Genomic DNA, 284,703 nt, shown 5'->3' on the forward strand with positions numbered 1-284,703 from the left:
ACTGTTTCACTTATTATTATCTTTCTATATAATGCTGTCAAACGATAAATCGCAATTAATAGCATCCAAAATAAAAGTAAAACCTTCTTTTCAACTGGCCTGTCAGAAAACATAATAAAAACTGGAATAAGTAACACTGGCTATATCCGATTTGCTCCAGACATATATGCTTGTAAACCCCAACATCATACAATACCATTTTTCCAACAATAACAAACTATGTCTTTATAAAACAAATAATGTCAAAGCATAATTTAATTCATACCATCATTCTGAAGTCAAAGTCAAAGTCACCTTTATTTATATAGCGCTTTTAACAAAATACATTGCGTCAAAGCAACTGAACAACATTCATTAGGAAAACAGTGTGTCAATAATGCAATAGTATAGTTAATCATTGAATTTAGTGATGTCATCTCTGTTCAGTTAAATAGTGTCTGTGCATTTATTTGCAATCAAGTCAACGATATCGCTGTAGATGAAGTGACCCCAACTAAGCAAGCCAGAGGCGACAGCGGCAAGGAACCGAAACTCAGAATGACAGAATGGAGAAAAAAAACCTTGGGAGAAACCAGGCTCAGGTGACGAGTCAAATTTTCTTGGAATAAGAGAGAAACAGACTAATATTGGCGTAGATGCCATTCTTCTAATGATGTAGCAAGTACATAGGGTGTTATGGGAAGTGTTTCCGGTTCCGGTTTACCTAATTAATGCAGCATAAAAATCCTTTAATGGATTTGGATATTAAAAGCATATTAGTATGTTATGTGTAAGCCAGGTTAAAGAGATGGGTCTTTAATCTAGATTTAAACTGCAAGAGTGTGTCTGCCTCCCGAACAATGTTAGGTAGGTTATTCCAGAGTTTAGTCGCCAAATAGGAAAAGGATCTGCCGCCCGCAGTTGATTTTGATATTCTAGCTATTATCAAATTGCCTGAGTTTTGAGAAAGTAGCGAACATAGAGGATTATAATGTAAAAGGAGCTCATTCAAATACCGAGGTGCTAAACCATTCAGGGCTTTATAAGAAATAAGCAATATTTTAAAATCTATACGATGTTTGATAGGGAGCCAGTGCAGTGTGGACAGGACCGGGCTAATATGGTCATACTTCCTGGTTCTAGTAAGAACTCTTGCTGCTGCATTTTGGACTAGCTGTAGTTTGTTTACTAAGTGTGCAGAACAACCACCCAATAAAGCATTACAATAATCTAACATTGAGGTCATAAATGCATGGATTAACATTTCTGCATTTGACATTGAGAGGATAGGCCGTAATTTAGATATATTTTTGAGATGGAAAAATGCAATTTTACAAATGCTAGAAACACCTATGTTTTTTTTTTCAGAATTAAGCAGTAAGAAATTACTCGTCATCCAGTTTTTTATATCGACTATGCATTCCATTAGTTTTTCAAATTGGTGTGTTTATCCGTGAAGAAATATAGAGCTGAGTATCATCAGCTTTAAAGTGAAAGCTTTTCCTGATGATATCTCCCAAGGGTAAGATATAAAGCGTGAAGAGTAGCGGCCCTAGTATTGAGCCTTGAGGTACTCCATACTGCACTTGTGATCGATATGATACATCTTCATTCACTGCTACGAACTGATGCCGTTCATATAAGTATGATTTAAAACATGCTAATGCACTTCCACTGATGACAACAAAGTGTTCAAGTCTATGCAAAAGAATTTTGTGGTCAATTGTGTCAAATGCAGCACTAAGATCCAATAAAACTAATAAAGAGATACACCCACGATCAGATGATAAGAGCAGATCATTTGTAACTCTAAGGAGAGCAGTCTCAGTACTATGATACGGTCTAAATCCTGCCAAGCAATACCTCTAGTTTTGTCTAAATCCTGACTGGAAATCCTCACATATACCATTTTTCTCTAAGAAGGAATATAATTGTGAGGATACCACCTTTTCTAGTATCTTGGACAGAAAAGGGAGATTCGAGATTGGTCTATAATTAACTAGTTCTTTGGGATCAAGTTGTGGTTTTTTGATGAAAGGCTTAATAACAGCCATTTTGAAGGTTTAGGGGACATATCCTAATGACAAGAAGGAATTAATAATAGTCACAAGAGGATTGCCAAGCAATACGAAATACCTCTAGTTTTGTTTACCTCCAGCTGCGCTCCATTTTTCGGGCTGCTCTCTTTAGGATGTGACTATGATCATTATACCATGTTATCAAACTGTTTTCCTTAAAGCGTAAAGGAGCAACTTTATTTAAAGTGCTAGAGTCCATAGTTTCTGTTACATCATCAAGTTGTTCTGAGGTTTTAGATATGCTAAGGAATTTGGATAAATCAGGAAGATAACTTAAAAAGCAGTCTTTTCTGGTAGAAGTGATGAAGTAGAAGCAGTAAAACTGAAGCATGTTGTTCTTTAGCACCAACGAGCATTTCCACGTTCTCACTTGTCTTCTCATTTCCCTCAATCAATTCCTCCTGAAAAACACATACTGTACACTCAGAAGACAGCTTCATAGACAGGGACCAAAAGGTTTGTGCTAGTGGAAATAGTTCTGTTTTCTACAAAGCATTTTAAGTCCTGCAACTGTCGAACAATATTTTTAAAACAATATACAATACTGTTCAAAAGCTTTTTAAATGTTTTTTAAAAAAAGTCTCTTAAGCTCAAAAAGGCAGCATTTATTTGATTAACAATACAAGTAAAAGCAGTAAAACTGTTAAATATTACTCAAATCAGAAACAAATGCTTTCTATTTAACATATTTAAAGATGCAATGTATTCATATTATGGCAAACTGCATTTTTCTTCACTGTCACTTGATTTTTTTTAAATCTTTCTAATATGCATTTATAAACATTTTGTTCTCAAGAAACAGTCCTTGTTTTTATCAATCAAATCTTGTTGAATAGAAAATCTTCCAGAACCCAATTTGGAAAAGTTATGCAGATCTCACTCACCAACTGACTGACTTTCTCTTGATAGTTGCACTGACTTCAATATGATGAAGTTTGTAATATCTGCACAACTTTACTGCAACATACAGTATCTTTACCCAACAGCAGGGGGCCCAAGAAAACAGCTTTTTATTGGCTGAAGAAATTCAATGCAAAATAGATGTAAGAATGTTTTGTAAACCTATATAAAAAAAAATAGTTATGTAAACTTACCAACAGTCGTCTTGCCTGTTTGTATTCCTCCACCACTTGAAGTATGTTATCAACTATCCCATATTCACAATCCCAGTCCTTTAAGAAAACAGATTCAGTCCGAAGTTTTGACACTGAGGTGAAGCAGGTCAGTTACCTGAGAAAATACACAGCAATCTGATATATTACCTTCATACATTATCTTATGACATGGCACACATTTATGTTCAGCAAAAAACTCATTAATTTAATTGCCTTTGTGTCATAGGCATCTGCCTTTGGGATGTTTTCTGTTTTTCCTGACCCGGGGGTAGAAGCAATGGCCTAAGGAAATAGACAGCTGCATGTTTACTAATGATTTTCAGTACTGTTTTCTCATTACAAAACTAAGTGAGAGCATTACATTCAGCATAACAGAATGCAATCACACAGACGTAAAGATGTGTGATGAATTATTACTTTCACAATGTCTTCAAAAGTGTTCTTGGAATCATCCACAGCGATTAAATAATGTGTTTTTGTTTGGGATCAATGATGTTTTGGACCACTCTAAAAATGACAAATGATGACAAAATATAGGATGAAAATGAAACTTAAAATTTTAAGCAAAAACACCAATCAATCAACAGCAATTTTTCAAACCTAGCAAGGACGTGGATGTGAATGGAAGGAATTACATTTGTCCCAGGCCCAAAAACCAAGTTGTCTTGAGGAAAATGAAGACGTTTTAAATTAAATAGTTCAAACTAAAATTTTAATTTGGTTAAAATTTACTGAACCCCAGGCCAAGACGTAAATGGGTTTGTTTCTTTATCGAAATGTAGCACTTGCTCACCAGTGGATCCTCTGCAGTAAATGGGTGCCATCAGAATGAGTGTCCAAACAGCTGATTAAAAACATCACAATAATCCACAAATAATCCACACAATTGCAGTTCATCAATTGACCCCTGCTTAGTGAAAACCTGCATGTTTGTAAGAAACAATTCCAGCAAGGTGTTTTCAATTTAAACCATTGCTTCTGGCCAAAATATATAAAGTTAAGGATAATCGTTTTTGTAATACGGTTTAAGATATTCTGGATGAAAACTGGGAGGCTTGTGACTGTCCCATAGACTAATACACTAATACAGTGAAATACACTGTCAAGGTCCAGAAAATATGAAAAGCCTCATTAAGTTCAGAGTTCAGTAGATAATCTCCAAAATGGCACTACGATGATGTGGAGAAACACAGATGAGACAAATTGTTGAATAAAGCCATTATTTTAGTTTTCTTCACATACAGACAGTATTCTCATCACTTCATAACATTACGGTTGAACCACTGATGGCAGATGGACTATTCTGTCGCATCCAAAATATCTTAATTTGTGTTATGAAGATGAACTAAGCTTTTACAGGTTTGGTACAACAAGTGGGTAAGTGATTAATGACGAACTTGTCGTTTTTTTTTTTTAGTGGAGTAACCCTTTAAATATATTATCCATAACAATGCTTCCTTCTGTAAAAATGTACATCCAATGTTGTCTTCTTACATCTAAATTCATATATATATATATATATATATATATATATATATATTTGTTTGGAACTATTTTGGACTGTGTTTGCATGTAAATGGTGCTTGATTTGAGCATATTGTTCTCCCGATTCAACTTATTCACTGGAGAAAGCAACATTATGGAAAGAGAGATTGTATTTTTGTCTAAAAGAATCTTAATTGTGGATTTGTTTAGTACAAACAGGCAGATTTTTCTTCAGAAGATGTTAATTGATAGATTTGAGTTGTGTGTATTACTTGTGGATTATTGTGGTGTTTTTATCAACTATTTGGACTCTCAGTCTGACGGCACCCATTCATCGCAGAGGGTCCGTTAGTGAGCTAGTGATTTAATTAGCTTCTGAAAATCTGTTTTGATGAGGAAACAAACTCATCTACATCATGGATCACCTGAGGGTGTTTTCAGCAAATTTTCATTTCTTTACATTTTATTTTAAATTCATACCGACAATCAAGCTGCTCTCGGATATAGTATTTCAGTACTTCAAAGAAGAAGTGGAAGATGTTCTCGCCCATGCATACTGCAATCCTGATATTACGAAATAAGTAGCCAGCTTTAACTTTTAAGAGTAATGCAAGTAAACTAGTTTCTTGGTGTACTTTACATCCACTGATCCATTAACAAAGTGTAATTTCTGAATCGGACAGTTCTTGCAAGCCTGAATATATCATCCAGAGCGATTCATTTGGTGAGGAACAACCAGGACTGGAGTCTAAAAATACATTTCAGTGATATTTTACATCATTAAAATGTATTCCCAGTGTCAGCAGTGCATCTTATTTCTATTATCAGCTTTAATTCACATATCCGAGCATTGGAAAGAGTAATGCAAGTAAGCTGTTATTTCACAAATAGAGAAGTCAGCACTCAGCAGGTATGTGTTTGTTATTTGATAAATGCTTATTTATGTTTAAAGATCATTAAGAATCAGTGTTTTTTTTTGTTATGCATGATATTTTCAGTGTTAGGTTGAAGATACTTTTTGAAAAATCATCTATAACATTGATGTCTCTATGCACTAAAACAGTACTGAAGGAGTCATTTCTATTCATTCATTATTTCCCACAATTTGAACTCGGTTTATTATTAAACAATTTCATATAAAACATTAACTCCATCAAATATGTCCAAACTGGTAGTTTGTCCTTCATTTTTTTCTTTCACAAACAGCCCAGTTACAGTAATTGGCATAAAGCATCCCTTTTGGAAGAAGATAAACATTTCAGACTTACACTCCTTAATCATAAACCCCAAAGAGAAAGTAAAAAAACAGTAAAAAGACCAATCATCAAATTAAAATAAAACATCCATCACAGTATGTTTTTTTGCATTAAAAAAAGACATTATGAAACGGTTGAAAGGCATAAATTATTCGGCATTCAATTTAAAATTATCAAACTGTGCGTATTCATAAGAGAGAGTTCCTAGTGCAGTCCAGCCATTCTTGGGTTCATGAACAACAGCGTTCTTCCACAGCGGATAGCCATTCAGCATCCCCGAGGCCAAATATCCCTGCAGACCAAAACATGCCCATTTAAAACCAAAGACAACTGAGAGTTAAAAAGATGCCATTTAATGTATGTGTTACCTTGACTCTAAGGGTTAAGGTATACCATATACCTTCCCTCGTTCCTGACAGTCCTTCAGCAAGAACTCTGTGTCCACCTTTAACATGAAAAAAGATTTGTCATAATAGTTCATTGAGGTATGTACTAAAAGACTGGAATCAGATAGAAAAGAACATCCCATATCCCTGTAAATCCCCAGCCCACAACTATCACACGGTCCAAAAGCAGGTCCAATCTAATAGCTGGCGAGTAGTTTCAAAGCAGCAAAACAAACTCCATCCTGGCCAGGTTTAGTTTGAACGTACAAAGCAACTTATTTTATAACTAAAATGCCTGACTACTGTAAAATTGACACGGTCCTGGTGGGCATGCAGAGTTTAGCTCCAACTCCAATGAAACACACCTGAACTAGCTAATAAAGCTCTTACTAGGTGTACTTGAAACTTCCATGCAGTAGTGCTGGACCCGGGCCCTCAAGGATCAGGTTTGGGGACCCCTGATCTAGTTTATGTCTGATATTTTGGTTTTAACCTCTAAAGTATACAAATTTGGCATACATTTCGTTTATAATGGTATGTGACCCTGGATCAGAAAACTTCTTAATTGTACATTTTTCAAAAATTAGATGTATACGTAATCTGACAACTGAATAAATTAGCCTCTATTAGGATCCGACAACATTTGAGTTTCAACTATTTGAAAATCTGGAATCTGAGGGTGCAAAAAATCGAAATACTGAGAAAATCGCCTTTGAAGATGTCCAAACAAATTCTTAGCAATGCATATTACTAATAAAAAATAAAGTTTTGAGATATTTACAGTAGGAAATTTACAAAATATCTTCATGGAACACAATCTTTACTTAATATCCTAATGATTTTTGGCATAAATGACAAAATCGATAATTTTGACCCATACAATGTTTTTTTTTTTGGCTATTGCAACAAATACACCCCAAGACTCAAGTTTTTGTGGTCCAGGGTCACATTTAATGAAACATGAACAAATTGTTTAAAAATATATATATAAAATGGTTACCTATATCATTTGTCACTTTGTAGGTTCCATTTGCATAAATCCAATAAAAGACCCCCTTCGCTTCTCTGACGGACTCTCCACCTTGATCAACCCGGGCCGCCAGGAACACGCCTCCAGTGACGGGGGTTTCGATTAGGACGTCACAGGACACACTGAGGTCGGTCCTAGTTTTTTACACGTGATTAATTGTGAGACAGAAAATAATTTACTGTAAGTATTGATTAAAACATCTCTTAAAATGTATGTTTTCCAATATATTGCTACCAGCTGTGGTCTCCTATGATGCTGATGGTCTGGTCGGCGTCTCTAGCCCAGGTGACCGGCCGTTCGGTGACCACCTGTCGTAAGGTAAAGGCATGCAAACCAGTGCCATTTCTGAAGTACTCAAACACACCGGTTTGATCAGCAAAATACGGGGCCTCAGAGAACGGAGGGTTATCTGAGAATGAGAAGAAATGCCCTTGTGAACATCATTCGAGTCAGTGCTTCCGATAGTTTCCGGTTGACACTAATATCCATTACCGATAGTGAAGTCATCAGAGTAATTTTTGGGAAATGGCTGGGACTTGGGGGGCTCTGGGTAGGCGCCTTTTTGTCCAGTGTTGACTGTTGTGATTGTGTAAACCTCATCGACATCTAGTTTTAAAGTGAACGAACCATTATAGACCTGTGTGGAGATGGGAAGGTTCCTTTACTGCCTATTCATTCCACAGTGTGTACAGACTAGAAATATGGAATATGAACTGATTGAAATATACTGTACCTTAATAGGACTGCCCCGCTGAAACAGTGTGGAATTTTTGGTCTCAAAATTCAATTTTGAGTACCACACTTGAAGGTCAGTGAGATGTGCCTGGAAAAGAGATAAATTCACAAGCAAGATAATATTAATCCTTAAGGTTAAGGAATAGCAAGTACAGAAAGAACTGCACTTACAAAAGAACCTTTGAGCTGAAATGTGGCTTTCTGAGGGGAGACGTCAAAGTGCGGCAGAGGAGGCCGAATGCATTGAGAGTGACTGTGTGTCTATAAAAAAAGGAAGGAAGGAGTGTTCATAGTCTGCAGAGATCAAAATCAATGATTCACTTAAACTTGTGACATTCACAAGACACCCACCATGGTTTGAATAACAACTGTGAGGTTCCCTTTACGGTCCGTTAAAGCAACATAACTTCCCCCGTGGGTGAGATTCCCTACAGTCTGCAGATAAAACCAGCCTGGCTGTGTAAACTGAGTAGTGTGTGCTACAAGAAAAAGAAATACAATTTATCAACGCCCATGAAATAACTAGCATTCATTCGCTCATTGGCTACAACAACCATTCTCATTCCAACATGCTACTGTAGCTTGACACGTGAGAACCAATGAGGTTTGTTCTCACATCAAGCGTGTGTGGCTGACGTTCCATTTAACATATTTAATGTGCTTGATGTACACAGTGTTCCAAATTATTTTGCAAGTGACACATCAATAGGATTTTAGTACGATAAAGAGTCCGGTTTTTGTTTGTGGTGTTTTTCACATCATTTCAGGTTACTGGTACCAATCTCAGACTTTGGTCAATAGTTTGCCAGGTCTTCTTAAGTAAATTTACCTTAAGTACCTTACTTAAAAGTTGTTGTTCCACATTATTAAGCAAGTAACAGTTTTCATGAAATATGGTGAGGAAGAAAGATCTTTCTGAAGATGAAAAGTATGAAACAATGCAATGTCTTGCAAAATGCTTCAAAATAATATTTTGCTAAAAGCAAATAGAAATTATTGAATCGTCAAAAGATTTGTGAGCGACTTACAGCACACAACAAGATCTTGGTCAGATGAAGATTATTTTAAGAAAAGTTTCTGTCAAACAAATGAACTGTATTGTAATGCCAGCTGTTAAAAAGCCACTGCTGAGCAGCAGACAGGTGTTTGAAGCCACTGGAGTCTCAAGATCCTCTCCATGCAGACTGGCAGTTGTGTGTAAAGAGAAACCTGCACAGTGACTGTAGAAACACATGAAGACTTGTTTTTAAATAGTTTTATTCACTTACTTCAGTACAACGGATGGTCAGAATAAATGGATTTGTAATAGTTGATGAATGGCCATCTTATTCCAACGATACTGCAACATCAGCAAGAGGCGGTGGGTGATGGTTGGGACGTAAGATGTAAGGTCATTTTAGGGCATCAAAATGACTTCTGCAAGATATGTGGAGTTCATAACTGACCATTTTCTGCTGTGGTATAAAATGAAGAATACTGTTCTCGGAAATAAAAGATTTTCATGCAGGATAACACACTAACACACATCTCATGCTGCATAAATACCGTGGTGCTAAACGGTTTCAAAATGTATTTCTACAGCCACTGTGCAGGTTTCTCTTTGTGAGCTTCTGTGCTCTAAGTCAGTCACAAATCTTTTGACAGTTCGATAATCTATATTTGCTTTTAGCAAAATATTGTTTGTTTTGATGCCTTTTGCAAGACATTGGATTTTTCATTCTATTCATCTTCAGAAAGATCTTTCTTCCTCACCATATTTCATGAGAACTGGGACTTGCTTAATAATGTGGAACAACCACTTTTAAGTAGGGTTTCCATTTACATAAGAAGACCTGGCAATATTGACCAAACCAGTCTGAGATTGATACCAGTAACCTGAAATGATGTGAAAAACACCACAAACTAAAATCGGACTCTGTACTGTACCGAAATCCTATTGATATGTCACTTGGATAATAATTTGGAACACTGTGTATGCATTGATGAATCTTTATTAGTGAATAAAACCCTAAATTTAATTTAACTCGAGAAGGCTAGTTGTATTAAACCGCTTAAATCATAAAGAATGGACTTTAAATGAAGGGAAAGAAATATCAATAAGATTCCTTGTTTCAATAATAACTTTTTCATTTGTGTTTTGAAGACAAAGTCAATCTGTTATCTGGAATGAAATGAGGGTGAGTAAATAGTGACAGAATATTCCTTTCAGGGTGAATTATTCCTTTAAAATGTATGAAGAAATTAATAAAAGTCTATTTCTGCTTAATTCATACTGTATATCTACTGTATATTATAATTGGAAAAGATGGCAAGAGGCAGTAATTTAGATGCCGAAAAATTGGTAATATACCTGGTAATTGGTACATCAAGAAAAATTTTACTTTTTGCCAAGCATGATCTTAACATAATCTGCAAACAGTAGGGCAATTCAGAAAAAAGAAAATATAAAATTGAAGTAGAAGCTTTGAAAGATGGACTGAAAAACTCGGTAGCCCCTTACTGCAGAACACAAGATCCAGGGGGAGCGGTTGGATCCATATCTACGGGTGGAGACTGGTGGATTTATAGGGGGAGCTCTGGGAGATGGGTGGGTTTAGGGATCTGGTGGTGGAGATGGGTAGGTTTATGTATATGAAAGGTGGGAGGATCTTGTGTTCTGCAGTGAGGACCATCTCCCAAAACTGGCCAGACTGTTAGGAACACGTTACCGGTCATCCATATTGGAGACTCCACTACATAATGTCCACTCCAGGGCTCATCAGCTGTCATCAGGCCATCTCCACCAAAGGACAGATTCTCATAGTAACTTGCTATCAAATTCCAGGATATAGTCCTAAAAGAAAGCAGTCCTACTATGAGCACATTAGCGTAAGGATGTATATTGCAGAGAAAGTGACAGGTGTCTGTAAACAGCTCACGAGGTCATTCTGCCGTTCACGTAGTTCTGGTTTAAGATACGAGCCCAGCATCCTGCGCCGATGTCATCATTGAAGGTGCTGTAATCTTCAGACGACCAAAGCTTCTTCTCCGTAAACAGAGCTTCTTTCACTGTTTTGGTGCCTGGGTAGTGGACACTGTAAAGACTTTAAACTCTTAACTATACTTTATTTCACACAGCGAATTGGTTAATTATATGGGTTTTTTAAGGGCAAAAGAAAGCAAATTGCTCACCCTATCACCTGAACAGCATCATTCAGATATGGATCGTCCAGCATGGCTGCTGCGATGGACCAGTCTCCATCTGCAGCAATGATGCCAACATTTGTATAACCAACTCTGTCCAAAGTTTCTCTCAGCACCTAGATAAAGGACAGATCTAATCTAGTTAGCTGTTTAAAATGAAGATTACAGAATTAACTAATTTACCTTAATGTATACTGGATCATATTTTCTTTCATTCCATATCTGAAAAAAAATGAAAAAGAGAAGTTCAAATAAAGTTTCCCTCTTAAACATCATAATTATTTGCACTATTAACTAGTGCATACATACTCCAATATAATCAATGTCAAGGTTATGATGTTGCTTTGCTCCAGAGATCCATGTAACAACATAGTCAGCAGTAACATTTGGAAAGAAGTAAGGCCATTGGGTGCCAACTCCAACCCATCCTGGAAATGCCCAGGGAAGACCTTCAAAATCAAAGCTTTGAATCAAGCCAAATATCTGTCATCATCTCTAGATTATTTCTGTCATTCAATATATAAATGGCAAATGGACTGTGGAACAAACCAATTACCAATCAGCTTGATGTCTGGATTTCTCTTCTTGGCTTCTTTCATAAGCCACCACTCATATCCACGGAAAAAATTGTGATCATCCTTACTGTGCATGTGAGAGGGTTCTGTGCCATCTGTTAAAAATTCAAGTAAATATCCTTTAGTAACCAGTAGCAACCCAAATTTTGTTCATACGTTGCATAGTTAATACATATTGTTTCTGGTAAATATAAATTGCTTAGACTGGTCACTTTAAAACTGGTCTAAAATGTTTTAAATTTAAATAGAATTCTTTTTTGTTTACATTATATTTGTTTGTATTTTTCTATTTTAATGTTTTATTTTACATTAATAACTCCCACACTGCTATACAAATGGAGAAAGACCTCACTGCAGAACCCGAGTTCCAGGGAGCGTGGATGTATCCGGATTCAACTCCTTCCACCCCTTCCACCTTACATATACTTAAACTTACCCATCTCCACTCCTGATCGCTAAACCCACCCATTTCCACACCTAAACCTACCAGTTTCCACCCCCGATTCCTAAACCCACCCATCTCCACCCATAAACCTACCTGTCTCTACTCCTGATCCCTAAACCCACCCATCTCCACCCATAAACCTACCTGTCTCTACCCCTGATCACTAAACCCACCCATCTCCACCCCTAAACCTATTCGTCTCTACCCCTTGATCCTTAAACCTACCTGTGTCCACCCCTGATCGCAAAAGCCCCCAACTGCACCTCTAAACCTACCCATCTCCAACCCCTGATCCCTAAAACCAACCCAATTCTACCCCTAAACCCACCCAACTCCACCCCTAAACCTTCCCGTCTTCACCCCGACCCCTAAACCCACCCAACTCCACCCCTAAACCTTCCCGTCTTCACCCCGATCCCTAAACCCACCCAACTCCACTCCTAAACCTTCCCGTCTTCACCCACGATCCCTAAACCTACCCAACTCCACCCCTAAACCTTCCCGTCTTCAGCCCAATCCCTAAACCCACCCAACTCCACCCCTAAACCTTCCCGTCTTCACCCCGACCCCTAAACCTTCCCGTCTTCACCCACGATCCCTAAACCCACCCAACTCCACCCCTAAACCTTCCCGTCTTCACCCCGATCCCTAAACCCACCCAACTCCACCCCTAACCCTACCAATCTCCACCCCCTATATGTGTATCCAACCACGCCCCCTGGATCTTGTGTTCTGCAGTGAGGGGTTGCTGTAAAAATGGGTTGACACTGCCAGTGATTCACTATGAAAGCACGCTGAAAGCTTTTTTGTTTTCTCTATGAGTTGGCAATCTCCTGGAACATGAGGATCAGCTATTGTTGGCAATGTTCCATATTTGCACAGAGCTCAACTTTATGCAAATGATTGGCTACTACCAATGGTCCACCACCGGATACATTAAGATAATGTGGCAAAGCAACTGGCAGACCGCCTACTAGAAGACCACATTTAGAGACTTGCGACCTCAAGTAATTTAATCAATGTCGGCATGAATATTAATATGGGGAAATAATTCATAGGTAAAGCAGAGGGTATTTTTTGTGAAAAAATAAAATTTATGAAACTCCTAACCCTAACCATACTGAACCTGCTTATCTGTAAAGAATCCTTGAAGTTCTGAGACAGAACACAGTTTTGAATGTTTATGCACATGTTGTTTTCCCATTTTTGGAATAATGTTTTCATTTTCTCTCCTGCTCCTGTTACAGGATGGGCTTCTTTTGTGAGTTTGCTTGGCTCAGCTAAACAATGGTGGAGTTTATGTAAAACGCCTTTGCCCACAATGCTATTTGCACTTCCTGTAAACAGACACTTCTAAAAAGTGTACACATAAATTTTTTTTCTTCACATTTTTAAGTAAAACAATGATTTTACAATTATTCATTATTATTTCATTTGAGGTTTTTGGGGAGTCACATCACATACAATTTTACAATCTGAATTAACCTTGCCTTTTCATTAAAAGGTAAAATAAATTAGACATTTCTTGGGATTGAAGAGGCCATCTTTACAATATCTCTTCCTGTGTCTTAAGATGTGTTTATCGCATGACTCACACCATGTGACTCTTGATTCCAGAAAATCATGTTTTTTAAATAACCAGTGAACAGGTTTTGTTAAACTATTGTTTTCTATGAAATACTACGTAATCTTTTCAGGCATATATTTATTTTGGTAAGGATTTCTTTGAATGAGATTTTTTTATTTTTTTTACTTTATCTGAATTAAATGTTATTAACTCAGAAACATCTTAGAAGGGTGTATTGAATGTATTAACTGCGTTTGAATGTATTAGTAAATATATGAATAGATGCAGACAATATAGACAGACGCAGAAAAGAAAGAGAAACAAACAAAGTCACTTCGCATTACCTGTGGTTTGAGAATCGCCTCCTATTTCTACTTTTAGGATGTGCAATGAAGCTCCGAAGTTGGGCTAAATAAAACCAAAGCCACATTATAACAACACATCCGCTTATTCAACGCATGTCCATAATTAAACGCCACACATCTTAAACTCATGTGACCCAATACCTTGAACAAGAAATCCAATATCTGACTCCGATACGGTTCTTCATAGTTGACGAGAAGTCTTGAAGTGGCCTGTGAACGCAAGCAAGTTAGTCACCACCAACCACCGACACAACTTTTGACAGTATGCAGTATACTTTAAAATTGAAGAAGTTAACATAACTTACTCCTCCTCCACTTAATCCACCTATTCCATCATATTCTCTCCCTAACCCAAACCGATCATCTATGACATAAAACTCAGCAGAGCACCCGAGCAAGCAGCAGATCGTGAACAGCAGATTGTGTGTTAGCATGTTCAGATGGGTGTTTGTATGAACGACTGATGATAAAGTTTGTCATGGGTATGTTTAGAATTTGCAGATAACGTTAACGTTACTTCCGCGTCATGTGCTCCGATTCAACTTCACGTGAAACACGTATTAATCTGTCACTATGATTAAATCCTCTCTTCTTTATACAAACATGCAAGGGGTAAAAAGTTATATCATTCATTCAAGAACTACGCATGCAAAAATGTACAAATATTACATTTCTATTACGTATTCACTGCATTTCTCTCATTCCTGCTAAAGATAACTTCCATCTTCGAATGAAAAACAGTACAAAACGTCACTATACAAATAGCGCCGTGATAGGTCAGTAAATACATAGCGCTCTGATTGGCCAAAGTGTCACCCTGAGACCGCCCCTAGTTACGCGACTCTTCAGGCCACTGAACGTATCGCACTTAAGTCGCACGTGATTGGTCACTGAACGCGTCGCTGTAACTGAACGCGCCGTGCTTATGTCGAATTTGATTGGCCACTGAACGCGTCGCGCTCATGAAGCGAATTGATTGGTTACTGAATTCGTCATTCTCGCATGCGGAAGTGAAAGTACTTGAAAGTACTTATTTTCTTCCTAAACTGGTGATTAACTCGTAATAACAGCATATTAAAAGACTTAAGGAACAGCACCGCCAATATGTCTGTCGGAAACCCGAAACAAACAATAATGAATCCAGTAAGATTTATTCTACTTACACTTTTTGGTAATGGGACAGTGCTCCTAGTCCATAGACTGACAAGTTTAATTAGGACTTCACCTGTTTCTCCGTTAATGCTTTATCTGTTTCGCAGAGATTAAAAGCGTAAGAAGTTATATCTTGTAGACCTGTAAGTCAGTGTGTCTCATGATTTTATTTTCTGCCCGTAGACGGTTCCTTATGCTGGTACCATCCTGGGAGGACTTCATCCTGGAGAGATGGTGCTCATCCAGGGCAGTGTTCCCACTGATGCAGACAGGTGAGCCATTAACACAATTGATTTGCTTTCATATTGGAATCATTATTTCCACCTTAAAATGTGACCGTGTTCCCCAGACAGGTAACATTGCTGTAACATCTGAGGTCAAGTCACCTTTTTTTTCTATAGCGCTTTAAACAATACAAGTTGAGTCAAACAAAGCACGGAGATAAACAGGAAAAGATCAGGATCAGTTATGGAAACAGACTGTAAGCAGCTTTAAAAGACAATAGTGTCATTATTTGGCTCAAGTCAACTCAGTGTTGGTTCAAGGAAGAGATCATGATCATGGGAAGCGGAAGAATTCATTTCAATAACGAGCCAGTTTCAGCCTTACATAAACATGCAGGAATCACTCAAGCAGGAAATATGATATCAATAGAATTAAAAGATGATAGAAGCACCAGACTTTCTTTATGGGCAATCTTGACCCTTAAAACACTATTGGCATATGCATTAGTAGTAATAAAAATAGTGTCTACTTACAGTGTTTTGCAGTACACATAAATGCATCACCAGAATTGTCTTTTCTTTTCTTTTTCTTTTTTTGGAACATGATGAAAACAACAAATTGATAATTTTTCTCAAAACTCAAATTATAAATTTCTTAAAAATGTTTTCTGTACATAATGTTTACCAACATTTAAACACTTTTATAATAAAGTTTTTCATTTGCCTAATTCATGTCTAACATTTTATGAATCTTAAATATAGACAATTAATTAATATTATGTTTATATTAATTAACTTTCCACTTTTTTATGATTTAAAGATATGTATTAAAATATGTATCATTATTATTATTATTATTAACAAACAAAGTTTTATTTTCTTCATACAATATATGTCTGATTTCTCATCTCCAGCATGATCATCTTTAGTAGTGTGGTCTCTCTGTGTGAAATGCTTGTTAAAATTGTTGGTCATGTTGAAAATTGCAAAACAACTGTGGGACAGTCAACATTTTGCGAAAAGTGAAAAAAAAAATCACACACAAGTACATAAAATAAGTTTATTTCCATCTTTGTTTAGATCATTCATGGATAAAGGACAAACAAACTGCCTTAAACCTTTAAAAGTAAAATTAGCAAAAATAAAAATGTATGAAGGCATGGTGAAAAATTGCAAGATGGTTAGCAATCACATAACAAAAACAATAAAGATGAAATGTGTTAGTGTAAGTTAAAGAAACACTGAAATATGTCCCTCATCCAGTCCAGACAATGCTAAACTGTAACGTGTGTTGTAGATTTCAGGTGGACCTGACCTGCGGGAGCAGCATGAAGCCTCGGGCAGACGTGGCCTTTCACTTTAACCCTCGCTTCAAGCGCTCTCCCTACATCACCTGTAACACACTGCAGAAGGAGCGCTGGGGCAAAGAGGAGACACACTACCTGATGCCCTTCAGACACGGAGCTGCCTTCGAGATCATCATACTCGTGCAGAAAGATCTGTTCAAGGTTAGAAACCACTTCTATCAGTCTGGCTCTTGTTTACTAGCATCCATCACCATTGTCAACTTTAATCTCATTCTCTTGCTTAAAATGATACAACATAAGTGACTTTATGTAAGCATGTTTTTGTTTTTTTTGTCAAAGGTGAAGTGTGTAATTTTTTGGATGTTGAAATCATTTCAGTTTAATATGCTGTAAGCATGCTGCAGTCAGGGGAGGAATCGAAGAAAACAAAACACTTCATTGTATAGAGATCCAAGCAGATATTTCATTTATGTTTTTTGTTTTTTTTTGCAGATGAAATAGATGCATTTGAAAAACTGCTGTTTTTGTACCTAATGCTTTTGTTCCTTGAATCATGTCTTGACCATTATTTTGTTTCCAAAATATGATGCACAATTGCGTTCTTGCATACGAAAACAAAACTGGTGTTGGAGCTTGGAGAAGAAAATCGGTTTCAGTGTTTTTGTGAGCTCTCAGGGGAACACAATACTTTTGTTAGAGAGCGTAAAAGGTTTGTGAGCCAGTGCAGTGTTTCTTGAGGATGTGTTGAAATATAATGTTTCCCATTAGCTTATATTTTGTCCATCAATTTGTCCCTGTAGGTACTAAAGATAAATAGATTTAGTTTAAAGAACAAAATGTTAGTGAGATCTGTGATGTCAGGAAGTCATTTCCCACTGTGTTTTTAATGCACATGCACATGAGTTTGTCTGAGTTTATCCATTAAATGCACACAAGAGCAAGTGCTCAGAAAAAAAGGTTTGCAAATCTGTTTCTTGATGCAGAAATTACACACTGACTTCAGTTGATCCTCCAAATTCCGATCATTTGATAAGATACTGCTTCTTGTTGTTATACGGTGTAAGATATAGATAGTTTTACTCCCTCCAGGTGGCGGTGAATGGTTCTCACCTGCTGGAGTACAGGCACAGGATCGAGCTCAAGAAGGTGGACACACTGGCCATATCAGGCAAGGTTCAGATTCAAGCCATTGGGTTTATTCCCAGTTCAGTGAGCAAGGTAACGGTTCATCTATTAAATGTTTCAAACAGGTTAAGAACGATACTGGATTTGCATTTAAATGTAAAAAGTAGCCTGAAAACTGAAACTTTAATGGAATGACAGATATATGTATAAATCATTTCAACAAAGGAAAGGTATGTGTAGAGATCAATTGTTTTACAGGTCAGAGGTTTACAGAACATGATCAGGGCTGTGTTTCTGAAGAGTTTAAGTACATTGTAGACCCATTAGAACCAATGGAGGTACAATCAACTGATGATGCTTTTGGGAAACACAGCCCAGTAATGATAGCGCCACCTGCTGGCAACAGGAAGATTGGAACATATACGTAATATACTTTGATATATTCCAATCATATTTATGACTTTAAATGCATATTTCTCACCGTTAACCTTTTTACTAACGCCACTCGCTGGCGGGGAGCCCGGGTGCGAGGGCCCGTTCATCGCTGCTTGCAGCTTTAATTTTTGTTAATATGCATTTTGTGAGACAAACGTGTTAATTTGATATTTTTTAGAGCTCCGAAACGCCTTCAAATGCAGTTGCAAGCAAAAGATCACAGCCTTATGTAAGTGACTATTCTGCGATAGCTTTTTCTATATTCAGTATATGCATACTATTATTGACTAGATGAAAAATACAGTACTGGTCAAAATGTTTACCATTCAGAATTATATATATATATATTGTTAGCAAACTGATGTTTATGTATATTTTGCAGTAAAATAGATAAAGCTGTTTAATTCTATCATTGCCTCCTCTTTCGTTTCCTAGTCAGTCACTTCGGAGTCAGGTGACATGGTGAGTACATGTTAGGCTGAACAATTTCCTAAAGGGCAAACATGGGTCAACTGTTTTCAAATGCGACACCAGTTTTCTTTTTTTGTGGCAGCATTACTTTAAACTGCAGATAATGCTGGATAACTCAATTACAGAATAAGTTCAATCAAATTGACGTGGGTGCCTCACAGTCTGGACCGAAACCAGGACATTGGCATTATTTGGTCACTTTGACCCATAAATCAGGTCTTTACAGCAAGCACCTCACTGATTAGAGACCTGTAGGTATAGACTACAAGAAGAAAGAGTGTATAGTGTAAGTACATAGTAGTATAAAGTAAGACCAAAATCCTGTCTTCACTTGCTCTCCCTGATTTATTTCTTCTGTGGAACATAAGAGAAGATATTTTAAGAATATATCTCAGTGTTTATTTTATCTATACATTGGAAGTCAATGGTAATCGAAACTATTGGTTTCCAACCTTCTTCTTTTGTGTTATGCAGAGGAAAGTCTTGTCTTGTACTACATTTCTTAGTAACGCGTTACTGTAATTTGATTATTTTTTTAGTAACAGAGTAGTTTAACGTGTTACACATATCATTTACGCAAAAGCCTGTGTTTGCTTTAGTTAAAATAACAGTGTTTTGTGAATGTTGATGCTTTAAAGCTGCAGTAGGTAACTTTTGTAAATATATATTTTTTACATATTTGTTAAACCTGTCATTATGTCCTGACAGTAGAATATGAGACAGATAATGTGTGAAAAAATCAAGCTCCTCTGGCTCCTCCCAGTCGTCCTATTGCCATTTGCAGAAATGCATTGCTCCCGGTAAGAAACAACCAATCAGAGCTGCGGTCCGTAACTTTGTTTGTGTTCAAAATGTAGAAAAATGAACATAATAAGCGAGTACACCATGAATCAATTTTCCAAACCGTGTTTTTGCTTGTCCTGAATCACTAGGGTGCACCTATAATAAGTGTTTATATTCTGACTATTTTAGATTGCTTCGGGGGTACCGCGGCGGAGTAAATCAGTACCTTTGTGATTCTTCATAGACATAAACAGAGAGAAGTAGTTCCGGCTACGATGTTCTTCCGCAAGACGCAAGCAGTTCTGTTTATTAACCGCTAGAGCGTCAAAAGTTCCCTACCGCAGCTTTAATAACAAATATTTATCAGGAGCATTTATGTTGTTGGGATTTCTTGGAGGCAGCCACAGAAAAAGTACAGTAACTAGTAATGTAACTAATTACTTTTGAAATAAAGTAATCTGATCAGTGGCTTAGTTACATCGTTTCTCTGGGTTTCTTCACTTATTATAAAATCCTTATCTGACAACTAACAAGCAGCTAACAATGCCCTGGGAGCCACCTTTAACACCCTAACAGCTGGCTCAGCAACACCGTGGCAATCATGCTGTATTGCGATGCATTCGGAGCACATTAATGCTGGAATACACCTCACAACTTTTGCACAGATTTTTGCCCCGATTTGCCATCTGGATGAGTCGATGTAAATTTTTGGCAGTTGGAGCTTGACAGATTTCACAGAAAATGACATTGTGTATGATTGGCTCAGACACAGCCTGTGATTCCATCCAGTTGGAGGATTTCAAGTATCTTTGAGATTTTGAGTCAATTTTTGAACAAACATTGTTTTCTTTTTCTTTTTTTTCATGCATCTCCTAGTAACAAGTTGCACTTTTTTTTTTTTTTCTTCAGGAATGATTTGAAAAGTCTGTTAGTGTGTGATCCTCAGTCATTTATTGTGTAATGCCCAGATTTTCCTTGTAACCATTTAAAAAGTCAGTAAGTGTCTGATGCCTAGTGGCTTCAAATCTGTCCCAATTAAAAAAGATGCGTAGTGTATACCAGCCTTAAATTACTGCATAGCAGTACCATAGCTGGGAATGATTACTGTGGTTGTTGTCTCTGTCGTGCAGAATTTGAAACCATTGTCAGATGGGTTTCTTTTTCATTCCAGAGTCTTCCATTTAAGAGCAAACTTGTGAAAGGATTGAGTCCAGGAGATTCGATTATGGTGAAGGGGCAGATCTCTGGTTCCCCAGAGAGGTATGAGAAGAAAACAACCATCGGGAATATTCTAGATATATAAAACACAATGCTTTTTGTCATTTTTAACCGTATTAATAATGTATTGATGTCTTCAGTATCTTCTTTTATCCCCCCAGTTTCGCTGTAAACCTGCGCATCAGTAACTCGGAGGATATTGCTTTTCACTTAAACACTCGTTTCAAAACCGCTTCCATCGTTAGAAACTCTTTCCTGTCTGGGTGTTGGGGGGATCAGGAGACCTCCGTCCACAGCTTTCCATTTTCACCCGGGCAATACTTTGAGGTACAGTTGTCACTAAATGAGAGCATTTGTTGAAATGTAAAGTCAACATGAAATCGTATTTCCTTAATTCCATTATTTGTAATGTAAAATAGTAATTAATTACAGTAATAGAAGTGTATGTTACAGCATTGTTATATGTACTTCGTATCATGTTTTTAAAACATCCAGTGGTTATTTTATTGGTGGATGTTTCCGTAATTTTTACTGATTCAAATTAGTAAGACCTGGTGTGGAGACCAGAATAACCATTTTAATTGGCAGCATTCAAATATTTTGATTAAAACTCAGCCTATGTCAATTAAGTGAAATGGCTTACAAATGCAGATTCATGTTGACTTTAGAGAACGATGGCTTGGTTTTAGTGCGTTTCTCTAAAGATTCAGGATTGGAGGACAAGATTGGGTGAAATATTTCATCAGTTCCTGCATGTGCATCTAATCCATTCTTGCAGTGTTCTCGAGCGGTATCTGCTGTGACCTCTGACCTCATGTTTTCCATGGCAGATGATCTTCCTGTGTGAGGCTCAGGAGTATAAAGTGGCAGTAAACGGGTTCCATCAGCTGAATTACAAGCACCGTGCGCAGGATCTGAGCTGTGTGGATGTGATCGAGATTGTGGGAGATCTAGAGCTTAAGGATGTGAAGATTTGGTGAGCAGCTCCAGCTTGATGACCATTCACAACGCGTTTCCTCCAACCAAGTATATTCAATCAACCCGAGACTCCTGCAGCTGCAAGCAAATCTGAACTATTTTAACTATTTTTCTGAACTTGTTAAACCTCAGTTTATTATAATATTGATAAGGTATGATCTGAATGGCATAGGTAGGCAGAAGTTACCCATGATGACTAACATTAACCCCATTTGCAGATTATTATTTGAGGAGATCTGGAGATGATTTGAACCTGAGCCTCCATGACTTCTTGTGTGGAACGAAAACTAAACATGGTTGCAATGGGTCAAAATTTGCTTCAGACCCTGGACATAACAGATGGGACGGACAAAAATACCATCTGGCAGGATGTTAATGGATGTGCAACAGTAATTGTGCTGTCTGTCTAGCCATTTGTTTTCCCAATCATCCCAAGCTAATTCCAGGCATTTGGAAAATTACATCTTGCAGCAGATTCAATTTGACACTTAGGGCAAAAACAGGGCTGAAAAACATACCCATCCATAAACCATCTCAACAATGATTATAATAACCTTAAAACAATTCAATGTCCTTTCTGCATGAGATGCAATGTTTACATCAGACAAGCAAATGACTTGCTAATGCAAGGCCTGCACCTTATAGGAATATCAAATCAATAATCACGTTCACCACTAATGATAAGCACTTTTTTCTTTGTTTATATTTATAGGTAGCGACAGAACTAAGCAACATTCCAGTAGACTTCTAGTTTTAAGAGTTATCTGGTTTAATTTGTGATATATATATATTATTTGTGTTTTGTTCCTCTGATGTCTGTTGATCAATGCATTAAAATGAGCAATATATAATTCACATTGTCTAATAATTATGGTTGGGTTTTGTGAGTTATTATCATATATACATTACATTGAAAGGTAACACAGTTTCCAAAAATACTTTAGTTGACATGAACTAAGAATAAGCAATAGTTCTTCAGGACTCGTTAAGCTTAATGTTAATTTCTAACATTTACTAATGCATTATTAAAATCAAAATCTCTGCATTAACATGAACTAACAGTGAACAACTATTATTATTAACTAACATTAAACTAAGATTAATAAATACTGTATTAAATGAATTGTTCATTTAGTACATTATCAATTAGAATAACTAAAACATTTATTATATCGTTTATTAATGAGTTTTAATGACACATGTAAACAAAGACAATCACAAAGAGTTTTTTTAAAAAGTTGTGAATTTATTAACATCCACAATAATCCACTTTTTTTTTTTTTCACCAGTAAACTGCTTTTTGGCACATAATCACATGACCATAATGTGTTGGCACCTGGTTTCAATTTGATGCAGTATATAACCAAAGCATAATTATCATAGATAATACCACTAATATCATCGACATAACCCCCAGAGAGAGAGATAAAGGCAGTGACGTCGCATGTTTCATATCTCATGTCAGACTTTGGGACAGATGGGTTTGTGAGCGTCTGAATCGTAGACTGTACAAACAGATGAACACTGAACTGATTCGCTGTCATCTCACCAGCTCAGCTAATACGACTGGAGGACCACAGATCAACACTGTTCTTATGAAATGATCCCATTTATTGACTGACTGACAGCTTAAAGAAACACTTCTCGAGCACAACAGTCAGCTTCCACAAGTAAAAATCCCATTTACTTTCTCCAAAGATTAATTGAATTTGAACCCCAGTAGCACATGAACCTTTTAAGAGGCTTCTGAACTTTAAGAGACGGTATGTGCTGCTGTAGAAACCATTAAGTCTGTGATTTCAAGGTCTTTTTTAAAAGATATTTTTAATAGCTGAATTCCCCTACACCATAATCTCAACTAGAACGAAACAACAAGAGGACTTGTTACTATGGAAACATAAATCACTGCAAAAGAGCTCAGCAATGACCGAGCACTGCAATGCAGCACTGTAAACGACACAGTCACAATATGTTGTAATATAAATAAAATGTTTTGTTTTATATTGAGCTGTAGTTTCTTATGTCATTCACAGTGCTTCACTGGATGAGCAGTTCATGTCTTATGTTGTTTTCTTCATATCTGAGTTTATGATGATTCATATTAGAGCTGGTTGGTTTGGTTTAGGGCTTTGATTTCTTTACTGGAGAACATTTATGAAATCTTTATGGAGAAATGAAATCCTTGGCCACTGTTGTGCTCTATAGAGCTGCTTTTAAGAAAGGTAATTGTGACTTTTTATCTTACAATTTTAGAATTGCGAGTTCATATCTCATAATTCTAATTTAGAATTCAGAATTATATCTGAAAATTCTACCTTATTTTAAGAATTGTTAGTTATAGACTTGCAATTGTGAGTTTACATCACACAATTTTGTTCCCCTAGAATTACAAGTTCATCTCTCAATAAAGTCCGACTTTATTTTGAAATAAATTTGGTCAGTTTGTATCTGACACTTCTAAAGGTTTTTTTTTTTTTTTTTTTTAGAATTGTGAGATTATCTCATAAATCTGACCTTTTTTTTTCATAATTCTGAATTTTTTCTAAGAATTGTTAGTTATAAACTTGCAATTCTGAGCTTACATCTCACAATTTAGATTTTTTTCTTCTAGAATTACTAGTTTAAATCTTACAATTCTAGGTTTTTTCCTCAGAATTCTGAGTTTGTATCTTGAATCTTGACTTTTGCAGTTGTGATTTGTATCTCACAAATCTGACCATTTTTCTCAGAATTCTGATTTAGTATTTCACAATTCTATATACTCTAATTCTATTTACTATACTCCATAGTTCAGGTTTTTCTCCATAGAATGGAGTTACAAACTTACAATTTTGAGTTTGTTTCTCACATTTCTGACCTTTTCTTTTTTTCTTTCACTGAATTCTGAGTTGACATCTTTACAGTTTTTTTCACCCGGCCTGACCCGACCACATGCACATGCAGAATTCTGAGGGGGGAAAAAGTCAGAATTGTGAGATCTATTCTCACAATTGCAAAACATAAACAAGCAATTCTGAGAAAAAAATCCAAATTGTGAGATACAAAGTCACAGTTGCAACAAAAAAGTCAGAATCAGTCGCAGTTACCTTTTTTAAATATTGTTAATCCGTAGTGGAAACAAGCTTCCATAAAAGAAAAAAAATATACAGCTTGGGTAATAACAGAGCTGGAAGACTAGCTTTGGTCCTCACTTGGTACTCCAGAAACTGTTCGGGGCGGCTGCCTCCATTACATCCAGGAGGACGCTGTTATGTGTGTGTAAAGTACCGTATGGCTTCTGGTCCAGTTCAGCAGAACGGCACTAAAAACAGCTCACACCGAGCTCAGCTTCACCAAACCCCGCACAGAGTCTTCATGGAGCGAGTCCTGGCTGGCGGGGTTGAAGACCTGCGCCGGGTGAACGTTGTGACCCAGGTGGGTGGCGCAGGGCAGGGCTGCAGGCGGGGAGGGCGTCTCCTCCGGACTGATGAAGTGTTGATGGTGTAGGTGATGGTGACAGTGGATCTCAGAGTCTCGCAGGGCCATCAGCTCTCCCCCGCAGCTGAGGCCAGGGATAGAGGAGGGCAGCGAGGCCTGAGAGGGGCCCAGAGTGGAGCACGGCCCACCCAGAGAGGTCTTGGCCTGGAGGGGCGCACCTCCGCCCAGAATGATGGGCTGACTGTGGAGCAGCGGGTTGGTGGCGGCCTGCAAAACGAATTTGGTGCTCTGAATGCACTGGTCTTGAGCACACTGGGTTGAAGGATGAAGGACAGAGAGAAAAGGGAAAGCCAGGAGGAAGTCAGACTCAACAAAGAATCAAATGTTACAGAAAAACACGTCACAGGGCTCCACACTGCTGAAGACTGTTGAGCTTGCTTGTGATTACAACAGTTTCACCTGGCGGTTGGTCACCAGCATATGTTGTGTTTTAGATGCTGGCATGGTCATGCCCATGTTGGCATCAGTGTTATTTAAAAACGTTCTAAGTGAAATGGGCATCTATGTACTAATGGCAATTGCATTTTGAATTCTTGTCAGAAATGTGTAAGGTTTTATGCTGTTTTGGAGCCCTGCAGTGTCTGTCGGTTAGAATGACAAAACAATTATTAGAAGGTTATGATTATAAAGATTAGAGAGTGTGTTGATCAAAAGAATTAAGAAAGACAGAAAAAGAAGTTAGGCGTTAATAATATCTGGGTAAATGTCACCAAACCTGTAAAGTACGTGTTGAGGACATATTTCACATTTCTTAATGGAAAAAGCCATTCTTGGACTATTGAGATGAATGTTTTTTCATTAAGAACCCCCAATTTCATATTGTAAAACTATGTTATTTAAATTGTTAGGCTGTGAAATATAACGTCTCGGTTACGTACGTAACCCTCGTTCCCTGATGGAGGGAACGGAGACGTTATGTCGACCGACAAATGGGGTCTCACTTGGGAGGCCAATCATCTCTGATTTTAAGAGAAAACGCCAATGAAATTGGCAAGTGGATTAACACACCTGAGCCACTCCCCGAGCCAGCGGGTATAAATAGGGCGACAGGTGCATCCACTCATTAGGTTTTACGCTGAGGAGCCGAGAACGTGTCCCGGCAACAGCGAATGGTTCAAGGTTGTGGCATGGGGACATAACGTCTCCGTTCCCTCCATCAGGGAACGAGGGTTACGTACGTAACCGAGACGTTCCCTATCTGTCGGTCACTACGAGTTATGTCGACCGACAAATGGGGTCCTATGGAAAACGCCATAACCTGAACCTCGTCACAACCCTGAGGCGCTGCAATTGTTGACAAGCCTTGGCGTGCCACAAAAGCTACGCTTAAGGTCGTAACCTTCCCAAAGCCCCAGCGCAAATTCACTGACCTTGGTAACAAAGGGGCCAAAGGGTGAGTACATCGCTGCTGGAGAAGGCCATGCTGCTGTTCCGCCCACATAAAGTAAATGGAAGGGATTTCAACCTTCAGTGAAAGATTGCTTCAAATCTTCCCTATTTGTTCTTTCAGCTGGCAAGACAATGGGGAAGCGAGCCTTTAGGAAAGGTCGCTACGGAGACCACATCCTACCCGTAGGGAGGTGACATGTGGATATACCGATATGGACTGACCCAGGGGGCAGTACTACATATGGAAAGGGTCTCTGAGGCAGGTCCTACCTTGGAGTAGGGATGGAACGGCTGCCAGAAGAGACTGACAGAGCGATCTGTCAAGGGAAGACACGGGTTTGCCAAGAGGGAAACCTTACCGTGGCAGAAAACACATATGGGATTACCCGTAGGGAACCCAGCCATATGGACACCTAGCCCAGTACAGGGGCTGACCGGCTCCGGGCATGCTAACGCCAGTACTGGGCCTGGCGACAGACTGCTCCGCCAAGTCTGACGCCGAGGGTGCTGGAGGATGCTCGACCAGGGTACGCCAACCGGGGAACTCTACTGGGAGAAGAAGGCGCTCACATCCCCGTGTTAGGGGGAATGGCGCAGCAAGCGAGACACCCAGCCAGCCCTTCCCGCCAATTACCTGTTACCCAACACACGGGAGGAAACTGGCTCTACACGGAGGTTGTAAAACCTCGCAAAGGTGTTAGGTGTCGCCCAGCCCGCAGCTCGACAAATGTCTGCCAGAGAGGCGCCGTGCGCCAACGCATAGGAGGAGGCCACACTCCGTGTGGAGTGGGCCCTCACCCCCAGGGGGCACGGCTCGCCTTGGGAATGGTAAGCCAAGGCGATGGCGTCCACTATCCAGTGGGCCAACCTCTGCTTAGAGACAGCCTTCCCCTTCTGCTGACCTCCAAAGCAGACCAGGAGCTGCTCAGAGCTTCTGAAGCTCTGGGTGCGGTCCACGTATATGCGCAGCGCTCTTACGGGACACAGCAACGACAAGGCTGGATCTGCCTCCTCCAGGGGCAGCGCTTGCAGGTTCACCACCTGGTCTCGAAAGGGGGTAGTGGGAACCTTGGGCACGTATCCAGGCCGGGGTCTCAGGACAACGTGAGAGTAGGCCGGCCCGAACACAAGGCACTCTTCACTTACCGAAAATGCTTGGAGGTCCCCGACCCTCTTGATGGAAGTGAGCGCGATCAGGAGCGCTGTCTTGAGAGACAGGAACTTTAGCTCGACTGAATCCAGCGGCTCAAAGGGACCCCTCTGAAGTCCTGCCAGGACAATAGAGAGGTCCCAGGAGGGAATCAGGGGTGTCCTAGGAGGATGTAACCTTCTGGCACCCCTCAGGAACCTAACGATCAGGTCATGCCTCCCCAGGGACCGGCCGTCCACTGCATCGTGATGGGCTGCAATGGCAGCCACATACACCTTCAGGGTGGAGGGTGACAGCCCACGCTCCAGCCTCTCTTGCAGGAAAGAAAGCACGACTCTGACCGGGCATCTCCGGGGGTCTTCTCGGTGAGAAGAACACCAATTCGTGAACAGACTCCACTTCAGAGCATAGGCCTGCCTCGTAGAAGGGGCTCTAGCCTGAGTGATAGTGTCTACCACTGCTGGGGGCAGATCACTTAGGTCTGCCGCGTCCCGTCTAGAAGCCACACGTGGAGGTTCCAGAGATCTGGACGCGGGTGCCAAATGGTGCCAAGCCCCTGAGAGAGAAGGTCTCTCCTCAGGGGGATGCGCCAGGGAGGGGCTGTCACGAGGAGCATGAGTTCCGAAAACCAGGTCCGGGTGGGCCAGTAAGGCGCAACCAACAGGACCTGTTCCTCGTCCTCCCTGACCTTGCACAGTGTCTGTGCGAGCAGGCTCACTGGGGGAAACGCATACTTGCGTAAAGCCCGAGGCCAGCTGTGTGCCAGTGCATCTGTGCCCAGGGGGGCCTGGGACAGGGAATAGTACAGATGGCAATGGGAGGACTCGGGGGAAGCAAACAGATCTACCTGAGCTTCCCCGAATCGACTCCAGATCAGCTGGACCGTCTGGGGATGGAGTCGCCATTCCCCGGGGAAAGTGAGCTGTCGTGAGAGCGCGTCGGCTGCACGATTGAGCTCCCCCGGGATGTGGACAGCGCGGAGCGACTTGAGCCACGTCTGACTCCAGAGGAGGAGATGGCGGGCGAGTTGAGACATGCGACGTGATCGTAGACCGCCCTGTCGGTTGATGTACGAAACAGCCGCAGTGTTGTCCGTGCGGACCAACACGTGCTTGTCCAGCACTAGCGGACGAAACCGTCGCAAAGCTAGATGCACTGCCAGCAACTCCAGACAGTTGATGTGCCAAAGCAGTCGAGGTCCTGTCCAGGACCCTGAAGCTGCCTGCCCGTTGCATGTCGCGCCCCAGCCCGAGTTGGAGGCATCTGTTGTGACAACAACGTGCCGGGACACTTGTTCTAAGGGCACGCCGGCCCGTAGAAAGGCAAGGTCCGACCAGGGACTGAATAGGCGGCGACACATCAGTGTGATGGTGACACGATGTGTACCGCGGCGCCATGCCCATCTCGGGACTCGGGAGTGTAACCAGTGCTGAAGTGGTCTCATATGAAGCAAACCGAGCGGCGTGACTGCGGCTGCGGATGCCATATGCCCCAGGAGCCTCTGAAAGTGTTTCAGTGGTACCACTGTCTTGCCTCTGAAGGAACTCAGGCAGTTCAGCACTGACTGGGCACGCTCGCTGGTGAGGCGTGCCGTCATACTCACCGAGTCTAACTCCATACCGAGATAAGAGATTCTCTGCACAGGGGAGAGCTTGCTCTTGTCCCGGTTGACCTGAAGCCCCAACTGACTGAGGTGCCGAAGCACGAAGTCCCTGTGATCGCACAACTCTTCTCGGGACCGGGCCATAATGAGCCAGTCGTCGAGATAGTTGAGGATCCTGATGCCCACTTCCCAGAGTGGGGCAAGGGCGCCCTCCGCGACCTTCGTGAAGACACGGGGGGACAGGGAGAGCCCGAAGGGGAGGACCTTGTACTGCCATGCCTGACCCTCGAAAGCAAAGCGCAGGAACGGTCTGTGACGGGGGAGGATAGAGACATGAAAGTACGCGTCTTTCAGGTCGATCGCTGCAAACCAGTCCTGGGGCTGGATGCATCTGATAATGCGTTTCTGCGTCAACATCCTGAACGGGAGCTTGTGTAGGGCCCGATTCAAGACTCGCAGATCCAGGATAGGTCGAAGGCCACCGCTCTTCTTGGGCACGATGAAGTAGGGGCTGTAAAACCCCGTCCTCATCTCGGCTGGAGGGACCGGCTCGATTGCATCCTTCGCCAGGAGGACAGCAATCTCCTCGCGCAAGACAGGGGCGTCCTGGACTGCCACCGAAGTCTCGAGCACGCCATTGAACTTGGGGGGTCGCCGGGCGAATTGAATCGCATAGCCGAGTCGAACCGTCCGGATGAGCCAGCGTGACGGGTTGGGCAGCGCAAGCCACGCTCCCAGATACCGTACAAGTGGCACCAAAGGGACAGTCGACGCACCCGCAGTGGTGCAGCGATGGGGAGTCGTGCTGGAAGGCCCAGAAGGCACTGCGTCCTGGGTCATCGCAACCACACTCCTCGTGTTCCCGGAGGAACTGGCCAGAGACGCGTGGAGAGGCATTGCGTCTCCGAACCGCGACCTCTTGGCCGCTGGCGAAAGGGGGCGTCGTGGGTGAGAGTGAGGAAGCTGTGCGTCGCTCATTGTCAAGCCACGAGCCTTGCAACTCGGAGGAAGGAGAATTTGCTCTTTTATTGAAAATGTGGGTACCACTGGCCGTCCGGCCAGTGGCGGAACAAAACAAAACAGAAACTGAAGATTCTCCGCCCGGCCCTCCTCCGGGGGAAGGAGTGGCGCTGTCTTCGCCATCTCCTGAAGAGCAGTTCTCCGCATCTCCGAGTTGCCCGTGTCAGGGCCGCTTGGTCGACTTCCTGGAGGACTTCGCAGCCGGGAGTGACACGGGGGGCGCCGCTCTCCTGCGCGGGGCTCGACGCGCCGGCCTCGAAGAACTCTCAGCACGGGGCGGAGCTGGCGTAGAGGACGCAGGGGGGCGCCCACGGCGACGAGCAGGCTGAGGCGCTACCCGCGACGGAACGGTGGCAGCCGGAGAGACACGTCGGGGCAGGATGTGCTGGATGGCCTCAGTCTGCTTCTGTACCGCCGAGAACTGCTGGGCAAAGTCCTCGACAGTGTCGCCGAACAGGCCTGCCTGGGAGATGGGGGCGTCGAGAAAGCGCACTTTGTCCATGTCCCTCATCTCAGCCAGGTTCAGCCAGAGATGCCGCTCCTGGACCACCAGCGTGGACATCGCCTTCCCGAGGGACCGCGCCGTGACCTTCGTTGCCCGTAAGGCGAAGTCGGTCGCCGTGCGCAGCTCCTGCATCAACCCCGGGTCGATACCACCCTCGTGCATGGTTTTGAGTGCCTTGGCTTGGTGTACCTGCAGGATAGCCATGGCATGCAGGGCAGAGGCAGCTTGGCCCGCAGCACTGTAAGCCTTGGCAGCGAGTGCGGCCGTCAGCTTACAGGCCTTGGACGGGAGGCGCGGACGATTCCTCCAAGTGGCGGCGTTTTGTGGGCACAAGTGCACCGCAACCGCCCTCTCCACCTGGGGAACCTCTACGTACCCCCTGGCTGCCCCGCCATCGAGGGTGGTGAGGATGGAAGAGGGAGAAGAACGGCTTCTGGCCGTGAAAGGGGCCGTCCACGACTTCATCACCTCTTCATGCACCTCCGGGAAGAAAGGCACCGGAGCAGAACGAGGTTGTGAGCCGCGTCCCGCGCCGAGAAACCAATCATCCAGCCGTGAGGGCTCGGGGCTGGGCGGTGTAGTCACCTCCAGTCCGATACTCACGGCTGCCCGGGCAAGCATGGCCGACAACTCCAAGTCCGATTCGGCAGTAGCGACAACACCCGAGGGGGGCAGCCCCGCCGAACCTTCATCCTCAGAGGTCGATAACCCATCCCCCGATGCAGCAATCGACATCTGGTCCTCGGGCGGCGCACCGAAAGACACGCTGGGACCGCTGTGAGACGGCCCAGCAGAATCAATCGGCAGCTGCACGGGACAGTCGCTGCGTGAGGAGTGAGAGGTCCGTGGGGCGTGGCCCGGCGGAGAAGCTCTCACTGTGATCCTCAGATCTCCCAGAGCGCCAGCCGGCGGCCCTCTGCTCGAGCCAGAGAGACCGGGACGGGTGGCGACAGAGGGGTCTGCTGCACTCCCCTTGAGGAGTGAGAGACGCGATCGCAGCGCTGCCATGTTCATACGCCCACAGTAGACGCATGAATCATCCACGAGCGCAGCCTCAGCGTGTTGGACGCCCAGACACTGCAGACAACGCTCGTGACCGTCAACCGAGGACAGGAAACGACCGCATCCAGAAGGACACGGACGAAACGGCATCTTGAAAAAGACGCGAATCGTCCGTGATTTGCTCTTTTAGAGAACTGTCTCTTTTAGCCGAAGCGCCCAGGGGAATCGCCGCTCGCAGGGACACCACTGTAACGCGCCGTCACACCGACCAGGAACAGCTCTACCAAAAACAAAGATGAATGGCTTTGTAGTGATCTTCTTCATCGACTACTCGGCTCCGAAGCAAAAATCTAATGAGTGGATGCACCTGTCGCCCTATTTATACCCGCTGGCTCGGGGAGTGGCTCAGGTGTGTTAATCCACTTGCCAATTTCATTGGCGTTTTCTCTTAAAATCAGAGATGATTGGCCTCCCAAGTGAGACCCCATTTGTCGGTCGACATAACTCGTAGTGACCGACAGATAGGGAACTAAATATTATTATTGTCAAAATAACTTTAAATTGATTGTAATATATATTAAAATGTCATTTATTCCTGAGATTGAAGAACTGAGTTTTCAGCAGTCATTTCTCCAGTCTTCAGTGTCACATGAATCTTCAGAAATCATTGACTCGTGTGATATTCCTTATCGATGTTTTAGTTTTTTGATGAAAATAAATTTCTAAAGAACAGAACAAGAGTCTCCAATGCCATTTTTGACCAATCTAATGCAATACCATTATAGATTTAAAAATTAATATACAAATATGAAATCAATGCATAATTAGTATGAAAAAAAAAAAGAAGAATGGTCCATACTTTGGCTTTGTTTTCATTCTTCATGTATGCATGCATGTATTTGTTCACTTGTTTAAGGTGAAATGTGACCTGGATACTTCTGTGTGAGGTTCATCCATCTAACCTAATGGATTGGTGAATCGAAATATTATGTTAAGTAATGCCACACAGATTTTAAAACCTATTTGAAAGCTTACATAACACACTCATCACTTCAAAACATCTGGATCCCTTAAGGGACTGAATAATTGTCATCTAATCAGCGGCTGATGTGTTTGGCTGAATCCAGACAGTGTGCATCAGTATTCATCATGAGAGCTGATCTGTTCACAGCAGTGACATCACTGACCACGTCTGCGCCAACGGCAGATTCAACACATCAGGACAACTTGAGTGGAACATGCTAGAAACTACAAAAAGGGTATTATAGAGAGAAAGAAAATAAAAAAAACGATAGGAAAAGTTGTATTATTATTATTGTACCATTCTTTTTTTTTTTTACAATTCATACTTCGATTCAGCAAGGACGCATTAAATTGATCAGAAGTGGTAGTGAAGACTATATATATATATATATATATATATATACACACACACACACACACACACACACACACACACGTTTGTTTTTGTGAAAAGTGAGGACATCCCAATGGTTTTTATACTGTAAAAATAGGGCTGGGCGATATATCTAATGATATGATCATGCTACGCAATATCGTGTTCATTATCGAAGGCGATTCATCTGCGATAATGAACGCGATATTGCGTAGCTTGTCAGCGATCTACGGCTCTGTCTATTAAATGCCACTCCAATTATAAGCATGTGATGGAGATTTTAGCGGTGATAACGGAAAGCAGCTTTACTGATTAGATGCGCATGATCATATCGTTAGATATATCGCCCAGCCCTATGTAAAAAATGTATATTCTATGGCCCTAACCCTAACCCTCACAGGAAACTCTGTGCATTTTTACTTTCTCAAAAAAACTCATTCTGTATGATTTATAAGCTTTTTTTTTTTTTATAATAATAATAATAATTTCTAAATAATCATGTGATTTATGGAGTAATGGCTGCTCAAAATTACATTTTAAAATATATTAATATGAAAAACAAATCTAATTATTTTTCACAAAATTTTCACCAGTTTATACTGTTTTTTTGATCAAATAAATCTGGCTTTGGGGAGTGTGAGACTTCTTTTAAAAAAACATTCGGAAATCTTACCCGCCCTTAAACATTTGAATGGTATTGTCCTTTTTTCATTATTTAAGAATATGTATTTTTATTGCGTCCTCCTTTACCGACAGCAGCATTCCGTCTGGGATGTGTCTAAAACTCTGAATTCCGGATTTGCAGTGTGTGTCGCAGACTCCTGGACTCCACTAAATAGCTCAAATCACTGTTTAACCTTGAAGTGCTTTGAACATAGATGGCTTCATTACAACGGCTCAAGCACAACAGACTGGACACACACACACTCGGTGAGAGGACAGAGTATGGCCGTCTTACCATGTGATTCTGGACTTGATTGGAGGGGCAGGCGCCGGTGCCGTTTGTCTGGGCCGCAGGCTGCGGAGTGTCTGGCTGGACAAAACCTCTTCTGTCAATCAAACTGCAAAGAGAAAGAAGTGGATGATAGATTCCAACCATGAGTCAGGGAATGTGTATGTGTGTGTGTGTGTGTGTGTGTGTGTGCACGGAGTCCTCCTCCGACTCAACATGCCCACACACAGAGCAGATGGCAGCAGTGATGCTGTTCCCACTTCTGCTTTGTGTTCCTGGCTCCGTGAGAAAGTCATCAATGGCGTGCTGAACTCTTGTGTGGGTGTGTGAGCAGGTTTTGACGTCAGCAAGCCTCCTCTGAAGCGATTCAGGAATGTTCCTGGGTTATCTAAGATATTCCCGGAGTGAGAACGCTGATTGGTTTTTGCCTGAATGAGTGAGAATCGCTGAGATGGCCAATCTTTCTACAAGATCAGCATGAATCTCTTGGCTGATAACGTGCCTGGATAATGAGTTTCTGAGGAAGCTGATTGATATCTTATTTGAAATGGACTTTTTATGTGGACTGCAATTCAATTCTCTGATTCTGAGTTATGAATGATGTAAAGGACAAAGCTTTGACGGGCAAACAGAGGCTAATTTTTTTTTCCAAAGTTGTGGGTTCGATTCCCCCGGGAACACATGATAGGTAAAAATTGATAGCCGTAAGTCGCTTTGGATAAAAGCGTCTGCTAAATGCATAAATGTAATTTAAATTTAATTTTAAAACACAAATTCAAATATTTTGAATGAAACCTGAATGACTTCTGTTCCTCTGATGGAAGTCCATAATAAAGACATTGTAGAAGTGATTTATTCATGTAACCTCACTGGTTCTTATATGTCCAGCAAGCATGTTTGAGCCTCTGTTCTAACCCTTCAATCACACGTCATGAGTGTCGAGGTGTGCAAGGGCTTTTTGGATTTTTTGGACTTTGACTGAGTTGACAAAAAAATTGGCAAAACAGACTTGCATTCAAGAACTTGAGGTACATCTGAGCCAAGTCTTAAAGGTGGCCTCTTTTTACACGGTGGGCCAGAAAGCAGCAATCCAGAACATCCTAGAAACCAATCAGCAAAGTCCTGGCAAGCATCTATAACAACATAATTTTGCATTATGGCGGTGAGTTTTGAACAAGAAATCACCATTCAAATTCTCTAACAATTTAGTAATCTATCATCATTTTAAAAAAAGTATTAAAACTGTTACATTTAGGGGATAATAGATTTAAAAATGGCAACAAGCCAATAATTAGGTTCATTTAGTCATTTAGCAGATTATTTTTTCCAAAACGACTTACAAATGAGGACAATAGAAGCAATCAAAATCAACAAAAGAGCAATGATATACAAGTGCTATAACAAGCCTAAGTTAGCTTAACACAGTACACATAGCAAGGGCTTTTTTATTATGTAACATATGAAAAGAAAACAGATAGAATAGAAAAAGAATAGAATATTTTTTTGCTTTTGTTAATTGTATAATAAAAAATAAAAAAAAGTTTTTTTTTTTTTCAAGAAACAAATAGAATGCAAGTATAAAATGGGCCCTTTTTTAAGAATAGAATTAGAATAGAGATTGCTAGAGTTAGAGGGTCAAATAAAGATGGAAGAGATGTGTTTTAAGCCGATTCTTGAAGATGGCTAAGAACTCAGCTGCTCGGATTGAGGTCATTCCAGGAGGGAACATTTCATTTAAAAGCAACATTATGGCCGATAACTTATATTTTTCCAACATTAAAATTATAGAAGGTTTTGGTAAAAAATAAAATAGCCTAAAATCTGATTTAAATAAAGGTAGTACTCCGTATACAGTACATACTGTGCAGTGTGCAGCACTGCGTTCCATCTGAACAGACACTGAACATAAGACACAAGCATCAATGTGCTGCACTCACCTCGGCGGCAGAGGTCCACACAGTGCAGCGCAGCAGTTGGTGAGGAAGTTTCCGTAGCTGTAGGGGTTGAAGTTGCCTTTGCCTCGTTTGGATGACCATGAACCTTTGATCTGAAACAGTGATGTGACCGTTGAGAACTACAGTAGCTGAGAGGGACAAGCTGCCAACATCAACGAGACTCTCAGAGACGACAGGCTGCCTTAATAAACCCAGCGATGAACCAGGGTCATGTGGAAGAGAGTTATAGCTTGATTCTGTTTTGTGTTACGGTGAGAAACACCTTCAAAGCCAGTCTTGTGAAGTGCTCATTAATTGTCCTCCTGTTACGATTTGTCAGACTTTCCGAGTGTCTCTTTTGATCTTGGCTCACAGTCTTGACCCGAGGGACAAATTTAAATCAACTTTGTATGCAGGGTGCAAAATTAACCTGCGGTCGGGTGATTTGAGGAAATTTACTGCTCGTAAAGATTTCTTAATGGCCGTGAAATATATATATTTGTTCTTTTAAAAATGGAATTACATACTGTATCAGTTTCTTTCTTGCATATTTATAAAAGCAAAGAATATTCTATATACTGAGCTGATATTCAGATTTTCTGAAAAAAATAAAATCTTTCACATGCATTCAAATGCTTAGGGGTCGGTAATATGATGATTATTATTATTATTTATTATTATTATTATTATTATATATTTATTTCCAAAAATATTTTTATTCAACAAAAATTCATTGGATTGATCAAAAGTGTCTCAATTGTGTTTTCAATAAAATAAGTTCTCGGGAATTTATAATAATCTATGAAAAAATAATCCTGGACAACAACAATTAAGCAGAACATGCATCTTCAACTGTGATAACTAGAATAAATGTTTTGTGAGCACAAAAGCAGAAAAACGTCTGAAACATGCTATACTAATGGCTTCCATCACAGGAATTCATTATATTTTAAAATATATCATTGCTAAGCATAAAAGACTTCTCAAAAAACTTCTCAACCCTAAACTGTGCATAGAGTATTACATACAGTCCTGGGTGAATTTGTATAAAACACTCTTAATTACAACATCACGTCACATTCGTTAATTAAAGAATATTGAGTTCATATTCTAAGAGTTAGATTTTAATATTGAAAGGGAGGTACTCACGTCTTCATTGGTGGTCTGATTGGAGCTGATCAGGTAGGTATGGAATCCTGACAGTCCCACGATGGACCAGACGGAGAAAAAGCACACCACCACTTCCAGAACAGTACAATCGTCAAGGAAAATACTAATCTGTACATGTATTACTGCATCCACTTATTATAGGAGGTACCTGACAGCTTCAGAAAAAGGACTCAAGTATGCTAGTGTTACGATCATCAGATGGCGTGCCCATGAACTCTTATATAGGGCACTCCTATTTCCATCAACCACCAGATGGACACTAGACCACTTGGACAGATCATTTGGACAACTACCACCTTACATTCTGTTGCACCGAACCCCAACTACATTCCCCATGAGCCATTGCATCGCAATCACCTTGCCACACCTGCACCTCATTCATCAGCCAATCAGACACACACCTGCAGCTAATACACAGACACATATTTAAGCAGCACAATCACTCTCACTCACTGCGAAGTCTTGTTTAACCCCGTCTAGCATTTCCGAGCGTTTTCCCTGTTTGTTCTTCCTGTGTCTGATCTTGGATCGTTTATACAGACACTGATTCTCTGCTGCCTGCCCTGACCTCTGCTTGTTACCGTTTATGATTCTGGATATCCCTGACGCTGTTCCTGATTTCTGCCTGTCTGACCATTCTCTTAATAAAGTTCTGCACATGGATCCGAACGCCTCTGACTCCTCGTTACAGCTAGAGTTAAATCACTTTTTTAATGCTTTTTGCATCATTCCAGCACTGCAATCCAGAAACCAGAATCGCATCTTTAAAATGCTGAAAGTGCACTCGACTACACTGCACTTCCGGATATGTGCACGATTAAAGCTCTGTTCTTTGTCATTTATTGAATCTCTCACAAACATTTAATAGACAAAAATCTGCTAATTGCCAGCTTTCCGCAAGTGCTAATAGTGCAGAAACAAACAGCGCTGATTTTAGTCAATAAGGTGCATCTGCGCTGAGTTTAATTTATACTACTGTTTAAAAACCCGGAGTCGATACAATTTTTCATTATCATATCATTTGCAAATATATTAATTTAAAAGTACTTTTTTTGACTCACTTAAATTTGACTTAATATCTTTACATGTAATTTCTGTCTTATGCTTATAGCAAAGGTTACTGTTAAATGTATACTTGCAAGCATTTACAGTTAATTAAAATAAACAATTTTATGCAATTTGGCTGCACAACTCAAAGTCAAAAATACTGATTAAGAAAAAAATGTGCAGTTTGTACTTTGCAAAGTGGGTTTTTGCTGGCACTAGCATGTGTTGACTTGCTTGCTTATAGGAGTAAGTCTATCATGAAGCAATACATGATGCATGACAAGCTAATAATTGAATGTGAGCAGGAAGCCGGTCTCACTAATGAACACAAAAGTGAATACAAATCACTCTTCTGCATATTTGTGCAGTAAGACAGAAGATCTTTCCTTGCCGTTTTCCTTTTCAAGCTAATCTCAGATATGCAAAGACTTCCCACAGCCCATATTTAATAACATACTTCTTTCCATTGAAAAGAGAGGGGTACAGACACATAGCAATGAAGATGTAGAGAAAGTCAGTGTGGGCTGCTTTTCTGCAATTGTGTTCCAGAGGTTAGAAAACCAGAAATAGACTCCTATTGCACTGCCTCTTCCCACACACACTTTAGTGAAAGGATATCTGGCTGGGCTGTCTTTGAGAGCACTAAGAAAGCCAGTCCTGTTGGATCCTGCAGGAAAAGCATTGGTTATGTAACAAAGAAATGCTGTCACAGAAAAATGAAACACAAGTCTCAAATGAAAAAGCAGGCAGCATATTGAGCAAAGAATCACTGGAATAAGAAATTAGCCAGCTGCTGTCTTACAGATGTTTGCAGGCACTCGAAATCCTAGACTTTTATGGAATTCATGGATGCCAACATTAGCAGGTATTTGTTAATGTAAAAAAAAAAAAAAAACAGGCGAGCATTCCTTGTATCTTTGTTTAAAAAGTATGGAAGTAATGGAAATAGTATACTTTAAAATAATCTAGTGTAAACTGAATGTAGTGTTTTTGGACACTGAATTGCATGTTATGTAAAATTAAACCATATAATCAAAATAGACTTTTCATAACACACATAATTTGCAAATAGACTAAAAAGTACATTTTTGACTCAGTTTAAACTGAACTACATCTTTATACGCAACTTCATATTTACTTCTCTCTTATGCTTAAAGTATACTGTTAAACTTAAAAGCATTTACATTAAAATAAACTTGTATGTCATGTATTTACATGTGTTTGTAATTATGTAATTATTTAATTGTGATGAAGTTGCAGTTTAGTATATTTAAAATGTAATACATTTAAACTTTAAATGCAATATTAAATACATATAGCTTTAAGTCACCTTTCAAGTCAAGTCAACTTTATTTATATAGTGCTTTTAACAATACAGATTGTCAAAACAGCTTTACAGTATTAAACAAGAAAATCGTGTCGATAACGCAAGAAGACGATAGTAAACACTAAATTTTAAGTTAAAGACTTTAAAGTTGATTATTAATTCAGTTATGTCATCATCCAGCTCAGTTCAGTTCAAATAGTATCTGTGCAATCAAGTCGACAAAATTTTAAGTTTTACTCTAGTATTGTCAGTCAACACAATCAAAATAAGGGCCAGATTTACTAAACCAGGCAAATTAGCATTAGAGCGCAAATCCATAAAATTCTGCGGGTGATTTACTGACAATGTGCACATTATGACCATAATGATGAGCGCAATCTACCAAGAGTAGCGCAAATTACAGCCTGCTTTAAGATATGTTTTTTGGGGACATTAAATAATGATGCAAATACCATTAATTTGATGAGCGCATATGTTTTGTGATTAATTTTAATACTCTCCTCCCATAAATTTTGTGTCTGAAAGGAAGTTGCAAAAATAACTGTGATCACGCCTTTTCAGCAATAATTCTTCACTTAATCCTGACAGTACTATTTAAATGCCAAAAGACGTTTTGCGCTGGCGCAAGATGTTAGTAAATCTGGCCCCAAGTTTTTTTTATAAAAAAAATAATAAATTAAGTCATTGTCATGAAAATGTACTTTCTGTAAGTAGCATTTATTTTATTAATATTATATTATCTGCAAGCACACATAATATTTGTAAATATTCTTCTTAGAATTGACGTGTCTGCAAACTTCAGGAGCTTGACAGAAGGGTCTTTAGACGTGTAGTCGTTGGTGTACAGGGAGAAGAACAGAGGGGAGAGAACACATCCCTGAGGGGCACCAGTGCTGGTGGTGCGGCTGATGGATGTGAATACACCAGTTGTCTCTAGCTGTTGCCCATCTATCAGAAAGCTGGTGATCCATTGACAGATAAAGCTAGGGACAGAGAGCAGGATTAGTTTGGTCTTGTTGGGATGATGGTGTTGAAAGCGGAGCTAAAGTGCACAAACAGGATCCTCACATAAGTCCCAGATGTTGCAGGATGAATTGCAGTCCCATGTCCATCCACGGACCTGTTTGCTCGATAAGCAAACTTCAAGGGGTCCAGTGATGTCCTTCAGATACGCTAACACCAACTTCTCAAATGTCTTCATGACCATAGACCTTAGAGTCACTGGTAGAGCGTTTGAAGCAGACAGGGAGTTTGCACAGCTCCACTGATATGAAGATCTGTAGAAGATGGGGGGCAGCTTGTCAGCACTGGTTTTCAGACATACTGGTGTCACAGCATCAGGGCCTGATGCCTTTGTTCTTTATGAAGACCTACCACACATCATCTTCACTGATCTGAAGTGCAAGAGTTGGGGAGAGGGGGTTGCAGGAGGCTGTGTGGAGAGATGTTCGGAGCGGTTGTAGAGTGTTAGACTGGGAGTTTCAAATCTACAGTAAAACTCATGTAGGTCTTCAGCAAGTGCCTCAGTGCAGGGGGATGGTATCTTGCAGTTGATGGTGTCTTTCAGTCCTTTCCACACTGATGCAGGATCATTGGCAGAAAACTGGAGTTCTAGCTTTTTAGTGTAGTTCCTCTTAGCCACTGTAATCAAATTTCAAAAAAATCAATGAAACACATAGCAGTAGAAAAATCCTTATTTGTCCAGGAGAGCAGAAGCAGTTTGTCCTTTTTGTTATGTAGAGAGCAGAGATTCGCCAGATGGATGCTAGGCAGCGCTATTCTGAATCTGCGCTGTCTAAGCTTCAGAAGCACGCCGGCTCGCTTCACCCATCTGCGCGTCCTAAAGCGTTTGATCAACGTCGCTGCTCCACCAACTACTATATTCAGCAAAACGTCCGAATAATGAATGGTGTACTGCCGAATGTTCAGCACTTCAACCCTGGTAAAACTGATCATGTTTGGAAAAAAAAAAAAAAACAGGAAAAAAAAATCTGTACAAAAACTGGAGAGCCAAAAACTGAGGCAGCCGTCTGCGGCGCCATCTTGTTCTATTAAAAACATAATACACACATTCATAAGACACACTGTTGAGACGCGTGTTACTACCAAGTATAAATGCTGATCTGTTTCAGCTGACCACTTGTGATCAGATCACCCAAGACGATATTAACATCCACTGTTGGGAAGGTCAGGATCGAGATGATGACCTCTCCAAGACTGTGCTGCTGATTATGGAGTTAGGGTATTCCATATATTCCATACAACGGTCTAGTTATGAAACTGCTATGGAAATTGTTCAGATTTTAAAAGAGTGACTTATTTGCTTGTGATTGTGTAGGTTAAATTCTTGAATGTGTTATTTTGCATTAAAATGCGCCAGATCACAACTCACAGCACTGCATTCTAAGCACTGAACACGAACACCACGAGAAGCACAGTGACGGTTAACACAGACTGACTTTTATGGTCTTTTTTCTCTTTCAGGTCTACTACTGTGATGGCTGAGCAGCAGTTGAAAGATTATCTTCAAAATGTTGCTCTGCTATGTCAGTATTTGATTTTTACGTAACAAAGTGTTTATGTAACTTGCTTACTTGTTCATCTTTTAGATTCTTAAGTTCTCTCAAACTGTAAGTTATGGTCAGCATGTTTATAGCTAGCTACCTGAATCATAATGCATCCAGTTTAATGACACCGATATCAAGGGTACTCTATCGCCCCCTTGATTACTGGAGTATGTCAATGATACGCAAAAATGTGTACGTCAATATGTTTGTAATGCATTAGCCAAACATTCGCATCAGTGTCTTCCCTTGTGGAAAATTCTGTTTAGTTGAACTGAATGTGCACTTAAAATCTTAACAATATATTTAAAACAAATATACTTGCAGATAGTGTAATAGTAAGGAAATAAAAGGCAACTTAGTGTACTTAAAGAGAGTACACTTTCATTACTATGTTTCTTAACATACCTAAGCACACTCTGTAATAATGTCAAATTTGTACATTTTTAAAACAATTTTAAATTTAAAACAATTTTAAACCATTGTTTAATAATCTTTTATCATATTATTCATCAAGTCCACTTAATTTGTTACTGTACTAAAATACTAAATCCACGTAAAGTACTTGATTATAATATTAACTGTAGAGTGTTATTCAGTTCATATAGTACAACTTCATTGTTTCAAATATGTAATTGCAAATCTATTTTAATACATGACATGCACATCTCAAAGTATATTTTAGTTTAGATGTTTGTCAGTACTTTCGGCAGTACACTTGAACCATCTTTCGAAAACAATAGAATTTATTATGAAATTACATATGATGAAAGATGATGTACTAAAAGATGTATTTACGCTTACTTGAGTGGGTCAAAACTATATTTTAAATAATACATTTTAATTTAATTGTAATTATCATGCAATTAAATATTCCAAAACATTATATTCAGTGCACTGCTGTCACTGTCCCATGATGCACCAATCCCTAAACCACTGTCCTGACACTCTCAATGCAATCACCTTCTGGACTGCTTCAAAGTCAGCCACTGTGTTTAATGCTAATGGTTTCTGGAGGGCATCTGAGGAGAGATTCGCAGGTAAATAAAGCCGCACTGAGTGTGCCCTGTCTTACAGGAGCCATTTGTCACTCCAGCAACCCCAGAGTGCCCCTGCTATCACGGCCCGATTGATCAGTTCTGTGCAGTAAACATCACTTCACCCAGGGAGCAAACTGCTTCGTCAGCAGCCTCATGGTGTCCTCCTGCCAGTCAACAGCTGAGAGGAGGAGCTGAACCATACAGTGATGAAGAACCAGTACTAGGTCTTAAAGGTGCAATTCTGAAATGTTTTGTAAGAGAAACAGGTTGAATATGACCAGTTTTGGGGAAGTTATTTTTAAAAGTAATGCATTACAATATTGTGTTACTCCCTACAAAGTATCTAATTGTGATTTTTTTTTATAGAAAGTAATGTGTTATGTTGCTTTTCCTCATGTGGGCTGGGCTTGCTCGTTTGTTTTTAAAATAAAAAAGGTATATTTTTGGCACCCTATCACACAAAAAAGAGAAATGAATGCGCCTCAGGCTAAAGGAAATGTAAACTCATGTCTGTACAGTAGAAAACAAACAAACCTCAAACAAATCATTCTGGATTGCATGAAGAATAGGACACAAAAGAAGAAAGTCTAACACTCTTTAGCAATAACAAAAAAAGTTATGTTTATATGAAGTCATATTTGCTTATTAGTATAGTTGAATTGGATCATCCAAGGTCAGCACTAAAGACTTAAAGTGATTTACCATATTTAATTATTTCTCCTAATGCATTACTCCCAACACTGAATATGTCTGTTACATGGGAACCTGACCTTTAAAAGTTATTTCTAGAAATAATTATTATATTTGATTATGTAAATGAGCTCAATTTTGCCTAGTTGCACTGAGAAGACAAAAACTGGTGCCAGCCATATAAAACAAGCAAAAAGTTCAGCAATATGATCAAAATCTTGAGCCCTATATTATATTTGTCCCTACACCAAATCACAATCTCAAAGGTTTCATCATTTTCAATATCATAACATAACAAATTAATAATTTAGTTAAGAAATTAATAACAATTTATATAACTGCTTTAAGCATATCCAACCTTACCCAGATACATCCAGTTCACTTTCAGTACAGTAAAAGCTACATGTTCTATATCATTGACAAATGTAACTATATTACTGCCCAGCAATATATATATATATATATATATATATATATATATATATATATATATATATATATATATTAAAAGTTATTGTTAAAGTTAAAGTTGGATACATCCTATTTTTCCTGTATTAATACAGTATACTCAGATAAAAGCAATGCATACTATACATCAAATCTAAGCTGCATGATTGTTTACATCGCTACGCATGATATCTCTGCTATGATATATAAAATTGCATGCAAATTTTATCCAACTTAACTTGTGTACTAAAATAAAGCAATGAATATTACAACTGGCAAATTTTTTATTATATAATTATATCCAACTTTGAAATCAGAAATTCAGAACATTAATAACTTCTGTCATATAAGCTGACGTTGTAATAAGAGCGCTATTGAAAAAAAAATGTTGTGGCGTTTAATGTTAACTATCTGTTAACCAAAACATAATTTACCTCGTCTGTATCTGCGAGGTGTTCGTTACACATTTTCCCTGTGTGTTAACGTCAGTAATTATGTAAGTCGAATGTCTGACTTGACTCAATGTATTTTGCCCCGCCCCCAAACATGTGATTCGACAATCAGTCGAATATCGGCAAGATTCGAAAATTCAGATTCAAAGAAAATCATGACTTTCTTTTAACGCTGCTTTGAAACAGTGTGTATGAAAAGCGCTATACAATTAAATTTAACTTGACTTAACCAACTTGTTGCATCAGAAATAAACTATACAAATATACAAGACCAAGTGGTAATCATCATATTATCTTCTAATAAAAAGCCATTTCTATTAAAATCCTAAAAACCCCAAGCTGTCAAACCCTGGTTTGGTAAAAGCAAAAACACCGAGCTTTTTTGCTGAACACTGTTAAATAAGACAAGGTACGATAAGATCTGTCATGTGTTTGGGGACTGAAGGGTGAAGTTATATAAGACAGTAGGCGATCGGCAGTCTTACTCAGTATTACGTGCGTGATGACGAAGGCGAAGATGAAGATGGTGAGGAAGGAGAGTGAGAGGATGAAGAGGTAGAAGAAGCGATAGTTCCTCCTCCCCACACAGTTGCCCACCCACGGGCAGTGATGATCAAATCTCTCTGAGGGGAAAATCATATGTTAACTCTTCTGTAGCTACATGATGTTGCTGACTATCATATAAACGTATTCGCAGTATACACAGACGCTTACCCACGCAGTTGTCACACAGGCTGCAGTGCGAAGCCCGCGGTGGGCGGAAGATCTTGCAGGTGAAACAGTATTTTAGTTTGACTGTTTGACCATTAATGACCACCTCTCTGGTCCGGGGGGGTGGCCTGTACCCTGGGCCGCTCGGGCCGTTGGTTGCATCTGTGAAATCAGAACAGACCGATTCAGACATGCAATCTTGCAGAAAACTGAAAACATGATGGAAGAGGATGTCAGTTTAAAGATCTGTGTCACGCGGTTGTTTACAACAGAAAATAATTTAGACGTGTCCTTCAGTTTGTAAAAACTAAATCGGTATTTACAGAAGAGCACCTGCAATGGAAGAAGGTGTTTCAGAGGGTTTAAAATCCTATTACTAAATGCAAATATGTGTACAGCGTATGAGTGTGCATATAACTTGTGTATATGATGTTTTGTGGCTGTGCTTTCAAAACAGCAACATTTATCAATTGGCCAATAGAAATCCATTATACATGCATTACTGTACATTGTTGTTTGTACTCAATGAAGAATCAAATGGCAGCACGTCACAGATACTGAACCAGAACAATTCGCCTATTATTAACATTTTAGTTTTTTATTAGTACTTTTTAATCACATATTCTGCCTGAGCATATTCTACATCCCTAAAACCTTAACTTAACAACTGCCTCACTAACTATTAATAAGGAGCAAATTAGGAGTTTACTGAGGCAAAAGTTGTAGTTAATGGTTTGTTTATTGTGTTTACTGGACCTTAAAGTGTGACCAAAAATCCTGACCTGACCTTTTAGACACAAAATGAAAATATAAAAAAAATCACTATTAATGTATTACAAAACTACCAATAGTAAGTTTTATAAAGCAAAAAAAAAAAAAAAAAAAGATAGCTTTGTGTTAAGAAAAGATAGTTATTCACTGAAAATCTTTCTCTGAACTGCAGCTTTATTCACCAAGTATTGATTAACTTCATCAAAAGAGGAAATTATTTTGCATTGTTACAAAAAATATATATCTCAAATAGTTCCTGAAAAAAAAGTTTCAGTTTTCACAAAAATATTAAGCACCACAACGGCTTTCACCAATAATAATAATACGAAATGTGACCACCAAATCATCATATTACAATCATTACTGAACACCGAAGACTAATAACTGCTGAAAATCCAGCTTTGCCACTACTGGAATAAATATAACTTTAAATAACAGTTATTTAACATTGTAACAATATTTTACAATATTACTGTTTTAACTGTACTTCTGATCAAATAAATGCAGAATTGGTGAGCATGAGAGACTTATTTCAAAATATTAAAAAAAGTATTTTAAACAGTAATAAATGCACTATTGATGGCAATGATGTTTGGTCACAAGATACAAAAGAACCAATGGAATTTGGCCTCAGTGGTGTCAGTTTTGGCTGTCAGGAGGAAGATGACAAATATGAATAACTTAAATTTCAGTCTGTGTTTCACACAAAGCCATCATATGACTTCAGAAGACTTGGATAACTGTGCACAAGTCATATAAGGACACATTTTATGGGTCTTTTATTACCATAAAGGAGCTTTCTTCAAAACTTCCCTTTTGTGTTCCACAGAACAAATTCACATGGGCTTTAAGATATGACAGTATTTTCATTTTGAGGAAACTATTGTTTTAATGGGTTGACCCTCAACACGCTGTGCATCTTCTAAGCAGCACACATCGCCGCTGGGCTTCACAGCAGTGTTTACTTGCTACTGCATTATTCATGCGAACAGCAGGGACACATAACTCCAAATCCCGAGCTGACAAACCTGAGCTAAAGTGCACTTCCTGGCTCAGGACCAGTCATTTCAATTTCTCACCAGTGGAGTCCACTAAATTCAGCCTCAATGAGAGACCAGCAAACTCATAGCAGTGACTCCAGAGTCCATTCAATTATAACCAGCAAATTTATACGCGAGCGAATTAAATCAACATGTGCATATCCATGGAAAATCTCCACTAATTGTAGTGTTATGGCATAAAATGGCTTGGCCTGCATTGATTTCACCGTTAAATTCTGAATGTAGTAAGAAATTGCTGTTAAATCTTGGGGTGCGTTCCTTGCTGGCCCTTTAATAATATCCAAACCAACTTATGAACAACCATTAACTCGTGACTGATTAAACTATCAGACAGCATAACATGAACACATCCTCTGAATCTTTGCTAGGGATGAATATTTCAGCAGATTTTATATTACTCTGGGCAGACGGAAAACCTGAGAGAGCGAGCATGCATTATTCATGTCAGACGAGAGGAGAGAATAACATCGAATGTTCTCGGTCTCCTTTTACTCGGAGAATTCTCTGTCCCGCACTCCACAGACCTGCAACCGGAGGCTGCATATTCAGCTCAATGTGAAAAGAACAGAACGAGGAAAGAGCGATCATCTTGGCAGTTCCTCCCACCTATCTGCCTCTCAGTGTCGGCTGCTTCCTCTGGTGTGGCCCTGGGCAGGACGCCCGGGTCGCTGAAGCTCGCCCGGAGCAGCATTCCCATCACGAAGACGAACAGCACTCCTCCGACGGCCGGAATAGCAGGGGTCAGGTTTGATGCCAGGAATGGGCAGCTGGAAAAGAGGGAGTGGAAAAACTGTCTGTGAAGGTCATGTTGTGTAGCTAGTAAATCCCACCAGAAGTAAATACATGAGATATGAGGGGCTCGTGATCATGCAAAACTTTTATCATCCTGTCTTTTGGCTGTAACAAAGACAAAAACATTTACAGTCAGTCTGCTATGTAATTATTATAAAAATGTTATTACAATGTAATAAATACTTTAGTTGTGTTGTATTGTAGATATATATGTATTGTATAGTTGAGTGTTAGCGTCACCAAAACAGCACTGTAAAAAACACTTCCTGTGTCTATCCTGCAAGGCTGCTTCGACACAATCTGTATTGTTATAAATAAAGGTGACTCGACTCTGCAAGTAGTTTGCTCACATATACCGATATACAAACCTGATTCCAAAAAAGTTGGGACACTGTACAAATTGTGAGTAAAAAAGGAATGGAATAATTTACAAATCTCATAAACTTAGATTTTATTCACAACAGAATATAGAAAACATATCAAATGTTGAAAGTGAGACATTTTGAAATGTAATCCCAAATACTGGCTCATTTTGGATTTCATGAGAGCTACACATTCCAAATAAGTTGGGACAGGTAGCAATAAGAGGCCGGAAAAGTTAAATGTACATATAAGGAACAGCTGGAGGACCAATTTGCAACTTATTAAGTCAATTAGTAACATGAGCCTCTCAGAGTGGCAGTGTCTCTCAGAAGTCAAGATGGGCAGAGGATCACCAATTCCCCCAATGCTGCGGCAAAAAATAGTGGAGCAATATCAGAAAGGAGTTTCTGTTTCAGTGCATAATATCATCCAGAGATTCAGAGAATCTGGAACAATCTGTGCAAAATGTGCGTAAGGGTCAAGGCTGGAAAACCATACTGGATGACCGTGATCTTCGGGCCTTAGACGGCACTCCATCACATACAGGAATGATACTGCAATGAAAATCACCACATGGGCTCAGGAATACTTCCAGAAAACATTGTCGGTGAACACAATCCACTGTGCCATTCGCCGTTGCCGGCTAAAACTCTATAGGTCAAAAAAGAAGCCATACCTAAACATGATCCAGAAGTGCAGGCGTTTTCTCTGGACCAAGACTCATTTAAAATGGACTGTGGTCAGATGAATCAAAATTTGAAGTTCTTTTTGGAAAACTGGGACGCCATGTCCCATACATCCGGACTAAAGAGGACAAGGACAACCCAAGTTCAGTTCAGTTCAGAAGCCTGCATCTCTGATGGTATGGGGTTGCATGAGTGTGTGTGGCATGGACAGCTTACACATCTGGAAAAGCACCATCAATGCTGAAAGGTATTTCCAAGTTCTAGAACAACATATGCTCACATCCAGACGTCGTCTCTTTCAGGGAAGACCTTGCATTTTCCAACATGACAATGCCAGACCACATACTGCATCAATAACAGCATCATGGCTGTATAGAAGAAGGATCCGGGTACTGAAATGGCCAGCCTGCAGTCCAGAACTTTCACCCATAGAAAACATTTGGCGCATCATAAAGAGGAAGATGAAGACCTAAGACAGTTGAGCACCTAGAAGCCTGTATTAGACAAGAATGTAACAACATTACTATTCCTGAACTTGTGCATCTCGTCTCCTCAGACCCCAGATGTTTGCAGACTGTTATAAAAAGAAGAGGGGATGCCACACAGTGGTAAACATGGCCTTGTCCCAACTTTTTTGAGATGCGTTGATGCCATGAAATTTAAAATCAACGTATTTTTCCCTTAAAATGATACATTTTCTCAGTTGAAACATTTGATATGTCATCTATGTTGTATTCCGAATAAAATATTGATATTTGAAACTTCCACATCATTGCATTCTGTTTTTATTCACAATTTGTACAGTGTCCCAACTTTTTTGGAATCGGGTTTGTATATGAGACACAGGCTAATGCAGTTTATTAAAACAATTGAGACTCAAAGTTGCAAAAAAATGTAATCTTACTTGTCTTAAGACTGTTTTTCTGAAAACTCAACAAAAAATTTCAAACAGAAATTGTGTGAATTATTAATTTACAACACTGTTGGTAGATTCTGGATCTGACACAAAGGAAATCCAATGCCAATTTAAAACCAGCTGAGCAAACAGCGTTTTTAGCCAATACTGATCATATAAAATTGGCCAAATATGGGCAGATTTATTACTCTGGTCAATATCATTTAGCACTAATTAAAATCATATTCTATTAAGCAAATGCATTCTTCAGCTATAAATGTAGTCTTGGATGTGTACAGTTATTTTAATAGTTGTGCAGTGGACAAGAACATCTGTTGGCCACGCTTTATTTTAAGTAGCTCTGTCAAGTGATTAATCACGATTTATCCAAAATAAAAGTTTTTGTTTACTTTATATATGTAGGTGTGTCATGCATATTTATTATGTATATATATAAATGCACACACATACAGTATATATTTACAAAATATTTAAATTTTTTTATATTATATAAATAAATATATTTAATATATAAACTACATATTTTTCTTAAATACATACATGCATGTGTTTGTATTTATACACCGTACACACACATTTATTATGTATACAAAAACTTTTATTTTGGATGCAAGTAATCGCAATTAATCGTTTAACAGCATTTTATGGTGACATTTTTACAGTGTAATTACAAAATTAAGTACCGAGAAATGGTAAGAAATAAATATCTGGGGCTTGGGGCCACCTAAATGAATAAAAATACCTCCCAAATTCAAGATAATGTCATTAATCAACCACATGTACTTAGGGTTAAGGTAATGCTTAGGGTTAGTTACTTGTAATTCTGCATAATTTACTGTTATTAATAAAGGTAAGTGCATGTAACATGTAACTACGTCACTTTAAAATAAACGGTTACCCATATGTTATATAATAAATTATAAGACAATACATTTGCATTTATGCATTTAGCAGACGTTTTATCCAAAGTGACAGTCAAACACAGGAGTGATAAAATAACAGGGTGTGAATATCACCAACGAATAAGCCACATGATATTAATCTAAACTGAATGCATTTTTGGTGGATTTGGGATAAAAATATACAAAATTTAATCCAGATTGGCTGTTCAGAACACTTAAAAGTTAATGAAATGTACCACCATCTGTTTCGAAGCATAAGCAAATGGTCTGTGGTACAAGGCCCACAATCTGTCTGCCACAATGTCTAATGATATTCAGACTCCAAAACATAAACATTTAAAAATGGTCAGCACTGCAACCTGATGGCTGCTAGTTGGCTAAACACAACTAAGAGCAACTGAATTAGCCGAAATGGTCAGATGCTATCGACTATAGCATGTTCAAATCGCCATCCCCTGAGGGACCTTATAAGAATGCTACATTGTGTTTAGCACTGCTTCTAGATCACTGTTCGCTTTCCAGCTCTAAAGATTCCTTGTGAAGGGGTCTTCAAGGGGGTCTCAACAGTTTTGAGGTTGTTATGACAGACTGAGAGGTTACAGGGTCGCTGCAGTCTATTATCAAGTCACATTGTACAAATGGAGACTGAGGTTTTTCTGAAATCCAAAGTCTGAAGTCTAGACTAAAGAAACTGTGCTGCTGAATTTAGAGATGTCAAGAAACTCAAAACTGATTTGTCTATCCATTTTCAGATTGTTTGTTGTAGATGTATTTTTATCTGCTTGTTTATCAAGAGACAAATTTGCAGAGGATTACATCATATTTTCTCTTTAAAGGAAATGTACATGCATTTGAGATATTGATTACAACTTTTATTACTACTGACATTGGAACAAACCGTTACACTGGGATAAAGAAAACAAAACTGCACATTTTTTTAAAAGTATAGCCACACGACTAAAACATTATGCATTACTGGTCAAAAGTTTGGAATCTGTAAGTTTTTTGTATTTTTTTATTTATTTTATTTTATTTTATTTTATCTATCTATCCATCCATCCATCCATCATTTATTTGATCAAAAATAGTCAAAAACTGTAATATTATTAAATCTTATTTAAATTTTAAACAACCATTAATACATTTTACAATGTAATTTATTCCTGTGATGCAAAGCTGAATTTCCGGCATAATTTCTTCAGTCTTCAGTGTCACATGCTCAAAAAACATATCTTATTATTATCAAATTTGAAAATAATTCAGGATTATTTAATGAATACAAAGTTTACAAAGAGATTTACAAAGTTTACCTCTTTTTAGTGTATTTTTTTTGTATCATTTTAATGCATCTTGCTGAATAAAAGCATAAATGTCATCGTTCTTTGCTTGATATGATTTACGAGTAAACATTTTGTGCTGAACTGCGCAACAAACCAACTGCCTTTCCCCAGCACGGTTAGTGTGTTTCCGTCTGTGGTTTCAGCTATCCGTGTTTAATGGATCCCAAAACCTCTGGAATGACTTTATAATCATTTCAAAAAAGCATGACAAGGCTAACCCTAGAGCAAAGAAAATACAACTGTGGGCTGGGTCCTCGTGCTGTTTCCTAGGAGACACGGGCTGTTCCAAAAGAACACAGAGATCGGGAAAGGGAAACCGTCGCCATGGAAACAGGGCCGCACCACGACGATGTTTTGGAAGTTGTGGTATGGAATGTATGGGGCTTGGTGATGGGGGATGGGACACTGGAAACCTCCGCTCCACACGTCCCCTTCTCCAAAGAGATTCTCTTAACAACCAGTGGAGGCTTACGGGCAAACATGCCTCGAGTAATGAAGAGCATTGGGTTTTTAAACCCTGAGAACAAGGCTCTCTTGTCTGAAGCATCTTTCACAGCTTGTGTTTGCATATTTACACCATTAATGTCTAGTGTCTTTCATGAAAGCGGGATATAGAAGTCATTCAATTTTGAAAGCACTTCCCACTTTTGGACTTTATCATCAGTAATCATAATGATCACTCCAAAGTCAAAAACAAAACAGTACTGTAGTGTACAGTGATGCTATCAGTTGCTTATATTGCTACTGAATTATTTCTGTATTCATACCATGGTATTGCTCTGAGGTGCTTTCAAAAATACTAGTTATTTTCTCATGGGACGCTTCTTTCTCACAGCAATGCCATCAAACAATGTTTTTGGGCTCCCCAAGGAAAGATATATATCTTGTTTGTGTGAAGAACCTTTTTTTTCACTTGTTCAATGCAAAGGCTCCATGGTTCTTCAAGGTTCTTCATTATCCCATACACTCCTAAAAATAAAGGTGCTTCACGATGCCATAGAAAGAACTTTTTTTTTTTGTCTAAATGGTTCCATAAAGAACCTTTAACAGCTGAAGAACCTGTTTCTTTGTGGCGGAAAAAAGGTTCTTCAGATTATAAAAGGTAAGAAAGTGGGGGTTCTTCAAAGAACCTTTGACTGAATGGTTCTTTGTGGAACCAAAAATGGTTCTTCTGTGGTCTCCTTGTGAAGAACCCTTTAAGCACCTTTATTTTTAAGAGCGTATACAAACGTTTCTGCTAATGTCTGGAGTAGAGAGAAGACACTGAATCGAGTGGTTCAATGTACTTACTCAAAGGCAAAGAAGAGGCCACTGGTCACCAAAATGAGAACCGTTGTAAGATAGAAGACCCCGGTCTGCTTTGCCATCATGATCCTGCCGTTGCAGTAAAACTTATTTCGGCCAGGAAAAACCTGCCATTTCCTTTTGATCTTCTTCTTCTTGGTGTGTGGCGTGTCCATGGGTGAGGAGTTGTGTGTGCAGATCTGATTGTACTGGCACTCTCGGATGGGCTCCTCTACTCCGAGATGCATGTTGCCTGTCATCTACCCACCAGCAATAAAACACAACTTTAAAGCAACACAAGTGAATCAGAATTAAACGTCCTCAAGGAACTGACGAGACAGCTGGATCTTGAAGAAACATCTCTGATCTGATGAAGGAAGCATTACACAGCCCAGTCAAAGAAAATCATGGCACTGTAACCAAGAAACAAACCATTTTCTTATCTCCATGTTTTGCATTGAAATCTTCAATGTTTTAAATGCATTGCTAATATGTGCATCCGAAACCATGGGAAAGAAATAAGATCCGCGTGTTTGGTTTACATGTTTGTTTGGAGAACTCCTTCATTGCAGATGTCTATCCTCAACACAACAGGATGCGCTCCAGGACACAGAGGCATGTGGACATCATGCCCAGAAATGTCGCTTTGTCCGCGGGCGTCTTAAAGCTTGTAACTCCGTTAATGCGATTCAGAAGCAACCAAATCCACTCCAAACATTTGGAACATCACGTTAAGAGCGTTCTTCCGATGTTCTCGTAAAGCACGATACAAATCTAGTTCTGACGCCGCATGCACAATATCGCAACACAACAGCAAACAAACAGAGGCGTCTGTTTAATCATCTGTATCGATGATGAAGGAGAGAGAGAGGAAGGATCGATGTGCGCTGAATGTGGATGGAGTGGATCCCAGCGTGAACAACACACGATGACCCTATAAACAGCGGCGCCGTCTCAAATCATAGCCAGCTGTCTACGTAGACAGCATATCTGGGTGTTACGGTTTAAAACCTAGTGATATGTCAGTACAGCATTTCGAGTATGTGCCCCAGTGTGCTGCAAAACTAGACCACGTTTTTTGGGGACCATAGAAAGCATTTTTGAGCATGTCTCAAAAGAGTGAATTGCCAGCATACGCTACACTCCTTTTAGGGGAATGTATTTCAAAAGTGGGTAACTTTTGACACAGACCCATTTTAAAAATGGATCTCAAGACAGCATATGTATAGGCGCTTTTGTGCTTATGTTGTAGCATCAATAAAAACAAGAACAATAATATTTTTTTAGAATGTTTTTAAATATTGTAATAATAAAATATAAAAACATAAACATTTTAAAAGACTGATTATTAAGATCATACTCCTCCCTCTCTGCCTGTGATGACCCGTATGTTGTCTAGGTAGGCAGCTCACTCGGTTTTAAACGTAGCCGAACTGAATCTCAGTCTTCCTCTCGCCGACACATATCTAGTTCCATCAAATTTCACTTCATTATGAGTTTGAAAATCTCGTTTTGTCATGATGAAAAATATAACAAAAAACAGAACTGCGGATATCAGCACAACACAAATCCTTACAGTCCTGTTGTTACTCTGCCATTATTTGAATTTAGTTTTTATTCTTATAATCATGTCTCAATTATTAATACACTTTAAGAGTAAGAATATAACAGCAGGCACGCTTATAATGCCCAGTAAAAAGCTGTACGTCATTTCCACAATCTCTCTCTGTATTTTGAAACGTTCCGCCTGACGTGTTTCCGCCGGAAGTCTGTGTGAGTCGGACCCACTGACTATATATATATATATATATATATATATATATATATATATATATATATATATATATATATATATATATATATATATATATATATATATATATATATATATAGTTTTGATAGCATATTCGACCATTGGCGTTTATGAATGAAGCTTTAGGAATTATCTGTCAATATCACTCATTTGGATAACTGACCAAATTTTATTTGAGGTGAATAAATAAGCTTTCCATTGATGTATAGTTTGTTAGGATAGGAAAATATTTGTCTTAGATAACATTAACCATTTGAATGCCTGGAGTCTGGAGGTGAAAAAAATACATAAATATTGAGAAAATCGCCTTTTAAAGTTGTCCAAATAAAGTTCCAAATGTCCTGGATATAGGATTAAGTTAAGATAACAAATTAAACATTTTCAATGAAATCAACTTTTTTGTGTGTGTATGTTGCTTTGTTGGTCACTCAGTGTTTCTGTAAAAAAATAAAAAGGGAAAAACTAACAATATATTATAAGGTGATAATAATAATATGAACTCTAACTAGTAAGCACGAAAACGCTCTAAGCATTAGCGAGTTACTGGATTCATGAATATTAATCAGGTTGTGTGCGTTCCCTCGAACTGATTTGCTCAAATCAAAACAGGGACGATAATAGGAGGACCAGCTAATGAGATTGTCGTTTGCTCATTAGCTCCACCCACCACCGGAAAACCCGACAGTTCAAAGCTAAAAAACAATTGGCTGTATTAGTCGCCCAGAGTGAAGATTTTTATTCGCATATGAGAGTGATTTATTTGCAATGCAGTGGGTTGTAGTGTAATTTATAATTCAGCATTTAATGATTTGATTTTCTCAAAATCAATGATAGAATACAGAAGCATACCATCATTAACATCCTCAAACCTCTTTCTACAGTACACTAACCACAGTTTCTATGGTCCTCTGCTCTGGGTTTGTTGTGCTGTTACTTGATGTGGTCTGTAGAAGATGAATGCATGAGTCTGGCTCTGGACCTGGATTGGCACTCTCTGCCAATAAACCCAGAAAGTGCTGCAGTCAGTGTTAGTTAATGATGCCTCAAAGTATTTCTCTAAATATAGTAGTGCAGTTGTAGTACTTGATTCCTTCTGTTTTAACTCCATCTTCAGTCCAGAAGCTTTTGGAGTGGTCTATATATTATTGTCCAGTCTGCTGTTGAAGCAGACTGTGTTGTCACGTTATCACGACATGTTCATAACTATTCCTTTAAAATGCTGACCTCAGTCTGCTGTCTCTTATTCAGCTGGTGCTTTCCTCACGACTGTAGCAAGTCTTCTTTTGGGAATTTAAATGCCATAACAAGTAAAGAAATTACAACAACATTTTTAAAACAATTTTATTAACACTTTACTTACAGTATTTATGTATAATGCAAGGGTTATTAAACTGTGTAATGTATAAATAAGGTGCATTACAAGGCATAATTAATGCATAACAACTACTTTTATAATGCATTGTATATAAATGCTTTAAGTAAAGTGTTACCATCCTTTATTTTTAGTAGTATTATTATTTTTTATATCATCAAAGTTAATATTCAACTCAATAGTGTTCTAAAAAATAACAATTATCCTGACACAGTTTCCTATTATTATTATTATTATTATAAAACTGTGGAGCAGAAAATCCCTTTCAGCTGCAGTGTGAATGGACAGAAGACTGCGATCTAAAACTCAGCTTAGAATGTGAGCAAATGTTTGTTGTTGTTTTCTTCAGTCCCAGTTAGTGTGTTATAGTCCTAGTCCTTAAATATTTTGAATATGTGACATCATCTTGCTCCTCTGCTTCCAGAACTCTTTTCTTCTTTCTCGGAAGCTGTTTTTGCTCTGGTTCTTCATCTAATCAGTAGAGCATTTCACAGAATTAGACATTGCGTAAATGCTGACATCGATTCCGTTTTATGACTTGTTTTGAACATAAACTCAGAAATAGAGGCCCCTTTGTTTAGTCTTTTTTTTTGCATTCCTATTTTTATCCCAATGTCTCAGATCAGTAAACACACGTCTTGCCAAAAATGCTTTTAAAGTGTCTAAATCCAGTATGAGGTCAGTGACGCGACGGATCACGTGTCCTGCTCGGTTCCATTAATGACTATTTCATTATGATTTTCGTCTTTAGTTGTCATTTTATTATCGTTTAACCGAAACCTTAAAATGTTTCTAGGGCACGTTCCTCGATGGATGCTGACATGCTCTGCTCTAATAACAGCAAATCTAATATGTAGGGCACTAAAAACAGTGAATTAGATGAAATCAGTTAATGTCATTAGCGATGGCTGCATCTGGTGGAGACTTGTGTAAACAAACCACTTAGACAAGAAGTCAATATGGTCCTTGTTTAGGTTCTTAAATGATGTTCCTGATCTTATTTTGCTATTTTATCATCTGAAACATGCTGCTGAACAATAGTTTGACTCTCTGTACAATAGTGTAGCATTAATAATTAATGCTGTTTGTGATGAATCCCAGAATTACGTTTGTTTTATACACTATATTTTTATATCTCTTCTGAACACTGTTGCATTTAAATTGTTGTGGAGCTCAAGTGTTTATATTTTTAATAATGTTTTTACTTTATTTCAGACTATAATTAAATACAAACCTGTATGAGATACCTGATCTGTTTTTTCCCTCTCTAAAGAAACCTTTAATTATTTTTGGCGGGGGAATATTAAGAGTGGTTTCAGATGTGTTCAATGCTTTTTACTCCTGAAATCTAAAAAAATAACGGGGTTTTGTGAAGCTCAACCCGTAAAATCAAGATTAAACTAAATTGACCCCATTTACTTTTTAAAGCTGGTTTGGTTGTAAAAAATTAAACTGTGTCTGTTATTGTAGCAAAAAAAAAAAAAAAAAACATTATGATATTAGCTCATAAGCATAAGATTACTGAACACAATACGAGATCTGCAGCACAATGTTTTGATGCGTTCAGGGTGTGATGGGAACTGCTGCGGTCCCAGAAAGCGGTGCGTTGTTAGCATTGCTGGTGTTGGGATGGGGTTCACTTTACGCCTGGTGTGGAGTCGGTCTCTTGAGCTTCACCGTTTGGAAGGCCCTGGGCGTCCACAGCGTACGTACCTGCTTAAAGTGATGCTTTTAAATACCATGTGCCCACTTTCATCCATTTCTCACTCCAATCTGCCACTGCTGTTTGATATACTGTATATATGTATAATTTCTTTATGGCAGCTGAAGAAATTTCGTCAGAAAGTGCAGTCCATTTTCCCCGTCATGCCCAAAAATGAAGAGAATTCCGTTCCATTTGACTGGAATTCCATCTTGAAGTCAAAATGAGAAGAATTTACTGTCTATTTTCAAAAGACTATCTGGGAAGAATATTTTTTCATCTATTCAGCTTGGTCAAGTGTGAGCCAAAATCAGCCGTTTAAGATCAAGTGTGTGGTCACAGCCCTGGAGAAAGCCTCACTGAAGGCCGGAAAGACTTCTTGTGCCTTACTGGAATTTACATGAGACTCTGACTCTGCACCTGCAGTCACAAGTGTTTGTACATACTGTGCTATCTGTTATTTATTGTAACTTATTATTATTGTTTTTGGTAACCATACATTTTGGACATTTGTGTGGCCTAGTAAATGATATCACTGCCTTTAGCTGGTGGGGTTTATGCATTAAATATCTAACTAAAACAGTTATTGTGTTAAACTGTCATCATGTGATGACAAGGTCTAAAAAAAGCATCTTGTAATACTCTGTGGAAGTTGTTTTCAAGATGTTCCTGAAAAACTGTTTACTGAAAAAAAAGGGACTGAGGATGAAAACTTGTGCCCTGAAGTGTCTAAAGGAAAAGCTAGAGAACGGCAGTGTGCGTCAGTGTTGGTGTTTTCTGTGCATTGAGAGTCATGTAATCTGGTTAAACTGTAGATGTGACAAGCAGCAGACAGAAAACAAGTTACTGATCATCTTTAACTGTCAGTAAATTAACTTTTTTGCTTTTAAATAATACTATATAGGAGGATATACATGGTTGTTGGGCACACTAAAATAACACGACACTGAAAAACTACATTCACAGTGCTCGACCAAATTTCATGTACATTTACTTTTAACATGTGGAACATGTATAAAGACTTTATACTGAATAAACAATGGTCATCAAATCATATGGAGCAAAAAGAGCTTACATAACGAGTAGTACATATTTTCTGTTAAAATAGTCAAGTCATTTTGGGGTAACTTTCACACTGAATTACATTTAAGCCATCGGACTTCTTTCAGTTAGCCTGTATTTTCCAAAATCTAAGGCCATAAGAGGGAGCCATTGCTATCTCTGTCTCACAGGACTCCGTTATAGGACACACAGGAAAGTCTTCGGGGGGCGTTCACACAGGACAAATTCTTGCGACAGGTTACCATATACAGTTGCGTATATACATGCTTGATCCACTGGAGATGCTCTTCCAGCACCCGAATTCATCTGACTGGTCCACTGTTGTGAAACTGACATGTTTTCTGCACTGCAGTGTTTCAAAATATGCATTTCACCTTCAACGGCTGAATAATATCTGTTGTGCACAATTAGCGCAGGTCAAATGCAAGAACCCACCCTGTGCGAACGGCCCCTTACACGCCTGAAAACAATGACTTAATATTTATACTACTCACTTTGTATAATACCACATCTCTTGGAGGGGGAAAATAAAAATATCAAAAGGGGCCCATTTAATGTACAGTTCCTATATACAAACCGACCCGTGGATATAGAATAGAGAAGAGGGGTAACCGAAGCACTTTGAGTTCGCTGTCAGAGAGAGGACCCTCTGTGACTGCACTAATATGGAAGCAAGTCAGTTGAGACCCAACACTGGCTTGACCCTCAGATACTGGTGTGGTGAAACAGTGCAACACTGAACATCGCCTGTGGTCATTCACATTTCGTCATCTCCCCTCTCAGCCAGCTAAATCTATTGCACAACGCTTTTTTTCAGAGCTGTATACATGTATGTCTTAAAATCAGTGTATTTTTTTTTTCCTTTTTTTGTTCATCGCAACACATTGCAAGAGAAATTCTATCTACAACATGTCTCACAATTTAAATAAATCTGCATTCCCCGAATAAACAAAGTCCCACGAGAAAACAAAACGAAACACTGCATCGAAACATTCTGAGAGCAAAATACTCTAAAAACTAACGGTATCAGATGCCAACTTTGGTTGAAACAAACGAAAGAAAATACACAGATGAAACAAAACGAAACGTCGAATCAAAACAAAAAGACCAAGTATTAAATATCCGTATTAAAATCATTTAAAAATCCAAAATGAAAACTGGGAAATGGGGCAGAGGAGCTATATATATTCTCTATATATTCATTTGTATGTAAAAACGATTTTTGTTTGTCTTTTTCCTTAAATAAAAATATAACACCGACAGTTGTGTGTGATCTCTGTGGCTCAGCTCAGCCGTTCGGTACGTTCCCGTGATGGCGCTCTAGGCTCCCGCTCTTTTGTGCCTGTCACGAGCGGCCGAGTTTAAACAGTACCTCACACAAGATGGCCGCCACGCCAGAGTTCAGCACGGAGGACAGCGAGATATCAAGAAGCCTGCTCTCGTAGAGCACAAACTCAGGCCTGTTCTCCTCCACTCGGGCCATGGCCAGCAGGGCTTTGGCGGCCCGGCACATCATGTTGATGCTAGGCGGCTCGGGATGGGTGGAGTGTCCCATGTGTCCCAAGAGACTGTGAGGGCTCTGCTGATACTGTGCCATTGCAACACTGTCCTCTAGGAAGCTTATCAAGGCTCCCACACTGCCCTTGTGCAGGGCAACGGCTCGGGCAGCTGTGGGGTCACCCTGTGCAAGATTGGAGAGAACGGCTACGGCCATCTCGCGGCACACCTGACTCTTTCGCTCACCGACATGCCGCACTAATGTGGCGAAGAGGTGCTCCTGTCTGCTAAAAGGAGGCGTGGCCAGCAGAAGGTCAACGTTAGAGTCTTGGATGCTCAGTTTGCACAGACACTCCAGCACCAGCCTCTGCGGCGTGAGCGAGGAGAAGCCATTTGCCGTGCAAAAGGGGTCCTGGGCCTCCGCTGAGGGGCACACCATCCAGTGGAGAAGCCCGTCCAGAATGGGAAGGCAGATACTTTCTGGATAGATGGACAGGTCTAGCTGTCCTGAAATGTTGGCAAGGGTGACCAAGGTGTTCTCACGCAAGGCCCCAAGGCAGTCCCACCACCATTCGTCCTTGCTGCAAGCCAGTCCTCGCTCTTCCTCTCGCTGGTAGGTAGGTGGCATCCTTTTCCTTTTAGGGTGCTCATGATGCAGAAGCACAAGTTTCCCGAGAATGAGCACTAAACCTGGGTGCCGAGCCATTTCGCTGTCATTGCCCGGGACGAATGAGAGTCCACGAATGATATTGGACACACAGACGCAGCGCTTGGCCAACTCATCCTGCCAGCCCTCGGCGACCGAAAGAGGTGCTTCATCCCAGCATCGGGGCTCATCCTCCAGCAAGGCAATGCCGCTCTGGTTCCCTCTGTTGCGGAAGGAGAATGATGTCTGAGTTTCGAGAGTTTCTGAGTTTCGAGAACTTAGCATGTCATCCACGGTGGCTGTCAAGTTCTCCTCTGAGGGCCCCGGAAGCTCTCTTTTCAGTTCCTCTTCCCTCCCGTGCTCCCCTTCAACCGTTTCTTGTCCTGGTGCCTGTGCACCTCCTTGAATCTCTGAGGGCTTCTGTTCTTCTTCTTCTTCTTCTCTACGTCTCTCAAAATGGGTCTGGATGTGGGCAGTGGAGTCCCCTCCACCAGCCGTCCAATGCAGAAGCCCGCTGGTGAACTCCCGGGCCAGGCCTAGCAGCTCGGATCGATCCTCCACACAGTCAGCCACAGCCTCTCTCTCCTCAACTTTCACTGGGAGTCTGTCATACTTGCTGGCTTGCTTGGGTCTGGGCTCCACTGGTGGACATGGTTCTTCACCAGTGTCGACCTTAACCTCCGCAGAGTCTTCCCTTTTCTCCATATTGAGTGCTGCTTCTGAGCTGCTTGGCTGAGGTTTCTCAGGCTCCACATCTAATCTCTCCACCAGTTCTGAACCGGATTGGCTTTTTAAGTCTTGATTGGAAGGTTGCTCTGTTTTTGTGGGCTCCGACGATGGACCAAGAAGAGTTTTCTGACCTTCTGTTCCAACTTCATATTCTTCAAGGATCCCAAAGATCTCTATTAAGCACCTTCTGAAATATTCAACAATGAGCTCCAAGAAACCGGGCATCTTTGAAAGGAAAAGACACAAAACCCAATACATTCATTATCAAAGTATATACACCTCTCATTTCTTAGAAACTGCTGTTTAATAAGGCCAAAAAGGCATTAAGACTTTTGCATTCATTTCCTATCCTCTGAAGACAAGCCTTACAGCCCATCACACACTTACCTGAGACAGGCCAAAGGAAGACACTGTGTTGTCATCATAAAGCAGGATGTTTATAGTATCCAGGGCCCATGTGCTCTCAGCAAGCAAACCAGACTTCAGGGACATCATCACACGCCAAGCCTCTGGTGTGCCTTAAGATACACAAGCATGGTTAAAACCTCATCATAACCACACCTTTTAAAAATTATTACAGGAAGAGGGTTTCTTACCAATTTCTTTGGATGTTAACCTTCGGCGAGGTTTAAGCTGAGGCTGCGTAGCTTCCACAGAGTCCAGTGGGTAAGTGGCTTCCCGATGGATTGTCGGGAAGCCTTGCCCAGGAAGACCACTACTTTGAGAGTTTGGCATCGACCCTGGGCCTCCTGGCTTTTGCATCTGCTTCATAGAGGCCATCATATGAGCCTTATTGGGCGACATAGAGCCCCCCACAGACCGAGGGAATGGTGAAGGGCTTGGGACTCGAGAGATATGGTTTGGCATCGCTGGAGGAGATTGATAGGAAGAAGGTGGTTGCCGGCTAGTCATGGGGGTCATGGAGCTGGAAGAGGACGAAGAGTGTGGTGGGGGGTAGGGGGATTGACGCTGACCAGGCCACTGACTGTCCTGACCGGCCCTGACTTCTGGATCATCTCCACGGCTCATGGAGGGGTAGGGCGCCCCATGGCCCTGCCGGCCGGGGTAAGGGTAACTCATGTCGTGCCTGGTGTGCCACATGTTCCCTTGAGGACCACCGCTGGAGTTGGAGGATGGGGATGGTCCACCACTCATCATGCTGTGCTGAGGAGGTCCCTGCCCACCTGGCTGCATGCGATCGCGTCCATATGGATAGGGGAACGGGCTTTGCATGGGCCTGCGCTCTGGGTAACCATATTGGCTATACATGTCAGTCTGCTGGCCACCGTACTGCAAACCATAGGCTTCACTCTCATGGCGCTTCGCAGGAGGGCCGTACATCCCTTCCCCAGGCCGCTTATAACCCTGTAAAAATAGATAAATAAGGTGTCTAAGGTTTGAATTACAGTGGTAAACATAAATATAAACTGCAATATTATCACAAAAGGGATGGAATTTGATCACATTTGACGGCTGACCTGCTGTTGGGGATACATCCCATGTGCAGTATATGGCATACTGTGAGGGTACTGCTGTCCATAGCCGTCATGTCCATGTCTATAGGAAAACAGAAATGACTGTACTCTAGCCCCACACACCAAATAGATTCATATACACTTGTCAACTGCAATCACTGTATACCTCTGATGAGAAGCGTATCTGTTGCCTGAGAACATGCTGGGATCACTGTTGGAAGGCACCATGCTGTTCTGATTTCCAGGGGGAACAATTCCCCCCTCTGGACCCATGACATGGTCCGGCCTGTGAACAAACATTAAATAATGTTAACATGTTGATTTTTTTCAGTTCATGAATTGATGTTTTAAGTGTTCTGGGCTACCTCCTCTCAAAGCCAGGGTTGTAGGGGTACTGGGGTCGTGGGCCCATCCCCATCCCGGAGGGCGGTCCACGTGGATACATCTCCTGCATGCCACTGCCTGGCATCTGCCCGGGGATGAAGGGCTCAGAGCCACCTGGAAACAAATCAACACTTTACACTGCACGGGGGAAAACACCAAGACTATTCACAAACATTGTAAGATATTTTGTGTGTCATTTTGAGCATAACTTTTTTTATGCATTGGGTATTTTTTACATTGTGAAAAGAGGTTGTTCTATATCAGAAAGGAGCTGGGCCTTTCTCCCAGTTTGTAGTTGATTGGAGTGTTGTTATTCTTACCCAACAATAAAAAAAATAAAAAAATGAAATCGATCACAGATGGGAAAATTATGCTGAACTACTGAACTATTTCTATGCCTTCATTACAAACGTAACAAAAGATAAAGGATTTGAGGCATGGTATAAATGTATTCGTTTATTTTTATTTTTATAGTAGAACAGATTCAATTTAAACATATTTAAATCTATCAAACTAATTATGTTAACGTTAGTCTTAAAATACTCAAATTAAAATAAATATACTAACAAAAATGTGATCAACTAAACTAACTCATAGTCAAAAGAAACGTAAGATAAAGTAGCAATAAAAGCTAAATTAAATATTACAAATTTAATCCAGCTCAATTTTGGAGGTGATACAAATTTTGACCTAGGATTCGGGTCATATTTATTCAAGCCCCTGTCTGATGAGAATCAAGATGATGAATGGGATATGCAAAAAAATCATTTCAGAGGACCAAGTGTTGGTTTTTAATTAAAAATAACACATACAAATATAATACATTTCCCTGGAATTTACTTCACTGATGACTTGATGATTCTAGCAACATGCTTTATAAAGGCTTCAACCTGCAGACACTAGATGGAAGCAGTGTCCAAGCAAATAATTTATATGCACCTCTTAAAAAAATGAGGAAGACACAAGGAGGCAGCAGTGAGCAGACAGAAGAAACGTGGATCTAGCACCATACGGGGTAATTCTTATAGCAACACACCTTTCCTAGCAGCTCCATAGGGATCCTTACTGGTGTCGAACTGCATTCTGGAGGAGCCATCTCCACTGCTTCCCCCGTGCATGGGACCCCGCTTTTGAAAGGCTGGGTCGCTGCTTTCAGAGAACGGGTCTTGCACACTAACACCACTGTTTCTAAAGATGTGGGGTAAAACAAGGACAACAAATTAATACAGACACACACTCACATGAGTAACGGACACTAAAATACAATGTAATGCAGCCCACCTGCCCGTTTGCTGAGGGGTCACTTGTCCGTGGGGTGTGGACGCTGGTGTTGGCGGCTTTAGGTCCCCTGGCATCTCTGTCATAGTGCTGCTGCCTGTAGACTGAGGAGTCTGTGGCCCTTGAAGAGAGCCCGAGTTTGCTGTTGAACAGAGCAAACATGGAGTACGTTACATGAAGGAATTATTATATGCAAAAAAATGGGGTGAAAAGTAAGGCTTGGGAAAAAGCTTTTAGCATATTGATGCTTTCTTAATGTTGCAATGCAATAAATTCATATAAAGATTTTCATTGAACAGTAAATTGAGATGCACTGAAAATATTTGTAACTGCTTTGCAAAATCAAAACGGATTCTTAGTGATGCAATGAACTGCATATTGCCTCAATTTAAATAATGTAAAAGCCTCATTAAAAAATAAAACAGCTCATGTGCTATTTTTAAATATATACCCCACCCCACCCCACCCCCTTTTTTAAGAAATAATATTCTGATTCTGCTTAAATGGTGTTTTATAAATCTACAAGCAAATGACAATGTCCTAATCGCTTCTTCCAAGCTCGAGGGAAAGAAACCAAAATCTTACAATCCCCAGACTGCATTTCCATAATCCAATAACATTTGAATACACTAGTTATTAATTTCCATAGAAATGCAATGGCATAAAAGGACGCCATCCTAATAACGTCTGAAATTTCTACGGCTCGGTTGATGCAAAGTAATAAAACCAATTTGCATTTTCCTCCGCACCTCAGAGCAGTAAAAGGTACTTCAAAAGATTTCAGCACGGGGAACAAAAAGAATCGGGGCCGAATGAAAGAACAAGGGAATGAAAGAGTGTCTGCTTTACATGTCCTTGATCTGCTGCCAGCCACGAAATCGTCTTTCAGCAGTGAAAGTAAACAATACGCTGCTACGCTGTAACACTTCCAGCCTGTGTGACCGCCAATGACCTTACGCATATTTAGAGAGTCGGGGAGGGCGGTAGAGACAGAAAGTGCTGGCTCACTGGTCTGCATTGAGCGAGGGGTCAGGCTGAGGTCACTTTTGTTTTTATCCCACACTCCTCCCACATTAATCTTCTCGGAGGGAATCCCTCCCCTGCTGTTTGACAGCTCTCTCTCTCTCCCTTTTCCTGTGACATCATCAGTCATTAGCCTTAGGAAGAGGGGGACGGGAATCCTTAAACCAGCAGCCCTTCCCCCCGTCTGTCTCACTTTGACTCCGTCACCTGTCAGATATTAAGAGCTCTGTCTAGAGCCGCTCTGCATTCATTATAGCGCAAGCAGACCAGAGCCACATGCAACTGATGCCGAAAAATGCCATAAAAATATGACTTCACATTCCTTAATTCTACTGCTTTCAAACGATTAATCGCGATTAATGGCATCCAAAGTAAGTTTTTGCTTACATATACATACATATATATATATATATATACACATATACATACATATATATATATATATATACACACACACATATATATATATATATACACACACACACACACACACATATATATATATATATATATATACACAAGCTTACTGTGTATATTTATCATGTATATATAAATACACATCCATGCATGTATATATTTAGAAAATACTTGTATTTCCATGCATATATGTAGATTCATATAATTTATATTTATAAATATATTTAATATATAAACATGACTCTTTTAAATATATACATGCATGTATGTGTATTACTTATATAAAGATCATAAATATACACAGTACACACACATATGTTGTGCAAATGAAAACTTTTATTTTGAATGCGATTAATCGCAATTATTGTTTGACAGCACTACTTAAAGGTCCTATGACGTGGATTATTTTCTTTTTTTAAATGCTTTTTTAATGTTTCCTGAGGTGTACTTATATTGTTAGTATGATTTTTACGTTTCAAATGTAGAAATAGAAGGGATTTTTCTATCCTGACTTTACTCCTCTGGCTTGAATGCTCTGTTTGAAGGGGCGTGTCTGCTGTGAGACTGTTGTGATTGCCTGACATCTTTGCATTCGAAATGCATATTAGATGTGGAACCCCTCTCAAATACTTTTACTACGTTTTTTTTACTATTACAGCTGTCGAGATTAACGAATCGTGGAAGTGTTGATTATAGCATTATTTTTTTTATCTTTTCCCGTCACATGAAAGGCTGCAGTGATGAGCATTGAGTAGACAGAGTCTGTTTATCGAGTGAATGCAGTGATCTCGTCATTGTAACGTGTTTTTCCCCACAAAATGTTTTCAACACAACTAACAGCAAACACAATATCCACATGAATACAGTAAGAGCTTGGTGTGCAGCAGAACAGCGTCATTGATTATAACGGCAGTTTGGGCAAGTGTGCAGATATACTCGATGTGTGACTGACAGCTCTGAACAAAATAAAGGGAGCGTTCTTTGATCGCTCTCTGTAGTTAAATCACAATTTAAATAACAGATTTAAGGGGAAGGGGAGGTAACCTTTCCCCTTATGACGACATGAGGGGAAGAATCCAGATCGTCCCGTCTGAGCTCTTGTTTTCTCAAAGGCAGATCAGGACACCCAGGGCTTGGTTTACACTTATTGAAATTTCTAGCCACTTGGGGACCACAGACAGGCTAGGGGAACTCATATTGATGTTAAAAAAAAACTCAAAAAGTGAAATTTTCATGTCATGGGACCTTTAATTTTCCAGCGATATCGTCGACTTAATTTCACAGATACTATTTGAGCTGAGCTGGATGATGACATCACTGTCTTGAACTGTCTTTAATGGAAAAAATTGAGGGGTTTACTGTTTTCCTTTTGCATTATTATACACTATTTTTCCTATTTGATACTGTAAAGCTGCCTTGACTCAGTCTGTATTGTTAAAAGTGCTATATAAACAAAGGTGACTTGACTTTACTATTACTTCAATAGCATCACTGACAAATACTCCAGGACATCACTATAACTAATGTTAACTAATGACTAAAGACTGGAGGAGCTCTGTATGATATACCATTCTCTAGAAAGCAGCTCAGCTCTGTGAATGGAAGTCTACAGGATTTTTTCTTTAGGAGTTTTGTTGTCTGTAATAGTTTAAAAGAAATTGTCTTCAACAACCATGCAATTTGTTATCTCACATTCAAGTTTGTCAAAGTTCAATACTAAAGCTAAAATAAAGTTGATCTCAGGGTGCTACGAGAATAGACTATTATAAAACAAATGCTTCTGGTCCTCGATTATGATTGGCTGAACATAATATTTAAGCCTCTGTCAAATACTCTATAAACACACCTGTGACCTAATTACAGCAGTTAATCATCAATATCATTTTGTTTCTGTGTGTTTATTTTATGAAACTTTGCCAAATATATAGTAGTTTCTTATAAAAGCAATTAACCCACGAAACCAGTGAGTTTGAAACAACTAAGGGCCTTTTAGCTCTGCTCTGTGTCATGCTTAGCTACTTTAAAATCACTGTACATTATGACTTCATGGGCTTTAGTGCTTTAGTACATAAAGCATGAAGCCTAGTAAACAGTGATTTGATGGATATAAGCTGTCTTTCTAAAGTCTAACAGTTTGTTCTCTCCATAGCAATGCAGTAAAGTTGTTCACCGGGTGATGGTGGCTGGATCTTGGCCTGCTGCGGCTGCTTCTTGCCGTCTCCTGTAGTGAACGCATCGGGTGGGGGTTCCTCTCCGCGCTCCACCTTGCACTCATAGGCGAACAGGTACTGGATGTACTGCTTCTTGAGGGAACTGGCAGAGCTGCTGGATGTCCCCACATTCAGGTGGGTGGACAGCTCTCTCCATTTCTTGTTTTTATTGACCTGTTCAAGGAGAGATTTTCAATCAGGAGTTCACTAGGCTGTTTTCCGCCATCTGACCCTGTGACTGATTCATGAGCCACCAGCAGTTTAACTTCACCAGGCGCTGTGTGCATCTTTTTGGATGAACATACCTCTTTCTTATGTAAATGAGACTCATTATAGAATGCGCAGGATCCACAAAACATCATTGCTGGTATCCAGACATAATTAGCATTGCGCTATTACCGCCCACAGATCGCTGGCGGTAAACAAAAGCTTTATTTAAAGTAGAGGTCTCTAACATGGGTCTGTTGGAGCTGCTTCATACTTTTTTTTTTTTATCTATTTGAAACTTCTTTTTTTTTTTTTTTTTTTGCAAAAAAATGCATTCCTTAATTTTAAAGCTAAAGCAGCTTAAGTTTAGCTAAATGAGTCACTGCCCCCAAACTAAAATATAACAGTAAATAGTACTTTTAAAATGTAAGATCGGTTTAATGCTTTTGTGAGTTAAACATCATAAATTCTATAAATTACTGATGCAGATATTTAAATTATTTCCAAAGCTGGTTATTATTAACAAGTTCAAGTTTCAAACTAATATTCATATTTAAGATTACATATGAGTTTACATTTTAATAGTGTTATAAAAATCGTTCAATTTAAAAAGTTCAATTTAACAGCAATAAATACTTAGGAATAAAGGAATAAAAATGGAGGAAATGAGCATAATTAATAGTGCTGTCAATCGATTAATCGCATCCAAAATGAAAGTTTTTGAATGCATAAAATATGTGTGTGGTCTGTGTATATTTATTCTGTAAATATTTATTTTGGATGCGATAAATCGCGATTAATCGTTTGACAGCACTATTAATAAATATTCAAAATCAGCCAGTATGGTCCTCATACATTTGTGCATCAATTATATAAATTTGTTATGTGGTTGCATTTGATTATATTGTGTCCTTGTCACAATGTAATTAAATAAACTGAGTATTATTAATTAATGTACCTACTGTTTAATCGGAAATAGGTAGCACTTTATTCTAACAATGTTACATGTACTTCCTATTATAATAACAATACATTATGCATAATAGAGATTAGACAAACCCTAATCCTAACTATACAATAAATAGATCTAGTTTATTAATATTACTCGGTACCTAAATGTATAATTACATTGCAACAAGGACACCTTGAAATAAAGTCTAACACTCACAACCTGAAAAAGGTTGCAAACCCGATATAAAGGAAAGTTTGTGTATTTTATGATCTTGGCAGCATTCACTGTATCCAGGCCAATTTTCTTTTTTTTAATAATATTGTTCTTTCACAAACCCTGAGTGAGATCCAGGGTGCTAAAACAATGCAGAAAGCACATGCAAATAAATAACACCATCAGCATGTGCAATGCATTCTCAGTTAACCCCCCTCTGTTTCTTTGATGTCTGTGATTGATGCTTGAGACAGATCTGAGGAAGGATATGAGAGGTTTCGCCATTCCTTTAACATGCATTTCAAAGCTCTGCTCCTTTAAAACCCCAGCACGATCACACAGAGCCCAAAAGAGCTGCGGCATCAGCCTTTCTGGACTTCACTCACCATAGCCAAGCCTCCGATTTCTCGAACACAGAGGTAGAGGCGGCACAGATCCAGCGGCTTCTTGCCTACGGAGGGCAGGTTGGGGACAGGCGTGCCCCTCTCCTCCATGAAGGCGATGTAGCGATCCACCCATGCCCTCCTCTCCGGCTCACAGCCCATGTCGTACAGTCGTGTTATCCTCTCGTTTGTCATGTTCCCCGAGCTGTGCTTCTAGAGTCGATGGGTACAGAAGAGAGTAAGATGTATCGCCATCGACACACCCATACTGCACGCATACTGTGAGCCCATCATTCTTTATCCTAAGAGTAAATGCTATCCACATTGCTCAATATGTCCCATTTTGACAGCTACCTAGAAAGCACAGATTGTGATGCACTGAGACAGGGATGAGTATTTTGCATGGCACCGTTGGCACAAAAATTGCATGTATGCTATTAGTCAATTGTATCTTGTGCTAAAGTAAACAAGCAGGTGATTTCATTGATTTAGCTCTGATGGATATAGACTGCTGAAATTCTCACTGGTTAACGTGCTTACAACAGAGTGCATAATCACAAGATCTTTTTTTTTAAGGTTTTGGTTGCATGATGGAAGATCATCACAAACTCTTTTCTTCTGTCCTTGCGATGCACCATGTTCACTGAGATCAATGCATTTGCAATGTTTGCTGGTGAAGCGTAAAGTCTAGTATGTTGGCGCCTTTATATTATTTAGCAGGGTAAGGTATCACTACATTAACCCTAACTCTGCACCAGCATTGTGACTGGAACTACTGTTACTGTGAACACTTTGCAAAATGCTTAAAACTGTTAACACATTTCAAGGGTTAGTTCTCACAAAAATGTATTTATGCAATGATACATTCGAAATTTGTGTCGCTTAATTGAAAGTCATTGAAAGTGGTTTTGATGCATAAAGCAAACAGAGCTGAACTTAAGTTTACCATTTATGATGTATGTGCACTGATCAATGTTTATATGTAAATAAACGCCTATTAATTGAATCTGTTCACCATATCTTAGATTAAACCCCATAAATCATATGGATCACTGTTATTTTGTCTTATGTCAACCCTTTTGAAGTGTTAATGTATTGGTTGAATGGACTGTCAACAAAGGGACTTAAATCTCTAAGGTTTAATTAAAATATCTTTCATTTTGTTTCACTTTTCAAGTCTGTAACACATTTTAATTTGTTTTTACATGCTCTTACTACAAAGGTTTTTGAACAGTAACAGTTTGAAATATTTTTGTTATTTAAAATAACAGTTTTTTTATTTGAAAATAAAATGTATTCCTGTGATTAAAATGTGTGAAGCAGTTATTTTAAATAGTAAAAAATTTTCAGAATTGTACCGCTTTTGGTGTATTTTATATAAAATAAATGCATGCTTAGTGAGCAGAAGAAAAAAAATGTACTGTGCAAAAACCTTTGCCTGGTAGTGTAGGCTGATTATTCTTCTAGATTGAAACGTGCTTCAACCAGGATAAAGAGTATGAAACGTGCTCCGAGTTGCTTCAGAAAACAAAAAAATGAGCAACAACAAAAGCATGTTGCTGGAATATATATTGATATTGAATTATTGTCCAGCCCTACCATATCGTAAATTAATATTTCTCAGTACTTAAATGTATAATTACACTGTAACAAGGTAACCTTTAAATAAAGTGTAACCCAAAAGTTTTATGGGTTTGGAAAAGGGATGTAATGATTAACCGCAAGCCGCTTGAAAATCGATTCAAATATGTGACTATTCAAATCGGTTGAGATGCTAATCAAATCTTGATTCATTTAGGCTTGAAGTTTATATGAATGCATGTCTAAGGGGAACTTACTGTCTTTAGAAAAGGTCAGATGGCATTTTTTATTTTAATCTTGCGTCTGTATATTTCATATTAAAGTTCATAAGTGCAGCGCTGCTTTGTTTACAGTGGAAACCAAGGAAACGCTTTAAGCGCCACCTGCTGGCAGTGAGTGAATCTGCATCTTCAACTCGTCTGCTGTTTCTGTTTCATGCAGATATTCTTTATGTTTAGTTCCACAAAACTGGAGCAAAGTCCTTTTAAGACGTCATGTCACTCGCCAGCCATCTTTGAAATGCCTCTCGGACATGCAAGTGTTATCTCTTTGAATGGGGAAACATTAAATTCTCCAAAACTGTTCACTAAACTTGCAAATAAATTTCATATTTAAAATTACCAATTAAATTTTACAACAACTGTGTCATGAATGTTGTTACTTCTGTTACGTTATAAAAAGCTTAGTTTTCACGCGAGTCTCAGAGTGCTGCCTGTCCTATAGCAACCAGGATGACTTTACCGATTAGCGATTGGCTCTTTCATTCAGAAGGCGGGGCTTCCTCTGACTGAGCGGCCAGATTGAGCGCTTCTTTTTTTTTCAATTTTAAACTCTACCAGTGACACGTCTTGGGTATTCTAGTCTTTGACTGAAGTCAAACCATTCTGTTTTTGCTTCAAATTTCGATATTATACAATCTAATATGATTAAAAACTGTTCATGCTGAATGTATGCAGCATCTTTGTTTGGATCATGATTAAAATGCAGTAGTTGCCTCTTGTTTTAAGTGGAAAGAGCACAGACAAAGCCTTATTTTGTTTATATGAAGAAATTTATTTTATGTGTGTTATTTATTTGATTTGGGGCTTGTTTTAAAATTTCAATTTTGTTTTGTTATATACATTTACATCATATTTATATTTGATAATTTAGCAGAATTTTTTTTTATATATAAGAAAAACTTTTTTTAATCAAAACCGTGAATCAAATCAAATCGTGACTTCTTTGTGTATTGTTTTAGCCCTAGTTTGGAATGACATGATGATGAGAATCATCACCCTTACAATCAAGAGACTCAAAAAAGACACCCTTTAATGTGGCTTGTGGAAAGGTGGTACTAGCCAAGTTACATGTTATGCAAACTGTCTAATAATCCCTGGCTTTGCTTTGAAAAGTCGGCAGCGGACAGTGTCCATGTTGAAAGTATTTTAACTTTACATTGCAAAGCTTGACTAATGCACAATTTGGCACAGCGTGCATCACTTTCGAGTCACCGCATTGCTGAACATTTCTATGATTCGGGGGTTAAATCCACACAAAACAATAAGGACTGATTTCTCATGAAAATCTGATCCACCGTGTACCAGTTATCTGTGAAGTCATCCCAAAATCCCTCTTCTCGAATGCATTTCATAAGAACGATATTTCCTTTTACCTCTAGCCCCAAATTAATTGCATTTGAATAAACTTTCATTTAAAGTTAAAAACATTGGCAGTAGTATTACAAGAAAATGTTTTACCAGTGTTAGAGACACAACAACTCTCATTAGATCATATCTGAGGTCAAAACAGCTCACACCATCAAACAGGGGACCTAAATAACCACAGAAGAAGGAGCAAAGCCAGGACAATCCAGAGAAGATAGTGAAGGAGCATGAGGCACTTACAGGGCTGCTGGGGTTCTTTGGCCAGGCAGGGCTGCTAATGCTATCGCTGTCGTCCCCCTGATAAGAGGACAGACTAGCTGGGCTGGGGGACAGAGGGGACGGGGTGGGAGGCTGGGACAAACACTGGGAACCGTAGTTGTCCTGTGATGGAGAACGCATTGGGGAACAAAAAACACATTTAATGGAGGGACAGCTTTCAGATCATCTTTTCACCTTGACCACACAGCTGATGCGCGATACAGCTGCCTTTGATGTAATATAAAAATGAACACAAATTTATAGCAGAATATTTACCAACAGCATGATTATGAGTTTCATAAAAAAGCTCAAATAAAGGCACTTCTGTTTTTTTGTGATATTTTCTACATTTCATTAAAAGCCATCCTCTGCCATGAGGTAAAAAACAACTAAAACGTATAGAGATTATAGAGAACCAGGATGAAAACAGAGGGAGTTCTTTGAGAATTATTTCAAGTGACAGAACTACTTTCCTCTAATCAGTAAAGGGACAAAACAAAACATCACGTTGAATTACAGATGAAACAAAACCACAGGGAAAACAAATGACATCCAGACGTGAGAATGGAAAGCTCTGCCAGTGCGCCACATTTCAACCAATCAAATGAAAGCTGAACTTAATGACACAATGAAGTTCTGATGAAAGTAAGGGCAACGACTGAGAAAGAACGAGTTATACAGAAGAACGTTTTGAAATAAGGTCTTCCGGAGCTTACGTGAGCTCTCATTAGGACACATGAGAGAATTATACTCCTTCGCTTACTGAATAACACACTGAAAAGGAAAACTATTGAAGAACAACATACTTTCGGCGCTCATTTTAGGGCGTATAAATAACAAAATGATACATTAGAAGAGCTAGAGGCAAGTGTGTGTTAAATATTTCCTCTCACAAAATCAGAAATTTGGTCACATCCTGACATTCTGTTTCAATTTACTCAATTTTCTGCATATGCTTGATTAAACATGTTTGTGCTTACAAATTGGGGATCTAAAATTTAGTAGATTTTGGTAATGAGTATTATTATAGCAATTAGGCTATAACAACCAGTATAATTAAAGTGTTTAAATTCCAGCGGCAAGTAATTTGTTTGTACAACTCTACACAATCACAGCCTTTTGGAAGACAGTCGATATTTAATATACAAGTACAAGAAGCAGAAGATTAGACCAATGAGATTTCATTGTAGACTGGACTACATTTACATTTTATCACTCCGCTGCTCCTTGTTAGGACTGACTGATGCAGGTTTTTCATCTTCGCTAAGCATATATTAACAAAGTCATGGGTAAAGTAAAGATCAGAGGGTGTGTATATAATTCAACAAAGAAGGTTTAAGAGTAGTGCTATAATTCAGTTATCTGTGAGTATCTAAAGAGGGAGAAAGATCTGTTCATACCTTTGGTTTAGGAGGCTCTGTGGTGGGTGTGCTGCCCTCTTCCTTTTTGGGATCGGTGGGCATCATGCTGTCCCCTGAGCCTGTCATGGGCCCTACAGAAGACTCTGACAGTTAGACTGCGCCATCCATTTTCCACAAAAATATTATGCGGCACAAAAAAAAATTTTTTTTGAGCACCAAATTTGCATATTAGACTTTCTGAAGGATCATGTGACACTGAAGACTGGGTTAATGATGCTGAGAAATTCAGCTTTGCTATTACAGGAATATATTACATTTTAAAATGTATTAAAATAGATTATAATATTATTTAACAATATTAATGTTTTTACTATATTTTTTATATATAACGTTTTCTAAATAACGTTCTTATGCAACCACAATGAGACAACAACATTAAAGGGGTCATATGTGGTGTATTAGGTGTGACAGAATATGTTGACACGCTTTAACGTTCAAAAAACACATTATTTTTCAAATAACGTACATTACTGTAGGTCCTCTATGACCTGTTTCTCTCAAACGTTTTCTACAAAGTCCCTCCTTCTGACAAGCGCAAGTCTGCTCTGATTGGCCAACTGACCCAGTGCATTGTGACTGACCGAACACCGCAAGCACTCGTCGGAAATGTAACGCCCCGTTTCATAATCGTGAGCTCCATCTTTAAAAATAAATATAAAAGACAGTTAATAATGTCCTTAGTTTTACCATCAGTTCAAGCCTGAAAGGGGAAAAGAGCTGTGTGACAGACACAGTGATGAAGCTCGTATGTGTTTGCAGTAGTGTTTTCACGGTACCAAAATTTCAGTATTCGGTACCGATACCAGTGAAGATCCACGGTTCTCGGTACCAAAGCAAAACACAAAATTATGCTAATAAAAAAAAAAAAAAACTTATCATCACTAAAAATAAACCAATGCTATTCTTTATACTTATTTACAATTGTGTTTAAAGTTTTCCTACAAGTAATATACCATATTTTTCGGTCTATAAGTCGCACCTGAGTATAAGTCACATCAGTCCAAAAATACGTCATGATGAGGGAAAAAAACATATATAAGTCGCACTGGACTATAAGTCGCATTTATTTAGAACCAAGACCCAAGAGAAAACATTACCGTCTCCAGCCGCGAGAGGACGCTCTATGTTTTCAGTGTAGACTACAGGAGCATAGAGCGCCCTCTCACAGCTGGAGACGGTAATGTTTTCTCTTGGTTCATTTCTCTTGGTTCTTGTCAAATTAAATTTGATAAATAAGTCGCACCTGACTATAAGTTGCAGGACCAGCCAAACTATGAAAAAAAGTGCAATTTATAATCCGGAAAATACGTTAATTATGAAAAACAGTAAAAGAGTTTCACTCAAATTTAATTTGTCTTTTAATTAAATTTAAACACTTATTAAACATTTATTTTTTGGTAAACAAAGGGGATTTGCTATTAAAATTAAAACATGGAAGAAATATTGTGTGATTTATTTCTTTAAAAAAGTTTTTTCAATAGTAGCAGTAGCAGTATCACATACATTCTACAAAATAATAGTAATATTTCTAGGATAATGCATTTATGTAAAACTGAACTTATTTTGACGGGTTGTCATTAATACCTTTAAATTGACACTGGTTTTACTCAAATGAACACTGTAAAAATGATTGTGATCTTAACAGTAAAAGACTTTAAAAACCTGTTCATTGGTTATCAGTAAGTTTCCATACTATATACGGTGAATAACTGTAATCACATTTAATGTAATTTTACAGTAAAATAATGTTAAAATTACAGTTTTTGTAAGTGCAAAAGAAAAAGTCATTGTTGAATTTACAGTGAAAAACTATAAATTGACACACCCAGAATTCCCTGCATGACACTTCATATTTTCATTTTTTTCATTGAAATAACCGGTTCTTTTTTTCTTATCGGTTGTTTACATTAGGGTTTTATCTTTCATCTAAAGTTGTTAAATTAATGTTTATTGCATTATTTCAGTATCGTGTGTTACCATGATGGTGTTTAGTGTGTGTGTGTGAATGACACTGTGCACCTTCTCAGCTTGTGTAAGAGCTGTTAGTGATGATCTTTGATTCATCATGTTATTTTTTCATCACCACCAGTTTTTGGTGGTTATTAGTGCATTACAATGGTTCAAAACAGATTAGAAGTTCAGTAAGTTGGTTTATTACAATTAGAACATTAGATCAGTTAATGAAATACAGTATTTTAATGTGAATTTAAGATAAGACTATAAACCTTAAATGTTGCTACCATATTTTTAACAGTGAAGTTCTGGCAATCACAGCAGACTGTATTTTACTGTAAATGTCACAGAATATTTTTTACACTGAAATGGTAAAATGTTTGTGAAGTTACTCAGAACAGTTCTGGTGATGTTGTTGATGTATTTATGTCCTCATTGAGACGGTAGATGCGGAAAATCACTGCAAGCGTCATGTGCTTCAGTCGTTAACTGAGAAGCTGCGAAAATCCACGTTCGTTTTCAGCATTTATTTGCGCATCTTCTCAATTAACAATGGCTCCGTGTAGTAACAGCTGCTCTATGTGAAATCACGCACCTGATGGAATTAACCGCTGATTAGAGAACCGGCTTTACTGATGAGATGCCCATAACGATCGGCCGATCGTGATCGGAGCTACCCTAGTTGTAAGTAATCTTAAAGATTCCTAAATGCATCTACTTTCAGAAGGCCAAATAAAGTGCTTTTGCTTTTGCATAGATACACACAGCATCTCCCTGACATGACTGCTTCAGCACTAACTGCGGTTACTGAAACCACGCCTTCTTTCTTTGTGTCAACTTTTGCCACACAGTGATGTAGACATGTGGGGGCGTGACTGAATGAGCTGTTTTAGACACAGTCTTTAATTTGATAAAGAATATCTCTTTGGATTTCAGACTTCAGTCTTTGCAACTTTACAGATCTTGCTTGTAACACTCCAAAGAGAAAGGAAAAATTGAAAACAACTCATATGACCCCTTTAAAAAAAATCTTACCGACCCCAAAGCTAGACTCTCTTGAGCTATAGTGTCAAATGATTAATCATTATTCATGACTTTCAAAACTGTGCAAGATTTGTACTTCTTGTCACATTAATATATCAGTGAAAACCCTAAACACGCACCTGTGGGCATTGTGTTGTAGGACGGTCCTTGAGGGATCATCCTGGCTGAGCTGTTGCTCACTGGATGGTTGTAGGGGCCTCCAGGACCCATCCCAAGCATGTGGGGACCACCCTGATACCCGCCTGGCCTATGGACAACAGCACACAAACATAAGGACACCACCAAAGCGTAAACCCTGTTTAAGATGTGAAGAGTTCATTGGTAAGGTGTTAGTACACTTCTTTTCTTCTTTGTTTTCTTTTAGCTGGCAAGCAACAAATATGCAGGTACGGTAGAGAGGGTTAAGACAATCAGAATTAATACGCAAAGTAAAAAGAAGTGAATCCTGTGTTGTCTACACGCTATGCTAAACAGCCATACACCAAGTTAATGTAAAATAAAAATAAATAATCAGTTTTGATTATATCTTAAGGGTCAAGTACACACAAAAATCAGTTCAGGGTGCTCCAAACTCATATGCTGTTATATTTTTTATGGAAACCACAGCAAACATTTAAAGCATCTTTACACAGCTTTTCTTGTGAAATTTCTTCTGAAATATAAGTCATTATTCAATGAAAATATTCTGTTCTGCTACAGCTCTCAAATCCTATTCTCCATTTCTCTACATGTGAGAGCCAATGCTGTTTTGGCAGAAATTATGTCAATCCATGTGCCTGCCAATGAACCAATTTTATATCTTTATGTAAACAATGAAGATTTCATTGTTTACATAAAGTTGTTCAAGTTGTTTAATGTTAATGGGTCATATGATGATGCTAAAAAGAACAATATTTTGTGTATTTGGTGTAACGCAATGTGTTGATGCATTTTAAGGTAAAAAAAAAACAAAACAAAAAAACATTTTCCACGTAATGTACATTATTGTTGCTCCTCTTGCCCTGCCTGATTTTTACAAAGCTCATGGTTCTGAAAAGCAAGGTGTGATCTGATTGGTCAGCTATCTAGTACGTTGTGATTGGCTGAATACCTCAAATCTTGAAATCACATCATATGACCCCAAGTTGTATGATGATTACTGTATGGTCCTTTATGCCCTTTTTCTGCCCATTTTGGAATGGGACAGTGTAAAAAAAATAAATGCAAAAATTCCCCTTTTGTGTTCAACAGGAAAAAATAACAGCATACAGGTTTGGAAAGACACAATCTATGAATTTCTATTCACTTTAACTCTTGGCGTTTTGCTGTTCTCTTCTCCTGTCCGTGTAAAAACTATATATTATGCTTAAATTTCTTAAATGCTCAGAGTAGAACACAGCCACGGTGAAAGGAGGAGAAAGGAGAGGCTTATGCAGAGCGCTTGGCTTGTGTCATTTCTAGCGGATGCCAAGAGACTCAAGCAGAGTAAAGCTATCCAGCCAGGGGTCCGAATTTGAACCTACCCATACAGCTCAGCGTGAGGCTGGCCCTGGCTTTGCCCAGAACTGTAGTGAGGGTGATGGGGTTGAGGGACAGGGAAGGAGGCTGGCCGTCCTCCAGGCCCAGACAGGCCCGGGTATACAGGGGACCTGCCAAAGGGAGGCCTGAACCAGGGGAAGAGCATAAACGTCTCCTTGGTGCTTATTCACTTTCAACAGGAATGACAACTCAAAGATGCGCGGAGTAATTCCATGTTTGGCCCTATCCCAAATGCCGCCTTCAGCATTGTTTGGAGAAATACAGCCGAATAGACTGCTGAGTAGTAGCCAATCAGTGATGCATAAGCAAAATTACTTAATGCACGTGCATAAAAGTTACAAATGGGGACTGTTGACCAGTTCTTCATGGTATGGTGAATATGACAACATAGTAATATTTGAGTTAAAAAGGTGTGGCTTAATTCAAATATATTTATTAAGTATCAATCTGAATAAATGTCATTAAAGGGATTGTTCACTCAAAAATTCAAATGAAAACCAATGAGGCCTGTTTGGTCACCAACATTCTTTAAAATGTCATCTTTTGGGTTTCACTGGAAAATGAAAACCATAATCATACAGGTATAAAATTACATTTAAATAACGCATATTAAACTATCCCTTTAACTATCTTATGCAATCTAGACCAAACATAGCATCTTGTTCTAGCTAAGCAGGAGGAGACTTCAGGATCTGATTTACCTGGGCTGTCCAGAGGGGACTGGGTTCTGCTGGCCAGATCCAGGGCCACTTTCATGGGGTTTGCGACTGACGTTGAGAGGAGGTGGACCCATTCCTGGGCCAGCGGACTGAGGCATATTTGGTGAGGCTGGAGCCACACTGCTGGAGCCTGCTGGGTACGGCCGGCCGCCGGCTGCATGCCCTGGTCCTCGAGCCGTGGTCACAGAGCCACAGGGTTGCCCTGGACCCTGCCCGTGCATTGGACTGCTGGCATTCATGGCAAGACTGTTGGCCATGCCTGGACCGGGGCCGCTGTAGTTGGCACCTGGTGCCCCGCCATAGTTAGGAGGGCGTGTGTAGTTACCTAGAGATAAACAAGACTAATGTAAAGCCATAATAATATAAGTGCAACTCAAGAAACATAAATAAAAAATAATAATAATTGCATGACCCCTTTAAGACTTAAAAACTGTGCAACTTTTTAACAAAACATGCCAAGACCCCTGCACTCTGTTCCATTCCATCACATTTGTTTCCTCTTGATGAAAAGAAGAAAAAAAAAACTGTGTTTCCAAACAATCATAAACACAACCCAGAAAAAAAGCCTTTGCAATGTTACTCAATTTTCAAGCCTTGATTATGGCTTTGTTAACTTTTTTGTTATTTTATTTTTTATTTGAGTGATGCACAGGATGGTGCAAAAGGAGAACACTCAAAAGCAGTCACAATTTTAGTCAAAACTGCTTAAATAACTGAAAACAAATACTTTGTGAAATGATCAGTGGGACATAAGTAGTTTTATGCTGACACTCTTGGGAGCGTCTACGTTTACATGCAAAATTTTTGGTTCAATCGGACTGAATTCTTTCTGATTGATGAATCTGATTGCAGTGTTTACATGAACGCCAAATAAAGTGATCGGGTTTTGTGTGCATTTATATATCACAAGCTTCAAATCAGAATTGATTTTTTTTTTACATGCACACAACTGCACAAACTGAGTTTCTCACTGTTTGCACGTAATAACCACTCTCCTACATGCTTTTTTTTAATATGTTATTAACAGCAGAGAAGATATTTATACATTAATGGATAAATATACATATAACACACTTTGTCGTGCTGCTCATATTTATCATGCAAAAAAAAAAAAAAACACAAAAAAGCCCTCCCCGCGCCCAAACCAGGTTGCCTGTGGATGAGTATCTTGACTGTTCTGCTCCACTTCTGTTGCAGAGTGAAAGGAGAGTTTTATAATGACAGAACAGCATTTTTACAACACTTTATTCAAGAGGAAGAGCTGCTCGTTCGGCGCGTCATACGTCATTACGTTATTTCTGCATCATTGCACATGCGCAGTCCTTTCAGTTTCGTGGTTCAATCAGATCGAGTGTTTACATGCACTCTCAATCGTATTTAAAGAGGAATAAACCACCCCCTTTAAACCGATCGAAATTTCATTCAGATCGAGCCATCAATCCGATTACAAATGGATTATTTGGTTGCATGTAAACGTAGCCAATGTAATGGATATTCATAAAATGACCAGAAGGATGTTAAACATGCCTGAAACAACGTACATTTTCTGAAAAAAAAAAAAAAAATAAGGGTCCATTTTGATCTAAAAGCAAGTCATACATCATTCTTTTCTTTATCTGTTTCTTCTCAGGCAGTCAAATGATCAGATCTTTGTGGGAGAGCGTTGGAAGGCAGTGAAGTCTGGACACATTTCAGCCAATTTTTTTCAAAACTAGTGTTCTACCACAGCCCAAGCAAGTATGTCTCCTCATGACATGTTTCAAGGGCAACCATCTGAGGACATTCAGCCTGACAACCACTGGACGCCAAGTTTCTCAGGGGACGAGACATCATGTTCACTACGCCACGAGTTTCGTCTAACGTGCTGATGTGCATAATGGGCATAAATTTAATCGTGCCCAGATCGCTGCTTGGCAGGAAGTTTGCCAAGCAGCATTTCAGTCACAATTAGAACTGGGATTTCCACTCCTCAAGCTGTCGAAACGTTGAGATCTCTGGCTCATTCAGGTTTCAAGAGATCCCTGTGGAAATCAGAGAGTTTTGGCATGTTTTCCGCTTTCCCAGTGTAAAAATGTATTCCAAAATCACATGAAGCAGGTTGGCTGGATGCTGGCTTTTTGCCCCCGTTCTGTAGTTACACTGAATCGGGACCCTTAACAAGCTCCTTCACGGTGGGGAGGATGGGCACTCCAGCCTGCACGGATGTAGACGTGGACCTGGAGCAATGCCAATTACACACTCTGCGGTGACTTTCCTCCAGCCCTGTACAATCCCAACATTCCCTCAGGTGAAAAAGAGGGAAAGGTGCCATGAATGTGAAGGATGCAGCCGGCTGCCCTTCTGACAGTGCTGTGAGCGATGCATAGATGACAGAGGGTTTGGGACACGGGAACACAATTTGATGCCTACTGTGAGCTAGAAAGATGTGTTTCAGTGACCCCCATGTTTCTGTAATTCAGCTACACGAAATGCCAAAGCTTGTTCTGACATAACAGGACTCAAAGGCTTCCCACTCGATTCACATCAACAACTAAGCTTGGAGTCCAAGACAATTCTCTGTTTAAAGGGAATATATATCACAGAAAATGGGATTTTTCTTGCTCGTTTGAAACTCATACACTTTATATTAATCAAAAAATGCTTGTATTTTCACTCAATATCCTGTTTATCTTGAGTACCTATAGAGTAGTACTGCATCCTTCATAACTCCAAAAAGTCTTTAGTTTTATTATATTTATAAGAGAAAGATAGTCTGTGCCGATTTTTCCCGGAAAAACACGACCGGCTGGAGGCGTGACATGTGGGCGGAGCTAAAGAATCACGAGCGCGAGTAAGCTTTTGCGTTGAGAGCGTTTGGAAGCTGTGACACCGTGAGGAAAAAAACATCCAAAACAAACCATGGCTAACAGTCAGATTCAGCGTATATTTATGATCCAGAATCAGATCCAGAGGCTGAAACTGAACGAAAGCAGCAGCAGCAACGACTCGCTCCGAGCAGGGCTCGAACCCGGGTCTCGGGATGGGAGGCGGACGCACTAACAAGGAGGCAGAGATATTTTAAGCAGTTTTACTCACTGCCTGCGGTTCCAACACACGATCGTGACCCTTTTTCATTGGGATTGCATTATCCTTAAGAAATAAACGATACGCAAATCCGTCGTCAAACTGGATGTTGTTTGTAAAACAAGCATCTTCGAAATGCAGGGAACAAACAAAAACACTTGCACAACTCCGTTGATGCTCTGTAAAAATAAACTCCATCCACTGGTCCCTTAATGCTGTTTCTCTTTTGGTAATCTGTGCAGGGTTGTCTTGCCCTGGCAACCAAAAACACACTTCTTTTGTGACTTTTCGCGACGCTCTCGCTCTGATCAGTGAAGTCTGTTGTGCTCTCAGTGCCCTGCTATACGGGAGCGTGCACTCTTCCGGCAGACTTTGTCCATGTTTAGCATGGGAATCCAACTCTTTAACAGTGTAAAAAACTCAGTATGCATGAAATAGCATTTCACCCCCCTTTAATATATTTTTGCTAACTTTGCAGATCTTCTAAAAAAAAAAAAAAAACTGAAATAACATCGTTGAGATGTTCCTGCACTTTTAGATTCCACCTACATATATCTGTATGAATTAGTCTAACAGCTAAAAAAAAAATACATGGGCATATTAGAACAAAAAACCAAGCCACGAGATCCAAGGAACAGCCTGCAGAGCTCAACGATCTGGGGAATGTTACAAAAACATTCATCTGAACTGAAGGGTTCCCAAATGCACAGTAGTCTCCATAATTCGTCAATTGAAGTAGTTTGGAAGTCTTCCTAGAGCTGGCTATCCAGCCAAAACAAATCAGGGGAGAAGGGACGACTGTGAATTCCCTCGAGTCATCCAGAAAGAGCCGAACTTGAACCAGATAGAGGATCTCTCAAGAAACCAGAAATTGGCTGTTCATTGACAGTATCCGTCCAACCTGAGAGAGCTTGAGAGGATCTTCAGTGAAGAATGGCAGAAATCCCCCAAATCCAGATGTGAAAATCTTGTTGCCTCATAACCAAAAAGACTTGAGGATATAATTGCTACAAAAGGTGCTTGAGCGAAGTACTGAGTACATATGCAATGTGATATTCTCATTTTTTTTCCTTCGTAATAATTATCACAAAAATGCTTTTCGTTGTCAGGATTTGGAGCCTGGAGTGTAAAATGAAAAAAATAAAATAAGAAATCGGAAAGCACTGCATGATTTTTCTACAGATTTTCAATCATAATCCTCATTTCCATAGTGGATGGAGAATCAGATCTCAGCAGGGAAGCCTTAACAGCCACAATGACTCTACTCCCTGCTGAGTTAATAGCCTTACTGACTAGAAATCAACTTCTGTCTAGTTCAAAATTAACGTTCATTTGGTGGGATGATCATTTGGCTGTGGTTGTGACCACTGATCAATGAGCTCCTGAAGAAGCAACAAGCCATTGTCCTGCTTGAAACTCAAAGACTTTCATCTCTTTTTCATCAAAAACAGATGGCGGGAGAGACAATACTGATCAAAATAATTGTTTTGGGTCAACTAGTGAGACATTTTTACATATCACCCCCCACTAAAACCCCTATTAAAATTGGTAACCCCTACTAAAACTGGTGGCCCTGATGAATGGCAGTGTCACGTACAATGGTCAGATTCATATGCAAACAGGATAGCCAATCAAAAAAGGTACTTAAAGGCACCATTGTTTAACACGGTTAGCCCAAGTATACTCTGGGCTTAATGTGCAGCAAAACTAGTCTCAGAATTGAAACTCTTGTCACTCAACTAATCGTGCAACCCATGTTACCTGTTAATATGGGCATTTAAATGAATCAATGTAAAACAAGACAAGTGTAGAGTCAGAGAGAGCGTGGAAAATTGTCCAAAAAACTGAATTATGAATGTCTGTATTGTAGGTAGACTTCAGGAAACAATAAAATGCTGCATTTTATGCTGTTCCAAACTATGAATTGACTGAGGTATCTATTCATGGATCCAATCAATCTGTGTACACAATTCTGTGGTTGACTGGCGCTGTATCTCAACGGAGCCTGCTCCCCTGTTGTCTTGAGCCGGCTGTCAGTCATTTGAATGAGAGTACAGGACAACAGGGACTATCAATCAGGCAGAGTGGAGGCCATGACATTATAATGGCAAGCTATTCATTTATTACACCAGCACGCCATAACATTCATGATGAATTGCTGCTGAGACCTGTTAATGGGGTCTCTATCACAGATGCACACAGCTGAAACAACAACGGACACTTTAAGTATTAATTCACCAAAAAACATCAACTCTCATTTACTCACACTTCCAAACCCAGATTACGTTCTTACTTCTGAGAACACTAAAGGAGATGCATGTGTTTTCAGTTCATTCAGGCAAAATGGTTTGGAACAACTCCAGAACGAGTGAGGGGTCTATAGTGTTATAACAATTTGGAGCATAAAAGATTCAAATAGAAGTCAAATGTTTTCATGCAGAAGAGCTTGGGATGTGCGTGTTACCTGAAGGCCCATACTGGGCACTCTGGGGCCCGTAAGAGGTGCCCAGCTGATAGGAGCTCACACTATGGTGCATAGGGCCAGTGGGACAGGAGTGTGGAGACATAGAAGGTCCAGGCTGCTGGCCTCCAAACTGGGGACCAGGTGCATTGCGTTGCATGTTAGGTGCAAATCCTACAAAGTAAAAAAAGATATTACCCATAACAACCAGGTAATGGTTAGGAGGTAATTGGTTAAAGGGTGATGTAAGGTTAAGTGCTGGAATTCAAACATTTGTGTGTATTGTCTATTGTGTGAACTATAGAGTATTCTTCAGTACTATTCGGTGTATTTCCGTATATAAGTTTTTCCAGAGTGAATTGATTACCCATACAAAGTTTGCTTTCATACAATATATGAGGCAGTCCCAATTAATATATAAACATATATTAATAATTAATGTCCAAGGGGTTACCAAGAGCTCATACATTGCATGGGACAGATGAAAAATACAGCCGTCGGATTTCCTTTTCCTGATAGCTGTAAATAGAGGCAGTGTGAGTCCCAAAGTTACTGCGGGAAATCAGCTCACCTCTCTCCTGAGACATGGGCGACTGACTGTGAGTGGAATGGGAGCCCGTGTCCGGAACGTTCCCTGGGGTCTGAGGGGCCATCTGTGCACCTGTGTGTGGGAAAAACATGTACATGTGTGCACAAACCCAGTCTTTCACTGTACAAACATCAGTTTTTTGTTTACCAGTAAAACGTCCAAATATGGAGTTGTTTTCAGATTAATTTTTTTATTTAATTAAATATAATTTAATATATTTTTTATATTTATTAATGGATGATTAATATTTTATTATTATTTAATTATATGAATTAAAATTATATTATAATAGTGTTACATTTACTGCATGTCTGAAAAAATTTAAAATGCAACTCATATTCTGTGAAAAATAATTTCATCTGGTTTTAAGGACATTTAGATATTTTACTGGAAAGCCAGAAAGCAATAATGATTATAAAAAAGATATTTTTGCAGTGCACAAGCACAAAACCACAAACGCAGTTAATGGTCTCATACAAGAGCTACATTTCATGATAAATATCTGACAAATTAGCCTAGAGGGCAGAATATCTAACCACACGTCCCATGGGAGGTGTTTAAGGCTCATTGTTTCTCTCCCAGGGGCGACTTTGTGTGCTTGTATGTACAGAACGTGTATATTTGTAAAAGCGGCGATATTCATTCTCCAGTAATGGCACACAGATCACATGTCACTGTATGCAGCTAATGGTGCTCCCAGTAGGGATGAGGCAGTTTTGTGTGCAGCAGGGTAAACGCTCTCCTGTGGACCTTGTTAGTGCCATTCCGGACGGAAAGGAAAAACAGCAGTTTCGGCTCCACAAAGCCCTCTGCTGCCCGGCTAACAATGCAGCACACAGCAGGACAGTAATTGTGTCAAAGTGACTCCAAACTGCTAACAGACTTTCAAAACTATTTTAACGATGGAGTGACTTGTTTTAAAGTCGGCTTGAATGCTGCCGCTGACCCACTGCTGTCTGGAGCTCAAACACCTTAGCCTCCGACTGCTCCACGGTGGCACGATTAAATGACACACATTAGGCTGTGGCTAATGGCTATGTCAAAGTTAGCATAAGAATAATAATCGTTTTTTTTTTTTTCTCTCAAAATATTCACAACAGAATATCAAGAATATGTGCCTAGTTAGAGAATTTCAGCAGACTTAACAGAGTAAATGTTGGCAAACCCAAACATGTACAATGACTGAAAATAATGATGAAAATAATAATTTTATTTTGATTAATGTATGTAATGCAAATGATTTGGTCTTATAGATTATATATATATATATATATATATATATATATATATATATATATATATATATAGAGAGAGAGAGAGAGAGAGAGAGAGAGAGAGAGAGAGAGAGAGAGAGAGAGAGAGAGAGAGAGAGAGAGAGAGAGAGAGAGAGAGTGCCCTTCATAAGTATTGGAGCAGTAAAGAAAAAATAGCTTTCTCTGTTGTGGAGTCAAGATATTTGCAAATATGATTACAAGAAGAATATGTGACAAAAATTTGGTCTTTCGACTCATACATGTTTTACCAAATAAAAAGGACAGCACCTTTAGAGTTCATGCCACTATTTGATGTGAGCATAAATATTGGAACAGTTGGATTTAAGGCAGATGTAAAAGATTAAAAGCTAATATTTAGTTACAGATCCCTTGCGTGTAATCAGATCAGTGAGTCCGCAAGCCATAGACATCACCAGACTCTTGGTCTTACGCTTTGAAATGCTTTTCTCCAGCCTTTAATGCAGCCAATTCCAACTGTTTTGGGGAGTTTCTGTCTTTAGTCTCTCCTTCAGATGGGGAAATTAATGTTCAATCAGATTTAAATCTGGAGATTGATTTGGGCAATCTAAGACTTTACATTTCTCTGCCCTGATAAAGTCCTTGACTGAACTGGCAGGGTGTTTTGGGTCATTGTCTTGATATAATATGAAGTGCTTTCTAATGAGTTTGGTGGCAGTCTCTTGAATATCGGTAGCCAAGAAGAATCTGTACCCTTCCAAATTCATTCTGCTACTGCCATCATACATTAAGTCATCATCTTTTTTTTTTTTTTATAATTAAAATGAAGAGGTGCTGTTCTAGAGACCATGCATGCCCATGACATGACATTTGCTTTCCAATCACTTAAAAGAAAGGTTAATCTTTGTCTCATCGGTCCATCAATTCAGTTCCAAAACTCTACTGGTTCACATTTGTGAAGAATCTTGCCTTTCTATAGTTTTGCTGCTGATCAGAGGTTTGCATCTTGAGGTGTAGCTTCTTTAGTTCTGTGTCAAATTCTCCTGTGGACTGTAGATTGACAGAGCATCACCTCAGCTTTCTGCAGGCTGTTGATGATTTTACAGACATGTATTTTAGGGTTAATTTTCACAGCTTTTATGATTTGTCTGTCATCGACCACTGTTGTTTTTCTCAGCCAATCAGGTTGTCGTTGGTTGCTGATGTCACCAGTAGTTTCCAAACTCTTGATTTCTCATGTTCTTTGTTTTTCCTATAGTTCTGATTGACTTCCACTTTCCTTTAGCATCCAAATTGCTTGCATTTCTTTCAGAGTCAGCTTCCTCGTCTTCCTCCTGGTTTGTGGGTGTCATTATCGAATGCAAGACTTGCAGAAGCAATGGATATAACTGATAAGACACATTCCCTACTTTTATTATCTGAAGAATTACTGCAACAGGACACAGATGAACACGTAGAAAGACCTGTGAGGCAACTGTTCCAATACTTCTGCTCACATCAGACAGGGGATGAAACTCTAAAAGTGCTGATCTTCTTAGCTGGTAAAACATCTGTGTGTTGAATCACCCAATAATAAAATGTCTTATATTCATCTTTTAATCATATTTACATATTTCTTGACTCCACAGCAAACAGAACAATTTTGTCTTTACTGTTACAATACTTCTGGATGGCACTGTATATAGCAGATATACAGTGCCAACTATATATATATATATATATATATATATATATATATATAAATATATATATATATATATATATAAAAGATAATGAGTTTTATTTATTAATTTATTAGTTCATTTATTTGGCATTAATAAATCAATTGATTAAATTATTGATTGAAGATAAATCAATTTGACATTCTATGTCTAATTTTAATGGATCTTATAAATATTCCTGAAAACTCCCATCCCTATTACATAATATCCTTATACAGTTCCACATAAATGCATAAATACTATTTCACATTTTTAAAATAAATTCAAAGCAAAACTTGAAACAGCACATACATATTCAATTTCTCATTAAAAAATAAATCAAAAAGTTATATCTCACACAGAATCTTTTACCTGGCCCACTGGCAGGTGATATGGGCCCAGATCGTGATTGGCTGGAGCCCACAGGTGACCCAACCGGCGAAGGCGAGGGCCCACTTCTCATGCTGGGGACCCGGGGCGAGGCGTGGGGTGAGAAGGGCGACTGGGCGGGGTTACTCTGTTCTCCCTGGCTACTGGTGGAACCCGAAGCGCTGACGGCCGAACTGAGACCCGCCTCTGTTCCGGTGGGGAGGTCATCTATTGAGCCAGATAGATCCTGAAGTACACAAGCACAAGAAACTTGAGTTGAAGATTGAGCCATTATCCAACTTCAAAAGAGCCAAGCAGCACAGCAGGCTATACATAAGAATATATTTTGGAAGTAGATAATATAAAGTATATTTTGATAATGGACTTTATGTCACTCTGGAAGAAAGCAAATCAACGGACAAAAGCAGTTCTGAAGCAGCAAACCTGGAAAGACTGTAGGTCAGTCTGAACATAGTGCATTCATTCCAAGTGTATGCTGCCAAAATTACAACCAGTGCCAATCTAAACCCTATAAATAAACCACTTAGGGGGCCCGGGGCCTTTTTACTCCACAAGTGATCCTGCATGCAGCCAACAGTCTCTGAATTCATGTCTGCAAATAGTCATAATCAACCTTGCGACCGAAATTAGTTTGCGATTGCTGAGGTGATAACAACTCCTGGCCTGAACTGCAGCAAATGATCTTTTAGTTTTTTTTTTTTTTTGTGAGCTCCTGCCCGTTGTCGAATCTCAATGATCGCTCATTGTTATTCCCCATAGGCTCAAAAGATGATACTGGAAGACAGGCCATCAGAAGTACTACCAGTTTTTTGTAACTAATAATAAGGGAAAAATAAAACCGATTTCCTTTGGCGTGTATTACATCAGGCCAATTCTGCTGGAAGACTATGAAACAAAACTTTCCAATGAGGCCTTAAATTCCACGACACATGAGCCAGTGATTCCAGCACGGAGCGCAGTGAATGATTGTGATGGAAACTCAGGCGGTCTTCAGAAGAGACTAACTTCACGTTGCAGGCTTAATGGTGATGACCTAGTTGAGGATGAAGAGGAACATATGCTCAGCTTTGTGCAATCCCACATATCGGCCTCGATGAGAGAGTCGTGAAGACTGTGGGTCAACAACATCCAGCGGTAACTTCCTCCGCTGGAAAGTCTCTGCTTTTCCAGTTACGCTAGACAGCTTGTTAATGTTATCGTGGATTATTTTTCCAGATGACTCAAAAAAGAGGATAGTCACTATTCACATTTCAGAAGAAGTTCACTGTATGGGGGACAGAGAGCGCTGACATCTTCAGTCTCAATGAATTTCAGTACTTTTAAAATGATCAAATGTCACCATTAATGATGACTTCTCTTTCTTGATGGTCACGAGTGAATGATGAGTCATTATTCAGTCATGACCGTCAAAAAGGAGATGTTTAAACTGCTCTATTTCATCGTGACCAGGGGCTCCAACAACAGATCATCACTAGTCAGAATGACTAATGAACTGTATTCCAAGTCATCTCAAAGATCCCAAAAATGAAAAGTAGCCCATGTTTTACTCATGCATATGTCCTATGTCATCCGCCCAGAATGACTTGTGTGTAAAAATTACAAAGGCTACGTTCACACTGCAGGGTTTAATGCTCAATTCCGATTTTTTGTAAAAATTAGATTTTTTTGGCAAGGCCATTCACATTTCCAATTAAATGTGACCTTTTGTGATCTCCTGTGTGAACGTGAAATGACCCAGAAGTGACCCGCATGCGCAGAAGAGTACTCAACGGTGAACGACGTCACTCGTTGTTTGCGGAAGTAGCTAACGTTAAACATGGATGTTTGTATTTTGCTCGGAGGCTTTTTATTTTTCGCTGGCATTGGAGCCAGGATCGTCTGTAACCACGCTCGGCCATTTAGCTGGAAATGTTTTTGTAAACCGCCCGGTTCCGATAAGAGCCCTCGAGTTTGGACTGAATAGAGCGGTCAATCCCAAATATTAATTAAATCTGTGACCTCGCTTCCCTTCTATTGACTGGTCTTAGCAGCATCGTCCACCATGGTTGTTGTTTATCTTCTCGTTCCCGCCTACTTCAACGCAGAATTATGACGTTTGTATCGTATCAATGACGTGCGGGTCAGATACATGTGGCCTGGCCGTTCAGACGGAGGTCGCATTTCAAAAGATCGGATACGTATCGGATTCAGGACCACATACCCAAGTGGCCTGGGTCACATTTGAAAAGATCGGATCTGTGCCGTTCAGACGGTCATGAAAAGATCAGATACAGGTCGCATAGGGGCAAAAAAAAATCGGAATTGGGTCGTTTCAGCCTGCAGTGTGAAAGTAGCCATAGTCTGTTAACAGGACATTAAAGGCCAAAAATGCTGAAGATGGACACAAAGAGGAGAAAATACTGTAGCAAACAGAGCAGCTCACTGTTGCTCGAAATATTTGATATAAAATATTTTATGGTTATATGGATTTATCACTGAAGGGAATTCAGAAAAGTTTCAATGGCATTTTCTGTTCCTCTTATCTGTCTGTAATAATAGTATTTTGGGCAGCACGCTGACATATAGCGCCGCTGTGCTTCGGGGATCCCGAGTTTGTGTGCCAGCTTATGGACCTTTCCCAATTTCATCCCCCTCTCGCTCTCCCAGTTTGATTCCTGTCTACTTACTGTTCTATCAAAATAAAAAAGGCCAAAAAGAAATCTTCTTTTCCTCTTATCTCCATGTAAAACGAATTAAAGTAGTGTTTATTAGCGCAGCGCTGCTTTATTGTCAGAGAGAGAATTTGTGTTCTCATTCAGTCCGTCTGCTGTTTCTGTTTCGTGCAGGGTGTCTTATGTAGTATAATTTAACAAAGCTAAAGTCAGACCATTGCGTTTTGGCTTTAAATATCGAAATTATACAAATCTAATTCAAATCAAAAAACAAATAAAAATCTAAACACATACTGCTTATGCTATATGTCTGTAGCCTTTTTCTGGATTGTGATTTAAATGCGGTGGTTGCTTCTAATTTCAACTACAGATATTTTAAGGCTATAAGGCCAATGTACAACAAATAATTTTGATCAAAAAATTAAAAAATAACAAATCAATCAATTGCCAATTTGCTGATTTTTTTTAATTAGTCATGAAAAATTTCTAATCTCAAGCAATATGGAGTTTTCTTTTTCACCACTCTCAAAAGGAGTACTGTAAATATGTTCATATTTAAATATGACACAACATGATTGGTTATAAACCACTGTTGAATACATTCACATGATTATAAATAGACGTCAATGAGATTTGAAAAATGTGGCATTTTTGTGAATAAAATCTTGAACTTCTACATTTCCTTCACAAAAAAATCTATCGGATGGCTTCAGAAGTCTTTTATTTTATGACACTTTGCTATTTTTGGAGCTTTGTGGAAAAGAGCTACGAGAACATTTTTTAAAAACGTTTCCACAGAAGAAAGTCATTTGGGTTTGGAAAGGCAAGTAAACGATGACAGAATTTTTGGGGTGATCTCAAACTGGAGGATAAATGACTTCTGTTGTTTTCATTTTGGTGACATGTTGTATTCATCTCTGCAAGCTTTTCTTGCAAAACTCCTAGTGGTGGAAGTCAAACCACTTCAACCTTGTACAAATTAGTCGAGGCTGGGGCTTGCTTGATTTATGTCCATAATTAGTTATATTCGTTAAGTCTCTGACTTCTTTAATTGATGAACGCAATTATTCAGGCTCATTGGCCATTTAAAGCTCCTCGCTTCCCATCTCTCACCCTCCAAATCTCAGCAGCGGAGAGAAGACGGAGAACAAAAAAAAGAAAAGAATGCAGCATCCCTCTCTTCTGATTGGTGAGATTGAGTAATGCAGCCCACCCAACGCTCATCCTTCATCATTTCACATGACAGCCTCCGTACAAGCCAATTAAAACATGAAGGAGTTATGAGAAGATAATTGGGGAGCCAGGCATGGCCATTTGAAGCCTGGTCTCTTTAAAACCGCTCAGAAATCAAAACCTGGATTTAAGTGCATTGTTGAAGTGGAGGCCAAAAATAAATAAATTGTAATAATTAAAAATGTTTAATATTATATTATCGAAGTGTGTATTTACCCTTGTTGGCAGAGCTTATTGTCCAATAAGGTATCATCCATTTAATAATATGAATTAAAATTATAATTTACACTCAATACGTTACTACAATACTGAGGTGCAGATAATTGCCACTATTTGCAATGAGTAGTATAAATAAAAAAATAAAAAATAAAATATTTTAACATTGTAAACAGAATCTAGCTATCTAGCATCTATAACTAACGAAATTTGCTATTTCCACTTAGTGCAAATTTATTATATTATATTTTATTGTATTATATTTTTTAAATAACTAATATAACGCCTGCAATTTTAATTTAAAACTAGGCAAACACACAAGAATAACCTAGACATACTGTAAGTAAAAGCAATATGGTGGACTGTACCACATGATAAGGTCAGTACAATTGGTTGATAACATCTTTCAGGCAGGGCATAGTGTAGACTCAATTAATAATGGGAAGATTTTTTTTTCTTTTATAGCAAAAAAATATATATAAATGTCTTCTGTTGAAACCCCAGGAGAAGAAATCCAAAAAATGGATGCTAGAGCACTTAAGGGCTTTTGTGCTCCAGCCAGTCATAAGAAGAGACAATAGATAGTCGCACATCAGTGAGGGAGAGGGGCCATGAGGCAATACGAGTGCACACGACACACACACACTGACACACACACACACACATAATGCGCTGACGGAGGAATTCTCTTCCCCTGTTGTGATGCCTGACAATCTGAAAAGAGGCTGACATATTGGGTTTGACGAAAGCGTTCCCCAGACACAGAGAGCGAGCTGGAGCCAGGAGTGGAGGTGGATTAAGCAACCGCAAGAGAGATGGAGGGAAAATATGTATCTTTCTGACAGGAGAAGGCAACAATAATAAGTCTTCATACTAAAAAAATGACTGTGACACAGATAGGCTCTATACTTCTGATGTAAAATGGTATATATTTCACACCACTGGTAGGCTGGGAGATGAACTCTGTAGTTTACTCAGTGCTTGGAAAAAAAAAAAAAAGTGACGCATGCCTAAGCGTGAATGGCAAAGACTTTAACCACAGTGGGTGTGATCACACCAACAGAGCGAAACAGCGGGGTTCAGGAAATAAAAAGGTCATTCAAAATCTCCATAGTGAAATTGATTTTTACTGATAAAGTTTAAACCTTTCAAGATAGACCTTCCATGATGACACACTACCAAAGGTTTAGGTTGCTCACCAAGGCTGCATTTATTTGATGTATATATATATAACCCTAAAAATAGTATCCATTAACAGTTTTTTTCAGCCAATACTAATTTGGGAGATGAACTGATAATAGATCAAAGCTAATGGTAACATTGTCTTTTTTTTCTCTATATGTCATCTTCAAGCAATGGACCATGTTTATCACTTGACGTCATGGATATAAAGTGTCCAACGGAATATATGATTGTGTATGGAACGAAAAAGCATAAAAAGTGAAAATCATTTGTGCTTTATGGTATATAAGAACTTTATTCATTCTCTCATACACTAGGTAGATAGTTTAGCTCCTTTGTTTCTAAAGAAATGCTGTAATGTTGTGATTAATCTTGAAGCTGGTTGGGTTAAGTTCAACTCTTTACTGATTGTTTTGAAATACTCGCAGAGAAAATGAGTGAGAAAAATACTCCCAGAACCAAGTGTGTGGTCACTGATGAACTGCATTCAATGTTTACTTTAAAAAGCGTCTTTAAACAAATCATTGCAGTATAATCAAACATTTGACATGTTTAATGACACGATAACGGCACTGGCTGAACACTGCATGACTCCATTAACATTCTGGAAGAGATCTACTTTATTACATAATAGGGATGTGCAATACAAGATATTGGATCAACAAAGAAAGAGACCAATTGTCTAACTGGTTTTGGGTTCACCTGACCAGATTGTACATGTTTCTTAGTGGGTACTTACATAGGACATGCTGCATAAAAAAAGAAAAAGAAAAAAATGGACTGGATAGAATGCAAGTCACTTTGTTTTCTTAAAACTAAATAAATAAAATCAAGTTAAACTACTTTTTACTTGAAAACATCTAAAAATGCAACACTCATGGTGGGATACTCAAGAAACAACAAAAGATAGGATGCATGAAAGAGGCTTTGTAATTTGCAAATGCAAATTTTCCCAAGAGAGTTTAACTGTACAAACTGTCTAACATCTAAAGCAGAGCATGCAGACGAAACGCTAATTAAAGCACCACTGCTTAAAACATCAAAACCCCCACCAAAAAACTAGTCAAACTTACTAATCTATTAGTAGTCTGTTGGACGAATAGTAATAGCGACAATCCCAAATACATAATGGAAAAACTATAAAGGAAATCAATAGGACAGTAGAGACTGAGACAGACAGATCATTACAGCAAGAGTGTGTGTTTATAGGGAGAAATGAATGAAGCTGCATCCCTTTTAAGACACACAGATAAAACGAAACAACAAAAAAGAATGGACAACAAAAGATGGCTTTATCCGCACTGCGTGATAATGAGAAATTCTCTGTCTTTGTACGAGGAACCGAACTGACAGAGCTGTGTGTGAGAGAGAGAGGGGGGATGTCAGATCTCCCGTCACCTCATCATATCTCATCTTGTCAGTGGTAGCATCAAAGAGCTGTCTGATAGAGCATGTAAAATTGCTACCATCACATATACACACGTCACTGTGTGCAGCTCCCATTCACAGCCTATTAAACACTGAAGTGTGACAGTGGCTTTCTGTTGTGGCTGATGTCAGTGCTTCAGTCGACAGCAGTGATAGGAGACGTCTATGGCTGATCAGACTCGCTCAGCAGGTGGCCTGTCAAAGTCATCCCAGCCATCATATCTCACCAGGACCCAGGGCTCCAACCTGCACACTGAGCCCTGTGCTGAAGAAAATGGGTTTTAAAAACTGCACTCCTCCGTTTCAGTTTTATTTCTGTTCCACTACTGGCACAAACTGGAATTGCAATTGCACTTGTTTCAACTGCCCTAGTGGGCTCGGCCTTACATCATGCTGACAAGACTATCAGTCCAATACTGTTTAGACATCTTTATATATACCTCATCTCTTGTCTTTCACAGAAGAAAATCAGCCTTATAGGTTTAAAGTTGTTATAAGGGCAAATAAATTAAGACAGACACACACATTTAAGGCTATTTTTTACGCAAAATTCACTTTTACATGTTGTTTGAACATAAATGTGTGTTGGCAGCGGGTGTGCACAATCACCCTATAATTATAAAAGTCTACCCGCTCCTTTTTTAATCCCTATAAAACATAAACTGTGTCTCAGAACAAGCCTTTTGCAGAATCTGTACAATGTGATGTCACATTTTACAAGCCCCGCCTACAACTGTTGACGGACACTTCTGTATTAGCAGAATGAGCAATCAGCCATGTTTATTTTTCACGATACAGCATTTAAATGCGGACTGATGACAGATCAATCAGGGTGTGTCTTGGCTTAAAAACCAAAGACTGACAGCACTGTCAATTAAGAATTGTGGGAGGGGCCTGTGCAGAACTACGTCATTCTGCCAAGTATCTGAGAACGCCTTGATATGAGAAAGGGGTTTATACTTATCAGAATTTATATCGGGAAAACTTTGTGAATATCGAATATTTCAAATTCAAGCATACTTTAACAAAAGAACGCACCAAACATCCAAAAAGGAAACATGATATTGTGGACTGCTCTACACTCCTCTACTACATGAACTCTCATGAGTGCAGTTGGCAGATATCAAGAGTTATCAGTGTTTAGCTTATTTTAAGCAATCTGGCAACCATGCGCACGCAAACGCCCGCTCCTCATTGCGGAAGCACTGCCGCAGATGATCTGATGACTGATGACTGGAGTTTAGCGATCAAAATGAAAAGCATCATTCAGCCGGTCTTTGTTCTGTCATGGGATCTCGATTGTATTGTTTGTGATTGTGGTCACTGTATAAATGCACTAACTCAATCGCTGTTGTGTGCATAGAAAAACAGAGGCTATGGCAGTGAGGAATTAATAATATAAATTTAACTTTTATAATATTTTTCATTAGTTTTTACCAGTTTTCATAATATAGACAGAGAGAGTGTATAAGTCTTTTGTATTTATTTATATATATATATATATATATTTTTTTTTTTTTTTTTTTTATTTAAATGCAAATGCAAACATATTGAGATATCGAATATCGTAAAAAAATCGGACAATATCGAGATATATATATTTTTTTCATATATCACCCAGCCCTAGCACAAAAAAAGTTTAAGCGTAGTAAGACATGAAAGAGAACTTTAGTACTCATATGCAGAGTGACCGACACTTGATTTCAACGCATGATTTCATTGTGATATATATGATAATCAAAACCAAACAGATGTTTTTAGCAGAAGGTCTTAGCTAGTAAAACGGTCATTTTCTAAGAAAATTAGAAATGTATTTACTTTTTTTTTTTCACAAATGCTCGTCTTGCACTAGCTATGTGATGTGCATCTACAACTTCACGCATTACATTTCCGTTGGAAAGGTCACACGCCGCATAGGTGGAAGTACCAACCCAGTGTTCACAAGAGTGGAGAAGGAGGACCATTCAAAAATTGTTGTATGTTGAACGAAACATATTTATACGTCTTTGTATCAGTTTATTGTTTAAAATGGTTTGTTTGTGTGCATATCCTGGATGTTTAAATATTTTCAAACCTATAAGATTTCTTCTACTAGAAAAAAACTTCACCTTTCCAACGTGACTACATAAAGCCTTAAGTCATGGACACGTATCGCAGAGACAAGCAATTGTGGGAATGGTTGTGGAAAATGTTTCACTAGATAAGACGCTTACTCCTCAGCAACTGGGAACATGTAGAGCCCTTTGAATCTGCAATTTGGACCTTCAACCCGTTTGGCCTGGAATGTTTTTTTAGATTTTTTCCGACTGAAGAAAGACTTGAACATCTTGGATGACATGGGGGTGAGGAAATTATGATGACATTTTTATTCTGGACTGAACTAAGACCTTTAAATATCGGCAAACCTTTTCACTACCTGTCCAATCTGAAAACATTTTATGACTATTGAGTGACAGGCGTTAGAGTATGATCAAACAGAATGTATTTTTGCTTGTAAAAAAAATATGTGAACTGCCCAAGAGTGAGGAAGAACTGCAAAGCTGATGAACAAAAAAGAACCTGTGAAATGTGTCACAATGGTCAGACGGATCTGCTTTGTTCATACATAACATCATAAGGTCAACTGGTAATGTTATAACTCCACGTAGCGGAAACTTGACAGAATTGATTTAGCTGTATATCTGAAAAAGTTCTGTTCACACATCTAAATGGTAATTTACCAGTAAAGAGTGTGTGAAATGCCTATCAACAATTTAACATGGTGTCTGCATTGTTGAGTTGGAACGGCATAGAGGTTTTTTTTTTTTTTAGGGTAACTGCATTTGCTCCTAAATAAAAATCACTGATCAGTCCCACCCTCCACAGTAGAAGGTGGCATCATGCCAGCTGTGGGCGTCGTCTGCTGTCTGCTAACAATTGCCGGGAGTCTAGCGATGGGAGACAGTGCTGATGAACTACATCCTGGGGTGCACATGTTCCATTCTTCACCCAAATCAAAGGTGGAAGCACCATCTGTCTTCAAAATATGTTTTCTCTTGCACACACATACAGTGACGACCGTATTCTAGGTTTGTATTCCAAAGAGTCAAGAGCTTTAGTAGGCAGAGTATACTTCGTTTTCCATGTTGTTGTGAATGGTTGTCCATTCTAGCCATTCAAAGTGTACCCTATAGATCATGAGCATGTTTGGACAACTGTGGACCTATGGATGTTTTCGAGCATTTAAATTATTCACTCAAAAAGCTGTCTGCAATTGGAAAGATGATGGATAACTTTCAGACTGAGCCTGAGTGGAAAGTATACTTTCAGCTTTAATACTGGACAAATAAACATCAGTTAGAACAGGTTCCTCTGATATCTAAAGAAAATATGTTGTGAATGAATGTACAATTTTATCATTGAGACAATGCTTTTTTCAAAGCATGATGTGGATCAGTAAAGTACAAATTTGCAAACTCAAATACTAAAGGATTTGAGGTGAACTTGGGTTCAAAATAGCTCTTTTATATATATATATATATATATATTGATTGATTGTGTGATTCTCCACACTTCATGATGTTTTAAGATCATGTTTTAAGACATAACATTTTTATATATTATATAATTAATCTATAATATATACTGTATAATATAAAGATATTATATTAAAACATCAGATAATGGGATGGGACATGGTTATTTTATTTTATTTATTTTTTTATCATATGCATAAGTTTTAAATGTTTTTCTACATGGTTACATCGAGGCTTTGTGTGGAGAAAGGCCCACTAAGGAGCTAGATGGCAGTGGTTCCTAACTCTGTTACTGAAACCCCCAAACAATGCACACTGTCAATGTCTCCTCAATCTGACACACCCACTCCAGGACTTGGAGTCGCTACTAACGAGCTGATGACCTGAATAAGGAGTGTTTGAATAGGAAGGCCAAAAAAATATCCACTGTTGGAGGCGCTTCATGAACAGGTTTGGGAACCACTGCTCTATAAGTAGACCCCACTCATCGGGTTCAGGGGAGAAGGGGCCAACTCAAACCAATTTTGGGCTTTGTGAATTTTAGCGACAGTACTGTATATCATAATCATCTGAAGCACATGCATATTCCTGAGAGGCCACATTTTATTCTGCCCCAGAGCAACACAGAAATAAACGGATGAAAGAAAACAGAGATGGAGACGAGCCCACTTTACCTCAACTGAATGGCGCACTCCAGCTCGGCTGCTCTGAGACTCAATTCTACAACGAAAGGGGGCTTGTGCTATGTGCATACTAACATTCAAAAGCTTCCCCTCTGTGATCCTCAAATCCAATCTTTGTTAAAAGCAGACATTAATCTTTCATTTCCTGTCAAAATTCAAGAGGTCCGCAGAGTAAAGCTACAGCGAGACAAAGCTCCAATGTCTCGCTGGCTGAACGAATTCCTTGTCAAGGTCTTGGCTTGAGTGAACGGCTAGGGTTTGGGGTTCAAGTGACCATACAAGGAACGATGGCCCGTTGGTTTTATATCTCCCCAGACAGTCTGAAGGAGGTCACAGATGGAGCATGTTTCTACTGGCATTTTAGCTTTAGTGGCGCTTTCTTTGACAGAGAGTCATCCATCTAAGGCGGACCACAATTCCCTTATCATCGATTAACAAAACAAGACTGTTTGAAACCCAAATTAAAAAAAGAATTGGATCCACTAAACCAATTAGCATTGTTAATATGGGCAATGAGAGCGCCTGGAGGCACGGAACAGCTTTCAGATTATCTTTCCTTATTGACAAGCTGCAATGGGACAGCTTGTCATTTTTGCGGAAACACAGGGATGGGTCAACGAATAGTTGATTAGTGAGGTCAGTAGTGACTAGTTTTTGTCGTACATTTTCATTTTGATATTTAACCAAAGCGTGTGGTTGCTACAACCAGACACGTTCATATTCAGCAACTGTCCATCATTTTTTTGACACCAGGCATGTCGAGAAAATTCTGCATTTAGCACCATTTCATTGTTCTCCACCTAACTAGTTTTAAACGCAAAGCTTGCTAAGAAAACTGGGGTTGAAGTGGGAGGAGAATTATTTAAGACGAATGGGTTGACTAGCTGTTGACTAGTTGATTTTGTAGCTCATTTCGCACGTCTCTAATGAAGGAAAATAAAAGGACAGATAAAAGATTTCGACAAAACATAAAAGGGCTTGGGGTGTTTCGTCGCTCACGCAAGCAGTGACTAATGTGTGCGTCTGCCGAGTGAGTGAGACACAGTAGACAACGGCAAGGCTGTGCTTGATTTGATGAGCTGTTGATGAGAGCCGCCTGGATCCCTGTAGAGGCTTCAGAGAGAAAACGAGCGCGAGACGCACACACACAGCCGAGTTAGGCCTCGATCTATCCTTCACTTCCTCCCCGAAGAGCAGCTTCAGCCAATGGAATCGCAGATTCCCATCCCCCCTGATGTCCCCTGCCAACGGCTCAGCCAATCAGACGGCTCTCTTGTCTGCTTCATCAGCACGGCCCTGGCGCCTCTCTCCCCTCCCTCATTTTCCATCCCCTTCGTGCTCGTTCTAATTATGGAGAACAAGTTGTGGAGCACGGAGAGAGGGAGTGGAATCAAAGGAGCACGGGAAGACAGAGTGGAACGAAGGAGAGGAACGTCGGAATGGTGGGGGAGAGGGCCGCATTGACAGGATACAGATCAGCCTGCAGGGCTTGGGGATAAACAACGATTCTTTCAAGCTCTCAGTAAATTAGAGCGCTGCAGAATGATGGTGAGAGTGAGTCGGCCGTGTCTGTCTCACTGCAGCGGTGTTATTGCGGGAAAGACACAATCCTCTCCTTCCGGCCAGTCTGTGACGAGAGGACAGGCAAAAACGAATGAAGGGTAGACAGCAGGACTAATATGAGAGATTGGGTAAAGCAAGAAGGGATAGAAAGTGAGCTGCTTTTTTGGAGTGGAAATGATCAAACCAAACAGAGATCAGTGAAGCACCACAGTGATACAGCAAAAGCCTTTGTGAATCCCCAAAAACCTAGCTGCCTACATAGGCAGAATTTTAAGGCATCGGTCATGCCCCACAATACCAAGTCTGTTCCAAAAAGAAGATGCTTTTCTTCAGGACAAATTGTAAGACTGCTTAACATGAATCCTTTGTGAAGGAGGCAATCAAAGAATGCACTGCGTCAAGCTCAAAAAAAAAAAAAAAAAAAAAACTGTTCAAGATGGCAGAAGTGAGAGAAAGATTTATTATACATATTTGTTTTGTGTTTTTAGTTTAGCTATGTGCTGAATTGTGCATTAATTAGCTGATTTGCTGGTGCAGGCTTGTCTAGAGAGAGGATTTTAAATTACTTTTAAGGGTGATTCCCAGCTTAAACCAGTCCAGCAAACCCAATGTATGACCATTTCCATATAACACGTCTCAAAATGGTCACCTATGAAGTCATATTTCAATTTGGATGCAGCCATAGAAGACAGCTCACTACGTTTTAGAACAAACCTTTTCCCTTTTTTTTTCTTACTTCCAACCCAGATTTAGTCATGCTCTGCCTCCATCTTATTTATGGTTCTGAATATTCAGCTTCTGAAAGCAGTGCTGAGCTCTCATCTGTCTTCCCAGCCTTTTCTCATCAACCGCTCTAAATTCTCAACTCCGACTCTCATATAAACATTAGTTGGCTAGACTGTGTGCAATTCAAAGAGGCACATCTACAGTCTTAAAAAATGTTCAGGACACAGAAGTGGTCAATAAAGGAAAAGTGTGATGAAAACACACAAACATAGTGCACGTTGTTTCGGTTTATTGTGCTTCGGTTGAATGGCAGAAAAGGTAGACAGTGGCCGAGAATTAAGTATTTCCATCATATATTAGGGAAGAAATTATTAGTCGAAATTATGAAAATGTTGACAAAAAAAATTGTCAACAAAATTTTTTGTTGTCGAGTAGTATTTTGATCCCATGTAAACTAAGGGTGCTTCACACCTGCTTCATTTAGTTTGGTTGAATCGTACCAGAGTTCGTTTCCCCCTTTGGTGTGGTTTGTTTGGGCAGGTGTGAAAGCAGCAATCGCACTCAGATGCGCACCAAAGGCGGACCAAACAACATACCTAGACCTGCTTGAAGAGGTGGTCTGGGCACGCTTTCAAACAAACTCTGGAGCAGTCCGTTTGTGGTGAGAACGTGATCCCACCTCTAACAGACCCAACTGCATAAAGTACTGATCTGGGCATGTGACTGCATTTTGGTTCGTTTCAACTGGTTCAGACCAAAGCAATCAGTGTGATGTGAAAAGGAACCAAAAAAGCTGAAAAACGCTACAATGTATAATTGTTTGCCCTTGGTTTGGACCAAATGAACCGAACTAGAGATGTGAAAGCACCCTAAGGCCCTGTCCACACGAACATGGGTATTTTCAAAACCGCTGCTTTTCTGTTTGTTTTGGCCGTTCATCTACACGCAAATGCAGCACCAGGTCACTGAAACCAAAACATTTTTGAAAACTCCTCCAAGGGTGAAGATTTTCAAAAACTCCTGTTGCGGTGTTTGGCTTGTGATGTAAGAGCATGAGCTGTTATCTCCGCCTACTGAAAAAGTTTTCAGGCTTCTGACTGGCCAACACGGCTTTACGGTTAAGATCATATCGCCACCGGTTGGCTTGGCATGTTTTTGACAGTCCTTCATAGCATGTGTTTAAATTTTTTATGCGGACAGAGATTTTTTTTAAACAAAAGTAAAAACTTTGTTTATAAAAATACCTGTGTACGTGTGGACATGGCCTAATACAAGCAATAATGCAGTTGCAATACAATGCAATAATGCAGTTTAACCAGTGTGGCACAATAGAACAATAATGTAATTCAGCCCTCCTAGATAAAATTCAAGAGACGAAGACATAGCACTTTAGAGTAAATGCTGCTGAGCAGTGAGAAAGCAGCAGTTAAGAAAGCATCTCATTACAGCGATGTGGATGTTTGCACAAACTCTCCATAAGGATACTTAAATGTTAAGGAGGTGAATTTTCTAAGCAAAACCTTTACTGAAGCCATTCCTTGAGATAAATAAAAAAGTATTTCTGTGCTGGAAATAAACAGGAAGACTTTAGGCATTTTATATGATAAGAGAGTGTACAATGCTGTGAGTAACATGACACTAACAAGGAAGCTTAAAAAAAAAATCCATCATCCATCATCTGAAAAACCAAATCCAAAACAAAAATTCATTCATTAAAATTCCCACCCACTGTTCCTTGTGATATGAAGCAGGCTAAGATTTTAAATAAATCTGACTACCACAAAGAAAGAAAAATATATTTACTACAAAATCCACATGGGTAATGATTTTTACTGTTATACTCTATAACTATTTACGAAGTCTGCAAGTTTATGATCCATAGTGTTTTAAAATTGGTTCATATTTGAAAAGTCATGTAGTGTGTGCCGCCTGGTCATTTCACCTGCGTCAACTTACAGATTTACAATTCGAAAGTTAAAAAAGCCACCCAACTCCTCTGTGACCTTCAGTAAACCAGCTTTTATTGTGAATAGAGGGGAAAAAACTGTGATCCCATGATTCTGCAAGTAAGAGAAGAGCATTCATCATCATTGAGAGCTTTTTCTAAACCCAATTTCTCTAATAGAAAAGGCAAAAAAGTAGGAAGAATTGACTAGGAGAGACCAAAAGGGGCCTAATTACGTCTGCAAGGTCCAGCACATGTTTATTTGATTCGTCTTTTAAAGGAAGTGCTTGATTAAATAAATAGAGGCCAGGAAGCGCATTTCAAATTCTCTTTAATGGAAGATGATGAAAAAGCCCACGGCTCGAGGCAGAGCGCGCAAAACCCACCACGAGAGAAACGCAGGCCATCAATCTCGCTCTTGCTCATACGCATTTCACCTCTTAATGTTTTCCCCAACTGCAATGCATTGAAGATCTGAACACAAGCACATAGAGAGGCTTGGAAAGCGTCAGGTAAAAAGGGATAAACTGTACAGAGATTCCCACCAGCCCATAATACCCAAGGCATGTAAAAGAGGTTTAAAAAAAACACGCAGAACACCAAAGCAATATTTGTTCAGAAAGATGACACAGGGGGAGACATGAATAAAATGTGTGTGAGAGTGTGCGCGCACGGCTTCGCTGTTGAGACAAAGGCATTTACGATTACAGCAACACAAGGGCTGCCAAAGAAACAGCGTTTTACCCTTCACAGAGGTGAGCGTTGAGCAAACTGCAGGTGACAGAAGCTTTGATACACAGATAAACAGCACTGAGGTTGTTCCTATAACCTCCCCCTCTCTCCAACAGAAAGATAAGCCAGCTGTGATGAGCTCTTACAGAGGTGTAATCCTTCTCTCACAGACACATCTTGGCTGACACACTTCATCACACTAACAGAGAGGGGTTGTGTGTAGATGGCCATGTATGAGTTCCCTTCATACCAGTATTCACCAAGAACAGCCATATCAACAGTATTCATAGGTAAAGTAACACACTTATGTATTGTTTCAATAAAGACTTTTTTACTTGTGTAGCAGATGTTTTTATCCAAAGTGACATCATCAGCTATGTTTAAATAACATTTAAGTCTAATCAGTTATACTTATACAGTTCTGTTCACATTGGACAGAGTTCTAAATCGACTTCACAGAAACATAATGCTGTAGTAATGTCTTAAATGACCATTCAGATGGTTAGTTCAAATAAAATGATGCTGTAGTGTATTTGTCTGTAAAATTCACAGGAAAATCTAGCCACTTACTTAAAACAAAGACTGAAACAAAAAAAAACACATTACAATAATGGCATAAATGACAAGAATAACACTAGCAAATTATAAATAATATTACAAATAATTAGCAGTTAAGAATTATTATAAAGTAGGATTACAAGTGATATTACGAAAATAGTTTTTTAAATAAAGAATGTGTCTACAAACAATGATAAAACAAAAATTGGTTTTAAGTTTTTTCTCTCAACCATCAGCATGGAATCAATAATAAAAGAACTGTTGACGGTCTTCTACTAAACATGTTTTTAACAATTTTAGGAACCAACTAGTTTTATCATCATTGGCTTTGTATTTACAAAAAACTCAAAATTTCTCAAAATATCTTTTATGCTCGACAAACAAAAAAGTCAGACAGGTTTGGATGAGAGTGAGTAAATGATAACAGACATTTCATTTTTGGGTGGACTGCCCCTTTATTTATTTGAGACCTGATAATTATCCATTGAAGACTATTGTTTTATAGTTTTATAATTAATTATTTTTGTATTATTCTTCATCTATTTTTGCGCATTTGCTTGAACTCTGGATGCTGTCTGTTAAACCTCAAGCACTACTATTTTCATCTGCGTCTCTTTTTTTTTTTCTTTGTTCTTTATGAACTTCAATACTTGGGGAAAAAAAAGTCATATTTTGCTAATAATTACATTTAACTCCAAAATGACAAATAGAGTTAGATATATTTCCCTCGTTTTCTAATATATTCTTTGGAAGTAGAAAATCGTGCTATGTTTTTCATGTATGGGATATCGCAACGTCCACCCAAAGAATGATTTATCAGACACAATATTAAACAGGATGTGAAGTAAACAGTTAAAATAAAATGTTTGAAAGATTGAGAAGTTGCCAAAAAATCCAGACATAAAACCCCACAGAGAAGAAAAATGACAGCTCACAGACACATCTGAAAGGTCGAACCATCAAGAGCCTCTACCGGCACAGAAGCACCCAAACAAGGTCAGGATCTTGAGCAGCGTCTTCATAAAGCTCTCAGAGATTGATAGACTGGAGGGCAGTTAACACTTTGAAGGAGATACACATTCGGACAAGCGATGTTGAATAATCTCTCCTGGACCAAGTCTGTAGCACAGTTTTTGACACATTTGTCTGGTCTCTAATATTCAAATTACATTAAGACATATCTAATTGTGTTTCTTAGGCTTGAGATTCACATGTCAGTCAGACTAGCAGATATCAGACAAATACTGGATTTGTAAATTATATTTGAAAGCCATATGTTGACAGAGTAAATGTGTTCAGCCGACAGCGGTTCAGTGCTAAAGCCTCCCTGTGTCTAAAAGTTTGATATATCAATCAAAACAAAAAACAAATAGAAAACCGCAGCTCCTTCATGTACAAATGATCCAGGAGTATCTGGACGTGTTTACCCCAGCAGCAGTGCCGCAATGTGATACAGCCATCACAATTAATATCATCAAAGAGACGACTCGACTCATCTGACGCTGCACAGTGAGTGAAAAGGTTAAGATTAGCAGAAGACTATGTATAAATTCTGCAATATATGACAGTAAGTCCTGTCTAGTTAACCAAAAGTGCTGATATTTTGTACAACAGAGTTTCAACGTTTACATTGCTCCACTTGTCTGTGTTTGCAACATTCTGGACAGTGTGTGGGTTAGTGGTTAGTGCAGGCAACAATTAGGGATGCACCGAAATGAAAATTCTTGGCCGAAACCGAAAACCGAAAAAAGAGAAAACCAAGGCCGAAAACCGAAACCGAAACACCGAAAGAAATTATGCCAATTATTAGTACCATTGCATTTATTGCTATGACTGTGTACTAACTTTACTAAAATTAAGACATTGCAATTGCATAAATTAATATTAAAGTTTCAAAGATAATTACAATTACATAACTTATTTTTTTTTTAAAAATACATAAGTACAAATTATGCAAATATTTATTAAGCACATTGCAACAATGCACAGTATAAAATAAAATTCAAACTAAAAATGTATCCCACTCATGTGTATATTTAATAATAATGTACAGGACTACTGGCCTGCAGAAAGGTTTTAAAATGAACAGTTCTCTCATAAAAACAAAGTGCATCTAGGTGAAGTGTATTTGAACATTTTCTATGTAGGACTAGAAAGTGCATCACTTCTCCAGTAGGCAAGATATGACAGCAATATATGACAGTAAGCCTAAGTAGCCTAAGAACAAAATAGCCAACGTATTATTGTTTGAGGCACTTTCTTGCAGAATTCCACTGAACATATCAGACAACGAGGGTGCATGCCACTCATCTGGTGCAAAGACCAGTCTTTTTTCTGCGCTCTGATCTGTCTCTTGCGCTTGGCGCTTCTCCGTCTCCACGCGGGTTCTCCGCATCCAGCGCTGCCTGGATCATTTCTCGTGCGCGCTGCCTTATTTCCGCATCCAAGTAATGGTCTTTATAACGCAGATCAAGCACATTCGAGATGAAGTGCAGAGGATCCGAAAAGATCTCAGTGAGACGTGTGCTAACAGACTCTAGAAGACTGTACTTTTCTTTGTTTTTACTTCGTGGTCCGTCTTAATCTCTTTGTTAGGAGACGCTTTAGTGCTGCGAATAAAGGAATACGAAGAGAGAGAATGTTCTCACTGGTGTTAAGTGAATGTCGCGTGGAGCTCGTGGTCTGCGCTTTGCAGGTGCACGTGCAGGTCGCGGTTTCTGTTTGCGTCATCACAACATTTCGGCCGTGTTGTTTCGGTGATAAAAGTCTATCGGCCGAAAACCGAAAAGGCCATTTTCGGCCGAAAATTTTCGGTGGCCGAAATTTCGGTGCATCCCTAGCAACAATAGTATTCGAGTGAGTCATTGAATCATTCACTCAACCAGTTTGTTCAAAAACACTGATTTGAGACCAAAATAAATGGCTGCCTTTACAAGCGAGTCATTGAATTATTCCCTCAAGTAATTCCTTCAGGAACAAAACACATCTGCGGTCGATTCAGTTTTGAACTATTTTATCAGCGGAGAAAGAAATGGACAAAAGTAACTTGCGTCTAAAATGTATGTTACTTAGTATTCACTTCCTGCTTATTGATATTGTAAAAACAGTATCACATGATTTTATGGGATCTTTAAAATATATAATGCATAAACTACACTGTACATCCACATGGGAGATGTTTTTACAGTTCTGCCTGTAGCACATATTTTCAAGGCTGTTTCCCATTTCAAAGGGTACTTTATATGAGATGTCAGGAGCTCTAGATCTCCAAGGGTAAATGTAGCCACACTGAAGGCCACTTCAACATCCACTATCATACCTTGCTTCAAAAATGTTGGCTTCAAAAATCATTTTCAAGGACTTTCTGCAGCAGGAAGCATGACAGCGGATTATGCCGTGCAAAGCGCACACTGTTTTTGGTGCTAGTAAGGTGGATTACTTATGATTTCATAAATAAAGAGACAATGTGTTTAAAAACCACGTCAGATTTCATGGGGATTGCATAATTTGAAGCACGACCAGGTGGAGAAGAAGAAAGGGCAAATTTCCTCCAGCCACTGACACATAAAGCTCCAAAACTTGCTTCATTCATGACAGATGTTATTTTTTCTTATTGCCATCATGCTGATCCTACTTCTATTCTTAATTTAATTGTAGGAATACTTTAGTAAAACATCAGTTCATATCTTCCTTTGTTATGTTATGACTTGTGGTGGATACAAGTACAGCTAAGGCTGAAAAATAGGTTCTCTGTGGTCTTCAACCCATGTTTTCAAAGGTTTTTCCACAAGATTTTTTTATTTTTATTATTTCATTTGTGTAGTTCATGCTACATGAACATCTGGTGTTTCTTTGTACTTTTCTTCCACTGATCTGGTGCAGTACTTTACTGTGTGAGGGATAATTATCCAAACACAGTGCAGACTGGCCGTTCCTTCTGCTGTTATTCTCTTTGTCCTTGGCTGAGAGTTCACTGGGCCATTGTGTCAGACACATCTAAAAATAGGTTTGCCGGCATGATACCAGCAGCCGCTGGGGCTTTTAAACAACATTACCTCAGTCATCAAACCCCTGCGGGAAACCCATCATGACAGCACCAGAGACTGCCGTTCTTCTCGTTTAAATACCCATGCAGTGTCTTCTGACTCTCTGTTCACTGGAAACACCGAGAGCTTTATGAGTGCAGCAGGTTGAAGGACTATTTTTAGGAAATGGATGGTAACTGGAATTCCTTAAGCAACTCGGAAATCCTCATAAAACAACTGAGCCTTGAGAAAAACTTTACGGATCAGTGAAGAAAGGATAATATCATACTGTAAGAAACAGTTTACCAAAATGAATTTAGTCACCCTTATGTTGTTCCCAACCCAATTTGACCTCATTCTTCGGTGGAACAAAAACTCAAGTGGTTCCTATATGTCAAGTGAAGTTACACATCAACAAATATAACTGACAAGCCACTCGTTCCTGTGTAATCACGTAACGTAATCACAGTGAAGATTACTTTTTTTTTGATTATTGGAACAGCCAGTGGCCTCTAAATGTGTTCATTGTACGTAAAAGAGCAAAATGAACATTATGCTTAACAGCTCTTTTCATGTTCCTAAAAGAAAAGAAAGTCTTGGTCTGGGTTTAGGACCAATCGTTTTTTACAGTGCTTTTTTTTTTTTTGAAACTTCATAGCCACTGACCATTAACTGTATTTACTGTATGAACTTTCTGCTTAACATCTCTTTTCATGTTCCAAAGAGAAAAAAGTCTCAATAAAGAGGAAATTATGACATAACCTTCTTTTTGGGTGAACTTTTTGTTCAATAGAAGGTAAAATGCTGCTAATACACACACACACACACACACACACACACATATATATATATATATATGTATGTATATATTCATCTTAAAATTTAAAAAATGAATCAACAAAATATTTAATAAAAAAAAAAAATCTAAATTAAAATGTAATAAATATCTGCCTGTTGATTATCCAGTTAAAAAGAGTTTGTTTGTCAACAGCATGTTATGGAAAACATTTTCTCCTCCTTTTTAAAAGATGACAAGCCAATTTATTTTTATTTTCCAACTATGCACTACTATATGGTGAGTTTAATTTTATTAGGCTACTGCAACGATGTAGTCAAAGACAGTAAAATTTTCACTTTGTGTTTTTAAAAAGTTTCATGTATACACAACAACATTTTCAAAATGATTATCATTTACACATATCCACGAAAACGGCCAAAAACGCTTTATAACGCATGCCAGGCCAATAGTTGGCGCTATCACCTTGTATGTATGTTGCATATGATGCATCTCTGCTGTTGGCTGTAATACTGGTGAAGTAAATCCACACTTTGCTGAAGAAGCGTTAGCCAACTCTTGACCAGCAACAACAGTACCATGTACTCTGCCACTGTTGTGTTATTTGTTCGCGTTTGCCTTTAAAATCCAAACATACTTCGCACATCTACATACCTAACAAAACTACGTACGGAAATGATAATGGTGCCATTTCAAAAACTTGCACTTTGAAACCCATTTTCAAAAATATGCATGTTCAGTCCCCAAGCGAATAGGCAAAACGCATAAGTTTGCCGTTTTTGGCTGAAAATGTTGTCGCGTAAACAGCCCCTTAGTTGCATTTAGCATTGTTATTCCCACTGTCCAGGACTCCATCAGAACAGACCTGCAATTCATTTTTGGTCAAGACCAACAAGTTGAGAACAACTAGTGCAGACAATTTGGTTGCAACAGAGCGCAAAAGAGGGTTTTGAAAAAGTATCCAATTCTGATTAATAGCCACAACTAAAGCACTGGAAAATAGAGCTCTGAAAAAGCAAACAACAGTGCAACGTACAACCAGAAATCTTTTTACGTGCGAGTGGAGGCAGTAATGGCATTTTCTGTTTTTGTGATCTGGTTTTGGTGATATCGCTATACTATACTATACTACTATATCCACTTGAGAAATACATACAAAGAACTCGTAAAAGTATTTCTAGAAAAATAAGTCATTATTAAACACCTAGGTCAATAAGTCTTTAAAATCTCAGACTAATTTGGGACTGTAATGTCTCACCGGGAGGCTGGACGGGCGATCCTGCTGAGTAAGACTCATGTCATCGTGGTTTGGTTTCCCAGACTGGCCCCTGCTACCATATCCCTCCTGCAGAGTCTCCTAGGGAGAAAAGAGAGGAAGACTCAAGGAAAAAAAAAACAAGAAAAATTAAATAATAATGCAGCTACTGAAGGACTCAAACCGCCCAGATAGTTGTGTCATGGTACTGTACATTAGCAGGCCTTGATTCACACAGAATAAGGTAATTAGACAGTCGCAGACAGCGTGATGACACCAGCCCATAATTTTGCTTTATCCACAGACTTGTGATTCACACAAGCAGAACGGCTGTTCACGCAGAAATAGTGAAGCATATCTAACGGCTGAAACGCAGACTGTGCACTGAAATCAACAGTAAAAGTACGCTGAAGCAATGCATTACAGCAAAAGCCCTCACACCAATTCTGAATTCTGAAGGGTGAATGTCCAAATAACTGGGTAACAGTTCTATGAGACGTAATAATACAGAACTGCAAGAAATATATTAGAACGTGTAGGAAAAATAGTAAAAATGTGAAATATTATTTCAATTTTAACACACTTTCAAAATTTAGTCAGGTCTTCAGAATTGCATGAACCTTCAAAAATCTTTCTATTAAACTGATATGGTGCTCAAGAAACATTATCAAATGTTGAAAACAATGCACAGCTTAAAATTTTTGTGGGAACCATGATACATTTTTTCAAGATTCTCTGATTAACAAAGTTCACTGAACAGCATTTATTTGAATCAGAAATGTTTGTAACATTATAAATGTCTTTCCGAGGGTTTGTCCACTAGATTGATTATATTTCATTTGTTTAGCTCAAGCTACATGAACATCTGTGTTCCTTTGTACTTTTCTTCCACAGATCTGGAGCGGTACGTTACTATACATTTTGTATGTAACATAAAAACTGTTGTTAACATTCATTGATAAGAGGAAATATGTCTTGATCAGCAAATCAGCAAATTAGAATGTGAGTGACTTAAGTGAGTATAAGAGACTTCTTTTAACTTCCTAATTATTCCAAAAGTTTGGTATTAAAACCATAACAGCCATCAATTCCAAAACACTTTTGCTTTAAAATGATGGCCAATATGGTAGACATTACTGACAAAACTGTGTCAGCCAATCAATTTACTGACAAGCAGAACTTACAACTAAATGTCAAGAAAAAAACAAATACAAATCTGTGTTCTACAAGAGGAGAAAAAAAGTATCCCTTTAAAGTCTACAGCAATCTGAGCCAAAAATCCCAATAACTATTGGTATCAGGCCAAAAGAAAATTAATAACAGCATCTTTTGAAGAAAAGTGGATACTTGACTTCCCTCAGCAAATACACTTCGGAAAAAGAAAACAGACTTGAAAAAAAGGGGGTTGAAAGTGTGCCAATTAAGGTCGCCCTGCCCGCAATCCACTCATGTATACAAACATCAGCAGAACGCCTTCCCTGCTCACTTCATTCAACAGTGGAAAAAACACCAGACAAAGAAAAAAAAGGAAAAAAAGGAATGGGGCATTCCCGAGCCAAACGGAGCTGTGTGTGTGTGTGTGTGTGTATTGACTCTGGGTCATGGCCAGGCCACACACACAGACGGCTGTTTACAGTTGGGCCATTACATCACCGCTCAGGCATGTGCTGATTCAGAACCATAACAGCTGCTCCACTCCGATAACGGACGGCGAGACCTCCGAGATTCACCGCGTTGCAGGAAAACTATGTGATACCTCCCGTGTGACACATGCTTTTTCTCTCAAATTAAAAAAAAATCCCTTTTACTATGGTATTTAGCGCTGTCACATTAACAAAAAATTCCAGCAGTCAATAAAATTGTTGGGGGAATTTTACTACAATTGATTTATAGATTTAAATATCACCTCAAAATGACCATTAAACATACTCCTAGTTAAATATTAATACGTTGCATTAAATTAAAACATTACATGAAACCCTTAATCTGTCTGAATGCTAAATACAGGTGTAAAAAACAAGGGCCAAAAACATTAAATTTGCCCAGTTTAACCACACATCAAAAACACATGTGACGTCACAAGACTTAGCGGCAACCTCCCACGCTCTCTCGTGAAGCCAACACAGAAGAACACGGACTTAAACGGTAATCCGTCAACTGGCCGCTGTTAAAATGGCCAACTTTACTGCAGAAAAAAACATGTTTACAGCCTGGTTCATTTTGGTAAATCGGTCCGGTAGATTATGATATATGTATGGTAACTAATTTTGCCTTTCATGACAACTGTGAGGAGGGTAATGTTTTTTTTATTTTTTATTTTTATAACTAATCCATTTAAATTATATTAAGACTTAAAATTCTGCATAATTAAGGGAGTGGCCAATTGAGTGACAGGTGGATTGCTGCTGCTGAAAGCTGTCGAGCTAAGTGGGCGTGGCTTCAGCAACTAGTTCCCACCTTTTCCTACTACCAATATTCATAATCAACTAAAATTAATGAGAAGAGTAAACTAAATTGATAGATTTTTCCCTTCTCTCCCTCTTTTCTTCTGTTTATGGATGTTTGATAGGCTTACAAAATATAAACGAAACCAATCAAATGGAGTAGCTCCAATTGCCTCAGGAAGGATTTTTGAGGTCAATATGTTCTGATCTGAGTCAGAGCTTTCTGTTTTATTCTTCATATAATTCATGTTTTCGTTAAACTGAAGGTTTGTGTTGAACGAAACGTGTTTACACAGGGTGTGTCTCGATAAAAACGTCGCTGTAAGCAGACAAACGCATCTGAGACTCGTAAAACTCAACATGTCCATGAAAACATCAAATCCATCTTTTTATGGTTTTTGAGTCCCTTGTGGCTCCACGGTTTCAGCACAATGATTAATGGACCGTTCTTTGAGCTACAGATAAAGCAGAAAACATCCCTTCAGTGTGATTAATGCTCTATTGTAATGGCTTGTCTGAAATTGCATCATCCCTGAGCAGTTTGATGTTTAGTCAGCGCGTGAGGGACATATTGTCTCTTTTAAGGCAACATGAAACCAAATTTGACAGTATTTGCTTTCTTAATAAACGTCCCTGGTCTTATTTGTGTCTGATTCATCAGTGTGTGCTATTGTAAAGAATTTTTTTTTCTGTTGTTACCAAGGCCATGAGGGAAAAGAACAATACAATTACAGAATAATATCATAGTCATCTAACAGGGATCCTTTTAAAATCACAAATTGGTCTACCAGTAATTGTGAATGCTGTTTTCATGTTGTCTTGCCATTTAATTACACACACAAAAAGCCTTGTCCTGAAACCAGCCAGACTTTATAAATGGTATGGTCAGCAGATGTGAGTCTGGGTCAGCTAAATGTACCTTTCATGGCCAGCACATGGTGCTAATTGATGATTTAAGGCAAGTAGAGGAGAACGTCAGGCTGGGGGTCAATATGAGATTATTCTGTAAAGCTCTAATGAAAGCCAGTGCTTTGATTTAACGGCTGATTTTAACCAGACTAAGGACAGTAACTCTGGGGATGAGGAGGAGAGCTTGTTTAGCAGCTAACATTAAACAGCCTTCAGGTGATTCGGCGATGAACTAACATTTGCAGAACAGAATGCAACATCCTAGAGTAGTATGTCAGATAAAAATGTATATTAGAAATCACATTATGTTGTAAAATGTATGCAAACTTGGCCAGATGGTTTCTTTTTGAGTCGCCTTTGAGTAAAGGGCATTTAATCTACCTGAGTATTTAACCACTACAAAAGGCTAAAAGCTTGGTCAGTTTGAAATCAAGAGTGTAATACAGTGATTTCTGAAACCAGGACTGGACTCGTCTGTATGAAATTCTCATTGGTCAACAGGGATTGGTTACATCAGCCGTTCTTAAATTATTACTTATGAACAAAAATTTTTTAGGTATGTTTGAATATACCGTATTTTCTGGACTATAAGTCACACTTTTTTTCATAGTTTGGCTGGTCCTGTGACTTATAGTCAGGTGCGACTTATTTATCAAAATTAATTTGACGTGAACCGAAAGAAATGAACCAAGAGAAAAGATTACCGTCTCCAGCAGCGAGAGGGCGCTCTATGCTGACCAGTGCTCCTGTAGTCTACACTGAAGACATAGAGCGCCCTCTCGCGGCTGGAGACGGTAATGTTTTCTCTTGGTTCTTGGTTCTAAATAAATGCGACTTATAGTCCAGTGCGACTTATATATGTTTGTTTTTCTTGTCGTGATGTATTTTTGGACTGATGCGACTTATACTCAGGTGCGACTTATAGTCCAGAATTTAGATTAATTTAAATCTGAAATAAAATTAATTTAGCTGGGCCTGGAATTTTGTGATGAATAACGGAATTTGTATATTATTGTGGCAGTTTTGTTTGATATTATAAAATGATCAATAAAATATGTTTGGAAAGCGGTTATGTAGGGTTGGTTCATTTGCTAGCTGGCAGAATAGCTTTATAAAAATTGCAGGATGTTTATAATTCATTAAATCCTCTCTACTCCAGTGTTATATTCATCGCATTTTGTCAAGCCCAGTTCTGCTTTCTTTCACTTGCAAAATCTTGAAGAGCAACGGTGAATGTAACCACAGCTTAAAAGAATGTACTTTCCCTTCATCAGTGGATAACAGCTTGTTGTATTAGTATGCAAATTGGGACACAGCCAGGTTCTTAACACTTTGGAGTTCAAAGTTCTGCCTGAAGAAAAAGACCTGAAAATACAGCAGCTCCAAAAGTTTGAGACCACTAGTTAAAAGGATCCTGTCTTGCGTTCTATTCTAATTGAATACAAATGTTTCTGTTACAAATTGTTTTCAGTGTAACGATTTGAATAAAAAGTATTTGGGTTTTTCCATTTTTGCTTCACTGAAAGCTGCATTAACTTCCTTTTGCCAAAGAAGTTCACATGATCAGTGCCACACATTTTCTTATTTTTATTAGCACTGAATAGTGTTTATTTCGTCAAAGTTAAGTAACTTTTTTCAGTTTCAACTGAAAATTCCCAAACTTTCTCAGTGTTCTCTCAGACATAGAGCCCACTGTATCTCCCACTTGCTGCAGTGTTTCTCCTCGCCACTATCTCTTTTGTCAGAGATACTGGAAGCAACGGCACAGAGGAAGAAAATGAAACCGTTTTTCTCAATCAGCCTCAGTGTCATATAAGAGAAAATGAAAATAATGCCTTTAAGGTCCAGGGAGTAAACAGAGAATGTGATAGCAATATGAGGCGCACGGCAGTGCTGTCCTCGCTGATATTACACACACACCTCTGAGACATCCACTCAAGGCCAGTTTCTTATTACTGCTTTCTCCAAACTGTTGGAGTGTGTGTGCTGCAGCCTGTTAAGAACAAGCTATGTGTAACAGAAAAAAGCTGTGTTTCTGTAGATGCTTAACCATGTGAGCAAGAGAGAATGAGAGAGTAAAAGGGGTGGAGCTAATTGCTATATTGTGCAGACTAAATATACTTTTTTCTTTTTATTACTTTAGTAAAGACAAATCTCATTCTTGACGCAATACAGAAAAATTGCATCCTCATTATCCATTACAAAAATATATTTACATTTATATTTAAATATAGCAGTAAGGGTTGTACTGCCTTATGTTAATATTCATTAAAAAAAATTAAATAAAAAAAGTTTGATTTTTTCATATTACAGTAATGAGAATTTGGGGCTGAAATTAATTGTCATGAAAATACTTAATGTTCGTAAAAGATAGTCTTCATTTTCTTAATGTTCAATTTTCTTTCTTTCCTTCTAAAATATGACATCCAGGAAATGTTATCAATAATATCCGAAGCCCAGCATGTGTCAGGAATATTGTTGTGGCACACATGACTCTGATATCTGAAAAGCTGATATCTCATAGATCAGAGAGTTTTTCCCAACAATGTGAAGTTTTTTTCTAAAAAAAATATCTAGTGAAAATTCTTTTGAGGGTCTTCAGATGAGGACAAGGACACTTTAGTACTGATTTAGCAGCCTCAGTGCTTACCTGTTGTGCTGGAGCGCGCTGCTGCATGTAAGGGGGTTGAGAGGGGGCTGCAGACTGATGCTGTGGGGGACTGAAGTATGGGGGCTGACCCTGTTGACAGTAGCCACCCATTCCCTGGGACCCATATTGAGCCGGCATCTGCTGAGAAAGACATTGACAAAAACATGAGTCTAAGCACACACTCACAGACAAACACTTTCAAATGCTTCACATGGCATGTCACGGCAGGAAGGACGATTATTATTAAGCTGTGAAGTATTTTAAATGGTGATCCGCCCCGGAACATTAACGGACTACTTTACAATGCTAATCCCATCTGAAACTTCTCTGTCTGGGGCGTGACATCTCAAATCAAGAATAAAAGATTCTCACAGGGCTGGAACAGGCGGTGCTTGGGACTCACAACCATATTTATCAACAGGTGTGTGTGCCTACCACATTACCCTGTACTACATACAGGACAAAAGCAGATCGCATTACATCTGAACAGACAGTCAACTCTTAGGTTACCTTTACACGACAAATATGTAGTCAAAAACGGAAAAGGTTTTCCATTGTACCATGTACTCCGCCATTGCTGTGTATGTTTGACTTTAAAATTAACACGTACTGCGCATGTCTACTTACGAATGCACACGCATGACGTCACCGTTTTCAAAGATTCCCTTGTTGGGTGTTAATATGGATAACAGTGGCATATCCAAAAACTTGCAATTTGAAACACGCTTTCAGAAATATTGGTTTTCAGTCCACAAAACGTCATTGTCATGTAAACGAACAAGCAAAACGTATAAAAATGTTCCAGTTTTTGGCCAAAAATAATGTAGTGTAAACGTCCACTTGATTGGCATCAATGGATCTATAATATATACAATATATATCTCCATGGAACCTTTCAAATGCAGAAAAAGGTTATTTATAGTCAAAGAAGTTTCTTTAGATTTCTAAAATTCTCTTTAAAATTGATATTTTACGAACTGTTTACTGAAAGGTTAATTGGGGAACCAAATATGGTTCTTGCATGGCATCACTGAAAAAACACCCTTTTGGAGCCTTTAATTTTAAGGTTGTAGAGCTGTCAATGTAGCTTTAAAAACATTTAAAATATTCGTGTGCCTTTTGATGATATTCAATATATTGCTCGACGCTGAAATACCATATATCATGAGTTGCATGTGCCTGTGAATTGCCAAAATTGAAGCTGGATATTTTAATGTTAGAAAATGAAGAAATTAAAATGTAATTACTACTATCGTAATTTTACAGTTGTACTATAAATTAAAATGATATTAATATGATATTAAAATGATATTATGATATTTGATTAAATACTAATTTTGTTTACAATAATAGTATTATTGCATTTTAATTATGATCATAATTTTGAAAAATCCATTATTTTACAGTTAGTCTGATTAATTGGTCAAAAAACTGTGGAAATGTGAACTATCAAAATTTCCTCATATTGCGACACATAGAAAAATAAAATATGACCTCAGGTTTTCCAATATCATTGAGCTCTACTGTGCAGCACTTTGTATTGTGTCTTTAACGAGTTAAATTGTATTCCCTTGTTTTTTAGTAACTCCTCCTGCTTTTATTCTCAAATATCTGGTCAAATATATTTCTTTGGATTTTTACAGCCAGACACTTAGGTGTTCAGTCATGGTTTCCAACCACAATATGCTGCTATTTTCTGTCATTTTTCAGCTTGAGAGAGGTTGACAGCCCTAGCAATAGAGATTGACAGCTAAAAATATCCCGCTAAGTGCTTACATCAGAAAACAGACATCTATTTGTCGACAGCATTGCTGTTGATACAGCCCATATGAGTTGTGCATCCTGTTGAGAGTAGGTCTACAATAGGGCTGTGCGATCTGGACATAAAAAACCTATAGCGATATCTTTGATTAATTTTGCAAATTTTGATTTTAATCACAATTTTGACACACAGAGACATGCTTTACAGTCATAAATTGCATTCAGTATGAATTGGAAACATTTTTCCAAAAGAAAACCAATTAGAGCTTTATCAACAAGTTGTAACATGTCTCTAGAACAGACTTAAGTCAAAATAATCACTAAGTAAAAGTGTGACAAAATGTCTAGACATATGGCACAAAAAACAATCCTGTCCAGGATTTTTGCCATGCATTGCTCATAGAGCTCATTGTTGTTGTGCCAGGTTCACACGTACTCCGTCTGCAGTGCGTATACAGTATGTGTATGCGGTGCAGAAGCAGCAATGAGAGCGCATTATTGTAACGCAAAAGCACATTAATATAATGTGCAGGCATAAATCTCTCCATTTGCATGCAAATTTCCTTTACTCTCGCATAAAACCAGATACTTAAAACTCTTTCAAACTATGTCCCGTGCACTCACAAATCTCTCTATGCTCATGCGCTAAATATTAATTATTCTCAGCACCTTTCTATTTCTAACCTTTTCTGTTAACATCTTTCGCATCTTTTACCACGTGCAGTATGAACGCTCTAAAAAATACGCACCACAGACGGAGTGTGTGAACCAGGCGATACATAGGCCTAGGCCTGGTCTGCTCTGTTCTTGCATTCCATTTAGGCGCGCTGCATTCTGATTGGTTCGGACAGCAAACTATGGGAGGTTGGGAAAATAGAGCACGCTCAAATCGTGATTTTATGACGATTCGATTAATCGCACAGCCCTAGTCTACAACCACTAATTGATAATCAACGATAATTAAAATAAATCAACAACAAATTTGGTAGTCTGTGTCTGCTAAAAATAAATCCACCAGTCATGTAATTTCACAATGGCATGTGTGCAAAATGAATTATAAAAACAGCATAAGATATTCAGAATATTTTAAATGTAGCACTTTAAACTAAAGTAGTTACTTTCCCAGTCAGGAGATTTGACTAAATATGTATTTTGTTAAAATATTTTTAGACACTGAATACAGGTTTAAATTTCAACATGTAGCACAAATAATTGTTATTTTATGAGAGCAATCACTGTGAAGGATTATGGGAACGAGTGTGCTCCTTCCAAAAGTTAACATTTAGTCTGTGCTTTGATTTTTGTTTATTATAATTTTTAATTTAGAAATATTAATATCTATTTTAAAAGTTAAGTAATCCTTAGTTTTTTGGGGGGCTTAGAATGTAATTTTATATTTTAACCCTTTTCCCCACATATACGTATATCATTTGTATAGTATAGTATTAGGCCCTTTTGCACCGCTTTAGTTCCAGAACTAAATGTACAGTACTAAATTCCAATTACCTAGTACCATTTTTAATAATTGCATTTGCACCGAGAGTGTGCACTAGTAAGTGACGTAAGATGGTAGACAACGACGCCATTTGTGGGCGGCATTCAACAACGTTAACAAATAAGAACAACATTAACAACAGGAGGATGGAGGACACTGTGATCGGAGCTGAAGTTTTGTTGTGTCTCACAGTTTTCACAAAGATGGCCATGGAATGTCAATGTATACGTAAAGTGATTGAAAAAACAGAACGAAGGGCTAAGAATCTCCAATGACAACTGGCAGTGCTACATTTGCTACAAGTGTCTGTACATTTATCGCTGTTCATCATACTTGCGAAATGAGACACAATGTTTACAGTATGTAAACACAGCGTTTTAAATCATGGCAAGTTGGGGCATTTTTGAATGGGTCTGGCCAATCAATGTCTACTTACCTCGCAGTTAGTACCAGTCGTGCTGGTTAGACCCTGCTCCAGAGTAAGAGCTAATTTGGTTCTTGAAAAAGGCAGTCCAGTGCTATGATCGCACCTAGTTTCGGCAGTGCGAAAACACCCTAAAAGTGGGTAGTTCTACAATTAGTTCTGGTTCTGTGAAAAGGTTTTGGCGGTGCGAAAGGCCCTATTTAGGAATGCACCGATCATGATTTTTCATGGCTGAATCCAATACAGATTTTTGGGAAAAAAAGACCAAAAAAAAAACCCCGTCTCGTTTCCGATTTAGCCGGTGCATCCCTAGCACTATTATTTGCAAAACATTTCATAAATAATCCATAAAAATGTATATATATATATATATATATATATATATATATATATATATATATATATATATATATATATATATATATATATATTAGGGGTGTAACGGTTCACAAAATTCACGGTTCGGTTCGATACGATACACTGATGTCACGGTTCGGTTCGGTTCGGTTCGATACGTTTTAGATACAGCAAAATGTAAAAACATCTCAACTTTTCAGAATGCCGCAAGCGCACCGCGGGTCATGTGACAAGAACCAACCAATCAGCTTCATCCTTTCCCGTAACAACGTTGAGAGCTCAGCCAAGATGAAGGAACAGCTGATCATAGTTGTATATGGATTGCAATTTTGAAATAAATTCAGTAGCAGAGCTACTGCAAGCGATTTTTAGAGCTGCAAATCCATTTATCCTTCGCTGAAACTTCCGCGTCTCATGGAGTGAGCACGTCATTGTTGCTTAGCAAAGACAGACGCCTCAGGAGAAAGACGCGCTTAGCGTTTTCCATGCGTTTTTAGGCACGATATGTGAACGGCCCCTAAGGCGCTCGCTCACTCAGCACGCGCTGAAGGCTCGTTGCAAAATGTCTAATGCATTTAACAGACCAGAAATATAAGATCCTAAAATAACCAACAGGTCTGGTGTTTGGGTTGGATTCCCTGTAAGCTATAGTTTCTAAATGCTGCAGGGATAGTTTGCTGCGTGCATGTTTCTCCTTTTTTTCGTCTTTTCCCAGATAGTACTGACGCATATATCCCAGATATTCCCGCTGGTTTTTTTTTTTTTTTTTTTGTAATCCCGCTGGTGTACCCTGTCATGTTGCAGATGCGACATACCGTTGTTTTTTTATCCACCACTCTCTTGCCATCACCATTATAGCTTAAAGGGAATCCAAAGTGCACCCAAACACCAGACCTGTTGGTTATTGGAGGATCTTCTCATTTCTAGTCTGTTAAACGCATTGGCTATTTTGCAACGAGCCTTCAGCGCGTACTGAGTGAGCGAGCGCCTGCTGAGTAGCCTAACATAAACATATAAGATGGTGTTTTTTTCTTCTTCGGGAGTGTCAGGGGCGTTGCCTGTTACGTTGTTTGGGTTATTGGGCTACCTTGTTGAACGCATATCATTATATTTCTTTCTCTCTCTTTTTTTTTTTTTTTCAAATATAATTAATTAGTCCAACGAACCGTTCGGTATACATAATGCGTACCGCGTACCGAACCGAAAGCGTCGTACCGAACGGTTCAATACGAATACGCGTATCGTTACACCCCTAATATATATATATATATATATATATATATATATATATATATATATATATATATATATATATATATATATATATATATATATATATATATATATATATATTTAGCACTCCAAACAGGATTGACAACTGTATTCTGCTGCTGTGTGAACGTAGCCAGTGAGGGATGATGGGAGACATCTGATCACCGAGGGTCCCCATGGGTGTGTTAGTGCTTTAGTAATCCACAACTGTTCCCCCTCCTATGATTCACGACAAGCTGTTATTGTGACACTCTTATGTAAGAGCTTTTCAAGGCAACAGCTGCCATTGGCACGCTGTCCTCCCATCTGAGCCCCCCGTTACCCACTCCCTTCATTCGCTGTAATTCTCATTTGTCATTCATACCAAACAGAAAACAAATCCACAAACCATGATGGTGTGTTTTTTCCACTCATCTCTCTAATACATGCAGAAGTATGTCAGCGACGGTACGTGCACATACACTCACAAGGCTCAGATGGGAATTGTATTGAGATCTGTGTTCTCTGAGCTTCTTTAATGAGGAACCGTAAGTCAAGCAAGGACAAACCCTAATCTACACTGCAAAAATAATTCCATTAGAATCCATTAGAAAGTAAGTCAAAACTATAGCCTTGTGGGCAGCAATGCCTTGGGTAACACAAGTTTGAGTCCCGGCTTGAGGTCCCAGTCCTGCTCCCTTTTCTCTTTTCTATAAAAATAAATAAATAAGCACATACCAGACTTGACAACTCTGCATCCAACACATGCTACAGGAGTCAGATTTGACTGATCATAGGTTGAGAGGAGAGGAGAGATGGATGGCAGGCCATGCTGGAGGATTTGCTGCTCATCTGATCCTGAACTCTTCCTTTACACAGAGTGTGTGTGATCACGAAATCGAATGTGAAAGTGAACAGCAAACACTCATTTAAAAGAGATTAACTGCCATCGGATCATCAGAATTGAATGAGAGGTAGAGTTGAGTAAAATCACCATAGTAGTGGTATGAAAAGTCATGTTTCTGAAAGACAGCACCTAGTGATGCCATGTAGACAGAGAAGAGAAGTGGTACAAGAACTGAGCCCTGAGGCACCCCAGTAGTTAGATGTTGCCACTTGGACACCTGACCTCTCCAAGATACCTTGAAAGAACTATCTAAGAGGTAAGACTCAAACTACTGAAGTGTGGAGACAGCCTTTGCCAATAAGGTTGACAGGAGGATCTGGTGGTTAACCTTGTCCAACGCAGCATACAGATCCAGCAAGATAAGTATTGAAGATTTGGAATCCGCTCTTGCCAGTCTTAGGGCTTCAACAACTGAGAGCAATGCAGTCTCGGTTGAATGTCTACTTTTGAAACCAGACTGGTTGCTGTTGAGGAGGTTGTTCTGTGTGAGAAAGCAGAGACATGGTTGAACACAGCTTGTTCAAGTGTTTTTGCCATGAAAGGAAGAAGGGAAACTTTTAGGTAGTTCTCTAAAAGAGATGGCTTAAGGATGGCTTTCTTAAGTAGTGGGGTTTTACAAGCCTGTCTAAATGCTGAGGAAAAAATATGGAGCCAAAAGAGTGTCAATAAAGATAAATGCACACACTACATTCACATATGCACACACAGGATTCATACATGCACACACATGATTCATAAATACACACACAGGATACACAAATGCGCACAAAATTTACAAATGCACACACAAAATTTAAAAAGCACAGAAGATTCATAAATGCATACAAAATTCAGAAATGCACACAAAATTCAGAAATACACACACAATTCAGAAATCCAAACAACATTTTCAAATGCACTCAAGATTCACAAATGCACAGAACAAGATTCAGAAATGTATTACTGATGCACACACACATATATCTTGATTTACAAACTGCTTGCGGTCTGTGAACTTCACTGCATTTGTGTGTGAATTTTGAGACTCCTCTGACTTGGCTCCACACACAAATGCATGGAATGATCAGCAACCAATCAGATGTCTCCCTTCTTTTAGCCAATCACAAGAACGCACTCCACGTGGTTGTTTACTTATAAGCCAATCACATGAACGCGTTCACACAGATATGCCTGTGGTGCAGCATATTATAGCCTACTTATTTATGAAATTGTATGGAAATACAGATGTTTAGATTACAATTCAGGTTTATTTTTTATTATTTTTTTTTTTACAAAATATAAATTTAAAAATGTCTCAATACATATAGCCCAGACTGTGACTGCAGAAAAAAAGTTAACCATGGATTCATAAATTTGCAATAGGCAATTATTTCATTTTATTGAAATATTTTAATGAAAGTAAAAGAAATATATATTTTAATATTTTAAATATATCTAAATATTCTTTTGGATGCAATATAGAAGTCACTTTAATTATAACATTCGGTCCCTACATGAAGAGAGAGTCAGTGGTCCGCTGCAAGAGGAAAGTGACTCTCCGGCTGCGCAAAGTGAGTCACCAGCTGCGTGAGGAAAGGCAATCATTCGCTCAACTTCGCTGGGTGAGGAAAGTGAATCGTTCGCTGAGGAAAGTGAGTTGCTCACTGCGTGACTCGTGAGGAAAGTGAGTCGTTCACTGCGTGAGGAAAGTGAGTCGTTCGCTGCGAGAGGAAAGTGACTCTCCGGCTGCGGAAAGTGAGTCTGCTGCTGCGCAAAGTGGGTGTCCGGCTGCGCAAAGTGAGTCGCCAGCTGCGTGAGGTAAGTGAGTCGTTCGCTAAGGAAAGTGAGTCGTTCGCTGTGTGAGGAAAGTGAATCGTTCACTGAGAAATGTGAGTCGTTCGCTGATTGAGGAAAGTGAGTTGTTCGCTGATTGGCTTATAAGTAAACAATCCCCCACGTGGGGTGCATTCTTGTGATTGGCTCAAACAAGGGAGATATCTGATTGGTTGCAGATCATTCCCTGTTTAAAAAAAGGCATTTGTGTGTGGAGCCAAGTCAGAGGAGTCTCAAAATTCACACACAAATGCAGTGAAGTTCACAGACCGCAAGCAGTTTGTAAATCAAGATATATGTGTGTGTGCATCAGAAATACATTTCTGAATCTTGTCCTGTGCATTTGTGAATCTTGAGTGCATTTGTAAATGTTGTTTGCATTTCTGAATTGTGTGTGCATTTCTGAATTTTGTATCCTGTGTGTGTATTTATGAATTATGTGTGTGCATGTATGAATCCTATGTGTGCTTATGTGAATGTAGTGTGTGCATTTATCTTTATTGATACTCTTTTGGCTCCATAGAAAAACAACAGTGTAAGGGATGTGTTAAATATGTGAGTGCAAGTACAACTGCAGGAGAAATGGCTTGACAGAGATGATGTATATATGTGTGTGTGTGTGTGTGTGTGTGTGCATTGAAATGTAAAATATATGTTGAGAACAGTTTTTAATAACAGCATAAAATTTTTGTAGAAACTGAGATACACTATCATTCAAACGTTTGTAAGATGTTTTAAATAAATGATTAAAAGTAGTAGTAAGAACATTCATAACACTAAAAGATTTCTATTCCAAATAAAAAGGCTCTTTTTTAATTCAAAGAATCCTGAAAAAAATGTATCATGGCTTTTGGGAAAAAAAGCACCACAACCATTCTCAACATATAACAATCACTTCTTTTTTTTATTAGTTTTTACTTGTAATAATATTTCACAATGTTACTGTTTACTGTATACACACACACAAAATTGATAAATTGAGATTTCTCCAGTAAATTATTTGTTTTAATTTGTTTCTAGGAAAATTATCTAAGACTATGATACTAAGAAAAAATTTATTTCGCAGTGCAGGCCTAACTAATACATGTAAAAGGATAACTGCCGTGCATTTCCAGTCTTTCCATCACTGAAATAACCAAAAGGGATTTAAGAGGACAGCATGCAATTGCTTCAAAATCCCACAAAGAGATTGTGTCCAATCACAAACGGCACATTTAATCCATTTCTCTGCCATGTATTGTGCTTGTCAGTAGTGTGGACAGCAGGGCAGGTGAGAGGCGGTCAGATGGTCAGCAGCAGTGCCTCATGGGGGTTGATGGCTTCTGCTGATTGTGTTGTGATAAGACCTGTCCTCTTACAAAACCTTCAAAACACCTGTCAGGACCTTTGGCCCCCTGCCACGCACCTGATCCGCATCCACCTGAGCTCACACAAGCTCATTAAACACACCTAACGCCATCAAAGAGCAAACACAGAGGTAAAATGCAGGGGCAAATTAGTTTGATGCCGCAAGTGGAGAAGAAATTCACATTTAAAGGTACATTCAGTAGTTAATGTGCACATTTAAAAGTGTTATGCTTTAAGAAATAGTGAAATATTGTACACATGAGATCGATACATTACTTATAACAGTCTATAAAAAGTGTTTTAATTATGTATGGTGTAGGTCACCCCCTCAGTGGATTTGGCCTTGCTGAAATGATGTGACATTGGAGAGATAGTCATTAGCTTTGATCTACTGTCACCTCCACAGTGTTGTTGGTGATGCAAAGAAGGAACATTTTGGACTATATAAACTTTTTATTTTTCTTCATCAGCAGAAACAACAGGAGATTCAATAGCTGTTTGGTTGAAAAAGAAGAAAAAAAGGTCTGAATACAGACTAAGACAAAAACAAGCTTAAACACTGGTAAGACCTACACAAGTTAGAAAAAATTATGATGGAGAGAAATCACTGACTAGCGATACCCACATGGCTACTGTTTTGATAGATAGGTAATGGAATAAATTACTGAGTAGAGCACTAATCTTAAACTGTGTAATATTAGTGTAATTTACATAAAAATCAGGGATGTACAGTTTTTAACAACACTGTGGTATCCATATTAGTAGTGATGCTAATGCTAACAAGAGAACTACTGAATGCAGTTTTTAAAAAGGGTAGGTGATTTGGCTCAAACACATTATTTGTCATGCTGGTTTAAAGTCTCTTCACATCCTAATAGCAATCACTAAATAAAGTGGTCTAAATGTATTTATATCGTCTTTGGAAACCATAAAATGTTTGTCCAATCATATGACTCGGTCTGAGGGCTACGATAGGCTTTTGCATTATTTGCACACCTCTGAGCACCATGTTCACGCAGACATGATATGTCATCAGCGCACTCCATTACATTATTTTGGACTGAGCGAGAATGGAAGGTGTTTTTAACGTAATATTATATGCTTGTACTGTAATGTTTTCTCACCAGTGAATGAGGCATGAGGTAATCGGACAGTATTGCATTCAACCCTCCACTAAACGCTGTTTCTCATTGTGTCGCAGGTTAGCCTCTGCTCCGCCTCTGTGCGTTCTTGTGTTATGAAGGAGAAGTGTCTATGGATAGTGATTTGCAGAGAGGATGGAAGCTTATGCTTTCAGAGCTAGCTTGAAACTGCTAGCCCATTTATATATATATGAGCTTCCAGTAGTACCTGTAGCAGAATTGAATTGTCATCAACTAATCTGTTCGTCCAGCAAACATTCAGTGTAGGTTCATATCAACTCAACTGGCCACAGAAAATATCTTTCCTTCAGTATCAATGCATTAGAGCATGTAGCTGGATCAGAATAGTAAAGGGACATTATTCACAAGCAGTGACAGAATCAGTAATTCATACACAAAAGTTTTAACAAAAAACTAACACATAACTAGTCTAAGCAAATAAAGGAATAAACATACACTCACGCATACATAACAAGGAGAACTTAAAGTGGATGATTGAAGCCATTAGAGAAACCAGAGAACCAGACGAGTTAAAAACCATCAGTGCCGTTTAACAATGGGGTCTACAGCTTGGTCTAAACTTTTGTATTTTGTACAATACTTGAATTTCCTTGGTCATTGAACAAGTGTCTGGATGCAGTATCAGATGAATGTTTGATGGTTTGTTCTGGTTCTGTTTATTCTGGCTCGGTGGTGATTGGGAGAGGTTTCTCCAAGATGAAGGTGATGAGAGAAGAGAGCAGAGTTTGAGAGACGACAGCTGGAATTCGAGGATTTTTGGTGAATGAAAAGAAGAGGCTGTGGCCTGGCATAAAGCTTTGGGGTCCAGAAAAAAACTTCTAGCTCAGCAATCCTCATTTTCTCAGTATCTAAAAGAGCTTTAGACTGAGCTGCGTCGAGGCCTCTGGAACTTCGCAACCAGAAGATGGAAAAGTGATGAGAGACGAGTGAAGAGACTAAAAAAAGCGAAGCGGGTCACTGAAGTGAGGCTTTAAGTTCTGTGGAGGTCACACGTCTCAGGGGTCAAAAAGTCAATGGTGACTTGCACTTCTGGAGGGAAAGTTTATGACTCTGTCTCTGAACGTGGTCATTTGCATATGTAACTGGATTGGATGTTGATGCAAATCTACTAAAGACTCTTAGAACACATATCTTGGCTGGGGAAGTCGTGGCCTAGTGGTTAGAGAATTTAACTCCTAACCCTAGGGTTGTGGGTTTGAATCTCGGGCCGGCAATAACATGACTTAGGTGCCCTTGGGCAAGTCATCGAACCCCCAACTGCTCCCTGGGCGCTGCAGCATAAATGGCTGCCCACTGCTCCGGGTAAGTGTTCACAGTGTGTGTGTGTGTGTGTGTGTGTGTGTGTGTGTGTGTGTGTGTGTGTGTTCACTGCTCTGTGTGTGTGCACTTTGGACGGGTTAAATGCAGAGCACAAATTCCTGAGTATGGGTCACCATACTTGGCTGAATGTCACGTCACTTCCCTCACATAGGAATAAACATGCAATATACACTCTCAATTAAATCATCATAAGACAAATAAATAGAAACCAAACATGGTATAGGTGAGTTTCCATTAACTTGTGTTCTATCATAAGCATGCATGAAACAGTATACAATACACAAGACCATATACAAGGAGGTAGTAATCATACACAAAGAGCTGGGGATATGTATGATAGGAAAGTCAGAGAAATGTGTCTATGAATTAATGAAAGAAGTCATTTCCTATAGCAGTGTGTGTCTGTTTTAGAGAGAACTGTGTAGGGAGGAAGATTCTCTCTACATACTTTCAGGGTGTAAAGTTGAGGTGTCCTGGCCTGGAGATCGTACACAGACATATAGGCGCAGAGTCTGGTGTTGGGTGAGGGGTCTGTGATTGTTATTCTAATGAAAAATTGATTTGTTAAATTTAATGAACAATTATGTCTGCTTGGTCCAAATGCTAGATATATTATAGGCTATAACTGGTCTGAACAAAAAACGGCAGATCGCTAAACAAAAATGCTAACTCACTTTCTGACGAATGTGAAAAAGGAAGAATGGAGAATTTTGCCTGAAATAAATAAAATAATTATTTATAAGGATATTTAACATTGTGTATTCTTTTTCCTCTACCTAAAAATGGTGCTTTCATTTTTGTCCTCTAATATATATATATTTTTTTATAAAAATGTTATGGGACCAAAACAGAGGTAGCCAGAAGATCAATAGAAATAACACAGCAGGATTCCCTTGGTATCAGACCAGATGAAACATCCAATTTCAGGTAAAGTTGTAAAAATCCTCTGGTCATCTAAGGTCTCCTGGTATATACAAGTCATTATATGGTCACTCTCGACTGAGATTGGTGACAACTAACAGCTGCACAAATGCACCGCACACCCCTTCAGGGTAGAGTTACCCCAAAACTCTCTCCTGTAATGATCTCATTATGTGCTGGCCGCGTCCAGTGATGTCTTTCTTGATTAGTGCCTCTCCTACATTCCTCCACGCCAGGAGGAGATTGCTGATTCTGATCTTTCTTTCTATAAAGGTCACGTCCGTACCCTGGGGCAATCACAGGAGGAAACTGCACACGGCTGCTGTCCTGCTGATCTCCTGTCAGTATAGCTGACCAGAGTTCAGTGTAATGGATCTAGAGGTAATGAAAAGAAAGTGGCTGATGGCCGAAATACCAGTTTGTGTTTCTAAGGTCCAAAACACAGTTAAGTATGTGAACCCAAACGCTTCCAGCAACGCAGACTCGATTTCACGCGTCGCTGTTTTCCAGAATGTGTCAGAACAAGGTCTACAATAGCTGGAGAAGTCTATCTGTTAGCAATCCCATTTATCTCATTGGTAGTTGCTGAGCTAGCTTTAATAGTTAAAGCTGCAGTCCGTAAATGTTTGGGTTCAAAATTTACAAAATACACCATGAATCCATTTTCCAAACCGTGTTTTCGGCTTGTCTTGAATCACTACGGTATTTTGTGTAATAAGTGTTTATATTCGCCATAGACATAAACAAAGAGAAGTAGCTCCAGCTAAAATGTTCTTCCGCAAGACACACACAGTTCTGTTTATTAACCACTAGAGCACCAAAAGTAACATTTTAACAACCAGCTACGTAAATCATAGCACAATTTTTCATTTAAATAATACTGGGTAGCAAAAACCTGTGACCAACTTTTTGTGAAATCTGCGGTTGACCTCACAAAAACTGAATCCAAAATTGTGTGGATTCTAAAGAAATTGCTCAAATTTATAGGTTTGGAAGTCATTTCAACCAAATTATTAAAACAATCACCTTTAAAGAGCCATTTGTTCATAAAACGGACTATACGCTGGTTGTGTTATAAATGTATGAATGCAGCCTGTGTAGATTACACAATAAAAAATGTGCTGCTTTGATTTACTTTGAGGTTTCAAGACCTTTTATCTCAGTACATCTGTATCTGGCTGCAATCTTAAAGATGAATTCATCTGGCATGTCCTTATAGATTCAGCAGCTGGCCAATCATTCACATCTGCGTTTACATAAAGTATGTTTCTAGCCTAAGTCTTCATATTTTGTCAAAGATACACAGAAGCTACACTCAGTCCAATATGCTGTGTTAATATCAAGGAATTTTCCATATTGATTTTTCACCATATAATACTTCTATTTTGAATCAACGTATAGCTTTGTATTGTGTTTTAGGACTGAAGGAAAATATACTGGTAATTTTCTTCCAGAACATTATCCAATAACAGTGTAGGCTAGATTAAAGAATATTGAAACTGCACTCGCATTTAATTTAACCTAGGTGATGTGGTAGAAAGTGAATCATGTTTGGTTTCAGTATTACTGGCTTAATTTTTCTTCTGTCCCACCCATGAGGCCTTGGTTTCATCAGCAGAACAGTTATTTCAGAGGCTGTGGCACTTAACACAGTCCAGCTTTCGAGTCTAAATTTAGTAAGGCAGTCTGTACCCAGAATAGGACGGCCCAGCCCAACCAGACTGCCTGCCAAGCTCTTCTGACAGACATGCGGCGCATTAGACTGTCAACATCTCTGGTGCACAGGGAGTACTGTCGCTCCACGCTGACAGGCACAACAGAGTAGTTCCTTCTGCACCACACTCTGTGTTCCCCCTCGGGCTGTCACTGTTCAGACCACCGGCCTGTGGGACATTTCAGTTTCCTGTGGACTCAACACCATGAAGAGCACCGCTGCTATCTCTGTTTGAGAGCTATGAGTCAGTGTTGCTAATTCTGATAGTCTAAGGTAGATGTGCTTAGAAAGTAGATATCGTAGCAGGATAGTCCCCCGTGTGGCAGCCAGCTGGGGTGGGAAAAAACAGTCTGGCATGGTAAAAAGTGAGCACTTTTACCAGACAAGTAACATAACTAGGCCCACACACATTTCTTTTAGTACCGAATATGTGAGGAAAATGTGTGAAGTTCTGCAAAATAGATTTAAAAGTGTGGAAATGTGTTAAATGGAGCCGGGAGCACTTTCAAGCACTTTCAAATCAAGTGCTTTGGTGATTTTGGAATCTGAAAGCAAATTCGGATTTCTTTAAAGCCCCCATGATATCAAATTATTGCTGGGCGGTAATTCGATAATGATAAATATCGCGATATAAGAGTTCGATAAATGTTCTATATAATGTTTATGCCGCAAAAGAATGAAACGGTTTAAATTGTGCCACAGGGACCATTTATCCGATCGGATCACAGATCAGATGTGTTTACTCGTGAATATGAAGCAGCACTGTGAGAACCAGCGTGAAGCGCATGAATGGCTCAGTGATTTAAACTAGTTTAAAGCCAAACAGGAGAAACACTGTGTGCAACGAGACCGTCGGAAGGCTTTTCAATCTACAAATCGCCATCATTTGCTATGGATTTACTGTAGTTCATTGATAATGAACAAAATGTTACCTCTGCATCCTAAATCAAGCTACTATCAAATGTGCATTTCTAAGAGACAAAAGGTGATATTATTATTATTATTATTATTATTATCAGGCAACCCAAACCTGTTTCTTGATTTGAAAAAATATCACTCATTAGAGCATGCAGAAACTAAGAAATTTATTTATTTTGTAAAGGAAAATTAATGGTCTGGTTTCTACAACTTTCACTTTGGAGCAAAAATCTGACTTTAAACTTGAAAGAAATAAAGATTTTTACATTTATAGTAATACTTATCGATATCGACAATTTTTTTGGGCCAAAAATTTGTCCAATTAAATTTAGTCCACTTTTTCGAGAAGTATCTTTCCTATTCATTTTTACCATAGGGATTTTTGGTACTTTGTTTAAGTAGTAGTTGACTGGGTTTTTTCTAGGCTTGATTGTGTTTATGGGGGAAATTCTAACATGTGTTCATGCTTCGTTATTTTAAAAATGTAAAAATGTAACTTTTTTTCCACACTGATCTGTCCCATTTCTCACAGAAGCCTCAATTATTTCCTGTTATTATGAATCCCTTCCCTCAAAAATACGCGATGGGCTAAGATTGGTCAGCTGGCTCAGTGTGTTGTGATTCGCTAAAGCGCCTCTAAAGCGCGTCTGAAAATCCCGCCCCTCAAGCTCAAAATGTGCTCTGGTTGTATTCCATATTGCTTATCAATTTGAACACGATTGACACAGAGAATATTAATGAAGAGGATCGCACAGAACCTGTCAATAAAAAATATGCAGGTCAAAGTAAATCTTTCTTTAAATATTTGTAGTACTTTAAAAATCTATTCCCTATTGAGAAAATGAATGAAATTTTCATAGGAATGCACCAAATGTTCGCAAACCAAAACTGTTTGGCCAAATATAGCAAAATAAGCTCTGACTTATTCATTTTAAGTTAAATTGTGCTCATGTCTCCTAGAATGTGAAAAATGTTCAGTGTAAATTTATGCAATGGTGAAAAAATTGCAAAAAAGGTGTTTAATTATTCAGCCTTCAGCCCAGTGTTCATTTTGTTCGACTTCGGGCGAGAATTTTCATTTCGGTGCATCCCAAAAATTTCTACCTCTAGAACCTGCCGGTTGCTATGTATAAGAACACGCCTCCCACTAATATTAAACACCTTTGACTAGAAATAACAAACCATAGGTTAAAGAATGTAATGTAGATTAAAGTTGAAACGTGATGTAAATTAATATCACCCCTACTTCCTGTTTCAATAGAAATTCTGTCAGCACACAGGACTGAAAACTGCATCCATCAAGCAATTTTTATGGGGTTTGTAATAAACTAACATTCATTGTGCATTTAAAAATTATAACAAAGACTCTTTCACATGATTCGTTTTAACATTTCCCAATGCACTGAGCTCTACAGACTGTAGCGTCAAGCACATGACATTACCAGGGTTGTGCCTGGCTAAAATCCAAACATTTGCTGCTTTCCTGCTATCAACCATGTAACATTGCCTTTCCATGAAGGTATCTGCAAATCAAAGCTGCATGTGACACTTCCATTTGAAGGGGACTTTTTCCGCAACACTGAAAATTATTAGCTCTACCTGTTGCTGAGGGTACTGCATCCCTCCCATGCCCACTTGGCCACGCCCCTGCATTCCCATTGGGTATCGGTGAGGAGTGGGTGATCCGTATGGCTGCCCTGGATATGTTCCTCCTGACTGAGAGTAGGGACTGTTGCCCATCGCATATATCTGAGAACGCTTCATGGCCATAGGGTCCATGGGTGCCACCTGTTGAGAGGAGTATCAACATGTTAGCATAAAGAACAGCAATAGCAGTGATTTCCAACGTATGGGAGTCTGTGTGTGAACACATTTATGCAACTATTATGCCTGAGCAGACTGGAATACAAATAGCAATCATAAGGTTGAGCGGCTCAGTAAATGGAGAGATTCAGGGCAACGTGCCATCGACTGATATGGGGGGTGGGGGGGGGGTTAAGGTTTTCTCTCAAGTGTCTCATCTTTGCCAGAAAGACTGAGAGCCATCCAAGCTAATCTTCTCATGTCACTGCCAAATTCAAGCCAATTGAAGCAGCACTTACAGAAAATGTGACCAATTTGAGAAAGCCTGGGAGGCCACTATAAATGAACATTTTAAGCGTCAGCAGTCATGCCAGAGTGCTCTGCTGTCTCTCTCTTTTACACACACACACACACACACACACATTTTCTCTGACTAGACAACTATATTGTCAATCGAGGGTTTAGAGCAAACAGAGTTTGTGCACCATTAGGCCATGCCTGGAGAATTTGTAGTGGAAAATTGTTGGAAGTTTCCATGACATTCTTACTCAAGGAAGAATTGAAGTCAACAGTGACGAGTCTACTGTTTTAGAAACATGAGCCATTTCCACCTATAATTTATTCCTAACACTCCTCGTTGATGCGCTACGATCAAGTCCATCATTAAATCGCCAATTAGGTACACAAGGTCATGCTATGCTGTGAAAATATTGTATTATGTGCAGCAGAGTGACTATATTCACAAACTAGAACAGTCCAGAGTGTTTTCTTTCTTCATAGAAAGGTTATTACATACATAACACAAATATGAATAACACAAATATCCAATAGGGTATTTTATTAAACAAATTCATGATTCCGAAAATATAGGTCTAGTCCCTGATATGTAAATAATCTAGGGAAGTGAGCGAGGCAGGGTTTCATTGTTCATAATGTCTTACTTTATTTACTTACATTGTTTTATTAATATCTAATGTACAACTTAAGTTTGTAAGCGACTCAGAACTTCAGCTGAAGTTACTAGTCAACAAAGAAATTGGAACTTGGAAGAGTTTTCTTACAACCAGCATAAATTGGATATTTAAACGTAAATAATAAAGATTCAGGGTTTTTTAAGTAACAAAACATTTGCTTGCATCTTTTATCTAAATTTAGCATTTTATTTAACATCTGTGTATATGACGTACCAATCAAATGTTTGGGGTCTGTAAGATTTATTTTTATTTTATTTTTTACTTTTATTTACCACGGATGCACTGAATTGATCAAAAGAGACACTATTCAAGACTAAAGACATTTATAATGTAATTTTTTTATTGTAATAGTATTTCACGGTATTACTGTTGTTACTGTATTTTGATCGCCTTGGTCAGCATGAAAGACTCTCAAAAACATCCAAATATTTCACCATCCTCAAACTTTTACAAGGGACTGAAACGTTTTACATACACAAAATATAATAAATTGGTGAATTTCTGCCACTAATTACATTGTGCGTGGAGCCAGAGTGGCAGAGCAAGGCACACTTGGAGGCCTGGGGAAAGTGGACCACTTAAATGGGTTTCATGCTGAAGATAAGCCATTAACAACTCAAGTTATTCTTATAATAGCCTTTTTCTAAAAATGCAAATGATCATAAATGTCAACATCATTTTTGCGTATGTCTAAAGAATTGAAATCTGTCCCACTCAGCCTAACACGAACTCATTGATGTAATTCAACCCGTCTGCAATTTTATTCCAACCATTATTTCTGATCAAAGGCACCTCTAAATGTTTATTTATATGTGGGGCTCCATTTTTTTTAATTTTCCAGTGCAACATACATATAATTATTATTATAGTGTTATAATATTCTGTCATTTAACACAAATAGAAGGGGATTAAAACTATTTTAACCAGATACCTTTAAAAATAATTAAACAATTCCAGTCAGTATAGCAAAAAAATATAATACAATGTATCTAATAAAAACCAAAAGAGGTGCAGGAGAAAGCATGGAAGAATGCGGCTCATGTGATGTGATGAGGACACCACAAGAGTGATGAGAGAGGCCAACTGAGGTTTTTGTCTATTTTTTTACCTATAAACAAACATATTTTAATGTTGTTAACTGACTTCGTAACTCATGAATATGGTAAGGTACATCCAAAATGCTCTTAAGGCACCGTACAAAATTTGTCAAGAATGAATGGAAGGTGTGAGGGCTGCCAGGTGTCTTGGCATCTCTTCCAGTCATGTTCACTGGGCAGGCTTTGGGATTACCCTGGGCAATCCAGCACAAATGTTCTTCACGTGCCACTATGAAAGCATGGCTAATCTGCATGTGTAAAGGTCAGGACTGCTCATCCATTCAGAGAAGGACCAGAGCCAAAAAGTATCTGATCGCACAGATGCAGAACTGGGGAACTGAAAGCAGGCCATAGAAGGAAACATTTTAACTTTGTATTTTACCATTTTTTTATTTTTATTTTTTTGTCCACAAATGCAGATTTTGAACTCAAAGTAGACTAAACATAATTGTGCACATACTAAAAAAAAAATTGTCAAAACATTGTTACACCAAATTGTTACACTATCAGCGTTTATTGTTTAACAAAGACAAAACCTAGAGCATTTGTCTGGCTGAATATTAATATATGCTAAACTATTCCAATAGATTCATCAGCTTTCCCCCCTGGACCTGCATAAAAACATATTAAGCAGTAAAGTCAATTGAACTTGAAAACTCTGCCAGCTGGACTGTGACATCCAAGGTTGTATCTCAAAACCAAGTACGCTGCCTATCTATAGTATAGCATTTTTCAACATTATAGTCTCAAAATTTAGTGAGCTGGCAACCAAGATAGGATTTTCTGGCATTACATTTTTTAAACCCAGTGGGCTTCCTACCTAGAAAGCAATTCTGGGTATCACGGTCTCAAAGGCTAAGGCACAGCCTACCTAGACAGCATTTGGGATATCTAGTGCCAAAACCCAGCGTGTCACCTACCAAGTCAAATGTTTGGTATTTAATGTTCTCAAAACTTAGTAAGCCTCCTAGGTTTTGGAATAACATACAGCTTTAGTAACAACCTCACCTTATAATTTATTTATATTTTAATGTTGTGTTTATGTTGTGTTTTAAAACAGCCAGCACGGATAATATTTACAAATATAGCTAGTAAATGTGAAAACATTAATTACTGCATTATGAAGCCAGACGGGCGCAATGGCGCTAACAATGCTAATCAGTAGCGCTGTTGTACTGAAAACACAGTCCAGCCCTTCGTTTTAGAAAGACGGTTCTTACTGGTGACAAAAAATTTAAAACAGAATCGAAATTTCGAAATAGAGCACAAAATCGCTTTATTTCAGTTGATTTCGGGGACGAAACACACAACAAGCGAATTTTATTTAGCAGAAGCGCAATGCTAGAATGTTCCGTAATTTGAATGGCACCGAACGAACGAGCCCTTTATCTTATTAACAACAACCTATCATTTATTCAATAACATGACACTGACTTTTTGGTAATAATGTTTTATTATTATACGGTCTATAAAAATATAAGCATCCCAGAATATCTTATCGCTGTATTAGGCAGCTCTTAAAGCAGAAATGAAAGTCTCAGCGCAGGCTAACTCTCATGCTAACACCGTTAGCACAGTCACCTTGGACAGAACTTGACATGTTCTCCTGTCAGTCAATCCGCACACAAGCCCAAATCCCAGAAAAATCACAACTATAACAGAAGGAAACAAACTCTATTCTATTCTATTCTATTCCACCACTTACACAGATCATTTGCATTGGATAAATATAAAAGCTGCACACTGTAAGATAGTAATACGAGTAGCATCAGGCCACGGCTAGACCTGCATGCGAAGCTTGACACACACACACATACGCAAGCTAAAATGTTCACCTGAGCTCTGCTGTTCCCGTTATTCCCGGGGCTCATGGCCGGGTGGTTTCTTTGTTGTGCTCCCCAGCCGTGGCTGGCAGCGGGGCTGTACGGGGAGCTCATGTCTTTGCCCAGACCCATGCCGGGCTGCTGCTGCTGCTGCTGCGGGGTGCTGTAGTCCTGATAACCGCTGCCATACCCGCGCATCATCGGACTCGGAGAGGTCAGGAGCTGGTTTAGAGTGGGTGTAGCTCCAGAGGGGTGCTGTTGGTTTTGTCCGGGGAACCTCGGAAAGCCCCCAACGTTGGCACCGGGAGCTGGGGTATTCGAGGCCATAGCAGCCTTGCCATGACTAGCAGCAGCGGCATTAGGCGAGTTGGTAACTGGGCCCATCATGTTCCCCTGCCGCGACGGGCTCATCATACCGTATCCAGCGCCACCGTACCCCGGCCGGTAGTTGGGGTAGTGGTTGTACGGATTATTATGGTACCCTTCGTGGGAGTTTTGCACTTGATCCATGCTGCCCTGTGCTTGATGCATTAAAGCCGTCCTAGGGCTTTGTTGTCCGCCATGTTGATCAAAGCAAGGCCCTCCTCTTCCATTCCCGTAATAATGATTAAACTCAGAAACGGAGCTGTTCCCGCTTTGGGACGCGCTGCCGCCGCTGTTGTTGTTGTTGTTATTGTTGCTCGTTGGTCCGAAGTGTGAGTGCTCGTACCTGCTGCCCATCCGATCCCCTCCGGTCGTGGACGAGCGCTCTTCCTCGTCGCTTGTGTTCAGCAAACGCGGATGGCGATCGACCTGCGTCTCCAGAGCGTTTTCTTTCCCTCCATGCTGCTGTCGATCCCCGCGCACGGGTGTCGGGTGGATGTTGTTGTTGTTGTGCACGGCTCGCTGCTGTGGCTGCTGCTGATGGAGTGATGCTTGCGACTGTTGCTGTGGAGGTGTGCGATGATGAGGCGAAGGAGGGGGATCTCCGCTAACAACATTTTTCACTTGATGATTCGCGAGCAGACCCGTTTCCATACTCGAAGACGCGGTTAAATGAGCAGAAAAGGCTGTGTGCGTTGATTCTCAGCGTCTGTGTTTTCGCAGAGACTATAGACGCATGCTGATGCCCCTCTACATTATTCATTGAGGCAGCGCACAGCCCCACATCACCCGTGCTCACTCACACCATTAGATTTGGGATCGTGGATGGAGCCCTTGCCAGCGCTGTCCTGTCAGGGGATGGCTGTGTGTCGCATGGCCACGATCGGTGAAAACAATTACTGAGGCGTTGAAACAGAGAAAAATATATATATATATGTGTGATGAAATATTAGTTTAACTGATGGTGTTTCGGGTTGAGCAGAGGCGTTGATATATTTTCACATATTCAGAAGTTTATTTGCAATACCAAACTTCCAATTCCCACAGAGGCAAATGTGAGCATGTATAAATGTGCCTCAGACCCCTACCGGAGCCCCTTTGCTCCTCCAGCGTGGCTTGATCAAGCATCTCCTCCAGCTCTTCACTGCTCTGCGCTGAGTCCGCCGGAAAACACGGATCGGGTGATTCGGAATCTATGGATCTCTGTATTTACATGTTAATCCATTCCATTTTAAATAGTTAACCCTTGAATTATGGTCCGGGCCAGTCTGACCCATTTAGATTTTCGAGCTGTCGGAAATACCGGTTACTCTTTGATTTGATTCTTGATATTCAAGAGACTCTTTCTCATTTAGGGTCATGGACATGCATGCAAAATGAGGGTGCACTGATGTGTTTTGAAGTGCACACATCATTTTCTGATGATCTTGATGTTCACGGGTCAATTCGCCTTTTTTTCCCAAAGCAACTGTACAGACCCAAATTAAATACAGTTCTTGGGTATATGTTGATATTTCAGTGTTTTATCCTGGAAAGGGGGAAAAATAGTGTTGAAAAATACTTTCTCAGACCCAGATGGTAAAAGTGATTTTCTATTGTATATGTATATGAAATACTATTTAACTTATCTTTATCTTCCAGAATTTAGTACAACTTTTTCTCATTTATGGCTATGATCATGTCTAAATAAGTCATGTTCCAAATTTGAAGTTGATATGAAAAAAAATGAGGTTTTGTTTAGGTGTTATATAAAAAACTAGCCACCAGGTGCCATTCAAACTCCATTGGTTTTTTTTTAATGCAATTTTTCTGTCCCAAATGTATACATTCTTCACAAAATAACCACCAAATATGGAATCTTGAGACTCGAACCTTTCTGACGATATGTATTTTGTCAAGATTATAAATCCTTCATAAATTTGATTCTAAATGACAGTAATACATTTTGTAAAATAACAAAACGTATTACTAAAGGGGAGGAGCCCGCAAAAATATTTTAAAGTAGTTAACACAATGTCCGATTTTGACTTTGACTTTGTTTAATAAAAAAAAAAAAAAAAAAAAACGTTTACAATAAAAAACAAACAAAAGGACATTTATTACCCTGGACCACAAAACCAGTCTTAAATGTACATATTTCGAAATTGAGATTTATTCATCATCTGAAAGCAGAGTAAATAAGCTTTCCATTGGTGTCTGTTAGGATAGGATAATATTTGGCAGGGATACAACTATTTGAAAATCTGGAATCTGAGGGTCCAAAAAAATCTGAATACTGAGAAAATGGCCTTTAAAGTTGTCCAAATGACGTTCTTAGCAATGCATATTACAAATAAAAAAAATAAGCTTTGATATATTTACGGTAGGTGATTTACAAAATATCTTCATGGAACATGAGCTTTACTCAATATCCTAATGATTTTTGGCATAAAATAAAAAAATATAATTTCGGACCTTTTAATGTGTTTTTGGCTATTGCTAAAAATATAACCCAGGGACTTAAGACTGGTTTTGTGGTCCATGGTCACATTTATGACTTGAACCATTACTATTCTTTCCCCCAACTGCTGGTCCATATGCACAGGAGGACTGTTGGTATTGGTTACATGGAACGGCTACACATTGCCTTCAAAAACCAACTCGTCGTAATAGAATTGCATTCTCACTTTCATTGCTGCATTTTTTCAGATTTCTGACACAGTCATCAACATTAAATCAGCTATCGGCAACCCACTCTCTAAATATCAACAATTCCATGCCAGATTTTCTTCAGTGCTGTGGAATTGGTCTCAATCCATTTCCCTGCAGCCCAACACATCACACAGATATGGACTGAATCACAGGATATATCGTTCCATGCTCTAGAAAACTCACAAAAAAAATTACATTGTGTTTTTGCTATATTACTCAGCTGTAAATTACGTTTTATGCTGTTTTAGGCAGCAAGATTAGCTAATTTCATGCAGTCGCCTATGCTGTTACTTGCAGATTTGTATCTTGCCATTAACAATACATACTGGAGGCTTCTCCCTCGAGCAACAAATTGTTGGAATTCTGCTTAAACTGCTGTATCTAAAACGACAGCTCTTAATGGGGTGATGTGTGTATGTTGGAGAGGTAGGCCTGCTCTGGGGATGGCTCGGCCCGTTCAGCTTGAGCAGGATGTGAAAGGACCTCCCCCAGCAGCAGCGGCAGCAGCTCAAGCACAGAAACTGGGTCAGGCAAAAAAAAAAAAAAAACTTCAGGCTTAGCTCCAGAGTGATGCTGTGACACTGCAAGCCTTTTCTCCAAAATAGAAAAGCAACACATTCTAATACAAAGTAGTAAAAGACAGAAAGTCTTGCGCTTTCAAGGTCAAGCAAATGATGGACTGAATTATTCAGCATGGACTGGACACAGCCATCTTATAGCAATTATTTGTACTATTACTGTTTAAGATCAAATTATGCATAGTGTATGAAAAAAGACATGGCAGGTTTTAAAATGACATCTTGTCATGGCAGTTCAAATAAAAAGGTATTTTTTTATTATTATCAATTTGACTGCACTTGTCATATATATATATATATATATATATATATATATATATATATATATATATATATATATATATATATATATATATATGTATGTATATATATATATATATATATATGTATGTATATATATATATATATATATATATATATATATATATGTATGTATATATATGTATGTATATATATATATATATATGTATGTATATATATGTATGTATATATATATATATATATATATATATATGTATGTATATATATATATATATATATATATATATATATATATATATATGTATGTATATATATATATATATATATATATATGTATATATATATATATATATATATATGTATATGTATGTATATATATGTATGTATATATATATATATATATGTATGTATATATATATATATATATATATATATATATATATATATATATATATATATATATATATATATATATGTATATATATATATATATATGTATGTATATATATATATATATATGTATGTATATATATATATATATATATATATATATATATATATATATATATATATACAGTCAGGTCCATAAATATTGGGACATCGACACAATTCTAATCTTTTTGGCTCTATACACCAACATAATGGATTTGAAATGAAACGAACAAGATGTGCTTTAACTGCAGACTTTCAGCTTTAATTTGAGGGTATTTACATCCAAATCAGGTGAACGGTGTAGGAATTACAACAGTTTGTATATGTGCATCCCACTTTTTAAGGGACCAAAAGTAATGGGACAGATTAACAATCATAAATCAAACTTTCATTTTTTAATACTTGGTTGCAAATCCTTTGCAGTCAATTACAGCCTGAAGTCTGGAGATCAATTAAACATCAGCGTACGCTGGGTTTCATCCCTGGTGATGCTCTGCCAGGCCTCCTTTCATTTCAAATCCATTGTGGTGGCGTATAGAGCCAAAAAGATTAGAATTGTGTCGATGTCCCAATATTTATGGACCTGACTGTATATATATGTATATATACACAACTTTATTAAAACAACATATATCCAAAAAATTGTTTGCTTATACTGTATGTTTTTGTAAACACTGCTGTAAATACATATCTGTCTTATATTTAGCTATATGATATCAGCATGTATTGACAGATGAATAACTATATACATTACATACGTTTTTAATGTATTACACATACATAAACATAACTATTTGTATGGGATATATATATATATATATATATATATATATATATATATAACAATTTCTAATAGTTTGGTTTTGAAATTACAATATATTTTATAAATGGAAATGTAATATGTACATTAATTACATTAGTGCTTGTGCTAAACTGACTTGAGGTCATAGTTGAACCATAATAATACTGTTATTTTCTTGTTTATTACTGTAAAGCTGCTTCAAAACAATCTGTATTGACTTGACGTTAAAATGCTGTATTTAAGTGGTTATGAGAGGTCTTTAACTAATCTAAATTTAAACTGTCTAAAAGTTTTAAAAATAGCTGGTACAATTAAAATGTCATTTTCATTAAGAGCATTAAACTCATATTGCTTTTATTTTTCCTTGCGTATTATAACAAACGGTGAAAAAGTACCATATAAGTGCAATACTTCTTTCATATAGTACAACGGTCCACTGTGATTTTTGCTAGTATCAGATCTGTAGCCCTCTGCAGTGGCTCTGGAAGTGCCTTGGGTGATTCAAGAACATTTGGTCATAGCATAAACACAAACCAGTGGCGTTTGATGCCTCTAAAGGCCCGTTCACACCAAGCACGATAATTATAAAGACAACGATAAAGGCGTAGAGAAATGGTATAGTTGGAATCACGATTTTTTTTCCAGCTGATGAACGATACAAACATTGACATCCAATCAGAATCCATCCTGCTGTAACGAGCTCGAGACGAGGATTTAAAGCGACAGACGCACGTGCGCTCAGAATAAACAGACGATATCGTTCGCTGGTGTGGACGCTAATATCGTTATCTTTATAGTTATCGTTCTTGGTGTGAACGGGGCTTAATGCTTCAAACTTTATGCCACTCATGACACGACAAATGCGGTCCAATACCACCCCCCACCACCAAAAATGTGCAAAAAAAAGTAACCTTTTTTGTAATTTATATTTCCCCCGTTTTTTTATTGGAATAAAAGTACATTAGCTTTAGAATATATAATCCTTTTAATATCGCTAAACGTGCATCTTTTTAAGCTCTTTGTGAACATATACAAATTGTAATTAAATGAATACAGTTGATTTATTTGCTGTATCATACTTCGATATTGTCCTTCAGCGGTCTTCTCAAACTTTCGTAGCAGCTGGTGTTTTATTTTCTTACTCTGTAAATGTGTCAATTCATGATATTTTCTTTTCATTGTTCGGCAGAGAAGTGAATCAAACTGATACGGTTTCAAGTGACTCACTGTTTACTGAAGATGCCACACAATTGTTTTGTACTTATATTTTGTATTCGTGTTCACCTTCTATATATTGCCATTCACCTCATCTTATTGAAAAACTGCTTGTAATATTATATATATATATATATATATATATATATATATATATATATATATATATATATATATATATATATATATATATATAGCCTGAATGCACTGTAAGTCACTTTGGATAAAAGCGTCTGCTAAATGCATATATGTAAAATGTCCATGTATTAAAAAGGTAAAAACAGACTTCAGTGTGTTGGAATATTAACATTATATCAGTTTATCAAAAATTAAAGTTTAATTCATAAAACCTAAAATGGTTACTATCATATTTTTATGGTAAAGTTCTGGCAAACACAGTTGCGATATTTTACCTTAAATAAATGTGTAATAAATGTGTAATAAATGTGTAATAAATGTGTAATAAACGCTTTCATGGGAGAAAGCAGAGAGAACATTCCTCCTGACTGCACATCTTTGGTGTTCAATGGAAAATGATTGAGGTTTACAGAAAATACATCGAGGTTTATGTATTTAATGTAATGTTTTGTGATGTTTCCTCTGTTCACTTCCCATCATGGCTTCACTTCAGCCAGCAGCTCAAGATGGCAACCGTCTTTTATTAAACACCGTGTCTTGAGCTGAAGCTGGCACTGGCCCAAACTGCATTTAGAACAAGGCACGGTGTCGCTGATTGCATTTTTCCTAATTAAGCCTCGTCTGACCTTGGCAGAGGCAAATCATTAGATTCTCATTTTAATAATCACACCGCAGCGGTTCTATTCCAGCGGGTCTCTGACGGCACTGGAGCAGTCTTTAAGCTCTTCTTAATTTTCTTGTTTACAAGAGGACCCAGCTTTATAGCAAGCGTAAGTAATTGTGTTGGTGGATGTGAAGACATAAATGACTCTCTAATTTAGGCCCTCTGTGTATGTTTGAAGAACACTATTGCTTTGACTATAAAAGCTACTTATGTTCTCATAAGCGTTTGATGGAAGTGCACATTTTAGCCAGTATTATGGTATATTTTGGCTGTTTTGTTTTGCAGTAATGATAAGATAATCACTAAATTAGCTGATCATTATGAATGACTTAAGTAATAATAACTTGGTCTTCTTTAGTTGTGCTAATGAATGGTTGCCTAGCAGCCGGTGTTACACATTCAAGGCATGGATCTATTTTAAACTGAACTGAAGCTGTTTTCTGATAGTGTGGAAATTCATACAAACGAGTATTTTTTTGACTAAATATAACACATTACTAAACCTGAGGTGTAGAGTGCAGACTTGCGAGCAATTGGTTCTTTGAAATCAAATCAGAAAATCAGTATAAAATAGAGAGAATGTGCATGTTTAAAAAATAAACGCAAAACCTAATATAAAATTAGATGTGTATCTACCAAAGGTGTGGAAATGAATAAAAAAATGTGTAATTCACGTTGTAAATACAAGAAAATGTTTAAAAATAATAATTATATAACTCAATATGAATAATTTGTGTACGTAACATTGAATTAATGTTTGAAATGTGTACTTCTATGTAGATTTTGGGAAATGTTTCTGTTTATACTTCCATCATAGTTTATGTGCAGTTTATTCTTATTGAATAAAAGACTTGTATCATCTCTAAAGTGAGCATGCACATATTAAATGTACATTTGATAAATGTTACTGGTGTGTTCAAGTTTGCATTCAACATTTTATGCAATATCAAAGTGTGCATAAAATACAGGGCTAATGTTCCTCCCCTAATATCATCCACCTCTGCCAAACACTAGCATTCAGCAAGCCATGCTTCAGGGCTGTGCACACATGTTTGTGCATCGTCTAACCCTAATTCAAATTACACATGCTAATCAAGATCTTCAGTCTCACTAGAAACTTTCAGAGTGAACCGAGGATGCTACCTTCTAGCCATTTGAAGGGCTTGACTAGCAACATCACTGCTATCAGAAAATATTGTTGGATATACCATTTCAAACAATCAGACAAGCTCTTCGATTCCTGTAAAACATGCAACATGTCATTACTTCAAATTAGCTAACTTTAATTGTGTGAATAAAGTAGCCTAACTAAACCAATTGGTTTGGAAATGCTAAAGCACACTAGATCTTAACTGAATAAACTGAAGTTATAAAGACAAACACTGCTTATCTACTGAATGATAGCTTTAACTGATCAGATGTGCTGATTTGCATCTTGAGTCATCCTGTTTTAATTTTTCCCTCTTAAATGTTATCTAAATACACTGAATAGTCATAGAAAAAGAAAAAATAATAATATTAAAGGAATAGTTTTCTTAAATTTAGTCAACATCAGTTCAATTTTGTTATGTAATGGTCTTTTTTGTTTGTGTTATATATTTCTGTAATATTCTGTTAGGTTTGAATCATATTTCGTCTAATATTTCACACTATGTTCTCTGAAATTGGACTTTAATTCCTTCCACGTTTCTTTCACAATGCAAATCGTATACACACACACACACACACACACACACACACACACACACACACACACACACACACACACATCATACATTTAAAGCCAGTGGAGTCCAGAACAACACTGGACTTACATGTGCGTTAGTATCTGATGTGTATATGGTGGTGTGATCTGTGGTGTTTACATTAAACTGTTTGCTGATTGGCTGATCAAAAGTGTGTGACGTGGAGATCAGTCAGCAAACTACTGAGCAGTACTGCCCTCTGCTGACAGCATAAGATACTTTGTTCTTAAATATGATTTTCTTGCATGCATTTGTATTAGATCAATAACCCACAGGACACATTGCAGCTGATATTTGTCTAATATTAGTAGGTGTTATCAGCATGGCTTGCTATTAGAGTATATCTCTCAGCATTCATTCACAACATCAGTCTTTTCCCTCCAAGTTAACATAATGCAATACATATTCATGTAATAGTGTGAAGTAAAACAAAACATACAATTATCCTTAGTAATCTTCCCAACACTGATTGCGAACAACTAGGTTGTAGGGAAATCTAGGAAACCGGAAAGAAAAATAGTCAATGGGAAGATTAAAGGTAAGTTACATTTTAATATTGCACCATATATAGGCTACAGTATAATCCCGCGAACAAGCTTTTTTTTTTTGTTGTTGTTGTTTTTTTACTCCACTTCAGATAAAGCCAGCACCCTAACTGCAGAAACAGGCTAGATACTTAAAGAGGTTGAAAAACCAGATCAAACATAACTTACTTTTGCAGTATTGTGACAAAGGCAAGTTCACACAACAAAAAGCGTTACTAACGTTACCTGCATGCATTCAGAAAGCACTATTTAGCAAATATTAACCATAACACTTACTCCATGAGTTGAGGATGGCGTACAGTCAGGTGGTTAATGTAGATTATGTTTTTATCTACTACATAATTATAGCTAAAGCTCATTCTGATTCTGATTCAAATGGAGCTTCGTGTGGTTAAATGTATTTTAGTGTGTATGTCCTCCAAACCTGCAGGGGGCGACTCCAGTGGGTTTAAACACACAAAGAGTGCTGCTGAGAAGAGCCCAAAGAAGACGCGCTGTAAATGGCCGCTTCCATGTTGTGAACGTGAAGACTGGAAATATTACAATTTTATCTAACTGCTCATCGAGATCATAATCGAAATCCTACACCACAACGGTAAGATCACCGATTAGTTATGTTATATAAAACTAAGGATGAGTAATTCATCTGACCTTCCGTGAGCGGGTTTAACGTTACTCTCACTGTCAAAATGAATTGAGGGATAAAAAAAAATCAAACTGCGCTTTTCACATATTAAACGTCAGATTTACAGGATAATCGACTGCCTTCATTTGTGATCAGCGATATCTGACAGATTTAGTGTTTCAGCGTGGGTTGTAGCCGATGACACTTGAGCTCGCGATACAAATGATTCACATACATAGACTTTAAACAGAGCTTTAAATATGTCACACGTGATTAACGCTGTTTATTTGTATTTGAGTATTTGAATCAAGAGGTGTGCTGAGTGTTAATTATAGCTTTATAAATACTTTATTAATCTCTCTCTCTCTCTCTCTCTCTCTCTCTATATATATAGCACTTCAACAGTTTTTTTAAAGCACCTTTACAGTACTAAACAGTAAAATAACTGTTGTAAAATGTATTCATTATAAAATAAACTTCAACCTCAGCTTTAAAATAGCTCTGCAGAAGCTCAATTTAGTTCAAGTTCATCCAGTCATGTCAGTACAGTCCAGTTGATGATGTTTTCTGAATAGTGATGGTCTTTTAAGCAGATGTGTGAGGTGAACCAGTAATGAACTAACTGATATGTTCAGTGTTTTGCTGTACAGACCCGCGCAGCTGTTGCTGTCCAGTTTGGCATCCGCTGTCACCTCCTCCCAAATGAAGGACGGTAAGGAGAACTCTACCGCCACTGCTGGAAGTTTTACCACAAATCTGGACCACACAAAGCCATGCTGGTACTGGGACAAGAAGGATCTGGCCCACACCCCGTCCCAGTCCGATGGGCTTGATCCCGCCACAGAAGCCCGCTACAGACGAGAGGGAGCCCGCTTCATATTCGACGTCGGGACACGTCTGGGACTGTATCCTTCGAACACTGCCATGTACAACTTATTATCAGTTCTGTATGGGAATGGTTTTGAAATATTGCGAGTATTTTTATATGATCCTTAACCAACGTTTAAGACATTATGACACTCTGGCAACTGGAATAACATACTTTCATCGGTTTTACATGTTTCATTCTTTCAAACAGTTTCCCAGATATGTAAGTGTTGTACTTGTGCTCTTAAAAATCTGATAATTTTTACATTCAATGCGTTTTGGCAGAGTATTTCATTTAGTCGTGTTTAAAAGCTTTATGTTTCTCTGTGCAGGTGACTGGGGCTTGTTGTCTTTTCCTGGCTGGCAAAGTGGAAGAAACCCCCAAGAAGTGTAAAGACATCATTAAAACGGCTCGGAGTCTGCTTAATGATGTGCAGTTCGCACAGTTTGGAGATGATCCGAAGGTTTGCACAGTTTCTCATTCTCATGATGTTTCTGCTGTGTTAAACGTCACTGTGTTTCATGAAATGTCTCCACAGGAAGAGGTCATGGTCCTGGAGAGAATTTTACTCCAGACGATCAAGTTTGATTTACAGCTTGAGCACCCCTACCAGTTTCTGCTGCGCTATGCTAAACAGCTCAAAGGTATTAATGGGTTTAAACGAATGGTTCACCCAAAAATGAAAATGATGTCATTAAATATTCATCCTCATGTCGTTCCAAACCCGTTAGACCTCGTTCATCCTCGAAACACATATGAAGATATTTGGGATGAAATCTGAGAGCTGTCAGAAACTCCTATAGACAGCAAGGGTCACGAAACTTTCAAAGTCCAGAAAGGTCCTGAAAACATTGTCAAAACATTTCACGTGACTTCAGTTGTTCAGCAGTAATTTTATGAAGCTACGAGGAAAAAAAATGGAAATAATGAATTTATGTGACAATTTCTTCAGGACACAGATTATTGTTTTGCACAAAAGTATTCTCGTAGCTTCATAAAATGACGGTTGTACCACTGAAGTCTTTGAAAGGTTTGTGACCCTTGCTGTCTATGGGAGGGACAGAGAGCTCTCGGATTTCATCCAAAATATCTTAATCTGTGTTTCGAAGATGAACGAAGGGCGAGTCATTTTTAGGTGAATTATCCCTTTAATAAGATATATAATATTGCTTTGTGGTGATGTTAATCATCATGGTTTGATTTTTCAGGTGACAAGAACAAAGTTCAGAAGCTTGTGCAGATGGCGTGGACCTTTGTCAATGACAGGTGGGACTGTAATTCATTCATTCATTTCTTAATTTACAACAATGGTACTGTATTTCTTTTTTTGTGTGTGTGTTTTTTTTGTCCCCACGATTCTGTGATTATTCAGTTGTTACCATACATGCATATCAGTTTTATTATAGTTAACTAAAACCACACATGTATATCTATGTATACATGTATGTGTGTATGGAGAACTTGAGGCTTCTAATGTTTAATTTGAGTGATCGTTGTTGTTCAGGGATGCACATTTTAAAGCAATATTCAAGCATTTGAACATTTAGGCATTTAAACCCAGTTAATTTTAGACACTGCTCTTTAGCACCAAAAACAAAAGAATGTTTTTAAAGGCATCTTTTTACAAGTAAACTGGTTAACGTGTCATCATTGATTCTTCTGCAGTTCTTAACATGTTCGTGTGTATTTCCAGCCTCTGCACGATGTTGTCCCTTCAGTGGGAGCCCGAGATCATAGCGGTGGCGGTCATGTACCTCGCTGGGCGGCTGTGTAAGTTTGACATTCAGGAGTGGACGTCTAAGCAGTCGTCTCGCCGCTGGTGGGAGCAGTTTGTCCAAGATGTGCCGGTGGAGCTGCTGGAGGGTAATCACATTAATCATTGACAGTGTGCATTTCAAACTTTCTCTCCGCCAAAGTAATCATTTGGGTATAGGAAAAATAACCCTGGTTTTCCATGTAATGATGCATGATCTCCATACCTTCTTCAGACATCTGCCACCAGATCCTGGATCTGTACTCTCAGGGCAAGCAGCCGATACCCCAGCAGCCTCAGATACAGGACAAAGAGAAACCGCCCCCCCCTCCTGCTGTCCCGCCCGGCCAGAACCCACCAGCTCAACCTCCCTCCAAGAAAAACTCCCCCCAGGCCAGCCCACCTGCCAAGATTAAACGCCAACATGTGAGTAAAACACTTGCAGTTAGATGTATTATGGAGATATAACGGAAAACACACATTTGCGACCAAAAATTAGTTTAAGTCACCACCCTGGCACACAGCCGTTCATCTCTGACTTTTATTTGTGAGGTAGCTTTGTGCTTCGGGATTATGGATCGTGTAGTTCTTTGCCAGGGTTTTGCCTAATAAAACTGGTTTGATTTGTAAAAGTGGAAATCACATTCAAAAACGCTATAAGAGTTAAAGATGTCATCTACTCACATTTCATGTCATTCCAACCCTTTCTTTCATCTGAAGAACGCAAAAGAAGATATTTTTAAGAATTGTGGTAGGCAAACAAAACGAACAGGGCTTGAAAATGAAAAAATTAATTTAATAAAAAACTCCGAGCCAAATCGGTTTTCTGTATAATTATTTTTTTCAATTCCTGTGTATTATTATTATTATCCTTCTAAAACTGGTTTGCCTAGAAAAAAAACAAACAAACGGTTAATGACGTTATATTTAAAACTTTTTCTTTGCCTTTACTAACAATAATAATAATAGTATAATAATAATAATAATAAAGTACAGCATTTTCTACTCAGAAAAATAAAATAAAAAATACAGCACCATCTTTTCTAGATTTTGGCCAAATTATAGGCAACTAAACAAAATTTAAAAATCTGTTAGCGCTTTAAAGACATTCAAGTGTTTTTTTAAAGATATTAAAAAATGTTTGTTGCATTGTTAAAAAATGCTACTCGTATAAAATAGCGTTTTGAAAGTAAAAAAAAACATTAAAAAATCTCGTAGGCTCACGTCGCATTATACTATTAGGCTACATTCAGAGATAATTTGGTAAAATGCCGGTAAAGCAAAATGTTACAAACATAAAAGAACATTATAAACTGTTATTAGTTTCCTTCTCTCCACAGCAAATCCTCTAAAGTTAAGGCTATGCGTTTAAGATATAAAAACGTCCATCCAAAAAAACGAATGAATTTATGGTGAATCTGATGCCTTCCTCTCTCATTCGGCACAAATTCAAATGTTTCCACATATGTGACATAACTGGAAGCTAAAATAGACTCTTATTTATTATGTAAATAACGATCTTGGAAGTAAAGGTAGAATTATTACATTCCTACAGTAATTTTGAAGTATTTTAAGGCTCATGTTTTATTTGATTTTGTAGGTCTCTCCTAAAGATGAACCTAAAGCCCCACCAGGTAAGCCCTTCAGGAGGTTTGTATAGTGTTATAATAATGAATATTGATAAGATGATGAATGTCCTACTGTATGCAGTGCTAATTTCTCTCTCTGTCTCTGAAACAGAGCAAGTCGGGTCTAAGATACCACGTCTGGAGAGCCCTATGCCCCCTCTCCCTGTGTCCCAGCCCCCAGGTGAGGATTTCTGTCTCAGGAAATAGGCAGCAAAATAAATCTTTGGTAAAAGTACATTGCTCATCATCTACAAAAAGAATTGTTTACATACATTTTCTAGTGGGGTTATTGGAAATTTGTCTTGGCATTTGACAATATATGACTGTGCTTCCCGCTACTTCAGACTAATTGCTTTTAGTAATACACAGTAATTGACATTAGAAATACATTAGAAATGTATATTTTATTTTTTAGCAAGAACTAATTAAATCGATCAAAATTATCAGTAAAGACATTTATTATGTTACAGTGATTTCTTTCTATTCATCACAGAATTCTGAAGAATGATCAGTGTCCAAAAAAAAAAATCTGTTTTCAACATTATTAAAAAAAATTAGAGTCCCAAATTAGCATATTAACATTTTGACAGTTAAGTCTGGAGTGGAAATCAAATGATCATATTGGAATGATAATTCACAACGTGGTATTATGATTCACTATTTTAGAACAAATAAATGCTGCTCTGAGAACTCTGTGTAAAATGTGTGTAGTTGATACTACAGTGGCCTGTCTCTGACTTGTGCACACACAGACCGCAAGCCTCCGTCTGTGATCCCTGCTCCTCCCGCTGAAGCAGAACCGGCCTCATCAGCTGACATGGATCCAGCACAGGGCCCGGCTCCTCCCCTGCCCCACGGGGCCCCGCCCCCTCTACCTCACCGCCCCCCACCCCCTCCTCCCTCCAGCTATATCATGGGAATGTCCACGTCCAGTTCCTACATGTCGGGCGAGGGATTTCAGAGTCTGCAGTCCATGATGAAGACCGAAGCGCCCTCTTACGCACCCATGCCCCCGTCGTTCGGCCTGCCGTACCACCATGTATATTCACATGCAAACCCCCCGCCTCCAGGCCCTCCGCCCCCAAACTCTTACCCTCCTCCCAATCTGCCCCCACCCACCCCATCTTACCCCCCTCCTGGCTACAACCCCAGCTACCCCCCTCCGCCCCCGCGTATGCCACCAGGGCACAATGTGCCCCCTCCGGTGATGGGCTTACCCCCCGCTGGGTACCCACCTCCACCCGGCCAGCCTCAGGTGCCGCTGCCGCCCCACGGCATGCCGCCTGTGGCAGGAATGAACAGAGGGGCGTGGATGAGATGAGGGGTGATTAAATCAGTCATGTGCCTGTATACAGTGTACACGGTCTGTCCTGGGGTTATGTTTTCTGATGCAGGTTTCACAGGAAGGTACAACATATTTCAGCTGCACAGATCAGCGCTGGTTGAGTCTGGGAGTCCATGAAGTACCACAGACTTCTGCTTGGGTCCAGGGTTTCACGGTTCTGTGGACTTTAAATCCACTGATGCCATTTGAAGGGATAGTTCACCCCAAATTAAAAAAACTGATGTGTTTACACTCCCTCATGTTGTTCTAAACTTTTCCATACAGTTTCACGTTGGCCATGGTTGGTTAATCTAAAAAATGGACCATGATGTTGATTTTTTTGAGGTCATAGAAATAGAGGGGTTATCATCTTTTTTCAAAATGATTACGTGGTTTCTGATCTCAAGTAGCAAGGATTATTCATATTGTTTGTTCTGGTCAATATGAATGGTTTTAACGTGAAGAGAGATCCTGAAGTTTTTTTCAGTTTGGGGGAAACTGTGTCTTTAAATGCGTTCACATCACCACTTACAGTCCAAACCCACTTCTGTGAATGAGTTATGAATTCTTGGTTGTACATATGATTTATTCTGTATTATCTTTAGAGAACTCTATTCAGTGTTATGTATTCACTCTCCTTTGGCTTTGCTTTTTTAGTTGCTGTGTTGAAGTATTCATATTATTTTCTTGGGGGAAAATATCCACAAATCATCCTTAGCAGTCCTTTTATTCAGATGCGTTTCTGGCATCTTTGACTGACCTGAGATCAGGTGCATTGATTTATAGGCATGTTCGTTCTATAGTTTCCCGTATGTGCCTTAGTTTGGTTAGTATTTAATCAGCAAAGGACTTGCTAAGCTCAACCACCATGTGTTTGCCTGGTGATTTTTTTTTTTTTTAGGCAGATAATAAAATTATTTTTCCCCTTGTGCATTTACTTGGTTGTGTCTTGTTTTAAATTGCATGACTGTCAGGCTGTGAATTATCTGAGAAAATAATGTTGTCTTTAATTAAACGTACACATTGTGTTAAAAATACGGTTTAACACGAGAACATTGGGTTCTGTGCAGTTTCAGAATGATACAAACAAGCTCCTGGCTGGAAAGATTAAATAAAGTTTCACAAGATATACCCCAGTATACATTTCTAAAATTAATACTTTATTAAAACTTGAAATACACTAGTAAACAACATTACATTTTGTAATGGTAATGGTGTCATCGTATAAAATGTATTAGTGTTTAAGTTTTATTCTTATTTATTTTATTCTAAATGATCAAACTTTCTATTTTGTTCGCTTAAAATATTAAATACTTTTTCAGAAAACATGTTCTGTCTTTTCCATATTGATATTCGATTGTGTGACATGAACCTCCACACATACAAAATACAAACAAGCCCTGCAGCTAGAAAACTTTACAAGCTCAAATGACTTATTTTTGTACTAAATAAAATGCGCTTACAAGATTTAAATCGCATGGAATGTCTTGAGTGCATTGCTGTAAATTATATATTTTTTATTTTATTTTAAAATGTATGCGTTTACTAAGCGTATTGCATGTAAAGATAAGTATTCATGTATATTATAAATAAAAGAGGTATCACAATACACTGATTCAGATTTTATATTGTGAGGTTGTCGATGAGATGAAATGATTGTAGTAAACAGGAGTAATTCCCTTCATTACCATTAGGGGGCACAATTCTCAACCTTTATTTTATTATTTTGCATTTTGCGAAGCAGCTTTGACACAATCTGCATTTTAAAGATGAAACCAAACAAACAAACAAACAAAAAAACTACATAAATAATGGTGACTTGACTTGGCATGTTTACTGGAATTGGGCTTTATGTAGGCCATAAAGTTGGGACCCACACTAATATAGCTCCGAAATATAGCTCCGAATATGATACGTTTTATTTATATGAAGGATGTATGTTTCAAAATGTAATTAAACCAACACTGAACTAAACTGAGCTAAATAGAAACAGGGATGCAATGAAATAGATATTTATGTTGTTTTATAATTGATTAAGTTTGTAACATCTGTTACAACTTATTCTCCTGTTCATTGCTATAAAGCTGCTTTAAAACAATCAGTATAAAGTGCTATAAAAATAAATGTGACGACATAAAGCAATAGATTGTTTATTGACAGAATTGTTTGGTTCACTTTGTACACCTTTTTTCTTTACATCTTTACCATAAAATGTATCCTGCGGTCATGCTCGCAGCTATTAACACTGAAGACAGGATAAACCTCAGAGGCTTTACACAATAAAACAAAACAGGGAGTAGGTGCATAGGTTCAAAATAAAACCCCATGCACAAAAGAGGCAGCACATGCCAAATAATATCATCCCCGAAAAATCATGGCTTTGTGTTAAGACCGCTTCGGATCTGCTTGCAGTTCCTTTCATTAACAACAATAGCAACTTCTCATGTTTGTAACAGGTGGGTCAAAACTCATTGCCAGCCAATCGAATGCACTCTTACTAATAAAGAAAACACCTCTGGTTAATTCATGTTTAAACTCTTTCTTTAGCTGTCACCCATTTACAATTACATCTTTTGGCTATGTTCGGAATACAACTAAATGCAGCATACAACATATGCTCGACCTTCCATCGTCAGTATGAAGATCGAACTGAATTAGTTGCAATTTATTTGAACATGAAATATTTCTAGACTTTTTAAATGTCAATGCTACTGTTTATGGTTGAAAAATGTGTGCTGTTTTACATACCATTTCTTTTTTGCATTCTGAACACAGCCATAGTATTTCATTTACAGGCATGAGCTGAGCGGTTTATTTGACATTGAAAAGAATATCAGGAAAAAGAGACTCACATACATTAAACTATTGCTGACATGCATTTAAATGAACTGAATGCCTATTGCTATATCCAGACCTTGATCACTAATTAAGTTTAATGGTAACTATAGTTCTTCAATAGTTCAGACTTCTGAGGGAAAATGTGAGGATAACACATAAGATATGGTGCTGAAAGTGCTTTTTGGTAACCGAAAGCATTATTAAACTAGCCGAAATATATAATAGATGAACAAGCAGGGGATGGGAAATATGCAGAACTTCTAATGGATTCCATGAGGGCCTGTGATCATTGTTCATCCAAAACAAACTATAATCATAGTAACTGACAGTGACAGAGAATCCCCCTGCAACAACTACTTAAACGTCCATGAAACTTGATGCACAGTTTTCCTTCATGGACTGAAATATTTAGTCGGGGCAGGAGACATTGATGGACTTGTCTACTTTTTGAGACACAAAGCTGCTTTAATTTAAACTTTGACCCCATTGACATCATCTGTCATGCATTCATGTGGAGGTCAAAGTGGAGCATTGCATGTTTTTTTTTTTTTTTTTACTAGAATCATGAGAAAGGACATTCATCTAGATAAACTCCTAGTGGTGAAAAAGACAGCATAGACCTTTAAAACATTAGGTTAGCACAATTATTTCTTCCAATGCATCAGTCGTGACTGTTAACGGGTCAACCGAGGACTTAAAAAGGCTGGAAAAGGACAACTGAAACTACTGTTTCAGACATGATGTACTGTATACTTGCCATTTCCCTAGACCTGAGAGATGTGATTGTCTAGCATGCACAGCACACCGTTTTAAAATCTGACATCTTAAATGTTCAAATACAATGATTTTCAGTTGTGACCGCCTTTTTTTCATACAGGAAGAGGGAAAAATCTAATTCAGCATGTTTTGTGCTGCTTTTGTGTCTGAGTTGCATTGATCAAAAATTGTTGCACTGTTAAGAAACCCCAGACGCTGTAAAGTTGGAACTTATTAAAACAGCTTCTAGAAAAAGTAAAAACACTTAAAAAGACAACATAATAAAGTGTTTTTTTGTACATATCTTACATCGTCTTTCAGAGTCATTAGTGTAGATTACCTGCACAGGAAGGGTACCAGAACACAGTGGAGTGAGTGAGCATGATCTGGTATCACTCTGAAAGGAGTGAACCACAGTTCGGTGGACACGACTTTGTCAAAAAGGGTGAAGGCAAACAATAATGAGTTTTCTTACATCACTGGTTTGTAAAAACAATATTATGAGGTAAAACAAAACAAAAAAGAGGAAATCTGACTGAACATCACTAGCTGCCAGTAGTAAACACTTCATGGGTCCAGTCCCAAACCACACTGTCCTTTCAGTGTTTCTTCTCTAAATCTAAATTCGGTCAAATTGACCGTTGGGTAATTGTCAACTGAGCAGTCCAGAGTTGGTAAATTCATACCAGATCGATTTCATCAATAAAGAAAAAATATAATTAACAGTCAAAAAATTTCATTTCAAGGTGGATTATTGCTTGTTTACAGATTAACTGAAAATTGGAGTGTAGCGGCCCAATGTTAATGGCAATTGTCAGACACCAAATTATTTGACATGGATGATGGTAGTGGACAGAAACGTTTGTGTCTCTCAGTTTGGTGCTGCTGGAGTTTAATGGTGGCTGAACAGGAGAGATGTTCCTCATGTGTTAGAGCTGACCTTTGAACTGATTCCCAGAGAGCTGCTGTCGGATGGACGGCTTTGATCCTGCTGCGTCACCCAGCTTTCGCCACACCACCTGAACACAATGGGACCAAGTCAAAAAAACATACCTGCCATCCTTCTGTCAGTGCAAAACCTGCATCTTATAAGCTGCTTGCATTTTCAGTGTTCAGGTTTCTTATTTAAAACCTATACTTACAATGTAGAATCTATACTTATGAATGAACCAATTCATTTAGTATGTTCTGTAATATTTTGTTTAAATAACAAAAACAATAATGGTACAGTCAGTAGATGGAATACCATTTTCAGATTTGAATTAAAAGATTACATTTCGCAAGTCTTTAAATCTTAGGGCCAGATTTACAAATTAGTGTGAGACCACAATCCCAAAAAAGCATTGATGGGAGTGGGAAGTTCTGTTGGTCTACTAACATTGTGCAAATGAAAGACCAGTGCAATCTATCAAGAGGAGTGCAAATTACCAACTATTATTGAACTGTTATTCAATTGGCGTATTTAGCATAGAAAGTGGAAAACAGCCAAAACATCCATCAAGAACTCATATGAGCAGAGTTCACAATGGTGTTGAACAGGCCAGGTGTTTCCAGGTGAGAAGGACAGAGGTGTAATTGTGCTCAGAGCTGGATTTCTTCATTCCCAAATTCCACTGAGGGGCCCAACAAACAGATCAAACTATCATGATCTACACCCACTTGGTGACACTTCCTCGTGAAGCGAAGCTTTACCAAATGTTCCATAAACTAACCAGACATTTACGTGATCAGTGTGACATTTTTGGAAATGAAGTGTGATATTGTAATGCATTTTATCTGCCATTGTTCTAAAGCTGAACTAACAAAGGGTCAACTGAGTGGATGGGGCATCACATTTTTGGATCGTGCACAATGTGTTTTACATAGCATGACAGACTTCGCAAAAATAAATACTCACGTTGCACATCTCTCGCACTATGGCTTTCTCTTTCTCACTCAGGTCTTCTTCACTTTCTTCTGGAAGCTGCTTGTCCAGATTATCACGGACCTCCTGAACCTGTTAATACAGTACATGGTCAAGACAATATTTAAAAACCAGCTCAAACAGTTATACTGTACTGTAAAACTGCCATTTCTCCCCCAAAATAGTAGTTTTAAATTAGTATTATTTGACATCCTCTCCTTGAACTGTCACCTTATCGTGGTGGAGAGGTTTGAGTACCCGAATGATCCTGGGAGCTATGTTGTCTGGGGCTATATGCTCCTGGTAGGGTCTCCCAAGGCAAACAGGTCCTTGGTGACGGGCCAGACTAAGAACAGTTCACAAAACCCCTTATGGCAAAATTAAAATCAAGGACCGTGACGTCGCCCGGCATGGCGCAGCCGGGGCCTCACCCTGGAGCCAGGCCCGGGGTTGGGGCTCGTATGCGAGCGCCTGGTGGCCGGGCCTTCCCCCATGGGGTCCGGCCGGGCTTAGCCCGAAGGAGTGACGTGGGGCCACCCTCCTGTGGGCTCACCACCTGCAGGAGGGAGCGTAAGGGGCCGGTGCATAGTGGATCGGGCGACAGTCGTAGGCGAGACCCCCGACGACCCGATCTCTGGACACGGAATCTGGCTTTAGGGACGTGGAATGTCACCTCGTTGGTGGGGAAGGAGCCTGAGCTTGTGCGGGAGGTCGAGAGGTACCGACTAGAGATAGTCGGGCTCACCTCAACGCACAGCTTGGGCTCTGGAACGACAGTTCTTGAGAGAGGCTGGACTCTCTACCACTCTGGAGTTGCCCATGGTGAGAGGCGGAGGGCTGGAGTGGGTTTGCTAATAGCCCCCCAGCTCAGCCGCCATGTGTTGGAGTTTACCCCGGTGAACGAGAGGGTCGCTTCCCTGCGCCTTCGAGTCGGGGATAGGTCTCTCACTGTCGTTTGTGCCTACGGGCCGAACGGCAGTGCGGACTACCCGGCCTTCTTGGAGTCTCTGGGAGGGGTGCTGGAAAGTGCTCCGACTGGAGACTCCGTCGTTCTACTGGGGGACTTCAACGCTCACGTGGGCAGTGACAGTGACACCTGGAGGGGCGTGATTGGGAGGAACGGCCCCCCTGACCTGAACCCGAGCGGTGTTCTGTTATTGGATTTCTGTGCTAACCACGGTTTGTCCATAACGAACACCATGTTCAAACATAAGGGTGTCCATCAGTGCACGTGGCACCAGGACACCCTTGGCCGGAGGTCGATGATCGACTTTGTGGTCATGTCATTAGACCTTCGGCCATATGTCTTGGACACTCGGGTGAAGAGAGGGGCGGAGCTGTCAACTGATCACCACCTGGTGGTGAGTTGGATCCGATGGCGGGGGAGGAAGCTGGACAGACTCGGCAGACCCAAACGTACTGTGAGGGTCTGTTGGGAACGTTTGGCCGAGCCCCCTGTCAGAGAGATCTTCAACTCCCACCTCCGGCAGAGCTTCGACCGGATCCCGAGGGAGTCTGGAGATATTGAGTCCGAGTGGACCATGTTCTCCACCTCCATTGTCGCTGCGGCTGCTCGGAGCTGTGGCCGTAAGGTCTCCGGTGCCTGTCGAGGCGGCAATCCCCGAACCCGGTGGTGGACACCGGAAGTAAGGGATGCTGTCAAGCTGAAGAAGGAGTCCTATCGGGCCTGGATGGCTTGTGGGACTCCGGAGGCAGCTGACAGGTACCGGCAGGCCAAGCGGACTGCAGCCCGGTTAGTCGTGGAGGCAAAAACTCGGGACTGGGAGGAGTTCGGTGAGGCCATGGAGAAAGACTATCGGTTGGCCTCGAAGAGATTCTGGCAAACTGTTCGACGCCTCAGGAGGGGGAAGCAGTGCCCTACCAACACTGTTTACAGTAGAGATGGGCACCTGTTGACCTCACTTTCCGTTGAGGAAGCAGTGGCTGGGGACTCGGAGGAGCACTCGTCCATCACCCGGGCTGAAGTCATCGAGGTAGTTAAAAAGCTCCTCGGTGGCAAGGCACCGGGGGTGGACGAGATCCGCCCCGAGTACCTCAAGTCTCTGGATGTTGTGGGGCTGTCTTGGCTGGCACGCCTCTGCAACATCGCATGGCGGTTGGGGACAGTACCTCTGGACTGGCAGACCGGGGTGGTGGTCCCTCTTTTCAAGAAGGGGGACCGGAGAGTGTGTTCCAACTATAGGGGGATCACACTTCTCAGCCTCCCTGGGAAAGTCTATGCCAGGGTACTGGAGAGGAGAATTCGGCCGATAGTGGAACCTCGGATTCAGGAGGAACAGTGTGGTTTTCGTCCCGGTCGTGGAACACTGGACCAGCTCTATACCCTTTCCAGGGTGCTGGAGGGTTCATGGGAGTTTGCCCAACCAGTCCACATGTGTTTTGTGGACTTGGAGAAGGCATTCGACCGTGTTCCTCGCGACATCCTGTGGAGGGTGCTCCGAGGGTGCTCCGGAGTATGGGGTCGACGGCTCCCTACTTAGGGCTGTTCGGTCCCTGTACGACCGGAGCAAGAGCTTGGTTCGCATTGCCGGCAGTAAGTCAGACCTGTTCCCGGTGCATGTTGGACTCCGGCAGGGCTGCCCTTTGTCACCGGTTCTGTTCATAATTTTTATGGACAGAATTTCTAGGCGCAGCCAAGGGCCGGAGAGTGTCCGGTTTGGGGACCATACGATTTCATCGCTGCTTTTTGCGGATGATGTTGCCGTGTTGGCATCCTCAGACCAGGACCTTCAGTGTGCATTGGGACGGTTTGCAGCTGAGTGTGTATCGGCTGGGATGAGAATCAGCACCTCCAAGTCCGAGGCCATGGTTCTCAGTCGGAAAAGGGTGGATTGCCCACTTCAGGTTGGTGGAGAGTTCCTGCCTCAAGTGCAGGAGTTCAGGTATCTTGGAGTCTTGTTCACGAGTGAGGGAAGGATGGATCGTGAGATTGACAGACGGATCGGTGCAGCTTCTGCAGTAATGCGGTCGCTGTACCGGTCTGTCGTGGTGAAGAAGGAGCTGAGCTGTAAAGCAAAGCTCTCGATTTACCGGTCAATCTACGTTCCTACTCTCACCTATGGTCATGAGCTGTGGGTCATGACCGAAAGGACAAGATCCCGGATACAGGCGGCCGAAATGAGTTTTCTCCGTCGGGTGGCTGGGCGCGCCCTTAGAGATAGGGTGAGAAGCTCGGTCACTCGGGAGGAGCTCAGAGTAGAGCCGTTGCTCCTCCACATCGAGAGGAGCCAGCTGAGGTGGCTCGGGCATCTATTTCGGATGCCTCCTGGACGCCTTCCCAGGGAGGTGTTCCAGGCACGTCTCACCGGGAGGAGACCCCGGGGAAGACCTAGGACACGCTGGAGGGACTATGTCTCCCGGCTGGCCTGGGAACGCCTGGGGTCCCCCCGGAAGAGCTGGAAGAAGTGGCTAGGGAGAGGGAAGTCTGGGCGTCTCTGCTTAGACTGTTGCCCCCGCGACCCGGCCCCGGATAAGCGGAAGATGATGGATGGATGGATGGAATTATTTGACATTTAACGTTAAATTATTTAAGAAAAATATGTTGTTTATATATAACATATAATAATATACATTTATAAATGTATATACATATTTTCCAAATATATAATGAATGTGTGTGTGCGCGCGTGTGTGTGTGTGTGTGTATATATATATATATAAATAAACACAATACACATACATATACTATACATAACCAACAACTTTTATTTTGCATGTAATTAATTGTTTGACAGCACTAGTTTAAAAGATTAGTTTTGAACAGTATATCTGCTGTTTTATCAATTGTAACCTGTTTTGTTCAACGTTTTGATGAAAAAGCTACATTTGATAATGTGTGTGAAAATGTGTGTACCTTCATGGCATGAACCACAGCTTCAGGTTTCTGTACAGATGAGACAAACCCGGTGGAAGGAGAAGACTCACTGGTCTGTAGCCTTCCAGTCCCCTGTAGAGGAAAACACATGTTAGTTTGCTCCTGCCAAATATACTAGGACATTTTTGGGGAATATAGTATTATGGAAGTATACACTACTCAGTCAGTAAGATTTTTTATTTATGTTTTTTTGAAAGAAATTAATACTTTTATTCAGCAAGGGTGAATTAAATTGATCAAAAGTGACAGTAAAGATGTAATATTAACACACACAAAAAAGTTTTCTAAATATGATCCAGGTTCTGTGACTCACTGATTTAATTGCTGGTTTGTTGAAAAATTATAATTGCAGGGGTGTCTCCTGCCTCCCTGTAACCACTTTTCAAACCAAACCTACGCCTTGTTTTAAAAGCTAAGTTAAAAACATAAAAACATCCTGCTGAAAACATCACCTCAAACCATTGAAACATAGCAGCTGGTTTATAACTGGTCATTAGTGGGTCCAGTTTGGTTTAAATGGTCAACCAGCGGAAGGACAGTAAATGTTACCAAGAGTTTAGTAGAAATTTGATGATTGCCCATTCATGTACATAAAAGCCAAGATGACTCTCCTAAAAAATATTTTCCCATCACCATCTTAGCTTAGCTTTTTAGATTAGCAGCTATCAGGTAACTAGCTGAGCTAGTAGTGTCAGGGTTTTGCACTGTCACTTTGTTTTATGTTTGTTTCTTGTGTCTAGTGTCAGTGCATGGCCTTGTTAGTTACTTTCTCGGCCATGTGCTCCTTTAGCCCCTCCTCCTTGTTTCCTCTTTACCACACCCTCTTGTTACCGTAGTTGGTCTAATTGTGCTCACCTGTCCCTCATGTATTTTCCTCCCTATTTATAGTGCACCGTACCCTTTTGTGTTAGCTGTTCTGTTTATTGTGTTCCTGTTGTGAGATCTGTTGTGCACTTCACTACCTCTTGTATAGGTCTGTCTTGTCAATAAAACCTTGTTATCTCACTGCAGTTCGGTCCTCCTTCCCAGATCCCTGACAGGTAGATCATCGTGCACCAAAAAACAAACCAGCTCATATACAATATCATCATGCAGTCCTGTTCTCATTGGTGATACATCAAGTAATTCATCATTGATAATGATCTGTCTTAACTCCGAGATATGAGGATCATTCATAATGAAAACTACATTCCATCTAAAACATTCATCTTTGCTCAACATCGCACACAGCAGCCCAGACAGCTGCGGAGGACAAAAACCCCTGGTTGTGTTTAATCATTCATACCGCATGAAGAGAGCCGGACATGATCCGCATACATTCATACTGATGATGACTGCAAAACACCCCATTTAAAAAACACTTGGTGGTGGCCTAAAAAGCATTGAATACACCTCTCCAAGTCTTTCGTAAGAGATCTTATCAATCAAAGCTTCTGGAAGGAAGAACTCTCCATAATTTGAGATGGTTCCCATTGAAACACCATGCAGAAATCCTTTATATAAATGGTTAAAGAAAGACAATTCCCACTCTGTTTAGACTAATAAGTGCTGACTAAGAGGACAGACTATAGTGTCAACTCTTAGACAGCAAAACTGGGATTAAACACAATTTGCATGGTTCTAATACGTGGAAAATTATGTACTTTTCAATGTAAGTGTCATCAAGTAATTTGAAAGTGAATTTCAGTTGTCAGATTGTCAACAAAGAGTTCTGGATTATGATAATGATGACAGAATGTAATGGGGAAGAGACAATTCAATGAATTCAAGTAAACCCAACTCTTGATAAAAATATGACAATAAAAAATAACACTGCAAGAACTAAGCATTAAAAATGGTTTAAGAAGAAGAAAATGCAAACGAATGAATGGAACATCATTTTGGTAACAGAGAGATTTATGTTTGGTATTGCGTGAGATTTATCAGCTATATTCACAAAATCAACATTTTATGATCTACATTATGCAGTATTACTACAAGTCTCTAAATCGTGAAAAACTAAGTCTCTTAATGCACTCAAACTCATTTCTAAAAAGCCAGTACTTCTGTATACTTGCCACATGCAATTAATAAAACAGCCAATGTTGTATGATAATTATATTCATAAATCTTCTATATGTCTATCATGTAAATTAATACACCTCGACATGTTAAAAGATTTCATTAAAATTTGGTCTGTTGTACTGGTGTTTTTTTATTATTTTTATTTATAAATTTTTTTTAGGTAGTCAAATAAAAATGTAACAGTTTAGTATAGGGACCAATTCTCACTAGTAACAAGTTTATTATCATGCCTATTAATAAAATATTTATAAATACTTATAAAATTTACTTATAAAGCACATGTTCTACATGACCGTATTAAACATCCCTAATCCTACCCAATACTTAAATCTTACTGACTAGTAATAAGCAGGAAATTAGGAGTTTACGTCAAAGTTGATGATTTGGGAAAATAAAGTGTGACCAATGATATTTTCATCAAATAAAATGTGAACAAATTAACTGCTTATGTAATAAAATAGTAATTAAAGCAAACTGTCTTTAACTATTTATCATTGGCTAATTTTACACACAAAACAACATGTGATGGTAATGTCTGATGCCTTTGTTCACTGCTACGAAGTGACACCAAAAAGCTATAAAACATGAAAGGTCAACTAAAATAAACTGGCACTTGACCTGTTTTCTCAAAGGAGATGCTGAGTCAAAACAATTGAAGGAATTTCAATTCAAGCTCTGCATTAATGCTGTAAAGACTTTCGGCTGACGATGGCAAGGTTCTCAAGCAAGCATGCAACATGAAACACACGGTGGTGAGACTTCCTGTGCACTGGCTGAAGGCTACACGTTCAAAGGCGCATTTGCTTTTCCATTTATTCATTCATCGTATTTTCAGTAGGTCTGTTAATTTTCCAAGGGAAAATGAAAGGAAAAGTTTTCAAAGGTAGGACAAGTGCCTCCAGGTCTGTACAGGAAAAGCCTATAGCAGTCTATACCAGATGAAAGATTTAATGCACCAAGGATCTCCTTTTCCCCACATTGTTGCTGAATAGAGCTAAACTGATTAGGCTAAGCTTTCATATTGGAATAATATCCCATGATATCTAGTTTGAGCTGCTTCTTCTTTATTTTTTTATCGGGCTGTCAACTGATTACAAATTGAATTACGAATTAACTTAATGATTATACATGCTGATTAATTAACTGAATTAAACAATATAAATATTTACCGACAAAAGTATCTGAAAACATTTGAGACAAATGTCAAAAAGTTTGTTTATCATTAAACAGAATCCCATCACTGTCCAGCAGGACTTTTATTATATCAAGCGTATGCAGATATGTAAACTGACTTGACTAATTATTAGTATATATATATTTAAAGATTGCATTACCTTATTTTCTGGGGAAAAAAAGAAAAAAGAAAGTTGCATCGATGTAGGTCACAGAAATTAGGTAAAACACTGAATGGTCACACTTTATTTTTAGGTCCAATTCTCGCCATTAACATACCATTAACTATAACCTTTGTCTCAATAAACTCCTATTTACTGCTTAATAATAGTTAGTAAATTAGTAATTAACTTTAGGTAGGGATGTAGAATATGGTCATGCAGAATTATATGCTTTTAAGTAATAAACAGACAATATGTTAATAATGGGCATGCTAATAAGTGATTAGTTAAATTTGTAAGATATTTGCAGTAAAATATCCAAAAACCACTAGGCTAGTGTTATATATTTTGCCCAGCTGATTACTAACAATATCTCTAATGTTTTCAACTACTTGTAAATCATGAGAAAATTCCCATTCTAAACAAAGACACAGGCCGGTGCAGCCGCCTGTTAATGACATTAGTTCTTCTTCTTCTTCTTTTGCAACCATGTCTAATCTGGTGCATACCGCCACCTACTATATCTGAGTATGTAGCATGGCTATGAATCTAATGACGTTAGTTACCCTTTGTTACCGCCTTTACTGACGTAGAAACCACATGACAACAGTGTCGGACAAATGCAGAAGAAGCTTTGCGACAAACTTCAACTAGAAAGAGATGCCGATCTCGCTTGTGTATTACTCGATATGTGAGTTGTTTTGAGTCGTATCCTTACAGAAAACGTATGCTATTATAACGATCAACAAGATTAGTATTATGGGGCATACACGCCAAATGCGGGGCATCGCGTTTCTAGACCCGTGTGGGGACGCGTCTGATCGATCGTGTCTGATCGTGTCTTTGCATTGACTTTGTATGTAATCTACTCGCGCAAATTGTTGAACTCGCGTTAAATCCAGGATTAATCTTTCCGTCTGATTGATGGCCATCAGCGGTTGGGTGGAAGACAACAAATCCCATCATCCCATGCTCCTTCTTAGTGTCATCAAACCACGCGATTGTTATTGTTTTGATAGTGCGCCCTCTAGTGGCAGGTCCTACAAACTGTACCTTTAATAGTGAGAATTGGTCCCTATACTAAAGTGTTAACAAAACTAATAATTTACAAATATTGTAAACACTATAAATATTGGAGTTCCCTTCACTCCACGAAAAAAATCCTTAAAATTTAAATTACACTTTTAAAATGAGTATAAAACAAACTTTAATATAATATAATACAAATGTTATAAACAGCTAAAAAAAATGTATTTAAAGCAAAACTAGAAATCTATCATTTCAAATATATGTGCGCACTTTTGTCTCAATTTGCATTATAGGACAAAATCGCTTTGTAATATTAGTCGCAACAAATTTCAGACGAAATGAAAAATACGGCAAATGAATTTTCTAAAATATGGTTGGATTGATTTGTTTGTAGAGTTTCTGAGGGTCACTCACATTCAGTAGGGCCTCCTGCCTCTGGGGGAGGGAAGACAGCTGTGATTCGGAGTGGTAGAGGTTCATGCCCTTCCGCAGGACTCGCAGGTCTCCTGGATTAGACTGCCGAGTGACACGAGAGGGAAAGAGAGGCATTATGACTCGGTGCATATTAAACATCCCATTGAACTAAACACGCTTTACTGTTCTCAAAGAAAATAAAAGTGGCAAGGAACAGTTGTGAAAAAAAGTGTTTGCAAGAAGTCTGGAGATCACAGCCCGTATGAAAGAAAGAAGAGAAAAGCTGAAGGGATAGTACACCCTAAGAAAGATAAATCTGTAATTTCAGTTGTCACTTAAGTTCTTTCAGATCTGTATGAGTTTCTTGCAGTTGACGGTAGCCATTGACTTTCATAGTATTTTGTGGAAGTCAGCAGCTACCGTCAACTGTGTGGTTACCAACAGTCTTCATAATATCTTCTTTTGTTTGTGTAATGACACATACCTACATTGCGATAAAATCAGATCAACTTTCGAAATAGGAAGTATGACTTCAAAGTTGCGTTCTGTTGCACTTTCAGCTCAGGACCAAAACAAACCCCCACAAAGCATTTCCTGCACCTCCTTTAAGTATTCTTGTCTGTCCAAAATGTGAGCTGGAATCTCTTCATGCTGTTATAATAAAGACACCCACGGGCTCCAGCTGGCATCATCTTTAATCACCACTGATCCTTATGACATTTCAATTTCTTGCTTTCATGTTCCCTGAATGCATGTAATCACTGTAAGAAAGACCTATAAATAACTCTGTCACTCTCTTTTAGAAGAGAAACTGTGTTTAAGGGGGCAGCAAGGAAGACATGAACTTCACATCCGTCTGCAACCTTAACATACTGTATCACCCACTAAACATCAATGGTATTTAGGACACCTTGATCAAGGACTGATGTACTGATTTTTTTTTTTTTTTTTTTTCCTGCAGAATTTGATGAAGAATGGAGACATTCTATAGGCGTAATGTTTTTTTTTTCTCCTTACTCCAACTGACCCCATCCCTAAACCTACCCCTCACATAAACTCTCCGCATTTTCACATTTTCAGTCAACTTCATTCTGTATGAGGACACTTGTTTGACTTTAAGAAATGGCAGATGATCCACATAGGTCTGGGGCGGGGCAAGGGTTAAATGCGATAATAATTTGAACGCGTTATTTGTCTCCATAATTAATTAATCTAATTAACGTGTTAAATTACCACCCCTAATTTTAACACATATTTTCATTATTTTACAAACATACTGTATAATTTGACTCTTGATCAGGGGCCCAGAGCCCACCAGAGTGCCTTGGCAAATTTCAGGGGTCCAAAGGATGACTTAAAAGAATTTTAATGTAATTATATACAAAGGGTGGCAGAAGTCAAAAGTGCTTATGTGTAGTCATGTTATCTTTATTTTCAAATGCACCTGAAAGCACTGAGGGAGTGTCAGGATTCCTGTGGACTGACTGTGTTTTTCCATCACTGAGGCAACAGGAACTGCTGGAATGTAGCCTGTTTAAAGGGCCAAAATTCCTCACCTGATCGTTTTGTTGCTCTGACAACATCAGAAAAATGAATTAGTGAAATATATGACTAAGTAAGTGTTTCGCACATGTAATTACCAGAGTGGAAATGATCAATCCTGTCACTCAACAACAGACTAGTCAGTTACTGGGTTAAAAAAAACAAAAAAAACATTAACAATTAATTCTAACCTTATTTTCTTGGACAGTCGAATATGACTTTAAGCAATTTGACTGGATATAAACACAACAGACAGCGCTAAAACACAGAGTGGGGCATTTTCTTAGAAAATTTATGGGACGATGCTCAAGACAGATAAGTGGGTGTTTATTAAATATTGAAACATGTTCGCATTCATCTTTACATCCATCAGTTTGTCAGACATGAAAAATTGACGCTGCACTACCTGTGCTGCTTGAATAAGTGATAAGATCGCAAAGACGTTTCAACAGAGAGGGACAAGCATATGAGCTCATGCGCCAGAAGCCCCGAGCACAGCCCAGCATGTTAGCACAAGCGCTTAGCCTAGCATGCCATAATACACACCTGCTTTTGAAGTCGCAAAGAATGTGAAAGTAAAGATAAGGAACAAGCAAGAAGACAGCTATAGGAGGACATAGAGCTAGCCATCACTGAGCAAATGTCTGATAAAATTACCTTCATGGACAGCTTTGATAAGCTATAACGGCTACAGGGCTGGAGAACACAAAACACATTTCACAAACCGATTAAACAAATACAAGAACATGTTCTTCACAAGAGATATCATAACCAGGGCTGCGTTTCCCAAAAGTATCGTAAGCAATGAAACCATTGAAACCAATGGAGCTACGATCAACTTAAACTTACGATGCTTTTGGGAAACACAGGTCTGATTAGTCAGATAATAATGTTTGGACTTTTTATGTGTGGTTTTGCAGGACATTCAACATTAGATTGCCATCTGATATCACCAGACTCAAATTTAGACACTTGAATGAAATGCAAATCCTTTCGTCTTAATTTTGTGAAATGTCATCATAGATTTGTGATTATTCAGTGTAAAATCAAACATTTTGTTGGAGACCTAAAATCAGGACTAATTATTATTACAGTCGCCTGTTGAATTTCCTTTAATGTAAACAAAGCCAGTGGATTTTACTACAAGCAAAGATAATGTAGAAAAAAAAAAGTTTTTATTCATGGAGGTTCTGGCTTTAGAGTCTTTTATTCTGCCTACTTGCTTAAAACTGACCAAAGCATTTTTCAAATAAAGTAATAAAATTAAATCATATTCTTTTAAATGCCATTCGGACATTAAAGGGATAGTTCACCTAGTCATGAAAATCAATCCATGATTTACTCACCCTCAAGCCATCCTAACTATATGTGACTTTCACCTTTCAGATGAACACAGTTGGAGGTATATTACAAAATATCCTGGCTCCTCCAAGATTTATAATGGCAGTGAATGGGGGTTGAGATTTTGAAGGTCAAAAAAGTACGTCCATCCATCATAAAAAGTGCCCTACATTGTTCCGGGGGGTTGATACATGCCTTCTGAAGTGATGATGTGTTTGTGTTAGAAAAATATCCATGTTCAATACTTTATAAACCATAATCTAGATTACACTGTCATCGCTCCAGTTAACTTATAAACCACCCTGAGTCACGTGGGGCGTGTTTTATGATGGATGGATGCACTTTTTAGGGGCTTCAAAATATCAACCCCAAATTCACTGCCATTAGAAAGCTTGGAGAAGCTTTTCAATAGAACTCTGATTGTATTTTGTCCGAAGGAAATCACAGGGTAATTGACATTTTTGGGTGAACTATCCCAAAATGTATTGTGCTGATTTCATGAGGTCTTCTAATGCAAAATGTTAGCCTATTATTGGGCTCCGAGTTAAAACGAAATGGTGCATACAAGTACAATGTTCTTTGTTTGCAGCTATCCTTCTATTTCAGTTTCAGTCCATGGTCAAGTGTGTGACCAGTTATTACCAGTTCATCCGCAAAATAAAGACTTTCTGGACCTTTCCATGAACACAGACCTGTCGCTCTCAGGGTCATGTGGGTTTAAAGTAAGTTGTACACCAAAGTGTTATCTATCACAACAGTGGAAATGGCTTTTAGGAAAAGCTTAGCGTAGGTATCCTGGGAAATCAAGGGTTCAGTTCAGTTCATGTGCGCTCAGGACAGTGTTCTCTGAAGGACTGAGCTCTCCTCTGAATTAATCATGCTTCAAGTGAATTCACTTATTCTCAGAGGCCTGCAGCGATGGGTGCAAACCGTTTTCTCTTATTTGACCAGAGGGAGAAAGTCACTCTCTTGCATTTTAATCATGGCTTTATAAAGTGCCTTCCATCCTGGGGATAAAATGCTTTCAGACGTTCCCTGCACTATGCTCTACATGTTCAGAGAAAGAGACTCAAATAGATATGCCTCGAAAAAGGCACAACAATTTAAGTGTACCGCCGTCTGGTACACCCACATCCACTGCAAGACAGAGGGGGACTGGCAATGGAAACGTTATGAGGATATATCATTAAAACAGAGAATTATTACAGATCCAAGGACTCTTTCAAGCCAACACTCTCCGCTTGTTTTCTATGAATACTGTGTGATGAATGTTACCAACAAAGGCCTTCATAAGAACTGCTTTGTAGTCAGTATTTCCAGCGCCCACACAGTGTTTTTATTTTCACTGGAGACTGAGAATTCAATCACTTAAGCATCACCATGTCATTCTGAACCAATGTGTCCAATGAACACAATAGGTTAAATGCTAAAAATGATTTAGCTGCTCTTTTACATGTATAATGACAGTGAAAAGGGATCTGGAATGTCTTGTGCAGTACATTGCAAGCTTAATGAATCCACAACAAAGCAGTGCAGGACTCATTTATGTTCTGATGTCACTGAGGGCAAACCTGAGATCTAATAGCAACCTTTTTTAAATGGATGTGGCACACAAAGCACATAAGAGAACATGATATAGATTAATTTTCATAAAATATTATTAAAAAGTCTTAACATGCTAATTATTTAATTATATAACTACTGTAATGTATAATTACATAATAATGACGTTCCTTCCAAAAATAAATGACAGTATGCACACTTCTGTTCTGGATTTAAACTTTTTTTTTTTTTTTTAAATAAGTGTCTCTAGGTCACCAAAGCTGCTTTTATGAGTTAAAAAATACAGTAACATTGTTACCATTAATATATTTTACAAGTATACAAATAATACTGTCATATTATAACAATTTAAAATAATTGATTTCTATTTTATCCCTGTGATCAGCTCATTACGCCAGGCTTCAGGGTCACATGATCCTTCAGAAACGCTCATTTGATATGTTCAGTTATCAGTAATGGTTCTTGAAAACCGTTCTTTTGTAACATTATAAATGTCTTTACTTTCTCTTTATAATTATTTATTTCACAGTATGTTCTTGCTGAATGAAAGTATATATATATTTTTTAATCTTACCTCAAACTTTTGAATGGTATCACAGTTTCCAGAAATATTATGCAGCCATTTTCAGTGTTGAAAATAATTGTAATGATAATTAAGAAATCATCAAATAAATGCAGCATTGGTAAGTTGACCAGTTATTGACTGATTAAAGAAATAATCAACAGAGGACCTGATTCTCACAACAATTATTAGAGTAGTCGCAACCTTGTCATCAGACTACAGTTAAGTTTGAGATTTTGAGGTAAACTATCCTTTTAGCTGCGAGTACAGTGAGCTTTACAATAGGAACCTCTGTGAAGCTATGAAGATGGGATTGCCCCTCACTTGTTTTTCCAAACATGAACGTTTTATTCCTACCTACACATCTACACAAGCTGGAGAGGGTGAGAGAACTAGCCAAATCCTATTCAAGTGCTGAGGAGAGTGGGCTGTAATGCTGTTCTGCTGGATGGGCTCACGGTAAGTGTTTTGTTGTAGATGTCTGTACTATGGTGGCGGGTGAATACATTTGTGACATTCGGTGATAGGCAGATTGATTGTGGTGCCTTCAGGATAAATAGGTGAGTTTGAAATGCTCTTTCGGTTGGTAAAACCCACTCATTCTCCACAAGGGAGGTTAAATTGAGGCCACAGACGCTTTAGAGAAGCCCACACAATCCCGGCGTGACGGTAAGCTGCTCCTTCTTCCTGCTGGAGGGGATGCTATGTGCCAATTTAACACATTTTGACCCACCATGAATTAAAGATTGGTTGCCTCTTTCGTAACCCCAATCTGCCACCACTAATATTGGCACCCAATGGCATTGGTAAATGTAGATTACTCATTTTTCAAGAGATTTTTCAAGTCCTTACTTGTGAGAGCAGTTTGTTGTTATTGTCTTCTAGAATCCGGACCTTGGTTTCTAGCTGGCGAATGTAGTTTGAGGATGCATCTGCAAGACAAAGACAAAAATTTGATCAACTGAGAAAACGACAACAACTAAAACTGCAGTGTTAGTTCTAGTGATTTTCTGTTGTCAATGAATGAATTGGTTTTTGCTGTTAAATTCCATCCCAATTTATTTTTCAGCCCTAAACCACAAAGATTGGCACATCAGGTGCAGCATTCTGAAGTCACTTTGGCCCAAAATGCATATACCTTTGATATTTTGGACCGCTAACTCTCACAAGGTGAAATTTCAGCTTAATTAAAGACTTGAGAATACAGCCTGTGATCTATTTTGGGGGTTTGTTTTGATTCAGCTGATTCAGTTTACTTGATTTCTCAGACATATGTGATTTTAATTTAATCCCACAGTGCTTTAAGCTTAAAATTAGCTTCCCTTCAGATAACACAGTTGAGATCATTTCTGTTTCCTCACTGTCAAAGAATTCAAATGACTTGAAGCATCATTCATGGTTTGATGTGGTCTGTACCGAGCCAGTAACTTTGGACACTAGCAATCAACGTGTAATGCTACTCGTTTAATTCTGGTCTGGCAACAAGGTTCACGCCAATAAATAATGCATGGAAAACTCATCTCATCACAGACTTCATAACATGCAAGACTAAAACAAAAATCAAAAAGCAATATTGAATTATAAGGTCACATATGAAGTGAATGAAAACCATTGTACTGCAGTATATAACTCAAAAACGGAGGGGAAATCTTTTGTGTAATGAAGAAAACAAATTGTCAAATTATAGTTTTTAATCGATTCATTGAAAATGACCAACTGGTTTATGGAAACATGTAAGAGCAATGCAACAGGCCCTTAGATTAGGGAGCCCAAACTAAATTTGACTTTACGCTGCCATAAAATATTTCCTGTGTGAGAATATATTACACTGCAATTTTACATTTGACCAACTTTCCGACCTCCTTGAGTTTCCTAACAGACACAATGGAGACCATGAAATAAAGCACATATTTTAACTTTTTTAAAGCATGCATGCATTTGATTAATTTGGTTATCCAAAGAGCAAAAACATGTGCTGAGTTAGCCAGGAAACAGTTACAGTCAAAAGTTCTTTATGAAGCAAGAAATGTTTATGTGCACTGAAATCCTTTGTGGCTGATTTTAATAATTTAATCCAAGAATTTATGTTCAATTGTTATGAAAATAGCAACAATTAAAGCCATGCAAAAATGTGGTTCACATTTCCTCTGATATAAAAGAGTAACTTTAAGACATGACTGTGTTGGCATAGTGTAGACAATGGGCGGCTCTAGTTATTAGCCTAATAGATAATGTCTGAGTAAAGCCCTTAGCAGTGGACAGTGAGGCAGTGCAGGGCGGCTGCAAATCCCCAATGACGCTCTAATCTAACTTCATCTGACTGAATGATGATGGGTACGGGCCAAGCCGATTAAGAATCAACTCTGATACACAAACCCCCTGGACCAGCCCAGATCCACCCACTACCAAAAATCATTTCAGCCAGGACCAGCTATTAGAAATATGACTCCACTACCCCAAAGCAAGTCAGTTTTCATCATTCCAAGCAGCTAAATGTTCCTGTCAGCATAACTCGCCACACAAGAGACTCACACTCAACTATAGTCATCAGATCAGGTGGAGTGAGGACAACATAGCTGACCTTTAGCTGTAAAACACAGCTCACAGGACAACATCCACAGAAACACCTCTGACTCAAATTTCAAATTTCATACTTGACATCCGGTGCTTGTCTTAAAATTAACACTGTAGTTTTGCATATACATTATATAGTGCAGCATACAATAGGGCTACAACAACAAATTGCTAAAAAGTACACTTTTTTTTTTTAATGAAATTCTCATTGACATAGCACGCAGTTCCATCAACTTGTTCAGAACTGATAATAAAACAGCTTTTAAGTAATACAGTACATTTAAAAATGAATACATTTTAGGATTCAATGCCATAAATAATAGTTCACATGAATAAAATTAACTGTTATTTCCACCTCATTTTTAATGTCATTTGCTTCCAGTTATTTTAAATGGTACAACAACAGTCATTCATGTTGCTTCATATTGCACACTGGCATTTGTTGTGTTATTTTAATTCATCATAATTATAAACATACAGGTTTGTAGCATACATTTTTAGAGTTTAGTGCACATTATTATTCTTCAAGTTATTTATCTATATTGGCAAATGAATCAGAATTTTAGCACTAGCTTTCTTAATGGAATAGTTTATTTCTGCATAGTAAATGAAGGTGGATGTAGGGCTGGGCGCTATATCTAACGATATGATCATGCGCATCTAGTCAGTAAATCTGGTTCCGTGATTACAGCTAAATCACCATCACCTGCTTTTGAATGGATCAGCATTTAATAGACAGAGCCGTAGATCGCTGACAAGCTACGCAATATCGCGTTCATTATTGAAGGCGATTCATCTGCGATAATGAACGCGATATTGCGTCATTTGTCAGCGATCTACGGCTCTGTCTATTAAATGCCAATCCAATTATAAGCAGGTGATGGCGATTTTAGCGGTGATCACGGAAGCAGCTTTACTGATTAAGATGCGCATGATCATATCGTTAGATATATCGCCCAGCCTAAATAGTTAATAGTTAACAATCTAAATAGTTGTTTTATGGTTGTGTTTGTTTGGTTTGGCGTGTATGTGTTTAGTATTGCCCTTTACATAGTAAAAAGTATATTTAATTCCTTTCTAGTCAAGTCGATGTTATTTGTATCGCGCTTTTTATAATGCAGATTGTGTCAAAGCAGCTTTACAGTATTAAAAAAGGAAAAAAGATTGTCGAAACATTGTGCCGTTCTCCTTTTTAGCACACATTGTAGACCTACAGCATATTGTAGTTTGGTTTACTGTCTCCTAGACTCCAATTCTTCAGTTAGGAGTCCGTTCCGATTGTATTCAGACACAACACTGCACAGTAATCAAATAAATCTGCTGTGCTGATCAGCTATTTGTGCACGTTAGCTCAGTGAACTGACATGGATGTTTTTCTGTGTGGCGGCACGACGTGGATAAGCGTGTGGGGGTGGGGTAGCAAGTCTGTCCCTCTCGCTTTGTCGCTTCCAATCGCATCAGCAATGCCATGACCCACTTCTATAGCCGCCACTGCGGCACAAGGCTCACGCGGGAATCTTCAGCGTAGGCCACATGGGCAGCGACTGTTAAGCAGTCTTCATGACATCACAAGCAGCCCCTTCCAACAGCAGTCCCACCCAAAACCCACAAACGCAGCAGGGTCTGTTCAGAGAGAATTGAGATGAATTCTGACTTCTTGGAAACACGCTGATAAGCCTACAGAAACGCTGTCATTCAGTTTCCTTTGAACATCTGTTGCAACACACTGGGCGCTGCCTACTGCGTGCGAGCATGCGTTTTAAATACAAATCAAAAGCGGTGTGTGTGTGTGCACGTATGTGTGTGAATGACTCGTGAAGAAGAGAAGCAGAAAAGAAAAACAAGTAAGGAAAAAACTCCAAGCGAAAGCTTTAAATGGGTGTGTGCACGAAGTTGCTGGATCAATTGCTGCAAGATGTGGCAGTCCAAGCCCAAACAACAGTCCCTACAATAATTCATTCCATACAGCCTGACCTCATTCTGTTAGAAAACTACAGCACGGCAGACAATGAAACTTCAATTAAAGAGAGGCGGGAAAGCTACAGACCAGAGATATAGGGGGAAAAAAAACATTCACTCTGTCTGAGTTTAGAATTCAAACTTGGCTAAAAAGAAAGTCAGAAATAAATAAAAAACTTGTTTAAAAGTCTGAACAACCTTTCTTGTCTCACCAGAGGATAGGGGAAGTAAGAAAAGATGAGAAGTGAAAAGAATGTCAGAGAAAGACTGGAATAGATAGACAGCGAAAAGTCATGTTTGGATCGTGAGTTCATGATCAGGCTCTAGACTGGACTCCTATTGGTAGAGTTTGCTGTCACTACTGCTCTGTTAGGGATTTATTTTTTATACTACAACATTTACAATATATATAATTTGTGGTACTTTTTAAGGACAGTTGTAATATCACTTTTCTGTTTAACAATTTTTACCTGACAAGTGATAAAATAAATGAAAATTAGGGATGCACGATAATATCGGCACAATATCGGTATCGGCCGATAAAAGCTTAAAATGACCATTATCGGTATCGGCCGATATGAATATTTCTGCCGATGAGCCAAACCGATATTCTCCAAGTGAAATAATTGACCTGTTTTTCAGATGTGAATGTCTGTCTACATTTGTAAAATAATAAATTTATGGTAGAATCAGTACAGAAGAGATACATGGATTTCTCTTCAGTAAAATTAAAGTTTAAATATATCAGTATATATTTGTATATATATCGATATCGGTATCGGCATCGGCCAAAATTATTTTGAAAATATCGGCATATCGAATATCGGCCAAAATCCAATATCGTGCATCCCTAATGAAAATCCCATAAGGTCCAGACACACCTAACCTCAAATGAACTAGCAGCCAATTTAGGATTTGCCTCACATCGGGTGGTTAAAAAAGTTGCACTTCAAAACACCACAATGCCAACAACAAACTATCGGGTGCATTAAATGCATCTCCAAACCAGAAGATGGCAGTAGTTTGTATGCACTGTTCATAAAGGGAAACCGGAGGAGCTAGGATTACGTACACCATACAAACTCTAAACAAAATAATGTTTAGGTAAAAATGTCTTGCCAATATCCCTATGAAATTTTTTACTTATGAGATGAAGGTAACATTTAAGGTTGCCTTCTTGACTTTGCTGTTTGATTGATTTTCTTCTCGTGTACTGGTTTTCAACAGTGATCTGGCTCATGGGCAGGCTTGGCTGAAGGGCCACCACCATGTTCCAACTATATCAAAAACACCACAAAAACTAGGCCAATGGACGACAACAAAAACAACAACAACCCAATACTGACTGACCATTGTCTTGTGTGTCAATGCCTTATAGACTTACACCGAAGTAGATTTGTGCTGGTATTCGGTAATACTGCGATATATTGCGGTGATTAATATGCACGGTATTGTTTTCGTGGGCACTTCTAAATACCGTGAATACATATACATTACAAATGATTCAGAATTTGGAATGCATTTTAAGAAAAGTATTCCCATCAGCTGTTTAAAATGCACAACATCGCTGTATGCTGCTTGAAAGAGCGCATACGCTCTGATGTAAACAAGCACGCATGAGAAGCACATGGAGGAACACGTGACAGATGCACACATTCACTCTCTGACAGCAGATGGTGCTAAATGCAGCCCTTACCCTGTAAACCCCATAAATAAAGCAGCTGTTACTTTCTAAACCATACTTAAATAATTTTAAATAACCATTCAGATTTGTGTTTTCCCTATGGTGTTTATTACAGAGCCAACTACTGAAATATTTAGACTTAACAGGCTATTTATCTTCAAAAATTCTTTTTTATTTTTTTTTATCTGGACTACAAATGCCCTAGATATTGTTTGAAAGTGTTTTGAAAGATCATTATTGTTCATTCACACTTTACATTACGGCTTCATTAGTTAACATAAACTGCCAATGAAAAATTTATTCTGAACATTCATTAATCTTAGGTATTCCAATATTTAATAACACATTGTTAAAATTGAAAGTTGCAACTGTGTTATTTAATGAGCTAACATGAACTAAGACTTGTATTTTTTTTAACAAAGATGAATAACTTCTATAGTAAATGTAGCTATTGTTCATTGTTTAGCTGTGCACTTAATGAATGTGCACTATGCGATGTCCGAACGGATTACACTGTATTACTATATTTTATGTATTGCACTGTATATTATGTAAAATCATTTTCTATTTTTAAACTGTCAAATTCGTTTTAAGTCAATTTTTAAATCATTTTCATTTTCAAGTTCTTAAATTCCTTGTTTTATTTTTGTGATTATTTTTCTTCATGACTTTATTTTATTTTCTTTTCTGTAAAGCACTTTGAATTACCATCGGGTATGAAATGTGCTATAAATAAACTTGCCTTGCCTTGAATGTTAATGCATTAACTAAGGTTAACTAATGAGGTCTTACTGTAAAGTGATACCTATTGCTTTTTATAGTTCTTTTGCACTTTAATGTGTAAAACATTTAACTTTTATATATTTTTCTGTATTGCTTTGTTGTTTTAAATGTTTAGTTATTTTTGCTATAAGAAAAAAAGTTATTTAACCTGTTATACTGTATTATGAAATTTCAATACCGTGATAATACCGCATACCGTGATAAAAGCATTATCAATTAACCGCAACAGGAAAATTTATACCGGCATATCCCTACACCGAAGGTGAAGGTGGCAACCACCAGTTTAAAGCACTGGTTTTAAAAACACTTTAAACTTTAGCCTACCAGATAGCTAATTCAAATTATTTCCAGTTTATGGATGATTTGCTTTTTGAACCAGCACTACTTTAATCTGTTTACTTTCCGCTTGACTTAATTACTATTTTGAAATACTAAATCATTTCAAAATATTTTTTCTGAACACTCCCTTGCTTGCTATTCATCAGGCCTTAACAAGTAAACACATCCCAATTCTCAATAACCTCACACCTTCGGTTGCTGTGTTGTTCTTGGTGTTCAACCAAACAAAGCATCATGTTAAAACCACAAACATTATGACATTTAACATAAATCTATGTAACTTCATTGAAAACAGCTGAACTCCAATCAAAGCAATACAATGAAAGTCAATGGAGTTCAAAACAACACTGGACTCATTGTATGGACAAAAACTGAAGAAAGTAAGTCATTACCGTTCACCTTCAATCATTACCTCAGCTTGGAGAGTGGTTTTTAGTTTAATCATTGACTGCAACAGCGACCTTGATCCTCACTTTAACGCACAACTACAAATGAAGTCATTTACTTCAGTCGAATCACCTCCTCAGGGAGACGAAAGTGTTGTTTATTTTCCCCTAGTAAACTGAGAGGTTTTTTAAAAGGCTATTTCTGTCTTTAGTTTACAGTTGAAGTTTGTAAAATGTTGGAAGATGTTTTGAGGTTAAAATACATTTTATTATCCCATTCTAATATTCAAAGACAACTGTACAGTTATTTGCAGGTTGATTTTCAAGAGAGTGTAAACAATCTGGTTTTGTGGCACATTTATTTGTACAGCAATTTTACAAAGCAGTTTTTTTTTAAAGCTAATGGCAGATGGGTGGAGTTTGAGGAGTCGTTATTTTTGTCATTCCTTTTACAGCCCCTAATTGATACAGAAATAATACACTCAACACTTTCCCTTTAAGATGTGTGTGGCCAAGTCTTCAAACTGTTAAACTAATCTGTTTTACGAGCTGGAGCTCCCAGACATGTTTAATTATATAGTGCCTTCAGAAAATACACCCTCCTGTTCTCATTGCCTTGTGCTGAAGTCAAACCAAATGTACTTTTTAAATGTAACATGACATGTTTATTGTTAATCTATCTGTGTTGGACGGCTTCAAATATAGCTGACTGCCTAAGAACGCATTTAATATGTGGGGTCACTGACACTGTTGTTTTGAAGATCAAGTTGTTAGGAGGACCAAAGATTATAAAGATTATACAAACATTGGTAAAGCTCTGATCTTTCCAAGAAGCAATGAGAAATCAACTGTGAAAAACATGGAAGAAACTATTAAGACCAGGCCATCCAATGCCAAACTGCAGCTGGTCAAAAATTCTAAAGAAGTGTGTACTTATTGGAACTTGCAGAAACTGTTTTCACACTAGGGACCCTATTTTAATGATCTAAGCGCATGGTCTAAAGTGTAAGGACCAGGTGCACTTTTGGTAGTTTAATGGGGGGGGGGGGGGGGGGGGTTGCAAAGGGATCTTATTATCATATTACCACCCCTTAATCTGTAAGTTATCACCCACGGCGCCGTCATATTGATTTCACAAGTAACAACGGTGTACCAGTTCTAATGCCATGGCAAAAGTTTGAAAAGTTTGAGCAAAACTTGCTAACTGTTGTCTTGCTTTGACGGCCATTTTCTTTCTGTGTGCTTCGGATGTTTGAACTCAGAAAACCGTGTATCAGACGTTTAAACTCGGATGGTTCAAAATACATGATTTCAGCATGATAATAAGAATCAAAACAGATGTTTTTAGCAGGTCCGAGCTGTAATGGCACAGCTCTATTCTGGAAAAGGGGTGGGGAGCAGTGTCTCATTTGCATTTAAAGAGACATGCTCTAATACAGTGCGTTTCTGCTTCCACTCAAAATAAGCGTTTTCAAAATGATATAATAAAAGATCTGTGGGGTATTTTGAGCTGACATTTCACAGATATATTCTGGGGACACCTGAGACTTATGTAACATTGTTAAAAGGGAAATAATATGTCTCCTTTAAATAACCAAAAAAATACTGCGCCATTGACTTTAGACCAGGTTTTATTTGGTCAATGGCGCAGTCGATTTCAGTTGCCTTAAAATAGCGAGATGCCAACAATGCGCCTGAACACACCTTGTTTTCAGACCAGCACGGCCATAGGGTGCACAAATGGGCGCAAATGCATTTGCTATTTAAATAACATAGGGCAGGACGTGAAAATGATAACTGCATTGGACTGAAACTAGAAGAAAACACTTGCGTCGCACCTGGCACATGATAAAGCGATATAATTTTACAAGGAACAGAGTCAGTTTGATGCCAGAGTTTGGTTTGGTTGTTTAGCTGGCATGATTTTTTTTTTTTTGGCACTATTTTAAATAGTGCTTACCAAACCTGATCCCATTTAGGGTGTCTCTATATCTCACGTAACCATTGTTAATCACAGGAGCATCAACTGATTAATGAGCTGAATCAAGCGTGTTTGATTAGAGAGTTTAAAACAATTACTGTTGCCTTGTGCAATCCTCACACGTTCATTATTTCCATGATGCTTCAGCATCTTTTAAATGGTTGACCTTATGGAGCTTGAAGACTTTGCCATTAGACGCTTCTCAAAGTCAATAATCAAACAACATAGTGGTTAGAAACATGAAATAAGATCCAACCTTTATCCCATTATCCCTCAGGCCTTCTATCTAAGTGTTGGTGACCACATTAGACCACAGCAAGAGGTACAACAACATATCCTCGGGGACAGAAGACACATCACATCATCAGATAGCCTTCAGAGGCACAGCTGAGCACATCGCAACAGCTACAAATATCCAATAAATATTTAATTTACTACTAGATGCCAAGATCAACAAATGTAAAGAGATTCCTCTCCATTCAGGTTACACGAAACGAGTGTATGACTTTTGAAATCGGCAGGCAAACCACCTTAGATATATAATCTGACACAGTTTTTGTCACCACTGTATAAACTAATATGGGATCTATGGGGTCAATCAGTCATTTGGTTTTATTTCTTGACAGTGGAGACTAATATTTTTTTTTATATTAGTAGTAATTAGTATCGCATGATAATAATAACCAGGATCATTTTAGCATGCTTTTATAGTGGAATTATAACAATTGTTTGCAACATGATCATCAGCATAATATGTTATGTTTAATTAGACATTTAATTGGAAAATTCGCATGAATTTCAGAATGTGATGGGATTTATAACCTCAAAATAGCTAAATACTGGACAATAAATCAGCCTGGATGACATATCAGTATATCACTAGTTCTAACTTATCACATAAAGTCTGATCAACCAGACACTGTCATTCGTTGAACATTTATAATTAAGAAAAAAAAAACCTGCCTATCCATTATGCTCACATGTAGATCATGTGTAGACTTGCCTTGTCTTCCACTTTTAATTCTTGAGAGCAGACAAACATACACACGCAGGGCAGGATGGAGTGGTAAGTGACAGGCAGAGCGCCTGAGGTACAGTTCTAACGTATTCCACACAGTTTTAAGTAACGCTGACACGACAAGCCTCAGAATTTCAGTGAAATGTGTGATCTCACCACTGGCAAGAGGAACCTTTATGTAACCCAAGACGCCAATGTATTTATCTAGGAAGACATGAACTTCAATTATCTGTGTTGTTTCTGGGCAAGTACAAATTTCCACTCCTCTGCCATGGACCACTAACATTACAGAGGTCGCTGGCGGAAAAGTGACATATTTTACAATGGGGACGCAATGCAGCAAAGTCCCACAGAATCCATATGAGCTGATCTTACAGTTTGAGGTGGCAGGGAGATTGCTCATGGGGTATTTACTGAAAATCTGCCAATTCTGTTTGGTAGATTAGCACAACCGTTGTCTCAGTCAAAATCAACTGAACATATTTCCATTATGTACAAAGAGATTACTGACAATGTGTTATTCGTCTACTATTAGATATGTGAAAATCTCTTTCATTACCAGTTATGCAATATGTTCCTCACAAAATGATTGTATGGCTTCAAACTAAGTTAATTATTAAATTAAATTGTAAGCAATTCAATTTTAAATCATATTAGGTCAGACAGCATTTTCTACTGAGTCTGCAAAAATGATCATGTGAAGCATTGTGATGATCTCCACCCACCCAAGTGTGAATAAACATAATCATGTCTTACGCTATATGAATATTCGGTTTTCAACTGCTGAAAACCAACAAGGCATTTCTAAACATAAAAATAGATGAATACACTTAAGAATAAGAGCAGAATTTATCGACACTGACTAATCCTAGTCTCAACATCATTCAGGTTTAGACTATATTTCTAAATCTCTGCTTAAATTAAGAATGAGACTCTGACAATCTTGAGCATTGAAGCTCTAGCATTAGTTTTTGTGCATATTCCCTTTCTCAGCCTAAGCAGATGCCAATAGTCTCAGGGGAAAAAAAGAGAAAGGTGAGACGCAAATGTAACTGACTTCTCAACAGCTCGCAGGAATTTGACATTAAGGTGTCAGACAACTTGTGTGAACCTGTACAGAAATGTCTTTTTTTAGTTCTCAGTCAAAACAATTCGGAGCATTTTGGTGTCTACTGTGGCTTTATATAACAGTCATAAGTGCTAGTTACAATGCATGGTGCTTGCAGTGGACTGAAGAGAGTTAACAAGGCAACTGGGGAATATTCAAGTTCCTCCGCTCTTCTCATATCACTTGGCAGTGCGGTCTATGAAAGATATTTAGAGAAAGAAAGAAAAAACTTTCACAAGTGGAAAAAGTAAGAAAGTAAACACTTTTGCAGAGGAACTGCTACTGAGAGTACAACTTGACAAACCTGAAAGCTACAGAAGACTAGCAGCTCATAAGACCATTGTAAGGCTGGAAGGCGTACAATGCCATGGCCCTAAAATATGTAAATGCATAAACCATAGATAACTCAATATAAAATGCCAATAATCTTAAAATATTGAAACAATGGGAATTTAATCAGTCTGCATGATATGCCACGTAAGATCTGAACAACCAGACACGGCCTTCTGTTGAACATGGTAACATGAAAACTCAAGTTATGTAAACTCAAGAAATCACCTGCCTCTATCCACTACGTGTGTTTTACTGAAAGCAGAAACTACAGGTGTGTTTTGATGAAGTGCTGATCTCATTCTGGCCTATGTCAATTCAGTTTTCTTTAGAGGGTGTGTCTTTTACACAATCTGCAATCTTCTCAAAGAATTTAAAAGTCATAAACATTTTTTTACAATGACGTATTAGAGTCTATATTACAAAACGATCATAAATCTATGTCCTTAGCTTATGCGTATGCTTCTATGGTCAGGTCTCCTTGTTATATCTTCCCGCACATTATGCAGCTGACCGTGGAAAAACATTACTTCAACATGCGAATGAACCACAGCCATGTCTTTCCATAAGGGCTGAGGGTCTACCGGAACATAGAAGTGCATGCAGTAGTATGACTTCTGTTTCTGTGGTCTCCTTGTGGGATAGCAGAAGTGTGAATTTTGCATGGCTCTTCGCTATCATGTGACATTTCAAGACCTGTCTGCGAGTTCCCGCAGAAACCTGAGTTCATATTCAAATGCATTCTCGCTGATCTCAGTACCCACCACTGAACCAGTGTCCTGTATTATCTCTGACCACCGAGAGTTCACTGGTCCCGCTGGGCGCTGATGGAGCCAGAGATGAAACCGCAATGCCGTGACCTCAGGCGAGCTCTGACTTCATCTGATGGAAACAGCTTCAGTGCAGTTTTTGCAGAGCCCTGACTACACATTTGTGGTAAAAACTCAAAGCTCAACCAGTGCTGATATCTTCCACAGGATTCACAATTTTTCCAATTAATGAGGGTTATATAACTCATTCCTAGTATTCAGAAAAGCAGGGACAGCGTCCCTGGTGTAAGGACAGTTTCTAGGAAAAAAACAACATCTGACATGTGCTTCAGTGTCGTTTTCAGGCATGTTTCTAGCAAGAAATGAACTTTCGTTTGAGAGACAACTGTTGTTCTATTCACTGGTGAATGAGGGACTGATGGTGTTTTTTTTTTTTTTTTTGGTTTTTAATGAGCTTTGAACTCCTTTGAAGTAAAAAAATAGCAAAGTGACAATACCACAGGAGAGGATAGCACACACTCCCAAAACACAAAAACTGGTATCCTAGCAACAGGAGACTGATGCCGGAGGGTTTCGCTTTATTCCGAAAATACATCTAGAACTTAATCTGCTCAGACCCTTCTCTGGTTTGTAAGCTACTTGACTTAAGCTGTTTGAAAAAACTGACTTCAGTCTACTTGATTGCAGAATTTTTGTTGTTGTTGTTATTGTACTTCACCCTATTTTGCACACATATATTAGATATATAATAAAAGTCAACTTTATTTTTCAAAGCGTTCATTAAATGTACAATATTTCAATTGTCTTATTTAAAATGAACAGGCTAAAAACCTAAGAGCATTCAAGACCAGAAGCAAACAGTGTAAAGCCCGATTTTAGCAATCCTATAAGATCACTGCATGTCACATCATGTGACATAGATCTAATAAACTTGTGTACGACATGTGTGTAGACTGTACGACGATGACACCTGTTGACTCGTGCGCTACGACAAAAGTTACTATAGAAGAATGAAACTTCATCAGCATGCGCTAGTAGTAAACAAATAGAGCATGATAAATCACATTAATCAGCAATTATATTTTTACATGCTGAAAAAAGTGGCGAAAGAGGAAGGGATAAGAGCTTGAAGTAAGCAGTTTTATGTTTTAGCGGAACATTGCATTGATTTCATGTCGCATTTTTATTAGTTGGTCAATAAAAGTGAACCGTGCCAGTGAAATAAAATTTATGCATTTAGAAGACGCTTTTATCCAAAGCGACTTACAGTGCATTCAGGCTGTCAATTTATACCTATCATGTGTTCCTGGTGAATCGAACCACCAACTGTGCGCTTGATAACACAATGCTCTACCAATTGAGCTACAGGAACACAGAAAACCCAGAAATAGTCACGATCGTTTCACAATCTTTTGTCTGGGACAGCTGAAAATCGTGCAGTGTGTTTAGGGCTTAAGGTAGCTTAAGAACATAATCATTCAGAGATGAAGTTCTTTCAGGAATACACTTTGTAAAACCACTTGACTCTTAGATAAGCTCTTTAGGCTGCAGGAGACTGAATTCAGGAAAAACCACAGCAAGACAGTGGTCAAGAAAATTTGAAGACAAGCAATATATAAATTTTCCAAACTATAAACAGTGGCTTGGCCTGTTTCTAAGCAGGGTGCTTAAGCATTAAGGCAAGGTAATATTTTAGGGAAGAAACCCTAAAAAACCATTTGCGTCATGGCCATATTGCAAGGTGGGCATTAATTTTCAACAATTCAGCGGTTCCACAATTCTGCAGATTTCCAGATCCCATGATTTGCTAAAATAAGACGTTAGGAATGATGTTAGGAAAAAAGGTTGAGGCAATTACACACCACAATTTGAACAAAGTCATCAGAATAACATATGGGACACTGGGACAAAATGTCAAAGGTGACTGACAACATTGTGTGAATTTGTTTCGAGAATACCCCGTCCTGACAGATTGCAGAAATGGCTGACGCTCACAGGAAAATCTCCCTCCAAATTTGCCTGGGATGACACTGGGGACACTTTAGTTAAGTTTTCCCTGACACAATATGAAGGTCACAGTTTGCATCAACATAATGGGATTGCTGATTGTGTTCTTTGGAGCAGCTAGTACCCTGCCAATGTGCCACCTGGTGGCTTCATTATCAACTTCATTACACAGTATTTCATTAGGCCGCAATAAATATACAGATAATCAGTGCACGCACACCTGGACAAAGCCTAGATTACTGCTGCAAATGGCTCTTAAAACTCCAGTCACAAACACTGCTTGAGGATATGCAAAACTATTCTCACAATCCATAAGCGGTGAGTAGCCTGAATGGCTAGTTGGTCTTAAGGAATCCCTAAATAAGAATTATAAGACTGGTTTTGGGTTCACCTGACCTGCAATTAAACATGTTTCTTTAGGTACAGTCACAGGAGAAGAAGACAAGTTCTTGTGTTCAAAAACAACTAGAAGGGAACAGAACTCAGTAAAAACGAATATGAAAATTTCGGACTCAGTGTGCAAGGACCTTTAAAACCAGAGGAGGTCTAAGGTTTTTGTGTTAGTCTTAGAAACTGAAAGGTGTAAAGGTGTAAGTGCATTAGATTTATTGTAATATGTGAAACCAAGATCACACATTTCAAAAAGTGCAAAGTAACAAGTAGAAAAAAAAAAAACTAATTCACAACTACCCTGTATAGAGATTTTACCATCTACAGATTTTTACACCACTGCTGCAAAACACAATCACAACTTATTACTCCGTATGCACAAGGGCACATATCCCTAAACACGGCCATATCTGCAGATGAAACTGTTTGAAAAAATTTTTTTTTTCAATTTGAACTAGCACAGACTATACCACATTATGTATGACAAGCCGCAAAAGACACAGGCACAAGTGGAATGCAAAAAAACATGGTGACATTAATTTTTATGTAAATATATGGGAAATATATTGCGTTACCAAAAACGATTGAGTTCATGTAAATATATTGTGCGATAAGTCGATATATTGATTATTGCGACAGGCTTACATTACAATTCTTCTCCAGTTGAGAAGTCTTGTGAAGAGAAATGTGTGTGAGAACAAATATTTTTTACTTTTTATACTATAAATCATCACTTCAGACAACTGTCAGACTCATTTTTGAGGGACCATACACTTTATTACATTCACTGTGTGCATTGTATGAACACACAGAGATAATAACAGATCATTTTTCAAAGCATCTGAGGAAAGAAAATACGTTTGGGACAGCAGGGTGAGCAAATGACAATTTTATTTTCCATATACTATGTCAACAGTTTAACAGCTGAAGCACAGCATGCTGTCAGTGCTACAGCTCATAAAAACGCTTAATAAAACCACTTCTGTTAATTTTCTTTTTTATAAACCTACAAATAAACTCTGAAAACTCAGCACTCCGTGTTGCCAACTCAAGCGAACGAGTTTGACACAGAACATTTACAGACATACTTCACTCCTGACTAAGAGAGCAGACCAATGCTTATTCAAACCATACGCTTATCTTATCTCAATTTCTATCATCTCACGTGGAGTTCAGTGTGCGAGTCTTACTCATGTCCCTTTATTCAGGTTGTTGAGAAAGACTCACTATTGTTTAATAAGGAATGTGGGATTTCGTGACAGACGGCCTTTCTGTCTGACTAAAACCAGTCGAGAGAGTTTCTGTGTGTAATGTCATGCCTGCTCTCCTGGGCCAAACAACCAAAACAGACAAGACCTGACACTGTTGCCAAGCCACACATAAAATGTAGAATATTGCATTTTCTTTGCCCTTTAACTCTGCCATGGATTCTTTAATGTCCTACATGCTCTGACAGCACACATAGGAAGCTCTGTTTAAGAATACCATGTTGTGATTAATTCGTCTTGTGCATACCAGTAAAACAAGTTTTAAAAGAGCAACACTTCCTACGCTGGTCAGCAGAGTGGCACACCCTTTCAACTTGTAGAATATATTAAAGAAAAGAAAAGAAACAAGCCTGATTAAAGAACCCAAGTATTGCAATATTTGAACTTAAGGGGTGTCCAATCTTGTTCCTGGTAGGCCACATTCTTGTAAAGTTTAGGTCCAGCACATCTGGCTGGAAGTTTCTAGTGATCCTGAAGACCTTAATTAGCTCGATCAGCTAATTTCTGTTTATTTAAGTACAGTTAAACACAGGATTGGATACCCCTACTTTAAAAAATAATAGAAAAGAACAAAAAGATGGAAATGATCTGGTCAACGAATTAAAGTTTAGAATCTGAAATTCCATGGATGTTATACAGCGTCATCACACGAAGATGCATTCTTTGGGCTTGGCAAATGATTGAGCTGTGGAGAACTGGCTGAGCAAGTTTAACGGGTTCACCTTGACCCTCATTGGGTCACTGCCCTCATTCTTACACTGGGTTCTGTGATTTTACAACCCACTGACATCAGCTAAAATCATCCCTCATGAGGTATCTCAGGAACATACGTCCACAGACAGTAAAAAAACAGACAGAAAAAAGAGATTATTTAATGAAAATAATGAAGAAGACTTTCAATTACTTTTTTAAACTTTTTAAAAACTGCATCTTTATAACCTGCATCCTTAAACTCAGCCACACTTGCCAAACTTAACCTGCTAGTATTAAACCTAATCTATCAAGATAAACCAAAACACCAAGTATCAGTCCTAACACAACTCACACTAGAACTACTTCTATTGCTCCATTAAAAAAAACTGATTTAAATTGCAATATGATAAACATCTGGATAAATCATTTAAATTTCTTCCTAGATATGATTTTGTAGTTTAATAACCGCACCAGGAATTTTGTTTTGGATTATTTGTACAGCCCTGATTGTATTTCTAAAGCTGTAGGATGCCGTCGGTTCTTTAAGAGATGTAGACATTTACTGCTTAAGTTTAATTTGGCATAATTTTAAACTAAAATCAAATTTGAGACCAAGATTAAGTTACCATGGGAATCCCATTAGCCAGTGATATCCAGGTTCCCACATCCATTCAGAAGGTAAACAATAACTCACATACTAGGTGCCAGAAGATTGCCTGTCTTCAATTATCTCCCTAGAGTCCCAGAACAGATGGACCCCCACTGGTCATATAATACCCCCTCTGTGCTCCCATCCCATTGCCATTTTCTACCTTTGATCTGTCTTTTTTATTCATGCTCAAATTGAATATAAAGTACCCATAGTTTCTCCTTTACTGCTAATAACTGTAGTTGCTGTGTTTTGTTGGGTAAATTGATATGATCTAAAATAGATCATTTACAATAGCAGTGAATTAAAAAGACAACAATCCAAAATAACCAATATGTCTATAAAATTAGGAATAATAAATCAACATGAATAAATATAGCTGCAAGCATCAATTACCGGGTTCAAGCATTTTAAGAACCTTGAGTAGTTCTAGATATTTTAAGATATTACCCAAAAAGGCTGACAAATCATAAATAAAATCACTACAAATATTGTTTAATACTTTATCACTTTTGAAATAATAGTGATTACAGTAGTTAAATCCATTTTGAATGCTTTTTCTTGTTATAACACCACCAAGAGGTCAAACTCCCCAATCTTCGTAATTTGGCCAAAGATTGAGCTCATTCACATGTGAAAATATCTGATTCCATTCAGGAGTTACAGCCATTTTAGTTAAAGTGGCCCCGCCTACTTCAAACATTCAAACTGAAATTCTAATAACTGTGACATTTTGATGGAAACGCAAGTTACCATGGTAAGATTTAAGGCATTTAGGCAAGTTTAGGCATGTGGCACTGTTGAACACAAACACAAATAAATAACTCAACATTTACTTTCTTAAAATGTGTTCCCTAATGGTCCAAAATGAATAATTCAATAATCACGTGCATGATGATCAACAGGACACTTGTGAGTCAATGCTTCACAGGATCTTGTTTACTTTCAAAATCTGAATTACAATCAAAATGTCAATCATTTCAAACATGTAGCCCAAAGAAACCAATGTTAGAATATGCTAACAATGTAGCACTACTTCCTGTCTGTGTAAAGGCTTCAACTCCATAGAGTTGTGAGCAGTTGTCCAACACAGCTTGGGATCGAACATTGCCGTGAAATATGAACCTGTCTCTGATGATTACCGCAGCACCATCTGTGCATTGGGACGGCCAACGGCTCGACTGATTGATGAGACCCCTTAAGGAGGAAGGAGGAAAGAGAGCAGGGGACCTCATACACACACACACACACTCTCCCCAACCCATCCACTCTCTGTTTGTCTTACCATTAGCCTATGTCTCCAGCAAAAACCTCCACAGGTCCCACTTCTCTCACTTATCACCTTCCTATACGGCTGTTAGCAGGTCTGAGGAATCAAGATACACACGCCGAACATCTATGCGCTCAACTTGGACCATCTTATCAAAAGACACTGAACCACACATTGAATCCAGGCCACACAAATTGACCCCAGGGGATTTAACCATGATAAAATTCATTTCATTGATCGGACAAGCTCAAAGTAGACCACCATGCTGTGCATAAGAGTTTTTCAGAGTGGAAATCTGATCAAACCTGTGAAGGAAATGCTGTATCTTGATTTAATTATTGCAACTATTCATTTGTTTATTTATTTACTTATTTATTTAGCACTTTTGGGTTGGGGTAAAATCATGTTTCACAAAAAAATATATAATTGCATATTTAATTCAACGTGCTAGAGTTAGCTGAATGAAAATTGTTTCTACATCAAATTTTATATTAATATGTGCATAAGTTACAAATTAGCATCACAGTTTATGCACATTTAACTTATATACTAAATATTTTTGTGTTGCACCATTAAACTTGATTAGCTGTTTACATGGACCCTACTAATCCAATCGTAATAGGACTAGAAGCACCACCAGAATAAAAAAGGAGTTTGATCAAATTGTAAGGAGTGGTTTATTCCTTTTGTAACCTGAGCGAGAGAACGTAAACACTTGATCGTATTTAAAACATAAACTGGAAAGTGCTGCGCATGTTTATTTATATAGCGCTTTAAACAAAATACAATACGTCAAAGCAACTGAACAACATTCATGTGTCATAAATTAGTATTTAATTTAATCATCATAAAACTCCCCTTTCACTCAACGTCTGTGAAGTGCAAGGAGAATCTGATGCTTCTGACTCCAAGTCTGTAAGTACATTTTTCATATTTAAAGAGTTTGCCACAAATGCAAGTTTTGAGCAGTATAGAGTAGCGCTTGTTGTTTGACGTTTCTTCGATCACAAATGCAGACATGGTTTTATGTTTAAACCGCGTGATACGCAATTCAACGCAACACGTAATTAGACAGAATAAGTCATTATAATCAGTAATTATGTCCCCACTGGATGCAAAAAATGCCTCATCCATGCCTTTTGTCAGCAAAACAGTATGATGAGGAGCGTAAAACACACGCTTGAGGTATTTGGCCAATCACAACGCACTGGATAGCTGGCCAATCAGCGTACACCTCGCTTTTTCTATTCAGCAACGTCATTTGACCCTTTTAATAGGATACAATTACATTCAAAGCATTTTACAACATCTACTCACAAAATTGAAGGCTGTGTAAATGGACTGTTTAAACTAAAACTCATATTTTAATTAACTATTAACTAGACATTATGGAGAGCTTACAACCTAATCGCTACATTCTGTCTTAAGAGCAACAGATTAAATAATAGAAAGTATAACCCTTTCAATTTAAACAAGGCATTTATAAATAATAATAATCGCCATTGTGATTTGTTTTTTTTTCCCTTGAGGAATCTGCTAAATATCCACAATGCAAAAAAATCAAAATAGTCCAAAGAATATCAATGAATAAATGCAAATAAAATAAGGCAAAATATAAATGTTATATTTTAGATATAAATAAATACAAAACAAAAATGACACACTGTCAAACAAATGCTGAAGTTTTAAACACTGTTAAGTCACACTGTACTTATAAACCATTGCCAGTTGCCATATATATTAACAGCAATGTGTGAATAAAAAGCTAACAAACCCCTCATGAAGCATCTTCAGTTGTCACTTCAGAACTGAGAGTCAGGAGTCAGAACAGCCTGTGTTCAGCACAACACCACTGTCCTTTCATCTGAAATCCTAGTGCTGCTCAAGAGCAGCTAAAGCCAGGCTTAACATGCCATTTCATTACAGTTATCAGACAGTCAGCTCATGTGGGTTTTTAGGGCTTGAATAGCTTGATCGCATTGATTTCTTTTTGTGAGCCGTTTCATGGTACGAGAAAACAAAGGCCATCAGCAAATCCAAAATCCATACACACGATTTACTTGTAAGCGCAATTAACACGGGACCTTCACTCAAGGCCACACTCACATGCGATACTGTTGTTTTATTGATCTGAGGTAATTTGGGTAATTAGCACTGGGGTAATTAGCTACAACTTCAATAATATTTTAAGACTTAAACTCTTACGTTGACTGTTACCTGTTAAGTATATTCAATTAGTATAAATAATGAATATTTATACATAGCTCACCCTAGCTGGTTTTGCAAGTATGCTCTTCTAGTTTCATATCAAGTACAGAAAATTAAAACAAAAGCATCAGAAAATTATGATTACCCTTATAATCTTAGTTAAATAAATTAATTCTTCCATTTGGCTGTTACAAGTGTTCTTAACTATAGTTTCACAGGAGCATTTTAAAACCGCTTAAACCTCCAATCTCAAACATATTAGTGATTAGTAGCGGTTCAGTTTTCTCTGTTTACATATTTCCAATGAAAACAGGAAATAATGTTTCAACTCACAGACGTTTAACTCAAATGATCTCTACTTAAGACTAGAGTGTGTGGGAATCCCAATATGGTGGAAGAGTAACTTCATTTACCGGATGTTGTTTAATATGTGGGACATTCTCATTCTAAATAGGATTTGCCTGAAGAAAAATAAATGTACATGCCCATTAGCACTAATCAGTATTTTTGGTTTCACTCAAAAAAGAAAATGTGCTGTTAATGTACTCAACATCAGATCATCCAAGATGTAGATTACTTTTCTTTTAATTAGAACAGTGAGGAAATATTTTAGCTGAAACCATGATCCTTGGTGATTAATAAAAGGCCATAAAAAAGTTGACGGCAACCGTCATTTTAAAAATCACAAAGGCATATTATGCAATTAATACTTGCAGCTCCTGATGATATATTGAGGTCTTATGAAGCGAAATGATCAGTCTGTGCAAGAAAATGAACATTATTTACAACTTTACTGGCTGTAGTAGCTTAATATGGCTTTGTTGACTCTCAAAGTGATGGAAACCATTGACTGATGATTTTATGAATCATAAAACACCATTTACTGGAAATAAATGTGTAAATTAGCAAAAGATCTCTTTAAATATGAATACCTAATACAAATTAATTACAGTTGAAGTCAAACGTTTACATGTACCTTGCAGAAATTGCTTAATGTTAATTATTTGACCAAAATTTAATTTTATTGTTTATTTAGTACTGACCTGAATAAGATATTTCACATAAAAGATGTTAACATATAGTCCACATGAGAAAATACTGCAGTAGTAACATTTATAAAAATGACCCCGTTCAAAAGTTTACATCCCCTTGATGTGCTGTTACATGAACGATTCACAGCTGGGGTTTTTTTGTTTATTTTTTGTGGTAGTTGTTCATTAGTCCCTTGTTTGTTCTTGAACAGTTAAACTGTTCTTCAGAATAATCCTTCAGGTCCCACAAATCTTTGGTTTTCCAGCATTTTGTGTATTTGAACCCTTTCCAACAATGACTTGAGATCCATCTTCTCACGTTGAGGATAACTGAGGGACTCATATGCAACTATTACAGATTCTGCAAGGTGCATGTTAACTTTAGACTTCAACTGTATGTCACATTTTTAAGAACATAATAATAATATATCAATGGCCTTAAAAGCAACAAAACACCAATTTTGATTTCAGCAAAAATGGTCATATACTCACCATTGAGTCCATTGGGAATGCTCCTGTGATGATGTGGAGCGGAGAGATCATCCATTGATCGTCGTATGGTGCCAATCTTGGTTTCTACAGTCTTGTGTATGTGATTATGATGATGGTCTGGGCTGCCAGCACTTCCGCCGCTGGAGGTACTGCTCCCATCGCCAACATCTCGGACAATGCTCGAACCTCCATTCAGGTTGCTCAGACTAGACTGGCTGTCTATAGAGCTCCTAGATCCTGCGCCATTCCTATCTTCATCCAACATGAGAATGATCTCCTTTAGTTCTGCATTCTCCCGGAGGACGTTTTCCTGGTTGACTTCCAGCTCCTTGAGTTTCTGCTGATAGGTGCTCACCTCTTTCCACACGGAGTTGGCCGTATACCTCCCAAACCTCTGCCATTCCCGAGACAGCTTCTTACCTTTCTGCCGATCATCATCGAGAAAGCAGCAGAGCTCCCTGAGCTCCTGGTTATCATCTTGCAGTTTTTGGTTGATCTCCTTCAGATTACGGATCTCATGGAGGTGCACCTGCAGTCTGCGGTTGATGTCCTTCATCATGTTCCCATGTTCCAGCATTAGGTTCATTTTCTCACTGTCAGCCCTTCTCAGTCTCTTGATCAAGTCTTCTTTGCTCCATCTGACCAGTTCATCATCAGAGATCTTACTTAGGTCATCATTGGGACAATGTTTTGCCATCATGATGCTTACAGAGGAACAGTCTCAGGGTTAAATATTTAACAAAGATCTAGCATAGCGCTGTGTCCGAATCCCACCAAAAAAAAAGCAATGTAAAAACGCATAAAAAATCCGATTCATAGATTATGTAAATAATTACGGGAATCCTTTTGCAATGGAAGACTATGCATGAACTGATTTGTCTTGAACACACATTTGTTGTCAAACCTTACGCCTCACTTACCGATAAATTCACAATCGTGCGTGCATTTAAAAATCCTACAATATGCGTGACATACAAATCCACGAGCATCGTTGTAAATGTTTTTCTCAAGGAAATAATTTCTTCACACACGCGTGATCTTACAGGTTTCAAGAGCTATACTTCAAAAAATAACAGCCATAAACAGTGCCTTCATTAAAGAGATGCCTGCATTCAGGTTTAAATTGATCGGAAGCTCCAGAGATCAGATCAGAAGGGGTTTGCCGTAGAGCTCCTCACGCGAGTCAACGCTCAGGGTCTCGGCTTCGGTTCTTCTTCCTTTAGACTGGTGTGAAATGATCCGAGCAGGTTCAGAGATGAGAGGCGAAAGACAGGATCTGCCCTCTTAAAGAGACAGCGCCACATTCCCACAGACAGATTTTAATTAAATTTTGAAATGTTAAATTATAATAGACTAATCATTTAAATTACGATTTAATTATTCATTTGTAATTAAATTTATTACATTTAAATTTATTTTCAACTTTTTTTTATGTTACTGGTGAAAGGTTATTTATTTATTTATTTTATGCGTTATGTATGTCTTTTTAAGCGAAGGCAAAGTGTAAACACAGGTAAGTCTTCAGTGCAGAACTCTGTTATTACACAACACATATCTAAAAAGCTAAAAAGTGAAAAATTTAATTATTTTGTTCATAGGGAACATTACACACACACACACACACACATTAAATTATTACATTAAATTGATTTTTTTAATATTAACCGCAGATTTACAGCACTAAAGAAAATAACTGTATCAATTAATTATTTTGTATTAACAAATTAAATCTCATGCATCTATTTTCTCACAAAATTTGCTTTGTGAAAAATTATACAACAATAATATATTAAATATTTATTACTAAATGTTGGCAAATGTAGAATTTACATCAATGAACGAGAACAAAGTATGTCTTCAAACCAATAGTACAGCTGTGTCCAACGCCAGCCCTAGAGAGCCACAGAGTTTTGCTCCAACCTTGATAAAAACTCAACTGTAGCTTTCTAGTAACCCTTACACCTTGCTCAGCTTGATCAGGTGTGTTTGATTAGGGTTGGGGTGAAACTGCAGGACTGGGGCTCTTCAGGACCACTTTAGCCACTGCATAGTCCCACGTTTAACTTTCAGTGAGACCTTAACATGGCATTTTGAGTAATTGTTCAAATGTATTTAAAACCAGGATTACATTTACACTTAATCATTTAGCAGAATTTTTTATCAAAAGTGACTTAAAAATGAGGACAATGGATATGCAAGTGCTATAAGAAGTCTCAGTTAGCGTAAAGCAGTCAGCAAGTTTTTTTTTGTTATTATATAAAAAAGAAAAAGAAAAAAGACAGAATAGAAAAAGAATAGAGGAAGCTAGTGTTAGAGGCCTTTTTTGCTTTTGTTTAATTGAACTGTATATTAATTATAAAGAAAACATACAGAATACAAAAAGATTTAGAAAAGCTAGTATTAGTTTTTTTTTTTTTTTTAATAAGCCATAAATGAATAAAGTACAAGTATAAAAGGGACAAATGTTTTTAAAAAGAATATAAGTAGAATAGAGAGTGCAAGAGTTAGAGGGTCAAATAAAGATGGAACAGGTGTGTTTTTAGCAGATTCTTGTAGATGGCTAGCACTCAGCTGCTCGGATTGAGTTGTGGAGGTCATTCCACCAGGAGGGAACATTTCATTTAAAAGTCAGTGAAAGCGATTTTTTGCCTATTTGGGATGACAAAAAAAAAGTGACGTTAACTTGCAGAACGCAAACTTCTAGAGGCACATAAGTCTCAAGTAATTAATTTAGGTAAAGAGGTGCAGAGCCAGTTGTGTTTTTTAGGCAAACATTTAATGCCTTGAATTAATGATTAAAAAAAAGTTAAGAATATCGATGTAGACCACGGACGTCAATCTCATCTTCTGGGGGCCACTGTCCTGCAGCAATAACACTTCGTACTAATTCAGAACTAAAGACTAGCTTTTGCGTTTTGTTGGTGAAGTTCGCCCTCTAGTGAATAAAAGTATTCCATCCGGGTATTACTTATAGGCGACGAAAACATCGACTAAAAATCCATAAAAAAATAATTTTAGGTTAGCTGGTAACGTTACATAACATATCTCCATTTTTTTAAATAATAATTTGAAAACCTTAATAATTAATTTCAATTCATTCTTATATTAATACAAGTTTGTAATAAATTGTAATATTTTTAACTTTACATTCATGCTTTTTGACACATAACGCGGCATCAAATAAAGTTTTAAAAAATACTTTTTTCTTACACTATTTTCGAATGTATTGCGATACGATCAAATACTCTATTCTTCAAGTTTACACCATAGCTGGCTCCATAGCTCAGTGGTTAGAGCACTGGTCTTGTAAACCAGGGGTCGCGAGTTCGATCCTCGCTGGGGCCTGCACGGAGGATGTTTTTCTTCACACATATTTACAATGTAAAAAATCCGTTAGTTTAACTTAATAATAATATGAAATAGTGTAATAAGACCAAACCAGCAGTTATTGAAACTTTTATTAAATTAAAAATGCATATGTACCATAAATTATAAAATTAACAAAAGAAAATAAAGACCTCTAACACGAGCTTGCTCTATTCTTCTTTTATTCTGTTTTCTTTTTATTTATTATATTATTTAAAAGCCCTTGCTATGTGTACTGCGTTAAGCTAACTGAGAGTTGTTAAAGCACTTGTATATCATTGCTCTTTTGTTGATTTTGATTGCTTCCACTGTCCTCATTTGAAAGTCGCCTTTGATAAAAGCATAAACTAAATGACTAAATGTAAATGTAAATGATTAGCATGTTAAACTTCTGTGCTCAGGTTGGTGTTTGAAGGTGATGGTATTCAAAGTTGTCACAAAACAAAGGGCCTTAAACATATCCTATGAGCGGTGTTTAATGTAGCAGATCACTCCGCTTTTGGGCCGTAGAGTTCCCATGTCTTTAATATCGAAAGACTGTCCAGGAACCAGACTGAACTCAAATCTCTGAAGCAGTTTGGCAAGCACAACTTTTGCCTCCATCTGAATGTAGAAAGACAACAGACTAGTTAAGATCACAGCAAATATGGCTCTTTGGAAACAAGCATCAATCAAACATCTAAAGGAATCCAAAACATGAGTCTGTGTGTTCTGAAAGTCTTAAAATTCTGAAGGAGAAAGGGAGGAGCAAACGTGTGTGTGTTTGTGTTGTGTGTTATATCACCTGTGAGAAGACCTGCCCCAGACAGGTTCGTGGACCAAGTGTAAACGGATAGTAGCAGTAATAAGGCCTTTCAGATAAGAAGACAATTTGAAATCAGCAGATTTCATGCCAAAATCTCACAACATAAAGGTGTGTTCATGTAGTACATATCATAATTACGACTGTAAAAAGAGTGCAAGTCGCAGTTCAACTTGTAGACTCTGAACCCTGAAATACCACTTAAACAGATGTACAGCACAGTTTAACGTAGCTAGCACAGAATGAAAAAGGTTCACAGGGTTGTTGTATTATAGCTGTGTCTAATGACTATATAAATTACACACATTCATTTCTTTGCCACAGAAATTTGGAATTTGGAATCAAAGGCTGTGGTTGGCATCTCAGAATAACGATCATTACGCCGTGAACGTGGCATAAATGCTGAAACAGAGTAAAATGAGACTGTGATAATGACTTACTTTGGGGCATTCACATCAAATCTCTCTGGATCAAACTTTAACGGATCTTTAAAATACTGCTCCATTCTTTGGGAGACATAAGAACTGAACTGTATGGGAAGAGACAAAAATGATTCAAAATACAAATTTAATCATATACAATGAAATTAGTAAAACTTCGGTGACAGAATGTGTATTGCTAATTTAAGATGTTATTAAACCTAATTTTGAAAATGTCATTTTCGTAAACAATTACTTTTTTTCTCCAATCTTATTAACAAGAGCTGTACTTGTATTACTAGAAATAGCTGCGCTGGGCTGGTACAGTGATGGCTACTGAATGAACCAATACTCACAGTAACAGCACAGCCCCCTGGGATTTTCAGTCCATTTATAACCATGTCCTCATGGAGCCAACGACTGGTTCCTGGAGCAGTTGAGTACAGACGCAGCGTTTCCTTTAACACCTGAAGCATTGGGTAACAGACAAAGACCATTTAAAAAATGGATACAAAATGCTTCGTGTTTGCAGCATGTAAAAGAACATCTCAGCAGACCCACCTGAGACAAGTAGGTGAATTTTCCAAGATCTTCATATGAAATGTCTCTTTTCGTCCCAAGGATTTCATCCACCTCTGCTTTAGCCCTGGGTAGGAAAGGATATTCAAACTAGAAACCACTGTAAAGCAAGACGGATGGAATAGGTCCACATTTCCAATATATATGTATTTTTACCTTTTATATATTTCTGGATGTCTCCCTAATTCCATGATTGCAAATGAGAGCTGATTTGCTGTTGTCTCTTGCCCTGCAACAAAAACAAGCACTGTTTATAACTGCAGGGGGTTATGAACAATAATCAAATGTAGCCATAACTCACCAGCAATGAAGAAAGTCACAAAATTGTCCAACATCTGCTCATGATCTTTTGCACTATTAACGTTTTCCTCCTCTGAAGCAAAGAACAAAAACATAACAGAAATTTGGAATCAAATCAACTGTATGTCATGTCCATCAACCTGATCATTCAAAGACTCAATTACATTTTTTAATTACAATGACATTTTTCTTCATGTCAGGAGAAATCAAATTTGCCTTGATCTTCTGACATATGAGAGGTCTTTGCACCATTAAAACATCCTGCAAGTTTCACAGCTTACAACATTCAACAAACAAACTTGGTCATACACAATGCCTCCAGAGTAAAGCATAGACGAATAGTCATCGTCTACCGATACGCCCTGCCTACTGGCATTCAGTCATTCAATGGCTGACACTTGTATACAGTATACAGATGCAAGTTCTCTTTCTGACACAGTTCGATTACTGACAAGCCAGAAAGGACTCACCCCTTAAAACCTGGTGATTTCAGACAGAGGGCCAGAATGAGAGCTGTCATTTTTCCACATATACAGTCATGTGAAAGAGTTAGGACACCCTATGATTCACTTGCCTGTGGATCAGCTTTTAGCAGCAGTAGATAGAAGTAAACACTTCTTTATCAGTCTCTCACATCGTTCTGGAGGAATTTTGGGCCACTCTTTGAATGAGGTCTGGACTTTGACTGTCTATTGCATCATATTAATTTTCTTTCTGTTGTTGATATGCTGATGTGCTTGAACCTTTTCCTGTTGCCTAACCTGGTCCAGGCTAAGCTTTAGCAGTCGGACTGATGTCCTCACATTTGACTCTAGAATACTTTGGTATACAGAGGAGTTCATGGTTGACTCAATGAGTGTAAAGTAATCAGTTATCAGACTGTGCTGTATCATGATTGCTGATCTATTAGACACACATCTTAAGCTGTCAAGTTGCATTTTGTTCCATGAGCTGCATAAAGACAACGTGTCACATTTTGTCCAACAGCTCCAAACTGTTCAAAATGTTAAAATGTGTTCTAAGACTCCGGTAATCTGTTCCTTTCGATTGCTCTTCACTTGAATTTGAACTATAATTGTTTAACTGCTTTAAGTATTTTTTTCACAATCGTTAGGTTTAAATGTAGTAGTATGGCATGATTAAATGGATAATTTTATTTTTTAAATACATTTAATTAAATGATTAATAAATTTTTTTAAATGTGCACAATTTTGCAGCCAATTTAATTACTGTCTGCACAAACTTAACTTTTATTGTCTCAGGTGTTTGAGAGCCACATACCTGCCGTTTTGAGGATTTGTGTGAGAATGTCTTTGGGAACATCTTCTCCATTTTCTATTGCTGTCTTCCTGTCTTGTATCCATTTCTCTCCCGTTTTACGCAGGAGTTCAACTGCATCCTTAATTTGTTGCACGGTCTTCCAATTCTTGGGGAAAAGCTGAGGGAAAAAAAAATATTATATAGCATAAAAAACGACTACACTGGAGTATCTTCTGATAAATTCTCCTACCGCAAAGAATGGGTCTCTGAGATAGAACACCATGCCCCTTAAACACAGCTCAACTGCTTTCTGGAAGGGGCTGTTAGTTTGCTTCAAAAAATTTAAATCAACCCCAAAAGCCACCTGCGGATGAAAACATACTCATTATTGATCAACAACTAATTCGACCTTCCTTGCATTAGACCTTCCTTTTGAATAATCAGGAAGAAGAGTGAAACCTTGCAGATGACGTCGAGTGTGACACAGTTGACCAGATTAAGCATGACGGCAGGTGTTTTATTGTCAGCTATTTCCTCCAGATGGTCCATTAAGCGCTCAGACATCTCATTAAAAGTGCCCATCAAGCTTCGTAAGTATCTGATGGATAAGACCACGTCAGCTGAGTTGCATCTCTATCTCATTTCAATATATCAGAGATGTTCTTAACTCACGTGCTGCTGAAAGCTGGATCCATGATGCGACGTTGCCTGTACCATACGTCATGGTCCGTAGCCGTTATTAGCCCAGTTCCCAAGAACCTGAGAAGATTCAGTTTCTTTTAATTCACATAAAGTTACACCATGACCTACCATGCAATTGTTTTATTTTTATGAATTAATCAGTATATCACATAATTAATTTGGCATGTAGTTAATTCATCTGTAATTAAAGGATAGCCCTATTATGTATACCAGTGGTTCCCAACCTTTTTCAACTCGCGGCCCACACAACCAAACACATATGTTTGCGCGACTCACTGCAAACAAATGTATTGACCCCGCTATTGTTGGGTTATAACTTAGGACTCAGAAGCTAGATTGTTAACTTTATTTAAAGGTGTAACAAAATGTATAGACTTGTGGCTAAAAAATATGAATAAATAAATCCCGTGTCCAGGGACCTTTTTTTCTTTTTTGCCATGCATTGTTCATAGAGTCATTAATTGTAGCGGTGCCTCAGGTGTTGAAATAGATTTGTTATACTTTATACAGGTTCACACACGTTTGCAGTGAGTATACAGTATGTGTAAGCGGTGCAGAAGCAGCAGCCAGAACGTGTTATTACAACGCGAAATAATGCACAAGCGCGAATCTATCTTTTCGCATGCAGTTTTCCTTTGCTCACAATACCAGATGCATGTGCTTCAGATACACGCTGCTCTCGCCCGGAGAGAGTGTACGCACTTAAAATGTGTCTCCTCTCACTCAAACTGCGTGCTGTGGACTCACAACTCTCTATGCTCATGTGCTAGATATTCATTGTTTTCGCACTTTTTTATTTCTAGCCTTTTACCATGTTTAGTGTGAATGCTCTGACCCGTTAGCATGGGCTCTGAAAAAAGGTGCATCACAGACAGTGAGTCAACCTGGAGTTAGGCATATGGCCAGTCTGTTCTGTTCTCGCACTAGGCGCTTTGCATTCTGATTGGATCAGACAGCATTCTGCGGGAAGTCAGGCCCGCAGAAAATCGGGCTATAAAGCGATTTAGAAATGATCACTGATCATAAACTAGATGTGCTACATGACTACATTATTTTAAATGAGTCCACCCCCAAAGATTACTGTTATAAACATGAGCAGTGTCCAAAAGGCAAAGGGGGAGGTGTTGCTTCAATTTATAAAAATGTTTTCAGGATTTCTCAGAGGGCAGGCTTCAAGTATAACCCATCTGAAGTAATGGTGCTTCATATAACATTATCCAGAGAAGCAAATGTTAATGATAAATCCCCTGTGATGTTTGTACTGGCTACTGTATACAGGCCACCAGGCAGTGGCGGCTACTGGTCTGTCAGAGAGGGGAAGCTCATTTTCGGCCTACATCATAAAATTGTCTATTTATTTAAAAGTAAATTCTACCCTACGTTCCTTTTCAAGAAAATGGTCTGTGACCCTGTCGTACCAACTAGGAGTCTTTTCAAGTGACTTGACCAGTGTCCTCTCAATGGCCAGCAGAGCTAGGCTGCTTAAACCGCCTTGGCCCATTGTGTTTCGGGTGTAGGACTTGAGTCGCTTTAAACAGGAGAAGCTCCTTTCTACACCTGCAGATGTAGCTCCAATTGTTGCCACTAATGAGAACAGTTTGTAAAGCTGAGGCATTGCACTCTCCAACTCTATGTCTTTAAGGAACACCAAGTAATCACACAGCTTTCCCCTGTTACCCTGCAAGTCCTGATCTGAATACAGGACTTGAAGTTCTGACCTCAGTCTTCCTGAATCAAAGTGATGGCCATAACTTTTCAGGACACTTTGGAAGGCCTCCTCTGGTCTCATGTCATCAAATTTCCCTGGATTGACTAATTCTAAGAAGAGCATGCTTTCCAAATTTGAAAAACGTCGAGGAATCTGCTCCAAGATGTTATCAAGGATGGCCATGTACAGATTTCTGTATCGCTCTTGGGGGATCCTGCAATTGGGTCAGACGGCGCTTTCTCATGGGCTCATCTAGTGGGTCTGATGTGAGATCTGCTGTTTTGGCATAAATGGCTTGGAAAGCCCCCTCTGACCTCTTCTCTTTGACAAATGCAAGAAGAGATTCAATTCTGTTCTTGCAGTTAAGAACATCCATCGCCCTCTGCTGGACAATATCAAAGACCACATCAGTCTCAGAGAAGATTTGTTCATATGTGTACAACATGAACACAAACTCAAAATCCTCCAGTTTCCTCACAAAGCCTTTGGCACAATCCAGTGTATCATCATCCATTGTTGTATCTGCAATGATGTTCTCAAATGTCTGCAGGAGGCCATCATAATTGTTTGCCACAGTGCTCACTATCCGTGATGTGAAATTCCATTGAGTAGGAGCGTTCTGGGCAACCTTGAACAGCCTGCAGACTCCAGAAAAGATGTCCTCTTTGTGGATTTTGAAAAAAATGTGGCAAATCCAGAGAGTGATGCAAAAAAAATTCTGCACTCAAGCATTTAGCCCCCTGTGACAGCACCAGATTCAGTCGGTGTGCATAGCAATGCACAAACATTGCACTGGGGGCTATTGCTTTCACTTTGGCCTGCAGACCATTGAGATCTGAAGCCATGACAGCAGCCCCATCATAGGTCTGTGCCACAAGCTTGTCCTTAAAATTGTAGCCCTGCATATTCTCATTTAATATTTCAAAAACGGACTGGGCATCTCGCCCCCCCGAAACATAAAAAAATCCAATAAAGCACTTTGACTATTTAATTATGTTTAGCCACTTGAATGCGATCACCTTCATTTATTGCATGCTCAACCCCATTGACTGTAAAAAAATATGGACGTAGTGTCCGTGGCGTCACCCATAGACTCCTCAATAGCGGTTTTGAAGCGCAAAGTGTGCAGAGCGGGCTGTCACCATCTTGGCGCATTGTCAGCAGCGGCAATCCACCTGTCACTCAAGTGGCCATGCCCTTAATTATGCAGAACTTTAAGTCTTAATATAATTTAAACGGATGAGTTTTAAAAAAATTCACCCCCCTCACAGTTATCATGAAGGGCAAAATTAGCAATATAGACCAAAATCATTTTTTGAACCAGGCTGTAAACATGTTTTTTTCTGCTGTAAAGTTGGGCATTTTAACATGGGGAGTCTATGGGACTGACTCCCTTTTGCAGCCAGCCTCAAGCGGCCAGTCGATGAATTGCAGTTTTAGTCACTTCCTTATTGGCCTCACAAGAGAGAGAGCGGGAGGGTGCCGCTCGCTCAACCCTGATCCTGCCCATGTAACTTAATCTTGCACATGCACTCACATGTTCATTGCTCTTTTCATGTCTTTTATATGCCCTGTCAAAGTTAAGACAGATCTCCAAACCCCACCTTTGACCAAACAACACATCCGTGAGATGGTTTCACCAAGAGGCATGGCCAACAGTACATTTTATTTGTCACAGCACTTCCAGTCAGCCAGCTAACTTTGTCATACCAGGAGAGCTGAAAAGACCTGTTATTTTTCCCTATCTTTTGCACTAAATCAATCTTAGGTGTTGATCTGCCCTGCTGTTTAATTCTATGTTTTTCCTCGTAAGGAACACTTTCAAATGGCTTCGCCAAAATCAGGTCGACAATATTAGCACCGTCTGCCATCGTGCGCAGTTTCACCCATGACACTAGCCTAGCCTAGCCACGCAGAAGCTCGGAGTCCCCCCATTGAAGTCAATGGACGCTGGGCTTCAATAGGGAAATGCACTGTAAAGCTGCGGGAATGTATGAGAAGGAAATCGAGTCAGCCGACCTGCTATATGTAACTGATTCTGAACGAACTCCTCTTTGAGATGAACGTTTCCTAACGCATTTTTAGTCAATAAAATGTTAATACAATAGTACATATTTGACCATTAATTTTGTGACATTATAAGGGAAGCTGAGCTTCCATGGCAGTCTTAAAGAAATCGCCACTGGCACCAGGGCACCATAAAGACTTTATTAAAGAGTTTGGTGATTTTACATCCAAGTTAGTTCTGGCTGCAGATAAAGTATTAATAGTTGGTAATTTTAAAATCCATGTTGATAATGAAAAAGATGCACTGGGATTAGCATTTATAGATATTCTGAACTCTATTGGGGTTAGACAAGTTTCAGGACCTACTCATTGTCGAAATCATACTCTAGATTTAATACTGTCACATTTTTTTGATTTTAATACTGTTAATTGATGTCGATAGTGTTGAAATTATGCAGCCAAGTGATGATATCTCAGATCATTATTTAGTTTTGTGAAACTTCATATAGCCAAAATTGTAATCTCTACTTCTTGTTACAAGTATGGTAGAACCATACTTGCACCCTAAAGAGAGCAGCCTGGAAAATGGAGTGCAGCTGGAGGAAAATAAAACTAGAGTTATTTCGTATTGCTTGGCAGGAAAGTAACTATACAGAAAAGCATTAAAAACTGATAGATCCGATTACTTTTCTTCTCTTTTAGAAGAAAACAAACACAACCCCAGGTATTTATTCAATACAGTGGCTAAATTAATGAAAAATAAAGCCTCAACAAGTGTTGACATTTCCCAACATCACAGCAGTAATGACTTTATGAACTACTTTACTTCTAAAATCGATACTATTAGAGATAAAATTGTAACCATTCAGCCGTCAGCTACAGTATCGCATCAGACAGTGCACAGACCCCCTGAGGAACAGTTCCACTAATTCTCTACTATAGGAGAGGAAGAATTGTATAAACTTGTTAAATCATCTAAACCAACAACATTTACGTTAGACCCTATACCATCTAAACTCCTTAAAAAAGGTGCTTCCAGAAGTCATAGATCCTCTTCTGACTATTATTAATTCCTCATTGTCATTAGGATATGTCCACAAAACCTTCAATCTGGCTGTTATTAAGCCTTTCATCAAAAAAACACAACTTGACCCCAAAGAACTAGATAATTATAGACTAATCTCGAATCTCCTTTTTCTGTCCAAGATACTAGAAAAGGTAGTATCCCCACAATTTTATTCCTTCTTAGAGAAAATGGTATCTGTGAGGATTTCCACTCAGGATGTAGACCGTATCATAGTACTGAGACTGCTCTCCTTAGAGTTACAAATGGCCTGCTCTTATTATCTGATCGTGGTTGTATCTCTCTATTAGTGCTATTGGATCTTATTGCTGCATTTGACACAATTGACCACATTCTTTTGTATAGACTTGAACACTTTGTTGGCATTAATAGAAGTGCATTAGCATGGTTTGAATCGTACTTATATGACTGCCATCAATTCATAGCAGTGAATGAAGAGGTATCATATCGATCACAAGTGCAGTATGGAGTACCTCAAGGCTCAGTACTAGGACCGCTATTCTTTACGCTTTATATGTTACCCTTGGGAGATATCATCAGGAAACATGTTGTTAGCTTTCACTGTTATGCTGATGATACTCAGCTCTTTATTTCTTCGAGGCACGGTGAAACACACCAATTTGAAAAATTAATGGAATGCATAGTCGATGTAAAAAACTGGATGACGAGTAATTTCTTACTGCTAAATTCTGAAAAAAACAGAGGTGTTAATTATAGACCTAAAAACTCTGCATGCAATAACCTAGAACACTGTCTAAGATTTGATGGCTGCTCTGTCAATTCTTCGTCATCAGTTAGGAACCTAGGTGTGCTATTTGATAGCAATCTTTCCTTAGAAAGCCACGTTTCTAGCATTTGTAAAACTGCATTTGTCAAACTGGATTTTAAAATATTGCTTATTACTTATAAAGCACCGAATGGTTTAGCACCTCAGTATTTGAATGAGCTTTTACATTATAATCTTCCACATCCGCAATGTTCTCAAAACTCAGGCAATTTGATAACACCTAGTATATCAAAATCAACTGTGGGCGGCAGATCCTTTTCCTATTTGGCCCCTAAACTCTGGAATAACCTACCTAACATTGTCCGGGAGGCAGACACACTCTTGCAGTTTAAATCTAGAATAAAGACCCATCTCTTTAACCTGGCTTACACATAACATACTAATATGCTTTTAATATCCAAATCCATTAAAGGATTTTTAGGCTGCATTAATTAGGTAAACCGGAAGCGGGAACACTTCCCATAACACCCGATGTACTTGCTACATCATCAGAAGAATGGCATCTACACCAATATTAGTCTGTTACTCTCTTATACTGAGGTCACCGTAGCCACCAGATCCAGTACGTATCCAGACATGATGGTGGATCAGCACCTAGAAAGGACCTCTACATCCCTGAAAGACAGCGGAGACCAGGACAACTAGAGCCCCAGATACAGATCCCCTGTAAAGACCTTGTCTCAGAGGACCACCAGGACAAGACCACAGGAAACAGATGATTCTTCTGCACAATCTGACTTTGCTGCAGCCTGGAATTGAACTACTGGTTTCGTCTGGTCAGAGGAGAACTGGCCCCCCAACTGAGCCTGGTTTCTCCCAAAGTTTTTTTCTCCATTCTGTCACAGATGGAGTTTCGGTTCCTTGCCGCTGTCACCTCTGGCTTGCTTAGTTGGGGTCACTTCATCTACAGTGATATCGTTGACTTGATTGCAAATAAATGCACAGACACTATTTAACTTAACAGAGATGACATCACTGAATTCAATGATGAACTGCCTTTGTCATTTTGCATTATTGACACACTGTTTTCCTAATGAATGTTTTTCAGTTGCTTTGACACAATGTATTTTGTTTAAAGCGCTATATAAATTGCTTGACTTGACATTCAGAGATTCTGCAACCTAGAAACCCGTGAAAACATATCATTGTTCGCTTCACTGTGACAATAGTATTTCTTTAAATTCATTATACACTCTGTAAAACAAATGGTTAATGTGGTTTACCATTTGTTAATGGAGATGATGATTTTGCAATTGTACTGTCTTGATTAATGCTCAATTTGCTATAAACAGATGTACTGTAACCTAAGTAGTAATAAGGCTTTTGCTTAAGTACAAATATGTAACCCTGTGATTAATGCTATATGGAAAATGAATTGTGTAACTTCACTAACATTAAGAAAACTGATTATTTGCATGAAATGTATGTAGTGAATGATTTAGATTAGAAACTTATGTATTAGATATAGTTTTTATGATAAATGGAAATTATAGTAGTTAAGGTGTATTTTACAGACGGTTAAGAGGAAAAAGAAGAGGAAAATGGCTAAAGCAATGTGACGTAAAGAACTGAAAGCCTCGGCAGAGGAGTTGGCAGCACTCCAGGTGATGACATCAGAAGAGCCAGCGTTCGATGTCTATGTATAAAAGACTGAGAGAGAGACTCGACAGATGGACATTGAATAGCGCAGTATCCCTCGATTGCTGATTGTACCTTGATTTTGTAACTGTACTATTGTACTTTGATATAACTGTTGTTAACTTTAATAAAACTTGTATTATATTGTTGACTATAGTTATTGTCTACAAGAGTAGTAATTTAAGAGCCGTAAGCAAGAACTGACCAGAGGGAAGCCTGCTGAGCAAATAGTAAGTACTTTTGGAGTGATTATAGTTTTGTCCAGAGTTGACTTACCTTACCTACCTGAGAATAATAAATAAATAGGTAAAAGGTGTATAGATAAAGGAAACACCATAAAACACATTACACATGTATAAGTCAAACACACATGAAGGAATATAGATGGATTTTAAAGGTATCAAACATGGGGCCGCTAATATATATATATATATATATATATATATATATATATATATATATATATATATATATATATATATATATATATATATATATATCATGATAAAGACTGAACTTTGGATGATTGCAAAATTCACATTAGCTTATGTTTGTGTTCTCCTGCATGTGTATGCATATGAATGGAATAAAAATCACTTAGCACCCCTTTTGATTTACTAAATGCATCTACATAGACTACACCTTGCAATGACATTACATATCCAAAACAAATTAAAGCTTACCTTTTTCCAAACAAGTTAAAGAGGCGTTTGTAGACAAAGGGATCTTTGAGATACTTAGGTGACATCAGGATTGTCTACAATAACACAACAGATTATTATTATTTTTTTGTAATTTATTTTTATTTTTTTGGGTTTCTGATTCTGAATATAAATGAAATTAAATGAAATTAGACATTTACCTTTGTAGCCTCAGGGCAATGAACTGCGATCACCACTTGGTGAAAACTGTTCATTCTGTAGACAGGGCCATATTCTTCTCCCCTTGAAACAAGAACACTTTATCAAATTCCCTTTATGGGATTAAAAGTATCCCTACATCTATATAGTTTCTATCTGAAGTGAGGAAATCCCATAACAACATTTTATTATAATGCAATAAATGAATATTTTGATGAACTTCTGAAAAAGAAAAGAAAATCAGAAGTTAAATTTTACAGCAGTTCCTCATAGGCTTACTGTATATGCCAGAAAAGTTTAATAATTCTATCTAAAGCAAAATCACTAGACGTGATATGATAACCCACTGTTTATGTAATAGTGACACGTTTTGTAGGTGCAAAGTCAAATCAACAAGACACAAACACAAAAAAGGGGAGAAAAGTGAAATCTTACCATTTAACAAACAAGTCATGTATAAGGCTGTCCGACTTCATTACTCTAGCAAAAGTTGATATATGTCCCAGCAAAAAACTGTCAGGATATCAGTTTTCATGTTAATTTTTCTGAGATTGTGTTTTATTGCAAAATAAATGTATGTAGCTGTATCAAACATAGTAAAGTATAAACAGTATAAGTATAAAACAAATATAAAGAGAACAAGTTGTTAAAGTTTATTACCTGTCTCTTGGCGGTCCAGGTATATGATCATATTTCTGGTGAACATAATGAACATACAGACAATATGCAAGAAATGCAGCGAAAACAGCAGCAAGCAGGTAAAACATCACAAATGAGATCCATTCTAACATCATGATGGTGCAGTAGAGTCGCTCAATGTAGAGTGTACTGTAACTACGTCTGACTCTGCTATCAAATATCAAACTATGTATTTCCGGGTGTCTGGACATTGTTTTTGGACGATAGAGGGCAGTCTTCTTCCGTTCCTACATTCTATAACATAGGGATAAAATAAGACAATGGGTTTTTATAAAGGTATTGACTTTTTATCCTTATTATTATTTTTATTTGAGCCTCTAAGTGTAGCACTTTCTATTCTAATTATATTCTTTAAAAATAATAAATTCCCTCTATTAGATTTCCTCCCTATTCATTTTCTAACTGCTAACTGACTAAATGTAAATGTAAGATGTAAATCCCTAAATCCTTGTTTTCATTAACCAGCTGGGCCAGAAGTAACAGCTGTTTAGTTTTCTTTTACATTTGTATGTCTTACTATCAGACACGATTAATCTACTCTGTTGATTTAAAGGCTGTTTATATGCATATTCACTATTTATGAAAAGCATACATTCAATTAAATTCAATTCAAGTTTATTTGTAAATCAAGTTTATTTTCTTTGAAGAAAATTAAGATTCTACAATATTTAGTAGTAGCTTATCAGTGGTGACTGTCAGTTTATGTACAAATGGCAGAAATGTACAGAAAAATCTATTATAGCCATAATCAAACAGACAATGAACACTATTTACAGCAATTATTATATGATGCAATCAAACTTATACCTAAATTTGTTAGTTCTGTTTGTTGTTTCAGGGTTAGCATCATCTGAGGTCCTCTGAGGGTCAGCATCATCTCTTCTCAGGTGTTCTGGATCCAGACTGGAGCTTGTTTAAATCCTGGTTACATCCCGTGGCAAAACAGAGAAACAAATAAATACATAATTAGCGTAGATACTGTTCCAACCAAGTAAAATTAATTAGTTTAACCTAAGCTAAAGAATAATAATGGACATTTGATCAGATATCTACAGTCCAAGATTATGAGATGCATTATTTGAATGCTAGCCAAAGAGGTGTGTTTTTAATCTAGATTTAAACAGAGAGAGTGTATCTGAAGCCCAGACAATATCAGAAAGGCTATTCTAGAGTTTGGGAACCAAATGCAAAAAACCTCTACCTCCTTTAGTGGACTTTGCTATCCTAGGTACTACCAAAAGTCCAGAGTTTTGTGACCTTATGGGGTGTGATGGATTGTAGCATGGTAGACTAGTTAGTTATGAAAGAGCTAAACCATTAGGGGCTTATAGGTAAGTAATACTATTTTGTAACTGATACCTTAATAGGTAGCCAGTGCAGAGACTGAATAATTGGGGTAATATGGTCATATTTTCCTGACCTGGTAAGGACTCTAGTCGTTGCATTTTGTACTACCTGTAGCTTATTTATTGAAGATGCAGGACAACCACCTAGAAGTGCATTACAATAGTCAAGTCTAGAGGTCATGAATGCATGAACTAGCTTTTCTGCATCAGAAACAGATAACATGTTTCATAGCATGGACATGTTTCTAAGATGGAAGAATGCAGTTTTTGTAACAAGGGAAATATGTGACCCGCCACAGAAACCAGTGACAAGTCGGCAGCACAACTTTCAAGCAAAATGAGATAGAAACGTTTTTTTTTTTTTTTTTTTGGCATAATCTGATCACAAAGAAGACTCTCCATTTTTGAGATAGCAGTATTGGTATATTTAAACCATTTTGAGGTTGAAATCGGCTTGTTTTTCTGAGATTCTAGCAAGCAGTAGGGGCGTGTCATTGTCTGTGTGCATTTCCATACTGGATATTTTTTTGTTACTTGTTATTGTTATGTTTTCTGTTTCTTATGGGGTGAGTTTCCATAAACATTGAAAGTAAAAAAAGATAAATTACTGATTTTTCCCATTACATCTGTCGTTGCTATGTAACCATGTAGCTTTACAGGGGGTATGGCTTATTTAAATGAGATGTAAATGAGCCCTGTTGTCACTCCTAACAGGTGAGAACTGCACAATCTTTAAAGGCCATTTTCTCCCTTTTTTTGCGTGCCTACCTTCAAATGGCCACAACTTCTCCGAATGTTATCATATTTCAATGTGTTACACATTATTGGAGAGCTTGGAGACTACACTTTCAAAAGTTATATATAACACCCAGATTTTTGACTGTAGAGGAAGTAACAGTTCATCCGTTAGTTGCAAATTGTAATCTTCAAGATTCTGTTTACTGTTTTTTGGTCCAATAAGTAATATCTCTTTCTTATCAGAGTTTAATAGGAGAAAATTATTGGTCATCCAGTCTTTTACATTTTAACACACTGTTAGCTTAGATAATTTAGAATTTTCATCTGGTCTCATTGAGATATATAGTTGAGTGTCATCTAATCCCATATTTTCTAAATAATATTACCAAGTGGCAACATGTATATGAAAATAGCATAGGACATATGACAAATCATTGTGGCACTCCACATTTTACTGGTGATAAATGTAACAAATGAATCAAGTTAAATAAACAAAATGGTAGCGATTGTATAGGTAGGGTCTAAACCATCTTAAAGCCTGCCCTTGAATACCTGTATAGTTTTGTAATCGATCTATGAGTATGTCATGATCTATGGTGTCTAACGCATCACTAAGATAAATTAAAACTAGCAATGAGATGCAGCCCTGGTCTGAAATTCTTCATAGAGATCCTTTTTCTTTTTTTTTCAGGAAGGAGCACAACTGAGCAGACACAACTTTTTCAAAAATTTTAGACATAAAGGGAAGATTTTAAATGGGTCTTTAATCTGCCAGTTCACTAGGTGTCACCGTTAATGGATCCATGTGTTCATTTCTGTGTGTCTGTATCTCATTACCTGTCTGATTGCTGCACCTGCCGCTTGTTCTGTCCTGTCTTTATCTGTCTTGTGTTTTGTACTGCATGTTGTCAGATTGTTTTTTGAGTTTGTTCATACCTGTCTTTCGCTTCAGTCCTTTGAGTCCTGATTACTCTCAGCCTCAGATTGTCATCCAGTGTGTTTCACCGTCTTGTTTCTGGAATTCTGTCTGAGTTGGATCGGATCTGTGTCTCACAGTCTCTGTGTGGCAGAGACCTGCTTACCTGCTCACTAGTTCACCTGCACATGTTTACATCCTCTACGCATCTTGCTTGTTCGCTGTTGTGTCAAAATAAACTGGACTTCACTTGCAACTGGAGTTTGTGTTATTATTATGTGACAGAATGATCTGACCAAATATGGATCCAGCAAGTGTTGCGTAACTTATGGACATTCTTACCAGCAGAAATACTCGTTTTGCACAGCAGGAAAAGCAGATCAGGCTACCGGTCATGATGTGCAGGCCCTTGTTTCGCAGGTCTCAGATCTAACTACTCAGTTCCGACAGTTAAAGCCTGAATCTGCCCAACAGCCCACTGCGCTCAATCCCTGATTGTTCTGCCTGTGGATTACACCAGCCGGCATGCTGAGCCCCGTCTACCACCTCCGAATGTCTACTCTGGTGAGCCCCTGTTATGTCATACATTTTTGACTACGTTCTCTTCACATTGCTCTCCTGCCTTGATCTTGTCCCACACAGGAGTCCAAAGTGGATTTTGTCAACACTCTGCTGTCTGGAAGATCAGCTCTCTGGGAAACAACAGTGTGGGAACAAAGGCACCATTGTAGTTCATCATTCCAGTTATTTTCAGAGGAACTCAGGAAAGTGTTTGATGGGGCTGCATCCACCAGGGAGGCAGTGTGGGAGTTTGCATCAAGGAAATCGATCAGTCACTAATTACTCTATCAAGTTTAGCACATTGCCAACAGAATGTAAATGGAACCAGGAAGCGCAATGGGACATGTTTATGCATAGGTTGGCCAACGGTATCATCAACAAAATTTACACTCTGGAATTACCCATCTCACTAGACAGATTGATCGATCTGGTCATCCAATGGACACTAGATTGCAACTTCGTGATGAACAAAGTAAACCAAAGCGGATGGTTAATACTGGAAACCAGTTCTCCGGTATGGCAGAGAAGACAAGTAGATATCTCTTCGATCCTGAACCCATGCAGGTTGGCAGAGCTCACCTTTCATGGGAGGAGACGGAGAGACACAAAAACTAGGGGCTGTGCCTATACTGCGGTACTGTGGGTCACATTGCAGTGCAGTGCCCGGTAAAAGTCAAAGCCCATCAATAGGAAGGAGGCTACCGAATGGTGGAATCATCGTTGAAAAATCCTCTTCCACTGTAACTCTGCTCTTGGTTCAACTTTGGATGGGCCGGGATATTTTTTTGGATTGCGGGATGGAGCTTAAGCTGGGTATTCCTGCGGTTCCACTTAACCCACCCATCTCAATCAGCCCTCTCTGTGTTCAGTCTCTTTCATCCGTTTTCTATCCTTTGCCATTGATGTCTTCAGCCTTTGAGAGTCTGCTGGGTGCTTCCTTTTTAAAAAAGTTGGATCATTTGATTCGCATAAGGGAGGGGAATGAATGGAAGACCACTTTTAATACCTCCAGGGGACATTTTGATTATCTTGTTATGCCGTTTGGGCTCTCTAATGCTCCCACAGTTTTCCAGGGGCTATCCAATGATGTGCAGAGAGACATGGTCAATCAGTTTACACATCCTCTACACTTCTTGCTTGTTCGCTGCTTTGGCAAAATAAACTGGACTTCACTTGCAACTGGATTTTTTGTTATTATTACGTGACACTAGGATCTAGTTGTGGTTTCTTAACCTCTTAAGCTCAAATGCTATTTTGGATTTTGGGGATTTCCGTTTTCCATTTTCTTTCCTAATTTGAAAAGCTTCCAATTCTTTCTGTGTGCAATGGTGTAAACGCTGAAATTTGGTATCATTTTAAAGGAAACCCTTTGAAATTATATAAAACACTGTTGAAATTGAAAAAAATGACAATATATTCTGTCTGTATTATAATAAATAGGGGAAAAAACAAGGCGCTTTTTTATTTTATTTGTATAAACTGAAGTTTGAAATAGTATAGCTCAGACTAATGTCATGTGTTTCCAGCAAGAAGGAAATTTCTTTCTATCCTAATCTATGCAAAAGTTATTCTCCAACTGAAGGAAGGAATAATACCATTTTTGTATACAATTTTCGCCTACATAAGTCGTCTTTTACACACCTGCAGTATGGAATAATGAGATATCTGTATATTATTTTACAGAAAACACTCAGAAGTTACATAAAAAGCTGCTGTTTGTGACAAATAGTATTATTTATGTTGTTTCACATGATGAACCATCTCAATACAATGTGCTTTTTTTGTGTGTGTGTTTTCTGAACAGTCTTTGAAAGAGGATCAGTCAAATTGCACACTAGCAACATGCATAAAATTATAAAAAATATCTGGTCTATCAAATCTAAAATAGAATCCACAATCTCCAGCTTCATATCATTTTATTTATGTCTATTCTGCATCGTGTAATGATTGGGAGACCTCACCTGTCTCAATCACCTATGATATCTACTCTTCCAGAGTCCTGTCTGTGTGTTTTGACTCTGTGTGTTTTGATTATCAGCGGTAAATCTGCTCCCCGAAGCTTGAACACGACCTTCGGAGCGTCAACAAACAAATTTAAGTTCATCCACCCAGTACTGTACTGTTTACTGTACCTTCACTGGGATGCGGTCAAGTACTGTACAATTATGAAAATAATAACAGTTTAGCCTATTCTTAGAAGAGCTTCCACGCTTCAAAATAAAGAATCAAATATATAAATGTAACTTACACTGGGTTTACCCCACCAGATGCGCGTCCTGACCTCTCCACGGCGACGGTGGTCATCCATATCTTGTGTTATGATTATCATGCATTCATAATTCACGCGACGCGTCCACTTGTAGTTTTCCCTCCCGTGCCTTTGTTCACAAACAGCCGAAAACACAATTTCCCATCGGCCAGCGCTTCGCCGGCGGAAGAGGAACTGGGCAGTCACTGTCCACTCCCTGCCCCGCTGTTGCGCAATAGGTAATAATAATAATAATAATAATAATAATAATAATAATAACAATTCATTACATTTATATAGCGCTTTTCTAGGCACTCAAAGCGCTTACATAGTCAGGGGGTATCTCCTCATCCACCACCAGTGTGCAGCATCCACCTGGATGATGCGACGGCAGCCATAGTGCGCCAGAACCCCCACCACACACCAGCTTACTGGTGGAGAGGAGACAGAGTGATGAAGCCAATCAGTAGATATGGAGATTGTTAGGAGGCCATGATGGTCGGAGGCCAATGGGCGAATTTAGCCAGGATGCCAAGGTCACACCTCTGCTCTTTTCAAAAGACATCCTGGGATTTTTAATGACCACAGAGAGTCAGGACCTCGGTTTAATGTCTCATATGAAGGACGGTGTCAAGTTCGCCACCTCTGAGTGGAGGACACGGCTGTGACTGACAGCTATAGGGACCAATAGGGCTTCACAAAAGAGATCTGATAGATATAGCTGAAGAAAGCCGCTTAGTCTTATCATATGAGTTAGTGAGCGCGTCTCTGCGCGTCTCTCTCACAGCCCTTTGTGCGCACTTGTACAAAACGCTTTACGTAGAAACGTAAAGATGGTCTTGTTTGAAAGAAGAGATTCTAATCTAAAAGATTATATCGAGTATATAGGTATGTGTGGCTGTTTGCGGCTGAATGAAGCGGTGCTAAGATGGATAAATAATAATTTGCAATGAGGTGAGAAATTTTACATCGCGATTCTGTTGAAGATCATTCGATCAGTGATTGTCACACAATAAAATGATCTACATCATCAGATTCCTGAGAATGAGCTTTCTTGTGATATATGACTTGACTGTTTTGTGAAAAATATTTTAAATACACATTCTTATGAAAAATTATTCGCAATCGTTAGACGGAAATTTATGGGGGGGGGGATATATTTCTTAGCTTAATTTGACTACTTTATGTATCATAAATTAATGGTATTCTTTGTAAAGAAAACACTCTAAGCTTTCAAATGAACCCATATATGGGCTGATACCATATAAGGAAGGCTTTGCAAATGAAACACAAACATTTTGCATGCTATTTTTGGACCGCAGAGTTTATTGATAAGAAGCTTAAAAAACGCCAGCTTAAATGGTTATGAGTTAATAATATTGAGAAGCAGTTCTTCTGATACAGGTAACAACTCTTTCAGTAATTTAGTGGGTACAGGATTTTTACCCTTTCTTTGAATATGGCAAAATATTGAAATCTACAATATTTTAATACATTTCTGACAGAGACCCATTCTCTGACATCATACATAGCTTAAGTCAAGTCAAGTCAAAGTCTGGTTTATTGTCAATTCTACCACATGAACAGCACCATACATACAGATATACAGACAGCACTTCAATAAATGGTTGTTTGGTCCTCTAAACCACTCAACCCTTCAAAGCTCTCACTCTAGAGGGTAAACCCTTTGAAGGCATTAGGGGCATAGGGATGAGCCCTTCTGAATGGAACGCAGGGATAGAGAGATTTGCCATGTTTTGTGGAGTGGTGCTGGTGAATTGTGGATTGGCTTTTGCCATCTGAACTGTGGAAGATGGCGCCAGCCCTACTCAAGTCAAGTCAAGTCATCTCTGAATGTCAAGTCAAGCAATTTATATAGCGCTTTAAACAAAATACATTGCGTCAAAGCAACTGAACAACATTCATTAGTAAAACAGTGTGTCAATAATGCAAAATGACAGTTAAAGGCAGTTCATCATTGGATTCAGTGATGTCATCTCTGTTCAGTTTAAATAGTGTCTGTGCATTTATTTGCAATCAAGTCAACGATATCGCTGGAGATGAAGTGACCCCAACTAAGCAAGCCAGAGGCGACGGCGGGAAGGAAACAAAACTCCATCTGTGACAGAATAGAGAAAAAAACTTTGGGAGAAACCAGGCTCAGTTGGGGGGCCAGTTCTCCTCTGACCAGACGAAACCAGCAGTTCAATTCCAGGCTGCAGCAAAGTCAGATTGCGCAGAAGAATCATCTGTTTCTTGTGGTCTTGTCCTGGTGGTCATCTGAGACAAGGTCTTTACAGGGGATCTGTATCTGGGGCTCTAGTTGTCCTGGTCTCCGCTGTCTTTCAGGGATGTAGAGGTCCTTTCTAGGTGCTGATCCACCATCTGGTCTGGATATGTACTGGATCCGGGTGACTGCAGTGACCCTCTGATCTGGATACAGACTGGATCTGGTGGCTACGGTGACCTCGGAATAAGAGAGAAACAGACTAATATTAGCGTAGATGCCATTCTTCTAATGATGTAGCAAGTACATCGGGGTCTGGTTTACCTAATTAATGCAGCCTACAAATCCTTTAACGGTTTTGGATATTAAAAGCATATTAGTATGTTATGTGTAAACCAGGTTAAAGAGATGGGTCTTTAATCTAGATTTAAACTGCAATCTGCCTCCCGAACAATGTTAGGTAGGTTATTCCAGAGTTTAGGCACCAAATAGGAAAAGGATCTGCCACTCGCAGTTGATTTTGATATTCTAGAGTTTTTAATATCAAAACTAGCGGACGTAGGGGATTATAATGTAAAAGGAGCTCAAATACTGAGGTGCTAAACCATTCAGGGCTTTATAAGTAATAAGCAATATTTTAAATTGTACACAATTTTTGATATGGAGCCAGTGCAGTGTTGACAGGACCGGGCTAATATGGTCATACTTCCTGGTTCTAGTAAGAACTCTTGCTGCTGCATTTTGGACTAGCTGTAGTTTGTTTACTAAGCGTGCAGAACAACCACCCAGTAAAGCATTACAATAATCTAACCTTGAGGTCATAAATGCATGGATTAGCATTTCTGCATTTGACATTGAGAGCATAGGCCGTAATCTAGATATATTTTTCAGATGGAAAAATGCAGTTTTACAAACGCTAGAAAAGTGGCTTTCTAAGGAAAGATTGCAATTAAATAGCACACCTTCCTGAACTGATGACAAAGAATTGACAGAGCAGCCATCAACTCTTAGACAGTGTTCTAGGTTATTAAATGCAGAGTTTTTAGGTCTATAATTAACACCTCTGTTTTTTCAGAATTTAGCAATAAGAAATTACTCGCCATCCAGTTTTTTATATAGACTATGCATTCCATTAGTTTTTCAAATTGGTGTGTTTATCCGCGGAGAAATATAGAGCTGAGTATCATCAGCATAACAGTGAAAGCTAACACCATGTTTCCTGATGATATCTCCCAAGGGTAACATATAAAGCGTGAAGAGTAGCGGCCCTAGTACTGAGCCTTGAGGTACTCCATACTGCACTTGTGATCGATATGATACCCCTTGATTCACTGCTACGAACTGATGGCGGTCATATAAGTATGATTTAAACCATGCTAATGCACTTCCATTAATGCTAACAAAGTGTTCAAGTCTATGCAAAAGAATGTTGTGGTCAATTGTGTCAAACGCAGCACTAAGATCCAATAGAACTAATATAGAGTGTAGGGGAAATTACAGTTAAAACCCAAGGACCAGATATTTGACAATGATGACCAGGAGTAAGAGATGAGTTCATTTAATGGGACTGTCTGAGCTTATCTAGTCAGAGAACTTATCTAAAATTCAAGGCTTTCTAGCACTGGCTAGTGTCTTATCACTACGGTTGGATACACACACATAATATGTGGACATTAATCTTGAGGAAAAGAAAAACAGGGTAGAACAGGATTCTTTAATATCTCATAAGCGCACGTAAGGTTAACCATTTCACTCTTGCCATAACTTGATTAATAGTCAAACAAGAAATCATGTAATGATATAATTAATACCAGTATGAAGGATATGGCAACTCGGCATCCACTCCTTCAAGAGATACAACCACGATCAGATGATAAGAGCAGGTCATTTGTTACTCTAAGGAGAGCAGTCTCTGTACTATGATACGGTCTAAATCCTGACTGGAAATCCTCACATATACCATTTTTCTCTAAGAAGGAACATAATTGTGAGGATACCACCTTTTCTAGTATGTTGGACAGAGAGATTTGAGATTGGTCTATAATTAACTAGTTCTTTGGGGTCAAGTTGTGGTTTTTTGATGAGAGGCTTAATAACAGCCAGTTTGAAAGTTTTGGGGACATAACCTAATGACAATGAGGAATTAATAATAGTCAGAAGAGGATTTATGACTTCTGGAAGCACCTCTTTTAGGAGCTTAGATGGTATAGGGTCTAACATACATGTTGTTGGTTTAGATGATTTAACAAGTTTATACAATTTTTCCTCTCCTACGGTAGAGAATGAGTGGAACTGTTCCTCAGGGGGTCTATAGTGCACTGTCTGATGCGATACTGTAGCTGATGGCTGAATGGTTAAAATTTTATCTCTTATAGTATTGATTTTAGAAGTAAAGTAGTTCATAAAGGCATTACTGCTGTGATGTTGGGAAATGCCCACATTTGTTGAGGCTTTATTTTTCGTTAATATAGCCACTGTATTGAATAAATACCTGGGGTTATGTTTGTTTTCTTCTTAAAAGAGAAGAAAAGCAATCGGATTTAGCAGTTTTTAATGCTTTTCTGAAGGATAGGTTATTTTCCCGCCAAGCAATACGAAATACCTCTAGTTTTGCATCCTTCATATCTCCAAAAAGTCTTTAGTTTTATTATATTTATAAGAGAAAGATAGTCTGTACCGTTTTTTTTTCTGGAAAAACACGAGCGGCTGGAGGCGTGACGTGTGGGTGGAGCTAAAGAATCACGAGCGCGAGTAGGCTTTTGCGTTGAGAGCGTCTGGTAACTGTGACATTACCGTGAGGAAAAAGCTATCATCCAAAACAAACCATGGCTAACAGTCAGATTCAGCTGTATATTTATGCATTTCACTCCCCTTTAAGCGTAAAGGAGCAACTGTATTTATAATGATAGAAAAGAGAGAGTCCATAGTTTCTGTTACATCATCAAGTTGTTCTGAGGTTTTGGATATGCTAAGGAATTTGGATAAATCAGGAAGATAACTTAAAAAGCAGTCTTTTGTGGTAGAAGTGATGGTTCTTCCATACTTGTAACAAGAAGTAGAATTTACAATTTTGGCTATATGAAGTTTGCACAAAACTAAAAAATAATCTGAGATATCATCACTTGGCTGCATAATTTCATCATCAATTCCATGTGACAGTATTAAATCTAGAGTATGATTTCGACAATGAGTAGGTCCTGAAACGTGTTGTCTAACCCCAATAGAGTTCAGAATGTCTATAAATGCTGATCCCAATCAGTGTTGGAAGTAACGGCGTTTAAGTATAACGGCGTTACTAACGGAGTTTAATTTTCAGTAACGGAGTAATCTAATTAATTACTTTCCCCATCATTGCAACGCCGTTATCTTTACTGAGAAATGTAAAGTGTCGCGTTACTACAATTTGGTTCAATAAACGTGAGGTGTCATGCTTTGGCTAGTGGCTACACACCAGCTGCCTGACACCGTTGCAAATCCGATGATGATTGGCTGGGTGGGCGGTGCCCTGCTCACGCTGTCTCACTGCATGCTCTGACAACAACTCAACACAAGATGACATCAGCAATAATGGCGTTCTCGAACTGGAAGTACAGGAAATTAAAGGCAAGTATGTTTCTTAAACATGCACGCTATGCCCAGGAATAAAGTCAATTCTGCCAGTTGAGTTCACTCAGCATTTTCAACCACCATTTTTATTTGGATAATTTTCTAAATATTACTGTTATTGTATCATGAAATGTAGTTTTAAAAGTAGTTCATGCGAGAATGTAGTTGTTTTAAACTCAAATATGCGGTTTATTTATAAAGACAGCGTCTATTTAAAAATGTGTAATGGTGATTTTCGGAGATTGTCTATTCGCGTCTTTGCATTGACTTAAAGGGGGGGTGAAATGCTCGTTTTCACTCAATATCCTGTTAATCTTGAGTACCTATAGAGTAGTACTGCATCCTTCATAACTCGAAAAAGTCTTTAGTTTTATTATATTCATAAGAGAAAGATAGTCTGTACCGATTTTTCCCGGAAAAACATGACCGACTGGAGGCGTGACGTGTGGGCGGAGCTAAAGAATCACGTCAATTTTGCGTTGAGAGCGTTTGGAAGTTGTGACACCGTGAGGAAAAAACCAACCAAAACAAACCATGGCTAACAGTCAGATTCAGCGTATATTTATGATAGAGTCCTTACGAAGTCAAGAAAATATGATCATATTACCCCAATTTTACAGTCTCTGCACTGGCTACCTATTAAGTTCCGTATCAGTTACAAATTATCATTACTTACCTATAAGGCCCTAAATGGTTTAGCGCCAGCGTACCTAACTAGCCTTCTACCACGTTACAACCCATCACGCACCCTAAGGTCACAAAACGCTGGACTTTTGGTAGTTCCTAGGATAGCAAAGTCCTCTAAAGGAGGTAGAGCTTTCTCACATTTGGCTCCCAAACTCTGGAATAGCTTTCCTGATAATGTTCGGGGTTCAGACACACTCTCTCTGTTTAAATCTAGATTAAAAACACATCTCTTTCGCCAAGCATTCAAATAATGTATCTTTTAAATTGTGAGTGTAGTTGCATCTGATCAAAGGTGCTTTTTTATTCATTAGCTTGGGTTAAACTAATTTTACTTTGTTTGATCAGCAGCTATGCTAATGATGTCTGTATTTTGTTTCTATGTTTCGCCACGGGATTTACATCCCATGGTCACTAGGATTTACACAAGCTCCAGTCTGGATCCAGAACACCTGAGAAGAGATGATGCTGACCCTCAGAGGACCTCAGATGATGCTAACCCTGAATCAACAAACAGAACTAACAATTATTGCTAAATGTGTGACTGAATCATATAATAACTTAATTAATAATATTGATAGTTCATCGTCTAGCTGAATACGTCTTGTATTATTATTATTATTTTTATTTTTCTAAAATCCTGTCAAATGTGCACAAACTACTAGCTACTACTAAATATTGTAGAAACATAATTTTCTGTAAAGTTGCTTTGTAACGATTTGTTTTGTAAAAAGCGCTATACAAATAAACTTGAATTGAATTGAATTGAATGATCCAGAATCAGATCCCGAGGCTGAAACTGAACGAGAGCAGCAGCAGCAACGGCTCGCTCCGAGCGGGGCTCGAACCCGGGTCTCGGCATGGGAGGCGGACACACTAAGAAGAAGGCAGAGATATTTGAAGCTGTTTTACTCACCGCCTGCGGTTCCAACACACGATCGTGGCCCTTTTTCATTGGGATTGCATCATCTTTAAGAAATAAACGATATGCAAATCCGTCGTCAAACTGGGCCATGTTTGTAAAACAAACATCTTCTAAATGCAGGGAACAAACACAAGCACTTGCACAACTCCGTTGATGCTCTGTAAAAATAAACTCCATCCAGTGGTCCCTTAATGCTGTTTTTTTTTTTTTTTTGGTAATCTGTGCAGGGTTGTCTTGCCCTGGCAACCAAAAATACACTTCTTTTGTGACATTTCGCGACGCTCTCGCTCTGATCTGTGAATGCCTCTGCTCTCAGTGCTCTGCTATACGGGAGTGCGCGCTCTTCCGGCAGACGTGCCCTAGGACCCATATAAGGAAATTCCGCTCCATCTAACGTCACACAGAGCCATACTCGAAAAAAACTTTCCGAAGCTTGGACAAACCGGAAGGAGTATTTTTGGAACAAAAATACTCCTGCAAACGTACAACTTAATTTTTTAAACTTTGTCCATGTTTAGCATGGGAATCCAACTCTTTAACAGTGTAAAAAACTCAGTATGCATGAAATAGCATTTCACCCCCCCTTTAACATTTAAATCACTCGTGCCAGACGCTCTATTCGCATCTGGTGTGAACGCACCATAAGAGTTGGATAGTGTTCTGTTTATTGTGCAGTAACCTTAGGCCTAATATACAGTTACAGAGATTTGCACTAATGGCCAGTTTCCCCTTTGTTTCTTTGTTTTTCAAATTTTTTGTCTCTATTTTGCACTTGGATTTTTTTTTTATATATTTTTTTTAATATGTTTTATTTCTATACATATCATATTGCAGGCTGCACTCTATTGAGTTAAAATAAATACAACATTTTCTAAAATACTTATAGTGTTTTAATTCTTCAATCAGTTAATATCAGTAATAATCATCTTATATATTAAAGATGTTATAGGACGTAATAGCATTATAGAACATAAAAAAATAACGTCACAGTTACTTGAGTAAGTAATTACTTTTACAATATGGTAACTTAGTAACTAACTCAGTTACATTTTAGGAGAAGTTATTTGTAACTGTAACTAATTACTTTTTTAAAGTAAGATGACCAACACTGATCCCAATGCATCTTTTTCATTATCAACATGGATATTCAAATCACAAACTATTAAAACTTTATCTGCAGCCAGAACTAACTCGGATGTAAAATCACCAAACTCTTTAATAAAGTCTGAACGGTGCCCTTGTGGCCTGTATACAGTAGCCAGTACAAACATAACAGGGGATTTATCATTAACATTTGTTTCTCTGGATAATGTTATATGAAGCACCATTACTTCAAACGAGTTATACTTTAAAAAACGTTGTTATAAATTGAAGCAACACCTCCCCCTTTGCCTTTTAGACGCGGCTCATGTCTATAACAGTAATCTTGGGGGGTGGACTCATTAAAATAATGTAATCATCAGGTTTTAGCCAGGTTCCTGTCAAACAGAGCACATCTATATTATGATCAGTGATCATATTATTTACAAAAAGTGACTTTGTAGAAAGGGATCTGATATTCAATAAGCCAAGCTTTATCATTTGTTTATCCATATTGCATCTGTTTTTTATTTGTTGAACTTCAATTAAATTGTTAATCATAACTTGGTTTGTACGTTTTTTTGTATTTCCTAGTTCAGGGAACCGACACAGTCTCTATAGTGTGATATCTATGTGAAAGAGTCTCTATGTGCTGAGAATTAACTGACCTCTGTGACATGAGGCAGCTAGCAGACGGTCGGTTTAGCCAATCTGTCTGCTTCCTGACCTGGGCCCCAGTTAGTCAAGTATAAACACTAAGACTATTTGCCATATTTCTAGAGAGAAGAGTGGCGCCACCCCAGGAGGGATGAAGACCATCTCTTTTCAACAGGTCAGGTCTGCACCAAAAGCTTGTCCAATTGTCTATGAAAGCTATGTTATTCTGTGGGCACCACTTAGACATCCAGCCATTGAGTGATGACAATCTGCTATGCATCTCGTCACCACGGTAAACAGGGAGGGGACCAGAATATATTACAGTGTCTGACATCATGCTTGCAAGTTCATACACCTCTTTAATGTTATTTTTAGTGATCTCCCACTGGCGAAGTCGATCATCATTAGCGCCGGCATGAATAACAATCTTACTGTATTTACATTTAGCATTAGCAAGCACTTTTAAATTTGCCAAGATGTCAGGCGCTCTGGCTCCTGGTAAACATTTGACTATGGTGGCTGGTCTCTCTATATTCACGTTCCGTACAATAGAATCACCAATAACTAGAGCACTTTCATCAGGTTTCTTAGTGGGTGATCACTGAGTGGGGAGAACCTGTTTAATATTTTGATCGGATAAGAAGAGCGGTGTTTTGAACCACGACTACACTGCCTCACTGTTACCCAGTTGCCCTGCTGCAAGGGGCTCTGTTGCCGGAACCGAACTATGTACAGGAATCCCTGAGCTAGACACATCCAATGCCCTATCTGGACCCTAACATTCTTACTGTCCTCAATTAAAGTTTGGATGCGTCTCTCTAATTCTGAAATCATCTCTGTCAGCCTAACTATTTCCCTGCATTTATCACATGTGAATCCCTCATCTGCGACAGAGACAGATAAACTGTACATGTGGCAAGAGGTGCAAATAACAATAGCAGGAGAAGCCATTACTCACCGTGCTTGATGAAATATTCTTACCACAGTTGTTTGATGAAAAACTGGAGCGAGAGCGAGGAGAGGAGAAAAGAAAACAGTGATAGGTTCGAATGAAAATGCTAATGACAAGCTAACGAGTGCTACTGCAATGCAGGTGTACCGCACTCATTGATATAAAATAAAAGTGAACGATTAAAATTAATCTGATAAGATTGATCGATAATATCAGAAATATGGTGTGAATTAAGTTATATTTTATCACTTAAAAAAACAGAGAGTGATAGTAAGATAAAGATTCTAGAGAGAAAAATAATAATAATATAAAAAAAATTACAGGGAGCTACGATCAGCTACAGCAAGGCCAGCAGGCCAACAGGAAGCAGAGAAAACACTGTCCAACAGCGAGACACGCAGTCAGGGAGGGGTAGGATACTCCTGACTCAGAACCCAGCCTGCCATCACGCTAGAGACCACCGCAAATGGAGAGCCCATGTCCGCCACGACACAGGAGCCAGCGGTACCGAACTCACGACTGAGTCCATTATCGCCCCGGTTGCCTGACCCTCACAATATGTCCCCCAGACATGTGGGAATGTATTGGAGTACAAGGGCATGGAGGAAAGCCATGTCCATGTTCCCACCACTGAGGGTGTAACTCTGAAACATTTAAATATATTGATGAGGATATTTTCTCATATTTCCTGTGCCAGCTGGTTCCGTCCAATTCTCAATCTCCTATATCTCCTGTGTCTCTACTGGTTCCACTCAGTTTGTTTCATCCCAGCCCCCTTCTCCTAAAACCAGCCAGTTCCTCAGCCATTTTCGTTTGTACCTGTCAGTACCTCATTAACCTGGCTCTCTTTCTACTAATTTCCAGCTTGGGCCTTACCTCTATCGGCTCCACTACATCAGTCAGTCTATTTTCGAAGATTTTCCTTCATCGTGCATTTTATATAGAAAATTCCAAAACATCACAACATGGAAATATATCTACAACCAAAGTATACAGAAGAGCATATCTGAACATGTTGAATATTTTATTGGTACACTTTAGGCCCCTTACCAATGAAACATTATTTAAACACCACAGCCTATTAAGGACGTTCTGAAGGCATAAGGGGGTCCAGCGGGGTACAAATAGGATGTACATAATAAAAGTACATGGTGTGTATTATTAAAAGAGTTAGTTCACCCAAAAATTTGAAAAATATCTAATTTCATGTTATAAACACTTTTCTCTCACTTTCACCAACTGATGTAAGCATTTAATAGTGACGAAAGCTGAACTGCAGAGGAGAAATCGAAAAACAAAATGCCAGTCATGAATTAGAAGCACAAAACGAGGATTTGGAAAGATAATGTCGATATAAGCTAAGAGGATACTGCTTTCATTTGGTAAAATAAGGAAACCTTGCTTCCTTTGCTCCTGAAAACAAACTTGTGAGACTAGCATTTAAAACATTTTAAATATGGATATTTTTCTTACAAAAATGCATTGACTTGGTACAGGATGCCTATTCTTTATTAGGCCTCTATTATTCGGGAGCTGTGTGAGAATCTTCTTTTTTATTATAGATGGATGCGATTTATTGGACTTCTTTTGTACTGTTGAAAAAATCCCCCACACAGTGCCATTATAAAGCTTGGAAGAGCAAAGACAGTTTTTTATGTAACTCCAATTGGATTTGTCTGAAAGAAGAAAGTCATATACACCTAGGATGCCTTGAGGATGAGTAAAACTTGGGTGAACTAACCCTTTAATACCAAACTCAAGAAAGTAAGTCTTGTGTTTAAACTGTTTGTTTACTGTTTAAGAACTTGTATTGGCCTTCCTTTCTGTCTCTTTCTGTAATTATTCTCAGTCGCCATCTCAAATATAAGAAAGTCATATCGTGTAACAGAATCCACAGCTGTTCTCATTCTATCAGTTAAATAATTAGTTGTTTTTCAAGTAAGATGTGCTGGAATGTTCCTGCAAGAGAGGCCTGCAATTAATATGCTAGACAGAGCAAAGAAATCATAAGCAGATTAAACTGTTGGTGAAATAAATATTTTGAATGGATCACTGAATTACTGGTTTACCCGATTCAAAAAAGCTGTATAGTTCAAGATGAAACAACACTCTCTATCTTGCTGAGAGAAAAAATTTTTGTTTGGAAATTTTCTTTGGCAAAATTGAGAAACAAAATGTCAAAATTATCCAGTAACTATGTACTGACATGCTTTCTATACATGATAGAAATGTATTCATTAAAGAAAGAGAAAATTGATAACATAACCATGATTTTTTTATTATTATTATAATTATTAATTCTTACATTTCATATTTAATTTAGATAAGCTTAGTGTTGAACTGTTTTCCAATTTTCTAAATGTCAATTGGAATATGTGCAAAGGATTGTATATAAGAAAACTAATGACAAATGTCATTGAAAGAAAAAAAGCAGGTTGAATTGCACTGAACTGAAAAAAAATGATGCCTTGAATTTTCAGGGCTTGTATTCTTAGGTCCTGAAATTTTACATTGGCTAGTTATTTATTCAGGCTGTGAATATTTAAATGTAAAATATTTCACACACATTTTCGTAATTAAAAATTAAAAAATGAATAATCACCTTCCAGAATTAACTTTCCAATATTCAATCAGTTTAAAAATACGATGTATGATTTGTTCAATTTGGTCCATTTTATTTCACAGTCCAGTCCAGTTCAAGTTCAGCAGAGAATTTGGCATTGCACATCCGAGATGCTGCAGGAATAGTGGTAGAGCACCAATGCATGATTTCCATGCGGAATTTATAACTATAAGTGTATAACTGCTGAGATCTCCAAATGGGGGTGCGAACTCCAAAATAAGGCGTGGCTTCCTCCCATTGACAGACAAGCACATGACATCATGCGCACGTTTTTTATCCCAATCCGGTTCAGTGGAAACTCTACCCCACATCTGATTTTAAAGATTTCATTGGTTGTGTAAATCACAATATTGATTTCCTACACTATGCTATGACAAATGCTAACCCCTAAGCCTTCCCCACACCTGAACCTAACCTTAACCAATGCAATGGATGGCACAGAATAGCGTGGTAAATACATTTCAGGAGATAAGCAGTTAATAAGATCATGCAATAAGAGATCCCGGAGCCGGGCTGATCCATAACTCCCCAACCAGATCTCACCAGACAATGGCACCTTTTTAGTTACACCCAGTGTCACTACCAGCTCCTACACTGCGGTTTTCAAGTTATCGATAGTATTTACTGCAAAAAGATATTAAGTTATTTTATTTCTGCTGGACTTTAGAAACTGTATTAATGTTCTTTAGTCAAGAGTTATTTTTCTCTTTGTGTTTTATTTTAATAACATTAAAGAAATAGTTTGCCCAAAAATGAAAATTGTGTCATCATTTAATCACTCTCAAGTTGTTTTAAACCTGAATGAGTTTCTTCTTCTGAAACTTGACAGTTGCTGTTCCCCAGTGACTTTCTTTTTTTCCCCCCTACTTTTAAAGTCAGTGGGTACCAGCAACTGTTTGGTAAACCACATTCTTCAAAATATCTTCTTTTGTGTTCAGCACAATAAATAGAAATGAATACCTGTTTAGTACAACATGACTGAGTAAATAATTAGAGAATTTTAATTGAACTATCCCTTTAATGACTAGCGGCAGTATGTTTAGTACTGTACCTTTATGAGATGCATGCACCCATATCTCTCTTACCTGTTAACTTTTACTTTAGACATAATTAACTGTGTTTATATGTAAAACCTTGTGTGTTTTTGACAGTATTAGCACAATAAGATGATAACTAATAAAACTACTGTAAGTAATCAGGTGCTGTTTGAATGGCATTTAATGTGTATGGATGCATGGGTTCAATGTGCTCTGAATAAACACGTAGAACATCAAGTGAATAAAACATTTCACCGGCAAGGCCTCAAAGCACACGCAAATAATGTACTTTTGTGATTGAGAATAAGTGAAATGTCTCATGATTGTAATTCTACAATCAGTGTTAAATTACACTACAGCATATATTGTATCTGACACTTTTGTCACATATTTTTGTAACAAGAGCCCACACTTTTGAACGTTTCTATTTTGCCGTGATGACTGCACGCACACACAGTGCACATGCGAATGACACTTACGTCGAGCAGACGTCGGCCACGTAATTCATTGAAGGGAAATGAAAAAGCAACAGCTTCTAATTCGTCATTAACTTTGAAGTATACAGAGATGAAAAGATGCGAATATCGATAACAGTATCGTTTGTCATGAAGCTTATCTGTACTGACCCAATTATGTACCGTTCCAAGAAAATACCGGTTCTCGGTACCCATCCCTACCAGGACGCCCCCGTTGACTAAAACAAAGCAATAGAGTAAAATATTTCCTCAGCTGTGACAGCTTTTTTTTTTTTTTAAATGTGAGTCAATAACAATTGGCCGAAGCCAGAGCCAATGGTGAAAGTCTTTGTTCGAAATACCCCATCCCTTTTTGGAGTTTCTGCCCACTTTTGGAATTCACATGCCCCATTTTAGAGATCTCCGGTCTGCAGTTATACCTACTTAGAATTTTCTTCTGAATTTGAACCACTGAATTTGTGTAAGGGAATATGGAAAATGAATTCCAAATGCAATTCAACATGCTTTTTTGCTTCAAAAACTTTTGTCAAAAATGTTCTTCCATAGGATTTTAGGTGATTTAAGGATGTGAAGGATGCACCCTTCAAAATACACAGGTAAAAGTCATGAAACAAAAGCTTACATCACTATGTGATGTTCCTATTAAAATGGTCCAGAATGCAAATGGTTAAAAAATAGAAGTCACAGCATAAAGTAAGTTTAGACTTATTTAGACTCAGAGCAGCTATACAACTCTTGAGTTGATGAGGCTCTTGTATTGGTTAATGTTTGACAGGGTTCCCACTCTTTCATGAACACCAGATTTAAGGACTTTTAAGGACTTTTTAAAGCACCATTTTTTTTTAAATCAAGCACCTTTGAAATTCACACCCCCAACACATCAAGAAAGTCCTTACTGTACTTACCATTTCACTTGCACTTAATATTTACATAAAGAAATGTCAGATTAATAATGATGTTTTTCCTGGTATGACTTTCTTCGAGAGAGCACCCTCCGTCTTTGAGTATGAATGAAACACACACTTCATGAGATTTTTAGTGCTCCTTGATGTTCATCTCGCCTTCTGGGTTCGAATGAAATATCATGTCATGCGCAGACTATTCTGTCTCTTTGAGTTTAAATCTATATTTATTCACACCAGCTCTTGAAAACCTCTATTCGAACACACTTGACCGAAAAAGTGCAGGGGACTAATTATTGTCATATAAAGTGGGGGGACATGTCCGCGCATAATCTACGCTCCTGGAGACATGTTAAAATTATTTTGTAAAACCCTTTTTATTCTAAATCCTATTGAATTTGCGCTATCCCGGCATTGAGACTGATAGCTTAATTATCACTGCTTCTCCATAGGTTAATCTGGCTTCAGAAGTGGACATTCAACTGAGACGGCCTTGCTCTCAGTTGAAGCTCTAAGACTGGCAAGAGCAGAATCCAAATCTTCAGTACTTATCCTGATTGATCTGTCCGCTGCTTTTGACACGGTAAACCACCAGATCCTCCTATCAACCCTACTGGCGAAAGGCATCTCAGGAACAACACTTCAATGGTTTGAGTCTTACCTATCAGATAGGTCCTTCAAAGTATCTAGGAGAGGTGAGGTGTCCAAGTCTCAACATCTAACTACTGGGGTGCCTCAGGGCTCAGTTCTTGGACCACTTCTCTTCTCTGTCTACATGGCATCATTAGGCTCTGTCATTCAAAAACATGGCTTTTCATACCACTGCTATGCTGATGACACTCAACTCTACCTCTCATTCCATCCTGATGATCCGAAGGTAGCTGCTCGCATCTCAGCTTGTCTAACTGACATTTCTTCCTGGATGATGGACCATCACCTTCAACTCAACCTTGCCAAGACAGAACTGCTTGTGATTCCAGCAAACCCATCGTTCCATCACAGTTAGGCACATCAACCATAACTCCTTCAAAAACAGCTAGAAGTCTTGGAGTTATGATTGATGGTCAGCTGACTTTCTCAGACCACATTGCTAAAACTGTCCGATCCTGCAGATTTGCTTTATTCAACATCAAGAAGATCAAGCCCTTTCTTTCGGACCATGCTGCACAACTCCTTGTTCAAGCTCTTGTTCTGTCCAGGCTGGACTATTGTAATGCCCTCTTGGCAGGTCTTCCAGCCAATTCTATCAAACCTTTACAATTAATTCAGAACGCGGCAGCAAGATTAATTTTTAATGAGCCAAAAAGAATACACTTCACACCTCTGTTTATCAATTTGCACTGGCTTCCAATAGATGCTCGCATAAAATTCAAGGCATTGATGTTTGACTACAAAACTACCACTGGCTCTGCACCCATTTACCTAAATTCGTTACTTCAGACTTATGTGCCCTCTAGAAGCTTGCGTTCTGCAAGTGAACGTCGCTTGATTGTGCCATCCCAAAGAAGCACAAAGTCACTTTTACGGACTTTTAAATTAAATGTTCCCTTCTGGTGGAATGAACTCCCCAACTCAATCCGAGCAGCTGAGTCCTTAGCCATCTTCAAGAATCGGCTTAAAACCCATCTCTTCCATCTTTATTTGACCCTCTAACTTTAACACTCACTATTCTAATTCTATTCTTTAAAAAATCTAGTATTCTATTTTCTTTTTATATATTATGCAATTGTATATGTATGTGTGTGTGTATGTGTAAAGACCTCTAACTACCTTGCTCTATTCTTTTATTTTTTATTCTATCTGTTTTCTTTTTATTTATTATATTAGTTAAAATCCCATGCTACGTGTACTGTGTTAACCTAACCGAGACTTGTTATAGCACTTACATATCATTGCTCTTTTTGTTATTTTTGATTGCTTCCACTGTCTTCATCTGTAAGTCGCTTTGGATAAAAGCGTCTGCTAAATGAATAAATGTAAATGTAATGCACTAGACTTTGGAACTGGGTTCCCGCGGGACACAAATCTCACGGTTATGGGGAAAACCCCCCGCTACCGTGTGATTTGCCTATATAAATACCCCGCATATTGATAGCAGCTCATTGATGTACAAAAATTATATGCCATATACAGGAGCAGGACACACATTACAGGAACGCAGGAGGTAGGGTACAACGGGGCTAAAGACACACCTTAAGAAAAACTGCGCTATTCACTGCACCTAAAATATGTTATATTACAAAATAATACATACAAAATAATAAATACAAGAATATGTTTGTATTGACTATTATCTGAGCAACTGATTCAGTGTAAAAAATAATTAATTCAAGTTATTTGTTTTGTTTAAAAATCCTATAAATGAATGAGGTGGCAAGAGGGGCCTTTTACCCCACACATGGGGGAAGAGGCGCCCCAGCACGGGGTAAAAGGCCCACACAGCCCCATAGGTAATACTTAAAGGTTTAGTTCACCCAAAAATGAAAATTATGTCATTAATGACTCACCCTCATGTCGTTCCAAACCTGTGACACCTCCGTTCATCTTCTGCACAGTTTAAGAAATTTTAGATTTAGTCAGCGCTCAGTCCTTCCATTGAAACTGTGTGTACTGTCCATGTCCAGAAAGGTAAGAAAAAAATCTTCAAAGTACACTGGAGTGTAGTAATGTCCGGTTCCCAAACTAATGATTAGATTGAACCAGTTCACCAAATCAAATTGAATCGTTTAAACCGGTTTAAACTCGAGAACAAATCAATCTTTCGTTTGTTATCTGGCTCGGCTTGGTGTTCATCTTCAGTTCTCTCTTCACAGCAGTTCAGTCAGTGTACTGTTTGAGTAAATGAATTACTCCGGGATATTGGTTTGTTTTAAACTCAGAGGGAGTGTCAGCCACATTAAAAAAGTTAACAGCTTAAGTCATTTGTGGATTAATGAGTATTGGAGACGCGAACTATTTAAAATGATTCAGTTCGATTCGGTGAACTGGTTCAAAAAGATCCGGTTACATCGAATGATTCGTTCGCGAACCGGATATGACAAACTGCTTTGTTTTGAACTCTCTCACAACAGAAACGGAAGAGAAGACAATGCTAAATAAAGTAATAGTTTTTGCTATTTTTGGACCAAAATGTATTTTCGATGCTTCAACAAATTCTAACTGACCTTCTGATTAGGGCTGGGTACCGAACTTCGATGCCTTTATGGTATCGAACGAAAAACTTCGATACTATGAGTATCGAAAAATTATTTATCTTTCGGTGCCAAATTTCGGTTCCAAAAGCCAAGCGGCCTTTTTCCTTTTTTGCCAAGCGGCTGTGTCTGTGTGAGCTTGTAGCTTACGTTCATGTAAGGACCCAAATTCGCCGTGATTGGCTGTCCACCACCACGTGACGTGACGGGGAGGATTTCTGAAAAAACTCGCAGTCACACAACACAACTGTTGTTTTTTCTCAAAACGTTTCCGGCTACACATTATTGAAGTCATGCCGAGTCAGCAATGTGCAACATATGCAATAATAGTATTGCAACCAAAGCCGGTGTTAATGATGCATTTGTTTGGATGAGTGTTTTGCCCTCCCTCCCTGTTAAGGTTGGTCTACTCTATTGCGTATCTTGAAACGCCCCCTTTCACGTCGTCTAAAAAACAGAGAGAGAGAGACAGATTTATCCGGTCCAGCGAATTTCGATACTCGAAGATTTGAAGATATTAAGATAATTGCCTGTGAGCTTCTCCTCCTGTCTGTACGGTAATGCCACAGAGAGTCGAGTAGTTATGAAGCAATCGGTAGCCTATTTTTTACAAAAACTGTTTATACAGGGCCATAATGTAACATAGAAGGTAATGGAGCCATTTATACACTGTCGTGTTTCTTTAGAAATAAATAATGGACAAATGGAGTCTTTAAACGCCTCAGATGTAAAGTTATTCGCTGTCAAAGTGACGCCAAAATTAATGGGAGTCAATGGGAATGCTAACGCAAGTGAAGTTCTGCTACAAGATGGCAGCTCGCAGCCAACTTCAACTTCCGGTCGACTTCCTTGCCGCCTGTTCAGAACCCAAATGTTTTGTAATGCGCATGTGCGGTCAAAAATGAACGAATTACTCTCTGAGACAACTTGGTAGTCCTATTAAAGATTCGTTCAAAATGAACGACACGTAACAGACTGCATCAAAATTCAAAAATGGATATCAGAAAATTAATAATAATAATAATAATAATAATGTTCGTTATTTTGAATAGAAATCATCACTCATACAGCAGTATATCTCATCTCCAGTTTATTTGTGTTCGTATACATACAATATCCACGATCCACCAGGGCTGTAGTCCAATGGTATGCACATTTGAAGAGAAAATAATTTTATGACATGTTTGTAAAATATTTCTTCACACAGAATAACATTTCTATTCATTTTACAGTAATTAATGCGATCTGAAGAACTAAAACAGCTAACAGAGCTAGCGATTACTCTCCTCTTATTGATTCGCGTCAGCTATGACATCAGTGCAATATCATTAGTTTGTAAAGCTGTCAATCATCTCACGTGAACCACGTGACCAAAAGGATGTCCTACTGCAATGAAGCTGTCTGTGTCATTGCAGTCTGTGTCATTGATAAAATATATGAAAGACAAAAGTAAAAAATTATTTGATTCCAGCTTGTTAAATGTGAATATGTTCTAGTATCTTCTCTCCTCTGTGACAGTCAACTGAATATCTTTGAGTTGTGGACAAAACGAGACATTTGAGGACCATTCCTGGGCATTTGCGGAAACACTGATCCACATTTTTCTGACATATTATAGACCAAACAACTAACTGATTAATTGAGAAAATATTCAACAATCGACTATGAAAAAATCCCAAATCCCTAATCATTACGTAGTGCATTCCATTGGAACCCCTGGATATAAACCTCCCTCTCTATTCCTCTTTAAACAAACAAAAAATCTCTCTGTTTTGTCATTTTGTAAACTTTATAGATTTCAACCTTATTATTCCTTCTTGAGTCTCTTTATAAAAAAGAACTTAGATTAATGTATGAATTGAATAGTGATTGTGTGAACTATATGGGGGAATAACCAGTGATACCCTTGGTAGTAATATCAAATGATAGCCCATAGCGATGTCATCAGGATATGGTCACCCAGAATTTATAGTTTACCCACCTCTTTTTTTTACCACTACACCTCTGGTGGGAACCCTGGTTTGAATAATACATGTTGATTCAGGCATAAGTACACAAGAGTTGCCACAAAACAAGGGTCTTAAACATATCCTAAGAGCAGCGTTTAATGTAGCAGATCACTCCGCTTTTGGGCCGTAGAGTTCCCGTGTCTTTAATATCGAAAGACTGTCCAGGAACCAGATTGAACTCAAATCTCTGAAGCAGTTTGGCAAGCACAACTTTTGCCTCCATCTGAATGTAGAAAGACAACAGACTAGTTAAGATCACAGCAAATTTGGAACTTGGAAAACGAGTATTAAATAAAACATCAAATAATACAAAACATGAACCTGCATGTTCTTTAAGTCCAAAAATTCTGAAGGAGAAAGGGAGGTACAAATGTGTGTGTGTGTGTGTGTGTGTGTGTGTGTGTGTGTGTGTGTGTGTGTGTGTGTGTGTGTGTGATGTGATGTATGCTTAATCACCTGTGAGAATGCCTGCCCCAGACAGATTCGTGGACCAAGTGCAAATGGATAGTAGCAGTAATAAGGCCTTTAAAATAGTAACACAATTAGAAATCAGCAGATTTCATGCCAAAATATCACAATATAAAGGTGTGTTCAAGTCGTAAATTCTGTAATTACAAGAATATAAATCGCTCACGCCTCATTGAACTTAAGCAGTAATTACAATTTGTAAATTCTTATTGCTGTAACATCATGCTAAAATGCCAATGGCTTTAGCAGTAAAATGTTGTTAAAGGTAGAGTTCACCTTCAGTTGCTGGTCCCCAGCAAGGACGTGAACTTAAAGTAAAAAATTACAATTTGTAATCTTGTAATTACCGTAATTATGGCATGAATGCAGCATTCTAAGATACTAAATCAGAGGGTAAAATGAGACTGTGATAATGACTTACTTAGGGGCATTCACATCAAATCTCTCTGGATCAAACTTCAATGGATCTTTAAAAAACTTTTCCAGTCTTTGGGAAACATAAGAACTGAACTGTATGGAAAGATATAGAAGAAAATAATTCAAAATACTCATATATATTCATGTTAAATAAGTTCCCCTTCAAGGTGTATTAAAGCATGTGTGAAATTATTCCAATGGAGTGGCGAGATGTCACGGGTAGGATGATGTAAAGACCAGGAAGCTTAAAAGCACCTGGAACAAACGGTGTTATACAGCATCGTCCCCAAAAGGTCCCAGGATTACCCACCAAGCCATGTAAAACAACCTTGGCTCTGGTGAGTAAGCGTATATGGTGGCAGGCCAAGCTGCAGTGTGTTAAAAACAACACTAAAAGACCTTGATGAGACCGAGTTGGTTAATATGAACACAAACCAAGAACTGTGCCAGGCCACAGATTGGTTTCTTTTGTCCCACAGATTTGTCCCACTAAGGAGACGGCTAAGGCCATCTGTTATTCTATGGCAGCCCTGGGTGCTACAGAGAGGCATCTGTGGTTGAACTTGCCCAAAATCAAAGAGATGACACTCTCAGCTGAGGTCTTCTAAAGAGAAGGTGGATCTGACTCATTCTCTCTAACTGGGCATCAGAGGAGTCCTGAGACTATGAGCTTCATACTTCTGAAGACAAGACTCCTGTGGGGAGAAATGGTATACACTTCAGCATTCTGGCCAGCCTGAGAGTGGTTCCAAGCCCTGGTGGCTCTCCTTAATGGAAGGAGGGACCTTCTGTCTCAATCCTTCACGGCCAGAGTTATGGAAGCTATGGGTGTGGCCTCTGAGAGGGTACAACTCATAAATTCCAGTCTCTCAATACTCCACTCCAAAGTTCCCTCCACAAGAAAACAGTATGCCTTTAAGTTGGCTTCTGTTTACTTCTTTGTGCGGAAATCGATAGCATGACTCTGGTTGGTTCGGTGCTGGAGTTTCTTCAGTAGCGATTCTCCACAGGGTGATCTCCCTTCACCTTAAAGTTGTACGTGATGCCCATAGCTGCTTAGCATGCCACTTTGGTTGGTCAATCATTGGGAAGAAACCTGCTAGAGACTTGTTTCCTTTGTGGTGCCTTGAGGCTGAGGCCTGCAAGCCACAGTATGTTCCCGGCTTGGGATCTGGATCTTCTTCTGTGCTATAGGCTATATGCACACGGAGGTGATGACGTACTTCCGCTAAAATCTCAGCCTGCTAAGCCATTTCCGCTCGCGCTGAGGCGATTGTTTACAAAGCGATATAACAGCAACTACAATATGACTAGTAAGAAAACGTTCAAATTTCAGCGAACCATCTATAGTACAGCCGAGCATTGTTGTGTGCCTCTGTGTCAAGCTTCGAGCAAGTACAACAGTTTACTTAGTTTTCATACATTTCCATCTGACGCGGAAATCAGGCGAAAATGGCTTGTAGCTATCCGGAGGGACAAATTCACAGTTACTCCCCATACCCGAGTATGTAGCCGACATTTTAACAAGGATGATGTTCGTGAGCCCTTATCAGAGACGGGGAGGCGGCTATTAAACAAGGGAGCTGTCCCAGCACTGTTTGAGTGGAACAATTTCACCCTTCCCACTTCACGACCGGGGGTGTGGGAGAGGAGAGAGCGTCCGCCTCCGATGACGGAGGATGACGGCGACGCAGGCGAGAAAGCTGATATCCCTATGGACCACGACTACGCTTCGGCTTCAGATCCTGCAGTTGTTGATTTAGCCCTTGATGACAACATGTCTCTCAGAGATGAGATTCTCAAGCTGAGGGAACACGTCGAGAAGCTGACAATGAATCAGCGCTTTGGAATTCATCGTTTTGCTGCCTCAGACAAGGACATACGTTTTTTCACAAGGTAAGATATCAGATTGTTCTGTAGTAACGTTACTTTTGCAACAACAGATATAGTTGTGTGTGTGTGTGTGTGTGTGTGTGTGAGAGAGAGAGGGAGAGAGGAAGGCTAACAGAGTTGTATATTTGAAATGCTTCCAAGTAATATCATAGTATACACTGATATAATATTTAAATATTATATCTGAATTGTATTTATTTAGATTTGCATCCTATGACCTGCTGATGAGATTCTGGGCCTTAATAGAGCCATCACTGCCAAATATGGTCAGTGTGACACAAGCACAGAGAGGCACCTTTACAGAGCCAAGTTCCACTGTAGTAAGTAGTTATTTACATGGCCCATACAATAAAACTTAAAGGGATAGTTCACTTCAAAATTAAAATTCTGTCATCATATACTCACCCTCAAGTTGTTTCAAACCTGTATGAATTTCTTTCTTCTGCTGAACACAAAGGAAGATATTTTGAAGAAAGAAAGAAATTCACTGAGTATATGATTTTCATTTTGAAGTGAACTATCCCTTTAACAAAGATCAGGGCTAATAGAGGTTGAGAGAAACATAACGCAAATTGTTTTTCTTTTGAACAGACTCGTTTCCTGCAGCCCATTGATGAGATGTTCATGTTTCTCAATTACCTGGCACTGGGTTCAAAACAGCGTGATCTTGCTGACCGGTATGGAGTCCACCAGTCCACAGTCAGTCGGATCATTACAACATGGAGCAACTTTCTGTACACTGTGCTAGGGTCTGTGAGGATCTGGATACCAGAGGAGAAAATAAGGGCACATCTGCCAGCTGAGTTTAAGGACTATGCAGACACTACAGTCATCCTGGACTGCACAGAGCTAAGGTGCCAGTGCCCTTCATCACCTCTTCTCCAAAGTGAAATGTTCTCAGCATACAAGTCCCACTGTACTCTCAAAGGGCTGCTTGGAGTGGCTCCTCATGGGGCGGTCACATTTATTTCTCAACTGTACGCTGGTTCCATCAGTGACAAACAGATCACGCGTGAGTCTGGAATTCTCTCCCTTTTGAGACCTGGAATGGCCATCATGGTCGACCGAGGTTTTCTGGTTGATGACCTTGTACCTTGCAAGATTTATAGGCCAGCATTTCTCTCTGGAAGATCCCAGATGTCTGCCTGTGAGGTCAGGGAGACCCAAGCAATTGCACGCCTCAGGGTGCATGTTGAGCGCCTCATACGGCGTGTTAAGGAACACAAGTTCTTTGACACAGAGATTCCACTTCGGCTTTTTGGCAACATTAATCAGCTGTATACTGTTGCATGTCTTCTGACGAACTATGAAAACGGGCCTCTTGTAAAGGCTTGGGCAAAGAAGCCAGAGTAGCAGCAGTAGAAAAAAATAAAAATTAATAACCTATGACCATTTGTATAACTACTTTCTTTAAATGTACCTTTGTAAATTACTTTGTATAAATTGAATTTTATAATTAATGTTATGTATGCACTGCTGTACATTGCACATACTCTTTGAATAAAGAACTACTGAATTATTTGCATGTTATATGTACTTTACCTCACCAATGCTTTTAAGCCATCTGTAATATAAGAATAATACTTTCATGCACAGTGAATTATTTACTGAATAACATTTATTTAGGGCTCCCAATTTACAAACAACAGTTATAAAATACTATTTTTAGGTAACCAATTATCAAAAAAATTAATCGGAAGAACATGTAACATGTAATTTAATAATAGATTAGTATTAATACAACAAGAAACATAGTAATACAATTAAGAAAAAATATAAAAACTTGAATCAATATATATGTACAAATATTTTGAAATGGATTGAACTAATAAGAGTTACTGCCAGTAAGAGAAATGGAGAAAAGAGAAATTAACAGCACTCTATAAAGAAGTGTGACAGGCAATCAGAATCTAATTATTTAGGGAAGCAAAGAGGTAACAATAAAAATAAAAAAAATCAATTTTTACTTTCATTGTTTTTGTGATTTCATTGTCTCTGGGAATCCTCTGAATAAACATGTCCTCCTGTGTGTAGACAACAAAGTCACACCAGTCTAAACCAGAAATCAACATCTGGCCCTGGATTTGCCAAAAGTAGGAATGAGATTTCCTTAATGTGTGTGTGCCCTCACTGATCTTAATATATGGGCAGTCAACATAGCTTGCAACATTGGGGCATTTAATTTCAACAAGGCCAAACACTGTCTGCCCCTTTGGATCGTACACAATGCCATCAGGTGATGACCCCATCCAGGGTGCATCAGGGTGGATAAGAAAGCCGCAGGGATAGTGGTTAACCTCCCTTACTCTGCAGTACTCCTCTACTGCTGCAGGTTCCATGTCAAGCCCCCTCCTCATGTCGGCAGTCTGATGGCTAGGTCTCAGAAGTCTTTTGGCAAGATTTTCAGCAGAGCTCTGTGCCCTGGTGTGACATACCTCTCTGAACTTGGAGGAGGTGATGCGGGGCCGCCTCAGTTGGTGCCACTCGATGCAGGAACTCTGCTCTTTTGTGCTGTTGGCAATTTTGTGTGCGTTCTCTAATGTTGTTTCCAGGGACATCATGTGGTGCTGCTGATGTTCAGTGCAGACAAAAGAGCAGGTAGCGGGTCCCAGCCTGTAACCCTGAAGTGGCAGCTGTGGGGGAGAAGGAGCATCTGTGTGGGGACAGGTTTTTGGAACTCTTTTTGCTGGCATATGATAGGATAACACACTTCCTTCTTGCACTTTTCCAAATGCAGAGTCAACCAGAGGAACATTAATGTCCATAGCCATAGTTGTTATCAGTGGAGCCACATCACTTGGAACATCATGGTAGACTTCATCCACCCTGAGTGTGGAAAGTTCAGGCAGAGCTGAACTGACACCCTTATACAAGTTGCTCCTATGGAAAAAACAAAATAATGTTTTTTTTTTATTAAATTTTTTAAAATGAGCCATAAAGTAAGTTACATATAAGTTGAATGAACAAAATAACAAAAAAAAAAAGCTTTATTTATTTAAACATACAATGTATCATATGATGAGATTATTACTTTATCTGAGGTCTCACTGATTACTACAGAAAATGCATTACTACTATATCTGCACTTGAGAGCACTTTGACTCGGCGCAGTAATATCCACAGAAATATCCTTTTAGGAGTGATGATATTACTGCGCCGAGTCAAAGTGCTCCCAAGTGCAAATATAGTAGTGTTCCCAAGTGCTATTCTGCCATACATTATAGTTATCCATTATAGTTATCCAGAGCAATTAAGTGCACGCACTGAGACGAGAAAGGTATGCATCAACTCATCTTAGTTAAGGGAATAACATAGTTTAATATGAAAAAACAGTGGAGTGTTCCTTTAATGATAATAAAAATAATACTAACCTAATGCCTTCCATCAGTTTTCGTTCCTTGGGTCTGGCTGAAAGAATCACCATGTCATTTACAAGACCAGGTTTAACACCCTGCATTTGAACAAAAAAGGTTTTCAATAAACACAAACATCCATAAATAGAAAATTAAGTAGAAAAGTACCCTGTTAAAAACATTAGTTACCATGGATCTTGGCTTATGCCACTTCTGTTCAGTCTCTGTGCAGCTGTGTGTTGGGGGAACAGAGGTGATGCTAAGCTGGCAATAATGTGCAGTCTGGTACAACAGTGCTGCCACATGATTACACACAGCTGTACCTGCCACACAGGTACACTGGCAGCTTTGTAGCTGCACAGGACGGGCATCCCCAAGCACAATCTGAAAATACACAAATCTGTTATAATAGAATAAAAGTGCAGTTTTTTAAAAAGAGAATACATGAGTACAGTGAGAATGTTTAACAAAACAAACAAATTTGAACCATCGACATATAATTATTAACTACTAAAACAATTAATAACTACTAAACAATTTGTATGAGCTAAAATTGTAGCCACAATATTATTTATATTATTATTTATCTCACTTTACTCATCATCCCCAACAGTGGACACAGAACGTGTGTCAATGCAGTGACAAAACGGAACTCAGTTTCTGTGAATCCCAGTGATTAGCGTACATATTTAAATATCGATAAATATTCCAACACACCAGTGTTATTTATGGTATGGTAAATGAAATTTGTCTTTAAAATAACCTTTAGCATTATTAGATGCAATGATTCACAGAAACTTTGATCTGCCAAACGTAACCTGTCTCATGAACCATGAACCATGAACCAATCTGCGCTGAACCTGCAGTATAACTTTCTCTTACGCTTAAGCTGTGAGGCTTTTGGCTTTTCCTCATAGATCTGTAGCACTCAGCCCTAATCGTTACCTCTCCTGTGCTTGAATCCTTGTTTGAAACTGACATTGACAAAGGCGTTAGGAAAATTGGCTGTGATTGACACATAATAGTAAACATAGCCTACGCTGCACCTGCTGCGCTAGCACTAGATAGCATGCATGCTATGGGCATGTAAACACAGAACACGTCCAGATCTTACCTTCAAAATTGTGGATGTAGCTTGACACATACAATTTGAAGCCCTTCTCTTTCTTGGTTGTCGAAGTGTGACATAACTTTTGTATGATTCGACTCACGTCGTTGACCGTTACCTTTGGGACATCTTGAAGGGACCGAGTGAAAAATGCCATAGTTGTTATTGACGCTATGTGCGCCGTCGACGCCGGATGTAACCTGGCTGGCCGACTTGGAATGCGGAAGTGAGTGTGCATATAGCCTATTGTTAAGCCCCACAAAATGTACAAAAACATTATAAAGCATCATAAAGTTTTCATGCACTATATTTCAAGTGTTTTGAAGCTATTCCATAGTTTAATGTGAGGTACAGATTAATATTTAAGTCATTACATTTAAGTTCTTGTAAACTCTTCTCTCCGCTGCGGCTGTCTGTTGTCCTCAATATTCAGCATTCAAACTGTCTTGTCAAGATGACAAAACGTTCTCTAAGATGATTCAACGTTCCTGTTATTATTCTTGACCTTTAGATAACGATCAGTGGTTTTCCATGAAAATATTTTATCTTGCTGGAGTTTAGTTTCTAAAGCATGTTACTTTCTACCGGGTGTCTGTTCATTAAGATCATTATAATGGAGTACCGAGCACTATGAATTGTTCTTCACGCGCACAGTAACTGAAATTTAAAAATGTTAAAAGAAAAGGCTCAATAAACTATCACAATAATAATACACTACGCATCAGTATCTCTTCGCTTAGTGCTTTGAACTTTTCTATAAACTTTTGCACAATGAAAGATTATTAATTGCCTTTATTGTTGTCTTACATGTTGCTGATTCATTACAGTGCTATACATTTAAAATAAACGTCTTTTAATTTTATAATTTATTAATTTATATATACATGTATTACTTGTTTTTCACTAATGTATTTTACATCACTACAAAGAGCAATGTTTAACATTTTACCAGATTAAGCCCTATCACTTTTATTTGTTCACCACTAAATTATGTTTTTTTTTTTTTTCACAAAAAGATTTTAAAATGATTGTGCACTCATGATTTTTTCTAGAGCAACTTTTACTACTGAAATCCACTAACCAGTGTTGCCAGTTTGGGAAGGTTCCAACCCAATTGGGCCATTCTGAATTTGATTGTGTGGGTAAAATTTAGCTTAGGCGGGTGGACAAAATTTGGGGTCAGTTTGGCGAGTTTCAAATATATAAATTGCATAGTCTAATAGTTAAACAAACAAGCACATGTATGCATGTAGTACTGCATGAATGTAAGCACATTATTGTTGTTATTTATTTATTTTAATGGTTGTATTATAATTCAGTATGTATCAATGAATGACACCGTTTTGACTTTCATGGTGTGTGCATGAACAAATATGAAAAGCCTGCTAATTAGTTGCTTTTTTCTATCACTTACATTGGGCAGTTTTTGCATTTAAATTGGATTATTCTGACTGACATTAAAAAATTATGCACGTGTTGCGTCGAGGGTATCAGTTAATTTCTCAATGCTGTTTTGTCTGTCTGCTTGCATATTTTATTCATGTTCGGTAACCTGACACTCTTAAATGTAGGCTAAAGTGGTATCGAGCCAGCCCTAGTCAGAGTGCACCCAACTTGCACAACAATTATGGTGGTGTACAATGTACGTACTAGCCTTACTGGGAATCTGGCAGTACTCACAATAACAGCACAGCCCCCTGGGATTTTCAGTCCATTTATAACCATGTCCTCATTTATCCAACGACTGGTCCCTGGAGCAGTTGGGTACAGACGCAGTGTTTCCTTTAACACCTGAAGCATCGAGTCAATAACAGAAAGACAATTTAAAGAAATTGATACAAAACCATTTGTGTTTGTTGCACGTAAAAACATCTCTGAGGACCCACCTGAGACAAGTAGGTGAATTTTCCAAGGTCATCATATGAAATGTCTCTTTTCGTCCCAAGTATTTCATCCACCTCTGCTTTAGCCCTGGGTAGGAAAAGGAAATTCACTAGAAAGCATTGTAATGCAAAATGAATGGAACATATCAACAAGAAGATTCCAAGAAGTGTTTTTACCGTTTATATATCTCAGGATATCTCCCTAATTCCATAATTGCAAATGAGAGCTGATTGGCTGTTGTCTCTTGCCCTGCAACAGAATCACACACGGTTTATAACTGCAAGGGTTTATGAACAATAATCAAGCAATACTGTAACTCACCAGCAATGAAGAAAGTCACAAAATTGTCCAACATCTGTTCATGATCTTTTGTGTTATTGACGTTTTCCTCCTCTATAGCAAAAAATTGGAAATTGTTAACTGTAAAAGTAGCTATAAAAGGCACATATTAATATTTATTGAAAAAAAAATCCCCCAAATTAGGACATTTTCAAAGTGATTCAGAAGTCAGTATATTGTTTGTTTTATTTCCATATCATTACAACCATTAAGCCATTTTGTAATCACCTTTGTAATGTTTTATAATTGATGATCAAAGCAAACATGTCGAATTAAACTCAATTTAAGTTTGGTGTTTAACTTAAGTTTAACTTAAAATGTGTCTTAAGACTCCTATAAGTTGTTCATTCACAAACTTGTAATTTCGCTTGAATTACAAAATTATTCATACTCGCTGCAAACCTTTTTCTGTTCCTTGTAATTGTACTTTTGCTAACTTGTATTTGAACTTTAATAGTTTAATTGCTATTCACCAAATTTTCCCAAAGGGAAAATCCACACTACCCTTTAACACCTCAGCCATTTGCGAGCCACATACCTGCTGTTTTTAGGATTTGTGTCAGAATGTCTTTGGGAACATCTTCTCCATTTTCTATTGCCGTCTTCCTTTTTTGGATCCATTTCTCTCCCGTTTTACGCAGGAGTTCAGCTGCATCTTTAGTTTGTTGTACAGTCTTCCAATTCTTTGGAAAAAGCTGAGGACCCACAAATGAAAACACACAATGAAACTGATTATATAGCAATGACACTACTAATTTAAAGTGACATAAGCATATATGGATACAGTCTCTTACTGTAAAAAATGGGTCTCTGAGATAGAATACCATGCCCTTTAAACAAAGCTCTACTGCTTTCTGGAAGGAGCTGTCAGTTTGCTTGAACAAATTTAAATCAACACCGAAAGCCGCCTGCGGATGAAAACATACTAAATATTAATTAACAGCTGATTCAACCTTCCCTGCATTAGACCTTCCTTTTGAATAATCAGGAAGAAGAGTGAAACCTTGCAAATGACGTCCAGTGTGACACAGTTGACCAGGTCATGCATGATGACAGGAGTTTTAGTGTCGGCTATTTCCTCCAGATGGTCCATTAGGCGCTCAGACATCTCATTAAAAGTGCCCATCAAGCTTCGTAAGTATCTGATGGATAAGACCGTGTCAGTTGTGGTGCATCTCTATCTCATTTCAATATATCAGAGATGTTCTTAACTCACGAGCTGCTGAAAGCTGGATCCATGATGCGACGTTGCCTGTACCAGACGTCATGGTCTGTAGCCGTCACTAATCCGGTTCCAAGGAACCTGAGAAAATTGATTCAGACTTTATATAATTCTCTGTTGCATTTTTTTTAAAACATCAACTTCAACATGACAAACAATAATAAATACAAAGGGCCCTATTTTAATGATCTAAACGCAAAGTGTAAAGCGCACAACGCGGGTGCACTCATGGCGTGTCCAAATCCACCTTTGCTATTTTAACGACGGAAAAACAGTTGGCACACCCAGGCGCATGGTCTAAACGAGTTGTCCCTATTCTCTTAATGAGTAATGGGTGTTTTTTGGGCATAACGTGCAATAAACCAATCAGAGTGTCATCTTCAATTCCCTTTAAGAGCCAGTTGGGCTCGTGCCATGATGGATTTGCTATTTACACAGCAGAATTTGGCAAGCGCAAAGACAGAACGCGTCTCCGAGATGAAACGGAGCTGATCGTGTGCGAGCAAGTAGTGAGCCTAATCCTGATACATGCAATGACTATCCATTATGGCATGTAGGCATTTATATAATTTAATTAGACTACAAAAAATTCTTATGGATTGCAATCCTTTAATTTTTTTATATTTGGCATGTTTGTGTGCTCCTGTGCATCCCTGTGTTTAATAAGCAGGGTGTTGCGGACTCGCCTGTACTAACACACTCTTAAAATAACAATGAAAAAACATTGCGCCAGACTTTAGACCAGGTTTGAGTCGGTCTATGGCGCAGTCTATTTTCAGCTCCTTAAAATAGCATTGCACCAGCAATGTGCCTGAACACACCTCTTTTTTAGACCAGCATGCCCATGGGCACACAAATGGGCAAAAATGCATTTGCTATTTAAACCAACTGGTGCTGGATGGGAAAATTATAGTGGTGCAGGACTGAAACTAGTAAACACACTTGCACTGCACCTTGCGTCGCATTGCATCGGGTGTATTATAGGGCCCAAAGTCTAAAAATATACAGTCTAATCCACCTCGCAGGTTTAAAGTTTGTGTTCTTTTTATATAGATACTCTATTCATTTTGTTAGACTTTGAAGTAATATTTCCTCACATCCAACACACTCTGTGGTGCAAATGTTTACCACTTTATACAGGTATATTTATATTTATTAATTTTGATCACAACAAAGATTATATCTGAAGATCGTTTCCGGTAACTAAACTGTAACCTTGTTCCCTGAGAAAGCAGAACAAGATGCTGCACTGCTCAGCGCATTGGGAAACGTCTTAATCGTGACCAGCTGTGAATAATGTGTGTAACATGGCGATAGAATTGACCCAGAGGTAATATAGCCTTGGTTGATGACGTCATCGGAGCACACCCGCAACACGGGGCTATAAATAGATAAGCCATAGGGGCATCTTCAGGATATTTTGTCTGAAGAGCAGTCATGGGACATCTTCAGCACGGCAACGCAGTGCATTGGGACTGAGAATACTCACACCGCCATGCCAGGTGTGCTACAAAACCACAAGAAGGACATTAGCTTGTGATGTTGACTCAAGGACATGAGAGCCGGGAGTAGCATGAACATCCAAACTATAAAATCTTATGAATATGTGCAGAGATGACCTACCTCCCGCATCTCAAACTTGATGTATGGGGGTGTGGGATTACAAATTTAGAAAATGTTAAATCTAGGTTCCAATATAATAGTAGACTTTTTGAGGTAATAAAGTTGAGATCCAAGAAGCTCAAATCAGGAGAATCAAGTGTCTGAGACATTAACCTTTTGTCTTTGTGTTCTTCCTTGAAGCTCAAGGCACAGCTGTGCCTTTTGTCTCTATGATAATGTGAAGGTATCCGTGATACTGTCAGGCACCTCTGTATTTAAATGACACTGTTATGCTGATAAGATCAAGGCTGGGAAGATGCCAGTGTCTGGTATCTTCCTGATTGCATTTGCATGCTTTGTTAAAATGGTCTCCACCTCTACTGTATGGATCCCTCCCACTTGAATGTATATAATCTACAATGTCTTAAGGACAATTTAGACCTCTTGATGACTGCAGCGCCACGCAGAGCGTTCTCAATAAAGAATCCTGCTGAAGATTACCCAAGAGTCTCCTGGTCTTCGTTTCTGAGTTCCCAACAGTTTTTGGTGCCGTGACCCGGATAGAGCTTCTCACCTGAATCCAGATTGAAACTGCAACCTCAACAAAGATCAGACTTCATTCCAGACTGAATCTTTTGTACAACCAATGGTTGGTGAGTGTACCTCTATCCAAAAGAACCTTTAAGACCAGAACAAATGTTACCCTCTGCGCCGTCAGAGAAGAGTTAACAGACAGCTGTAGGGTTTGGTTAACTAAGTGACCCTCTAAAAAGGATATTTTAGAGATGAAAATAATCCTCTGTTTAGCCAGGGAAGATTAGCATCACATGCTAATATTTTTGCTACCCTCTGTGTCTCGACAGGGAAGTTTAGCATAAAGTGCTAAAAGTTTGTGTTAAGTTACCCTCTAAAAAGGATATTTTAGAGATGAAAATAATCCTCTGTTTAGCCAGGGAAGATTAGCATCACATGCTAATATTTTGCTACCCTCTGTGTCTCGACACAGAAGTTTAGCGTAAAGTGCTAAAAGTTTGTGTTAAGTGACCCTCTAAAAAGGATATTTTAGAGATGAAAATAATCCTCTGTTAGGCAGGGAAGATTAGCATCACATGCTAATATTGTTCTACCCTCTGTGTCTGACAGGGAAGTTTAGCATTAAGTGCTAATAGTTTGTGTTAGAAGTGTCCTTTTGTGTCAGAAAGACATTACAAAATGTTCAGAATGAATCCTAAGCTGATTCCAACAACTAAGAAAGGTGGACTAGCTACTCCTTCATGGACAGACAGTGAGTTCAAATCATTGTTAGGACAGCACATGGACTCAATAGTGACAGAGTCAGTCAGATTGGATTTGATAAAGAAATTTTGTATTGATCCAGAAAAAGTATGGTCAATTGAAGAATGTAAAAAGGTACTAGGATCATGTATTCGCAGAAACAATGCGAAAGGCATTATCTGCTGCCACAGAGAATTTGGTTTAGCACTAGCTACGCAACATTCTCAGCGTACCTCAGAACTAGAGAAACAGAACAAAGAGCTCAGAGCTAGAGTATCGTCTTTGACTAAGAAACTGAATCGCAACAAAGCTGCAGCAAAAACTGATGTGGAAGAAGTAAGTCAGACTGATAACAATTATCCTGATTTACAAGCTTTCTTTGAAACAGATGTAGCCATCCAGTCAGTAACTGATGTAACTGTAGATTCAGTAAAGGTATGTGGAGCGAGGAAAAGATCTCAGAGGATTGAAGGAACTGAAAGTGTTCCTGCCAACTCTTCTGTTGTCCAAGTACAAACTGTTGCCACAGGGCTAAGACCTAAAGATATAGAGAGACTATCCCAGAGCTTACCCCCTGTACGCACAAATTTTACTGAATTCAGAAGAGCATTGATCAGCAAAATGCGTCTCTATGACATGTCGTTAGCTCAAGTCACACAGCTGATGTCACAAATTCTAACTGAATCTGAATTCAACAGTTTTGAGTCTGCTGTTACTTCTGAACTACAACATGCCAGTAAAGATGAATTGAGAGAGGGAGTTCTGAGAGAGTTAAAGAATATTGTTGGGCCAAAAGTGGATTGGTCAAAGGTCACTAGTTGTGTACAGAAGGAGGCTGAAACTGTGAGTGAATACACTGAAAGATTTTGTCAGTCAGCAGTAACTTACAGTGGAATAATTGATGATAATGAAAGTGTGTTAGAGGACAAGGGACCATTAGTTCGCATCTGGTCAGATGGCCTTGTAGCGGAGTACAGAAAAGCTTTGCCATTCTTAGATCTAACTTGGTCTAACAAAACTCTCCGAAGTAATCTAGACAGTTTAGCTACTTGGGAAAGAAACTCTGATGTCAAAGCCAGAGTAAAGATTGCAGCAGCATCTTTTCAGGTCAAAACAGAGAACCGACCGAAACATAGAAGTCCTAAGAAGGAGGGTAGTTGTCATTTTTGTGGTAAAACTGGACACTGGATGAAAGAGTGTAGAAAAAGCAAGAAGACATTAAGAGAAATGAACAGCTTTATTCAGCTCCTACTCAGTCTACTTACCACACTGAATCTGCCCCTCCCCACGTCACCTAACTGTTGGAGCAGCTTGCTCAGGTGTTAACTGTAAGGGCTGTGAGTGCTTAACTTCCCCAGTAATGTGCAACAAAGATGAAACATCCTTTGTAAATATGTTTACTGTCACTTCCTTTCATTGAAAGAACGTTAAGTACACTCACAGCCTTCAAAGCTATACTAAAGCACACTCCAGTCACTCCTATTCTTTTTTGGGTTATGATGTCTTGTTATGACTGATATTTCATTAGAGGATGGAGATGTCACCCAGTTAAGTTCACACAGCAGCTACAGGGACAGACTAGGACACACACAGACCAGTGAGGAGCCCAGGGAAGAACCGAAGTGCAACAGGCCTCGGGGGCCAACCCTGTGGTGAAGACTTCCTCATAGGTTTCCCCTATCCGTAGTTTTATCCCCACCTCACTGGTCCATAGGTGTCAAATTACTTAAAACTAGGTTGAGAAAAACACTATACGATCACCAAATTTAAAACCACTATACGATCAACAGAAGTCTAAAAATGTCTATGCATGAATACTGCTGGTCTGCTGTTTCTTTGTTTTCTTGTGTTGCAGGTATGCATGCATGAGAAGTCATTTCCATATGTGACACCCTGGTGTTAAGCACCACTTCAGACATCCATGAACAAGCTTCATGAGGACAAAGAGTCATCTGAGTGAATCAACATGCGAAATGGACTACAGAAAACAGACTTCACAGCTATTCGGAAGCCATGGACTTCAAGACTTCCACTCCTATGCTACATGATTTTTTCTGTGTAATCATGTAGTTTTTACAACGTGTTACCATCCATGCCATATGTGTCAACCGTTATGGTTCTAAAAATACACCTAAGTAAATCTAGTATAAGACACAGAATAAGTTAGACGTGCCTGTAACCTTTTCAAGTTACATGACTGAAGATGGGGCTTATGTTAATAGAATGGACTTATGAAAGTTTACATTTGTATTATGTGAGAGTTATTAGAACTCTCAACGGGAGGACTGTGGGATTACAAATTTAGAAAATGTTAAATCTAGGTTCCAATATAATAGTAGACTTTTTGAGGTAATAAAGTTGAGATCCAAGAAGCTCAAATCAGGAGAATCAAGTGTCTGAGACATTAACCTTTTGTCTTTGTGTTCTTCCTTGAAGCTCAAGGCACAGCTGTGCCTTTTGTCTCTATGATAATGTGAAGGTATCCGTGATACTGTCAGGCACCTCTGTATTTAAATGACACTGTTATGCTGATAAGATCAAGGCTGGGAAGATGCCAGTGTCTGGTATCTTCCTGATTGCATTTGCATGCTTTGTTAAAATGGTCTCCACCTCTACTGTATGGATCCCTCCCACTTGAATGTATATAATCTACAATGTCTTAAGGACAATTTAGACCTCTTGATGACTGCAGCGCCACGCAGAGCGTTCTCAATAAAGAATCCTGCTGAAGATTACCCAAGAGTCTCCTGGTCTTCGTTTCTGAGTTCCCAACAGGGGCACCCCTTGCGACACCACAAGAAGAGGCGGCCCCCCTTGTAGTGAGCTCTAAGACCTATAGGCGAATCTTGACCGTGCGCCTCATAAGCAAGAGCAATAGCATACCTGACCCAATGAGTCATGGTCTGCTTGGTGGCAGCTGCTCTTCTGTTACCACCACCATAACAGACGAACAATTGCTATGACTTACATCCACCGCACCGTCGTCTGGCCCCAAGAAGGAAGCGAGAGAGCAGAGGGTGTCTCCCGTTAATCAAGGCGTGGCAAGCCTAAAGAGCAGCCACATAAACCTTAAGAGTGGCAGGGCATGTGCCTGTTGATAATTTCTCTTGCATGAAGTCCAGAGCTGAAGCAGATCAACTTGAAGTTGACTGGATCTACATTGTGTAAAACACACCACCTTTCAAAAACACCCCATTTACTGGCATAACTCTGTCTGGAGGTGGAAGACCTAGCACTAAGAATGGTATTAATCACATCCTGCAAAAGCCCTGTTTCTCAATTGATGCCCATCAGGGGCCAAACATTAAGATTCCACAGGTCGGGCCTGGGATGGAATATCATGCCCCCTGCCTGAGACAGAAGGTCCCTCCTCTCCGGAACTGCCTATGACGAGCCGTTGAGGAGAGATATTATCTCCGAGAACCACACTCTGTTCGGCAAACATGGTACTATCGTGGCGAGACAAGACCTTTGTTGGCGAACTCTGGCTAGAACTCCCGGGAGCAGAGAAACTGGAGGAAACGCATACAGGTGCATTTTGGGCCATGTGTGCGCTACCCAGGGGGGCTGGGTGATTCAGAGAGAAGTAGAGGGGACATTGCACTGTCTGATGGGAGGCGAAGAGGTCCACCTCCGCTTTGTAAAATTTTCTCCATATCTGTTTCATTACCTCTAGTTGGAGTTTCCATTCCGCTGTCGGTAGTGTCTGTCTGGACAGTAAATCTGCTCCCACATTCAAATGCCCTGAAATGTAAACTGCCTTGAGTGACAGCAACTTGTCCTGGGCCCAAAGAAAAATCTGCCTCGCTATTTTGTTCAGATTGCGTAAACGTAGACCCCCCTGGTGATTTATACAAGAGACTGTTGATGTGTTGTCCACCCGTACTAGGACATGACAACCCCTAAATTGATGGAGGAAATATTTCAGAGCCAGAAATACAGCTATCAGCTCAAGGCAATTGATATGCCAATCGAGCTGATGACCCTCCCATTCCCCTTGAGCTGGATGGTCGTCTAAGACCACACCCCAGCCCATCAGGGAGGCATCCGTTGTTAGCAGTCTGCGACAACACGGTGCCCCTAAAGTGGGACCCAAGGCAAGGAACCGGGGTCTGAGCCACAGAGATAGTGTACGAAGCCCACGGCGTGTCAATTTTATTTGCTTTTGAGGATTGGGTCTTGGATGAAATCCTCTGGCTTTTAGACACAACTGAAATGGTCTCATGTGCAACAGCCCAAGAAGAAATACCGCGGATGCTGAAGCCATGAAACCTAACATCTATTGGTACTGACGAACAGTGCGATCTTGGCCTAGCCCGACCTTGCTCATGGTCTGCCGAATGGTCTCAATTCGAGCGGGAGACAGTTGTGCCTGCATCATGATCGAATACCAAATGATCCCTAGATAAGTCGTTCTCTGGGCCGGATAAAGAACACTTTTTTTGGTGCTGAGTCTCAACCCTAGAGAAACTAGATGAGCTAACACGATGTATCTGTGTTGTAGCACCATTTCTTGAGATTCTGCTAGTTTCAGCCAATCTAATGTAATTCAAAATGCAAATGCCCTGGAGTCGTAATGGAGCCAGCACTGCATCCATGAATTTTGTGTACATGCTGGGTGATAAGGCTAGGCTGAATGGAAGAACCCGAAATTGGTACACTTCGCCCCGAAAGCGAACCTCAGGAATTTCTGTGGTGTGGCAAAATTTCTATGTGAAAATATGCATCCTTCTGATCGATCGTGATGCCGGATTTGCGACATGACCGTCTTGACGGTTAACATCTTGAACTTGAGTGCTTTGACTGTACAGTTTAAGCCTCGAAGATCTAAGATTGGACACACCCCCTCACCCTTTTTGGGATCCAGAAAGAATCTGCTATAATAGCCTGACTCTTTCCTTGGAAGAGGAACATAATCTGTGGCCTTTTTGCTCAAAAGAGTTTGTAGCTCTTGTGACTGTACCTGCATCAGCTCCGGTTTCATGGAAGTGGAGACCATGCCGTTGAAACGTGGAGGATGACGAATAAATTGGATACTGTGCTTAATACCCAAACAGAAATGCCCCGCAGAAGTTTCCAATTATTAATTGATTAAATGAAATGGGACAAATTTAATCTTGACAAACTATGTATCATTATAATGATCTAAGCCTCAAGCATCGACGACAGATCGCTGTTTTTCAATGGAAAACTTATAAAGACTGTATTTGCTACATTTGTGTAAGCAGTACACATAAAAACATGAACATTAGAAACGCAGTACATACCAGATCCGTCGTAATAACGAGTCATAAACACATCCACAGCTGTAAATCCCGGTTAAGTTAGAAAGGTAAGGGTCCACTGAACGACATCTCATGTAGCATGTTTAGTCCAACGAAGCAATTACGTTTTAATATGGATCATAATTCTTTTGTTTACGTTTCAGTTCTTCAGCGACAGAACTGTTTGTGTCAGCTATGGAATAACTCACGGCCAGAAACTGCATCTTGGTAGTAAAACGGCATGGTTTTGCAGCGTACAGTGTCACAAACAGAATGAGACAATCCACCGGAAAAAAGAATGAATGAAAGATAGGCGAAAGATCGTTTATTTGAACTAATTAGTATACTCTCCTGTAATTAGATAATTAGTACTCTCTCCTGATGGCTCATGATGCGCTCTGACGCACATGTCAGCTGATGGAGGTTGAACTTATAGCGATCGCCTTTTTCTTTGTTTTATTTTTCAACAGTTTTTATATGTGTGAGAGTGTGTTCTATGTTGAATGTGAATCTATCTGCATGATAACCATCTGTTTGAGTGCAAAACCGCCCGCTATTACTGCATGATCACGGCTATCAAAGTGAACACGTCTATATGAATAGAGAGTGGATTATTTACTTTATGGCGAATTTGTGTTATTACCATCTGTATAAGTGGCCATCAGCACATCAGCACTTATTTGCATCATAATTCATTGTAAATGCTGCATTTCTAGCAATCTCAGGATTTTCTGTTATTGGCAAACAAAGTTAAATCTTTTATTATTATTATTATTATTTTTCTTACTCAAATTATTCATATTGTATTTTTCTAGTGCTCAAATAAATCACTTATATGATGTCTAAGTTTCTGTCTAGTGTTTTATAATTGAAAAAAACTATGCAGTGGTTTGTTTACTGACTAAATAGTTTGTAGAAGCCTTCAATACTATTGGGAAATATATATATTTTTTATATTGGGGGGTGGGGGGTGTAGAAATAAAAATATTAGCAGGAGTCTAATTTTTCATGACATCTTATTCAGATTTGATATCGAAACTCATGAGACATGTGGCTTTCAACCCATTACTTTTCTAGATTGCTCCAGGACTCATTTCATGTATTTTTATATCAAATAAAAAAATATTCAAGTGTGGTAAAAAAAAATTCAAGGCACTTAGGCATATTTTTGAGCAATATCAAATCTGGTTGATAAAAAGTAAAGCCAAAAGGGTCTTCTTTCCAAAGACACCAAAATTATATTTGTAACACACTGAAGTAGGAAACTGTTACAATTATAAATTAGGTAGAGCACTTTCAGCTATGAGTCCCATAATGGGGGGTGCTGGCTAACAGGTTAAACCTGTTGACAACTTTATTAACCGAATGGCCAAACAGGCCAGATGGATATATAGGAGAGTCTAAAATAAACAAACGATCTTTCTTTTTAATGCCCGTCAAATTAAGCCACAGATGCCTCTCCATACTGACTAAAGGTGACATAGAACGGCTGATGGCAGTGGCCGTTTGCTTGGTAGCACGGAGAGACAACGTTCGACCTGACCTGCAGCTTAGTAAGCTTTACCCACTAGCGATGATGTTACTCTACAAGGTTTAGTGGGGAGAGTAGGTTTTTTAATTCGAGGATGCCAATTCGGGCGAAAGATAGCTCGCGAGCGTCTCTTCAACCCGAGGCAACTCCGAATTCCCCCGCGACGTTGCATCCACGATAGTTGAAAAAGTCAATGTCGAGGGCACAAAGATGCGAGAAGTATATGGTTTGCTCCATGACTTTGACAGCTCATCATGGAGGTCCTCGAAAAACGACTGCTGTTCTGGTTTCTCTCTCCTACCACAGGAAAAAAACCTATCCTCTAACTTACTACGTTTGGGGGTCTCTTGTTCGCATGGCCAGTCAAGCTGGAGGAACACAACACTTACCGTTTCGCTGGCTCATCCTACGAAGATCTGTAGCAGTCGAAAGAATTTTCCTGACGCACACATGCACAGAATGATCTGAAGACAAAAGACCTGTTGATGCACCTGTGGCTTATCTATATATAGCCCCGTGTTGCCGGCGTGCTCCGATGACGTCATCAACTGAGGCTATATTACCTTCGGGTCAATTCTATCGACGTGTTACACACATTATTCACAGCTGGACACGATTAAGACCAATTGAGCTGATCAGTGCAGCATCGACTGTAGCTTTCGAAAGGGAACCCATGAAACAGTTGGGTGAATTTTCTTATTGTCAAAAAGACACTCCTCCCCTCATGTCTGTACCGTCTCCTTCAGTCAAATGCACATATACTGTAAAGGCACATGGATACAAACCTATTAAATATGGGGTCTCTACCATACAAACTTCTAGATGATGATGAGGGTGGAAATGTGTCTCAGTGTAACCCACTGTTATCAATGTAGAGATATTGAGACTAGACTATACCTAGCAGTGCTATGGCATTTCCGCAACAAATATTAAAGCTTACCGTTTTCCAAACAAGTTAAAGAGGCGTTTGTAGACAAAGGGATCTTTAAGATACTTAGGTGACATCAGGATTGTCTACAATGACAGGATAGAGAATTTTATTTATTTGATTGTGAGGCATGTTAAGGGGTTACTTCACCCTTAAATGAAAATCTTGTCATTAATCACTTACCCCCATGTCGTTCCAAACCCGTAAAAGCTTTGTATGCCCTTGGAACACAATTTAAGATATTTTGGATGAAAACCGAGAGGTTTGTGACTGACCCATAGACTGCCAAGTAAATTACACTGTCATGATCCAGAAAAATCTGAAATACATTATTAGAATTGTCCATCTGCCATCAGTGGTTCAACCGTAGAATACGAGAATACTTTTTGAATGTGAATAAAACAAAATTAATGACTTTATTCTACAATTCCTTTGTCAACAGTCTGACGATGTCTTTCAAACTTTTCTGGATCTTGACAGTGCAATTTACTTGGCAGTCTATGGGACAGTCACAAGTCTGCCGGTTTTAATCCGAAAAATCTTAAATTGTGTTACGAAGACGAACAGAGATTTTAGAGTTTTGGAACAACATGGTGGTGAGTGATTAATGACAAAATTGTCATTTTGGGGTGAAGTATCCCTTTAAATTATGAACATTAATTAAAAAAAAATTTATATTTACCTTTGTAGCCTCAGGGCAATAGACATTGATCACAATATAATGGAAACTGTTCAGCCTGTAGACAGGGCCATATTTTTCTGCCCTTTAAAACAAGAATACATTCGCATTACTGAGAACACTCTACTCAGTGTGTGTGTGTGTGTGTGTGTGTGTGTGTGTGTGTGTGTGTACTTGTTTATGCTACACGGAGAGTAAAACATCATTTTTGACATACAAGGGGAAAAAATATATTATAAATAGTAGATTGTGTTTATCTGGAAGTGTAACAATGCAAAAAGGTTTTCTGTATGGGGTAGATTTAGTGGATAAAAAATACTGTTTGGTCAGTATAAAGGTAATAGAAGTCTATGAAAAGTCCCCACAATTCACAAACAAACGTGTGTGTGTGTGTGTGTGTGTGTGTGTGTGTGTGTGTGTGTGTGTGAGAGAGAGAGAGAGAGACCTATGCAGTATCACTACAATCTGATGATAACACACTGTTACGTAAGATTAACATTGTTTTGTAGGTGCAAGTTCAAATCAATACATTAGTCAAGGAAAACAAAACTGTAAAAATAAAGAAACAAATCATGAATTACAAATCTTTGGATGAATTTATACAAACATGTTTTGTTCTTACCACTCAAGAAATAAATCCTGTACAAGGTTATCCGATTTCGTCGCTCTGGAAAAAGTAGGTGTATGTCCCAGCAGAAAACTGTCAGGATATTAGATTTCATGTTATTTCATCTGAACTTTGATCATCATAACAAAGTTGGTCTTTTACAATATCTTGTATGTAACTGTATTACTCACATTTATAAAGAAAACAAGTTGTTAAAGTTTGTTACCTGTCTCTTGGCGGTCCAGGTATATGATCATATTTCTGGTGAACATAATGAACATACAGACAATATGCAAGAAATGCAGCGAAAACAGCAGCAAGCAGGTAAAACATCACAAATGAGATCCATTCTGAGATCATGATGATGGTGAGGAGTAGCTGTAAGTACGTTTGTCTTACTGCTATCAAAATATCGCTTTAACAACGGCTTTATTTCCGGGTCTTGTCGTCTTCTGACTTACTTTGGGCGATAGAGGGCAGTGTTCATCTTCTTCTGCGTAATGAGCCACTTGTTGGATAAGCAATTCAAAAAATGGCACTTTTTTTCTAGTAGCATATTTATATACATTAATTGTTCACATTGTGTAGGATGTAAAGCTGAATAGTTTACTATATAGATGATTTCTTACAATAAACAAAGCAGTGTGCAATGTACAAAATAGATAAGTAAGACAGTCATTTCTATTAAACTAGATAGACTTATAGGCCTCTTTGTAAACAGTGAACATGAAAAAATAAATAAAATACATCCATACCTTCCTGTGTCTGTATTGTTGTGTGCATTTTCTATTTCACGTAACTATTTGTAACGGATAGCACTTGATAACCTTACTAACTATATAGACTATGCGTTGTCAAGTAAACAAAACTGCAAAAGAAAGATAAACAAAAGATAAAAAATGATATACGATGGCAAAGATTAATAGCAGAATAAATAGTAATGAAATACTGTAAACATATAATGTAATATAACAGAATATAATATAAAATACCTGATAAAATAAAATGAATTAAGCATTAATTCTTGTCTTGTTAAATTATAGAATTCCCACATCAGAATAAAATGCTATTCATTCAAAATAAACTCAAATTCAATTACAATTTTTATTAGGTTTCTAATCATATGCACGTTTGTTTGATCTAGTGCCATAGAAGCACTTATCTGAAACTGATGCCGTCTTATTTTGTTACATGACATAGTTCAGCACCAACTTTGGACTTACAGCCTAATAGCTAGTCATTTTGTTAAGCATTTAATTAGCATTTCACATGTCATCAGCAGCAAGGATGAAAATTAAATGGTTATTGATGTTTTGGTATGAACTAAAAGACGGAATGGACTGGCTTTAACATTTTTGATTAGATTTGTCCTACTTCACAAGAAGCCCTCCAATGAGTTTGACGTAGAACAAAGCCTCTATCAGTGCTAGAAAAGATCACCACAGTTCTCAGTCTTCAAACAACCAGTTAATTGAAAAGAAAAAAGCTGATGAATGCTATAATCAGGCCTCCACTCAGAGGGTTTATAGCATGTGTGGCCTGTATCACTTACATCTGTGGTCTCAGTGGGTGGCAGACAGCACGGGAGTACTGAAGCCGCTCCACAGCCACACAAACGGAGGAAATTTTAGATTCCCGTAGCTCTGAGAGAGCAAATAGCACTGCAGTCACCAAGCACTGGCAGGGTGCCTGATGACATGGATCTGAAATACTGGTGCATTTTGAGAGCAGCCTTTCAAAAATTGACCTTTGTGTGTATTATTTTGTTTTCTTGGCTTAGAAACTGTTATAACCCTTTTATTTTAGACACCATTTTAGGGTCCATGTCAGGCCAACTCCTAAATCTGTTGATCAAAATTTCTTGCAAGAATGACACTTTCACTCCTGACATGCTTCAAACTGCTGTATATCTTTTGGTGACCCATTTGCATTAGCCAATGTCAATGCATTTCTAAGATCTGGACAATCAGAATCCTTGAGATTTCATTGCAGTCGTAATCCTATGGATTATTGTTACCTTGCTCTTTGACCTCCTAATCGCTGTTATTTAATCCCTGCCTAAGAAACTACTGACAGACATGAGAGAATGCACAAACAACCTGGCCCGTTCTATCTGTCTTTCTGTCTATCTATCTGTCTGTCTGTCTGTCTGTCTAAAGTCAAGTCAAGTCTGCTTTATTGTCAATTGAAATTGCATTACTATCAGACCCTTGGTGCATACAGATAACACTAACAGTAAAGCATAAAATTACAGATAGCTACAGATTAAATATAAAATACAACTATGCAAATAAGGGCATGTTAAAAAAAATTAAAATTAAAAATTAAAATAAAATACAGTAAAAATAAAGTAGCGCAAGGCACATGGCAGGTAGAGAGCAAACCAGTGAAGTAAATGATTGTAGAGCAAAAGAGCTTATTCAGACTGATTTAAAGTGACATAAAAGCTCAGAGAGCAGTTCTTTATTTAAACTGGCTGAAGAGGCACAGTAGCTGAATGAGGTACTGAGCAGACCAGTGCTGCACAAAGTGACTGGTGCAGGTCAGAGCTTGTTAGTGATGTTGGGGGGAGGGGGGTGGATGTGGGATCTGGGGGTGGGGGGCGTGGGGATGCAAGAAAGGGGAGGGGGTTCAGAGTTCAGTGGTGACTGGAGCAAAAGAGGGGAGGGGAGGCAAGGTCAGGAGGGAGTTCAGCTTCCTGACAGCTTGATGAATGAAGCTGTCCTTCAGTCTGCTGGTCCTCTCCTGGAGACTCCGCAGACTCCTCCCTGATTTCAAATTTCAATATTTTATTCAGAATACAACATAGATGACATATCAAATGTTTAAACTGAGAAAATGTATAATTTTTAATGAAAAATGTGTTGATTTTAAATTTCATGGCATCAGCTCAAAAAAGTTGGGACAAGGCCATGTTTACCACTGTGTGGCATCCCCTCTTCTTTTTATAACAGTCTGCAAACATGTCTTAGGTCTTCATCTTGCTCTTTATGATGCACCAAATGTTTTCTATCCTTCTTCTACACAACCATGATGTTGTAATTGATGATGCATTATGTGGTAATTTTCTCTGAGAAACTACTTTCTGATATTGCTCCACTATTTTTTGCCACAGCATAGGGGGAAATGGTGATCCTCTGCCGATCTTGACTTTTGAGATACACTGCCACTCTGAGAGGCTCTTTTTATACCCAATCATGTTGCCAATTGACCTAATAAGTTGCAAATTGGTCCTCCAGATGTTCCTTATATGTGCATTTAACTTTTCCGGCCTCTTATTGCTACCTGTCCCAACTTTTTTGGAATGTGTAGCTCTCATGAAATCCAAAATGAGCTAATATTTGGCACGACAGTTCAAAATGTCTCAGTTTCAACATTTGATTTTTTTCTATATTCTATTGTGAATAAAATATAAGTTTATGAGATTTGTAAATTATTCCATTCCTTTTTTACTCACAATTTGTAGTGTCCCAACTTTTTTTGGAATCTGGTTTGTAGTAATGTCTCTGGTTTCAAGCAGAATTAGTATATTGTGATGTCATTCCTTACTGTCGTTGAAAACAATGTAGTTTAAACAGGAAGCTGCTAAGAGTTAACATTGAGTTTTAACCCACCCAGTAAGCAAGCCAGAGGCGAGAGTGCTAAGAAACAAAGAACTCCATCTATAACCTAATGGTCAGCCCTGTTCTAAATTCAAATTACAATTCTACATTGTGTTTGCTACTGTAATTTGAATTCAAATTCAGAAATTTAAAAGGCATTCTCAAGTCTAAGTTGTGCACAACTCCGTTCATCACTCAAGAAACAAGATCTTCTAACTAACAGCAGATTTCCACAAATACAAAAAGCAGATATAGCCAGGGGAGATGAGTTTCCAGTTGTTGGATGTTTCTAGTTAAAACCGAACAAATGGAAAAACAGAGTAATCAAAGACATGAGCCCTGATGAGTCTCTCACTGATGGGTATTGATGGTTGTTCATAAAAAAGGATGACAGGTATCTGCATTGCAATGCAAAAAAATCGCCATGGAGTGTTCTTGCTTAGCATTAGTTAGTCCAGATGTTACGATTCATAACTAAACAACCTGATGTATTTTATTGAAAGAAACAAGCAAGAGATTTTTTTTTTCAAACACATCTTTGTATTTGTTTTAATAGAACTTGCAACTTGCAAAATCATTATAAAGTACACATAATAAACAGCGAATATTGACTTGTTTTGTTGTTAAAGAGGTGTTTGAGAACATGATTTCCCTTTTTAGGTCAGTGTGTCCTGGAGGACTCTGGGTAGTGCACCATCTGAATGGATGATCAGTTCAAAGCGTCAGCGAATGTGCGATAAAAATACAATAAATACTGTTCAACACATGCTAACACAGAAATACTGTTCTTGCCATTAATGTAGCAATGACCACAGGAAGCAATCCATTCACAATAAATGTTTCATCATGCAAATATACATTTCAATAAATGTTAAATAAAGTGCCAGCCGTAGCATGTGCATACACAGACTGCATACTCTTAAGAGCAATATTTCAAATTAGAGGTCTGGAGCAATATTAAGTAGTTACCCTGAAACAGTTTCCAACAACACATGAAAAGCAACAGCAATAACAACACAGCAAATGCACATTTGCAGAACAACTAAACAGCAAAATTGTACGTACACATAAATGTTATATCAATATACATTTTATTATATTCTCTTTATGTCTGTCAGCTCGTTCCCTTTCTGAAATGTTGACTCTATTAAAGCTGCGGTAGGTAACTTTTGACGCTCTAGCGGTTAATAAACAGAACTGCTCGCGTCTTGCGGAAGAACATCGTAGCTGGAACTACTTCTCTCTGTTTATGTCTATGAAGAATCACAAAGGTACTGGGTTACTCCGCCGCGGTATCCCCGAAGCAATCTAAAATAGTCTGAATATAAACACTTATTATAGGTGCACCCTAGTGATTCAGGACAAGCCAAAAACACGGTTTGGAAAATGGATTCATGGTGTACTCGCTTATTATATACATTTTTCTACATTTTGAACACAAACAAAGTTACGGACCGCAGCTCTGATTGTTTATTTCTTACCGGGAGCGATGCATTTCTGCAAATGGCAATAGGACCACTGGGAGGAGCCAGAGGAGCTTGATTTTTTCACAGATTATCTGTCTCATATTCTACTGTCAGGATATAATGACAGGTTTAACAAATATGTAAACAATATATTTTTACAAAAGTTACCTACTGCAGCTTTAAAGAACTAAGTGAACATTGTTATGGAATGGTTTCCCCTGAGTTGGCAGTGAAAGTGTGCCCATTTACTCTCAAAACGTCCCCGCAAGTCTATAACAGAGTTTTTTTTTTTACTCATTTTGCTTCAGGACCCAAATTTTACATTGGATGGCACTGATATCAAAGTAAATACAGTGGGATCCAAAGGTCTGAGACCACAATCAATATAGGATTCAAGATATATTAGGAATAAATGTTACTGTTAAAACAAAAAATAAATAATTATTTAAACAATTAATTCAAATGAATGAGGAAAATAAATTACATTGGCAAGGGGTCAGAATGAAGCACTTAAGATGCTCTTTGGAATATTCTCAAATCATGCTGGATAACATGATCATTATAGGTTTTGAACAAATGTGGAATTGTTAGATCCAGTTCTGCTGTCCATTAAGAGAAAGGTAGACGTACATAAAATCACGTACATGTTTTAGTACAATTTTATTATGCTGATAATCTATAGTTTGGGGTGTCAGACCTTTGCATCCCGCTCTATGTGATTGCAGCAGCAACAACACCAACCTGTATTGACCTGTATTGGTCATTTACACAAATACAAGAGTTACAAGATTCACATATCAAAAGAGAGATCATCAACAGATCGATTATAATCCATTTTTAAACATTTCTTACATTTTCCACAATATTCCAAACACAGCAAAAGCAAGAGGCCATGCTTTGCGAACACAGTTACAATAATGCATCCCACAACATAAGACTGGCTCTATACTGCACACTTACGCAGCTGGCTGGTATTTTGTGTTGGGTTAAGCACCACAGCAGGATGGTGTGTCAGAGGAGGGACAGTAATTTGGTGACTTAATATTCTCTGGCCTCCTCCAATTCATTCATGAAAATGTCCTGTTGGGGGTTTTCTGTGCAATGCAGGCCATTATTGGGTGGGCGGACAGCATGAAACCTACTCCAGTCTCCTTTGCACAGAATCCAAGGCATTACATCCACCTTAAAATGCAGCTCTGGAGAGAACTCTGTGCTTATTAGGTTGGGAGTACCTGCACCCTTGCCCCTTGTAATTAGAAGCTTGTTGTCATCATAGCAACAATGCTGTGCGGCCAGAGTGGTGCCATCTGTTGAGAGGCCAGAACGCAAGCAAGAGCGTGCCGAGGGCTTGTAGATGTCCAGCCGCTCTTTTGGGTCGCTAGCATCCCTCCATTGGAAGGTCTGGTCATGTCCTGCATCCAGCAGACTGATTATATTGGTGGAGGCTTCTGAAGGATAGGTGCATGGACAGCTGGGTAAATCAGTCAATACCTGCTGCAGGTAACGCTGGAGAAACTCACTCTTACAATTCAACCACTTCTCACAGCTGTCAACATCTGCAGAACAACCAAACCCAAACAGATTACATATTAGCCACAATAGTTTATAGCAGAGTGCCATTTGCCTAATAGTGGTTTAAAAAGTAGTGTGATAGTTTTGTGCATTGTAAAATAAAAATTCACAGATTCATGCATTGTTTTCCCTGTTGAAAACTCCAGCAAATGCTGGTTAGGTATGTTTTGAGGCTGCTGGTTTGAACTGGTTTAAACTGGTCCTTAGCTGGTTAAAGCTAGTCATGTGCTGGTCCTTAGCAACTAGCTCCTGCTCAGGACCAGCACATGACCAGCTTAAGCCAGCTAAGGACCAGTTTAAACCAGTTAAAACCAGCAGCCATGCTTCAAAACATACCTAACCAACATATGCTGCTTTTTTCAACAGGGGTGTGTAAAGTTCATATAGACTATACGTTGTAAAAAGCATTAACTAAAACAACTAATACAGGTTAACACATTTATCTGATTTTACATTGCGACTGCTCAATTCAGTTCTGTCTTTTTTATGATGGAGCAATGGCAATGGCTTCTCAATACAATTCTAAATCTAAATCAAATTAAACAAAAATCATGCCAATTGCCATCTTTGTAGGCCAGAATTTTATTATTATTAGGACTCAACAACATGCTTAAAATATCACCTACAAACTGAATGTTCATTTTCAACCTCTGCTGGTGTCAAGGTGATTTTTTTGTGGATGTAGAGTCAGTTCGGCCACTCAACTGGTGTACATACAGTATTCCACTAACATTTGACAATCAGTCTCTTAATGCTTATTATTATTATTATTATTATTTATTTTTTACCATTCATCATTAATTGAATACCGATAGCTTTAAATCACTCACCAGTGCCAAAGGGTTCTGTACCATTTTCCATCTCAAATGGAAAGACGTGAGCCACACTGTTCCAATCATCTGGAAAGAAGGAGAAGAAAAAAGAAAACTCTTAATTTGAAATAATATTACACAAAATGGTTTAGAATTTTATTACAAACAGATACATTTTTTGAGAACTGAAATAACCTGGGCACGGCACAAGGTCACAGCTTCGGGATTCGGTGGAGATGCAGAAATCTCCACATGAACGTGAGCGGGTCTGGTTGCCATTTCCACAAGTGACACTACAGGGACCCCATGCGCTCCATTCTTCCTCTTTCTCACCTAAAAGCACAAGAATAATCAGTTAAAACATTAATTTAGTTTTTGTGTGTGTGTGTGTGTGTGATACCCATCACCATTCATCATATAGGGTTTGAAGAAAATCCTTAACCTCAAATCCTTTTCAGTGAATGGATAACAAGTGGTCCTCTGGGACACACTAAAATTACTATTTCCGCTTGGTATTAGCATGAGCTTTAAATGCATGCCTGCAACCACTTGTGGTGTTAATACACAAGCTCTTATGTTGTTTCTGACTACTTCCATACATGGGGTTTTATTGATCTAATCACAAAATGTTTCAGACCCTGTTTACATTGACAACTTAATGCAAGGCTAGTTAGCAGTTACAAATCATCTAGCAGACACTCCAGCAACATCTCAGCAACAAACCCAGTAAATGCATAGAAACATAATAACAACCACTCATCACTGAGTGAGGAAAAGCTTTGCAATAGTATGGTGGCACCCTGGAAACCACCAACAAAAACACTCTAACACCTGTAACTTTTGCAGACAAAAACAAGGGTAAGCTGAAAGAGTGAGCATTTGCCAAGCCTTATATCCTCCAAAAAAAAAAAAAAAAAAAAAAAAAATCTAACAAGACTGATTAGCTTTTAGCTTTAGGAGGAGATTTCAACACTCTTAAAAAAAAAAAAAAAAGTTGCGTTAAACAAAAACAACAGATGTCTTCTTCTTTCTTCTGTAATACAGAGTATAGATTACAGACTAGCATTTTTAAATATTTAACTTGAATTTGGGTGGGGTGCCAGTGACATTGCAGACACAGTGATGGTGTCCTGATTACAGACAGACTAGTGAATGATGAAAAGGAGGCGTTGGCACAGCGGCTACTCTTGCTGGCTTTGTAGAACTGCCAAACTGTGAAACCCTCAACAGCCACAGGGCTTGTCGTTTAGCAGAAGCAGGAATGGGCACTAAATCCACAAGGTCGAGATTTGGGTGGTTAGCATTACCCATGCTAAAAGATGCTGGTGTCAAGAACATTTTGGACGGTCTGTTAAATCTCTTTGCTGATTTCTTTGGCTGAACAAATGATAATGGGTACTCAAAATCATCAGTATAAACCAATGAAGCATTATTTCAATAAAACATTATCTTCCTGTCCAGTTAAGGGCCCAGAAATACATTTAAAAATAAAGTGATCCTACATAGTAGAATAGGCATCATCTTCTGGTCTAGATTGGTTCCATACTTAATCTCTAAATTTAGTACCCAATCACTGTATCTTTTCTTTTACTACTCCAATTAAATCCCCATCCCATTTCATCCTTGTCTCCAATGAAAGACTGCACAGCCAAAATGCACAATTCCCACCATAAAACAGACATGGCCTGGAGAGAAAAACAAAAAATGAACAGAGGCGTAATGTTATGCATGGCTTTGAAAAGCCTAGGATTCTTGAACAGGCTTAAAAGGTCTAGCCGCTCTGGGCGGGAGGGGGTGGTGGGGGAATCAGGGTCTGGGGCCCAACCCGCGGGACATAAAAAGTAAACGGATGACCCCTCTCACTCTGTGTTCCCGATCTGCGCTCTAATTGAACACAAGCATGGGCTTATTTGTCCAAGAGAACATACTCATGCTGCCATTAGTGAGCGGATCGGGCTCGTCTTCAAACAGCAGTCTTCTCCGCCGAGTGGAACCAGTCTCTACATCAAAGGTCCGGCACTCACAAATACCCCGCCACTGGCTGCGAGCTTAGTCTGAATCAGTGCTTTGAAACAGTCTTTACAAGCTCACTCTACCCTTCCTTCCCAGTCTCTACATCTCTCTTTGCCTTAAACCACTCTCCAAATCGCCTTCATCTGACTGCCGCCAATCCAGCTTTTTTGAATTCTCCCACTGATTTCTCTTTCTTAACTTCTGATGTTACCAATTCTGACAACTTTCTTCATTCCAATGATTTCATTCATCACACAGGTTGAAGGTTCAAATACTCTTATTTCTAAATTCTCAAGACCTGTGTGTAGAAATAGTTAAAAACAGATCACTCACCATAATGGCGTTCAGTCCATGGGCTTTCCCAAATGCCACCTGTCTTGTCCAGTCCACTAGGAAGGGCCTCCCCACTGTCATACTCCAGTGCATAATCATCCTCTTCATCCACTGCTTGGCCAGTGCCATCTTCACCCGAATCTACATCTGTGTAGCCCCAAAATAAAGGCCAGAAAAGCTTCTTTCCGCCCAACCATTCTACAGTAGAGGAGGGAGAAGATGTAGGCCAGTCATTGCTCCATTCTTTAACCAGGTCCTTGTCCATTTCCATGGGGGGGTCTTCCAACACCTCGATGGTCACCTACAACCAAGGATATAAAATACATTTAAATAGGATGGAACACTGGGTGTTATTTTAAGAACTTAAAGCACGCAGTGAATGAAGACAAATCATCCTGTAATACGTCTGGAGAAAAGTCAGTAAGTTTTAGTGGTGAGTCACTGAGTTTTTTTTTATTTGAGCAAAGGCTCAATATCAAATCAAGCAGAATTACTTCCTCCTCATCTCAAGATAAGATAACTTATTACACTTAATTACATCCTATCAGGAGAGATGACTCACTATGGATGCTGATGAATACACTTTGGCTTAGACAGGATTAGACATTAGCCTCAGAGTAGAGAAACACAGTTATGGCTTATTATATCTTGGCTGGCATATTATGACTTGTCCAGGTCAATCATTGAAAGTCACCTCACAAAGCATTTCACAGAGATGACGACTAACTTGAGGTGTGTGCTCTTGCATGTGCTCACCTGAATGTTTGGGTTTTGGGAGTCAGTGTCAGCATTTGCCAGGTCTGGAAAGTTTCTGAGGTCTAGGACAAAGGGTTTTGATTCTTCCTCGGGCTCAGGCTGTGGTAGGACACCCGTTGAGCGATGCTGGAGCCACCTGTGTTGGTGGGGACGAGGGTCTGCCAGCTCGTTCTGGACTTGGTTCTGTTGGTGCAAGAGATGATGTCAGTGTCTCTCAAAGATGTCTCAGGATGTGTCTGTTGAAAAACTAACATTGCATGAAACAATAAGTGCTAGCTTGCATAGAGTAGTGTAGGTGTGAAGTCAGAACCAGGAAGACTAAGTCACCACTGGTTCCTCAAGATTTTATAATGGGGTTTTTCAATTTATAATAAAGCCTTTGTTCCTCTTCAGAACACAATTAAAGATATTTTGGATAAAAACCGGGAGGCTTGTGACTGTCCCATTGACTGCCTAGTAAATTACACCGTCAAAGTCCAGAAAACTATGAAAGACATCATCTAAATAGTCCATCTGCCATCAGTGGTTCAACCTTAATGTTATGAAGTGACGAGAATCCAATAGCACTAATAGAGAGACACAACCACGATCAGATGATAAGAGCAGATCATTTGTAACTCTAAGGAGAGCAGTCTCAGTACTATGATACGGTCTAAATCCTGACTGGAAATCCTCACATATACCATTTTTCTCTAAGAAGGAATATAATTGTAAGGATACCACCTTTTCTAGTATCTTGGACAGAAAAAGGGAGTTTCGAGATGAGTCTGTAATTAACTAGTTCTTTGGGGTCTAGTTTTTTTTTTTTTTTTTTTGATGAGAGGCTCAATAACATCAAGTTTGAAGGTTTTTGGGACATATTCTAATGATAATGGTGAATTAATAATAGTCCAAAGAGGTCCTCCAAACAAAGCTTTTATGGGTTTGGAATGACCTGGGAGAGTGATTAATGACAAAATTTTCATTTCTGGGTGGAGTAACCCTATAAGGAAAAGATTATAAAAAGTCAACTAGTACCATTTTCCACTGAAAATGTGCTGATGTTCTTGCTCACTTAGGGACCTTTATAAATTTATCATAAGCAGAGTTTATACTGCCTTGAGAGTTGAACAATGAAGTAACTGTCCATGTTACTGCATAACCTGTCACATCCTGAGAACACATTCAAACCTGCAAAGCAATTTTATTCAGCAATAACTTTTGTAAGTAAAATAGGTGTCTTATGTCTTTTTTCCCCAAGTTTAAGACACTCGGGGGTATGTGAGCTTCTCTGTTTAATGTATTCTCAATATTAATCTTTTCTTCCTGGAAGTCTCAACAAGAGGGGCTGAAGGACTAGTCACTGTTACTCAGTTAAGACTCATAACATGGCCTAACAGGGCGAGTTTAATTTCCTAAATGTTCGGAATAGAAACCCAGTCTTTCCTTACATCCTTTGTCTCCCCGAGGCCATCTCTGGTCTTTCTCTGTATTGTTAATTCATTGTAAAATCATCTTTCCTCCCAGTGGAATGTGGCCTGTTCTACCAGTGGGCTTTCTCACCATCACAAACATATGGCATGAATTCCAGAACCCGAAACAAAGCCTTATCCGCTAGCTGGAGACCATGGGATACACACACAGCTCCTATTGAGCTCTCTGGTGAGACACATGGACGCAATCAGCTCACACAATTTATGTTGGGCCATTTGGGAGAGGAGTCTGCAGTGCAGCCTAGATTTATCTGACCTCCAATATCAAAGTCCCAGGACCAAGCCATTTCCAAACCAGTGAAGAAAAACAATAATCTAAGACCCCCCATTCCCTTTCCCTTTGACGACCCCTGACCCACATGTAAAAACAAAAGAGACATTTAGTAATGCAAAGCTGAGTAGCAGGACCTTTCTTGGAGAGGTTAGACATGGCCCCCTTGTGCAGAAACACAGGATCAAGGAGACCAGAATGCAGGAAATTCCACATTAACACAGAAGAGGGGCAAAAAAAACAATTTATGAGCTGAACAATGACCCCGTGAGAGAGAGTGAAACTAAGTGTTTTTTACCACTATTATGTAAGGCTTCACTATTGTACTGTTCTACTGTATGAGGCCTCTATCCCTTAATGAAAACAGTCAATTCCAAAAGGCACAGGCACATTTTAACCTGTCAACCCATTTACCATTTTGTGATAAACAAGTGATTATTGATAGCTGGATATATAACATTAAATTATAATAAACCCCTATTATCACCATTAATAGCAGTATTAACTGTAACACTGTCAAACATGTTACCTCTGACTCTTACTTTTCTGAAGGCATAGTTAAGTCATCAGTTAAGTCATCAATTAAAACACTTTTAATGTACATTTTCAATTTTTTTAAAACTGAAATGCTTAGAACGTGGACTGTTTGTGCTTTTGGATCTTCCAGAGTAACTTCTATGTTCCACGGTCCAGAAGAGTTTCTTCATCTACAGTCCAATCAGAATAAACCAATGTCAGTTTCACAGACATTTTTTTTCTCTCTCTCTCTTTCTTCTCTCTCTCTCTGAATTAATCTGAAATTATGCATTATTTAAGGTGTAAATGTGAAGTGTATTTTTTTAAGTTTTGAAATATAAAAAGGCAGATGCTGTTTAAAGGTACAGGTTATAGGACCAGCCACGAGAGGGCGCATTGTCAAAACAATAACAATCACTTGGTTTGATGACACCAAGGAGCGTGGAATGATGGGATTTGTTGTCTTCTACCCAACCACTGATGGCCATCAATCAGATGGAAATATTATGGATTTAACACAAGTTCAACGTAGGGGTGTGCGATAAATATCGTCTGAAAATTAATGCGCATCTTGTCAATAAAGCCGGTTCTCTAATCAGCGGTTAATTCGATCAGGTGCCTGATTTCACATAGAGCAGCTGTTACTACACAGAGCCGTTGTTAACTGACTAGCTGCGCAAATCCATGTTCATTATCAGCGTTTATTTGTGCAGCTAGTCAGTTAACAACGGCTCTGTGTAGTAACAGCTGCTCTATGTGAAATCAGGCACCTGATGGAATTTACCGCTGATTAGAGAACCAGCTTTACTGACAAGATGCGCATTAATTATCAGACGATATTTATCGCGCACCTCTAGTTCAATGATTTGCGCGAGTAGATTACATACAAAGTCAATGCAAAGATGCGATCAGATGCATCCTCGTGCGGGTCTAGAGATGCGATGCGATGCCCCGCGTTTGGCGTGTATGCCACATAATACTAATCTTGTTGATCGTTATAATAGCATTCGTTTTCAGTAAAGAGACTTATCAAAACAACTCACCTGTCGAGTAAAACACAAGCGAGATCAGCATCTCATTCTAGTTGAAGTTTGTCGTGAAGCTACTTCCACATTTGTCCACGAAACTGTTGTTATGTGGTTTCTACGTCAGTAAACGTGGTAACAAAGGGTAACTAACGTCATTGACAGGCAACTGTACTGCCCCGTGTCACTGTTTAAAATGGGAATTTTCTCATGATTTACAAGTAGTTGAAAACATTAGAGATATTGTTTGTAATCAGCTGGACAAAATATATAACACTGGCCTAGTTGTTTTTGGATATTTTACTGCAAATATCTTACAAATTGTACCTTTAAATACACTTTTAAATACACACAAATAAAATATTCACATATTCTGAAACTTGAAGTACAAAATGTAAATCTTATTTGGAAATTATGCAAAATAACAGCATTCAGTTAACAAGTGATATTTTTCTTTAATATTACATGCGTTATTTACTACAGTCTGTGTCTGACACATATGAAATATATTGACAAAGCATATGAAATATAACAAAAATAAATCATGAAGGCATGGTTTCTAATCAATTACCAGTGTTGGAAGGTTACTTCAGAGTTTAATTTAATCTGTAGATTACAGATTACAGTAATGTAACGGACTACATTTGATTACTTTTATAAATTTCTTATTGTTGCAAGTTTAACCAGTAACACTCAGCACTGATTACTGTAAACATCCTTCATCATTTAAATTTAGATTATAATAATTTAATTTAAAAGCACAGCCACCACAAAATCAGACTCTAGCACCTCTTTGCATTGAGATCATTAGAGGTTAAATACAGATTTTAAATCATAACAAGAAATAGTTTAGTAGCTATGATGCTGTTTTAAGAATCAAATCTTTGCATATGAAAGGAAACACTGGAAAAAACAGTTCATCTTAAAAATAAAACAAATAAAACAACCCAAATAGTAGGCTAAATAAGACACTTATGGAATAAGCATCCCAAACTCCTGAAATGTTGGTGCAGTCAATGCAAATTATGAAAGAAATCAATCAAATCTGTATGTGTGAAAAAATAATCAGATGTAACCCCAGTTGTAATCGTTTACATTTTCATAAATACCCTAACTATAATTTAATTACACGTTTTCTCAGTAACTGATTAGTTACATTTATTTTGTAATTAAATTACGTAATTTAGTTACATATAACTAGTTATATGTCCATCAACTGTGACGCATATTGTCCCCTTGGAATTATAAGGTTCTAGCTCATTCGACTGTGCAGATACAACTTTGTTGTTCATTTAAATAAAAAGTCCCAAAATGTACAGAGCATTAAAAAATCTATAACATAGCTACTATAAATACGTTGTCACTGAATAAGAATATGTGAATAACTCAATTTTGATAAAAATGTCAGATAGAACCTTTCAATTCCAAGGGGACGACATGTTCTGGATGATAAACAATAAACAAAACCACGGCACGAGATTTGGATCCACACTCACCTCAGTAGAGTCGCCGTGTCTGGGTCTCTTGTGATGCCTCACGGGGAAGCTGATCGCGCGCTGCATCCAGGCAGCCAGCAGCACAGTTAAAAGCACCCATACACTTTTACGCGCTGTTAGCATTTTGCACCGTTGCGTATCTGTCCACTAAATACCGCTAAAACATTAAATGTTCAACAGTTGTTTAGGAAACTGTGTGCGTTTCACTCTTGAAGAAGATCTTGAATGCGCTGTTCCTCATCTTCATCCAAACTTCATTAAAACTGTCACATGTATTGGCATTTTATGAGTTCAGGCAGATAATCCTCACCACTTCAATCCATTCACAAATACACTTAATGTGACTGGAACGTGGACTGATCGTTTCTCAGTTTACTGCAGGTCTAGCGCTGCTCTTCAGTCCGCACCAGTGCATCCTCGTTCAACTTTTACCAAACTTTCTCTTCTCTCCTTCTTCAGGATGTCGGAGCACAGAATCATTGGTGACACGTTACTATAATGATGAGTCTCAGATACATGCCTTATTGAAGCTTAGCGCGCGGCAGAGAAGCAACAGCAGGATGCTCTGATCTCTGTGGGGTCAGCATGGGAGGAGAATATGACTTTTTTTTTTCAGGGCTAGTGATGATTATGTATCTGACTGCCAGGTGTGTGCGAGGACTCGTTTCCGCTCAGGAGAGAATCATGCAGAACTGATATCAGAAAGCCTTCTAAGTTTATTTCCAATTCAATTCCTGAACTTGATAAAGGATGCATAACGAATATTTGAATTTAAGAAAGTAGAAGTGAATAAACTGAAATGTAAAGAAATTAACAAAATTTCACAGCTCTAAGCGCATTTTTAATAATCTCATGGTTCAGTTTGAATCTGTGACATATGTATCGTTACATATTTATGGCATACATACATATATATATATATATATATATATATACACACACACTCACACACCTCTACACAAACATATATACATATATAAATATGTATACAATCATTTACATATACACACATACATATTTTTTTTATAAACCTTTCAATATAATTCAAGTCAAAATGACCTGTAACGTCAACTAAATTTAAAGCAGTAGCTAAACTTATGTTTATAATTTAAAGTTTTTAATGAAATCATTTAAATTAAACTCAACTTTAAACTTTTGACTGAATATACACTATACCTTATGAAACATGAATATCTGAATATGACTACGGAGTAAAAGATTGGTCTTTGTTTATAAAAACAACGAGAGTAATGTTTGCTCTGCTTTTTCTGAGATATCTGATGATGACAATGAACTCGATTCTGGATAAAAAGAAAATGTTCAGGATTATTTATTTCATTATTTTCAGAAACAAATGGTCAGTCACATTCGAAGAATTTCAATTTCTTGCATGTGACAAACGTGACTGTATATTTGATGACAACTGCAACTCAGAATGTACAAGAAAGAAACAGAAATTGTGGAATGCCTTTTGGTTTCAGTCAAATGCAGCTCAGTAGCATTACTTACATTTATACAGGCTGCTTAAAGCCAACGTCATATCTGCATCTCTTAACAGTCATTAGTAGCTCTGAAGTCACTTACATACGTCTGCACTCAGAGACATATTCAGAGCTGCCTTTCCGATTAAGAACAAGACTTAAGAACACAAAAGGGAATGGAGGAAAAAAACACAAAGTACATCCGACAGGCCTTCATAAGCCACATCATCATACATACAGACAAGAGCTCTTCATATCATATCAGTGACCCACATTTAGCACTTTTGTTAGAAAAACACAAGTCCTTAAAAAAGATTTAACTTAAAAAGAGCAAATCAAAAGCAACAATAAAACAATACAAAAGGCAGCACAAACATGTTTCACTGCTGTCTGTTAACAGCTGATATAAAGAATCAAACATTGAGTGAAAAACATCAGTCGATTTCTGTTGGCTCAATGAAAGACCTCTGCCTTTGTGAAATGCCCATTAGACATTATACTTTTAGTAAGTGTAGATATCATACTTAGTCGTGAAATATGCAAACTGTCAGCTAGTAACAGATATTCAAGTAAGACATAAAGGCACCTTCCACAAATAGAGTACAAACTGTGTCTTGAAACTCGTACAAAAAAATAAAATAAAATAAAATAAACATATTTTTAAGCTGATTGCGTAAGGCTTTTAACCTTCAGAAAATGTTTATTATGAACCCAGGAATGTCAAACTAAATATTATAGAGATTTTCTTTTTTTTTAATCACATTCCATTTTTTGCATGAGGTTTTGCAAAACATGTCTATATAGAGATTAACAGCCCAGAATTTATGTTTTTTCTTGCAATAAATATTAATGAAAAAAAAAATCTCTCTATGTATATATAATTTGGGTAAAAAGTGTCCAAATAATGTTTGGAGATTACTCTTTACAAGCAACATCTCTTTACAAGCTTTGTTCATCTAGTGCTTAAAAAAAAGATAAGGAAAAGGGACACCAAACTGTACCCTATTCATGGAAAGTCCCATAACTCAAATTGAAATACAGAAAGCTCTGATGAAACAAAACAGAGAACGTTGTCTGCATTCTTCTTTACAAGTTCATTAAGACATCGCTAATTTACCTATACAATCATATTTGCATTGTGAAAAAGATTAAAATGAGATATTTGAAGATTTGTGGACCTTTGCAAAGCTAGTATGTGAATGCAGATAAATGCAGACACTGCAATGTGCATTAATAAATATGTGTCAGTATTTTTATGGATATTAAGTCACATTCTTATTCACGATTAAACTAAAATAAATGATCTCCTTCATAAGTAGATTTCTCTTTTTTAGATATATTTTTGAGCTTATTTCTCATTAAAAGATGACACTTACTGTACAGAGTGTGTCTCCGTTTCTTCTACACAAAACAAAACATTTTCTTTATCAGGATTTCTGTCTTGTTTTCTAGTAAAAATCTACATTTCCTTAAATTTTGCTAAAAGAGTTACTAAACTGTATAATATAATAAGACTTTAACAATACATGTCTTGAATAACGATTATTGTCCTCCATTGGCAAATTTTTTTTTTTTTCTTGTTTAAAGCATAAATCGTACTCAATTTTGTAAGAATTCTACTTTATTTATTAAAAACATTAATTTGCAAATGGAGAAAAAGGACTGAGTAAATAAACCTTGTTAGCGATTTTCTTTTTAAATGGAAAACAAGACAAAAGCCCTCTCATTTGTTTCAGACTGTGTAGAAGGAAGCATCAGACTTTCTCCTGTGCCATTTGTGATGCTGAACACAGTGACGTGAATTCTTTCCTACAGTTGATAGTGCACGATGAAATGAATATTGGTTACTGAACCCAGAGGTAAGACTTGAAGTTTGGTCAGCTGGTGGACTTGAGTGAGTGTCCACTGAAATGAATCAACATGAAAATGACACTTAAGTCAGACAGACATTCATTTCTCTGGAGTGGACAAAAAAAGACACATTCAGTCCATCATGAGAAAGTGCTAATCCTGGTGGCTCTCCAGAAATGAAAAACTGTCAGCTCCTTCACTCCCGTGTCTGTTTTTCCTTGAGTATTTCAGCTGGAGTAGATCTCCAACTTCACTGATGGCATTTAAAGCCTGAGAGAGTCAAGAAGAGGCACTGGGGTTATTAATGCTGAGTAATCGCTAAATGATAACAGGATGTTTATTTTTGGAGAGAGGTTATGTAGCCTACACTGGTTGACTGTGAGGTGAGTCAGAGATTCATAGATGAATAACTGAAGTGTAGGAACACTTATTTCTGGTCTCAACCGCTTCATTTGTTTTGATATCATTAGCGGTGATGTTAAATAGGGACAGATCTTACATAAAAGCACCTATGAGAGCTAATAGGTAAAGTTTAGAAACGCAAAGCCGCAAGTAAACTACTTTGTTCTTTCACGTTTTCTTCTTATCTTTATCGAATACATTAATAGATTTATTGGTGAAGCTCTTACTTATGTTCATGTGATACTCACTTTGTCAAGCATCTCTCTGGTGTGGGCAGCAGACACACAAAACCGTGCTCGGGACTCAATGATGGGTGTGGCGGGGAACCCAACCACCACCGTCCCGATGTTCCTCTTCAGCATCTCTCGCCCAAATGCTCTGAACAACAGTATACAAAATAAATTAACGAGTCTGCAAAATCAGAGTCAAGTAGAATTTGTCTTTAATCCATATCCTCTAGCTAGCATATCACCAAACACAATAGCCATGATTCAGTCAAACAACACGTGAGACTGACCCGATTTTAGCTGGCATGTAGAGCATCAAGGGTACAACAGGGGAGTCATTGTTCCCATAGATGATAAAGCCCATCTCATGTAATTTCCTGCGAAAGTAGGTTGTGTTTTCTGACAGCTGACGGAGTCTTTCCTGACCTGCATGAAAGAGAATATTCATATCATTGTCATCCCTGCAAACCAGCTTCTGACCCTTTCTAAGACGCAGTGTCCTTGATTGTTATTCATTAGTGGTGCTTGCTTGGAGTAACTATATTACTCATCCTGCGAGTAGGTTTCGGTCTGTAACTCATCATGACATGATTCATATCTCTAATCGTGTGGCTTGTTAAGAGAGAGGCGTGCTGTTCAGAAATACTGAACCTGCACAGCGACACACACACACACACACACACACACACTCTGAACACTACACACACACACACAGAGCTACGCCCTGATGACTTCTGCACAGGCAAGTCTTATCCATGACCCAATGGTCCAACCCAGTGGATAACATGCATGTTAAAGCCCAAAGCAGGTTTTTTTTCCCTTGTCGTGTCATTCATACGTTCTTCATATCTAACAACAGGAACGACGAAAAGCTCAATTGCAAACATCTCCCCAAGTTCCATGCCAGCACATGGCAAATGAAAATCGGGAGGCTGTTTTATCTGAAGCCAAAGGAATTCACATCCACTTTGAACAGTGCAGAATGATCCTTTGGGGAGAGGTAGAGATATACTCTCCAGTATTAGTTTTCACTTGTTTGACATTCCTTTCATAGTGAGGGGCTCCTGGGAAGGCAAAGCTTTCTCACAATATTCAGTATTGAGAATATCGTTAAAGACTTGAGGAGAAAACAGCTATGAGGAAATGCAAGTTAGTCTGGTGCTTTACAAATTAAGCTTAAACTGAAATTAAACTACTCTTTTTTTTTTAATTTAGCAGAAACAAAAATTTCGTCTTGTTCTAAAACCAAAATGGCACAACTGCTCTAAACAGTATTCAACATGCAGTTCAATAGCATATGTCTTGAGTGATTTTCCACTAGGGTATACGGTCCCTGAGATGTACACTGTAAGTCATCATGAAATCAAAATGATAATTCAATAGCTGTTCCTCTCTAGTTCTTCTTATTTTATGAAATGCTGAAGTTTATTGTAGATATATTGACATGCATGTATCTTTCACCAAAAACGTTAATGTGCTCGGCCCCTTGCAACAACATCTCTTCTCTGATGAGAGATGGGTAATAAAAGTTACAATTACATTTTCAGGCGCTGCCCTGCAGAAATCTGTCCCTCAGACGTAATCCAGAGTTGCTTATTAATCCGTTCCTTAAATTATTTCTCTATTAATTAAAAGACTATTGATAATGACGGTCTACTGTTCAGAGCCGCTTTACAACAGAATTGAATTCTGTTTGAATCATTGATTATTTTTTCCCGATCTGTATTGTATAAAGTGCTATATAAATAAATAAAGGTGAATAAAGTACAAATTGGGCCCCAGTACACAATCCATTCAATCCCTGATTGGCAAAATCAAGTCCCGCCCTAAATAGTTTTTCACGTTCAAGAAGCTGATTTACTCACTTTAAAACACAATTAAAATTGCTGTTTTGTGCCGACTTTAATAGTTGTTCTCTGTGGTTGCTGTGCAGTGATATGAGGAACAGGTTTGCCACGTCTAATGTTACTATATTGTGGATGTACTAGGAAGATCCTCTAGGGTTGCACATTAAATGCCAAAGGTGCTTAAATCATTCTCTGTGCAGAAGAAATCTGCTCAAAACATTTGTTCAGTGTGAGCTCACTGACTGAGTACACTTTCATGACTAAGTGAAACAAAGTAACCAACAAAGTGTAGACATGATGTAAATAAGACAGTTATAATGCAGTGTAGTTATCTGCTTTGATTATAACAGTTTTTCACAAGAGTGCAAGA

At 38.6% G+C, this 284,703-nt stretch overlaps 12 protein-coding genes and 1 non-coding gene across 19 annotated transcripts in view; 4 read left to right on the forward strand and 9 right to left on the reverse strand.

Moving 5' to 3' along the window:
- Window positions 1–5,626: 5,626 nt before the first annotated feature.
- Window positions 5,627–14,948, reverse strand: galca (galactosylceramidase a). Its single transcript, XM_026291564.1, has 17 exons — window positions 14,505–14,948; window positions 14,341–14,409; window positions 14,179–14,242; window positions 11,804–11,917; window positions 11,557–11,696; window positions 11,431–11,469; window positions 11,236–11,363; window positions 10,983–11,138; window positions 10,773–10,897; window positions 8,416–8,543; window positions 8,236–8,325; window positions 8,063–8,152; window positions 7,822–7,966; window positions 7,564–7,738; window positions 7,300–7,463; window positions 6,282–6,358; window positions 5,627–6,205 (listed from the first exon to the last, which is right to left on the reverse strand). Exons 1-17 carry the CDS (start codon window positions 14,631–14,633, stop codon window positions 6,062–6,064), a joined length of 1,977 nt encoding a protein of 658 aa, XP_026147349.1. The 5' UTR covers window positions 14,634–14,948; the 3' UTR covers window positions 5,627–6,061.
- A 230-nt stretch (window positions 14,949–15,178) lies between these two features.
- Window positions 15,179–22,746, forward strand: LOC113121253 (galectin-8-like). The gene is made up of 9 exons (XM_026291567.1): window positions 15,179–15,342; window positions 15,535–15,623; window positions 16,873–17,083; window positions 17,972–18,100; window positions 18,621–18,671; window positions 18,878–18,904; window positions 20,868–20,956; window positions 21,076–21,241; window positions 21,745–22,746. Exons 1-9 carry the CDS (start codon window positions 15,304–15,306, stop codon window positions 21,892–21,894), a joined length of 951 nt encoding a protein of 316 aa, XP_026147352.1. The 5' UTR covers window positions 15,179–15,303; the 3' UTR covers window positions 21,895–22,746.
- A 1,595-nt stretch (window positions 22,747–24,341) lies between these two features.
- On the reverse strand, window positions 24,342–55,075 carry LOC113121252 (probable palmitoyltransferase ZDHHC14). Of its 2 annotated transcripts, none has more exons than XM_026291565.1 (9): window positions 53,890–55,075; window positions 48,207–48,367; window positions 45,772–45,930; window positions 45,543–45,680; window positions 39,156–39,204; window positions 37,470–37,572; window positions 36,324–36,433; window positions 34,393–34,495; window positions 24,342–25,621 (listed from the first exon to the last, which is right to left on the reverse strand). In XM_026291565.1, exons 1-9 carry the CDS (start codon window positions 54,141–54,143, stop codon window positions 25,205–25,207), a joined length of 1,494 nt encoding a protein of 497 aa, XP_026147350.1. In that variant the 5' UTR covers window positions 54,144–55,075; the 3' UTR covers window positions 24,342–25,204. The 2 variants fall into 2 exon arrangements, with proteins under 2 accessions (XP_026147350.1, XP_026147351.1); XM_026291566.1 differs by having other exon boundaries at window positions 24,342–25,576; window positions 53,890–55,071.
- Window positions 55,076–59,743: 4,668 nt separating this feature from the next.
- Window positions 59,744–142,314, reverse strand: LOC113121254 (AT-rich interactive domain-containing protein 1B-like). 4 transcript variants are annotated; one of them, XM_026291570.1, is made up of 22 exons: window positions 140,432–142,314; window positions 136,322–136,510; window positions 119,333–119,470; window positions 113,333–113,431; window positions 90,804–91,047; window positions 87,482–87,571; window positions 86,914–87,084; window positions 81,369–81,711; window positions 80,652–80,792; window positions 79,269–79,396; window positions 76,132–76,223; window positions 74,714–74,854; window positions 71,250–71,459; window positions 69,452–69,665; window positions 65,845–65,983; window positions 65,600–65,751; window positions 64,545–64,677; window positions 64,346–64,465; window positions 64,183–64,261; window positions 63,301–64,069; window positions 63,092–63,222; window positions 59,744–62,929 (listed from the first exon to the last, which is right to left on the reverse strand). In XM_026291570.1, exons 1-22 carry the CDS (start codon window positions 141,434–141,436, stop codon window positions 61,178–61,180), a joined length of 6,480 nt encoding a protein of 2,159 aa, XP_026147355.1. In that variant the 5' UTR covers window positions 141,437–142,314; the 3' UTR covers window positions 59,744–61,177. The 4 variants fall into 4 exon arrangements, with proteins under 4 accessions (XP_026147355.1, XP_026147353.1, XP_026147357.1 ...); XM_026291568.1 differs by having other exon boundaries at window positions 119,333–119,473; window positions 140,432–142,311; XM_026291572.1 differs by lacking the exon at window positions 80,652–80,792 and having other exon boundaries at window positions 140,432–142,311.
- A 7,991-nt stretch (window positions 142,315–150,305) lies between these two features.
- Window positions 150,306–156,984, forward strand: LOC113121255 (cyclin-K-like). 2 transcript variants are annotated; one of them, XM_026291574.1, is made up of 11 exons: window positions 150,306–150,448; window positions 151,129–151,383; window positions 151,487–151,568; window positions 151,678–151,809; window positions 151,885–151,990; window positions 152,555–152,612; window positions 153,040–153,209; window positions 153,335–153,525; window positions 154,700–154,733; window positions 154,840–154,908; window positions 155,480–156,984. In XM_026291574.1, exons 2-11 carry the CDS (start codon window positions 151,181–151,183, stop codon window positions 156,046–156,048), a joined length of 1,614 nt encoding a protein of 537 aa, XP_026147359.1. In that variant the 5' UTR covers window positions 150,306–150,448; window positions 151,129–151,180; the 3' UTR covers window positions 156,049–156,984. The 2 variants fall into 2 exon arrangements, with proteins under 2 accessions (XP_026147359.1, XP_026147358.1); XM_026291573.1 differs by having other exon boundaries at window positions 150,307–150,448; window positions 151,114–151,383.
- Window positions 156,985–158,185: 1,201 nt separating this feature from the next.
- On the reverse strand, window positions 158,186–199,473 carry LOC113121256 (coiled-coil domain-containing protein 85C-B). Of its 2 annotated transcripts, XM_026291575.1 has the most exons (7): window positions 198,233–199,473; window positions 176,145–176,224; window positions 172,484–172,522; window positions 170,285–170,386; window positions 165,423–165,515; window positions 161,543–161,641; window positions 158,186–160,664 (listed from the first exon to the last, which is right to left on the reverse strand). In XM_026291575.1, the coding sequence occupies exons 1-7, from the start codon at window positions 198,930–198,932 to the stop codon at window positions 160,575–160,577; spliced, it is 1,203 nt and encodes a 400-aa protein (XP_026147360.1). In that variant the 5' UTR covers window positions 198,933–199,473; the 3' UTR covers window positions 158,186–160,574. The 2 variants fall into 2 exon arrangements, with proteins under 2 accessions (XP_026147360.1, XP_026147361.1); XM_026291576.1 differs by lacking the exon at window positions 172,484–172,522.
- Window positions 199,474–201,504: 2,031 nt separating this feature from the next.
- Window positions 201,505–201,577, forward strand: trnat-ugu (transfer RNA threonine (anticodon UGU)). The gene has a single exon. It is a non-coding gene; the product is annotated as a tRNA-Thr (tRNA).
- A 228-nt stretch (window positions 201,578–201,805) lies between these two features.
- On the reverse strand, window positions 201,806–214,623 carry LOC113121257 (cholesterol 24-hydroxylase-like). Its single transcript, XM_026291577.1, has 15 exons — window positions 214,405–214,623; window positions 214,180–214,257; window positions 213,747–213,828; window positions 213,568–213,641; window positions 205,631–205,717; window positions 205,418–205,556; window positions 205,209–205,322; window positions 204,980–205,136; window positions 203,700–203,771; window positions 203,555–203,627; window positions 203,381–203,465; window positions 203,176–203,286; window positions 202,841–202,929; window positions 202,383–202,449; window positions 201,806–202,201 (listed from the first exon to the last, which is right to left on the reverse strand). Exons 1-15 carry the CDS (start codon window positions 214,536–214,538, stop codon window positions 202,061–202,063), a joined length of 1,503 nt encoding a protein of 500 aa, XP_026147362.1. The 5' UTR covers window positions 214,539–214,623; the 3' UTR covers window positions 201,806–202,060.
- Window positions 214,624–240,486: 25,863 nt separating this feature from the next.
- On the reverse strand, window positions 240,487–263,646 carry LOC113121258 (cholesterol 24-hydroxylase-like). Its single transcript, XM_026291578.1, has 15 exons — window positions 263,418–263,646; window positions 263,207–263,284; window positions 262,588–262,669; window positions 261,918–261,991; window positions 251,300–251,386; window positions 251,087–251,225; window positions 250,878–250,991; window positions 250,622–250,778; window positions 250,066–250,137; window positions 249,921–249,993; window positions 249,747–249,831; window positions 249,541–249,651; window positions 241,511–241,599; window positions 241,078–241,144; window positions 240,487–240,844 (listed from the first exon to the last, which is right to left on the reverse strand). Exons 1-15 carry the CDS (start codon window positions 263,549–263,551, stop codon window positions 240,704–240,706), a joined length of 1,503 nt encoding a protein of 500 aa, XP_026147363.1. The 5' UTR covers window positions 263,552–263,646; the 3' UTR covers window positions 240,487–240,703.
- LOC113121259 (uncharacterized) lies at window positions 242,706–244,918 on the forward strand. The gene is made up of 3 exons (XM_026291579.1): window positions 242,706–243,402; window positions 243,602–243,719; window positions 243,991–244,918. The coding sequence occupies exons 1-3, from the start codon at window positions 242,813–242,815 to the stop codon at window positions 244,750–244,752; spliced, it is 1,470 nt and encodes a 489-aa protein (XP_026147364.1). The 5' UTR covers window positions 242,706–242,812; the 3' UTR covers window positions 244,753–244,918.
- On the reverse strand, window positions 245,017–248,099 carry LOC113121260 (uncharacterized). Its single transcript, XM_026291580.1, has 4 exons — window positions 247,867–248,099; window positions 246,942–247,136; window positions 246,771–246,850; window positions 245,017–246,279 (listed from the first exon to the last, which is right to left on the reverse strand). The coding sequence occupies exons 1-4, from the start codon at window positions 247,894–247,896 to the stop codon at window positions 245,310–245,312; spliced, it is 1,275 nt and encodes a 424-aa protein (XP_026147365.1). The 5' UTR covers window positions 247,897–248,099; the 3' UTR covers window positions 245,017–245,309.
- Window positions 263,647–268,540: 4,894 nt separating the features above from the next.
- On the reverse strand, window positions 268,541–279,149 carry LOC113121261 (isthmin-2-like). The gene is made up of 6 exons (XM_026291582.1): window positions 278,526–279,149; window positions 273,746–273,928; window positions 272,990–273,290; window positions 270,839–270,976; window positions 270,662–270,730; window positions 268,541–269,815 (listed from the first exon to the last, which is right to left on the reverse strand). The coding sequence occupies exons 1-6, from the start codon at window positions 278,646–278,648 to the stop codon at window positions 269,298–269,300; spliced, it is 1,332 nt and encodes a 443-aa protein (XP_026147367.1). The 5' UTR covers window positions 278,649–279,149; the 3' UTR covers window positions 268,541–269,297.
- Window positions 279,150–279,839: 690 nt separating this feature from the next.
- LOC113121262 (serine palmitoyltransferase 2-like) overlaps window positions 279,840–284,703 on the reverse strand; it is a 16,182-nt gene continuing 11,318 nt past the window's right edge. Inside the window, exons 10-12 of the mRNA XM_026291583.1 lie at window positions 282,777–282,912; window positions 282,508–282,637; window positions 279,840–282,127 (exon numbers count right to left, since the gene is read on the reverse strand). Of these exons, the coding sequence (XP_026147368.1) occupies window positions 282,011–282,127; window positions 282,508–282,637; window positions 282,777–282,912 (383 nt within the window). The 3' untranslated portion in view covers window positions 279,840–282,010. The remainder of the gene's footprint in view (window positions 282,128–282,507; window positions 282,638–282,776; window positions 282,913–284,703) is intronic.

The sequence above is a fragment of the Carassius auratus genome, chromosome 20 (genome assembly GCF_003368295.1).
Source record: "Carassius auratus strain Wakin chromosome 20, ASM336829v1, whole genome shotgun sequence".
Classification (NCBI taxonomy): Eukaryota; Metazoa; Chordata; class Actinopteri; order Cypriniformes; family Cyprinidae; genus Carassius; species Carassius auratus.

Excerpts from the sequence above, each read along its gene's own strand:
- galca (XM_026291564.1), bottom strand. The coding sequence starts at position 14,633 with ATGCTAACACACAATCTGCTGTTCACGATCTGCTGCTTGCTCGGGTGC. Across the intron at positions 11,470-11,556 it reads TTGACATTGATTATATTGGA|ATATGGAATGAAAGAAAATA; the intron begins GTATGTATGCAC and ends ATTTTTTTTCAG. Across the intron at positions 10,898-10,982 it reads GTGAACGGCAGAATGACCTC|GACTATATCCTGGAATTTGA; the intron begins GTGAGCTGTTTA and ends GCTTTCTTTTAG.
- LOC113121253 (XM_026291567.1), top strand. The coding sequence starts at position 15,304 with ATGTCTGTCGGAAACCCGAAACAAACAATAATGAATCCA. Across the intron at positions 18,672-18,877 it reads GCAAAAGATCACAGCCTTAT|TCAGTCACTTCGGAGTCAGG; the intron begins GTAAGTGACTAT and ends TTCGTTTCCTAG. Across the intron at positions 21,242-21,744 it reads CACCCGGGCAATACTTTGAG|ATGATCTTCCTGTGTGAGGC; the intron begins GTACAGTTGTCA and ends TTTCCATGGCAG.
- LOC113121252 (XM_026291565.1), bottom strand. The coding sequence starts at position 54,143 with ATGACAGGCAACATGCATCTCGGAGTAGAGGAGCCCATCCGAGAGTGC. Across the intron at positions 45,931-48,206 it reads CGACACTGAGAGGCAGATAG|ATGCAACCAACGGCCCGAGC; the intron begins GTGGGAGGAACT and ends CTGATTTCACAG. Across the intron at positions 39,205-45,542 it reads CATCACGCACGTAATACTGA|GATCCAACAGGACTGGCTTT; the intron begins GTAAGACTGCCG and ends CTTTTCCTGCAG.
- LOC113121254 (XM_026291568.1), bottom strand. The coding sequence starts at position 141,436 with ATGGAAACGGGTCTGCTCGCGAATCATCAAGTGAAAAATGTTGTTAGC. Across the intron at positions 79,397-80,651 it reads CCTCACGCTGAGCTGTATGG|GCCAGGCGGGTATCAGGGTG; the intron begins GTAGGTTCAAAT and ends TGTTGTCCATAG. Across the intron at positions 62,930-63,091 it reads CTTCCTTTGGCCTGTCTCAG|ATGCCCGGTTTCTTGGAGCT; the intron begins GTAAGTGTGTGA and ends TTCCTTTCAAAG.
- LOC113121255 (XM_026291574.1), top strand. The coding sequence starts at position 151,181 with ATGAAGGACGGTAAGGAGAACTCTACCGCCACTGCTGGAAGTTTTACC. Across the intron at positions 151,384-151,486 it reads GTCGGGACACGTCTGGGACT|ACATTATGACACTCTGGCAA; the intron begins GTATCCTTCGAA and ends CCAACGTTTAAG. Across the intron at positions 153,526-154,699 it reads CCAAGATTAAACGCCAACAT|GTCTCTCCTAAAGATGAACC; the intron begins GTGAGTAAAACA and ends TTGATTTTGTAG.
- LOC113121256 (XM_026291575.1), bottom strand. The coding sequence starts at position 198,932 with ATGATGGCAAAACATTGTCCCAATGATGACCTAAGTAAGATCTCTGAT. Across the intron at positions 176,225-198,232 it reads CATTCCCAATGGACTCAATG|ATGCATCCTCAAACTACATT; the intron begins GTGAGTATATGA and ends TTTGTCTTGCAG. Across the intron at positions 172,523-176,144 it reads ACAACAAACTGCTCTCACAA|CCCTGTAGCCGTTATAGCTT; the intron begins GTAAGGACTTGA and ends TGTGTTCTCCAG.
- LOC113121257 (XM_026291577.1), bottom strand. The coding sequence starts at position 214,538 with ATGATGTTAGAATGGATCTCATTTGTGATGTTTTACCTGCTTGCTGCT. Across the intron at positions 213,829-214,179 it reads CATGACTTGTTTGTTAAATG|GGGAGAAGAATATGGCCCTG; the intron begins GTAAGATTTCAC and ends TCTTGTTTCAAG. Across the intron at positions 205,137-205,208 it reads TCAGAGACCCATTCTTTGCG|CTTTTCCCCAAGAATTGGAA; the intron begins GTAGGAGAATTT and ends TTTTTCCCTCAG.
- LOC113121259 (XM_026291579.1), top strand. The coding sequence starts at position 242,813 with ATGACTAGTAAGAAAACGTTCAAATTTCAGCGAACCATCTATAGTACA. Across the intron at positions 243,403-243,601 it reads GACATACGTTTTTTCACAAG|ATTTGCATCCTATGACCTGC; the intron begins GTAAGATATCAG and ends GTATTTATTTAG. Across the intron at positions 243,720-243,990 it reads CAGAGCCAAGTTCCACTGTA|ACTCGTTTCCTGCAGCCCAT; the intron begins GTAAGTAGTTAT and ends TCTTTTGAACAG.
- LOC113121260 (XM_026291580.1), bottom strand. The coding sequence starts at position 247,896 with ATGTGTCAAGCTACATCCACAATTTTGAAG. Across the intron at positions 247,137-247,866 it reads CTACATCCACAATTTTGAAG|ATTGTGCTTGGGGATGCCCG; the intron begins GTAAGATCTGGA and ends GTGTATTTTCAG. Across the intron at positions 246,280-246,770 it reads AAACTGATGGAAGGCATTAG|GAGCAACTTGTATAAGGGTG; the intron begins GTTAGTATTATT and ends TTTTTTCCATAG.
- LOC113121258 (XM_026291578.1), bottom strand. The coding sequence starts at position 263,551 with ATGATCTCAGAATGGATCTCATTTGTGATGTTTTACCTGCTTGCTGCT. Across the intron at positions 250,779-250,877 it reads TCAGAGACCCATTTTTTACA|CTTTTTCCAAAGAATTGGAA; the intron begins GTAAGAGACTGT and ends GTGGGTCCTCAG. Across the intron at positions 241,145-241,510 it reads TTTGATGTGAATGCCCCTAA|GCCTTATTACTGCTACTATC; the intron begins GTAAGTCATTAT and ends ACTATTTTAAAG.
- LOC113121261 (XM_026291582.1), bottom strand. The coding sequence starts at position 278,648 with ATGCTAACAGCGCGTAAAAGTGTATGGGTGCTTTTAACTGTGCTGCTG. Across the intron at positions 273,929-278,525 it reads GACACGGCGACTCTACTGAG|AACCAAGTCCAGAACGAGCT; the intron begins GTGAGTGTGGAT and ends TTGCACCAACAG. Across the intron at positions 270,731-270,838 it reads TGACCTTGTGCCGTGCCCAG|ATGATTGGAACAGTGTGGCT; the intron begins GTTATTTCAGTT and ends CCTTCTTTCCAG.